Source organism: Notolepis coatsorum (assembly GCF_963971535.1).
Source record: "Notolepis coatsorum genome assembly, chromosome: 7".
Classification (NCBI taxonomy): Eukaryota; Metazoa; Chordata; class Actinopteri; order Aulopiformes; family Paralepididae; genus Notolepis; species Notolepis coatsorum.
This window is the reverse complement of record NC_140171.1, coordinates 40,668,008-40,956,365: the sequence shown is the minus strand read 5'-3', so window position 1 is coordinate 40,956,365 and position 288,358 is coordinate 40,668,008. Positions and strand designations below refer to the sequence as shown.

Sequence of the window (288,358 nt, the reverse complement as noted above, 5' to 3'; positions counted from 1 at the left end):
GTGTTTACATTGTGCTTATTTTTTTCTTCTTCTCTCATATATTTCGATAGAAAAATTAAGTCATAATGTCTACTTCGAAGAGTGGCGCTTGCAACGCTACTCTTCACCAGCGGTTCTCCATTTCCACCTCCGTCGTGCGTCTTGGAGCGGGGCTGACGCCTCTCTCGTGGTCAGCAGCCACGCCCGGTAGGCGTCCGATGGGTAGTTTTCCTCTCCAAGGAGCCGATGCATCAGTGCCGTCTCCTGTGGGATGGCCTGGTGCCGGCTCTGGTTCCTCTGCTTCCGGGGAATCATCTGCTGTTGAGCGGTTGGTTCCCTTGGTTGCGGGGGATTTGAGACGCAAACTTTTTGCGTCAGCTCGCTCCCGTCGCAAGATTCCCCAAGGGAAATCGGCGAGGTTGTTGGCATATTGGAGCGACCAGTCATTTATCACCGGAACGCAATCTCTAGCCGCTACGTCTAACATCGCGCAGCTGGCGAGATTCATGTCTGGGGTATTGACGGGCGGCATGGAGCTGAGTGATGCACAACATAACCAGCTCGCCCAGTCGGCAGGAGCCATCCTGCATCTGACTCAGCCGCAGGCTATAGCCGCTGGGAAAGTGCGTGCCCTGGCAACTCTGATCCAGCGCCACCTTTGGCTGGAGCAGGCGCATGTGCCGGAGAAGAAGAGAGGTCCACTTCTGACGGCACCCCTCTCCGATGCTGGACTATTCGGGACGGCCCTGCAGTTGATGACCTCGACGTGCAGAGAGATGCAGGAGGAGCGTTCCGTGCTCCAGCCTCATTTTCCCCCTCCAGATGTCGCCGGTGGAGTCAGACGGCTGCCACGTCGTCGAGCCTCTTCCGCCGTGGCTGCCGCTGCCACCATCGCCACTGCTGGCCCTGTGATGAAGAGGGCCAGGAGGAGAGAGGGCGCCTCCGCCACGACAGCCGGCCCATCTACGCCCGGAGGCGACGGTAGGGAACGTCGAGACCAGCCGCCGATCGTTTACCGTCCCTCTGGGCCTCCACGGGGTGGCAAATCCCGAGCGGCTCGTGGCAGGCGTCGCTAAGCCACAGTGACTTTTTCCCCCTGTGGTCCTCCTCTGTTTCCCTTCCCGGCCCCACCATATGATTTTGTTCAAAAATAAAGAGTCCCCTCTAAAGGGGGATTGTATTTTTTGTTAACAAACTGTGTGTTTATTCACCAAATATGGGATGGGGTTGCAATGTGTGAATCTTCACTAGTATGGGTTGATAGGAGGGTTACGTTCATGTTAAGAGCTTAAGCAAGGCCTGCAGCCTACACTCGGTTGAAAAAGGTTTTTTTCTGCCTCGGCCTGAATCTCCATATAAAGGTAGAGGTTAGTTGTGGGTTCTGTTGCTTACACAGTGATATTGAGCTACAACACTGTTGTGTTGCGTTTGCAGTAATGCTCGCATGAAAACGTACCACGGCTCAGCCATTCTCTCTCTCTATCTATGTTCAACATGGATGCGGGTGTAGGATTCACACACACACGCGACTTGGTCTTGTTATAAACCCTGTTCACAGATTGTCTGTGGTTAGTGTGCATTGTATTAGCTTGTGCTATTCATTAGCATTGCTACTAAAGGTATCATATGGCTACGTTGTTATTGTTTGCAAGGGTTGGGCTTGGAGGGGGTACCGGATAAACCCCTCCTTCCTTCTTCTGCTTGGTGAGGGGGTTTATTTCCTCTTTTGTTAGTCCAGTCAGTGCCAAGCTGTTAGGCGGCTTGGCAGGGAGGGGGGGGGGGGGTTTGCCAGACTCTGCACCTATCACAGGCGTTGAGTCTTGGTTTTCCCCCCGTCATAGCACACGTCACTACGCACGTTGCTATTGGACGATGGCTTCCGTGAGTTAGACCCGTATGTAAGGTCTGTTGTTGTCAAAGTGTCGGGATAGAGCGTAGGAATTACGGTTCCACTACGCTCGATATATGCGTAACTTGAGTCGGTTGGTCACATGACTCAAGATTACCATGGCTTTTTCAATCTGTGACTCACGTGGGACGCCTCTCTGGGGAGTTCCGTCTACCCTCTATGGTAGTGATGACAGGATATAAAAATGTAAACAGTTTTTATCCTCGGCTGTGTCAAGGGGGATTCATGTCAGTCGGTGTTTCTTTCTTTTTTAATAAAAGACTGTGGAGTATATGGAACACCACACCCCTCTTGTCGTTCTCCCAGGCGCCTTGAGGGATCAATGTGGAGTCTGGTTAGACTGTTCATTGATGTGTTTGGGTCCCGACGCATGCATAGTGCTAGCTCGGGGTGTTTTCTGTTAAGAATCATGCAGGTGGCTAGTGCGCCTTGGTTGCTTGTGATTGAAATAGCGTTTTTATAAAGCAACTGGGATGGGGGTTTTTCCTCTTCCGAGAACCTGTTACTGGGTCTCGACGGATTCTCGTTCATATCTGGGGGATGTTAACGGAATGGATCAGAACATAGGTAGAGGGGTCTCCCCTTGGGGTGGGCCACCGAGCACGGTTCAAACCGGACTGTCTGGGTGGCGCCCTCTTTTCGTGTTTTAGATCAACACGCATATCTGCCCCTTCTCCTGGAGTAGGCATGTCGGCGTGGTTAGGGCACAGGACTGGTTCTGGTCACGCTGGTCCAGGTCAGTTAACCCGTTGTCCGCCGGGGATGCAGATCTGCTGTTCTGGTACCCTGAGGGACTTGGGCTTTTTTCAGGGGGAAAAAATGCCGGGTCGGCTCGGGTGTCACAGGGTTAGGCGTTATGGAGACCCTTGTTGGGTACTCTTTTGTACCTGGCACTATCATAAGGGGCTGGTTCTCTTTACTTCGCTCCTCTCTCACGCATGGCGTAGAGGGGGCTGTTGGGGTGGTCTTTTGGGACCTCCTCTGGTAACCTTGTGTGCTTCCCGAGCCGCCGGGCCCGGTCCGAAGTGATGTTTCGTCGACCTGTAGGCCTGGAATAACCCTTTTTTGGAAACTGAAACACTTGTACTGCGGTATAGCTAGTGTATACCCGCAGGTGTGTTTTGGAGTTTTTTCTTGGGGGTTATAGGAACAACCACCGTCGGTGTACCGAGAGGGTGGTTGATTCCCTGGTGTGTTGGAGCAGAGTCAACTCCCGGGTACCCGGTTGAGTGTGCCCCTGCACGTTCATGACGTCTGCCAATCGTGTCAGCCTTCTCTGCCTCAACCCCTCTGGGTGGCGGTTTTTTAAGGGAGGCTTTGTCATGGTGCTCAACAACGCCAGCATACGCCCGTTCCGCCGGGGAGGCTGGTTTCAGCTGACTCCTTGGCGCCTGTCTCGTCCGCAGTGCTCCAGGCTCAGGTTACAGCCTGCTGTCTGGTTTCCCCGGTGTGCTGCCTGCTTCCGTTGGTTAACCTTTTTTGAGTGCTTACGGCCATGCTGACTGCCTGTTCTGCAGGGTCAGTGTGCCAGGCGGTGTGCTATTGGGGGGAAAGGGCCCGCTCTTGGAGGGGCCTTGTCCGAATACGCTGGCGATGTGGGGGGCGGTGTCACTAAGTGACCGCCTGGTGGGGTCTTGATGCCTGGCGTCATTGACCTCTCCGGGCCCCCTTTTTCCAGGGGATCCAGTCCCTTCGGTGGGTCTGGGTCTTGTTCCTTCCGTTCGTTCCCTGGTGGCATGCGGGTTGTGCGTGTGTGTAGTCGTGGGGTCAAGCCACGGTCTGCTCACCCTGTGCGTTAAGTTGCTTGAGTTCCTCTTCGCACAGTCGGATCCGTCTCCCTCGCGTAAACCTCCAATAGGGGGGATATCCTCCATTAGGGAGGGTCGGGGGGCTCGGTCCTCCCCGGTCTGATGGTTGTGGGGGGCCTCAGCGGGGTACATTTGTCGGGCTATGGTTCTCGCTCAGCCTCCCTGGTGCAGTATGATGCTGAGCGAGATCCATGATGAAACAGAACGTAAGGTTATGTATATAACCAAGTTCTGTGAGTTATGGTGACGCTCAGCATCAGACGCCGCTGCGGCCCTTGATCTCACCTTGTGGTGAAAGTTTGGGAAGGAGGCGAGTAGGTGACCACACACCTGCTTATGAAGGTAAGCGGATGGGGTGTGGCCAGACGAATGTTGGGATGTAAAGGTACATTGTGAAGTACAGTGCAGTATGATGCTGAGCGTCACCATAACTCACAGAACTTGGTTATATACATAACCTTACGTTATAGGTCGTGTAGCTCCGCTCTGCTGGAATATATCCCTGTATCAGTACTAGCACTGAATAAATCTCCACATGCACCTTTACACACCTATCCGCCTGGCCACACCCCCATCCGCTCCTCTACATAAGCAGGGGTGTGGCCATACTAACAGCTCCTTCCTTGTTTTCACCACGGCGAGTGTCTGTATACACCACTTTGAGTTAGTGAAATATTGAAGAGGAGCTGCGTTGACATTATTTCTTGTTTTTTCTCTCGCTCACAAATCTTTTAGAAAAGGCTAAGCTATAATGTCTTCATCGGAGGGTTTGAGCGCTCACAAATGCGGCTACGGAAAATACTGGCGTCGGCCAATCAGAGAGCGTCTCCGAGAAATGCGGCTACGGAAAGTCTCGACGCTGCTTGCTTAGATGATAATAGATTGCTTGGAAAAGCGCCCGGCTTCCATCATAATACATCATATTTCAACGCACAGCGCGTTACGCACTGATTGGCTGCGACGGATACAGCGATGAAACCAGTGCACGCCCACTGTAAGCGATATTGCGTCTAGCCCGAGAGAAATGCGGCTACGGAAAGAATAGACACCTATTGCGTCTAGCCCTAGAGAAATGCGGCTACGGAAAGGAGTCACTTCCTGTTGTTAATGAAAACAATTATTTATATTTGATATATTAACGTTATATTGTGCATTGGAAACACAAACATACTTAAAATGAGTAAATATTATTCATTTTAAACATGTTTCTTTTATAGGGCCCAAAAAAAATCGTATTCTTCTTCTTTTAACCAGGGAGGGCGGCGCTCTAGCGCCCCTATCGGCCAGCCGCCACTGGTCGTGGGGCTGCGCTGACTCCACGGTCGTGGCAGTCAGACGCACCCGAGCGGCGTCCGGTGGAGAGTTTGCCTCTCCGAGGAGCTGTTGAACCAAGGAGGATCTGAGACGCAAGCTTTTCGCCTCTGCTCGCTCCCATCATAAGATGGTGAGCTGCAGGGGCGAACGGCCTGGCTTTGGGGAGCTGCTGGAGCCAGACGAGGGTGCTTCTGCTCGGTCTCCTTGTCCGATGGATACGGAGGATTTTATGGAGGGAGCGGGAGCGATCTTGTTTGACGCCCCGGTGGAGACGTATCACCCTCCCCCTCAGGGTGTGGCAGGGTGTGATATGTCTCCTTGGGGTTCCTCGTCATCAGGTGTTGGGTTAAAACCTCCGACTCGGCTATTAACCTCGTCGGATGGTGGCGCCACACAGAGTGAGGGACGCGGGCTGCGTGGAGGGAGGTACGCATGGGGAATTACGTGCCTTGTTCCCGGAGCTCATGGTGGCCGCCGCCGCCGCTAATGGCGTGGCGTTGCCGCAGCCACTGCCTGCACCTGTCCCTGATGACTTGATAGGTCATCTCTGGCAATGTCGTCCTGTGAGGGAGACGGACGTTGTCTGTCCATTTTTTCCCTCAATGGAGGCCTACGTGCGTCAGGGACAGGTAATCTCCCACATCGCTGGCCTTACCCCCGCCTACGTGCCAGTCACGCGGGTGGCAGGTTTGGTCCAGGGATTGAAGGAAGGGGTGCCTCGGCTTGATAGCCCGATGGCGTCTATCCTTTGTCCTGAGGTGGTGTGGGAGCCGTTGCGGAAGCCGGTTCCCCAAGGGAAATCGGCTAGGCAGTTGGCCAACTGGAGTGACCAGTCATTCATCGCCGCGACGCAGAGCCTGGCCGCGACATCAAACATCGCGCAGCTGGCGCGCTTTATGTCGGGGATGATGACGGGCGGGTCGGTGTTGGACGAGCACCATCAAGTCCTACAAGCCCAGGCGGCTAGAGCCATCCTGCACCTGATACAGCTGCAGGGAATCGCCTCCGGGAAGATCTGCGCCCTGGCCACTCTGTCCCAGCACCACCTTTGGCTGGAGCAAGCGAGGGTGCCGGAGCAGAAGAGGCTTCCCCTGCTCACGGCCCCCCTCTCCGAAGCTGGGCTGTTCGGGTCGGCCATGCAGCAAATGACAGCTGCATGCAGAGACATGGAGGAGGAGCGCGCTGTGCTCCAGCCCCATTTTCCACCACCCAACGCTGCCGGTGCTGTTCGACGGAGGCCACGTCGCCGGGGATCCGCGACCGTCGCCGCTGCCGCTGCTGGGCCTTCGGCCAAGAAGGCCAGGAGCGAAGAGGGTGCCTCGTCCGCCGCAGCCAGCCGACCCACGCCCGGAGGTGACGGTAGGGATCGTCGTGTCCAGGCACCCCAGAACCGTGCCTCCGGGCCCGCTCCCCGTGGGGGCAAGCACCGTGCTGCTCGCGGCAGGCGCCGCTAAGTGACTTTCCCCCTGTTACCCCTGTTACCCCTGTTCCCTTCCCCGCCCCAACCATATGATTTTTGCATTAAATAAAGGGTCCCTCCTGAGTGAGGGACTATTTTTTGTTACAAACTGTGTGTTTATTCACTGTATATGTTGGGGATACGATGTGTGAACTCTCGCCTAGTTGGGTTTGTTAGGAGAGCATTCATCAACGTGTTCTACGCACAGATCTGTGCTTACCCTGTGCGTACGATCATTTCTAAGCAAAGAGTGGGATTCATCAATTTCGATTTGAACTTGACTCCGTGCTTACATCTACGCACAGGTCAGACCAGGCGTACCTGGCGCCCAGTGGTAGAATATATTATTACAACAAGGAAATGAGATTCTGTGCATAATAACACTGGCATGTTCTGTACGAACCGTAGTTCATTATAGTTCATTGTAAAATAGCAACAGTAGTGTAATTATGGTCAAAACCCTATAAATAGCATTTGGAATAATAGATCTTTCTCTCAGAATGAATGCAGCATGGTTTATATAGCGTTATCGGAATATACGGGGTGTAGGCTACTGACTGACTGCGCTCCACGTAGCTTGATTGATTGATTGATTGATTGATTGAAAAGTTTATTAACAGATTGCAGAATGGGTACAGTACAGTACAGCTCAGTACATACAATTGTTAATTGGGGATGCAGACCAGAGAAAGACTTTTGTATTGTTTACATCAGGGTCCCCCATTTTCAATTCATCATAAATCATAAAGCTCAACTCGTTATTATTTTGCGCAGACCGCAGAAACACGGGAACGTTTTGATTATATTTAAAAGGCTTTACGTTAAACGAAACAAGTGGAATTTCGAAGCTGTAAGCAGAATACAAGTCATATGAATATAGTGTTCTTCCCCCTTTTTACTGTATAAGAAAGAATAGAAAACGCATTGCAATGACACCAGATAGTGGACAGACTATGTATGATATCAGAACATTTGTCGTCACAGATCATGTCCTAATAGAACATAGGCTATGGCATGGATCGTGATATTGTGTGGACTGTTATTATTACTGTCTGTACCGGTACCACCCATTGTGACAACAGCCTTGTGAGTCCCGCACACAAACATGATGGAATTCAAGTTCATGTATTGAAAGGCAGGCTACATCATACATGCAGTGAGATTCATTGCTACCCAATACTGACATCAAAATAGATTGTAGTATGCCTCTAGAAATCATATGCAGCAGGTAGAAAATTGACGGGAGATCCATCGCGATTTGGAATAAAATTGAGGAGAACTTTAATCCCTGGGTATTAATCAAACAACACAGGAAAAGGCAGTCATATTCCAGTGCGGTATTTATTAGTGTTTGCGCTGCCCAGGCAGCAATGGTTAATAGATATCATATCCGACATCACCGTAAGTGTACACGTCTGTCAGCCTGTCTCATGACACGCTTCCCTCGGCTTAGTCCATTTTTCCACATTTCATGGGTGTATTCCATTACCGTATATGGTTAATCGGGGCGTTTCTGGTATGCAAATACGTGAAAGCGTGCACGAGCCGCGGCGCAGAGCCAAGGTGGGATTCATCATGACAGGTGTGCGTAGAGCCTGCGTACGCACGTGTGATGAATCCCGACTTCCCTGTGCGTACACTAGTTCTACATTCCGTGCTTACGTGTGGAAATAGAACATGTTCTACGCACACATTGATGAATGAGGGCCCAGGACTTTTAGTCCTTTTGGTCGCTACATATATATGTGCTTAGCAAGGCCTGTAGCTAGCACTCGGTCGAAAGGCTTTTCTTTCCTCATCCTGAAGAAGTATGTTTCTTCTTATAGTGGTACATTTTTACCGTTGTCTGAGGGGGTTGTGTGTGTTCTGTTACATTGGTAAACAATGGCATTGAGTCCACAGCTTTGTAGTGTTAGCCTACAAGAAGTGCTCGTGTGTATAGCTTGTACCGAGGTCTTATTGGCCCTCTCTCAACCTTCTGTGTTTTTTCTTGAAACATGAAACACGGGTGTTGTGTTCACACATAAGCCTTCTGCCTTGTTTATAAACCCTGTTCGCAGACGAGTTGTCGTCTGTGACTAGCGTGCGTTGGGTTAGCTTATCCTGATAGGATATACGCTGCCCCATTAGCATGCTGGCTACATAGGTATCATCGCTAAATGGCTTGTTTTCTCTCGTATCCGGGGTGTGGGGTCATGAGGGGGTGAACTGATAAACCCCTCCTTCCCTCTTTTCTGATTGGTCAGGGGGTTGGGCCTTCTATCTTTCAGGTTCCCTGCCGCACTGATTGGTCCGCACGGCACGGGAGAGGGGGGGGGGGGGGGGGGTAACCCTAACCCTGACTCATCGCCTGTAATGGTCGGTTGAGTCAAGATTCAAGATTCAAGATTCAAGAGTTTTAATTGTCACGGCATACAGGTATACAATGAAATGCGGCTGGTCTTGCCCGCGACGATGTGCAATACAGTGGTACAACATATAATAGAATCCAATAAAAATACAGTGGTACAACATATTAATAGAATCCAATAAAACAGTGCAATAAACAGGTACATGGTGTGCCATCTCGGTATCTGTACATTAGTATTTACAGAGCATATAGGACATGCTAGTTAGCTTTAGTAGTGCAATACACTGTTCCTGATGTTATACTACTTTAAGTGGCCTTTCCTCTGGCCATAAGTGTGCGTGTGTGCGGCATGAGTGTTAAAGTGGCTGCTAGTGTGTGAGCGTGCTCAGCGTGCGTGTCGTGTATGTACTTGTGTGTGGAGTCATGGGATTCCCCCCGCCATAGAGTATGTCACTGGGTGCGTTTCTATTAGTTGCCGACTTCCGTGAGTTCTTTACAGGCTCCATATGTGGACCTTCTGTTGTTGTCAAGTTGGTGTTGCGGTGCATAGGAACTCAAGAGTTCTGCTGCGCTCTGTATATATGTGTCTTGAGCCTTTGGTCACGTGGCTCAATGTTACATAAACTTTTCAATTTATTGCTCACGTGGGAAGTCTCTCTGGGGGTTCCCCGTCCCCTCTATTATGGAGCAGGTTGACAGGGTGTTGTTTTCCCTCAGCCGCGTCATATGGGACCCGTGTCCGTATTTTTTCTGTAAAAAAGTGGCTTCTTGTCGTTCTCCCAGGCGGCTTGGAGGAACGGTATCTGGGTTCTTGTTAGAATTTCCATTGATATGTTTTGGGTCTCGACGTGTATGTAGTGCTGGCCCTGGGTGCTTCTGATAGGAACCATACATGGGCTTGCGCGCCTTGGTTGCTCATCATTGAAACAGCGTTTTTTATGGGGCAACTGGGATGGAGTTTGTCTCTTCCGAGCGCCAGTGTACTAGGTTTGTCTCGACAAATTCTCGTTCATCTCTGGGGGATGTTAACAGAATAGATTGAAGCATTGGTAGAGGGGTCTCACGCCCTTGGGGTGGGCCACCGGGCGCGGTGCTTTGTGTTCTGACCGTCTGGGTGGCGCCCTCTATAATGTTTTGGATCAACACGCGTACCTACCCCCCTCCTGGGACTGGGGATGGCGGCGTGATTAGCGCACAGGGCTGGTTCTGGTCGCGCCGGACCAGGTCAGTTAACCCGATGTCCGTCGGGGCGCAGATCTGCTGTTCTGGTACCCTGAGGGACTTGTGCTTTTTCGGGGGGAAAATGCCGGGTCGGCCCGGGCGTTGCAGTGTTTGATGTTATGGAGGTGTTCGTGGTTATGTTACTGCGTGTTATCCCTCACTGTTGCTTGATCCATATTGTGTTGTACCTTGCGCTGTGCTAAAGGAGCCTGGTCTTTCTCCATTCTTTTTCGCCCCTCTCTTCTCCTGCTTGGCGGGGCTGGGAGGGGGCTGTCGAGGTGGTTCTTGTAGAACCCCTCTGGCATCCCTGTGTATGTCCCGGTCTGCCGGGCTCAGGTCCGAATTTGTTTTCGTCTACCTGTTGGCCTGGATTAAGCCCTTCTTGAAAACTGAAACACTTGTACTGCTGTATAGCCAGTGTATACCCGTAGTTGTGTTTTGGAGTTTTTTCTTGGGGGGTTATAGGAACAACTGCCTCATGTTAGAACCAAGGTGGTGGTTGGTTTCCTGGTGTGTTAGTAGCGGAGTCAACTCTCGTGGTAGGCCGGGCTTGCCTGTGACTGTGCCCCCGCACCTTTCATGACTTCTGCCAATCATGTCAGCCTTCTCTGCCTCTGCCCCTCTAGAGGGTCGGGTTTTTTTTGTGGAGGCTGCGACATGGTGCACAGCATACCAGCATACGCCCCTTCCGCCGGGGTGCTGTTCTCAGCAGACCCCTTTGGTGCCTGTCTAGTCCGCAGTCGAGTGGCCTGTTGCCTGGATTGAGGGATCGCCCTCTTTGAGGGTTGTCTCCCCGGTGCGCTGCCTGGTCCCGCTGTGGGTGTAGCCTCTTGAGTGCTTCGGGGCGGCGTGCTGTGGGGGGAAGGGCCTGCTCTTGGATGGGCCCTGTCCGAATACGCTGGCGATGTGGGGGGTGGTGTCACTAGTGACCGCCTGGTGGGGTCTTGATGCTGCGGCATCGTTGGCCTCACCAGGCCCCCTTTTCCGGGGGGTCCAGTCCCTTCCTGGGGCTGGGTCCTCCTTCACGCTCCGCTGCTACGGCCTTGCCACAGGGTTAAGTTTTTGCCCTTGACCCCGTGATGTTAGGGGTTGTAACAGGGTTTTTATTTCTTCCCGTTCGTTCCCTAGTGGCATGTGGGTTGCGCGTTTGTGTAGTCGTGGGTTCTTCTGTGGGAAAGTAAGTCCCACGGTCTGCTCACCCTGTGCGTTTGAGTTGCTAAACCCCTCTTCGCACAGTCGGATCCGATTCCCTCCCGTCCTCCACTAGGGGGGTCCGAGGGCTCGGGTCCTCCCCGGTTCTGATGGTTGTGGGGGGCCTCAGTGGGTACATTTGTCGAGCTTCCCCTCTGCTCAGCTCCTGTATTCCAGTAGACGCGGAGCTACACAACCTATAACGTACGGTTATATCTATAACCATAGTTATATGAGTGTAGTGACGCTCTGCGTCGGACTCACTGAAGACCCCGTGGTCTTCGCCTTTGTGGTGAAAGACTTGGGAAGGAGCTGTTAGTATGGCCACACCCCTGCTTATGTAGAGGAGCGGATGGGGGTGTGGCCAGGCGGATAGGTGTGTAAAGGTGCATGTGGAGATTTATTCAGTGCTAGTACTGATACAGGGATGTATTCCAGTAGACGCAGAGCGTCACTACACTCATATAACTATGGTTATAGATATAACCGTACGTTTATCAGCATATCTCAACGTTAAAGTGTGGGAAAATACTCTCTGTACTAACAAAATCCAGCAAGGCACACCTGGTGCATGAAGGCTATTCCAAACTTGTATATATAAACCCCTGTCTGATTGCACATTGGCAGCCTGTTGCCTTGGTAACACGCAGTCAATTGGAGAAATATTTCCTTTAAGGTAATCACAGTGTGAGGAATTTATTGCGGCATGAGAGACAAGACATCATCCCATCACCATGGTAGGTCAAATTTACTTTATTGATGACCATTTTCACTGGCAAGCTATTTGTTTATATCTCAATGTGCCACTTTCAGAACCAATTGAGAGTCAGCTTGCATACATTCCATGGGTCTGACATTTTTGACAGGGGGCCAATTTGCAGTGGCCCAATATCCAGATTTCTTTTAAATATATTAAGCCACATATGTACCAGCGTTGATGCTTTTATCACAGTGTTCGGATCTTTCAAAAATCTTAATTGAAATCCCTCCGAAAGGGTCTGACAGGTACCACACAATGGATGACTCAATGGTTAGTAATTAGAATTTGTTTATTTTAAATAAACTAGTTGAAATGTTTTTCCACAATACAACTTTATATAATTCCCACAGCTGACCATAGCTTGTAGTTGTAAATTCCACAGCTGACCATAGGTCAAAAACCTGTGAAACAGAACAAAATGCACAGTAGCATACACATTAATTAAGCATAATATTAATAGTTATATTGTATATATATTAATATACTATCAATACTACTATTGAATATCAGTGTTGGGCAAGTTACTTTTAAAAAGTAACTAGTTACAGTTACTAGTTACTTCTTCCAAAAAGTAACTAAATTACTTACTCAGTTACAAATTATAAAAGTAACTAGTTACTTCAGAAAGTACCGATTGCGTTACTTTCAAGTAATTTTTTTTACATAAACAACATACACAAATCTAAACAGTTTTAATGTTGCTGTGGGACAAAGTGAGACTAGCCTCCAATCAAATGCCATGTATGTAGATATTATAATTACTATGTTTATATAGTGGATCATACAAATACAATAGATGTTTTATCATGTATTGCCCCTCAACAGGCCACAACTGGGCAACATTAAATTATGCTTGTTAAGCACTATACCAAAAATAAATAACAAATATACTGATTGATTGAACATTTTAAATGTCATGATTAGATTTGTTTAGATGATTAGATTAGATTCTTATATCTGTATTTTGTGTATGTCATAAATGTCATGAATTGAAAATGGGGGACCCTGATGTAAACAAGACGAAAGTCTTCCTCTGGTCTGCATCCCCTTAACAATTGTGTGTATTGAGCTGTACTGTATTGTACCCATTCTGAAATCTGTTAATTAAGACATGCATGACATACAGATATATATATCTCTGACTCTGAGCACCTGAAGACTGTGCTATTAAACCAGGAAGTGCAGCACTATGTCAGCAGAGTAGAGCCTCCACTACTGCGCTGCAACACAACTAACACAAGACTAGAGTGAACAAAAACGCTCATGGACCCGCGGTCTGTCATTGAATGCTCGCGTGTGTTGTTCGTTGGATTAGTTTTGGATTATTTGGCCACCAAAACAACTATCAAAACGTACACGGACCGCGGTCTCACGTTGACTGGCTTGTGTTGTCGTGCTGTGTTTCAGACCCTGGATGAACCCGCCCACCTCTACCTTTGATTGGCTTACCATGGCATTTTACTCGACCTCAGCCAATCGCGCGCTGAGGTTGGCTGAGAAGGACTAACCTCGTTCCCAGCTTTATAGAATGCCTATGGACTCAGAGATCTTTCTGATGAAAAAAAAGCTTCAATCATAGACAGTAACGCACGGCATTATTTGACAGTAACGGTAACGGCGTTATTAAGATTGGATGAGTAATCCGTTAGATTACTCATTACAGAAAATACTAATGCCGTTAGTAATGCCGTTCTTTATAACGCCGTTACTCCCATCACTGTTGAATATACATACACTATACATTTCATACATACTAATCAAACCTGCATGTCATGTCCCCTTTAACAGTGGGCGAAAGAGGGAGAACTACAATGACTACATTTACCAGAATGCCTGGCAATGTTTACTTCTTCCTCCGCAACACACAAGCCACTCAAGCCCCTCGTCTCAGACACGGCGCAAACCCACACTCTTCTTTTTTATGACAGATATGACCTCTTCAATAGAGATGGAGTACATTTAAACAAGTCTGGAGCCAAGCTGCTCTCTATGAATATTTCTGATACATTGCAAGCCCTCTTTTAATTTCTCCAAAAGCCTGTAAATTGATGCTTTGTATGTCCAAGTTATATAGTAACTCAATTAACTTACCCCTTCAACTCTCTCCCCAGTCCAGTCTTGGGCAGTTTAGTAATCAGGAAAATAGTGCCCCGCTAATATCTTCTTAAATGTTATCATCAAAGTTACCTCTACCATTCCAACCCATTCCAACAATAATTAGCAATAGACATCAAAATAGAGCATCTGGTAAAGCAAATTTGACAAACCTCCGACCTTTAAAATATTACAGTCCAGTAAAATGTCATGGTCATGGGATAAAGATGGCCCTAACATCAGGTCACTTCTCTACAAGTCCTCATCGGTGAGTGACATCATCTGCGATGAGAAATTAGATATTATTTTTCTAACGGAGATATGGCTTGGCTCTGATGGAGCGGTAACTTTGGCCGCTGCCTGCCCCGCGGGCTATAGTTTTATGCACTCAATATGCGAGCGTAAGAAAGGAGGTGGACTGGCAAATATTTTTTCAGACACTTTAAGATGTAAACCTCTGACTCTTGGCAGCTATTCATCATTTGAATACCAGGCCACCATACTTGAGTAAATCCCCTGTGCTAATAATTACTATTTATCGTCCTCCAAAGCTCAGTAAATTTTTATTTTTAACAGAAATAGCTGAACTTTTATCTCAAGTTTCAAGTTTCTTTAATATTTGTCATACAGAAGTACAGAATACTTTTATACAAAATGCTTCTTACTGTTACGCTCCAGAGACTGTGCAAGACAATATAAGTATGAAATAAAATAACATAGTAAAATTAGAAGTAAAAAAAAATGAGGTCACAGTGTTCAGTTTAGACATATGTACAATGTTCGATGCAGAATAGACGTAGTTACCATACAATATACAATACTGTGCAGTGTACTAATATACAATACTATATAGTGCAAGGCAGAAATGGGACGAGGTGCAATTTAGGTACAATGCACAGTAGGTGTACGAGTTGTAGTGCAAATCCTTTATCAATAAATATAAAGTGTAAAGTGTGTTTGTGTGATCTAAAGTGTGGAGAGTGGGTGCTGCAGTGTGTTGTTTGTTTGAGTGAGTGTGTGCGTGTGGGTGTGTGTGCTGTGTGCATTTGATGGTTATTGCATAGTGTTTATTGTTCGTTTAGCAGCCTGATGGCCTGAGGATAGAAGCTTCTTCTGAGTCTTTCTGTGCTCGCCTTAAGACTCCGGTATCGCTTGCCTGACCGCAGCAGTTCAAAGAGGCAGTTGTTCGGGTGGCTCGAGTCCTTAATAATTCTCTTAGCCTTCCCCTTGCACCGCTTGTTGTAAATGTTCTGGAGGGTGGGAAGCCCCCCTCCAATTGTGCGTTCGGCTGAACGTGTCACTCTTTGTAGTCTGCTACGGTCTTGTGCAGTGCTATTCCCAAACCAGGAGGTGATGTTGCCGGTCAGGATGCTCTCTATTGTACATGAGTAGAAGTTCCTACGGATCTTCTGACTGACTTGGAACTTCCTTAGGCGCCTGAGGAAGTAGAGGCGTTGTCGTGCCTTCTTCACAACACTGTCAATGTGTGTGGTCCATGTCAAGTCCTCGGATATGTGGGCTCCGAGATACTTGAAACTGTTCACTCTCTCAACCGGTGCCCCGTCGATGCTGAGGGGGCTGTAGTCCTTGACCCCCGACCTCCTGAAGTCCACAATCATCTCTTTTGTTTTGCTGACGTTCAGGGAGAGGCAGTTCTCCTGACACCACTGTGACAGGTTCTCTACCTCTTCCAGGTAGGCCCATCTATCTGTTCCACTAACTACGACAGAACCCTGATAACAGGCGACGGAAACCTTCATGTGGAAAATGTTTCAGATACTGAAGCTGTGGGCTTCCTACAGTTGTACTCTTTTGATTTTATTCAGCATGTTGTCGGCCCAACACATAAACACGGCCACACCCTGGACTTGGTGATCTCTAGAGGTATGAGTATCACTATCGATAAAATTATTGAAAGGCCTATCTGACCACCATCTGCTATGTTTTAGTATGACTGTCCCTGATCTTGAGAAAAACAGTACAGACTATACTATTAAAAAACGTTTCTTTAGCCCGTCAGCAGCCAGTGAGTTCCCAAGTCATCTGGCATGTGCGCCCCCCCTACCTGAATCTCCCTCAGTAAATGATATGGTTCAACATTTTAGTTTTAAAGTAAGGTCAGCTCTTGAGAAAGTGGCTCCCTTGAAAACCAAGAGGAGACATGAAGCCAGAATAACACCCTGGATCACCGAACATATGTGACTCGACGTGACCAAACCCGACGTAATGCTCGGAGATACAAGTGTCAGAAAACGCAAAAATATCTTCCACTTCAGAAAATCGAAAATAATCGAAATCTTGCTTTTTTTTACTGCTTTGAAATGTCATTGCTGTGTTCCCTTATTTGCCCTTATTTGCAAACTTAAATACAACTTGTAAATCAGTTAATTATTGTTAGATAGTTCAACAGTATTGTCTCTCAATACTGTGAAAAGACTACAGCCGAGGGCATTTTACGCTGGGTGTGGTCTGTCCGCGTGTGCTTCATGCATTAATCACAGGTACTTAACGCGGTGTTGAAACACACACAAGGACACACGCTCTCCTTTCTTAGCAGAGAGAAGGACAATGTTAATACACTTATCTTAATGTTATAAGTTATAGCAACTTAACTTGTGACAAACGCAGTGTCTATATGTAGCAGTCTGGAAAATATGGTATATTATTCAGAACTGCTGACTGGTGTTTTATATCCCTTTTGTACACAAAGACATTCTAACTAGTTTCATTGATATTCACACGAACAATGACACGAGCGTCCCCTTCCGAAGAGCACTGGAATATGGATTATAAACGACATTATTGGATTTCATATTCTACAATGCTTTTCCCTTGTGACTGGCAGACCCCTTTGAAACACTAAAGAGATCATTTTGTTTGCTCTGGATAATTCTGATTGTGTGTTATTGAAGAAGCACTGAAGATATAATTTTGTTTGCACTGGACTCAGCCGGATTGTGTGTTATAGAAGAAGCACTGAAGACATCTTTTGTTTGCACTGACTCTGCTAATTGTGTGTTGGGGAAAACACTGATACCTATCTCTTTCTCCGTTTGCCACCTCGAGGAAGAGCTGGGAGTATCTGCAGAGCCGCTACAACATCATATGCCAAATTCCCACCACTGTCGCCAGTGGCAAGGCCGTAGCAGCAGAGCATGAAGGAAGACTCAGACCCACTGAAGGGACTGGATCCCCTGGAAAAAGGGGGCCCGGAGAGGTCAATGACGCCAGGCATCAAGACCCCACCAGGCGGTCACTTAGTGACACCGCACCCCACATCGCCAGCGTATTCGGATAGAGCCCCTCCAAGAGCGGGCCCTTTCCCCCCAATAGTACACCGCCTGGCACACTGACCCTGCAAAACAGGCAGTCAGCATGGCCGTAAAACACTCAAAAAAGGTTAACCAACGGAAGCAGGCAGCACACCAGGGAAAACCAGGCAGCAGGCTGTAGACCTGAGTCTGGAGCACTGCGGACGAGACAGGCGCCAAAGGGGTCAACTGAAAACAGCCCCCCCGGTGGAAGGGGCGTATGCTGGCGTTGTTGAGCACCATGACAAAAGCCTCCATCAAAAAAAAACCACCCAGAGGGGTCGAGGCAGAGAAGGCTGACACGATTGGCAGACGTCATGAACGTGCAGGGGCACACTCAACCGGGTAACCCGGGAGTTGACTCTGCTCCAACACACTAGGGAATCAACCACCCTCTTGGTACACAGACGGTGGTTGTTCCTATAACCCCTCAAGAAAAAAACCCAAAACACACCTGCGGGTATACACCAGCTATACCGCAGTACAAGTGTTTCAGTTTCCAAAAAAGGGTTATCCCAGGCCTACGGTTTCAACGAAACATTACTTCGGACCGGGCCCGGCGGCTCAACGGCGGCATCCCCGGTGGACAACGGGTTAACTGACCTGGACCAGCGTGACCAGAACCAGTCCTGTGCCCTAACCACGCCGAAATACCTACTCCAGGGGAGGGGGCAGATATGCGTGTCGATCTAAAACATGAAAAGAGGGTGCCACCCAGACGGTCCTGTTTATACCGCGCTCAGTGGCCCACCCCAAGGGCGTGAGATCCCTCTACCTATGTTCTGATCTATTCCGTTAACATCCCCCAGATATGAACGAGAATCCGTCGAGACCCAGTAACAGGCTCTCGGAAGAGGAAAAAATCCCCCATCCCAGTTGCTTTATAAAAACGCTGTTTTAATAACAAGCAACCAAGGCGTACTAGCCACTGCATGATTCTTAACAGAAAACACCCCGAGCCAGCACTATGTATGCGTCGGAACCCAAAACATATCAATGGACAGTCTAACCAGACCCCACATTGATCCTTCAAGGCGCCTGGGAGAACGACAAGAAGGTTGTCGTGCTTCATATTCTCCACTCTTTTTCATTAAAAAAGAAAGAAACACGACTGACATGAATCCCACGTGACGCAGCCGAGGGTAAAAATTGTTTACATTTTTACATCTCGTCATCCTCACCACAGAGGAGAGACAGAACTCCTCAGAGAGACTTCCCACGTGAGCCATAGATTGAAAAGTCACGGTAACATTGAGTCATGTGACCAACCGACTCAAGTTACACGTATATCGAGTGTAGTAGAACAGTAAGTTCGTACGCTCTGCCCCGACCACTTGACAATAACAGACCCTACATACGGGTCTAAACTCACGGAAGTCATCGTCCAATAGCAACGTGCCTAGTGACGTGTGCTATGACGGGGGGAAACCCAAGACTCAACCGCCTGTGATGGGTGCAGAGTCTGGGAAACCCTCCCCCCACCCCCCCCTCCTTGCCAAGCCGCCTAACAACTTGGCCCCGACTGAACGAAAGAGAGTCCAATAAACCCCCTGACCAATCAGAAGAGGGAAGGAGGGGTTTATCCGGTACCCCCTCACATGCCCAACCCTTGCATACGACAACAACAATAGCCATATGATACCTTTAGTAGCAATGCTAACGAATAGCGCAAGCTAATTCACTGCACGCTAACCACAGACACATCCGTGAACAGGGTTTATAGCAAGACCAAGTTGTGTGTGTGTGTGAACCCGACACCCGCATCCATGTTGTAACACAGAAAAAATTGATAGAGAGAGAGAGCGGCTGAGCCGCTGTACGTTTTCATGCGAGCATTACTGCAAACCAACACAATAGTGTTGCAGCTCAATATCACTGTTTAAGCAACAGAGCACACAACTAACCTCTACCTTTATGTGGAGATTCAGGTCGAGGCAGAAAAAAACCTTTTTCAACCGAGTGTAGGCTGCAGGCCTTGCTTAAGCTCTAACATGAAGTAACATCTAGCCCTCCTATCAACCCATACTAGTGAAAGATTCGCACGTTGCAACCCCATCATATGTTTGGTGAATAAACACACAGTTTGTTAACAAAAAATACAGTCCCCCTTTAGAGGGGACTCTTTATTTCTGAACAAATCATAGAGGGGCCGGGAAGGGAACAGGGGGGGACCACAGAGGGAAAAAGTCACTGAGGTCTTTAGCGACGCCTGCCACGAGCCGCTCGGAGCTTCCCACCCCGTGGAGCCCCGGAGGGACGGTAAACGATCAGCGGCTGGTCTCGACGATCCCTACCGTCACCTCCGGGCGTAGATGGGCCGGCTGTAGTGGCAGAGGCGCCCTCTCTCCTCCTGGCCTTCTTCACTGAAGGTCCAGCAGTGGCAGTGGTAGCAGCGGCGGCCACGGCGGAGGAACCTCGACGACGCGGCGGCCGTCTGACTCCACCGGCAACATCGGGCGGGGGGAAATGAGGCTGGAGCACGGAACGCTCCTCCTGCATCTCTCTGCACGTCGAGGTCATCAACTGCAGGGCCATCCCGAATAGTCCAGCATCGGAGAGGGGTGCCGTCAGAAGTGGACCTCTCTTCTTCTCCGGCACATGCGCCTGCTCCAGCCAAAGGTGGCGCTGGATCAGAGTTGCCAGGGCACAGGAACAGGCAGGAACAGGCAGTGGCTGCGGCAGCAGCACGCCGTTTGCGACTGCCGCCGCCACCATGAGCTCGGGGAACAAAGCACGCAGTTCCCCCTGCATACTTTCCTCCTCCGAGCCCGCGTCCCTCACATACAGCAGACTACTGGTCAAGGAGCCACATTCTGATGTGGCTGATAGCAGGGCATCCCGCTGTCGAGTCGGAGGTTCTAACCCAACATCTGCGGACGAGGAACCCCAAGGAGACATCTCCCCCCCTCGAGTGTTACCTGGACAGGCAGAGGACATGTCTTCACCGAGCCTTCAAACAAGAACCCGTCTGCCTCTATCATGTAGTCCTCTGTCTCCATTGGGCATGTAGAGACCGACGCATCCTCATCCGGCTCCAGCAACTCACCAAAACCAGGCTGTTCGCGTCTGCAAGCCACCATCTTGCGACGGGAGCGAGCTGACGCAAGAAGTTTGCGTCTCAAATCCCCCGCAACCAAAGGAGCCGGCCGCCCAACAGCGGACGACTCCCCGGAAGCAGAGGTACCAGAGCCGGAACCAGGCCATCGCACAGGAGACGGCACTGGTGCACCAGCTCCTTGGAGAGGCAAACTACCCATCGGACGCCTACCGGGCGTGGCTGCCGACCACGAGAGAGGCCTCAACCCCGCTCCAAGACGTACGACAGAGGCGGAGATGGAGAACCGCTGGTGAAGAGTGGCGTTGCGAGCGCGACTCTCCGAAGTAGACATTATGACGTAGCTTTTTTCTTTAGAATATATGAGAGAAGAAAGAAACAAGAAAAAATTTAAACACGTCTCAACTTTCTTCAGCTAACAACCTTGTCAAGTGTGGGATCTACCGAAGGCACTTCCTTGTGGTGAAAGTGAAGAAGGAGGCGAGTAGGTGACCACACACCTGCTTATGAAGGTAAGCGGATAGGGGTGTGGCCAGACGAATGTTGGGATGTAAAGGTACATTTTGGAATTTTTTATTCAGTGTTCGTGCACGAAGTGAAGTGCATGCAGATGACGCTGAGCGGCAGCCATAATGAAATAGAACTTCTAGAAGGAGATCTCCAACCTTCCGGAGCAGTGACTGCTTGGCCACAACCATGAGCTCTGTCTTCTTGCTGTTAAGGCTGTCCCCGAAACCCTGTTTTTGGGATTCGAACTCTGTCAGGGTTTTTCGAACGAATTTTTTTCCGTAGAGAAAAGATCAGCAGCTTCAGACTCTCACAAAAAGAGGAAGTCCAAAGTCGACAAGGATGGCTCTTCAGGGTCCAAACACAGCACTGGTAAGTGTAGCAGAGTGCAGTTTAGAGATGCAGACTCACTCTTGTGATTGAGTGTAATAATGGAGATTTATTTTTATATATAAAATAGCCTATCTGAATTGACTATCTTAAGCCCCACCTCTTTTCTGAATTATGCAATTACAGCTGTTCAGTGTTTCCCTCAGGATTTTGTGAGACTGTGGTGGGTGAACCTCGGACCCTCTAGGGTGGTCCATCGGCATACAAAAAAAATAGTTTTTGTACATTTTAAAGTAAAATGCATCAATCTGGTGCACTTTGAGAGCAAAATAAAGAGACTAAATCTGTGATGAACTTTGTGCTCAACACTGCTTAAGGCTATACTTGATGTGTGTTTGTTATGTTGCATATTTGAAATAAACTTCAATCAAATCAAAACTGAATGAAGCAAAAGTGGTTACCTGTGTTGAACTGTTTTTTTTTTTTTTTTTTTTTTAATATATATACTGGATTACTATTACGACTACTACCACTGCCAATACTACTGATACATCCCTATTGGCAAACTTTATATATATAAAAATAAAAAAATAAACAGTCTAGGTAATTAATGGGAAACACTGCCTGTTGCTTCCCCCATATTATTGGGACCTCCATCTGCTAATGATAGTTATATTGATAAGTTGGCAGATCTATTGTCTCAATATTCTAATGTTGAAATAATTGTGATGGTGATTTTAATATTGACTGGCTGAGTAACACCTCTAATTATTTTATGGAGGTTAGTAGCAACCTCAGCCTACTGTATCTCAGTTGGTTATGGAATCCACTAGACCTAAGCTGAAAGATAGCTCTAGCTCTCATCTTTTCAAAGATTAAGACTCCCTTTATCATTCAACCATTTGATGTACTCTATAACTAGTTATGGTACTCACCATTGTATCTTATATGATGAGGTTGGTGGTCTTCTCTGGCAGAGACAGGAGTTGCATTGGAATCTGTTTCTTTATAAAGCCATAATTAGAGACTTTCCGAATTCATAATAATAATTTCTGAAATGTATATAGCACCTTTCAGGAAACTCAAGGCACTTAACAGAGGAGGGGGACAAAGGGGAAGGAAATCAGAGGAACAATAAGAGGGAAGTCAGGCAGAGTCATTGATACATTTGGTGAAGAGGTCAAATTTGAGTTGTCATTTGAAGGAGTCCAGGGATGTAGCATTGCGGATGTTTGGAGGGAGTTCCAGAGGGTGGGTGCGGCAACACAGAAGGCTCTGGGACAGACCGTGCACAGGTTGGTGGTGGGGATGGAGAGGAGACCAGAGTCAGAGGACTGCAGCCTCCGGTGTCGGATGTATGGATAGGAGGTCAGCTAGGTACCGGGGGGCAAGGGAGTGAAGGGATTTGTAGGTCGATGCAGGACTTGACTGGAAGCCAGTGGAGGTGGATGAGGGTGGGAGTGATGTGGTGCCAGGGCTTGGTGTGTGTGAACCCTAGCAGCTGAATTCTGGACATATTGCAGCCTGTTCAGGTAATTGCTGGGTAGCCATGAAGGACTGAATTGGAGTAGTCCAGAGACGGGAGGTGATAAAGGAGTGGATGAGTGTCTCTACTACGGAGTCAGGGAGAGATGGCCGGAGTCTGGATATATTTTTGAGGTGGAAAAAAGCTGATTTGGTTATTGATTTGATGTGTGAATGAAATGAGAGGGTGGAGTCCAGTATGACACCCAGGTTGTGGACTTCTGGGGAAGGGTGGATGGAGCAGGATGGAGCATCAACTTCTAGAAGGAGATCTCCAGTGACTGCTTGGCCACAACCATGAGCTCTGTCTTCTTGCTGTTAAGGCTGTCCCCGAACCCTGTTTTTGGGATTCGAACTTCGTCAGGGTTTTTCGAACGAACGTTCGAACCGTTTTTAATAAATAAAATTTAAAAAAATTAAGTAAAATATTTATTTTATAATAATATATATATATATATATATTTTACTATCCTCAAACTAAATCCTCAATTTGAATAAAGTGATTAATCTGATTAAATGAGTCTTTATTTTTATTAAATCAACTTTCCATCCCCAGACCCAGCCCAGGGAGAAGCCCCCGCCCAACTAAATCAATTAAATCAACTTTCTTTAATAAATATAACTCATCAGTTTCTTTTAATACTATAATATTAGTGTAGCCTAATCGTTATCTGCAACTGTGAAGAAAAACCCCATTGGTTTAAACAGAATGAATAGAAACAAATATTTAATATTTTTTTCTTTTTAAATAAAAAATTCGAATGTTGATTTAGAATTTGAATGGCAACGTAACTAAGGAAGGTTCGAACGTTTGGGCTCAGCCCTACTTGCTGTACAGTTTAAGGCAGTTGGATGACATACAGGCCTTGATGTCGAGGAGGCAATTGACGAGGTGCTGTGGGGAGTGGAGGTTGAGGTGCTGATGTAGAGCTGAGTGTCATCAGCATAAGAGATAACTGGAAATTGAGACAGTGTTTCCGGATGATGTGACTGAGAGGGGAGCATGTAGATAGTGAAGAGGAGTGGACCAAGAACGGAACCCTGAGGCACGCCTTGGTTGACTGGGGCAGGGGTGGAGCTGGTGTTACTGATGGAGATGGACTGTTTTCTGTCAGTAAGGTAGGACTCTAACCAGGTGAGAGCTATCCCAGTGACACCCAGATGGTTAGAGAGGTGGTTGAGGAGAATGGAGTGGAGACACATGCCTTCTCTATTTAAACGACCACATCAAACAAGAGGTGGACACGGGCAAATACTGCGGCATGGTCATGCTGGACCTACAAAAGGCCTTCGACACTGTCAATCACACCATTCTGATTGACAAGCTAAAAGCAATTGGTTTTGATAGTCTATCAGTGAGCTGGATGCAATCCTACCTGGAGGGTTGTTGCACTTGCTATCCAGTCTGCAGAGGCTCTGGCTAGTAGCGTGTATGTTGTGATTTTCGATGCAAAATAAATATTCAACATTCTCTTTTGAGACGCCGCCTCAGACTCTTATCCTTTGGCACTAAAAGCTAAACATTGTCACCGGTATGGCTGTCATGTCATTAATTGCGTGCGAGAGGTCGATCAGCGACGACACTTAACGTTAACGTTAGCCGCGTTAACGTGAGCTAGATGGAAATAATGTAACGTTACTGCCAGTAACTTACTGGTGAAAAAGTGATTTACCTTGGAATACTCCTTTGCCAACAGGTCTGCAGCCACTATTTCTGGATTATGAATAGCCCCAACTTTAGCCAAGGTAACGTTAAGCTAAAACTAGCTTTTCAGCTAGCGCTATAACTAATGCTAATAAGTCCAGCACGCGACCACATCAGAGCTCCCCGTCACATGGCTCTGTCGGGATGATGGCATTTAAGAAAGTATCTGCTGTTAAAATGACAAACAGTGACACTTTAATTCACGGTCGATTAAAAACATGTTTGTTTTATAATGCTCACTCTCAGCAGGAGGATACTGCACGTGTTGTTGATTAATTACATCATATGGTATCGGAGCATAGAATTTACGTGTAGTCGCCGATACCGATACCAGCATTTTAGGCTGTATCGGAGGCATTTCTGATACTGGTATCGGAACAACTCTATAATTTACAATAGAGGAGTCATCAAGAGAACTTCTGTAGGTGGCACCTACTCAAGTTATGGCAGAAGTTGGAGATGTAGAGAGGGTGAAGATGAATGGTTACAGCACAGTTCCTTGGGCAGTAACCTCACACATGTAGAGACCAAAACAGATTGCAACTACATTGCAAGGTGCCTTCAATCTCTGGACCTAAACAATTCCCTATGGATGTATCCCCGACTGTAAATGGCCAGGGACTACCGACTATGGTTGGGCATACCATCTAGCACTGATGCCAGCATCATGTAAAGTTTGAGGCTCCTTTTCATACAACCCTGCTGCAAAGAGAAATAAGAGCTAAAATTACTAGCAAACAAACTGCCTTTAAAAGGGGCACGTCACCAAAAAAAACATCACATCACAACTCAATGAAATGATAAGGTAGCAGTGCACTCCCTATGAGACAAGGTATAGCTATTTTTCATCTATATCATTTCATGGTGCTGTAATTAACACAACACACGGATTCAATGTCCCCGATGACATCCCCGGTGGCCATATTCAAACTGTCAAACTAAATTAATGTGTGCAAAACAAGTTTGTGGATGTGAGATTATGTGCAAAATAAATCCGAATAGTTTTTGTGAAGTGTCCCTATAATGTCAACAAACAATAAACTACCGTATCGTTACTTGCCGTTAGTTACCTATGGTTTAGCATTACAGCTTTGTTAGGTGCCTAAACTACTAACTGTTAGCTGTTACGTTAACGTTAGCCGATTTCAGTCAACATTTCAAATGTATCTCGACCCTAAATTTGCTCTCCAACATTAAACGCAGCACGTTTAACGTTAGGCACAACAACAAATGGCACAAAAGTCACAACTTCTGAAACACTAAACACTAGCTAAGCTACGTACTACTAACGTTACCTTTGTTTCCTCTCTGCTTTAAAAAGGTTGATGAATTACTGTGAGGATTCGCCAGTCCCTGGACCCTTTTTCCCTGTCTACTCTCCTCAACAGCCCCCACCCTTGCAGGAACTTTTCCCTGCCTCCTACTCTCCTCAACAGCCCCCACCTTTGGACATTCTTTTACTCTTGGCGTTTTTATTGTCTCCTGTGTTGTTTAACTGTGTTCTGTCTTTAGTCTCGTTCCCTTTGTAATTATTTATTAGTTCATTGTATGTTTTGTTTACTCTGTCTAGTGTTCAGTCTTCTTGTGTAGTTAGTTCTGTTTGCTTCCCTGTTTATTTTCCCCATTGGTCTGGTGTTTTCCTGTAGCCCTGTTAGTTCTGCCTTTTCCCTCTTGTGTGTCTCATTTTGCTTATTGCCCTGCTGTCTCTCTAGTGTTAATTGTTTCCCCTATATCTGGTGTGTGTTCCCTACTCTTATTGTCGGTTCATTGTTTCGGTTCCATGTTTGATATCCTCGTCCCTGTTTCATGTGCTGTTCTCCTGTGTTCATAGTAAGTTTCCCAGTGTCATTTTAGTGTTGTGTTTTTGGACTTGCTCTCTTTATGAGATTATTCTTTGTTTTGTATTTTGCCCTCTGCCAGTCTTAGCTGAGCTATACCTTGTTTTGTTTTGCTACTGCCTTGGAAGTATTTTTGTTACACTTCACCCCTGGCTCGAAGTGTTCGAATTAAAGGAGCAGTGCTCATTTTTGACAATCTACCTTTACCTCTCCCTCGTATCTGTTTGCGCCTGGGCCCTCTGCTAACAATCCCTAACAGAATGAACCGACCATGTCTGGACCCAGCGAACAGAACGAGGGAGGCTTTGGAGGCGTTCAGACTGGGGGATGTTCCTTCCTCCTCCTTGGAGGAGAGGAAGGGGGTTTTGCGTCTGCTCTATTCTCTCAGGGAGTGGCACCCTGAGCTGGCCCCACAGCTGGAGGAGTATGGCAGACACTGGATCAAGTGCCTATTCCAGCCTCCAGCCTCCAGTCAAGCCCCTACTGCTGGTAAGGCCTCTACCACCAGCATAGCCTCACCTCAGTCACTTGCTAGGGTACCTACTGCTAGCACCTCAGCCCTGCCTGCTAGACCCACTGTGTGTGTAGCAGTTAGCTTAGGCCCCGCAGCTCTCACTTCTCAGGCAGCTAGCACTGGCCTTATAGCTAACCCAGCCCCTGTGGTTAGCCTAGCCCTTGTAGCTCCATCAGCTAGCTCGTTCCCTATGGCCCCTGTTTCTCTGGTCTCCGTTCCTTGGTCTGGCCCTCCAGCCAGTGTTTACTATCCTGCTAGAACAGTTATCAGGATGGGTTATACCCATGTTACTCCGACTAACACTTTAGCCCCGTCTGCTAGCGTAGCACGGACAGCTAGCAGGTCTCGGAAGGCTAGCAAGGCTAGGAAGACAAGCATGGCCTCAGCTGCTAGAGTAGCCCCGTCAGCTAGTTCAGCCCAGGCTACTCGCACAGCCCCCACTGCTAGCTCAGCCCCTGCTAGCTTACTCCGGAATGCTAATGTAGCCTCTGCTGCTAGCTCCTCAGCCTCGTCTGCTAGAGCCCCTGCTGCTAGCATCTCAGTCGCGTCTGCTAGAGCCCCTGCTGCTAGCGCCTTAGCCTCGCCGGCTAGTGTAGCACCTACAGCTAGCACTCGAACCCTCTCGGCTAGTGCACCCTCCGCAGCTTGTACTGGCCCTGCAGCTAGCACTGCCAGGGCAGCTAACCCAGCCGCTACTGCTAGCCTAGCGTCCCCAGCTAATGCTGCTAATCCCAGCCCTGTTAACGTTGCTCAGGTTGTTAGCTCAGCCGTTAGCCTAGCGCCCTCAGCTAGTGCTGCTAACCCCAGCCCTGTTAACGTTGCTCAGGTTGTTAGCTCAACCGTTAGCCTAGCGCCCTCAGCTAGTGCTGCTAACCCCAGCCCTGTTAACGTTGCTCAGGTTGTTAGCTCAGCCGTTACTCTAACTTCCCCAACTAGTTCTGCTAACTCTTGCCCTGTGAACACTGCCCAGGCTGTTAGCCCAGCCGTTAGCCTAGCTTCGGCAGCTAGTAATGCTAACCCCAGCTCTGCTAACACAGTCCAAGCTTTCTCAACTAGCTCAGCATTGACTGCTAGTTTAGCCTTTTCTGCTAGCAACTTAGCACCTAAAGCTAGCACCTCAGCTCTCCCTGCTAGCCCAGGCCCTGTAGCCCCTGTAGCCAATATAGCCGTGTCAGCTACTTCCTTAGCTTCCCCTGCTAGGTTAGCCACTGCTAGTTCTACAGGCCCTACAGCTAAACCTTTGGCTTCCTCAGTTAGGAGACTCAGTGTGGTTCCGGCCCTTAGTACAGGCTTAGCTCCCCCTGCTACTGCTAGCAAGTCTAGAAAGGCTAGTAAAGCCCTCACAGTTAGCAGGGCTTCTTCAGTTAACTTTGCCTCTACTGCCAGCCTAGCCCCTGTTAGCTTAGCCCCGGGTGCTACGCCCGGCCCGGTCTCCACGCCCGGTCCGGCTCCCACGCCTGACCCGGCCTCCTCGACTGGTCCCGGCTCCTCGACTGGTCCCGGCTCCTCGACTGATTCCGGCTCCTCGACTGGCCCCGGCTCTTCGTCAGGTCCAGCTCTTCGCCGTGGTCGTCGCCGTGGTTGTCGCCGTGGTCTACGGCGTGGTCAACGCTGAGGTCTGCACCGAGGTCGATCTGCACCTGGAGAGTCATCTGGTCCCGTCTCCTCATCTGGTCCCGTCTCCTCATCTGGTCCCGTCTCATCTGGTCCCGTCTCATCTGGTCCCGGCTCGTCATCTGGTCCCGGCTCATCATCTGGTCCCATCTCGTCGTCTGGTCCCGTCTCCTCATCTGGTCCCGGTTCGTCGTCTGGTCCCGGCTCTTCATCTGGTCCCGACTCCTCTTCTGGTCCAGTCCGACTCTGTGGTCTACGCCGTGATCGTCATCTGCAGAGACCCCCATCCGGGGTTCTGCGCCCGGTACCGAGGTCTGCGCCTGGGGTGGTCCCCGTCGGGGGTCCTGCTCCGAGGTCGTCGCCTTCGCATCTCTGCTCCGGCTCGTCTGGTCCGGTCCCGAGTCCGGCGCTTGGAGGAGCCCCTGCCTGGGGTCCTACTCCGGGCCTGTCACCCTCGCCCCTTTGCTTCAGTTCCCCTCAACCCCCTCATCGGCCCTCTGTCCCTGCTACCGGTTCCCCTCGACCCCCTCATCGGCCTTCTGTCCCTGCTACCAGTTCCCCTCTACCCCCTCACCGTTTCCCTGTCCCTGTTCCCATCTCTAGCCCCCCTCTCCTGGCCTCTGTCCCCGTCTCCGGTCCTCCTGATCCCGTGCCCCGTTCTCCCCTCTCCGGCCCCGTTCCTCTGCCCCGTTTCTCCTGTGCCCCTCCTGGGTTCCTGTCACCGCTCCCCTGCCCCGGTGTCGCTCGTCCCGGCCTTGTCCGTCCTGACTTTTTTTTCCCCCGGACTCTCCCTGTGTTCTCCCGGCCCCCTGTCCTGCCCGTTCCCGGACGGTCCCTTTTGACGTCTGGGAGCCGTCTGTGGAGGGGGGGGTACTGTGAGGATTCGCCAGTCCCTGGACCCTTTTTCCCTGTCTACTCTCCTCAACAGCCCCCACCCTTGCAGGAACTTTTCCCTGCCTCCTACTCTCCTCAACAGCCCCCACCTTTGGACATTCTTTTACTCTTGGCGTTTTTATTGTCTCCTGTGTTGTTTAACTGTGTTCTGTCTTTAGTCTCGTTCCCTTTGTAATTATTTATTAGTTCCTTGTATGTTTTGTTTACTCTGTCTAGTGTTCAGTCTTCTTGTGTAGTTAGTTCTGTTTGCTTCCCTGTTTATTTTCCCCATTGGTCTGGTGTTTTCCTGTAGCCCTGTTAGTTCTGCCTTTTCCCTCTTGTGTGTCTCATTTTGCTTATTGCCCTGCTGTCTCTCTAGTGTTAATTGTTTCCCCTATATCTGGTGTGTGTTCCCTACTCTTATTGTCGGTTCATTGTTTCGGTTCCATGTTTGATATCCTCGTCCCTGTTTCATGTGCTGTTCTCCTGTGTTCATAGTAAGTTTCCCAGTGTCATTTTAGTGTTGTGTTTTTGGACTTGCTCTCTTTATGAGATTATTCTTTGTTTTGTATTTTGCCCTCTGCCAGTCTTAGCTGAGCTATACCTTGTTTTGTTTTGCTACTGCCTTGGAAGTATTTGTGTTACACTTCACCCCTGGCTCGAAGTGTTCGAATTAAAGGAGCAGTGCTCATTTTTGACAATCTACCTTTACCTCTCCCTCGTATCTGTTTGCGCCTGGGCCCTCTGCTAACAATCCCTAACAATTACTGTCTTCGGGAAATCTTGACCGTTGTAAACCAGAGGGAATTTGGTTATACAGACAAACCACTAGCTATCATAGTTGTGTGCTGTGCTTGTAATGCTACAGTAGTTCTTGCTGCTGTCTCGTTTTTATCACTGTGCACTTCCGTCCGTTGTTCGACTTTTCAGACGTCGACAGTTGATCCTTGGATTTTCAAAGCAAAGTGAAATTAAAATAGCCACCTACTGGTGATTCAGAAAACGGCATTTCAACGCATCCCGTTTTCTCTCAATTCTATTTTGGGTCAGTAAAGACAGGTGAGAGAACGTTTTTTTTTTTACATTATTATATAGGAGTATTGTCAGACCAGGCTGCAGAAACAAATTAGTGGGGGGGCATAAAATGTTCTCGGGGGGGCACAATGGTTTTTCAACACAGGTTCCCTTTTATACGTTTCAGCTGGGACAGCGGCGCTGTGGCTTGCTTGGCGCTGCCCACAGTGCTGAACTCAAACTGGAAAGAAACAGACTAAGAAATGATGTAAACTCCATGATCAAAACAGCAAAAAAAAAATCACCAATGACAAAACCGAGGAAAACAAAAACAAACCACGTGAACTTTCGAAATTACTCAATAACCAACTAGGCTGCAGTAAAAAACTTAAAACCAGATTCTCAAACATAAACATAAAGACGGACAACACGCTCATCACAGAAAAGCTGGATGTAGCCAATTACTTAAATAGTTTCTTCACAAACATAGCCACAACACTGGTAAACAAACTACCCTCCCACTCAGGGCATTATGGGGTAGAACACATAGTAGCTTACTACAAGAACCTAGGGGTCCACAAAGACGACTTCAAACTGGAAATGGTAACAACAGATGAGGTACTCAAAAAACTGAGCGCCCTCCAACCTAACAAGGCCACTGGCCATGACAACATCCCCTCCAAATTCCTCAGAGACTCAGCAGCCGCCATCACCCCAGTCATCACACACATAATAAACCTCTCCATAAAACAGGGACACGTCCCCAAGGACTTCAACATTGCGAGAGTGACCCCTCTGCACAAAAAGGGCAGCAAATTAGACCCAGGCAACTACCGCCCTGTTTCTATTCTTACCTCCATCTCGAAAGTCATGGAGAAAATAGTCTACGAACAGGTCGAAAAGTACCTGGCCGAAAAAAATCTAATCTACGAATTCCAATCTGGCTTCAGAACATCCCACTCCACTGACACATGCCTTCTCTATTTAAACGACCACATCAAACAAGAGGTGGACGCGGGCAAATACTGCGGCATGGTCATGCTGGACCTACAAAAGGCCTTCGACACTGTCAATCACACCATTCTGATTGACAAGCTAAAAGCAATTGGTTTTGATAGTCTATCAGTGAACTGGATGCAATCCTACCTGGAGGGGAGAGAGCAGATGGTGGAGGTAAACGGTACCCTATCCCCCCCCCTCACAGTAAGCTGTGGTGTTCCACAAGGAAGCATACTAGGTCCGCTACTGTTCCTAATTTATGCAAATGACATGTCATCAGCTTGTGACTGCAACTTGTTCCTGTTTGCGGACGACTCAGCCCTGCTGGTCTCTGACAAGAACAAGTTACAGGTTGAAAAAACCCTCAGCTCAGAACTAGGCAAAATCTGCATATGGCTCGCTGATAACAAACTATCATTACACATGGGCAAAACAGAGTCCATTCTCTTCGGTTCAAATAACAAACTCAGCAAGACCGACGGCTTCTCAGTTACAGTGGGTGACAATATTGTCACAAGGAAAGAAGATATTACCTACCTGGGTTCCATCCTAGAGGCAAATCTTTCCTGTGACAAAATGGCATCCAATGTAATAAAAAAAGTCAACCAACAAAGTCGATTCTTGTACCGGATCTCCTCACTGGTAAACAAGAATACCCTGAAGACTCTGGCAGGAGTACTCATTCAAGGGTACTACGACTATGCTTGCACCTCATGGTACCAAAGCACCTCAAAGGCGCTAAAAACAAAATTACAAACATCTCAAAACAAACTGACCAGACTACTGCTTGACCTTACTCCTAGAACCCACCTCACCCCTGCCCACTTTGACAACCTAGGATGGCTTAGAGTAGACGACAGAGTACAGCAACTTGCAATGGGCCTGGTCTACAAGATACACTACACGACCAAGGTACCCATGTACATGTCAAAATACTTCCCAAAGGTCAGTGAATACCACGATCACAACACCAAAGGGAGCTCCACAAATCATGTTAAACCCAGATTCGGCTCAAACAAGGGACTAAACACGTTTCGCAATTATGCCACATCAATGTGGAACGCCCTACCCAAAGCTGTAAAGGAATGTGGATCACTACCCACTTTCAAAAACACTCTAAAAAAACACCTACGGGAGACTGCAATTCGAAACTGGCCCCTGTAAATGTCCTAACACAACCCCCTCCAATGTACAGTAAATTACCAAGTATGGTCTTGTCAATATTCCAATGTACAGTTTTGTTTGTACAGTTGTACAGTGTGTCCCCCCCCACCCCTCCTACCCAACCCCCCCCCCCCCCAACCACCTCCAATGTACAGTCGTCGCCCCCCCCCCCCCCCCCCCCACCTACCCAATCCAATGTACAGTTTCTACGTCAAATGTATATACTCTTTTTTCTGGACTCTTTTTGTATCACAAACAGTACTGTATTTGCAAATCTGGTATGTCATAAATGTATAGATGTAGCAGTACTGTCTATCTGTATGTCATGTATGTCATATATGTTACGATGAATTGAAAATGGGGGACCCTGATGTAAACAAGACGAAAGTCTTTCTCTGGTCTGCATCCCCTTAACAATTGTATGTATTGAGCTGTACTGTACTGTACCCATTCTGCAATCTGTTAATAAAGTTTTCAATCAATCAATCAATCAAAGACCGTGTCAAAGGCCGCAGACAGATCCAGGAGGATAAGGAGGCTGATGTGACCAGAGTCAGTGGCAATGAGGAGGTCATTGGTGAAATTACATTACTTCTTTATTGTAATGGTCTGGACCACTGGACCCTGTCGTACACAATCCAGTGATTGACTTACACTCGGAGTGCCTAGAGTTCCTACTGAACTTTGTAGATCTGATTTTGGCTTCTCTGCCCCTACCTCATGGAATACCCTGCAGGAAACTCTGAAACTAGACATTCTAGTATCTATGGGTCGGTTTAGAACCATGATGATCAATCAGGTCACCACAATATGTAATTGTTTTAAAGATTTTACCTCTTTTTTGGTGTTTTTAAATGTGCCCTTAATTGTTCAGATTGTCTGATGTTTCTGTATTTATCAATGCACTATGACACTTGTGAATTTAACATCTCAACGACACTGTAAATGAGTTTTACTCTGTGTATTTATCAAGTATAAATAAAGATTGAATTAATGTATGATAGCCATGTACATTAATACTATAAATACCATATTATACTGTATATATCTGCATATATTCCTGTCTATATATATTCTATATATATAGATTTAAAAAAAATGCGATTAATTTGCGATTAATCGCAAGTTAACTATGGACAATCATGCGATTAATCGCGATTAAATATTTTAATCGATTGACAGCACTAATATATAGGGCTGACCTTCGGATTAATGAATGTGGATGAGAGCCGTAATGTAAGTGGTTGCATTCCTAATCGATCAGAACTAAATCGTCAGAGAAAAAGCCCATTTTTAAGCACCTATTCCCCATGCACATGCACAGATTGCCCACGGATTGTGACGCCACGCACACCCGCCCTGGACTGTTCCATCAGAGGGGCGAGCTTCGGTGGCCAGTGTCCTTTCAGCTGAACAGGATAATGAAACAATAATCCCACTAAATGGCCAGACGCGTCTTATGGCGACATCTACAATTACCTCATTGAGTCTCCAGGTAGACAAATGTTTATATTTAAGTGCAGTGGTCTGTAGCCACTCACACTACCACCGAAGCTCCCCCCTCTGATGGAACAGTCCAGGGCGGGTGTGCGTGGCTTATGGTATGGAGATATGGTAAACTGGTATCTTCCTCGTTCCTGGTTGTTCTGTGTGAAATCTCTCCCCAAACAGTTTCAAATGTTCTCAAGGTCATGTCCTACAAAGTAGCCTCTATACAGTCTGCCCCATTGTTCTGACCAGGATTATTACGTTCCTTTTGGCCTGACGTGGACGAGAAACCCATCTATAGGCCTAGTTATCAAATTCTTGGTTTGCAATGGTTTTGCACCTTGTGGGTAAATAAAACTCAGTTTTCATCTACAACTCCTGTTTCCTCATTGTCTCACTGCTTGGTCCCTAACAAGGAGAAATGGGCATTCTAAACACTCTGCAAGGCCTCTATTAGGCGGTAAATTGTTCTTTGTTTTCACAATGTGTGCTCTATCGTATCGAGATACATATTCCATGTGTATGGAATAACACTCACCTTTAACATTCACTTTAAACACTTTTTAACACTACACCATATTGTATCTATTTATTAGTAAAAGATTTGCACTACCTCTCTAACTCATCTTTGCATTTGTTTGCATTGTGTACTTGTACTAGTTTGTATATTTTGTATAGTGTTTGGTCTTTATTTTTTTTTACTTTTTTACTGTCTGAAGCACAATCTCAGGGGGCTCATACAGAACCAAGCATTTCACTGTAATGTACATGTACCTTATATGTGACAAATAAGCTGGTCAGGAAGGCCAGTAACATGGTGGGAGTGGAGCTAGACTCTTCCTGTCAGAGAGGAAGAGCCTTGCTAAGCTCCACGCCATCATGGACAACCCCTCCCACACGCTATACACAGACTTGGCTGATAGAAGGAGCATGTTCAGTGTTAGACTAAGACTCCCTAGATGCAACACTGAACGGCACAGGAAGTCCTTAATTCCAACAACCATCAGAGTATACAACGCATCACTGTGCCTCACTGCCTCACCACAGACAGTACAAACTCTGGTAATATTCCTGGACTTTTTACTTCTTATTTTTACATATACACTTAAAAAAATGTATTAAAAAAAAATCTACATTTATTACTGTAAATGTTACTGTATATTTTTGGCTGTATATTTTAGAATGTATATATTTTAGAATGTATATCCCGGACTGTATTTTATATTGTTATTTGTGATTTTTGACTACCTAAACTTTACGCAACATAGGGGAGGAGCAAGCATAGCTTGCATAGCAGCCTTCTAAACTCTAATTTGAAAATTACCTTGAAGAAAAAGTTTTCTGCCAGTGAAGTTGTCACAGATATTTGACGCTGAAAGTGACATAGGAGAGAATGTGTCTGAGACCCTGATTATGAGGCGTCCTCTGATGAGAATGAGACCCTTAGTGCAGATGCTCCTGTTGTCTCTCAACCACATACCACAAGCAGACACGTTACTTTCCAAAAACGGAAAGTTATCATGGTCCCACTCCCCACTTGAACAACATAATATATATTATGTATGTATAATCGGGTGGGTGGCGGGAAGTAGGGGTAATGTTTTATTTAAATGGTTATTTAGGTAATCAACAAAGTAACATGAAGCACCTGAAACATACATTTGGGTAACACTTTTGATTATGATCATTTTCTGGAGGTTTAAACTGCTGGGGTAAAAATGTCCCCAAGGATAAAGAGTGTAAAGTCAATTTGAGGATAACAGGAGGGTTAACAAAACCATTTCAAATAATTTTAGCCCTGCTAGATAGAGGTAGCAAATAACTCTAAGGATGGCAATAATAATAATAACTGTTATTTGTACAAATTCCATACAAGAATTGCAGCCCAAAGTGCTTCACAGCAGAAAATACACTAGAATACATCAAATGAGCATAAAATAGACAGAATAAATGCAATGCAGAAAATAAAAATACAAGATGATAGAAGTAGATGATCGTAGTGTTCTTGGGGGCATGTAGTTGACAAGAAAATTGCCAATATAGCTTGGTCTGGTTCCATTTAGGGCTTTGTACATAAGGAGGAGGACCTTCAAATCAATTCTAAATGTTACCGGAAGCCAGTGTAATAGCCTAGCTGAGAGTTGAATAAGCTAAAGTATTTTCTTCAGTCGGCTTGGAATAAAGGCATGGATCCGTTTTTCAGCATCCTTTTGATTTATAAATGGTTGTACTTTAGCTTTGTTTCTAAGGTGGAAGAATTATGTTTTTGTCACCTTGTTAATGTGGGACTTAAAGCTTACAGTAGACCCGAGTCTATGATAACCAAGACTTGTAAGCAAGGAGTAAGTTTCCCCATAATATTATTCAGCAGAATTTCTCTTGAAATTGAAATATGGTAAATTCCAGTAAATATTGCAATTCCGAAACTCGTGAGTATCATAAATGGATTCAGCATCCAGAATAACCCCCAAAACCACTCCAACATTGTTGAAATTGATCAAGTAGTTTCCGAGATTTGTCCATTTAGGTGATTATGCAAATGTAGCTAATTATGCAAATAAAAAAAGTTGCCCAACATGTACAACTTAGCATCCGGCAGTTTCTAAGTGCTGGTGGCCCATACTATCCATATCTATCATAAAAGTTTGGTGGTTCCAAAATTTCCGGGTTCATTGTGTTGGCAAATAGACTAATCCCATGCCCATCGAACGAAGGTTCGAAGCTTCGAAGTATTTAAGACAGCCCTACTAATATATATATATATATATATCCCATACTCTTATTATTGTAAATAATAATTAGCACATTAGTCTGTAGTTAAATTTTATATATACCATTATCACACTGTATATTGTTAATGCACTTTACTTTTACCTTGCACTCTGGATAGATGCCAACTTATTTTCGTTGTACTGTACGATGATGATACATTTGAATCTAATCAAGTAGCAAACATAAAGCTGATAATGGCTACCAACCTAATAACTCATAGAGAAGCGCACAAAAATATCATGAGCTGACATCCCTGCAATGCATGTACCGGTACATTTTTACTCTTCTGAGCTTTTTCAACATTTAGTCGTGAAATCATCGTCTGACACAAATGTACCCAGTGTGAAATCACAGAGGCGGGGGTCATTTTCTATTACCGTAGGGCCCCAATATGTAGCCTAATGGTAATCCATTAGGGCTGAATTCTGTAAGTTCATCCATAATTTTCACAAAAACCGAAAATATATATCCTTTCATATTGTCCTACAGCTGTATATGGTTAAAAAAACCGCATTATATTGTTACATCATATATGGCCTAATTTTTTTTAATCTGATATAGCGTTGATTAGTTCAAGTGTAGTCCTAAAATAGTGTTGATTTGTTCCCCTATTGCACTAAGCATTGTTTCTGTTGTCTAGCTAGCACTGGGCATCCATTACTGGATAGGTGCATCCCCAAGTGACACTGGCACAATGACACTGACTGCACTGCACTAGTCCTTACTGGAACTCTGCACTCTTCACTTTATATATATATATATGTATTTTATTGATTAATCCTCCACTGCACTGTTTCTTGTCCTATGTCTGTGTTGGTGTTTGTCGTTTACTGTGAAAAAAGAAAGGAAAAAATGCATACACTGTATTGCTGCAACAATTACCAATGTGTTTTTACACAAATGGCTTAATAAAGGAATCTGAATCTGAATCCGAATGTATGTACCACACTTAATGTCTGTTTCTTGTTTCAATGGAAAACATGGCACACACCACAGGTCATTGACAACCATTTATTAGGCATGTTGTTTTAAGGCATAATACAGTGTGCTCAATACACGTTGGTTGCTTACATCACTGTGCAGTGTTCAAGTCACCCCTCATAAGATAATGTTACAACGCTAAACATGTTGACAAGACTACAACATTAGCAAGTTGTGAAGTAACAGGGAAATATAGGTCTAGGCTTGTCCTAAACTATATACGTTTCTATCTGATATTGAGGTCATTAGGCCCAGCTGAGGACCTAGGACTTGGTTCACATTTCAAAACTTGACATAACAACAATATTTCTCATCTGTAGGCTTGCATCCTCTTGTAGACATGCCTTTATGTGTATAATACAATTGATTTTGGGAATACTTCTTATTTATTTGTATGTGCTGTTAACACTTTAAGGACCAGCCACGAGTTTATACGGGTTTCGGTGCCATGCGTTGTGGACCAGAGGCATGTATATAGCCGTGGCATTTGTTATTGCTGTTATTCCATTTTAATAACCGGCTCAAGGTCCCCAACCGGCTCTGCAGATCTACCCTCGTCTGTGAAATCGAGAACATGCAATACCGGCCAGATCCTCTTAGGGGCGCCATCGCTCCACTGCAGTATGCCCTGTGGGCAAATGTAAAACTTAATTTTTTTCTTCCAATGGAGTATCATTGTAGCCGGATCCTGGGCCCCGTTCCCCGTACCTGGATAACTGAGTTAGCCGGATAATTTCCAGTCTAGTCTGACTTAAGCCGGACCTTTCCATTCCCCGACGCGCGATTGTCCAAATCACCATGACAACAGATCAAAAAGTTTGAGCCTGGTCGAGAGCAGGGTTAACTTCAGTTAGCCGGATGAACCATGGCCACGCCCCCGCAAATAAATGACAGCTCGCTTCCTGAAATGATTCTCACAGTCTAGATCCCATTATACCATTCTGAATTATGTTTCTGTGCTTCGTTTTCCTAGAGGGGGCTTTTGAAATGTATAATAATGGAACTAAATGCTGATAATAAATCATATTGAGCCTATAGATTTACTTTGTCCTAAATAAAATAATGCACGTCATATACGGCGCTCGGAGTCGCGATACACGCTGCATGTGGTTATTTTAATAACGGCGCATTGCAAATGTGAATCCCGCGGGGATATTTTTAATGAATGAAACCTATCGGCCGTTTGGCTCTGATTAGTTTCATATATTCTCCGCTGTAGATTTGCTTAACGGAGCGCCCGGATTGTGTTTCATTCAAGCATAAAATTGAAGTGTCTATGCGTGGATTGTGGATTTTGTGTGATATTGTAACTGGGATTAAAATGTCTGATGAGATGCGCTGTTTGACGGATTTGAGAAATTGAATGAGCCGTTGACGTCACATTAATGCATTTGAGAATAAAGAGATAAAACTTCATTCAAAAGAAAAAATATTCTAAACACGGGTCTCTCGTCCATTAATGGATAAACAATGAATCTATCCCGTCTGGCACAGTGGCGCAGCGGTAGTGCTCAATCCTGGCAACCGGGCGACCGGTGTTCGAAACCCCGCGTTTCCAATATAATTTTTTGGAATATAATATTAATGATTATACGCAAAAGTAGCCTAGTTTTAAGTTAAAATATTATAAATCTACATGCATTGAGGATGTCATTCTTTATATAGCTCTCAACGTGCACCAAATTGAATTATTCCTACATTGCAAAAAGAAGGAAAAGACTAGGATTCGAACCCGGGCCGTTGCGTGAAAGTCAAAAGCAGAAACCGTTACACCACAGTGCAGATAAGTAAAAGATCCACCATACATCAATCAATGGGTAAGAGAGCCGTATCCTTATTCTGTATAACAGTTTAACTAATTATTTTCGCTAGCAAGATCTCATTTGATTATTCAATCCATAAACCTACTGCCAGCAGGCAAGTTTAAAGAAATATAATCTGATTGATTGAGGTAATGAGGGACTTAAAATTAGCCTATAGATAACGCATTTAACTTGTCGGCGAGGCTATTGAGCCGTACTGCAATCTGTTAATAAAGTTTTAAATCAATTAATCAATCAATGCCGTTAGAAAATCAGGATCTCTGCTATCGATACGTGCTGGCTTTTCAACTGAAGCGGCCGCGCGCACTTATCCTGGGTCTCAAGTCTGGTTCGAGTTAACGAGACTGAATCCACCTTCGAGGAACAGGAAAATCCCGGCTTCAAACATCGGGTTAATTGAATCTGGATAATGGGACTCTTGATCGACTCAGTTGAACCAGGTACGGGGAATAGGGCCCTGAACCAGCACAATGTACTGTGGATCACGTTTCGAATCGCAGATTTCACCATGGAATAATGGGATTTATCATCAGCCAATGGACATATCGATCTACCAGATGCCGATCGATAACGTGGAAATGTTGGGGGGTATCCCACGGGATCACGGTAAGACCTTTTTCACCTAAATTACAGCCGGATCGGAGCTTGCTGTGACACGCAAGCAGCCGCTTGGTAATCAATAATACTAAACGACGTCCCCCGCCGCCCCCCCCCTTTCATGCATACATGCTTTGAGACAGCCCGGATCATATGCAGTTTGAGTTATTTCTTTAGCATATATAAAACGGAAATGCCGTTGAATATAACGTTAGCAGCGATTAGCCATTTATCTAGCCTCCCAGAAAATATATGAGACAAAATCTGCTATATTGCTTATATTCACGACGCTATAAAATGACAACCTATGGATGATTGTTTTTTTTAAGCCATTTTGAAGGGACGGTTTATGAACTCAATTGACAATGAGAATGGACAGATAGCAATACTATAAAGTATAGATATAGTTGTACAAAAAGACACCGGTCTGTTGACAAACCCTGGTCCTCAACCACTATATTAGACGGGTCCCATCGGTCGCCAAAGTGTTAAGGAGTACTGATTAGTCGTTTCTGAGTATTGACATGTATCTGAGAACAAATCTTTGCACAGACTGTAGCATTTGACTTAAGCTAAAGACATTTTAGATTGTTGCCTAATTAAAGGCTATCCTTTCATCTAGTGGGCACTGGGTGGGTCAACTATTGTTATTGGTATTTTAATGTTTTCATTATTTATATTTAATACCTTTTAATATTGCCTTGTGTGGTGTTCAGGCCAGATTATTTAGCTGTGTGGTGTTTGGTTCTGATAGGGTTTAGGTCAGAAAGGCTACTCATGGACACTGTGTTTTTGAAGTGGTAGTGAATAGGGCTGCTGCGATCATAACTCTTAATATTAATATTTTGTATAGCACCTTTCATAATAGAATTGCAACTCAACGTGCTTCACAGCAGAAAATACATTAAAATAGACTAGAAAAATATAAATAGATAAAATTAGCATAAATAATGATGAATATCTGTCAAATAATTGTGATTACCGGCACTGGTCTGTTAGAGTTGGCAATGCTGCTTGGGGCTGTTATGGGCCATGTAATACATTTGTAGTGAGTAGTTTCATAGTATAAGTATCTATAGACATATTAGACTTTATCTTGACAATGGGATTAGGTTTCTTCATTGAATGCTTATACTTATCATTGGGGCACAAGTATCTTGGGTTTTCCTATGAATAAATGCAACTAAATCTATATTAACATCACAATGATAACATCAGAGCTCGGGAATCAAGCATTAGTAAACCTCAAAAGGGTTTGTGCACACGGCCCGAACCATGAGAAAGATTCAGGTTATTTAACACACAGATGATCTGAATCTTAAGTACTGACCTAGTGGGTGACAGACAATTTATTTTGACCTATGTGCAGAAAGAAATGATTTGAAAATGAATATGGAAAATAAATAAAATTTAAGGGGAAAATAAAACGATGACCGATTTATTCATCATATAATTATTGCAGCAGCCCTAGAATGTAGAGTTGTGACGTTTTTCTTCTAAATGAGATGATTAACCAACTAGTTTTACCCTGAATCACTGAGCACCTCCTTCTGTCCCTCATCATGTAACATACTCTTCTCCCACCCACTTCCCTCCCCTCTTCTGTCCTCCACATCTTATTATTTGCAAGCGGTCGAGCAGTACGGGCACTGTGTCGGGCAGTACTACGGGCACTGTGTCGAGCAGTACTACGGGCACTGTGTCGAGCAGTACTATGGGCACTGTGTCGAGCAGTACTACAGGCACTGTGTCGAGCAGTACATGGGCACTGTGTCGAGCAGTACTACGGGCACTGTGTCGAGCAGTACTATGGGCACTGTGTCGAGCAGTACTACAGGCACTGTGTCGAGCAGTACTACGGGCACTGTGTCGAGCAGTACGGGCACTGTGTCGAGCAGTACGGGCACTGTGTCGATCAGTACGGGCACTGTGTCGAGCAGTACTACGGGCACTGTGTCGAGCAGTACGGGCACTGTGTCGAGCAGTACGGGCACTGTGTCGAGCAGTACTACGGACACTGTCGAGCAGTACGGGCACTGTGTCGAGCAGTACTATGGGCACTGTGTCGAGCAGTACTATGGGCACTGTGTCGAGCAGTACTACGGGCACTGTGTCGAGCAGTACTACGGGCACTGTGTCGAGCAGTACGGGCACTGTCGAGCAGTACTACGGGCACTGTGTCGAGCAGTACGGGCACTGTGTCGAGCAGTACTACGGGCACTGTGTCAAGCAGTACTACGGACACTGTGTCGAGCAGTACGGCCGCTGTGTTGAGCAGTACTACGGACACTGTGTCGAGCAGTACTGTGTCGGGCATCTTAAAAAACAGTTCAGTTCATAGGGGAGCAAGGTCAAAGCCTATGATGTAGGCCAGTTCAACATTGAATCCCCACTTTCTCCTCTTCCTTCCCCTACACCACCTCTGAGTGCGGTGAGTGGCTGAAGCTGCTCATTAGTTTACTGCATCTCCCGGGCCCTTCCTCCTGCAGCTGCCGATGGGTCTTTCCCTTGGCACAGCACCCGCAGTCCAGCATCTCGTACAGCACGGCCAGGGCAGCTAGCGACAGCACGGTGAGGATGAAGAGGAGGAGAATGACGAAGCACGCCACGTTCCAGCCGTCGTGAAAGGGGTAGATCTCCTGGACCTGCAGGGACACCCGGGGGAGCAGGGCTAGGTCGGGGTGTGCGGAGAGATCGCCCGGGAGCGTGGTGGTTATGTTTGTCATGGTTTCTGAGTAGGATGGAGAAATGAAGGAGGAAAGTGTTAGTACCTGCAGCAGGAGAGGATTCTATAGTGTGTAGTTCAACAGGAGTCGGGGCCATTTCAGGGTTTCAATTTCAATTGTGACTTTGGCTTCCCATGATCATGAAAACAAGATACGAGATACACGATTATTGTGTTGCATTCCATATTGCTCTCATTTAGTCTTGTGTTGTAAATGTAGCGCACCCTTCTTTCACAGCCCAAACAGTAGTTTCAGCTCATGTTGAGAGGGAGGAGGGAGCCACGGCGCATGTCTTTGGTAACTTGTAGAAAAGTACAGAAAGGCAGCCTTTGAGTAATCATGATTTCACTATAAAATAATCGTGATTATGATTTTTGCTATGATAATATCTGGCAGCCCCAACAGGAGCCTAGCCAAAATAATTTGTCTAACATTCTTGGACTGAGAAAGACTGGGATCGGAGCAGGTGAGGCTGTGTGGAGTTTGATAGCAGGCTTTCTTGACCACGATAAAGCCCCTTTTTCCAGCTTTATAAATTATATTGTGAGAATATCTTTATCATGAAATTACATTTCTACTCCACTGGCTATTATAGTTGCCAGTAGGGCTGTCTTAAATACTTCGAAGCTTCGAAGCTTCGTTCGATGGGCATGGGATTCGAATATGAAAATAAAATTCGATTATGTAAACTAATTTTTTTATTTATTTTTTGCAAAATCAACTCTGCCTCTCTTTGTTAACTACAACAAGCAATGCTGTTTGTTATTTAAAATGAGGTTGGACTCGGCACTGACAGATTTGTGTTCATTGTGCTGCTTTTATAAAGCCTCAAATGACGGCTTACAATATTTCATGGAAGCAAAGTGTTTAGTTTGTCTAAGATTTTAAAAGGTTTAAACTTTACAGCACTGACAAAGTTGAACAAAGTGCTGTACAAGTCCCACAACATATTTAAAAAACAAAAAAATTTATAAAAAAAACTAATTATTATTTTTTTATTAAATCTTTTTTTATTTCGAAGCTTCGAATTAAAATCGAATCTCGGCCCGAAGCTTCAAATTCCAAAAAAAAATCGAAGGTCAGCCCTAGTTGCCAGTATGAAAAATGCCATATACCCTTAGCCTAGATCTGTCATCTCAATGTCAAGATCATGTCAAGATGCACAATAGCACACTGCGAACAATGCGTTATCACGGCAAGATGGTAAGAAGTGAAAAGTGTGCACGTCCAGCTCTGTGATGAGATGAGCACTCACTCCATTGCTTCATTTGCGACACTTGAAAAACACACTGCGATGTCGTCCCCCTCAGTTAACAGTCTGTAGTGTGGTAGTGAAAGGGTTAACCTTCTGTAGTGTGGTAGAGGAAGGGTTAGCCCTCTGTAGTGGTAGTGAAAGGGTTAACCTTTTGTTGTGGTAGTGAAAGGGTCAAGACGGCTTCCATAATGCTTTTAGGAACATCTTATTATGGGTACAGAAAACATGTTCGCCACACTGCCTTGTTACTCATTACAGCGGAGAGCTGCTTCTCTCTGGCAGGCCTCCCCTCTGTAACACACTTACACACGACTCCCCAGGGTGAGGGGCTACGCTGAGGGGCTGCTGAGCTGACCCAGTTTGCTTGACTACACTGGAGAGACGGGGATACCTGTTAGGTGCTTCTCTCCACACTAGTCTGACCCTGAAATGCTCATTTCTCAAGATTGATATGTGGGGTACACACACGCACTCATTGTGGTCTGTATTGGTGTGTGGGATCAGGGATGCATGTAGGATGCAGTCACAGGGGTCAGACTATCCAACAAGAGCGTCTTGTTGTTTGCGTTTGTCACATGCCGAGATAGGTGAGCACTCCTTGTGTAATTGCAACTGGGGTATCCACTTCACACTGATGTATCCACATCACCAAGAAATGTGATACCAGAGACCTGTTTGTTTACCTTGCGGACTGGCTTTAAGCCGAACGGGCTAGCCATAGTCTAGCAAGGTATGGTATGGTTGGGTTTTCTTGTAAACTCTCTGGTTGCTAAGCATGGACACAGTGAATAAATAAACAATTAAATATGTTATATTATTTATTCAATATGTTGAGGGGAAATAATATGGTTAGTTTACTTCCTGTTTGGACAGATGTTTGAGCCTGGGACCGATACATTTCTGGTTTCACTCAGTCTGGACCGCGAAGAGACAGAACGGATCCCGTCGCCGCACAGTTAAAGAACTCGATGCTGAAACAACAGCAGTAACGAGGCTGAACATTTTAGTTTTTTTGAGGTGGTAAAGCTTGAGAGCCTATAAGGTTCACAGTACACCAAGCATTCCCAGCACATTGGTTCCCATTGTTTTCAGTGGAACAGGGTATCCTCCTCGCTCCTTCCTTTCCTGCCTGCACCCGTGGCTCATATTGCATGCTGCTTCAGCATGTGCTGCTTAGGTTGAGAAAAATTATCAAATCAATTCAACTTTACTGTGTGTGTGAGCAGGGGCATAGCTGGGGGGGGGGGGGGGGGGGGTAGTTTAGGATGATTTTTATTATTTTTTTTTTTTACTAGACATCACTCAGGTGTATTATTGATGCTCTCATTGATACTATGTTTGTTTCTGAAGTGTGTGTGTGTGTGTGTGTGTGTGTGTGTGTGTGTGTGTGTGTGTGTGTGTGTGTGTGTGTGTGTGTGTGTGTGTGTGTGTGTGTGCGTGTGTGTGTGTGTGTGTGTGATATATAGAGAGAGAGGGGGGGCTTTGGTAGACTATTGCATTGGTCCATTCATTGAAGATGAACGCAATGCGACATCCTTTACTAGGCTCACCCACCAACAGTGCAGGTGCTGAACTGCTGATCCGAATGTATAGGTAAAAACCATATTACCTATGCGTTTATCAATAAAAAAATGGCACAAAAAAAATCTGCTTACGCGCGCTCGCATTCACTGGGGGCCTACAAATACATTCTTTCATGGGGCCCAGAATCTGGAGCTACACCCCTGTGTGTGAGTGGCATAGTTTGACGATCAACACGCCTAACATCCTTCTGTGTATATATAGCCTAGGTAAGATGTAAGCATTAGACACATACTTACTACAAGCCAGGTAAGATGGGAAAAATGCTCACACACTTAAGCATATTTACAGTCAACTGGTAATTGGTTTATGGGAGCAAAGTGCCTGTATCCGTTGGGTGTTGGGGGTTGTGTGTGTGTGTGTGTGTGTGTGTGTGTGTGTGTGTGTGTGTGTGTGTTTCATGTGTTTGTATGTATGCTGTCCATTCTCCTCATCCTCCCCCTGTAACCTAGCCCACCTCATCCGCCGTGGCAGCCACACATCCTAAACCCAGCCCCTAATCTCAATTTCAGTTCAACCCATCACCATGACGACAACCTCTCTTACACCCACTTTGTCTGACTGGCCTTGCCTTGCACCCTGTACCTCCCTCCCTCCTACCATCTACACACAGAAGGGCAGATTGTCTCCCCTACAGCATCTGTTATTTTAGCCCAAAGCAAGCCCCGCCCCTGTGCCCTCTCCTTAAGGTTCTATAAGACCACAGCCTGCTGTCTGGCAGCACAGGGGCTCATACACACACACACTCCCCCGCCCCCTAATGTCTCTCGGGCTGGCTCCTCTCAGCTGTCAATCCTGTATTGATTTCTCCAGAGCGGCAGTTTGTATCCAGTCGGGCATCTCTACAAATGGAGAGACGAGAAACACACACGCAGATATAATACTGATGCTTTGTATTCAGGCAAGAGGGAGTCTGCAGACAGTGAGATCCATCTTTATTTGAACCCTCGGTTGAAAAGCTCACCCCTGCTCTAAATATTGCACTAAGAAATCTCTATTCCGGACTGTTGCCCTTCGTTATTAGACCTGATAGCCTATCTATCTTATAGTAGTAGTCTCACTCTAGCCTATGGTACAGATCTAGCCTTGGTACAGCATATGACCGTTGGTCCATACTTGATTTGACTATATTACCGTGGGATATATTCAAATTCATTCTTGAAGAGTTTAGTTTGTAAAAGCCTTTTGGAACCTCCTCAACCCAATGCAAGTCAGAATATAGGTGTGTTTTAATCCAGCGTTCACAAACATTACCAATGTAAACAAAAATGTTTACGGCCACAGAATACAGCAAACTGAAATGTACCCGTTAGTCTAGTGTTAGCTTCTGTACTGGCTCAGTCAGTTCAACTAGACTAGAATGAAAAACATGTCTTCGTTCTTGGATGTGGGGCCTACCAAATTGTTTATATTTGGATCACTGATTGGATCTTTAAGCGCTACATTTTAGGATGGTTGTTTCTTCCTTGCTTGAAATTCTCACTCATCCTTTAAACAAAATGTGTCCAAGAATACTGAAGATGTACTTCAAGCAGAGCTGTACCATCCAAATGCTTGATTACTCACCAAAAAACACACAGTATGTAGACAGACTGTAGTTAATCTCATAGTATGGGGTCTCATCTACTGAACACACGCATGCACAGTCTGTCTGAGAAATATGCAGACTCACCTGTGTTTGTGACTGTGTCGATCTCAAGAGGATGCAAGTCAAAAGATGCTCTTTCTCTCTACCGTTCCACCTACTGCTCTTTTTCTTCCGCTCGCTCCCTACCCCGCGCTTGCTCTCTATTCCTCTTCAACCTCTCTTTTCCTCTTCAACCTCTCTCTCTCACTCTCTCTCTCTCTTTGCCACTCCTTGCTGCCCTTACCATCTCAGCCCAACAAGTCACAGGCCTCAGTTTCTGTCATTGGCTGTTCTCGGGGGTCTGCGTCTGCATCATTGGCTAACTGCCCTCTCAGTTTCATAAATCTAATGTCCCGCCCCATAAGTAACAGCAGCTCCCGCCCACGGCATGAATCATTCATGAGTCGATGCCAACCGGCAGTTATGATTGGCTGGCCTCCAGCCCAGGCCCCAGGCGCAGCACAGTGTCGGCTGCAGCATCTTGACTGGCCTCCAGCTGAGACTGGGACTGCCTGGCTGGGCTTCAGAAGACTCTTATCAGATTGCCTTTATATACTGCAACTGTGTTACATATTAGGGAATTTTTGGTGCATCACCTATTAATGTAGGTGTATGTAATGTATGTTTTCCTCCATTCTACCACTTTTGTATGTATGTACGTGTACGGTACCTACTTCTCATCTATTTACCGCTATGTCAAAATAATCATCACAGAAATCATTATTATAAATAAATCCATTGTTTTCTCGTCCTTAAAAACATATCCACTCTGTGAGTGACGACTCTCTTCACGCAAGCCCCCCCAGAGAAATGTCCGAATACATTTAGATTTTGAATCGTGCCCTTCAATGCGCGGGTACCTCAGTCAGTCAAATCGGCCTCCCACCCCACTCCAAAGGTCTGTTGCATTTGGGTGATCAAATCATGCCGTTTTTCCGTGGATCTTTAATTGTTGTATGACTTTGGCTTGTGATGCTGGTGAAATAAACAAACTCATGCCTGTGTTGCTGTTTGGCTACATGAGATCACTTCACCACAAACAAGTCTCTCAGCACACACCAGTGGAAAAGTCCATACCTATTGGCAGCTGCATCCCTCTCACAGAAAACACTTATCAATTAATCTCAACGCTAACATACTGTTACCTTTCCCCTCTTCTTGTCTCCATAGAGTCTAATGGCAACTTTAACCTGAAGGTTCTGACCGGTAGCTCTGGCTACAGGTGTGGCCCCCTGGCCAAGATAGTCAACTACATGAAGGTAAGACTCCCAACCAGTTATTACCCGTATTGGCCCGAATATATCATGACCTCCCCCACCTCTCTTGGTACAAGTTCGGTACAACAGGGGGAAAAAGCAACAACAAAAAAAGCTAGCTAATGTTATCGATATATCAATAGTTATATTGAATTTGTACCATGAACCAATTACAATGACGATTATCAGAAGTGAGATACAGACCCGAATGGTACCGTTTTCAGTTGCTTATTCCAACACCTTGGTGTCTTACCTTCTCCCCTGGCGCTACAAATAAAGTTATTATTACCTGACCGTGACACATATTCTGTCCATTCATTGCCAAGAAAGTTGGTAATAAAAATGAATTCACATTTTTAACATCATTGTACTGGTTCTTTGAAGCTCTTTCAACAATGTCTCTTGAGCATCATCCTATCACAACAAAAACCCTTTGATTAAAAGCCCTTTTGTTTTCTATTGTGTTGAGACAATTAATCGCTCACTTAACATTTGGTCCCATCTCTCTTTTGCATGTGTGGTAAATTCCCACAGAACTCTACAATAATTTGAGGTTATTGTAGTACAGTACAAATGAGATTGATTATCTGGAAGGAGGAGAAAGGGATCATACGTGATAGAATTGTTGATCTCCTCATCTGACTTAAGCAGATGAGGAATAAACGTGTAGGCCAGACAAACCATGAACTATAGTCCAATTCAACATTTATTTGATCAGAGCCAGGAGACCAAGGTGAATAGGACAAAAGATTATCAGAAAACATTAACAGGGCTATCTGTGTACAGAAATTACAATCAGGTTTGCATCTCAAACCCCAACATGTACATAAAACAGTCACTCGTTAACATAATTTGAACATACATTGACCATGCTGCACACATTATACATGAGTAAATCTGGTTTCTAACATTAAGGATTTACACTAAACTTTAAACAACAAATGGTGTTTTCCCATGTATTTACTCACATAAAATGCATCAGTCAGTCTCTCTGGTGGAAGGAGCGGTGGAGCCCACAGACCCCTAGGGTCGGTCTGGTCTGGGGCTCTCGAATTACCAATTTGTCTCCTCCTATATACTACAATTTCTAGCCAATAATAGAATACAGTTCACCAACACAGTTGATCCAATCATGCGTCTCCTGTGGGCGATCTCCTGTGGGGGCTGGCAGCCCCCACCTCCTGGGTTGTGGCGACGTGATGGTACAGAGATGGAGGGGGCCCGTCGGTGGCCCCCGTCAGTGTGGTCCCCCGCTGAGCACAGAGGGGTTCCGCCGGTGGCCCCCATCCGTGTGGTCGCTGTGTTGGGTCTTGTCTCACGAGTGGGGGCTGGCATGATGTCCTCTGGTGGTGGGGGGGTGTGAATACTCTTTGACCCTTTGGGCCATTACCATACAGTACTAATCTGGTCACATTAGGTGTGACCTTTGTCTATCCAACTGTCCCTGCGTCTCATTCCTCATTTAGCCCTGCAACCACTTCTGCTAAACAGTATACAAGGTTATTTATGAAATTCAACTCAATATTTACCACATTTCCCCGTTTTGACGATTCTTATCGTCACATATGATATATTGACTTGATTTTCTATACATACTAACCATACATAATAAAATTCATTTTTTCAAAAATTTTCCATTTTCTCTTTCGTACATATCATCAATTAGCTTTCTTGCTCCTCAAGGCTCATAGCCAGAGGCCCACTTTTGAGCTTGTTGAACACAATAAAACAATTTAATCTAATCATTATACCTTTAAGTAAAACACAATTTTTTTTAAAAACCCATTCTTCTTAAGTTACAGCACTTTTGATTCCACATTCTTTCATAAGATCTGAGGAAGACACAGAAATTATTATTCATTCTTTCATACATTTTGCTTTCTTCTCTTGTTAATTCTTTTTCCAAGACAGCCCAATCACATTTTGCATAATTAACTCAGTTGGTCTTCTCACCTCTCCCCCCTTTATGAACATACCATGGACATAATACCTACCACCTCTGCGCACAGACGGACAGGGAGGGCGGAGCATCACTCAAGGAAAAAAATTTTCTCACCACATCCTTTTCGGCCATAATCTACACCTAATATTCTACCTATGTGCATGTGTTTAGTACTCCTGCGTTGTGTCATAATCTATACCAGTTGTTACCGTTCAGTCACCTCCCGTTCAACATACCAATCAATCACATCCTACAGAGGCCCTTGCTCAACTCCAGTCTCTGACCGTTTTCGCCCCCCCCCTCCACCCCATGTCGGCCAGCCTCAGCTGCAGCCAATGTTTGTAGGCCTGTGACCTCGTCATATTTTGACCCATGACTGTATTACCATGGATCTACAGACGACTCTGTCAGTCTGGAGGTTTGTCCCAAACCTCCGGCCTCTGTACTCGGGGCTACTTTGAAGGAGGGGCCAGCGTCTACAAGCGACCTCTCTTCACAATCCAACAATCTCCCACAGGAAATGACTGAACGGGTTCACACCATTGTGTCATAATCTAATGAAATGTATTCCTACACATCTTCCATGATTCCTCTACCTGTGATGGTCCATCCTCCCCCTTCGACTGAAACTGCGAGGGAACAAAACACAAAACAAATTTTCTTTACATAATATGTCATATATTTCCAAGAGAAACCAAACGGTAACCATTATGCAAACGTGATGGGACCACTTAGCTTTTGTCGACATTCCGTTGACGTTGCCAACCTCAGCCTCCAGCCTTCTCCACTCACTCAGACCATAACAGAGAAATAAGAAACAAAAGGCAAATAATCAAAAAAACATTCCAACAGATGTGAAAGCAGATCAATGAAATTAACCAGCTCCAACCGCAGACCACCTCAATGGTTATTTAGAAAGAAAAGAAATCTAAAACCCTACATCTAAGCCTTCTCCACTCACCCATACAAGACATTCAAAAGAAATCAAATCAAAATGAAAGTAATAAAAACAAACTCCTTCAGTAAAACAAATGATATGAAACAAATGATAAGCGACAATAATTCCCAGGCCTATTTGTGGTATAACCCAAGTGGTTTGATACACTCCTTATTCTGATAGACAAGATAACAGCCCTACTACTCATTAACGTCATTATTGTCTTATTTTACCTAGATACGACTTATACTAAAAGTGGTCTGCTGGCTCACCCAGCTGACAATCTAACATCCTGTCTATTGTTAGGCCTTAACTAGATAACAGAATCGGTTTACGATGTCATCAACAGCTCAATCATTCACTGAAATCAAAAGGACATGACAAAAACAGACAACATTCCAATCTTCCACAGACACTGATCTGCAAACACCATCGCTTTCAACATATATTACACATATCATAAACAAATACATTCAAACTCCTTCATACTATAAACATATACTTTCACCACACTCGTTAATCAACCACAGACAGACACACAATGTTAGTTCTTCTGCGCTCGTCTCTTCTGCTCTCAATTTTTGGCTAATCCAGTACACACTTTCTTACCATACAGTCCTCACTGTATCTTCTACTCCTCACATCCAGAGGAAGTCTGGGAACCCTCTCAGCGATAGACCTCAAAACATACCCAGTGTCCTGAGCACCTAAAGCTAATCCCTCTAATCAAATAGGTAGCCCTCCAATGTAATTAACCTAATCTGAACTGGCTATCCTAATTCAATTACTGTGCTCACTCCTCCATCAGCTGTGTTCTGTATTAGCACGCTTCCTGTCACACCTTCCATGTCCCTTGTTGTAAAAAAAAAAACTGTCAACTGTTATCTCACTTTCTGCAATCTTCACCTCTGACCTCTACTTCCCCTGCTTCTCCCTGATTAGCTCTGCTCCGTCTTCCTGTCGTATAAAACAACAGCCATTGTAACAGCTGCACCTCTCGAGCCTTGAGACCTGTTACAAAAGGATTCCTACCCCCCTGGGCAATATAACCCTTCCTGTCCCCTGCTCTAAAAATAACTCTGTTTGTTATCTCACTATGACTGTTCTCTCCTATCTCCACCTGTGACCTCTCTCCTGCTGCGTCCAGTCTCACTCCCTGCTTGGCCCCCCTTGGGCCGTTTACTGCTTAGTAAAGATAGCCTGGGTCACTCTTTATGAGTTCCCATGACCTAATCCTAAATTCCTTTACCCCCCTGCAACTCAACAGAAGTTAGTCATTACACACAAAATCATTTATAATAACTGCTAAAACACAATCTTACATCAAAGCAGCATCTAAACCAAACCCCTTGTCACAAAATTATCCCACTGTGACCCAAGGATTTTGCAATCAATTCCTAATATAAAACATCAGCTTATGTAAATCAATGGCATTAAAGATATAACATTCTAACAGTATTTCAACATAGCAATGCAACCAAATAACATATACGCCCACAAGCCTACATCATAAAATTATCACCCCCATGACCTAAGGACTTGCAGCAACATTAATCCAACCGTGTACCAAAATCTGACATCCTAACATCAATGTATCCTACACATTTTAATTCAAGCTACATTTTAACTCCAGTCAAACACAACATCATTATTTCTAAGCTCACAATTGTACATGTTACACAGATTAAAAAAACTATCATTTTAACACAACATCATTTAAGTAATAAAATTACAACCTAAGCATTTTATTTCCAACAAAACAACATTCCCAGAAGTGGTCTCAAACGTTTTTTGCAGTGCACACAGTATTTCCCTTCCTAAACAATAGTCACTGATAAGGTTAGTTTTGTGAAATCTTAACCTATTACCGGCAACGTTCATCAACTCATCATACATGTAAGCATCACTTATTTCAGAAAAACATTATAGTGGTTAGCTCTCTTCTTCCTCATACCATACACACGTGACAAACCGATCCTACTGCATTCTACTTTGTAGAACATTTTACCAATTTTAGCCTATTATTACTCCCAAACTACCGTTTATCTGTGTATCATGTATGCAATAAAAGTTATGATGTATTTAAAACGGGTGACTCCGTCTCTGGTCTGCATCCCCTTAACAACTGTATGTTTTTAACTGTACTTATTTTTAATCAATCACTACTCATTCCCCCCTGGTTAAAAATATACCCCTGTGTATCAAAGACAATAATACAATCTACCCAGTATAGCCGGTTTTATGAATCCCAGTTTAATTATGGGCATGTATATTAAATCATCTACACCCTGACAACGTCTGCAACCTATTCTCAACTGCCTCCCTTAAACCAACCACTGATAACGTCACCTATCTCTTCCCCCGCATACACATACTCGTAGCAACAACAACCATAAACAGATCCACTTCCAGGTTATTTATATAACATAAAGCAAAAATATCCACACCTACCACCGTCCCCTGAGCGAAAATAAACGAAACAGCGAACCGCACATGCGCAGCAGCAACCGATGCGACCGTTATAACGTTGCCACGACAACCAAAATCTGCCACGACATTCTAAACATGCCACGACATCCATAAAAATGCCACGACATTCATAAAAATGCCACGACATTCACCACGTTCTCTAACCCTTCCCCAACATCATTCTCAAAACTCGAAACGTAACATATGTCGCCCGCAAACGCCACACAACAACGGCACGCAAGCTAACTAGCTTAGCCAGCTCTAATGCGACGTTCAAGGCCCTCACGGGAGCCGTGCCTTTCAAGATCCGTTCATCCACGCAATTCGCTCAGTACCAACCAAAGCATAAACAATTCACACAAGCTTAAAATAACCAACCACTCTAACAGAAAATAATTTTTAAAACATTCACACCAACCAACGCCGCACACATAGTCCAACACGAATCCTTTCTCCTACCTTCTCCGCCTCACTTCATAGTACCGCGAACGTTACACACTCTCCTCAACACCATGACGTCATCAAGCAGCGACTTCTTAATATCATACTCAATCGCTACCGCATCAATAATAACCCTCAAAACGGCCACAATCTCTCCACCCTACGTCTCGATTCGCTTCTTACCTGCAATCGCCGCCACAGTGTTTAATCAATTCTCTCATAACGCCATCGTAACGTCCCCAGTTTCACCGCGGACTTCTCCACAGAGCTAAGCTAGCTAGCCCCAACCACCAGTAGGACTCGCCACAGACCTGTGTTCGTTGGTCATTAAAATATCATAACAATATAACAATAAGCTCCTACGTTTCGCCAATCATTCCTAACCATAGCCATAGTCCCCCATACAATTCCTAACCATAGCCATAGTCCCCCATACAATCATTACTGAATGTTTAAGCTTACCATAGCTCCGTTGAATTCCCACTAAGTACTTATCAGTCATCTCGACCGAATTGTTTTATTAAGTACATTGTTTTCGTATCACAGCGAACGTAATCGAATCAACAGGCCGGTTTCGCTCAAGATTAAAAAGGACCACCCGATCCGTTCGATACTATGCCTAAGGACGACATATATATCTTCATTTAAATTAGGCCGATTGGTCCCTGACTTCAGTTCGTCCATTATCGAGCCTTCTTGAACACGCCGGCACCCTTATCTTCTATTAATTACTACGTGTTAATCCTGTAATCGCACAGACCCCTGTGCTGATCATGCCAGGTTCCACTCATCTTTACCATACCTGACTTGCATGTTCTGAATAGTAACAGAGCTCTTCTTTACATTGAGCCCGACGCATTTATGCCCATACTGTCCTCACTCACGGTCCCCGTCCCGCGTATCTGTGACTATAAGCAGGGTCATAACGCTCATCGGACACAGCTCTTTCCATTTCAGAACAATCAAATCAATCCAACTTACCCGCGCCCCCTTCCTGAGAATAATTTTAGGGCAACTATATACTCAGAACGCGCCCCTGTCGTACACACCAGATAACCGTGCTTCCTAGCCAGAAAAGCCTTTTATCTGCCGTCATGCGACGCCACCACCATTACATCATGATCAGATAGTCTGTGCGCCACCAACACGTCATCACATTACACGCCGTATCTTCTTGGTGCAACCCCCCCGTATAGTTCATAAAGTACATTCCATACGAGTCCCAACCCAACCCCCGTGGCCCGCATAGGCCGGGACCGGCCTCCTGTGTCTGAACAAACACACAAACATAAAAAGCCCACGTTTGCATGTTTACTGCACAACAAGCGCGATCTTCATACCTCCGGACATCCTAACCTAAGTCACCGCTCCCCCATCCCTGCATGCAAAAGCCATATTCACCGTGGGTCCCAACAAGTGGCGTACACAACCAACCTTCATCCTGTCTCTCTCTCCTCCATTTCAGACAACAAGCCCCTCGTCTATAACTTCCAAACGCAGCAACCCCCCAGCTCTTTGCCCCGTGTCCCCAACACACAGCAAGGTCCAGATTTGTTATGACAAGACCCTACCGCACCTTTTCAGGGGGAGACACAATAGGGTGGGAAGAACGGCACCATTTCTGTGGTAAATTCCCACAGAACTTCTACAGTAATTTGAGGTTATTGTAGTACAGTACAAATGAGATTGATTATCTGGAAGGAGGAGAAAGGGATCATACGTGATAGAATTGTTGATCTCCTCATCTGACTTAAGCAGATGAGGAATAAACGTGTAGGCCAGACAAACCATGAACTATAGTCCAATTCAACATTTATTTGATCAGAGCCAGGAGACCAAGGTGAATAGGACAAAAGATTATCAGAAAACATTAACAGGGCTATCTGTGTACAGAAATTACAATCAGGTTTGCATCTCAAACCCCAACATGTACATAAAACAGTCACTCGTTAACATAATTTGAACATACATTGACCATGCTGCACACATTATACATGAGTAAATCTGGTTTCAGACACTAAACTTTAAACAACAAATGGTGTTTTCCCATGTATTTACTCACATAAAATGCATCAGTCAGTCTCTCTGGTGGAAGGAGCGGTGGAGCCCACAGACCCCTGGGGTCGGTCTGGTCTGGGGCTCTCGAATTACCAATTTGTCTCCTCCTATATACTACAATTTCTAGCCAATAATAGAATACAGTTCACCAACACAGTTGATCCAATCATGCGTCTCCTGTGGGCGATCTCCTGTGGGGGCTGGCAGCCCCCACCTCCTGGGTTGTGGCGACGTGATGGTACAGAGATGGAGGGGGCCCGTCGGTGGCCCCCATCAGTGTGGTCCCCCGCTGAGCACAGAGGGGTTCCGCCGGTGGCCCCCGTCCGTGTGGTCGCTGTGTTGGGTCTTGTCTCACGAGTGGGGGCTGGCATGATGTCCTCTGGTGGGGGGGGGTGTGAATACTCTTTGACCCTTTGGGCCATTACCATACAGTACTAATCTGGTCACATTAGGTGTGACCTTTGTCTATCCAACTGTCCCTGCGTCTCATTCCTCATTTAGCCCTGCAACCACTTCTGCTAAACAGTATACAAGGTTATTTATGAAATTCAACTCAATATTTACCACACATGTAAACGGCTTGCTTACCATTCTGTGGCTCTGCAGAAGCCCTGCCAGGCTCTCACAGCAGCTCATTGACTCATCTAGCTGCTGCAAAGCCCACAGCATGGACACATTTGCTCTGAATGTGTGATAAAGAAGTTTTTATTGCACTCTATACTCTTGGATGTTAATAGAGTTTTGAAGGGTGCCAGGCCGGTTGCCTGCACCATAGATATCTATATATATCTATGGGTTACACTGCCAGGTGGCGTGTATCACTTCCGCAACGGAATTCGGTTTCCAGGTTCGCCTGATTGGCCGAGACCGCCACGTGACCCACGCCGCTACCCGCCTCTCTGCCTCTGCCGCTGCCTGTTGTGTTGAAGCGCGCGCGGCATGGACTTCACTGCCGCTTTCCCACTTCACCGCCAGATCGCTCTTGTTTAATAATATTGTCGCGCCATCTTCTGAGTGCAGAAACGCTGCTGTTTAATGCTGCTGTCGCTTTTCACAGTCATCTTGAGTCAAGAATCACTTTTCCCACTTCAATGACAGAGCTGCTGTTTAATGCTATTGTCGCTTTTCACATAAGTCATCTTGAGTCAAGAATCACTTTTCCCACATCAATGACAGAGCTGCTGTTTAATGCTCACTTTTCCCACTTCAATGACAGTGCTGCTGTTTAATGCTATTGTCGCTTTTCACATAGTCATCTTGATTCAAGAATAACTTTTCCCACTTAAATGACAGAGCTGCTGTTTAATGCTCACTTTTCCCACTTCAATGACAGTGCTGCTGTTTAATGCTATTGTCGCTTTTCACATAGTCATCTTGAGTCAAGAATCACTTTTCCCACTTCAATGACAGAGCTGCTGTTTAATAATATTGTCGCGCCATCTTCTGAGTGCAGAAACGCTGCTGTTTAATGCTATTGTCGCTTTTCACATAGTCATCTTGATTCAAGAATCACTTTTCCCACTTCAATGACAGAGCTGCTGTTTAATAATATTGTCGCGTTGTGGAAAGCAGGATGAGAGAGCGTAGATTTCAGTGTGTATCATTTAATCATTTAACATTTGAAAGGCATACATTGTTGTCATACAGAAGTACAGAATACTTTTATCCAAAATGCTTCTTACTGTTACTGTTAGAGACTGTGCTAGACAAGATAAGTATGAAATAAAATAGTATAGCATGTAAAATAGAAGTAAAAATAGAGGTCACAGTGTTCAGTATAGACATATGTACAATGTTCGATGCAGAATAGAAGTAACTGAGTTACCATACAATATACAATATACTATGCAATGTACTAATATACAATACTATATAGTGCAGAGCAGAAATGGGATGAGGTACAATTTAGGTACAATTTACAGTAAGGTGTACGAGTTGTAGTGCAAATCCTTTACCAATAAATATAAAGTGTAAAGTGTGTTTAGGTGATCTAAAGTGTGGAGAGTGGGTGCTGCAGTGTGTTGTTTGTTTAAGTGAGTGTGTGCGTGTGGGTGTGTGTGCTGTGTGCATTTGATGGTTGTTGCATAGTGTTTATTGTTCGTTGAGCAGCCTGATGGCCTGGGGATAGAAGCTTCTTCTGAGTCTTTCTGTGCTCGCCTTAAGACTCCGGTATCGCTTGCCTGACCGCAGCAGTTCAAAGAGGCAGTTGTTCGGGTGGCTGGAGTCCTTGATGATTCTCTTAGCCTTACCCCTGCACCGCTTGTTGTAAATGTTCTGGAGGGTGGGAAGCCCCCCTCCAATTGTGCGTTCGGCTGAACGTGTCACTCTTTGTAGTCTGCTACGGTCTTGTGCAGTGCTATTCCCAAACCAGGAGGTGATGTTGCTAGTCAGGATGCTCTCTATTGTACATGAGTAGAAGTTCTTAAGGATCTTCTGACTGACTTGGAACTTCCTTAGGCGCCTGAGGAAGTAGAGGCGTTGTCGTGCCTTCTTCACAACACTGTCAATGTGTGTGGTCCATGTCAAGTCCTCGGATATGTGGGCTCCGAGGTACTTCAAACTGTTCACTCTCTCAACCGGTCCCCGTCGATGCTGAGGGGGCTGTAGTCCCTGACCCCCGACCTCCTGAAGTCCACAATCATCTCTTTTGTTTTGCTGACGTTCAGGGAGAGGCAGTTCTCCTGACACCACTGTGACAGATTCTCTACCTCTTCCAGGTAGGCCCTCTCGTCGTTGGCAGAGATCAGGCCCACCACTACTGTGTCATCAGCTAATTTGATGATTGTGTTGTTGTTCCGCTGTGCCACGCAGTCATGTGTGTACTGGGAGTAGAGGAGGGGGCTCAGAACACAGCCCTGGGGGGCCCCTATGTTGAGCGTGATGGATGAGGAGGTGCAGTTGCCTGCTCTTACCACCTGGGGTCTGCCCGTCAGGAAGTCCAAGACCCACTGGCAGAGGTCATAGTTCAAGCCCAGGTCCCTGAGCTTGGCTATGATATTGGAGGGGACTATGGTATTGAATGCTGAGCTGTAGTCGATGAACAGCATTCTCACATAGTTCCCCTGCCTCTTGTCCAGGTGTGATGCTGCTGTGTGCAGCACATGGGCTATGGCGTCCTCCGTGGACCTGTTAGGGCGGTATGCAAATTGCAGGGGGTCCAGGTTGATGGGGAGGGAGGAACAGATGTAGCTATGGAGACAATAGTATGGCTCATTTGACACACTATTTTTAGTCCAACATGTAAAAAATAGTGTGTTTCTACACACTGTAGTTTGTAGTTTATTACACGCTAAACATCTCCCATTTCCAAAATAATCCAGTCTTTTTCCATAGATCGCAAGATAAAACGCGTTATATGCAATAAGCCCAAATCGTTCTGGTTGATCCCCTGAAACCCCAAATACTCCCAAATCAAAGGTATATACCATGTACACATGTGCCTTCACAAAATCATCAAGGGGGGGGGGGGGGGGGGGGGGGGGCAGGGGGGTAGTCTTACCCCGAAAATGCGATCGTTGGTTTAGGTCTGGTATAATAGGACACTGTGATCGTTACAGAAACATGTTTCAGGTTCGGTAAAATTAAAAGGTAGGCGATACTGCCACCTGGTGAGATTTGATCGGCATTGCAATTCCAACGTAGGCAAATGAGCCAGGGACGGCTAGAGTGATCCGGATGATCGTTTAGAACGGGGATCAAAGGAAAAGGATCAGGATCCAAAAATGAGTTTACTCGTTATTGGCGCTCAAGTGTTGGCCACCAATGAGTTAAAGACTGTTTCTCTCCCTCCCTTTCTCAGACGAGGCACCAGAGAGGGGATACACACCATCTCACCCTGCAGAGATCCTGGATGAGACCAAGTTACTGGACATTCGCATGGAGCAGAAACAATGGCTTATAGGGATGCTCGATATTGGCTTTTTTACCGATACAGATATACCGATATTGTCCAACTCTTAATTTCCGATACCGATATCAACCGATATCACATTTTAATGCTGATATCGGCCGATAATATCGGTAGGCCGATAATATCGGACATAATTTCTATAGAAATGTAAAAAAAATTAAATCAAATAAAATAAACATTTGGAAAACCGATACCGATATTTTCCGATATCACATTTTAATGCCGATATCGGCCGATAATATCGGTAGGCCGATAATATCGGACATCCCTACTTATGACTGAAGTATGTGTGTGGAATTGTGTTTGTGTGTGTATGTGCGCATGCAAATATGTGTGTCTTGCATACTACTAGGGCTGTCCCCGACTAAGGATTTGGATAGTCGACTTTGATTGGCCGAAATTTGCTGATAGTCGACTGGTAGTTATTTTTTTCATTCCATTTGGGCTGCAGGGGTGCTTAAGGTCTGAAGGAGTCGACTGAAGGTTTCTCGTCCTCTGCAAAAGCATGCATACATCTTTATGTCTAGTCTAGTGTGTTCATTAGATGGGTGAAATCCTCTTTCAGTGCCTCTGTGCCCATTTTCTTAGGCAGTTAGCCTTGCTGGTATGCGTGCCATTAGCGTTAGCCACGCTTCTAAAAAATCTAAAATATTTAAAAAAAATTACTACACACACACACATTGTCTCACACTCATACAGTACCACATTATCACAAATCCCTTTCTTCCCTCAAGACTTCACAACCTCCCATCTACTCTCCACTTCCCTAACCACTCCTCGGTTATTTACTGGTATACATGCTCCTATACATGCATACTGCCGGTTATCACATGCCATGTATGATGTAGGGGTATTTATACTCTTATTCAAATAAGCCAAAGACCTGAAGTGACTTTTTTCATGTATTGTATTAGCTATGTAATATTGCACGCTAAAGACAATTTGAACAAAACAAAGAAGCTTTTTTTTGTACTTTATATGAAAATTATATTCTGTTGATGGAAAATTGCAAATTTGTCAACAACACATCCTGCATGTGGGCATGCACATACAAATGACATCCAATACGAAAAGATCTTTGATTTCCACGTCCCTCCCTCCATGTAAAACTGAATTCCCATAGGTCCTCAACAATTGAGTGAAGGCCAACATCCACACTCCTACACAGAGCTGTCTCTATTCTTCTATGTCACATCTCTGTAAAGGAATGTGGATCACTACCCACTTTCAAAACCTCTCTCAAGGGACACCTACGGGAGACTGCAATTCAACACTGGCCCCTGTAAATATCCTAACCCAACCCCCTCCAATGTACAGTCATTTACCTAGTATGGTTTTGTCAATAGTCCAATGTACAATTTTGTTTGTTTGTACAGTGTCTCCTCCCCCCCCCCCCCCTCAATGTACAGTTTTACTTGTTTATACAGTGTGCCCCCCCCCCAACCACCTCCAATGTAAATTACCCAGTATGGTTGTCAATATCCCAATGTACCCAACCCCCCGGGCCCCCACCCAACCTCCTCCAATGTACAGTTTCTACGTCAAATGTATATACTCCCTTTTCTTGACTCCTTCTGTATCACAAACAGTACTGTATTTGCAAATCTGGTATGTCATAAATGTATAGATGTAGCAGTACTGACTATCTGTATGTCATGTATGTCATATATGTCCTGATGAATTGAAAATGGGGGACCCTGATGTAAACAAGACGAAAGTCTTTCTCTGGTCTGCATCCCCTTAACAATTGTGTGTATTGAGCTGTACTGTATTGTACCCATTCTGCAATCTGTTAATAAAGTTTTCAATCAATCAATCAATCAATCAATCAATCAATCAATCAATCTGCCCAAGAGGGCCAAGATTTGTACCAAATCCAGATATCTGCAACAGAAACGGTTTGAAAGAAAATGCTGCTATAACCTGTTAATCTGTAGACTGTTTTCACCTAAAGGTACATGCCTAAGTAAATGGAAGATTGCTCCACTTCTGCAAGGTCAATTTGCATGTTCTTCCAGTGTCAGAAATATTGTGTCTGTTACTAGTAATTATTCAATTGTAATGAATAAATGAATTATGATTCATTATGATTTATGATTTTGATGATGATGATGATCAAAAATTGATACGGGTAGGAGAAAATGCTCACTGAGCTCATTCACCACCTTATTTTGATCATGTGTACAAAAAATCTAAGCAAATGAACTGCGGGAAGATGATTAAACAGAAGGATTTGTATACTCTCTTTTCTGGACTCTTTTGGTATCACAAACAGTACTCAAATTTGAACATCTGGTATGTCATAAATGTCTAGATGTAGCAGTACTGTCTATCTGTATGTTGTGTATGTCATATATGTCCTGATTAATTGAAAATGGGGGACCCTGATGTAAACTCTCTGGTCTGCATCCCCTTATTATTGTGTGTATTGAGCCGTACTGTACTGTAGTCTGTACCCCAGTGGCGGCCGCTGGGTACTTCGCCACTAGGGGCGCTATACCAAATATTTTGCAAACATGTACAGTACAGTACTGTACCACGCAAGACTCATGGCAAGACGTGAGCGATTCGACTCACGCTCACGGCAATGAATCGGCTCTTATGAACGAGTCGCTCAGCTGTTACTACAACAACACACAACCAGTCAAATAAAGTATAGTCTAGACTCTAATTCACAACTTGAAACACAATATAAATAGAAAAGTTAGAAACAAAACTCGCCCGTCTCCAAACACAGGCAGATCTCTCCCTCTCTCCTTCTCTCTCTCACACACAGCGCGACGTGGAATCGATTCGTTACACAATCAGACCCATTATATACCAAGAATAACTTCAGTATGAGTACAGGGCTGTACACATATTTTGCATATTGTTAAACGAGCCAAGGCTAGCTATTAAACTATCGATATGAATCGAAAATCTGGGACCCTGATGTAAACAAGACAAACGTCTTTCTCTGGTCTGCATCCCCTTAACAATTGTGTGTATTGAGCCGTACTGTATTGTACCCATTCTGCAATCTGTTAATAAAGTTCTCATTCATTCATTCATTCAAACATAGACAATATTGAACAAGCCATAATCCACGTATTTTCAATCCGAGAGAGCTGCAGTAGTTAAATCAATGAGCCATCGATAAATAAACAATCAGCAATGTCTCGCTTCATGAATGGCCAGCAGTAGTACTGCTCCTAAAAAAACTATTTACAACCGTTAACGTTAAGCCAGTTAGCCCGCACCAGCCTAGTAGTACTACTAACGTTAGCTCCCAGAACGATAGCCAGTTAGCCCGCACCAGCCTAGTAGTACTACTAACGTTAGAGAGAGAGAGAGAGAGAGAGACTCACTGTTTAGTTGAAACGTCCAGGGCAGGAAACGTGTATAATCCGCCATATAGCTTGTTAGCCAAGTGTTAGCTCAGCTGAGCTCGTCGACGTTAGCACAACACTCAACAAGTACATTCCTTTGTCCATTTCCGCTCGAACAGACTGCAAACTACCTGGCGTTCTATCGCCATGCTCTAAGACAAACTCTAACCTTAACCAACTTTGAAAGAGTGCCTAAGCTTAACAGTCTAAAGAACTTGCAGTCACAGCACGGCACGCTCTAAGACAAACAACAGTCCTAGTACCAGGAACCAAGCTAGAAGCTAGAATTGGAACATTAGAAATTGGATTCGGCCAATCAGAGATCGTCTCTGTGAAATTCTGCCATAGAAAAAAATACTGGCGTCGGCCAATCAGAGAGCGTCTCCGCGAAATGCGGCTATGGAAATTCTCACGGAAGTTCACGCTGCTTTCTAGACCGCTTCAAATCGCGCTCGGATTCCAACATAATAGTCATATTTCAACGCACAACGCCGTATGCACTGATTGGCTGTGACGGAGACAGCGATCAAACTGTGACGCGCAGTCAGAGCGCTATCGCTTCTTGCCCGGGCGAGAAATACGAAAAAATTTAAAAAAAACGTCACTTCCTGCCCATGAAAACGCTGTTTTTTTTATTTAGATAATAACGTTATATTGTGCATTGGAAATACAAACATACTTAAAATGAGTAAATATTATTCATTTTAAACATGTTTATATTATTTATAGGGCTATAAAACAAAAAACAAAAAAAAAAATTTTTCTTCTTCTCTCATTTAACAGGTGGGTCGGCGCCCTAGCGCCACCAGTGGCGAGCCGCCACTGCTGTACCCATTCTGCAATATACTGTATCTTAGTGTGGGACAAGCCTATAGTGTATATATACTGTATCTTAGTCAGGGACAGCTCTAGTGTATATATACTGTATCTTAGTCAGGGACAGCTCTAGTGTATATACTGTATCTTAGTCTGGGACAGCTCTAGTGTATATATACTGTATCTTAGTCAGGGACAGCTCTAGTGTATATATACTGTATCTTAGTCTGGGACAGCTCTAGTGTATACTGTATCTTAGTCAGGGACAGCTCTAGTGTATATACTGTATCTTTTACTTGTATTTTTGATGCATAAAAAGTGATATTATTAACACACAGGTGATTTTTGATGCATACAAAAGTGATTTTAAAACAAGATAACGCTAAACTCAGGCCTATATCTTTTTACAGCTGCGTGTTACAGCTGGATGTCGTCAGCTGGGAGTCACGTCACATTTTGGTGTACGACATTCATCTACGATGAATTGAAAATGGGGGACCCTGATGTAAACAAGACGAAAGTCTTTCTCTGGTCTGCATCCCCTTAACAATTGTATGTATTGAGCTGTACTGTACTGTACTGTACCCATTCTGCAATCTGTTAATAAAGTTTTCATTCATTCATTCATTCATCATCTACTTTATACATGCTTTATACATTCTGCTGCAAAGCCAATTACATGCGAATATTTACATGCTTATACAGTAATAAGTTATGTATGTACAAATATGTTTTAATATATTGCTCACCATCAACAAGTCAAACAATACGTTCGGCTGCAGAATATTGTGGCTGAAAACGAGTGGAAAAGGATTATGGGTCATGCGCATGCGTGCGCAAGCGCAGGAGCGCTCGGCAGTAGAATTCTGCAGGGAGTAGGATTTTGCAGAACACCGGCAAGTTGATATTTACGGCTTTCAGGTGTGGAGGAATTTTGTCATGTGTCGAGTCAGCGGTGATTTTGGAGACAGGGAAAATACAGTTTTCTTACCTTGTAGTAGTGACGTGAATATTTAGGGAAATAGCTTTAGGACCACTTCTGTAAAGAAAGACTTCGCTGTGGAAGAGAAATAAACCATTTGGATATCTTTGTTTTACACTGGAGCGGCTGTGGACATTATTTTTCTTTATCAATGAAGAATGAAAGTATTACACAGTAAGCAACTTTAACCAGTACAAGAGTGGAACGTCGGCCCTCATACAAACACACACCACTTGAACAGTAATAATGTTAAAAAAAAAAACGTTCTCTCACCTGTCTTTACTGACCCAAAATAGAATTGAGAGAAAACGGGATGCGTTGAAATGCCGTTTTCTGAATCACCAGTAGGTGGCTATTTTAATTTCACTTTGCTTTGAAAATCCAAGGATCGACTGTCGAAGTCTGAAAAGTCGAACAACGGACGGAAGTGCACAGTGATAAAAACGAGACAGCAGCAAGAACTACTGTAGCATTACAAACACAGCACACAACTATGATAGCTAGTGGTTTGCCTGTATAACCAAATTCCCTCTGGTTTACAACGGTCAAGATTTCCCGAAGACAATAATTCATCAACCTTTTTAAAGCAGAGAGGAAACAAAGGTAACGTTAGTAGTACGTAGCTTAGCTAGCGTTTAGTGTTTCAGAAGTTGTGACTTTTGTGCCATTTGTTGTTGTGCCTAACGTTAAACGTGCTGCGTTTAATGTTGGAGAGCAAATTTAGGGTCGAGATACATTTGAAATGTTGACTGAAATCGGCTAACGTTAACTTAACAGCTAACAGTTAGTAGTTTAGGCACCTAACAAAGTTGTAATGATAAACCATAGGTAACTAACTAACGGCAAGTAACGATACGGTAGTTTATTGTTTGTTGACATTATAGGGACACTTCACAAAAACTATTCGGATTTATTTTGCACATAATCTCACATCCACAAACTTGTTTTGCACACATTAATTTAGTTTGACTGTTTGAATATGGTCACCGGGTATGTCATCGGGGACATTGAATCCGTGTGTTGTGTTAATTACAGCACCATGAAATGATATAGATGAAAAATAGCTATACCTTGTCTCATAGGAAGTGCACTGCTACCTTATCATTTCATTGAGTTGTGATGTGATGTTTTTTTTTGGTGACGTGCCCCTTTTAAAGGCAGTTTGTTTGCTAGTAATTTTAGCTCTTATTTCTCTTTGCAGCAGGGTTGTATGAAAAGGAGCCTCAAACTTTACGTGATGCTGGCATCAGTGCTAGATGGTATGCCCAACCATAGTCGGTAGTCCCTGGCCATTTACAGTCGGGGATACATCCATAGGGAATTGTTTAGGTCCAGAGATTGAAGGCACCTTGCAATGTAGTTGCAATCTGTTTTGGTCTCTAGATGTGTGAGGTTATGATATGATGTTGCCCAATGCCCATTAACTAAGGCTGTAGACTACAGTTCATTATCAATACTACACAGGTGCGTTGATTATTTCTGGTAAGTGATAGTACCCCTGCTCTTCAATATAGAAGTCCCAAGCACTTGTATCTAGTATCAACTTGCCTCTATTCAGTGTATTTTGAAAAGCAAAAGCACTGTCACGTGCCATGAATAATCAATGCATCTGTGTCATGTTGACTGATAGCCTTATCTAGTTGAATCTTACTTAAAAGAACCAGCACCGTTTCACCACCTCTTCAACCTCTCCCTGAGGCTGGAAAGGGTGCCCCACCTCCTGCATTGCCCAAGAAGGGATGCCCATGCGCCCTCAATGACTACAGGCCAGTAACTCTGACGGCACACGTCATGAAGACCTTTGAGGGGCTGGTCCTGGAACAGCTCAAGCCCCTGGTGCATGACTCCCTTGACCCCCTGCAGTTTGCATACTAGGCAAACATCGGTGTGGAGGATGCCATCATCTACATGTTCCACAGCGTCTACATGCACCTGGAGAGGCTGCGCAGCTCAGTGAGAATCATGTTCTTCGACTTCTCCTGCACCTGGCTTCAACACCATCCAGCCTTTGCAGTTAGCGGGGAAGCTCACGGTGATGTGGCTGGAGCATGATCTGGATCACTGGCTACCTCACCAACAGGGCAGCCAGTCAGATGTACTGGTGAGCAACATTGCCGCCGCCCAAGGAACTGTGCTGTAACCATTCATCTTCACCCTCTCTACATCTCCAACTTCTGCCATAACTTGAGTAGGTGCCACCTACAGAAGTTCTCTGATGACTCCTCTATTGTAAGTTATAGAGTTGTTCCAATACCAGTATCGGAAATGCCTCCGATACAGCCTAAAATGCTGGTATCGGCGACTACACGTAAATTCTATGCTCCGATACCATATGATGTAATTGATCAACAACACGTGCAGTATCCTCCTGCTGAGAGTGAGCATTATAAAACAAACATGTTTTTTAATCGACCGTGAATTAAAATAAATAATAATAATAATTCATTTAATTTATATAGCGCTTCTCAATAACCCGAAGACGCTGACAGTAGTCGGGAGCAGGAGTACAAACAAAGAAACGAAAGCAAAGAAACAAACAAAAACAACAAAGAAAGCAAAGAAACAAAAACAAAAGGATCATGAGACCATGGGGGGAACAGGGGAGACAGCCTGATAGCACAAAAAAGACTGGAGACAGACATCAATCAGGTTGGAGGGGAGGGGGGGGTTTAGGGGTGGGGGGGGTTGAAGGCAAGGGAGAACAGGTGGGTTTTGAGGCGAGCTTTGAAGGTGGAGAGTGTAGGGGAGTCTCTGATGGACTGGGGGAGGGAGTTCCAGAGTCGGGGTGCAGTGCGAGAGAAGGCCCGATCTCCAAAGTTTTTAAGCTTGGATGTCGGGACAGTGAGGGAGGCAGTGGAGGAGGACCGGAGGGAACGGGTCACTGTTTGTCATTTTAACAGCAGATACTTTCTTAAATGCCATCGTCCCGACAGAGCCATGTGACGGGGAGCTCTGATGTGGTCGCGTGCTGGTCTTATTAGCATTAGTTGAAGCGCTAGCTGAAAAGCTAGTTTTAGCTTAACGTTACCTTGGCTAAAGTTGGGGCTATTCATAATCCAGCAATAGTGGCTGCAGACCTGTTGGCAAAGGAGTATTCCAAGGTAAATCACTTTTTCACCAGTAAGTTACTGGCAGTAACGTTACATTATTTCCATCTAGCTCACGTTAACGCGGCTAACGTTAACGTTAAGTGTCGTCGCTGATCGACCTCTCGCACGCAATTAATGACATGACAGCCATACCGGTGACAATGTTTAGCTTTTAGTGCCAAAGGATAAGAGTCTGAGGCGGCGTCTCAAAAGAGAATGTTGAATATTTATTTTGCATCGAAAATCACAACATACACGCTACTACTAGCCAGAGCCTCTGCAGACTGGATAGCAAGTGCAACAACGTATAACGTCTGTGCGGAATCAATGTCCCAACAACCTTTCCGTGGGTGAACTCATTGAGCATAGTTGTCAATTAATGATACTAATACTAATCTATACAATCACCTGTTGTTGAATAAATACCATTACTTTCTAGTTATTACTAAAAAAAACAGTATATATAAAACAGTATCTGTAGCTGTAAAATATATATATATTTCTTTTTATATAATTTATATAATATACATTTTTTTTAATGTATGCACTTGTATCGTATCCGTATTGGCCGATACCCAAAGCTTAGTTATCGGAATCGGATCGGGAAGGAAAAAATGGTATCGGAACATCTCTAGTAAGTTATATCACAGACGACAACAAGGACGAGTACAGGGCCCTGGTGGAGAGCTGTGTAGGGTGGAGCGACAGCAACCACCTCCAACTCAACATCAGCAAGACCAAAGAGCTGGTGGTGGACTACCGGAGAGGCAAGAAGAGGCCCCCCTCACTCCCATCACCATCCGAGGGGATGAAGTGGAGATGGTGGAAAAATACAAGTTCCTTGGAGTACACCTGAACAACAAATTAGACTGGTCGGACAACACAGAGGCCCTCTACAGGAATGGACAGAGCAGGCTGTTCTTCCTTAGGAGACTCAGGTCCTTCATCTATTTCCCTGCCCATACCTCCCCTCTCCCATACTGTTATGACGCCCGGATCTCCCCAAGGAGATCAATAAAGGAATATCTTAAAGGTAGAATCTGTAATCCCATCAAACGGCGACCTCTAGGCAAAAATGTCAGCTACTATAGCGGAAGAATTGCTACTGCTGGCCACACCTCAGGCTCTGCTGAGAGAGGAGATGTTCACACTTCACAGTATAATAAGTTGCTAAATAAAAATGTGTAAACGAAGCGCAATACCAAGTGGGGCTCTTTTGCTTAGAGGTCGCTGTTTGATGGTATTACAGATTCTACATTTTAAAAGGCGACATAATAAAAGTTATCAAATAGATTTTCAAGAATCTGCTTATTCATAACCTCACATCTAGTGACCTAAACAGATTGCATTTTACATTGCAAGGTTGCTTCACTCTGGACCTAAATAATTCTGTATTAGCGATGTCATGAAAACCCAATAACTGTTTGTGTGGATTAAAGTCGACTTTTATAAAGTGGTTGTTTTTTATTAAATTTTTTATATGCATTGTTGAAAATATCATTGAAATCATTAAAAAGTTGGAATGGAATAGTAAAATTTTCAATGTCAGCCACTAGGAGGAGTGTAGTTTCATGAAACAAACTATACCTCTCCACCTGAGCTTGCAGTGTGGCCTGGCCGCGACTATGCTTTTACCAACGCGTTTGTGTTTCTGGGTTCCCGTTTTGCGCTCTGATTGGCCACTGACCTACGCTAGTACGCCCCCCTCGCTATGAGCGTGTGTCTGCGCTATTGTTTATTATTATCCGGCCACAGTGTGGGTTCCCTGGTCGGTGATGATGAGCTCAAATAGGTTATTATAATAAACACTGAATGGAGCAATATAGCCTTGTTGTTAGTTAGACTTACCGGACAATTCAGTACAGCAGGCTATACGGTCTTCTTCAGTTACACTTTGAAACATTTATAGCGAGTCTTGCTCTAGAGATGCATCATCGGCTCTACAACAACAATGGCTTATTTATCTATAAAGAAGACAATCCCATCGCTGACAACAAGTACTATAGTCACACACAGGCCTGCCGTATTTTATGAATGAAGTCGATTTTCATTTAATCGCCTTTGGGGACATGCGGTTATTATAGGATGATGCACGTCTGGTCTATTCTCCTGGTCACAATTCACTGCATCCCCTTAACAATTGTGTGTATTGAGCCGTACCGTATTGTACCCATTCTGCTATCTGTTAAATAAAGTTTTCATTCATTCTCCTCCCGATGTGTTCGTTCAACTCGCGTCTCTGCGACCAGCCGCTCTATCGGAGATAGGATTGTGTCATGTTTTGCTAGAGGGTACATATGTTTATTATTCCGAATAGATCTACACGGGCTTATAGCCTATAATACGTGACATTTGAAGCAGGCACCACTGCTGTTGTAATTGTCTGGTAATAGCTCTTTCGAGTGTTTATTATTGGGTTGTTGTCGCAGACTCGTATGGTACTTCCTTCCTATACCCAGTTAAATCTGTCTTTATATCTCACGTGTCGTGTAAAAATCTGCGCTCATAGCGAGGGGGCGTACTAGCGTAGGTCAGTGGCCAATCGGAGCGCAAAACGGGAACCCGGAAATACGAACGCGGTGGTAAAAGCATAGACGCGGCCTGGCCTCCGTGTCCTGTTGTTGTTATTAGCAGTAGCTGGCTATAATGTAGCCCTGTGTCAAACCTCTGGTTTATAAGTGAATGAAAATCTTGAAATATAGGAAGTGAGTAAAGGGGATATGATGCCATTGATTTAATTCTTGATTGAAATGACGTAATTCTCAGGGTTTGTACATTGTTGGACACATTTGGGATAGTGTAAGTAGTAAGTACACAACTCAATACAAATATATATATACAAATATATAGGTCTAGTGGTTTTTATACATTTTAAGGCGAGACACTGCAGGTGAATAGTCAAATATACTTTATTTGTTGATTTTGAGATTTTGTTATATTTTGCTTCCTAAACATGTCTTCTATGAAACTAGTGACAATAAAACATCAATATAACACACATTTAGTTGTTTATTTTACATAAGTTTGCCTTATTGCATCCATAAATGTGCACATATTTAATGGGGAAGTGCCTCATTTGCATATATAAACATAAATTTCAGAAAACTTGCAATATATTTTTTCTTAGTTTATATGTACATAACAAATTGGGAACGTTTCATAGTGATATCTATTCAAATATTTTTTGCCTATTAGGGGGTACTACACTGTTTGTAGCCTGTGTGTAGTTCTGTTTAGTTCAATAACATCATTATTATTATTCAGTTATCAGGCATGTGTTTAGGTTGTCTTATTACTAATGGTTTGATTAGGTATTGTGTTTGTAAATATCTGTTTAAAAAAAAAAGTATGGCATTTTACAATACAGAACTTTGAAGGCGTTTTCCCAAAAATGATTTTTAAGAGTTTTTCCTCATACTCTGAGCCAGAAATCTCCACTTCAGTAACACACACATACACCAAACCTTCCAGTTCTATTCATATCTATGTTCTGAAGGTATTTACAGAAGGGTTTGTTGATATCGCATTCATACCCTGATTTATATCACATTTTATTCCTAAAAATATGGCGAAATATGGAATTTTACCATAAAAATTTACTGAATGGAGTATTTTCTGATTTATGGACTGATAAAAAGAGATATCCAAAATCCCCTCTGTAATAACCTTTGGCTCTAATATGTCAACAAAATGAAACTATAATTTTGAAAATGGCTTTATCCAATGTTCAGATTTCTGTCCTGGAATTATATGCAAATTAGTGCATATTTAAGTAGATCATGCCTCATTTGCATATTTAAACATACAATTTCAGAAAACTTGTAATACAAAAAAGTCTTGTCTTAATATAAGTAATCAACTGGGGAAGTTTCATTGTGATATCTATTAGTTAATTTGTTTACCCTATTCACCTGCAGTGTCTCCCCTTAATGTGAAAACGTTACATATTAATCTTTAACCAAAGTCATGACTGAGGGCGGTTACGTGGCGTAGTGGGCAATGCGCTAGCCACGAATGCGGAGACGCTGGGCTCGCCTGTTCGAGCCCAGCGCTCCACATTGCTTTCAGTTTAGCTGGTCGTTCACTAATACACATTGGCCGTATTAGGGGGTGGGAAACTGATGGGTGGGGATCGGGCGTTGTGGACAGCGACTCCTACAGGTCGGTTGGTGCGCCTGCGCAGTAGAATCAGGAAGTGTCGGGGGCAGCGTGAGCCTCCCACGCGTTACTCCTCGCCACTGAGAGATCGAGCTGCGCAGGTGAAAAGATGCGACTGCTGTTACCTCAAGTACCGGAGGGGACTTGTGCTATGTATGACTTAGTCCACATTGCAGCCGGCTTGTGGGAGGCAAGAAACAGCGTTCGTGACAGGGGAGGGTTGAATTGGATGATACGAAATTGGGATGGGAGAAAATATAGAAAATGGGAGGAAAAAGTGGATAAAAAAAAAAAAAAAGTCATGACTGAGGAGAAGTTATCATTTCAATTATAGGATAGGCCTACATGTTAAGACAATGAGGCAGTCTAATTGAATATTGAGATATAAATTATGTTAGAAATAGGCCTACCACTAGGTTACAGTTTAATAATGTCATTTATATTTTGTAACTCGGATTAATTCTTTTTCTTTTACTTGTGCATGTTTATCTTATGTAAACAGCACAATTTAATTTAAAATATGTAAATCTACAACTACCTTTTTATTCAATGTATTGGTATCACTGGTGGCCTACATTCTGATCAGGCTACTTATTTGATCTTCAAGCATTTTCTTTTTCCAAAAATTTGTCTACACAGACTTTGTTGGTTTTGTCATTACAGTACCTGACGAGCAAGGTACCGAGCCAGAAAAGTAATTTTCATGTCCTTATCGCTACATTGAGTAGCGCTCATTGAGTCGTTGGGTGAGCATTTGTTTTCTGGTGTTTTCTCCCAACCTCATACAATGCAGTTGTGTGCATACCAGCAACTAGCATCTGTGTCAACAGCTGGTTTGTTATTTGATTTATCATAACAAATGGGGAGAGGCAAAATAAAACAAAGTTGATTTTCTTATAGATAACCTTTGTCTCAGTTCAGCATATTTTAATTGAAGATGCCAAAGAAACTGAGTTTAAATCCCAAGGAAGCCTATTCATAAACCTGAGTTTTTGTTGTTTTGATTTCAGTTGATTGAGCTGGCCTTTTGTGTGGGGCTGTCAAGATGGACCCAGCCTTGCTGAGGGACAGGGAACTGTTCAAGAAGAGGGCTCTATCCACTCCAGCCGTAGAGAAAAGATCAGCAGCTTCAGACTCCCACAAAAAGAGGAAGTCCAAAGTCGACAAGGATGGCTCTTCAGGGTCCAAACACGGCACTGGTAAGTGTAGCAGAGTGAAGTTTAGAGATGCAGACTCACTCTTGTGATTGAGTGTAATAATGGAGATTTATTTTTATATCTTAAGCCCCACCTCTTTTCTGAATTATGCAATTACAGCTGTTCAGTGTTTCCCTCAGGATTTTGTGAGACTGGTGGATGAACCTCGGAGCCTCTAGGGTGGTCCGGGGGCATACAAAAAAAAACAGTTTTTGTACATTTTAAAGTTAAATGCATCAATCTGGTGCACTTTGAGAGCAAAATAAAGAGACTACCGGTAGATCTATGATGAACTTTGTGCTCAAAACACGGCTTGGATATATGTACTTGATGTTTGTTATGTTGAATAAACTTCAATCAAAACTAGACTAGAGCATACATTTGAGCCATCAAAGAAACGAAGCAGAAGTGGTTACCCGTGTTGAACGTATTTTATAATTTTTTTTGAAAAAAAAGATATATACTGGATTACTATTACGACTACTACCACTGCCAATACTACTGATACATCCCTATTGGCAAACTTTATATATAAAAAAAAACAGTCTAGGTAATTAATGGGAAACACTGCCTGTTGCTTCCCCCATATTATTGGGACCTCCATCTGCTAATGATTGCTAAGTTGGCAGATCTATTGTCTCAATATTCTAATGTTGAAATAATTGTGATGGTGATTTTAATATTGACTGGCTGAGTAACACTTCTAATTATTTTATGGAGGTTAGTAGCAACCTCAGCCTACTGTATCTCAGTTGGTTATGGAATCCACTAGACCTAAAATGAAAGATAGCTCTAGCTCTCATCTTTTCAAAGATTAAGACTCCCTTTATCATTCAACCACTTTATCATTCAACCATTTGATGTAATCTATAACTAGTTATGGTACTCACCATTTTATCTTATATCATGAGGTTGGTGGTCTTCTCTGGCAGAGACAGGAGTTGCATTGGAATCTGTTTCTTTATAAAGCCATAATTAGAGACTTTCCGAATTAATAATAATAATAATTTCTGAAATGTATATAGCACCTTTCAGGAAACTCAAGGCACTTAACAGAGGAGGGGGACAAAGGGGAAGGAAATCAGAGGAACAATAAGAGGGAAGTCAGGCAGAGTCATTGATACATTTGGTGAAGAGGTCAAATTTGAGTTGTCATTTGAAGGAGTCCAGGGATGTAGCATTGTGGATGTTTGGAGGGAGGGAGTTCCAGAGGGACGTCTATACTTTCCGTAGCCACATTTCTGCAGACCCCTCTCTGATTGGTTGAGCCCATTTCTGCAGACCCCTCTCTGATTGGTTGAGCGAAGCCCCTCTCTGATTGGTAAAATGAAGCTCGGGGTAGACGCCGGCTCGTGTGGTGAGCACAGACCATCGCTATAGTTTCCCAACAGGAGTAAAGTCCGTAGCAATCCGAAGTGACATTATAGACCACCAGACTCTTTCTCTTAAGGCATTAACTGGGTTAATTAATATATATGTTATATTGTAACTGTCTAGTTACACATTGGTTCCGAAACATGTATGTTCCAGGCTGCAATTAAAACTTTGAATCTGAGAGTGCTGGCTTCCTGCTTTCTTCTAACTGTCTAGTTAGGCATTAACTGTGTTAATCTAAATGTTACATTGTAACTGTCTAGTTATGGCATTAAATGTCACACCACGATCAGTTGGTATGATGAAACGCATGTTATTATATGTTTGATTGAAATGTTGTGTCTTACTAATAATAACTAATTCCTTGGTCAATAGAAGTCTCTGTGATACTTTCTGAATATGATGTTCCCAAAATGTTTGGGAACATCAAATGGGCAGGGTTATAATTAGGGATGCCCCGATCGATCGGCCACCGTTCATTATCGGCCGATAATCAGTATAAATATGTGATCGGTGATAATGCTTTATTTTCGCCGATCGTCAAAACCGATCTCACTCGCTGAGTTCTGTCTCAGACACCGGGAGCTGCACTCACTCCCACACAGTGGTGCGGCGTCTGCTCCTCCTTCCAGCCCCTCCCGCGCGCATGTAAACACGGGTCTAGTCTAGTGGGACGGGAGAACGGCGTCTCCCTGAGCTAACGTTAGCTACCGTTACAAAATGACCCAGTCAACCATTCACTTCCAGTCCAATACATGATGAGGCATTGTCTAACCGAACGGTATCTAGCCGGCCAGCTACCGATAGCTCCTGACATCAACAAACGCTCCAGCAAGTCTAGTAGAGACGTGTATGATACCTCAGCTAGCTCACGTTAGCTGACGCCAGCTCACTGTTCAAAACGAAATGTCCCACTGAACTAAATAGTTCACCGAGGCGCTGTATCAACGTTATATAGCCGGCCAGCAGTAGCCACAGATAGCTCCTGATATCAATGTTTTATAACACTCATTCGATGCGTATTCGAGCTGAGTGCATGTTGTTGAATATGATCAATAGGGTCCAGCTGCAGCTCCGGAGAATCCTGGCCGTAGCTGCAGGCTACTCTAGTATAGGGTCCAGCTGCAGCTCCGGAGAATCCTGGCCGTAGCTGGAGGCTACTAGAGTACACACAGACAGTGGAGCTTGTTGCGTGGTGGCGATGTCTCGCAGATAATACAAGTACAAGTCTAATTATATAATATATATATTTTATTAAAAAAAAAATATATATATAAAATAATTTAAAAAAAATGTAATCAAAAACGATCGGTATCGGATCGGTATCGGCCGATATGGCTCACGACGATCCGTTATTGGTGGCAAAAAACGTGATCGGGGCATCCCTAGTTATTTTTTATTTTTTTTTATTGATCTTTTTCCCCCTCCATTTTCCTCCGATTTTCTCCCATCCCAATGTTAGTCGTATGCCAATTCCCAGTCCCTTCCTGGTCGCTGCGCACTTACCCCCCACAGTCAGATCATCTGGGAGAGTGGAGGCTACCACGTGCTTCCTCCGACACACGTCCAGCCAATCACCGCTTCTTTTCACCTGGCAGCGCGGATTCTCATCGAGAGGGCGTAGCGTGTGGGAGGACCACACTATCCCCCTCAAGTCCTATCCGCGCTTAGCAGGTGCCCCGACCGAACTGTAGGAGTCGCTGTTTACAACGACCCGGACCCACCCCGCCAGCTTCTCCCACCCTCTAATACAGCCAATTGTATTAGTGCAGACGGCCAGCCAAGCTGGTGACAACCCCGGAGCTCACAGCTCCGGGGTTGGTGACGAACGCAATCTCCGCTCGGCCACCTAACCGCCCTGGGGCATCCCTAGTTATAATAGAAGAAAGACAGTGTAAACAATATAATTAACTCTGAATATAATAATGAGGAAAAAGAAACAGGATACACAACAAGGTGCATGAGATGAACGCGAAATAACATAACATTATGTTATATAACGTTACAATGTGCATAACGTTATGAATAAAACGCGAAATAACATATAACGTTATGTTATATAACATTACAATGTACAGTTTCTGACAGCTGGCTGTGTTGTCACGCGAAATAACGTTATACACGAATCTGGTAGTACATTTCTTTTTATCTTCTTGATATGATTATTACGCTCGCCTTTTGCCGCGTGACGAGCTAAACCAATCGGAGAGGGGCTTCGCTCAACCAATCAGAGAGGGGTCTGCAGAAATGCGGCTACGGAAAGTATAGACTCCCCAGAGGGTGGGTGCGGCAACAGAGAAGGCTCTGGGACAGACCGTGCACAGGTTGGTGGTGGGGATGGAGAGGAGACCAGAGTCAGTGGACCGCAGCCTCCGGTGTGGGATGTATGGATAGGAGGTCAGCTAGCCAGCTCTATTTGTCTATGGAGAAGTTCCCCTTCTTTGCAGGGCTATAACTTTTTAAATTCTATTGCTAGATTGCCATTATTATGGCCCATTCAATGTCCTATATCCATTGTTCAGGGTGTAGCAACGATATACTTTTTCATTCACATATTCATACTAAAATATGGTCTAAAGTATAAGTATGTTTTTATCGTTTTCTGCAGCTTTCTCCAGAACTTGATTTATAGCTCCAAATGCATTATATTGATGATGAAATACAGTTTGCAATCGGCGCGAGATAAAAAATTTCAACTGGACGTGGTTCTAGAAGTTACTACGTATCATCTGATATTGACCGGATGGGCGAGGGGGCGTTTATAATTCCGTGGGCAACATTATACCATTCGTCTAGTGTGGGTCATATGGTCATCAGAGCAGTTTATATGGAATACGTTAGAAAATAACGCTGGATCTTACCGTATGTTCCTCGCGCCGTTGGACGATCAGCGTGGAGTAGACCGTTTTAGATTATGGGATGTTGATCCTGATGAACCATTTCCAGGTTGTATAATACTATATACGTCCAAAAAATTTTGTTTATTGAGTTAGGGCGAGCGGTTGATCATCCAGTGTGTTGAGATGGAGTCCGGCTACCGATCGCGAGTGCCCGGACGACATATGGATGAGCACTTCCTGTTTGGCGCGCCCCTCCCTCTTGGCCGATCTGCCACCAGATGGCGCTCTCGAACCGTTAAGACAGTTGAGTGGAGCTCACCAGTACATCTCATGGCTCCGGAGGAGAAATATGATTTCGATCACAGATTTTTGAATTATTGATATCAAAGACGAGTTACGGCGTCTTCGGCAGAATGAGCATGGCTAGGAATGACGTCTAAACACGTCATCGGCGTTTAAAGTGTTAATATATATTTTTTTTTATATAGTTTACAATAATAATTAAAAAATCATAATTTTTCATCTGTGTGTTCTAATTCTTTTTAGAATTTTCTCCCTCTTCTCCTTCTCACTCTCTCTAACACTCTGTCAGACTCACTGAGGCAGGCTGGCAGCCTGTACGTTAATGCCAAGCAAGCAGTGCAAAAATGCTTCCGCATTCGTCACCGCACGCTAGTGCGGTAAAGCGCCCTTCTTTTCAGACAAATGCTACCGTGCGTGCACCGGCGGCGGCGTGCTCGCTCAGGTGCGTGCGTGCGCCGGCGTGCTCGCGCGAGGTGCCCGCGCATGCGACACGAGCGGAGCTCAATATATATAAGTCACCGCCCCTTATTCAGTATCCAACAAATAGCTCAATTGGCTAGGACACATGGCTGTGGATCCTATGGCTTGTTTGCTGGCGAGTTCGAATCCCATCAAAAATATTTTTTAACGTGATTTTTTTTTAACGTGTATTCTTTCGCCGATTAAGGTTAGGCATTGTTTCGGAGTTGGTTAAGGTTAGAACGGTTAAGTTTAGGCGCTGTTAAGGAGCTGGTTAAGGTTAGAGTTTGTCAAAGAGAATGGCAATATAATTTCTATGGTTAAGGTTAAGGTTAGGCATTGTTTCGGAGTTGGTTAAGGTTAGAACGGTTAAGTTTAGGCGCTGTTAAGGAGCTGGTTAAGGTTAGAGTTTGTCAAAGAGAATGGCAATAGACAGCCTATTTCCGCGAAAATGAAAGGCGCATTACTGCATGCCACTACGGTAAATTTTTGCACTGCTTGCTTGGCATAAAGCTACACGCAGGCTGGCAGTCACTCTGTGCTCACTGCAGCTCAGGCAGAATAGAGAACATTTGCAGAGGGGGAGGTGTCTTTTTCTAGCGTCCTGGTCCATCCACATTGTGGTTGGTTGTGGACTCCACAACCAATTATTAGCCAATAAGATTCGAGCTTAAGAAAGGGGTTGGGTTAATGTAACACAGGGCCGTCTGGCTGCCAAGTAGTCTAGCGTCTTCAAATTTGCCGCCCTAGGGGCGGGCCAGTCCAGAAAGTTTCCACCGATTGACCAATCAAATCACATTGAAAGCTAAACGTGACGACGTCATCGCCTCGGCCTCGCGGCCGCGTAAACCATACACGGAAGTGAAACTGCGTTGGGGAAAATATACATGCCTCGTGGCCACGTTCGAATAAAAAAAACTATGTTCTGCCGTGTCATATCATACTGTGTTATTGTTTAATGGGGCGCCGACTCGCCGAGTCATACTGTACAAACATGGTCTGCTTGTGTTTAATGGGGCGCCGACTCGCCGAGTCATACTGTACAAACATGGTCTGCTTGTGTTTGATGGGGCGCCGACTCGCAGAGTCATACTGTACTGGTCTGCTTGTGTTTGATGGGCCGAGCCATAGGCTACTGTATACATGTATGTTCTGCCATGTCAGCAATATCTTGCAAGACGCTGAAACGCTCCGACGGCGACATCAGGCCATTCATTAATTTCAACCTAGAACCTAAATGATCTCTCTCGCTCTCTATATATTATTTGGCTTAAATATGAAAAAAAAGTATTTATAAAAAAGATATTTGGCATCCTCTGTTATTTACCCACGCGACGCCACTGGGTGGGAGTGATGTGGTGCCCGGGCTTGGTGTGTGTGAACCCTAGCAGCTGAATTCTGGACATATTGCAGCCTGTTCAGGTCATTGCTGGGCAGTGATGGGAATAACAGCGCTATAAGTAACGGCGTTACTAACGGCGTTAGTTTTTTCAGTAACGAGTAATCTAACGGATTACTCTTCCAATCTTAATAACACCGTTACTGCAAAAAAATGCGGCGCGTTACTATGATTGAAGCAGTTTCTTTCATCAGACAGATCTTTGCGCTGAGAGGCATTCTGTCCTTCCTTGTTTAGTGGGCAGTGCGCGAGACAAGCACAAACATGCTGACGATTGGCTGAGGTTGAGTAAAATGTAGGGATGTCCGATATTATTGGCCTACCGATATTATCGGCCAATATTGGCATTTAATTGTGATATCGGAAAATATCTCTGTTTTCAAATCTTTTTTTTTTTTTTTTTTTTTTACATTTCTATAACCTTTATTTACCAATGCAAGCAAGTAAGAACAAATTCTGATTTTACTTATTGTCAAGTATGCATAATGATGTGTTAATTCCACAACAAGAGATATGTAATGTTAATTACCTGAAATTATTAAGTTTTTGGGGGGGGGGGGAACCCTGCATATATCGGTATCGGTTGATATCGGTATCGGAAATTAAGAGTTGGACAATATCGGTATTGGTAAAAAAGCCAATATCGAGCATCCCTAGTAAAAATGTCATGGTGCCAATCAGAGGTAGAGGTGGACGCCTGGACGGGTGCCTCCAGAGTCTGACACACAGCCACAACACGAGCGACTCAGTCAGCGTGAGACCGCGGGTCCGTGTACGTTTTGAGACCAAATAATCCAAAACGAATCCAACGAACAACACAAGCGAGCAGTCGGCGTGAGACCGCGGGTCCATGAGCGTTTCTTGTTTACCCTTGTTGTGTTGCAGCGCAGGGCACTGCAGTAGTGGCTCTACTGCTGACAGCCTTATCAACACATAGTGCTGCACTTCCTGATTTAATAGCACAGTCTGGTGTGCAGAGATATATATATATATCTGTATGTCATCCATGTCTTAAATGTCATGATTAGATTAGTTTAGATGATTCGATTAGATTCTTATATCTGTATGTTGTGTATGTCATAAATGGCATGAATTGAAAATAAATGGGGGACCCTGATGTAAACGAGACGAAAGTCTTTCTCTGATCTGCATCCCCTTAACACATTGACTGCCACGCTTCTATCCATCAATGTAGGCTCACTGCCACCAGTCTAAGCCTATGGATATGTTCACCTTCTTTGCAGAGCTATAACTTTTTAAATTGTATTGCTAAATTGACATTACTATGGCCCATTCATCGATTATCGTTCAGGATGTAGGAACGTTATACTTTTTCATTCATAGATTCTTCCAAAAATACCTTCTAGAATATAAGTATGTTTTTATCGTTTTCTGCAGTAATTCATAGAACGTGAGTTATAGGCATAAACGCATATATAGATTATCAACTGCCGTTTATTGCCGATACACGCTATATTAAAAAATTAAACTGTACATGATCGTATACGTTATGATTCATCATGCGCGGATGAAAGGGGGGGAGGGGTCGTTTATAATTCCATGATCGTCAGCTTTATGTAGTATGGGTGATATATTGATCTGATCGGTTTGCAGTGAAAAGAATAAACAATCAAGCTGAAAGTAACGTTACTGTCCTCTTACCATTCGCAGATGAGACTGGAGGAAAAAGATCCCACTTATTTGACGTCGATCGACTAGATCCATTTCCGGTTTGTATGGCGCAATAAACGCCCAAATCATATCGATTATTGAGTTATGGCAGCGATCCATATGCACGCCAGTGTGTGTCTGTAGTCCCGCAACGATATGTGACTGCCGGACGGATTTCCCAGATGCACCGAGATCACCAGATCCACTTCCGGTTGTAACTCGCCCGATCATCCACCAGGCGGCGGTATTGAGGCGTTGCACTGTTGTGCAGGCTCTCACTGTATCACCAGAGGCTGGGTGGCGGAATTATGAATGCCATGGCGAAAAAATGAAATATGATCTCAATAACGTCGTACAGCGTGGTCTGGCAGAATTAGCTTGGCCAGCAAACACGTCGTAAGCCGTTTTTGGCGGTCAATGTGTTAACAATTGTGTGTATTGAGCCGTACTGTATTGTACCAATTCTGCAATCTGTTAATTAAAATGTTCAATCAATCAGTATATATTTTATTTATTTTTGGTATAGTGCTTAACGAGCATAATTTAATGTTGCCCAGTTGTGGCCTGTTGAGGGGCAATACATATCAAAAGTTCCAAAACATCTATTGTGTTTGTATTTGTATGATCCACTATATAAACATAGTAATTATAATATCTACATGCCATTTGATTGGAGGCTAGTCTCACTTTGTCCCACAGCAACATTAAAATAGTTTAGATTTGTGTATGTTGTTTATGTAAAAAAAAAATTGAAAGTAACGCAATAGTTACTTTCTGAAGTAACTAGTTACTTTTATAATTTGTAACTGAGTAAGTAATTTAGTTACTTTTTGGAAGAAGTAACTAGTAACTGTAACTAGTTACTTTTTAAAAGTAACTTGCCCAACACTGTTGCTGGGTAGCCATGAAGGACTGAATTAGAGTAGTCCAGAGACGGGAGGTGATAAAGGAGTGGATGAGTGTCTCTACTACGGAGTCAGGGAGAGATGGCCGGAGTCTGGATATATTTTTGAGGTGGAAAAAAGCTGATTTTAGTTATTGATTTGATGTGTGAATGAAATGAGAGGGTGGAGTCCAGTATGACACCCAGGTTGTGGACTTCTGGGGAAGGGTGGATGGAGTAGGATGGAGCATCAACTTCTAGAAGGAGATCTCCAACCTTCCGGAGCAGTGACTGCTTGGCCACAACCATGAGCTCTGTCTTCTTGCTGTTAACACATTCCTTGCCAGCCATTGTACCCATCAAAGTACCCTCTCTGCCAGCGCTATAAGTCTATGGAGTGGTTCACCTTCTTTGCAGGGCTATAAGTATAACTTTTAAAATTGTATTGCTATATTGACATTACTATGGCCCATTCAACATCGATTATCTATCGTTCAGAATGTGGGAATGTTATATTTTTTCATTCATACATTCATACAAAAATACCTTCTAGAATATAAGTATGTTATCGTTTTCTGCAGTAATTCGTAGAACGTTAGTTATAGGCCTAAACGCATATATAGATTATCGATTGCCGTTTCTTCCCTATACACGCTATATTAAAAAATTAAACTGTATATGATCGGTATACGTTATGCTTCATCATGCGTGAAGGAAAGGGGGGGGGGGGGTCGTTTATAATTCCCCGATCATCAGTAAAGGAAACTCACAATCGGGTTGAAAATAACGTTATATTCCTCTTACCTACCGTGGGTCAATGAGACTGGCGGTGAAAGATCCCAAGTACACGACGCCGATCGCCTAGGTCCATACATTTTTTTTTTTTTTTTTACTATCTTCAACCTAAATCCTCAATGTGAATAAAGTGATTAATCTGATTAAATCAGTATTCTTTTTTTTTATCAACTTTCCAGCCCCAGACCAGGGAGAAGCCCCAGCTCAACTAAATCAACTTTCTTTAATGAATATAACTCATCAGTTTCTTTTAATACTATAATATTAGTGTAGCCTAATCTTTATCTGCAAATGTGAAGAAAAACCCCATTGGTTTAAACAGAATGAATAGAAAAAGAAAAAAGAAAATGTTGATTTTAGAATTCGAATGCCAACGTAACGAACGAAGGTTCGAACATTTGGGCTAGGGCTGGGCGATATAACGATAACTATAAATATCGCGATATATTTTAATAATCGATATCGAATATCGGAAAAAAAAACGAAAAACTTTTTTTTTATACATATATATATATATATATATATATATATATTTTTTTTACCTGCAACAGGGCAGTTTTAAAACAGTGGACAGACTTGTCTTTCTTGCCTGCAACTTAAAGTAATGGCTTTGCTTGTCCAAATGACAATACTGACCAAATTGAGATTTATTTTTCTCTTGTCCATTTATTTTGTTTGCTTTCTAATTTAAAATACAGTCTGTACACAGTAGGCTATGTGTGCTAGCAGAACTAGACTCCAGTCACGAGTCACGGTGCACATGTGCGGTGGTTTGTCCACCAAAAAAGCGCCAAAAGATAGAAAATAAACTAGCAGAGCCAGAACTGTTCAACTCCCCTGGAGCCACAGCCAGCAGAGAAGCCGGTTTACTTTCGCTTTTAAACCAGCTGCAGCCTGAGAACTGGAGTGTGAGGGGATGTAACACTAAAGATGGCGGCAATGACAAAGAATTGCTGCAAAATAAACATACATTATGTTGTAAAAAAAAATAAAAAATTATACTTATAACAATTTCGATAATTATCGATATCGAGAAATATGATAACATTATCATATCGTTATCGCGATATGATTTTTTTCCATATCGCCCAGCCCTAATTTGGGCTCAGCCCTACTTGCTGTACAGTTTAAGGCAGTTGGATGACATACAGGCCTTGATGTCGAGGAGGCAATTAACGAGGTGCTGTGGGGGGAGAGGAGTGGAGGTTGAGGTGCTGATGTAGAGCTGAGTGTCATCAGCATAAGAGATAACTGGAAATTGAGACAGTGTTTCCGGATGATGTGACTGAGAGGGGAGCATGTAGATAGTGAAGAGGAGTGGACCAAGAACGGAACCCTGAGGCACGCCTTGGTTGACTGCGGCAGCGGTGGAGCTGGAGTTACTGATGGAGATGGGACTGTTTTCTGTCAGTAAGGTAGGACTCTAACCAGGTGAGAGCTATCCCAGTGACACCCAGATGGTCAGAGAGGCGGTTGAGGAGAATGGAGTGGGAGACCGTGTCAAAGGCCGCAGACAGATTCACGAGGATGTGACCAGAGTCGGTGGCAATGAGGAGGTCATTGGTGAAATTACATTACTTCTTTATTCGAATGGACCACTGGACCCTGTCGTACACAATCCAGTGATTGACTTACACTCGGAGTGCCTAGAGTTCCTACTGAACTTTGTAGATCTGATTTTGGCTTCTTTGCCCCTACCTCATGGAATACCCTGCAGGAAACTCTGAAACTAGACATTCTAGTATCTATGGGTCGGTTTAGAACCATGATGATCAATCAGGTCACCACAATATGTAATTGTTTTAAAATTGTTACCTCTGTTTTTTGGTGTTTTTAAATGTGCCCTTAACACTTTAATCGCCGAAGACGCTGGGCAGCGTCTTTCCCCGCCATGCTTATTCTGCCGAAGACGCGGGACAGCGTCTTTGATATCAATATTTCAAAAATCTGTGATCGAAATCATATTTCTCCCCCGGAGACATTATATGTACTGGTGAGCCCCTCTCAACTCTCCAACGGTTCAAGAGCGCCATCTGGTGGCCGATCGGCCGATTGCCCAAACAGGAAGTGATGCAGATGAAGTGGTGCTCACCCATATTTCGTCCGGGCACTCGCTATCGTTAGCAGGACTCCATCTTGACACATTGGATGTCGATCGGTTGCAAATAACTCTATAAACAACATGATTTGGACGTATATACTATTATACAACCTGGAAATGGATCGGATATTCCTATCAAACTGTATTTCATCATCAATATAATGCATTTGGGACTATAAATCAAGTTCTGGAGAAAGCTGCAGAAAACAATAAAAACATACTTATACTTTAGACCGTATTTTAGTATGAATATGTGAATGAAAAAGTATAACGTTGCTACACCCTGAACAATAGATATAGGACGTTGAATGGGCCATAGTAATGTCAATTTAGCAATACAATTAAAAAAAGTTATAGCCCTGCAAAGAAGGGGAACTTCTCCATGTTAAATAGGGCTGGCGAGGGATGGTAAATTATGAATTTAACCCCGGCGATCAAAGTGTTAATTGTTCAGATTGTCTGATGTTTCTGTATTTATTAACGCACTATGACACTTGTGAATTTAACATCTTGACGACACTGTAATGTGTTTTACTCTGTATTTATCAAGTATAAATAAAGATTGAATTAATGTATGATAGCCATGTACATTAATACTATAAATACCATACTATACTGTATATATCTGCATATATTCCTGTATACTATATCTATATATATATATATATATATATCCCATATCTACTCTTATTATTGTAAATAATAATTAGCACATTACTCTAGTTTAATTTTTATATATACCATTATCACACTGTATATTGTTAATGCACTTTACTGTTGTTACCTTGCACTCTGGTTAGATGCCAACTTATTTTCGTTGTACTGTACGATTATGATACATTTGAATCTAATCAAGTAGCAAACATAAAGCTGATAATGGCTACCAACCTAATAACTCATAGAGAAGCGCACAAAAATATCATGAGCTGACATCCCTGCAATGCATGTACATTTTTACTCTTCTGAGCTTTTTCAACATTTAGTCGTGAAATTATCGTCTGACACAAATGTACCCAGTGTGAAATCACAGAGGCGGGTGTCATTTTCTATTACCGTAGGTCCCCAATATCATGTAGCCTAATGGTAATCCATTAGGGCTGAATTCTGTAAGTTCATCCATGATTTTCACAAAAACTGAAAATATATATTCTTTCATATTGTCCTACAGCTGTATGGTTAAAAAAACGCATTATATCGTTACATTATATATGGCCTACGTTTTCTTTTTTAATCTGATGTAGCGTTGATTAGTTCAAGTGTAGTCCTAAAATAGTGTTTTCTTCCCCTATTGCACTAAACATTGTTTCTGTTGTCTAGCTAGCACTGGGCATCCGTTACTGGATAGGTGCATGTATGTACCACACTTAATGTCTGTTTCTTGTTTCAATGGAAAACATGGCACACACCACAGGTCATTGACAACCATTTTATTAGGCATGTTGTTTTAAGGCATATGAAATAATACAGTGTGCTCAATATACGACATGTTGGTTGCTTACATCACTGTGCAGTGTTCAAGTGTCACCCCTCATAAGATAATGTTACTTACAATGCTAAACATGTTGACAAGACTACAACATTAGCAGGTTGTGAAGTAACAGGGAAATATAGGTCTAGGCTTGTCCTAAACTATATACGTTTCTATCTGATATTGAGGTCATTAGGCCCCCGCTGAGGACCTAGGACTTGGTTCACATTTCAAAACTTTACATAACAATATTTCTTGTTTGTAGGCTTCTCATCCTCTTGTAGACATGCCTTTATGTGTACAATACAATTGCTTTTGGGAATACTTCTTATTTATTTGTAAGTGCTGTTAAGGAGTACTGATTAGTCGTTTCTGAGTATTGACATGTATCTGAGAACAAATCTTTGCACAGACTGTAGCATTTGACTTAAGCTAAAGACATTTTAGATTGTTGCCTAATTAAAGGCTATCCTTTCATCTAGTGGGTGGGTATTTGTTAAGAGCTACAGGCAGTCTCTATCTATCTCAATCATCTACTCGAGATAGAAGCCTGTGGCCGCTCGATATCCCCCAGCGAGGTGCTAAACTCGCCAAGTTCTCGAGTCAATTACTATTTCTGTCAAGATGACTTCAAGTCACTGGTCTAGTTATATCCAGTTGATATGAAATGTAAGCATGAAGAGTTGTTAATCTCTTCTTGTTTGTAATAAACCGAATGTATGTCTAGGAGAACCATTATCGCCTGTAATAAAAATAATATTATTATTATCATCATCATCATTATCATTTTACGAAAGGGCTTGTAATACTGCTCATTTGAAAGCTTGGTTGTATTACTACTTTTTTAATAAGTATTACCACTGTTAATAATATAACATTAGCGTACTAACACGTAATCATTGTTTGCACGCCCCAGTACCTCCTGTCAATCCGACAGATCCATCGATCCGTGGTACCGGAATCCGCAAACAACAAACATTGCCATGTATAGTATTTATACAGTACATAGCATATATATATATATATATATATATATATATATATATAATATATAACTTTTAGCTGAAAAGCATTAACCAGTCAATTGATTCAATCTGTAATAGTCACCTTCCATAGGAAATCAGGGCGCGGCCGGCATCGTGGCACATTGCTGGCAGAAAGCAGTGATCGAACTCAATGGATTATAGAAAGTCATCTTTATTTTTAATTACAAAAAAAGGACTGTATAGAAATGCCCATTACAGTTTAAAAGATTATATAATACAAAACATCTCATCTCTAAGATCGCAAAGGCCTAACACGGCTTGTGCCTGCCATAGCAAAATCCTGCATCGCAGCTACTCTGTAAAATCTGAACATCTGAAAAATCTGTCTCATAGCAAAAAACTCTCTTTGTCATTTTGAGCAAAAGAGCAAATGAGCTAAAAAACAAAGCTTTGTCATGTTGACTCCACTTTGAAAAATAGACAGATTCTGTTCCTTACGGTATCGGCCGCTAGAAGAAAGTGTCTGCAAGCAAAATCTGAAATTCTGAGCTCTCGAAGTAGGAGCAGTCATTTTTATATCATATCAGGACCTCTTTGCCATTGGTCCAAAAAACAGTGATGTAATTTCACTAGCCAATCAACATCTCGCACATCAGGACTGACTCTCCTCCCCTCCTAGTTGTCATTGGCTGCCGTCTATTCCACTGGATTGTAACTTGAAAAAGTACTTGTAACGTTTTTGCTGGAACAGAATACGATATTGTGGAAAGTCCCTCTGGAGCAGAGAGGCTCCGTACATTCCTCTGGGCTCCAGTCAGTAAGATAAGAAGACGAGGCAGACTGCCGTAATATACAGTACATAGCCCAACACATACATATACAGATACACATACATGTACAATACAGTACATATATATATAGTATATAGTATATATATACCTATACCTGTACCAATCATTGGTTATATGTCTTACTCTATGCAGGCAGGACAGGCAAGGGTTAACATGTGCCAACCTGCTGTTTTCATTCTGACTTGTCGGTGCTGTCTCTAAGGCCACATTCTTAAGGTTAACTCCTTTACTGCATGTTCTAGGAAAAGGCCCTGCAGTATTGAGATGGAAGAGAATGGCCTGTGTATACACTTGTGAATACAAAGTGAAGTGAATACACTTCCTGCATGAATAGTCTTATACGCTTATATATATATATATATATATATATATATACAGATATACACAGATATATATACATACCTATCACATCTAGACGCATACAGTAACATATGCCTAGATTTAAAACGGATATATTTTTACTAGTGCTGTCAAACGATTAAAATATTTAACTCGATTAATCGCATGATTGTCCATAGTTAACTCGCGATTAATCGCAAATTAATCGCATTTTTTTTTTCATTTTTTTTTTTACCTTAAACATCTTTTTCAAGTTCCAAGTTTTAATACTCTTATCAACATGCGAGTCAACAAATGCTTGCTTTGTGCAGCCATTTAACACAAAAGGATGACCCTCATGCATTGCAAATTTGCATCAAATTAAAAACAGTGATGCACAAAATAACTTAAAAGAAAATAATAATTTAAAACAATGAATAAAGCGTGCATGAAATAATAGGGGAAAGAAAACGTTAGGAACTTGTTACATTCACACACACAAGGGCTGATTAATCACACACCCCCCTCTCTCCCTCACACACACACTCTCCCAACTCTTTTTCTCTTTTGCCCCTTCCTCATCTCTCTCACCCCCCTCTCTCTCTATATCTCACACACACACACACACACACACACACACACACACACACACACACACACACACACACACACACACACACACACACACACACACACACTTCAGAAACAAACATAGTATCAATGAGAGCATCAATAATACACCTGAGTGAAGTCTAGTTTTTTTTTTTTTTTTTTTTTTGACAGCCTTAATTTTTACACAAGTGGGAGGAAGAATATACAGACATTCCTCATAATCATATATAATTAAAATAAGAACAGGATGTCATAATAACCAGTGTCACTAGTTGGCTGTGACACTTCACAGTATTGTTATTGGTATTTTCATTATTTATATTTAATACCTTTTAATATTGCCTTGTGTGGTGTTCAGGCCAGATTATTTAGCTGTGTGGTGTTTGGTTCTGATAGGGTTTAGGTCAGAAAGGCTAGGAATTGCAACTCAAGTGCTTCACAGCAGAAAATACATTAAAATAGACTAGTAAAATATAAATAGATAACATTTGCATAAATAATGATGAATATCTGTCAAATAATTGTGATTACCGGCACTGGTCTGTTAGAGTTGGCAATGCTGCTTGGGGCCATTATGGGCCATGTAATACATTTGTAGTTTCATAGTATAAGTATCTATAGACATATTAGACTTTATCTTGACAATGGGATTAGGTTTCTTCATTGAATGCTTATACTTATCATTGGGGCACAACTGTGTTTTCTTATGAATAAATGCAACTAAATCAATATTAACATCACAATGATAACATCAGAGCTCAGGAATCAAGCATTAGTAAACCTCAAAAGTGTTTGTGCACACGGCCCGAACCATGAGAAAGATTCAGGTTATTTAACACGCAGATTGATCTGAATCTTAAGTACTGACCTAGTGGGTGACAGACAATTAATTTTGACCTATGTGCAGAAAGAAATTATTTGAAAATGAATATGGAAAATAAAAAAATGTTAAGGGGAAAATAAAACGATGACCGATTTATTCATCATATAATTATTGCAGCAGCCCTATTAGTGAATGTAGAGTTGTGAAGTTTTTCTTCTAAATGAGAACAACTAGTTTTACCCTGAATCACTGAGCACCTCCTTCGGTCCCTCATCATGTAACATACTCTTCTCCCACCCACTTCCCTCCCCTCTTCTGTCCTCCACATCTTATTATCTGCAAGCGGTCGAGCAGTACTACGGGCACTGTGTCGAGCAGTACTACGGGCACTGTGTCGAGCAGTACTACGGGCACTGTGTCGAGCAGTACTACGGGCACTGTGTCGAGCAGTACTACGGGCACTGTGTCGAGCAGTACTACGGGCACTGTGTCGAGCAGTACTACGGGCACTGTGTCAAGCAGTACTACGGGCACTGTGTCGAGCAGTAGTACGGACGCTGTGTTGAGCAGTACTACGGGCACTGTGTCGAGCAGTACGGACGCTGTGTCGAGCAGTACTACGGACACTGTCGAGCAGGACTATGGACACTGTCGGGCATCTTAAAAAACAGTTCAGTTCATAGGGGAGCAAGTTCAAAGCCTATGATGTAGGCCAGTTCAACATTGAATCCCCACTTTCTCCGCTTCCTTCCCCTACACCACCTCTGAGTGCGGTGAGTGGCTGAAGCTGCTCATTAGTTTACTGCATCTCCCGGGCCCTTCCTCCTGCAGCTGCCGATGGGTCTTTCCCTTGGCACAGCACCCGCAGTCCAGCAACTCATACAGCACGGCCAGGGCAGCTAGCGACAGCATGGTGAGGATGAAGAGGAGGAGAATGACGAAGCATGCCACGTTCCAGCCGTCGTGAAAGGGGTAGAACTCCTGGACCAGCAGGGACACCCGGGAGAGCAGGTCTAGGTCGGGGGCGCGCAGAGAGATCGCCCGGGAGCGTGGTGGTTATGTTTGTCATGGTTTCTGAGTAGGATGGAGAAATGAAGGAGGAAATTGTTAGTACCTGCAGCAGGAGAGGATTCTATAGTGTGTAGTTCAACTGGAGTTGGGGCCATTTCAGGGTTTCAATTTGAATTGTGGCTTTGGCTTCCCATGATCATGAAAACAAGATAATCGAGATACATGATTATTGTGTTGCATTCCATATTGCTCTCATTTAGTCTTGTGTTGTAAATGTAGCGCACCCTTCTTTCACAGCCCAAACAGTAGTTTCAGCTCATGTTGAGAGGGAGGAGGGAGCCACAGCGCATGTCTTTGGTAACTTGTAGAAAAGTACAGAAAGGCAGCCTTTGAGTAATCATGATTTCAATATAAAATAATCGTGATTATGATTTTTGCTATGATAATCTCTGGCAGCCCCAACAGGAGCCTAGCCAAAATGCACCGGTCACTCTCACTAGTTTACCAGCCAAACTGATTTTTAGAATAGGAAAATAAGCTGTTGTTTTGTTACCTGATTATTGAGAACCGTAGCATTTAGGTAAGAAATCTACGAAATAGCTCTTTAAATTACCGCATTGGTGGTCATGGAGGCTGTGAGCTCTACATGAAGAGAGAGGGGGGGGGGGGGGTGTTGAAGAAAGAATTTGTCTAACATTCTTGGACTGAGAGACTGGGATCAGAGCAGGTGAGGCTGTGTGGAGTTTGATAGCAGGCTTTCTTGATCACGATAAAGCCCCTTTTTCCAGCTTTATAAATTATATTGTGAGAATATCTTTATCATGAAATTACATTTCTACTCCACTGGCTATGATAGTTGCCAGTATGAAAAATGCCATATACCCTTAGCTTAGATCTGTCATCTCAATGTCAAGATGCACAATGGCACACTGCGAACAATGCGTTATCACGGCAAGATGGTAAGAAGTGAAAAGTGTGCACGTCCGGTCCAGCTCTGTGATGAGATGAGCACTCACTCCATTGCTTCATTTGCGACACTTGAAAAATACACTGCGATGTCCCCCCCCCCCCCCCCTCAGTTAACAGTCTGTAGTGTGGTAGTGAAAGGGTTAACCTTCTGTAGTGTGGTAGAGGAAGGGTTAGCCCTCTGTAGTGGTAGTGAAAGGGTTAACCTTTTGTTGTGGTAGTGAAAGGGTCAAGACGGCTTCCATAATGCTTTTAGGAACATCTTATTATGGGTACAGAAAACATGTTCGCCACACTGCCTCGTTACTCATTACAGCGGAGAGCTGCTTCTCTCTGGCAGGCCTCCCCTCTGTAACACACTTACACACGACTCCCCAGGGTGAGGGGCTACGCTGAGGGGCTGCTGAGCTGACCCAGTTTGCTTGACTACACTGGAGAGACGGGGATGCGTCTATGCCTTCTACAACGCGGTTTGGTTTCCGGATTCCTCTGATTGGCCGCTGAAGCACGCCCCCCCAAGTGACGCGCGAACAGCCAGCCTTCACCGAGCTATAGTTCTAACCAACTCGATGGAGATCAACCCAGAGGTTGGAAAATCACTTGGATTTCGTAAATATTTACCCGTTTATCATACGGTTAACGATTCAGAAACAATCATTGCTCATCTCAGTGTGTTTATGTCGTTGCAGATGCTCAACAAGGTGGGTTTGATACGCAGTCATGGCGGCGAAAGTGTCTTTATTATTTAGTTAACGTTATCATTAGCAGGTAAGTTATGAAGTCATTGTTTATCATAAAACCAACAGCATGACTGGCTCGTATATTCTGTGCTAGATCAAGACACTATTTCAATAATGGATGAGGGTGTGGAATTATCTTTTTAAATCAGAGTAGGAGTAGAAAACAATTCATGAAAGTAGAAGATATAGGTGTGCAACCTCGCTAGCTGACGTTATATCTACAGAGTACTAACTGTTCTCTGTGGCGTGTATGCTTTCACCGTCATCCATTATTGAAATAGTGTCTTGATCTAGCACAGAATAGACGAGCCAGTCATGCTGTTGGTTTTATGATAAACAATGACTTCATAACTTACCTGCTAATGATAACGTTAACTAAATAATAAAGACACTTTCGCCGCCATGACTGCGTATCAAACCCACCTTGTTGAGCATCTGCAACAACATAAACACACTGAGATGAGCAATGATTGTTTCTGAATCGTTAACCGTATGAGAAACGGGTAAATATTTACGAAATCTAAGTGATTTTCCAACCTCGGGGTTGATCTCCATCGAGTTGGTTAGAAGTTTAGAACTATAGCTCGGTGAAGGCTGGCTGTTCGCGCGTCACTTGGGGGCCGTGCTTCAGCGGCCAATCAGAGAAACCCGGAAACCGAACAGCGTTGTAGAAGGCATAGATGCGACGGGCGTACCTGTTAGGTGCTTCTCTCCACACTAGTCTGACCCTGAAATGCTTATTTCTCAAGATTGATATGTGGGGTACACACACGCACTCATTGTGGTCTGTATTGGTGTGTGGGATCAGGGATGCATGTAGGATGCAGTCACAGGGGTCAGGGGTCAGACTATCCAACAAGAGCGTCTTGTTGTTTGCGTTTGTCACATGCTGAGATAGGTGAGCGCTCCTTGTGTAATTGCAACTGGGGTATCCACTTCACACTGATGTATCCACATCACCAAGAAATGTGATACCAGAGACCTGTTTGTTTACCTTGCGACTGGCTTTAAGCCGAACGGGCTTAGCCATAGTCTAGCAAGGTATGGTAATATGGTTGGGTTTTCTTGTAAACTCTCTGGTTGCTAAGCATGGACACCGTGAATAAATAAACAATTAAATATGTTATATTATTTATTCAATATGTTAAGGGGAAATAATATGGTTAGTTTACTTCTTGTTTGGACAGATGTTTGAGCCTGGGACCGATACATTTCTGGTCTCACTCAGTCTGGACCGCGAAGAGACGGAACGGATCCCGTCGCCGCACAGTTAAAGAACTCGATGCTGAAACAACAGCAGTAACGAGGCTGAACATTTTAGTTTTTTTGAGGTGGTAAAGCTTGAGAGCCTATAAGGTTCACAGTACACCAAGCATTCCCAGCACATTGGTTCCCATTGTTTTCAGTGGAACAGGGTATCCTCCTCGCTCCTTCCTTTCCTGCCTGCACCAGTGGCTCATATTGCATGCTGCTTCAGCATGTGCTGCTTAGGTTGAGAGAAATTATCAAATCAATTCAACTTTACTGTGTGTGTGAGTGGCATAGTTTGATGATCAACACGCCTAACATCCTTCTGTGTATATAGCCTAGGTAAGATGTAAGCATTAGACAAATACTTACTACAAGCCAGGTAAGATGGGAAAAATGCTCACACACTTAGACATATTTTCAGTCAACTGGTAATTGGTTTATGGGAGCAAAGTGCCTGTATCCGTTGGGGGTTGTGTGTTTGTGTGTTTGTATGTAGGCTGTCCATTCTCCTCATCCTCCCCCTGTAACCTAGCCCACCTCATCCGTCGAGGCAGCCACACATCCTAAACCCAGCCCCTAATCTCAACTTCAGTTCAACCCATCACCATGACGACAACCTCTCTTACACCCACTTTGTCTGACTGGCCTTGCCTTGCAGCCTGTACCTCCCTCCCTCCTACCATCTACACACAGAAGGGCAGATTGTCTCCCCTACAGCATCTGTTATTTTAGCCCAAAGCAAGCCCCGCCCCGTGCCCTCTCCTTAACACTTTCAGTGCCACGGGCAACATAACTCGTTTTATTAGGCCCCCCACTGAGTGCCCACAACGACAAATATCGTTTTATTTGTTTATTAGCGATCTGATTTCATATTTCATCAACAGAGTCTCCCGTTGGTACAGCAGCTCCTCTAGGAGCTCAGAATGGAAAAAAGCGCCCCCTATCGTCTATCCCTGTGTAACTGCAGGTCAGTCGCTTATACTGACCTGGGATCTGTAGATATGTAGAGGCGGAGCCAGTTGGTTCCTTGAGCTGGCAAGCTGTATGCTTAACATGGAAGTCATCGCGGGACGGGAATCAGCCTGGAATATATATTCACAGTAGCCAATACTCAATCAATAAGCGTGATCGATATTTGGAATGGCGATCAGGAATTGGAATGATCTTTTTGGAGAACATCTGATCTGAGGTAAGGAATCTATTTTACCAGTCTTGGGATAATAAGAGTTGTATTAGCTGAGATATCAGCGTTTGCCCTGTGTGTGTGTGTGCGCGATCGCTGATGAGGAAATAAGAGAATCGATTTTCAGCTTGCGTCTCTAGCGTGCATACGTACACATAATCTAGCGTTTATTTGAAAACTATTCATAAATAGGCCGAAAAATTACAACGTTTTTGTGTATTCTAGAATATTCCAGTGAATTACTTTTATCATGGAATCTTTATATTTTCCTTGAAAACGAGGGCTTTTCAAAATGCTATAAAACGAAAATAAACCGATAAAAAAACAATCCGCTTCGACAATGTTGTCATTGATAAGCGACGGGCAGATTAGACACATAGCCATAATTTAAAACATAGATTAGGCGTTTTTAACGCTAACATTGAAGTGGATGGTGGGCATTCAACCGGTAAATCAAGGTTAAGCAAGGGCTCTGAAAGTGTTAAGGGGCTATAGGACCACAGACTGCTGTCTGGCAGCACAGGGGCTCATACACACACACACTCCCCCGCCCCGCCCCCTAATGTCTCTCGGGCTGGCTCCTCTCAGCTGTCAATCCTGTATTGATTTCTCCAGAGAGCGGCAGTTTGTGTCCAGTCGGGCATCTCTACAAATGGAGAGACGAGAAACACACACGCAGATATAATACTGATGCTTTGTATTCAGGCAAGAGGGAGTCTATAGACAGTGAGATCCATCTTTATTTGAACCCTCGGTTGAAAAGCTCACCCCTGCTCTAAATATTGCACTAAGAAATCTCTATTCCGGACTGTTGCCCTTCGTTATTAGACCTGATAGCCTATCTATCTTATAGTAGTCTCACTCTAGCCTATGGTACAGCATCTAGCCTTGGTACAGCATATGACCGTTGGTCCATACTTGATTTGACTATATTACCGTGGGATATATTCAAATTAATTCTTGAAGAGTTTAGTTTGTATAAGCCTTTTGGAACCTCCTCAACCCAATGCAAGTCAGAATATAGGTGTGTTTTAATCCAGCGTTCACAAACATTACCAATGTAAACAAATGTTTACGGCCACAGAATACAGCAAACTGAAATGTACCCGTTAGTCTAGTGTTAGCTTCTGTACTGGCTCAGTCAGTTCAACTAGAGCAGGGGTGGGCAACTTTGTATATGGTGAGGGCCACAAAATGTCCACAATCAATCTGGGGGGCCGCATTGTTTATCGGCAGTCCCGCCAGTAGTACCCCATCACTCAAATAGCCCTAATAGTCACAACAAGGTATATAAACAATTATAATTTGTTGTAACTTTGTTTTTATTCCATTTCAAATGCATTTAGTAATGCAATTTCAACTGTATGAATTTATAAACAGCTGAATTTTAAAGTATTGCTGTGTAACCCCAAATATATACAAAAATGATCAATTATAATTAAGGCTTCTAATAAAATAAATGTATGAACTTAAAGCCCACTGCTCAACAAACACAAAGCAGCATTCCTGCTGCATTTCACTACAACAGTAAATCAAAAGTGCAATAATAAATGATTTTGTTAAATGTATAAACTTTTATCCTGCTACTAAACAAAACATTATAACACTGAAATGCATGTTATGGATATGAAGCACTCAGGAATGTTTTGTTTAGTAGCAGGATAAAAGTGTATACATTTAACAAAATCATTTATTATTGCACTTTTGATTTACTGTTGTAGTGAAATGAAGCAGGAATGCTGCTTTGTGTTTGTGTTATTAGTGTTATCTGAACACTACAAAAGTAAACAAGTAAAGTGCAAGTAAAGTAAAGTGCAATACTACATGCCTCCCATTGACCCTTTATCAAACTGGCATGACATTCACCCTCGCCCACAGTGGGTCAATAATGGTTATAATAATAATAATAATAATAATAATAATAATAATAATAATAATAATAATAATAATAATAATAATAATAATAATAATAATAATAATGGTCCCCTCTCTACACCTCTCCATCATCCCCCCCCCCCCCCTCTCTACACCTCTTCATCATCTCTTCCCCCCTCTCTACACCTCTTCATCATCTCCTTCCCCCCCCCCTCTACACCTCTTCATCATCTCCTCCCCCCCTGTCTTTAACTCTTTCAGTGCCACGCCTGGTTTTCCATTTTACCGCTTGAATGCCACCATCCGCGCCAATGTTAACGTTAATATCGCCTAATCTATGTTTTAAATTATGGCTATGTGTCTAATCTGCCCATCGCATTATCGAAAGACTATTTTCCAGACAGTGCTGTGAAGGCAGATTGTTTTTTTTATCGCGTCGTTGCCGTTTCAGAGCAGTTAGAAAAGCCCCCGTTTTGATATAAAAAACAGCTCATTCTGGAGCATTCTATGAAAATCATCTTTTAGTGGAATATTCCACAACGTTGATATTCGTCGGCCTTTTTATGAATCGTTTTCAAATAAACGCTAGATGATCAATATTATACGTGCACGCACGCACATTACGGCCGCGCGCGGATAATCGCCTCGTTGATTTCCTCTCGGAGTTTTACATTGAAACCGAAAGAAGACATTTCACAAAACAGCTTATAACTTCATCAAACTTACTCTGATTATCCTACCACTGATAACATAGAGTCCTTACCTGACATCAGATGGTATCCAACTGGTATATTCCAATTCCTGATCACCATTCGAAAAAATCGATACGTGTATGGATCCAACGCGACACAGTGGATCTCCATGATCCGCGGGGATCTGAAGCTCCAGAATGAACTCTAGTAACCCCGGCTGGATCAGTGAACTGGAAAATGTGGAGTACCGGATTTTTTTCCCCATTCATTTTCATTGAGTCCATTCCAAAATCACTTATGTCATCTGGGAGACGACAGGGGGCGCTTTTTTCCACAGTGATCACCGGCGCAGCTCGGCAATACTCGGGTAGGCTCGGGTGATGCAATAATTTTTCAGATCGCAAAAAAAAAAAATTATAATAATTCCGAGAAATCTCGTGAGTGGCTAGCAACCACCTATAAAAAAACACGAATTTCTCGTGAGTGGCACTGAAAGAGTTAATGAGACACTTGTGGTCTCTCTTGTTGGCGCACAATAGCAGGAATGTCAACTTCAATGTTTGTGCATGCAATCTGCATCAGATGAAATAATGTTTCATCCGACAGCCTGTTTCTCTCCTTTGACTTGATGTGCTTCATGTTTGAGAAATTGCTCTGACATATGTATGTGCTCCCAAACATACTGGCCATAGAGAGGGCAAAGTCCCTGAGGAGTGGGAAGCGGGGCTCAGGTAGCAGTTTCCAAAACGAAATTCCCCTCTCATTTCTCTTTGCTTGAAAAAAAGGATCTGACTGTAGCTCGCACAGTTCAAGCTGCAACGGTGGGGGCTGCTCTGACACCGTAGCGGTGAGGGGGCCGGCAAACAGCGCTATCTGTGACTGCATGCCGTTGAAATCTTCAAACCGATCATTGAATTGCATTTGCAGTGTTTCAATGTTGCTCCTGTACTTCCTGACGGCTCAGCCATCGGATTTCTGTGTGTAGCTGCAAGTCGCCATAATCAGTGTCCATCTCTTCCAAAAAGGAGACAAACTTTCTATGGTTTAGTGACCTGTTGCCTCCACGAATTAGATTGGTAACCTTGGTAACCAAATCCATAACATGGCTGTAGTAGTAGTCAAGCTTCTTGGCACAGAGAGCCTCCTATATCAGATACAAAAAAATAAACGATTTAACGACTCTCGCATATAATTTGACTATACACTCGACTCGCATTGGTCATTATTAGTGACCCACAATAGATGGAAATTATGTTAGCGAACTTACCTGATGTATAATGCAGTGCAGCATTGCACACTCAATGCCACTCTGCCTTAGAAGCCCGGCGAATCCTGTGCGTCTTCCTTTCATTGCCGGTGCTCCATCGGTAACAACAGCCGACAGTTTATCAAAACCCCCATATTGCTGCACGGCACTTTCAACAGCGTTTCATATGTCCACACTAGGGCTGACCCCTATTAGTCAAATAGTCGACTAATCGATCGAAAGGAGCCATAGTCGACTGCCAACTCTTCTTAGTCGAATACAAAATAAAAAAATATTATAATTTTTTTTTTTTTTTTTTTTTTTTTTTTTATAAATATTGGCCTGGGGCCGCATGGCACGTCGGTGAGGGCCGCATGCGGCCCGCTGGCCGCCAGTTGCCCCTCCCTGAACTAGAGAATGAAAAACATGTCTTCGTTCTTGGATGTGGGGCCTACCAAATTGTTTATATTTGGATCACTGATTGGATCTTTAAGCGCTACATTTTAGGATGGTTTCTTCCTTGCTTGAAATTCTCACTCATCCTTTAAACAAAATGTGTCCAAGAATACTGAAGATGTACTTCAAGCAGAGCTGTATTATCTACCATCCAAATGCTTGATTACTCACCAAAAAACACACACACACAGTATGTAGACAGACTGTAGTTAATCTCATAGTATGGGGTCTCATCTACTGAACACACGCATGCACAGTCTGTCTGAGAAATATGCAGACTCACCTGTGTTTGTGACTGTGTCGATCTCAAGAGGATGCAAGTCAAAAGATGCTCTATCTCTCTACCGTTCCACCTACTGCTCTTTTTCTTCCGCTCGCTCCCTCCCCCACGCTTGCTCTCTATTCCTTTTCAACCTCTCTTTTCCTCTTCAACCTCTCTCTCTCTCTCTCTCTCTCTCTCTTTGCCACTCCTTGCTGCCCTTACCATCTCAGCCCAACAAGTCACAGGCCTCAGTTGCTGTCATTGGCTGTTTTCGAGGGTCTGCGTCTGCATCATTGGCTAACTGCCCTCTCAGTCTCATAAATCTAATGTCCCGCCCCATAAGTAACAGCAGCTCCCGCCCACGGCATGAATCATTCACGAGTTGATGCCAACCGGCAGTTATGATTGGCTGGCCTCCAGCCCAGGCCCCAGGCACAGCACAGTGTCGGCTGCAGCATCTTGACTGGCCTCCAGCTGAGACTGGGACTGGCTGGCTGGGCTTCAGAAGACTCTTATCAGATTGCCTTTATATACTGCAACTGTTACATTAGGGAATTTTTGGTGCATCACCTATTAATGTATGTTTTCCTCCATTCTACCACTTTTGTATGTATGTACGGTACCTACTTCTCATCTATTTACCTCTATGTCAAAATAATCATCACAGAAATCATTATTATAAATAAATCTATTGTTTTCTCTTCCTTAAAAACATATCCACTCTGAGTGACGACTCTCTTCACACATGCCCCCCCAGAGAAATGTCCGAATACATTTAGATTTTGAATCGTGCCCTTCAATGCGCGGGTACCTCAGTCAGTCAAATCGGCCTCCCACCCCACTCCAAAGGTCTGTTGCATTTGGGTGATCAAATCATGCCGTTTTTCCGTGGATCTTTAATTGTTGTATGACTTTGGCTTGTGATGCTGGTGAAATAAACAAACTCATGCCTGTGTTGCTGTTTGGCTACATGAGATCACTTCACCACAAACAAGTCTCTCAGCACACACCAGTGGAAAAGTCCATACCTATTGGCAGCTGCATCCCTCTCACAGAAAACACTTATCAATTAATCTCAACGCTAACACACTGTTACCTTTCCCCTCTTCTTGTCTCCATAGAGTCTAATGGCAACTTTAACCTGAAGGCTCTGACCGGTAGCTCTGGCTACAAGTTTGGCTGCCTGGCCAAGATAGTCAACTACATGAAGGTAAGACTCCCAACCAGTTATTACCCGTATTGGCCGGAATATATCATGACCCCCCCCCACCTCTCTTGGTACAAGTTCGGTACAACAGGGGGAAAAGCAACAACAAAAAAAGCTAGCTAATGTTATCGATATCAATAGTTATATTGAATTTGTACCATGAACCAATTACAATGAAGATTATCAGAAGTGAGATACAGACCCGAATGGTACCGTTTTCAGTTGCTTATTCCAACACCTTGGTGTCTTACCTTCTCCCCTGGCGCTACAAATAAAGTTATTATTACCTGACCGTGACGCATATTCTGTCCATTTATTGCCAAGAAAGTTGGTAATAAAAATGAATTCACATTTTTAACATCATTGTACTGGTTCTTTGAAGCTCTTTCAACAATGTCTCTTGAGCATCATCCTATCACGACAAAAACCCTTTGATTAAAAGCCCTCTTGTTTTCTATTGTGTTGAGACAATTAATCGCTCACTTAACATTTGGTCCCATCTCTCTTTTGCATGTAAACGGCTTGCTTACCTGTGGCTCTGCAGAAGCCCTGCCAGGCTCTCACAGCAGCTCATTGACTCATCTAGCTGCTGCAAAGCCCACAGCATGGACACATTTGCTCTGAACGTGTGATAAAGATGTTTTTATTGCACTCTATACTCTTGGATGTTAATAGAGTTTTGAAGGGTGCCGGTTACACTGCCAGGTGGCTGTTGGGCACAAAAGCACAGCAGAGATTAGGATAGTGACTCAGAATGTAGTAACGAGCATGGCTCGGTCCCACCATTTTAAAATGTTTGCCATTTAAAATTAAAATTAAAATGTGTATACATCAGGGCTGTACAGTGCGACGAGGACATCGCATATTGAGCCTAAATATAGCCTGTGCGAGTGGATAATAATATTTGGGGGCAACCTTGCGATTAGTGATTTTCAACCCTTTCATTTGCATTTCACTCCTAAATTAATCCATACAAATTGGATAAAAATTTTTTAAAACATTAGCCTACAACCAGGGCTGTACAGTGCGACATAATGTTGCGGTGCTGCTATGAAAAAGTCTGCGATGAATGAATTTACTGCGTAGCCCCCGTGCGATAGCCTGTGTGTGAACAAAATATTTGCGTGTGAAGTGAATCTGGGCCACGCTATTCTACTTGGCAGTTGTAGTCTATCGTGCGATTAAAGACCATGTCTCCGTCTGCGTAGAGTCCATACATCCAACACCAAATCCCATAATTCCTAGCGAACAATCGAAACGAAACTGTATGTGGCCTATTGCATCGCCAAAGAAGAACTTCCTTTCAATAAGTTTAAGCCGCTAATTTTGCTCTGCAAGAAGAACGGAGCAGATATCAGTCCATCTTATGACAACCACGTCCGATGTGAAGAGATGATAAGAGACCATAGTCGATTAAATTAAGTCGGATCTGGCAGTGATGATTGATGGGGACACGGACACTTCTAACAAATGTCAGCCATGCATTAGGTGAGTAGCCCACTATTAGGACGTTTTTCAATACTTAAATACTGTCTACTTAAATTTCCCTCCGGGGATCAATAAAGTATCAACCTATATCTATCTAATAACGAGACAATATGCAAATAAGATAATACTAATAATTGTCACGGTTCCCCGTATGAAAGTGGCTTGCAACTTACTGCTGGTAAAATCACTGTTTATTTCTCGTTTTGCATGGTATTACATTCCTCTTCTATAAACAATCAAAGTCCTATCGTAAGAGCGATGGCCTCATACTGGTCAATTAAACCTTTTTGATTAGAGTCTTTCCTACGAGCTAAGTTGAACCGAACATTTCACTGTCAAAAGCGCAAACTTAAACAAGGTTGCGTCACAACACTGTTTTCAAAATAAAGGCCACATATACAAATACCGTAGTAGGCCTCTCAATTCTTATAAAAAAAGTTGTGGATATACATGAACTAATTGGCATAGATTTCTATAAATGGCCCAACGGCACACACTGAAACCAGTAACATCACAAATATGAAGCAGGTAATTACCCATAAAAATAATAAACCTTTCATGGGGTTATTTACAATAATAATAATTCATTTAATTTCTAAAGCTCTTTTCATTGTGAAACAAAGGTATGCAGAGTTTCTTGTACTCCTGATTAACCGTTACTGCGCCATTAACTAGTATATTCATTATTGGCCGCCATGCATTGAGCGCCAGAAACGAGTTAACTCGTTTTTATGATCGTTATTTCCTTTATTCGCTATTGCCATTAATAATTCAGCCAGCAAGGCTCCGGGAGACTCTGGACTCTGTCGGATATTGCAACGGATCAATACTGCCGCCTGGTGGATTTCGGGCGAGTTGCACTCCACTCTCAACCGGATGGTGCGTTCTGTGCATCGGCGAACATTTTCCAGGCAGAGCTCTCTTGTTATGTGGATCCAGACAAACACTCTAGTGCATTGGATCGCTTTCGAGACTCAAGAATCGATATGCTTTTGGCGTTTATTGTGTCGTACAAACGGAAAACGGATCTAGCAGATGGAAATCAAATAATTGGAATATTTTTTCTCCAGACTCATCGGCCACAGGTAAGAGGAATCTAACGTTAATTCCAGCTCGATTGTCCATTTATTTTATTGCAATCCATCTGATCAACGTATGATGTCGTACTAAAGAAAGCCGTTACTGACCATCAAGGAATCATAAACGACCCCCCCCCCCCCCTTTCCTTCACACATGATGGAGCATAATGTATACCGATCATATGCATTTGGAATTTTTAATATAGCGTGTATAGGAACGAAACGCCAATCGATTATGTATAATATGCGTCAGGGCCTATAACTCGCGTTCTAGGAATTACTGCAGAACACTCTAAAAACATACTTATATTCATGACTGTATTAACACGACAATGTATGAATGGGAAAATATAACGTTCCCACATCCGGAACGATGGGCCATAGTAATGTCGATATAGCTATAATATTTAAAAAGTTATAGCCCTGCAAAGAAGGTGAGCGACTCCATAGGCTTACAGCACTGGCAGAGAGAGGTATAAGATGGTCAAACTGCGTGGCAGACATTGTGTTAATGCAATGGTGTGTTGTGATGATCTCATTCAAGGAGCACTACAAGCGCACACACACACACACAGTTTGTTGTTTTTGTTCCATTAGTGATTTACACACTTTCTCAGTTGGTTCATTATAAAAGATACAAACCTGAAAACAAAAGCACTTACATTTTAAATAAAAGGACCACAGTAATGAGGCAGGAGGAACATATTTTTTTGCACTATAATGGTAAAATTGTTATTTATAGAATTATATGAAGAACCCTACCCATAATTATCTCCTGGGCATGCTAACAAAGCGGTGGCTTCTTATAAAAAAAAATCTCTCTGCATGTGTACTTCCTGGTTTTAAGTTCAGAAACCCTCTCTGTTGGTCTTTTCTGGGTCAATGTACACATCGATTTCTTTGATAAGAAGCGACCTCTCTGTTAGCGTGACCAGGAGATAGATTTAAGCTAGGTTCATCACTATACCTCTCTGTTAGCGTGACCAGGAGTTAGATTTAAGATAGGTTTATCACTATACCTCTCTGTTAGCGTGGCCAGGAGTTAGATTTAAGCTAGGTTTATCACTATACCGGTGTGGTACCGGTAAGAGCCTATCGTAAGAGCCTATCATCAACCTATCATCCATGTGTGGATGAATTTGCTATTTGAATTTGCTGATACTGATAGCCCACATGTGCATGCGCTGTGCAACAAAGGAGAGCAAGGGGTGGTTTTCTTTTATACTTTTTTTTCAGAAAACAATATACACAGGCGGTTAGGTGGCCGAGCGGAGATTGCGTTCGTCACCAGCCCCGGAGCTGTGAGCTGGATTCGCCTGTTCGAATCCAGCTCACAGCTCCGGGGTTGTCACCAGCTTGGCTGGCCGTCTGCACTAATACAATTGGCTGTATTAGAGGGTGGGAGAAGCTGGCGGGGTGGGTCCGGGTCGTTGTAAACAGCGACTCCTACAGTTCGGTCGGGGCGCCTGCTAAGCGCGGATTGGACTTGAGGGGGATAGTGTGGTCCTCCCACACGCTACGCCCTCTCAATGAGAATCCGCGCTGCCAGGTGAAAAGAAGCGGTGATTGGCTGGACGTGTGTCGGAGGAAGCACGTGGTAGCCTCCACTCTCCCAGATGATCTGACTGTGGGGGGTAAGTGCGCAGCGACCAGGAAGGGACTGGGAATTGGCATACGACTAACATTGGGATGGGAGAAAATCGGAGGAAAATGGAGGGGGAAAAAGACCAAGAAAAAAAAGAAAAAAAAAAACAATATACACAACTCTTTAACTCATTGATGGCCACAAGCTCTCCCCATCTGCACTCACTAGCGCCAGCTTTTCTTGACCATTTTCACGATATTTCACAATCTTTGCGGAGCTATTGTATATTCTATATTATAGCTATGGAGACAATAGTATGGCTCATTTGACACACAATTTTTAGTCCAACATGTAAAAAAGAGTGTTTCTACACACTGTAGTTTGTAGTTTATTACACGCTAAACATCGCCCATTTCCAAAATAATCCAGTCTTTTTCCATAGATCGCGAGATAAAACGTGTTATATGCAATAAGCCCAAATCGTTCTGGTTGATCCCCTGAAACCCCAAATACTCCCAAATCAAAGGTATATACCATGTAACATGTGCCTTCACAAAATCATCAAGGGGGGAGCAGGGGGGTAGTCTTACCCCGAAAATACGATCGTTGGTTTAGGTCTGGTATAATAGAACACTGTGATCGTTACAGAAACATGTTTCAGGTTCGGTCAAATAGACTTGGGGGGGCTCCTTACCTTAGCCAGAAGGCACTCCAAAAAGAATAATTCCAATGATCCCATCGGCATTTATATGTAATTAGTAATTACACGTGTTTACGGGAAACTATAGGTTTTGAGGCGAGCAGATCTCCATGCGATTGCTCTGCAAGAGCTCCTCCCCCTCAGAGCGAGTCTTGACAGTCCAGTTCAGCCATTGTCTCTACTGATCCCTTTCTATCAGAGTTTAAAAGGTAGGCGATACTGCCACCTGGTGAGATTTGATCGGCATTGCAATTCCAACGTAGGCAAATGAGCCAGGGACGGCTAGAGTGATCCGGATGATCGTTTAGAACGGGGATCAAAGGAAAAGGATCAGGATCCAAAAATGAGTTTACTCGTTATTGGCGCTCAAGTGTTGGCCACCAATGAGTTAAAGACTGTTTCTCTCCCTCCCTTTCTCAGACGAGGCACCAGAGAGGGGATACACACCATCTGACCCTGGAAGAGATCCTGGATGAGACCAAGTTACTGGACATTGGCATGAAGCAGAAACAATGGCTTATGACTGAAGTATGTGTGTGGAATTGTGTGTTTGTGTGTGTATGTGCGCATGCAAATATGTGCGTCTTGCATACTACTAGGGCTGTCCCCAACTAAGGATTTGGATAGTCTACTTTGATTGGCCGAAATTTGCCGATAGTCGACTGTTTTTATTTTTCATTCCATTTGGGCTGCGGGGGTGCTTAAGGTCTGAAGTAGTCGACTGAAGGTTTCTTGTCCTCTGCAAAAGCATGCATACATCTTTATGTCTAGTCTAGTGTGTTCATTAGATGGGTGAAATCCTCTTTCAGTGCCTCTGCCCATTTTCTTAGGCAGTTAGCCTTGATGGTATGCGTGCTATTAGCGTTAGCCACGCTTCTAGGCCTCTTTGCTTTTGGAAAGAATGATAAAAGAAATATCAAAAAATCTAAAATATTTAATAAAAAATACTAAAAGGTTGTCAGTCGACTACGGCTCCTTTCGATTGATTAGTAACAATTACTTTTCAGGATGAAGAAACCACACGCACACATTGTCTCACACTCATACAGTACCACATTATCACAAATCCCTTTTTGGTACCAGGTACTTTTTGGGTATTTTTGGGTACTTCTTTAGTCCCTGCTCTGTCGAGGTTCCAAGCGAGTAGAACTGGTATCAGAAAAGTCACGTGAAACACTGCAGACCACTGATTGGTCAGAAGAGAGACGCGTCACTCGTTGGAGCGTCTGCACAAAAACAGAAAGCCGCCATCTTTAATGGCTCGCGTAGAATTTCATTATGTTTGCAGCAGGAAACAAGTGCAATAAACAAAAAAGGATACAGTCACTGTGTATTCTGCCTCATTTATTGATGAAACAAAACCGACATCAACACAATTTGCCACCGAGTGGAGAGTTTAGTCTCACAAAAAGATAGCTGATTAGTTAAGCTTGTTGTTAGGGTTAGGGACATGAGTGGTAACGTTAAAGCTTGTTGTTAGCCTAATGCTAATGTTAACGTTAGCAGATAGACACGAGAGCCTAGGTAACGTTAAAGCTTGTAGAATAGACACAATGAGAGGTAACGTTAGCGTTAGCAGAATAGACACAACGAGAGTCTGGTTAATGTTGTTATTGATTGATTGAAGACTGTGTTTTACTCTGGCTTGCCAAGCTCACGGACATAGCTATGCTGGAGCTCTCATGCTGATCACCAGCGGCCCGGCCTCCCCACACGGAGACAAACTGAGTACTTAGTACCTGCAGTGGAAAAGGAACGAAGTACCAGGTACCTAAAGCGAGTAGAGTAGAGTAGGGTAGAGTCGAGTAGGTACCATGCAATGGAAAAGAGGCATTATTCAAATAAGCCAAAGACCTGAAGTGACTTTTTTCCTGTATTGTATTAGCTATGTAATATTGCACGCTAAAGACAATTTGAACAAAACAAAGAAGCATTTTTTTGTACTTTATATGAAAATTATATTCTGTTGATGGAAAATTGCAAATTTGTCAACAACACATCCTGCATGTGGGCATGCACATACAAATGACATCCAATACGAAAAGATCTTTGATTTCCACGTCCCTCCCTCCATGTAAAACTGAATTCCCATAGGTCCTCAACAATTGAGTGAAGGCCAACATTCACACTCCTACGCAGAGCTGTCTCTATGCTTCTATGTCACATATCTGCCCAAGAGGGCCAAGATTTGTACCAAATCCAGATATCTGCAACAGAAACAGTTTGAAAGAAAATGCTGCTATAACCTTGAATTGGGTTTTTACAGAGAATCACTAATAACCACAAATTAACCTTGTCTGAACATTTATGAGTTATGCAGTGATGTAATTATCAGAGAAGTAAACAGGCTGTCTTTTCTGTGTAAAGAAACCATACCTTTATGACTGCATTCATCATCGTTTCCATGGACACAGTGAATAAACGAGGCTGCACAGATGCAGTGAAATTAAAGTATTTAACTTAAATTTTTGGTTATTTACAAAAGAGACTAGAAAATATGGAGGGAACAATAATATACGATTATCTATTCAATATGTTAAGGGAAAATAATGAGTAAAGGTAGCACCAGTCGATTTACTTCTGTTTGGGCAGAGATGTTTGACAGTGGAACGTAAGTGGAACATCATCCAACTCTCTTCATATGAGAATGGCCAACAACACCAGTCAAGTCAGTCACATCTCTACCACGGAAACATGTTTGGAAAGCTGTTTTGTTGGGTCCTTAAAACAAAACCTGAACCTAAAACCACTTTCTGCCCCCCACCCCCAAACACCAGGCCCTGGCCAGCAATCCAAAGATTGAGGTGCGGGATGGGAAGTATGCCTTTAAGCCTAAGTACCACCTGAAGGACAAGAAGGCCTTGCTGAGGCTGCTGGATAAACACGACCAGCTCGGCCTGGGAGGAGTGTTACTGGACGACGTGGAGGAAGGTTTGCCCAATTCGGCCAAAGCCATTAAGGTAATGCATACTGTACACATTGTACAGATGACACAAACCTCAATATACAACAAAACTCAAAGACACATACCTCAATACCTACAACAACCCTGAGACGAATAACCATATATGTATGTTTTGCACTTGTAAGTAACTTGGGAGTATGAATATAATGCATCATCCGAAAGTAATCATTGATACAGTTTTAAAACTAACACCAGACTTATATGATTCTTGGTCTGAAGGATCCACTCACTGAAGTAATTTCAAACTTGACACTGAAAAAGAGTGAGGAATTAACCCATTGCCTTTTCTCTTCCAGGCTTTAGGGGATCAAATCATCTTTGTGACCAGACCAGACAAGAGAAAAGTGTTGTTCTACAATGACAAACATTGCCAGTTTGTGGTTGATGACGGTGAGAGAACATTTGTAAGGTTTCTCTGGTAGCAAATGATCCCAGATCTGTCCCCATGTGGATTGGTTATTGCATGTTTAGACTGGATTAGCACAATATTATGGAAGGCATATGCAAGACAATTACTAGAAGTAGTAACGCATGAAGAGTAACGTCCCTGTCACAACCCCCCTCTGCCCCTCTGTACATCCAACTCAGTTTTGTTGATGTCTTTTATAGCTGTTTGTTTGTTGTTGGCTTGATGAGGGAATTCCTGTTCACTCGTACCACTTATTAAATCCTAGAATTCCAGAAACTGTGGCGGAGTATTCCAGTGGATTCTATGGATGAAGAGAAGATTGAGGAGTACCTTAAGAAACAAGGCATCTCCTCCATGCAAGAGACGGGACCAAAGAAAGTGGTCAGTCTTTTTGTTTTTTCCATCTCTAAAAAACCCTTTCAATTTATTCTCGAAAGGACAATTGAGGTCACCCTCATTTCCAATATCGTCGAGACATACAGATTATTAACAAGTTAATAATAAACATTGATAATTAAACACATGATTTCTCATAAGTTGCAGTGGTGCGCATCATATGTCACCAGTGATAAATCTAAGCGCAGAATGATAGACAGAATCCAAATGTTTCCAATGTTTCGATCAGAGCTTCCTACGCTAAGATATGGTAACTTTTCCGCATCTACCCCTACCGGTGAATGTGTCATGCCTCCGTGGATTCCCAGAGGTATTACGCGGTGGGCGAAAGTTACCATAGCGTAGGAAGCTCTGATCAACTCAGGGCTTGGTTTTACTTGTTCGGGAGACTCATGTGAACAAAAACCTTATTATGATCATGTCTCTATCACAACAACAGCCCGAGCTGTGAGTGAATTACGCGAAGGGGAGCAAAGCCTTGTAAATTGTATCTGAATCTCTCCGTCGCATAAAGGAGTCACTCACTCTCACTCTCACTCTCACTCTCTCTCACACACACACAAGTAGACAAACGTTACACTCAACTGTAATTCTTTAAACAGCGAGGGAGATTATACAGCCGGACAAGTTAACAATAATTAACACATTTACAAGCTGTATTAAGTTTTGCAAATAAGGAAACAGATAGAGAACATTTCAAATCACTCAAAATTGCCATTATCTAAATTTGTACCAATTTCTGAATTGCGCAACGTTTTCAGCATTTCTGAAGAATCTTCTCTGCCGGCACAATCTGACCTAGACCGTGCCTGATTTTAACACCTTGGCAGTCAGGTGTGAACAATAGCTCTTGTGTCCATCCCTAACCCCCGCCCCCCACCTGATTAGCTGTCATCTGTCACATAGACTTCGCTGCATTATGGATTCTCTTATAGAATAGAATAGAATAGAATAGAGGCAGCGTGTTCTGAAATAGGTCTCAACTAGTGCGCAATGAATGAATCATGTTTACAGCTCTGAAAAGCAGACTAAGTCGGACAGACTGGTGCACGTGTGTTCTTAACACTTCATGTGCGTCATGTGTATAATGATGTTGATTTTACAGACATCCTCTGAATTAAATAATTACAATAATACTGTAATCAATACGGTACAACAAAATATGTCATTCAACCGATGTATTGGTTGAGTGATAATAACAGCGCAGCGCTGACAGACTGCTGTTAAATATGTTGCAACGTGCACGGGCTGACTTCCCGCAGACAGGCCGTCGGAACGTTCATTTGGGAGAAATGAATAATAATGGCAACGGGCACAAAGTTTAAAGAATTCCATATAAATTGATAGTTTATTAAGATGCAGCAGGCGGCTTGGGGAGAAAACATAGGAGCGCCCCTCTGGACACATACACACACAATATCACATAACCATTGCATTTTTTAGTTCAGTAAATAAATGCTTATTCTCTTATAATTATAATAATACATTTTTTGGCCTCAAATTATTTATTGGTGCGCCTGTGTTTTTAATTACTTCATTTGGAAGAAATCATTGGTGATTGCGTGTGGATTCTACGGAATTAAATAATTATATTATGAATGAATGAATGAAAACTTTATTTAACAGATTGCAGAATGGGTACAATACAGTACGGTTCAATACACACAATTGTTAAGGGGATGCAGTGCAGACCAGAGAAAGACGTTTGTCTTGTTTACATCAGGGTCCCCCATTTTCAATTCATAGTGACATTTATGACATACACAACATACATGACATTTATGGCATAGGGACATACATGACATACAGGTACAGGTATATAGTACTGCTACATTTGTGACATACGATATGCAAATATACAGTACTGTTACCCATAGATCCTAACAGAGATTATATACATATGATGGGGAGGAGACTGTACATTTGGAGGGGGTGGGTGGGCGGGAGAAAAAATACATACGGTAGGGAGAAAATATATACATACGGTGGGGAGGAGACTGTCTATTTGGGGGGGGGGGGGGGTTGGACCTTTACGTGGCCAGTTTCGAATTGCAGCCTCCCGTAGGTGCTCTTTAAGAGCGGTTTTGAATGTGGGTAGGGAATCGCATCTTTTTACGGCTGTTGGTAGGGCGTTCCACATTGTTGTGGCATAATTTCGAAATGTCTTTAGTCCCTTGTTTGTGCCGAATCTGGGTTTGCACATGATTTGTGGAACTCCCTCTGGTGTTGTGGGCGTGGTATTCACTGACCTTTGGGAAGTATTTTGACATGCACATGGGTACCTGTGTGGTGTAGTGTATCTTGTAGACCAGGCCCATTGCAAGTTGCTGTACTCTGTTGTCTACTCTAAGCCATCCTAGGTAGTCAAAGTGGGCAGGGGTGAGGTGGGTTCTAGGAGTAAGGTCAAGCAGTAGTCTGACCAGTTTGTTTTGTGATGTTTGTAATCTTGTTTTTAGCGCCTTTGAGGTGCTTTGGTACCATGAGGTGCAAGCATAGTTGTAGTACTCTTGAATGAGTGCTCCTGCCAGAGTCTTCAGGGTATTCTTATTTACCTTATTTTTTACCTTATTTATAACAAAATTATAACCAAAGACTGCAATCAACCTCAAAATTAACCCTGTCCGCAGCGCGGTAGTATGGTAGACATAGACAGTCCTAATGGCTGTAACTATGACTTTTAAATGAAAATGTTTCATCTAGCCAGATTCCAAGATATTTATATTCTGTAACCTTTTCTATTACTTATTTCTATTCGTAATATGCTAATTATTTTTAGTAATATCTCTGGCCCTAGAGAACACCATAAATTAGTTTTGCTTGCATTGAGTACAAGCTTAAGGCCAATGAGCTCATCTTGCAGAGCATTAAATTAGTTCTAGATTTCCAATAGCTGATTGTACAGAGTCCGCAATGCAGTAGATAATTGTGTAATTTGCGTATAGATGAGCTTGACAGCCACTCGGGGATAACATAATGGCATTAACCATTAATATAGATAGTGAATAGAACGGAGGCCCAGGATCGATGCTTGTGGAACACCTTTTGTAATGGGTAGTCATTCTGACTGCGTACACCCTACTTTCACACATTGGTGTGTCCAGCATATAAATAGCTCAGGAACCAACCGCAAGCATTGCTATCAAAACCAATACTGTGTAGTCTATTTAAAAGAAGAAAATTATCAACCATATCAAATAATTTGTCTGCGAATACTATATCATTAATAACTAAAGTGGTCTTCCCAAACTATACCATATATATATATATATATGTGTGTATATACAGTATATATAACCATAATGTATCTAGGAATGATGGCGTGGGGTCTAAATCTTTATATCACTTAACCAATTGACCTGTGATTGGAGCCTGTATGTTCTGTCTTAACTCTGTCTCTTCTCTCTGCAGTTACCAATGCATAGGAGGAAGAAGCCCGGTGGCCAGAAGAAGAGGCGCTTCAAGACCCACAACGACCATTTGGCAGGAGTGCTGGAGGACTATTCAGAGGGTGTGCCTCTCAAGAAGTGACCACTTCCTGTCCAGAGAGGTGTTGTGTAGAAACTGATGTCCTGAAATGGTTGGAGATGGAGAATAACCGTCTCACCAAAACTGCAATTCAAAGACTTTGGGCTAGATCCACAAAGAATGGATTGCACGGTGCTAATTGCACCCTTATTTACAATTCTTTATTAATTGAAAATGGGGGACCCTGATGTAAACAAGACGAAAGTCTTTCTCTGGTCTGTATCCCCTTAACAATTGTGTGTATTGAGCCGTACTGTATTGTACCCATTCTGCAATCTGTTAATACAATTTTCATTCAATCAATCACCGCGCAGGGGGATGCAGACCAGAGAAAGACTTTCGTCTTGTTTACATCAGGGTCCCCCATTTTCAATTCATAATGAATTGTAAGTAAGGGTGCAATTAGCACTGTGCAATCCATTCTTTGTGGATCTAGCCCTTAGTCTGGCCTCAATAGTGTTAACTGGCTTGTTTTCTTCTCCTTGCACTCTTTTTACCCCCCAGTGAATGCTGATCTTGCTGTACATGGATTTAGTACAGGTGTGTGTGTGTGTGTGTGTGTGTAGTTGAATCCTATCAAATTGGTTTACTGACCAGTGATACAATAAGAGACTAGGATTATGGGATGATTTAAGGCACTGGATGTAGATGCCAAAACTACCAACATAAAAGGGGCCCTGCCATTAATAATAATGTTTAGCATTCAGTTCTTAAAAGCAAAAGTGAAACCTTTTATTTTATTGCTCAATATACCATGGACACTGTGTGCAGCCCCCCCCCCCCCCCCCCCCCCCCGAAATGTGTGTATGGAATGTTTTAATGGCAGTCGACCACATCTGCTGTGGTACATTATTTTCTACTGTTTCATGAAAATCGCAGCATAGTGCAATTGTTTCTGATTTAGTTTGGCAAAAGTACACCTTTATAAACTCCAAGCTTCAGGCTAAACATGTGAACTCCATAACGTGTTCTGACACCAGGTTTGTTTGTACTGGTTTAATGGGCTTCTGTGTGATGTCCCTGTGCTGGTGGCTGTCGCTAATTAACATGGTCTTCTCACCATTGAGGCACAAAGTTACATGCTGTATATTTTACTGAGGCCTTGTCAAATAACTCACTCAATAAAACATGAGAAAACGACTCTGTCCGTAAAGTCCGAAATAGAAGGTAAGATATTGAAATGTTTGGTATTGTCCCACCTAATCATACACACAATTCTAATGGTCCCTCGTAAAATTTGGCAGTTATATCTCAATTAATATCTATTTTATATTAAAAATTGTCAACTTACATGAGGCAATTAAAATTAGTCTTTTTCACATATCCTTCCTAAGAGGTCATAATAGCGCAGGGTTGCTGGCCTGGCAGTGCAGTTAGGGGTTCAGTATCTCACTCGAAGGCGGTTTCAACGTGATGTCAAGAGTCTGACTTGAACCAAGAAGGAACCCTCAAGAGTACTAGACGACTGCTTTATTAGTCTGTCTCCTTGAAATACACCACCACCAGCATTTTCAAAGCCGTTTATTGAGTCTTATAGAAAACATCCCAGCAGTTTGCCCCACCCTAATATCAAAACACCTACCGCCACAATTTACCCATCTCAAACTCCGCCGGATCAAGAAAAGAGGGTGGAGTTTGAGATTGGTCAAATAAATGATGCATACAGATCACCTAGTGCAGCATAATAATATATATTGTTAATGACATTAAGCAGAAGAGAAAACAAACATGATTAAAGCTTCCTACATATTCCGACTGTTATACATTCATACTTTAGGTACGTTCCTACAGTAACAAATTGCTGACACTGTAGGACAGTACTATTCATATTAATAGACCAAAAATTACATAAGTCAAGTCATTTATTTCTAGTGGGTGTGAAGGTAGACTTCAGCCAGTATTGTGGCTGGCTTTGACAGTTTTCTTTAAGTGGTGGTAGTTTGGCAAGATCTTCATCAGAAAGTCAAGCTGGAGGGTTTGAGGCTAGAAAGAAAGATGAAGACATTTACATTAGGGTAAAAAGGTGCAAACAAAGACATGGTAAACACCCCCACCCCCCAATTAATTCCCTTGCAACACAAGCAAAAGAAAACTTTACAGGTTAATGAATAAGGCCAGCCTTTTATTTTTCTAGTTATCATAGCCTATGAAAAGACCAAACCCCACAATGCATTTCTCCCAACAAGTATGGTCCATCCAGCCAAGACCAGATGATGGCTTCTACCTGGAGGTCTGATAACTACATTGACCAAGAAACCTGTTAAAACAAGTCACAGCTGTATGGTTTATGTTGGTCAGTATAATTAATCACTGGGATAAACATGGGCATTGTAATTATTCCTGGAACTACCTTACGAAATGTCAACCATTTGCTTTTTCGATCCAGGGAAAGTAGTTCAATTTCAGGCAGACTTCAGCATAAAGAAGGCAATGAACAAAGAAAAAAGTACAATGCTCATGTTCATCACAATGATGAATTATACTGACAAAAGAAACTGTATGGCTCTGACTTGTTTTAACAAGTTGTTGGACAACGTTATCTTCTTCTGGATATGAGCTATAATCTGGTGGACTATACTAGTTAGTAGGAGAAATGCATTGTCTTCTCATAAGCTATGTTGACGAGAACAAATACATGCAATTACACCGGCCTTATCCTTTCAAAAATTTAGATGATTTTAACACATTCCGGATGTGTTGATTTATTGAAAACTTTATTAACAGATTGCAGAAGGGGTACAGTACAGTACAGCTCAATACATACAATTGTTAAGGGGATGCAGACCAGAGAAAGACTTTAGTCTTGTTTACATCAGGGTCCCCAATTTTCAAATCATAACATGACATACAGATAGACAGTACTGCTACATCTATACATTTATGACATACCAGATTTGCAAATACAGTACCGTTTGATACGAAAAGAGTCCAGAAAAGAGAGTATATACATTTGACGTAGAAACTGTACATTGGAGGAGGTTGGGTAGGTGGGGTGGGGGGACACACACACACTGTACATTGGAATACTGACAAGGCCATACTTGGTCATTTACTGTACAACTGGGTTAGGACATTTGTAGGGGCCAGTTTCGAATTGCAGTCTCCCGTAGGTGTTCTTTGAGAGTTTTTGAAAGTGGGTAGTGATTCACATTCCTTTACAGCTTTGGGTAGGGCGTTCCACATTGATGTGGCATAATTGCGAAACGTTTTTAGTCCCTTGTTTGAGCCGAATCTGGGTTTAACATGATTTGTGGAGCTCCCTCTGGTGTTGTGATCGTCGTATTCACTGACCTTTGGGAAGTATTTTGACATGTACATGGGTACCTTGGTCGTGTAGTGCATCTTGTAGACCAGGCCCATTGCAAGTTGCTGTACTCTTAGTCTACTCTAAGCCATCCTAGGTTGTCAAAGTGGGCAGGGGTGAGGTGGGTTCTAGGAGTAAGGTCAAGCAGTAGTCTGACCAGTTTGTTTTGAGATGTTTGTAATTTTGTTTTTAGCGCCTTTGAGGTGCTTTGGTACCATGAGGTGCAAGCATAGTCGTAGTACCCTTGAATGAGTGCTCCTGCCAGAGTCTTCAGGGTATTCTTGTTTACCAGTGAGGAGATCCGGTACAAGAATCGTGTTAGTTGGTTGACTTTTTTGTATTACATTGGATGCCATTTTGTCACAGGATGGAACCCAGGTAGGTAATATCTTCTTTCCTTGTGACAATATTGTCACCCACTGTAACTGAGAAGCCGTCGGTCTTGCTGAGTTTGTTATTTGAACCGAAGAGAATGGACTCTGTTTTGCCCATGTGTAATGATAGTTTGTTATCAGCGAGCCATATGCTGATTGTCTAATGAGCTGAGGGTTTTTTCAACCTGTAACTTGTTCTTGTCAGAGACCAGCAGGGCTGAGTCGTCCGCAAACAGGAACAAGTTGCAGTCACAAGCTGACGACATGTCATTTGCATAAATTAGGAACAGTAGCGGACCTAGTATGCTTCCTTGTGGAACACCACAGCTCACTGTGAGGGGGGGGGGATAGGGTACCGTTTACCTCCACCATCTGCTCTCCCCTCCAGGTAGGATTGCATCCAGCTCACTGATAGACTATCAAAACCAATTGCTTTTAGCTTGTCAATCAGAATGGTGTGATTGACAGTGTCGTCTGTCATGTGTAGTCTGTCATGGGAAAGATTAGTGTTTTGTTGACTACCGTTTTTAAATATTATGCCTGACCTTGCTTACGCCACCCCCTTTAGAGAGCGCGTGACCGCCCATACCTGTGGTCTCTCCGTCTGTACTCGTCTCATACACCCAGAACCGAAAATGACTGTGTTCTCAGGTATGACCTCGCAGGTGTTGACCTGGCAGCAGGATCCGATGATGCAGCCACTGGTGAGGATCACATTCCTGCCCACATCAGCTGGGCAGCAGGACAATGGGGAAGACATTGTATATGATTACACACACAATGGTACATACCCAACCCTCCACACACACACACACACACACACACATTAAGACAAAGTCTCAAACAGAAGATGTCCCAATCTCACCTTTTGATTCGATGACATTGTTGTCCCCAATTTTCAGGGCTTGCGATACTGTTAAGTGGTTGGTTAAGGGAACGTTTTACATTGATCATCAAGAATCTAATAGTATGTAGCTATTAGATAGCAGTGTTCATTTTTATATATTTTTTTAAATATAAAGTTTGCCAATATGGATGTAGTATTGGCAGTGGTAGTAGTTGTAATAGTAATAAAGTAAAAAAAATTATTTTCTAAAAAAAAAAAAATATAAAGCCTATTTATTTTGCTCTCAAAGTGCACCAGATTGATGCATTTAACTTTAAAATGTACAAACAAAAAAATGCCGGGGGGGGCCCAGACCCCCCTAGAGGGGCAGAGGTTCACCCACCACAGTAACAAAATCCTGTGGGAAACACTGAGATAGCCCTAGTATAAGTATAAAGACTTGATGACATAAGAGGATCAGTTAATTGGATCCATGGTCAATGCTCAGGTCAGGTAAAGGATACCACATCCAACTTCAAACACATTGTTGACGCCAATGGTCATGGTCTTTGGTTCCACTCCCTCAGAGTCTGGTGTGATGTTCTCTGGGTAGCTGTCGGGATGATGGATAAGCAAGCAATCAATATAAGGTAGAGGGAAATGCTGTGTAAGAATAGACAAGTAGCCTACATACTTTTTCCCCCCTATAATATTTTGTAGCATTAGGCTGTTACTCAAGTTTCAACACTTGAGGTCAAAATTGGATACTTTATGGTAAGAGCAATACTCATGACAAAGCACTTTACAACTTATGCCTCACATTCACTCACACACTGACGGCAGAGGCAACCATGCAAGGTGCCAACCTGCTCATCGGGAGCAGTTAGGTGTCTTGCTTGGGGACACTTCGACGTGCCAGAATCGACCTTCTGATTAACAGACGACCACTCTACTTCTACTGTCGGGAACAGTTTAAAGATCCCCTCCAGATGCGTTTTTAAACTTTGAAAATGGTTCTATACTGAAAATAAATATGGTTCCTTCACTAAAATGGCATAACAGTATCTCGCTACACCTTTACCCTCATTGAGAATGCAAGGATCTATGAATAAATGCAAATTGTTATCTTTTACCAGGAATTCCAAGTCTGCAGCTTATATTCTTTCAAGAGAATGTCTACTCTTTCAGTGTATGCTAAAGCTAAATGTCTCAAGTTACCACATATTGGACCATGATAGGTTCAACCTCTTAGTGACACATGCAACTCAAGACTTCATAGAAGCTCTCCCTCTCATGAAAAAGGCTCTGGTGACAAGTTCAAAGTCAAAGTCATGCCTCCAAGGAGGAGTTAACTATTTAAAAAACATGTTTTTGAGTGGAGAGGATCTTTACACATTATCTCTAGCAGTGATGTGTGTTTATGTTGCTGTGGTAGCTCACCACTAAATTAACAGTCAGTGGGGTAACAAACATACTCTGATTAAACGGAACAACATAACAAAAGCACCTATTAATGATGAGAGCTTGCTCCTCTATAAGATTTCCTTCCCCAATCACAATGGGTCCTGCCTCTGCGATGATGCGAGCTTTGGGGTGGACCACTGTCCTGGGACCTTGAAAGTTTAAACAAACAGGAAAGATGTTTGTTCACACAGCAAATCTTGTAGGCATATCTTTACATATAATTCAATTAAGAAATGTAGTGCCTCTAAACAGACTTGGGGAGTAATGGAATACAGTAATGCATTTTAAAATAAGGAAACCCCCCTTGTTTTACTGTAAGACTGAAATACTGTACATAAACCATATACATACATACAACAGTAATTGGTAAAGAGGATCAACAGTATTCGAATAGTGACAGAAAAAATAAACAATCAGATTACCAATACATATTTTTTTTCTTATGGGGGTTATTTTTCAGGATTACATTTTTTAAATAATAAAATAAATTTTTTATAATTTATTATATTATACACAGAGTGAATCCACAGTCACTTGCTCCTCAATAGGAAACCCAACCTAGATTTACCCTGAAGGACTGGTTCTAACCGAACCGTTCGTTATACAAGTATCACAGAGAAATGGCAAAGGTACTCACAGTTGCACGAGAGTTTCGAACAGAGATACTGGATGGTTTGAAAGCTCGGTGTTGCTAATAAACATTTTAAATATTTTTTATAAACTGCTCAAAACTGCATTATTTCCGGCGTTGGCTCCGGAAATAATGCCGTTTTGAGCAGTTTATAAAGAATATTTAAAATGTTTATTAGCAACGCCGAGATTTCAAACCATCCCGTATGTCTGTCCGAAACCCTCGTGCAACTGTGAGTACCTTTGAAACGTCTCTGTGACACTTGTATAACGAACGGTTCGGTTAGAACCAGTCCTTCATGGTAAATCTAGGTTGGTTTCCTATTGAGGAGCAAGTGACTGTGGATTCACTTGGTGCATCACAGTCACGAAAGGGGCTAGGAGATTGTGATCTCAACATTGACATTGTATCTCTCCGTCGCCCAGTGCGCAGAAGTAAAGCATTGAATCGTGACATATCAAGATTGGTTGTTTCCTCTGGACTGCATAATCCTCCGCTATATCCATCTTTTTATCATCTTCTATGCATGTCAATATAGCCAATGGAAATGCTAGGAATGGTCAAGTGGGCTGGGTGAACCAATGGACAATTCCTATCGTTTGTCAGTCGTCCTGACCACTCTTACATCGCGTATCGCCACCTACTGGCCCGCATGCTTGTTGGAGCAATTTATATGAGTTTATGTGTTTGCGTCTGGATCAGGTTTCGAGGATTTTTTTTTTAAACAGAGCCGGAGAATATCCGTTTGGCAAAAGATCCAGATACGTGGGGACATGGCCTAAGTTATCGTATGCAGAGGCGGCTAGGAGGGTAGGACAGGGAAGTCAAGATAGGGTGCAGGGGTTTGGAGAAGGGCATTTGGCAGAAAGGGTAGGGCAGGAGGAGAGAGAGAGGGGGTGTGGACTGTGGGAGGAGAAATTTTGTATTGTGGCCTTCGTGGCAGGGGTAGTTAATGCTACGGCAGTGGTTAAGGGCAAGACAGAGAGGATAAAGATGATTGTTAGGGTAGCGGTTCAACATTTGGGCATGGAAGGTCTGAAATGGGAGGAGGTGGTTAGGGAATTGGAGAAGGGGGTTGTGAGTAACCAAGAAGTCCAGAGTCAGCCCGCAGGGGGCAAGGAGTGTCTCGCAGAGGGGGGCTCAGTCAGGAAGTAGCAGCATTAGCTGCACTTCATGATGGTGAAGGGAAATAGACATTGTAGGAGGTAAAGGATACCAGAAGATGGCGGTAATGCCCCAAACAATTGGTGGCCAACTGCCGTAAAACCTCAAAAAGAAGAAGAAGAGTTGGTCAAGTCTGAGTACCACTGACTGCCATAGAGTATCCAACCATTATGCTTAGCCTATAAATTATGAGATTAGGGACTGGTGTTTGTATACTTCGATGGGTGTACTTCGATGAAGTATACTTCGATGGGTGTACTTCATACTGCCACTCTATCCCCCCCCCACAGTGAGCTGTGGTGTTCCACAAGGAAGCATACTAGGACCGCTACTGTTCCTAATTTATGCAAATGACATGTTGTCAGCCTGTGACTGCAACTTGTTCCCATTAGCGGACGACTCAGCCCTGCTGGTCTCTGACAAGAACAAGTTGCAGGTTGAAAAAACCCTCAGCTCGGAACTAGGCAAAATATGCATATGGCTCGCTGATAAACTATCAACGTGGGCAAAACAGAGTCCATTCTCTTCGGTTCAAATAACAAACTCTGCAAGACCGACGGCTTCTCAGTTACAGTGGGTGACAATATTGTCACAAGGAAAGACGAAATTACCTACCTGGGTTCCATCCTAGAGGCAAATCTTTCCTGTGACAAAATGGCATCCAATGTAATAAAAAAAAAGTCAACCAACAAACTAGATTCTTGTACCGGATCTCCTCTCTGGTAAACAAGAATACCCTGAAGACTCTGGCAGGAGCACTCATTCAAGGGTACTACGACTATGCTTGCACCTCATGGTACCAAAGCACCTCAAAGTGCACTGACACATGCCTTCTCTATTTGAATGACCACATCAAACAAGAGGTGGACGCAGGCAAATACTGCGGCATGGTCATGCTGGACCTACAAAAGGCCTTTGACACGGTCAATCACTCCATTCTGATTGACAAGCTAAAAGCAATTGGTTTTGATAGTCTATCAGTGAGCTGGATGCAATCCTACCTTGAGGGGAGGGAACAGATGGTGGAGGTAAACGGTACCCTATCCCCCCCCCTCACAGTGAGCTGTGGTGTTCCACAAGGAAGCATACTAGGACCGCTACTGTTCCTAATTTATGCAAATGACATGTCGTCAGCTTGTGACTGCAACTTGTTCCTGTTTGCGGACGACTCAGCCCTGCTGGTCTCTGACAAGAACAAGTTACAGGTTGAAAAAACCCTCAGCTCGGAACTAGGCAGAATCTGCATATGGCTCGCTGATAACAAACTATCATTACACATGGGCAAAACAGAGTCCATTCTCTTCGGTTCAAATAACAAACTCAGCAAGACCGACGGCTTCTCAGTTACAGTGGGTGACAATATTGTCACAAGGAAAGATGAAATTACCTACCTGGGTTCCATCCTAGAGGCTAATCTCTCCTGTGACAAAATGGCATCCAATGTAATAAAAAAAGTCAACCAACGAACTCGATTCTTGTACCGGATCTCCTCTCTGGTAAACAAGAATACCCTGAAGACTCTGGCAGGAGCACTCATTCAGGGGTACTACGACTATGCTTGCACCTCATGGTACCAAAGCACCTCAAAGGCGCTAAAAACAAAATTACAAACATCTCAAAACAAACTGGTCAGACTACTGCTTGACCTTACTCCTAGAACCCACCTCACCCCTGCCCACTTTGACAACCTAGGATGGCTTAGAGTAGACGACAGAGTACAGCAACTTGCAATGGGCCTGGTCTACAAGATACACTACACGACCAAGGTACCCATGTACATGTCAAAATACTTCCCAAAGGTCAGTGAATACCACGATCACAACACCAGAGGGAGCTCCACAAATCATGTTAAACCCAGATTCGGCTCAAATAAGGGACTAAACACGTTTCGCAATTATGCCACATCAATGTGGAACGCCCTACCCAAAGCTGTAAAGGAATGTGGATCACTACCCACTTTCAAAACCTCTCTCAAGGGACACCTACGGGAGACTGCAATTCAACACTGGCCCCTGTAAATATCCTAACCCAACCCCCTCCAATGTACAGTCATTTACCTAGTATGGTTTTGTCAATAGTCCAATGTACAATTTTGTTTGTTTGTACAGTGTCTCCTCCCCCCCCCCCTCAATGTACAGTGTTACTTGTTTATACAGTGTGCCCCCCCCCCCCCCCCCCCCCCAACCACCTCCAATGTAAATTACCCAGTATGGTTGTCAATATCCCAATGTACCCAACCCCCCCCACCCAACCTCCTCCAATGTACAGTTTCTACGTCAAATGTATATACTCCCTTTTCTTGACTCCTTCTGTATCACAAACAGTACTGTATTTGCAAATCTGGTATGTCATAAATGTATAGATGTAGCAGTACTGACTGATGAATTGAAAATGGGGGACCCTGATGTAAACAAGACGAAAGTCTTTCTCTGGTCTGCATCCCCTTAACAATTGTGTGTATTGAGCTGTACTGTACTGTACCCATTCTGCAATCTGTTAATAAAGTTTTCAATCAATCAATCAATCAATCAAAGGCGCTAAAAACAAGATTACAAACATCACAAAACAAACTGGTCAGACTACTACTTGACCTTACCCCTAGAACCCACCTCACCCCTGCCCACTTTGACAACCTAGGATGGCTTAGAGTAGACGACTGAGTACAGCAACTTGCAATGGGCCTGGTCTACAAGATACACTCTACGACTAAGGTACCCATGTACATGTCAAAATACTTCCCAAAGGTCAGTGAATACCACAACACCAGAGGAAGCTCAACAAATCATGTTAAACCCAGATTCGGCTCAAACAAGGGATTAAACACGTTTTGTAACGGCCAAAATGGACTTAATGTGCAATGGATTTATGTGACCAGGGGGTGGCGCTTCTTTTATTTAAGCGTCAGGTACACCTGTAGGAGGAGGAGTTTTGACCCGGAAAAGGGCAATGGTTTTTGACCGCACACACGTCGCAGGTCTCAGGTCGAAATGTTTGTATCCAATTAGGTATCATATTCATTATCATTTAATCAGTTTAAGGAAAAAAAAACAAGGATATTCTGTTTGCACAGTGAAGCAAATAAAAATCATTTTCCAAGTAAGCTGCCTGCATTGTGTCATTGGGACAAGGACTGTTTGGTATGAGACCAGGAATATAACGGCGCGTCAGCCAGTCTAACTAGGGATCAAGATTTCTCAGTAGCTCCGTATAAGACGGGAGCTCCTTTAATACGTTTCGCAATTATGCCACATCAATGTGGAACGCCCTACCCAAAGCTGTAAAGGAATGTGAATCCCTACCCACATTCAAAACCACTCTTAAAGAGCACCTACGGGAGGCTGCAATTCGAAACTGGCCACCGTAAATGCCCAAACCCCCCACCACCTCCTAATAGACAGTCTCCTCCCCACCGCATGTATTCTCTCCCCGCCGTATGTATATTTCGCTGTATGTATATTTCTCTCCCACCCACTCACCCCCTCCTAATGTACAGTCTCCTCCCCACCGTATGTATATTTCTCTCCCACCCACCCACCCCCTCCTAATGTACAGTCCCCTCCCCATCATATGTATATACTCTGTCAGGATCTATGGGTAACAGTACTGTATATTTGAATACCATTTATGACACAAATGTATCAGTACTAAATACCTGTATGTCCCTATGCCATAAATGTCATGCATGTTGTGTATGTCATAAATGTCAATATGAATTGAAAATGGGGGACCCTGATGTAAACTAGACAAACGTCTCTCTGGTCTGCATCCCCTTAACAAGTGTGTGTATTGAGCCGTACTGTATTGTACCCATTCTGCAATCTGTTAAATAAAGTTCTCATTAATTCATTCATTCATGGGGCGGGGGCCGGTCTAAATTAAAAAAAGTCCAGGACCATTTTTAGTCCCAGTCCGTCCCTGACTCCACGTCTAATTTAAAGAAGCACTTAAGTAAACGTCATGTTAATGATATCCTTTGTCTTGTCATATTTGGCATTAAGGTAATCCAAAAGTAACAAGATTGCATTACTGACTGACTAGCCTACATCATGTATAAAGTAACCCTCCCAACCCTGCTCCTAAACATCAGCTGTGTAGCCTCCTGTCAGCATTTAGTGAGAGTAAAGTTTACCAATAGTTAACTTACATCTCGTCTGTGAGTTAACGGTTATGAAATCACCTTACCAATAGTTGTTAACGTACATATCTTCTGTGATTAAACAGTAATGAAATCATCTTACCAATAGTTACATCTCCTTTGATTTCACTTTCAACGCATACCAACGCTCCAGCTGCTATTTTGACACTGAAAGAAGAGTTTCGAAAAAGAGTTGAGCAAAATATCCGTTAACGCTTACTTTTTAACTGGCATTCTAATGTTAACGTTAGCTGCTGCTTATCTGGATAAGTTGTATACAACTAAATAGTTGATTGTTACGAGTCTAATGGTGATGCTGTAAGTCAAACTGTAATTGAGCTTCAAATCACCAAACGCCTAACATTAACACCTACAATGTTTAAGTCGCTTTGGATAATAAAAGCGCCAGCTAAATGACTAAATGTACATGTTAAATATTAACGTTACCTTTTCTGAGCATTTGGTTTATCAGCCATAACGACAGGGAGGAGTCCCGAGCCACTCGACAATCCATTTATATTCCTCGCCGGGCTGTCGCTACGGGTAGGGTATATCTGCAGAGCCGCAAGCCCAACGTCTGGGCGGGGTTTCGGGGCTTATACTCGGTTTGACAGTGCATTCGGGCTTGTACTCGGTTTGACTGTGCAGTAGTCAGTTTGTGCTGTTTATTTTTGCAAGCAGTGAGGACTCTACAGCATTTGCATTTCTGTGTTCCGTGTTGCAGGTTAGGGTTAAGGTTAGGGTTTGCGGACGACTCAGCCCTGCTGGTCTCTGACAAGAACAAGTTACAGGTTGAAAAAACCCTCAGCTCGGAACTAGGCAAAATCTGCATATGGCTCGCCGACAACAAACTATCATTACACATGGGCAAAACAGAGTCCATTCTCTTCGGTTCAAATAACAAACTCAGCAAGACCGACGGCTTCTCAGTTACAGTGGGTGACAATATTGTCACAAGGAAAGATGAAATTACCTACCTGGGTTCCATCCTAGAGGCTAATCTTTCCTGTGACAAAATGGCATCCAATGTAATAAAAAAAGTCAACCAACAAACTCGATTCTTGTACCGGATCTCCTCTCTGGTAAACAAGAATACACTGAAGACCCTGGCAGGAGCACTCATTCAAGGGTACTACGACTATGCTTGCACCTCATGGTACCAAAGCACCTCAAAGGCACTAAAAACCAAATTACAAACATCTCAAAACAAACTAGTCAGACTACTGCTTGACCTGACTCCTAGAACCCACCTCACCCCTGCCCACTTTGACAACCTAGGATGGCTTAGAGTAGACGACAGAGTACAGCAACTTGCAATGGGCCTGGTCTACCCCCCCCCCCCCTCTTCGCCCCCCCCCCCTCCCCCTTCTCTCTGAGTGCCCGTCTCCTGGCGCTGACTAAGGTGATGGATGCCTCGGGGTCTTGGCCAAGATTGTAGTGACTGCTCTACATGCACCTCCGAGGCCTTGGATCAGTTATTCACCACCGTCTGTCCGTGGTCCTGTCAACTGATTAACAGTATTAACAGACTGTTAACAGATTAACAGTCAATGCGGTTTCATTGCTGGGTTAAGTACTTCTATTCTATTCACATAATACGCCTACTTCATATATCTACTCCATTCACATATATGCCTACCACTTGTATCTATTGCTATGTCCGCCTACTACAATCTCATGAGCTGTCTAACGCCTGTCCCGTCTCCCTGTCTCCCTATGACTTGCTGTCCTGGAGTGTTGACCGGAGTGTTGGACGTCCCGTGACGAAGGCTGGGAGGTTGCGACCCCCTCTGCGTGCCCCCCTGTCTCCGGAGGTCTCGTAGTGGTGATCGGAGTGCCGGATGTCCCGCGATGATGTCGGGGAGTTCGCGACCCTCTCTGCGACGCCCCCTATCTCCCTGTCTCCGGCTGTCCCTGAGCAACGACCGGAGTGTTAAATGTCCCTTGACTAAGACGGGGAGGACGTGACCCTCTTTGCGCCGACCCTGTGCCTCAAATAGATTCGCTATCAGCTCTATCTTTAATCTTTCAAAATGTTCAGTTGCTATCGCTATTAGCTCTATCTTTAATTTTTCAAAATGTACAGTTGCTATTGCATGCACTCATCTGTGTTCCACTACACACATGAGTGCATGCTTACCAACTGTCCGTCTGCAACACTACTATCACCAACATCTAAGAAGGGAGATCCCCCCTTGAATGGCCCTTCTAAGGTTTCTCTCCTCCACACTGCCTGTGGAGCTTTTTTCCCTATTGTTAGGTTTTAGTGAGTTTTTCCTTACCTTCGCGTGGGGTATGTCTGGGAGTGCTTGCATTCTTTCATTTATTTGCATTCATCTAAAAATGTTTGCACCTTATGGTGTTCTTGTTCTGTTCTTGACTTATTGTTATGTTTTCTTCTTGACTTGTTTAAAGAAGATCTGTACGGCCCATGGGGACATTAACGTGTGTTGTCGGGCCCTATAAATAAATTTGATTTGATTTGATTTGAGTCTACAAGATACACTACACGACCAAGGTACCCAGCCATGTACATGTCAAAATACTTCCCAAAGGTCAGTGAATACCACAATCACAACACCAGAGGGAGCTCCACAAATCATGTTAAACCCAGATTCGGCTCAAACAAGGGACTAAACACGTTTAGCAATTATGCCACATCAATGTGGAACGCCCTACCCAAAGCTGTAAAGGAATGTGAATCACTACCCACTTTCAAAAACACTCTCAAAGAACACCTACAGGAGACTGCAATTCGAAACTGGCCCCTACAAATGTCCTAACCCAGATGTACAGTAAATTACCAAGTATGGCCTTGTCAGTATTCCAATGTACAGTGTACAGTGTCCCCCACCCCCACCCCCCCACATACCCAACCCCCCCCCCCCCCCCCCCCCACCTTCAATGTACAGCCCCCACCCCACCTACCCAACTTCCTCCAATGTACAGTTTCTACGTCAAATGTATATACACTCTTTTTCTGGACACTTTTTGTATCACAAACAGTACTGTATTTGCAAATCTGATATGTCATAAATGTATAGATGTAGCAGTACGGTCTATCTGTATGTCGTGTGTGTCATATATGTTATGATGAATTGAAAATGGGGGACCCTGATGTAAACAAGACGAAAGTCTTTCTCTGGTCTGCATCCCCTTGATTGATTGATTGAAAACTTTATTAATAGATTGCAGAATGGGTACAGTACAGTACAGCTCAATACATACAATTGTTAAGGGGATGCAGACCAGAGAAAGACTTTCGTCTTGTTTACATCAGGGTCCCCCATTTTCAATTCATCGTATAACAATTGTATGTATTGAGCTGTACTGTACCCATTCTGCAATCTGTTAATAAACTTTTCAATCAATCAATCAATCAATCAATCAACAAATCAATCAATCAATCAATCAATCAATCAATCAATCAATCAATCAATCAATCAATCAATCAATCAATCAATCAATCAATCAAGTACAAGCCCCGACGCCCCGCCCACGCACAGTCAAACCGAGTACAAGCCCCGAAATCCCGCCTCAAACCGAGTACAAGCCCCGAAGCCCACCCAGACGTTGGGCTTGCGGCTCTGCAGATATACCCTACTCGTCGCTACGGGTGCGCATGCGGCAAAGTCTGAACACACGCTTTGTGTCAATACCAAATTGGCCACTAAATACACGTTATTTAAAGTTTAAACCACAGAGGCGATTAGCGATTAAAATACAAAATAAGATAGTCTCTCTTAGGTACACCGTACACTCACACATTGATCTCATTCTCGTGCCAGACGAGACGAACAAGTTATCTGATTGTACTTTGTCCCTCCTCCCTCCCACTAGAAACATGTGAAACCAAGGAGGAGGAAGTGGCATTTATTATTTATTTATTATGGAAAGAGACAAAATAAAGGAACAACGAAAGGCAACATTTTCGGCTGCAGCGGGAAGCGCAGGAAGGGAGAAGGGCGTTAAAATGGCACAACCAAAGAAGTATGAGTTGTTTTTTCTCTCAGTGGTGGCTTTGGTTGTAGCCATTTGCGTGGCACCTTTGACTGCTGAAATCTCTTGTAAGTAACTAATGTATAACAGGAGCTTTTGCCAAGGATCAACGAACAGCTAAGTTGAATAGCTAACGCTAACATACCTTAAAAAGCAACGATGGCTAATAATATGTACGTTTAAAACATCAAAATGCCCCCCTTTCATCTACTGAAGCCAAGTTAGCTACGCCATTTGTCCATTCTACAATCCCAAATGGATGTAAACCATAACTAAACTTCCTTGATTGATTGATTGATTGAAAACTTTATTAACAGATTGCAGAATGGGTACAATACAGTATCCTTGTTATGTTTGGTTAATAGCCAACGTTAACAAGAATAGGTGCACCAATGTGATCAATATACAAGGGAATGGATAGTCAGTAGTCCAAGAATGAACCCCAGACATTTGAACTTCCCTCCAAGTGGGGGCATTTTCTCTTCTAAGAAGCAGATTAATAGAGCATGTGACATAGGGATGATTGCTACATAAACCCCCTCCACTCGCTCACATGCCTTCCTCCAGAGTAGTTGACTAGTAGTAAGCCTTCAGTTCAGTGGTTGTGTAGGGATTGTTCAGCGTACTTTTTTTGGGGTCTGATCTGGCTAAAGAGTTAGCTACCACACAAGTCGAGATGGAATGAGGCTGTACATAGCACTGAATCAGAAGTGTTGAGGTAAATGATAGCTCGTTGAGATGGAATGAGGCTGTAAATAACACTGAATCCGAAGTGTAGAGGTAAGTTATAGCTTGCTAAGCACAGTGTTTCTATACTGATTAGAGGAGAGAGCTAGGCATGCTGACATTAGCCAATCCTTGCAAGTCTGTCGTCTTTCTTGATTTCATAATGAGTGTAGCTGCTGTGTGGATATAGCCATAGGATTTAAACTAACTGGCAAAAAAGTCTCATCTTGTGAGAACTAGCTTCACATCTGGTACTAAAGATACTTGACATATAGAGAGACTGATATAATATGTTTCCTGTGAACTTCCTTTCTTCAAGTCAAGTGTTCCTATTAATCCCCTTGGCGAAATCCAGGTGTCATAGCAGCAGGGGGAGGGGAGATACCGGCAGGAAAAAAAAATAGAAATGGTAGTAATAATAGAGTAGAATTAATATTACTACTAATTGAATTCATCTTCTTGTTTATCAGATGTATTGAACTGCACAATGTTTGTTGTCTCTTTGTTCCAGCTCGTCACCCTCATCGTAAGTCAATAACCCTGAAGATGGATGAGGCATTTTTGACAGTCAACAATGAGCTGGCTGCTGAGGTGGTGGTGTCCTGGACGTCGGACCACTGCTACCAGGTAGGTTACCTGTCTGCACGTCTACACGCTGTAGAAGGTGTCTGTACCTTTGATCCTTTGTGTAAATGTACGGCGAATAAACCGATTCTGATTGATCCTTTTGCGATAATTCCCCAACACCAGACCCCCCACCACACACACAAAATATCCTCCACAGATTAATTCCTCTGACGTAAGTGTAACTGACTTGACGGTGATTCTGTCGGATGTTATTCTGATTGTTGTTCAGGTCGTAACAGTTATGATGTTTGTGGTAGTGTTTGTACCAGTCTCTGGGGGTGGTGCCTGCGGGACCTGGTCCTGGCATGACCAGCTCAGTGGATTTCATTGTGGGCACGCAACATGGCATCACCCTGATGCTCAACAGCTCCCTTGCCAGCCGTGAGCTCTGCACGTATGTTACCGGACACGCATACAAAACACAAGAAAGCACACGAAAGAACAGGGAAATTATATTCGCCCCATGTTATTGTCATAACATATATGATGTTGAATTATATCTAAACGCTATGTATGAGTATGAGACTTTTTTTCTGTTTTCTTTTTTTATGCAGCTTTGAGAGAACCATCAAACATGAGAAAATAAAAACAAATGGAAATCATGAAAACAAAGTAAAAATTAAACATTTGTTAATGTCTATGCTAAAGATCAAGATTAACATATCTATAAAACAATTATAACTATATAACAAAGTGGTTTGATGGATATAAGCAAATAGCTATATATATTTTTTTTAAATACCGGTAGCTTGAAGGAATAGTCAGTTTGGGGAAACTGAGTAATTAATAGTCATCTATAGATTTTGATTTATTTGAAAACTCCACATGTAAAAACAATCTCACACACACACGCATATGGTTCTTGTGTGCAGTGAATGTGTGTGTAAATGTATTTAGTCTGTTAATCATTATGTTCTCTTCCCTAAGGGTTCCATTTCACTTTGGGGAGCATGGTAACTACTCCCTATGGGTGAAAAATCTGAATACCTCTGTGGTCAACTGTTCCATAGTGACTGATAGAGACCCCATCAACAGCTATATACGTGAGACACATGTTCACAATTGTTATGTGTGGGGTCTATGTTTGTGCCCTGGGATCAGGCGCTCCTAGTGTGATGTGTCTTGTCTAGCTGTAGTTCCCTGTCATGGTGTTGTAGTCCTTATCGTTCTCCCCTCAGCTGTGCCCATTTGCAATTAACCCAGGTGTGTCTTGTCTCGTCATCCCCTCATGTATAAGTATTCTGTCTTCCCTTTCGTCTGGTGCTGATCCCGTCTGTGCACTGCAGTACGTGGTTTTGTTTGTAATTTATTTATATTTCCTTGTTTAAACCATGGTCATTACTAATTAATAATTATCCATTAAATATTATTTGTAATTACTTTGGCTACCGTCTCCTTATTATGTTACATTGACCTGACATCGAGCCTGCTGATTGTCAATGATAACATAATAACAATGCACCACGCTAGGGCTGTCACTTTTCCTAGTGATGCATTGAATTAAATAATTGGAGGGCAGTTGGCCATTCTATTCATTCCACAATCTGCTTTCCAGTACCCAGATGAATGTAATCGCACTAAAAGCAATGTGCCTTGTGTTCCAAAAGGTGGCATTTGTGTTCATAGGTGAAGTATTTAACAAGGAGCGCCTTGTGTGCACCCCAAAATTCCCTCTGTAGTCGGAGTTCCTTATGCTACTCTCTCTTTCTCCTCTCATCTCCAAAAGAGAGCTAGTTCCCGGCTGTTGAAGGATAGCAGAGCAGGCGAGCGCCACGTGATCACAAACTCAAGTCGTATGGACACAGATTTATTTTTAATAAAAGTACAACTGTAATACATTTTTTCTTTTTCTAGAAATAAGTGCCTTCATTATTGTTGTCTATTCAGTGCACTCTGTAGTAGTCTCTCTCTCTCTCTCTCTCTCTCTCTCTCTCTCTCTCTCTCTCTCTCTCTCTCTCTCTCTCTCTCTCTCTCGTCGGGGTACCAGGGGGAGGGGCGAGAGCATGTTATAATAAAGGATAAATGTTAGATTTAATTTTTAAATGTTTGGATTCGGTCCAACTTGATTCTTGAAAAAGTGACAGCCCTAACACACACACGTGCACACACACATACACCCACCCGCCAATATTCCACAGACTCACTTTAATCTATTCACCACTCTCTCCACAGCGATCATGATAGCCTTCCTCCTGTTTGCTGGGTTTGCCATAGTGTCTGCCATCGGGGGAACACTTTTGGGGTAAACTTCCTATTTACATCTTCTATTAACTCAATATGACATGTAAATGCCACTGAAGGCACTCGGCTTGAGAGCATGGCTCACTGTCTGTGTCCAGGCCAAGCTCCAGTGTCCCTCAACCTTTTTAATACTGTGGCAAATGTAAGACACACCTAGTTATCAATTGCTCAGAAATGTTACATACAACCTAGTTTTATCACAAATGAGGAGGAGGCAGAACATTAACACATTGGTTGCCAATAATGAGATTTCTCGTTATTTAATCGTTATTTTTTTTATTAGCGATATCCATACATTTTCATCCATCCAGCCTGACGTTATCATTGGGAATGTCTCTGAGCTCGAAAAGGGCAAATACCGCCCCCTATCGTCTCCCGGATGGTAATGCACATCATTGGATTGGATTGAGTGGCCATGTGCATCAGAGAAAAACTCCGGTCCGGGGTTTCCCCATCTCTGGCAAGCAGTGTCTGTTCACTGGGGAGGCTCGGAGCAGCTTTCGATTATGCGTTTCGGACTATAACGTTGGATCAATAAATGCGATCAATATTTGGAATGGCGATCAGGAATTGGATTCATCTTTTTGCAGAACATCTGATCTGAGGTAAGGACTCTATGTTACCAGTTTTGTGTTAATCAGAGTTTTTTTTAACAGCGTTCACAACGTGTACGAATAAATTATTTTTCAGCCCACTTTTATATCGTGCATAAGAACACAAATACTCTCGATAATCTAGCGTTTATTTGAAAACGATTCATAAATCAGCCGGAAAATGACAACATGTTTTGTGTATTCCAGTAAATGGCTATTATCGCGGAATCTTTTTTTCTTTCTAGAAATCTCCAAAACTATACTCGTATTCAAAACGGAAATGTACTGATGAAAAAACAATCCGTTTCGTACATGTTGACTTAGGGCTGGGCGATATGGAAAAAAATCATATCGCGATAACGATATGATAATTTTATTTTATTTCTCGATATCGATAATTATCGAATTGTTATAAGTATAAAAAAAAAAAAACATGTTTTTTTTTTTTTTTTTTTTTAACAACAGATGTATGTTTATTTTGCAGCAATTCTTTGTCATTGCCGCCATCTTTAGTGTTACATCCCCTCACACTCCAGTTCTCAGGCTGCAGCTGGTTTAAAAGCTAAAGTAAACCGGCTTCTCTGCTGGCTGTGGCTCCAGAGGAGTTGAACAGTTCTGGCTCTGCTAGTTTATTTTCGATCTTTTGGCGCTTTTTTGGTGCACAAACCACCGCACATGTGCACTGTGACTCGTGACTGGAGTCTAGTTCTGCTAGCACACATAGCCTACTGTGTACAGACGGTTTCAAAATGTATTTTAAATTAGAAAGCAAACAAAATAATGGACAAGAGAAAAAGAAATCTGAATTTGGTCAGTATTGTCATTTGGACAAGCAAAGCCATTACTTTAAGTTGCAGGCAAGAAAGACAAGTCTGTCCACTGTCTCTGGTTTTAAAACTGCCCTGTTGCAGGTAAAAAAAAAAAAAACAATTTTTCGATTTTTTTTTATTTCGATATTCGATATCGATTATTAAAATATATCGCGATATTTATCGTTATCGTTATATCGCCCAGCCCTATGTTGACTGCAAGCAGGTCATTGATAAGCGACGGGTGTATTAGACCCATAGCCATAATTTAAGATATAGTTTAAAGGGGAACTATTTTACTATTTCTTTCACTATTTGGGCACTTTTACACAATTCCTGTGAGTCTATGGAACACCTCTGTAATATATATATTTTTTTTATTCATTGTTTTGTATTTCTAATCAAGTCCTCAAAAACAGCATTTTTCTACCTCAAGATCTCGAGCTGTTTTGCAGCCGCAGCTGCAGGTGCCACCTAAACCACTGTGCACCGTCGTGTTCGCCTGAACATTAACATGCAGCAGTGACTATATGACATCACATATAGGCACATTTTCAAACGACTCAGTTCAGTGAGGGTGAATATTGTGAGAGGAGAATTGGAAGAATGCGCCAATATGAGAATTTTGAGACATAGATCATATTAATATAAGTTCACATAGCTAGGAAACAATGCTAAACACTCAAAAAGGCCATTTATAAGATAGTTCCCCTTTAATCGCTCGCAAATATGCTCGTCCTCCCATTGATTAACGTGCTGGCATCCAAGCGATAATTCGTCATATCCGGCTGGCAACCAAAGTGTTAAGGCAGCGTGTCCACATGTCTCTTCAGCGCTGGCTTTGTCATTAAAGGGGCACTTCACCAAAAACAATGCAGATTTATTTGTGTTTTGCACACATTCATTTTGTTTGACAGTTTTTGACATTAAATTAGTTTGAATATGGCCACCACTGATGTCATCCAGCAGGACATGGACTCCTTGGGTTCTGTTAATAAAATAATGTAGATGCAAAAATACCACCTTATCATTTCACTGAGCTGTAATTAGCACAACACAAGGATTCAATGTCCCCGATGACATCACCGGTGGCTATTCAAACTCATTTACTCTCAATAACTGTCAAACTAAATCAATGTGTGCAAAACTGTTCATCGTTTTTGGAAGTGTGTGAGATTATGTGCAAAATAAGCGTTGTTATTTGGTGGATTTTAATTTCAATGGATGTAGCTGCGCTATTGCTCGTTCCTGACTCAGCTGAAAATAGTAATAGTCGCCTGGCCTGCAGCTATGACCAGCACTCAGAAGCACTTTTGCCAAGTGCTGCCAGTTGAATAAGATGTTTCCTATGGACACACCGCCTAAGCACTGCTCTCCAGGTCAAGTATTGCAATAATACTTACAAAGTATGATCATATGCTGAATTCAGTACTTCATATTAATGTTAATAATGAAGTATTTATTTTGTTTAGCATTGTTTTTCTTTTACATTTGAGCATAACCTCAAGGTGCACCTTAGATCTTTTGTTTTCAAGGCACAGCACTGTGCCTCAGCAGCACTTTATATTTGAGAATCCAGTGATCTAATGTGTTCCGATGTAATGAAATGGATAATGTGCGCACATGGACGCATCAAAGGACAACTCCTAACTGACTTATGTCTCGTCCAGCCTGGACTTGGTGAGGAGCGTCCTCTTCCGACTGGGGAACACAATGGAGACGGAGAGGCTCATCAACTCTGTGAGTGTTGTTTTCTAACCCTGCCCTCTTTTCTTGAAATGGGGGGGGGGTTTATGATCACAGACCTAGGACGTGATTTAGACAGACATGGCTTTGTCACTTGGTCTGAGTGAGTAAAAGTCAATGCACAAGAGTAGCAATAATAATTGTATGGTTGCGTTTATTCATACATGACATTCATTTGACCCAATGAAAATTCTTGACACATTGCCTGGCTTTGTTCCTATGTTGTTCTACTACTTAGACCATGGTTACACTAGGGTTTTTGTTTTTGTTTTTGTTGTTGAATGATTACGTTTGCATGTCAAAGTAAAAAAAAAAACGCAGTTTTGGCAGGAAAACGCGTTTCCCTAGCGGGAACGCTGAAAAGGTGTTTTCGTTTTGGAAACTCGCCAACAATGGTGCCATGTAATCGGCGTGAGCCGGATACAGAGCCGTTATGCCCATGTGCAGTAGAGACCCGCACGGTTATTTCCAGTGTTTACAGCAGAGCTGTCCCAAGTAGCTGCGGCTACCATGTGTTGTCAAGTTGGGATCATCCCTATGTTCCCCGGGTTCTATGTTCCCCGCTTTGATTGATTAATAGATTGACATTTTTATTAATTTTTTATTTTATTAATTATTAATGTCCGCCTTGTTTTGAACGGTTAAGCTTAGGCCCTCTTTCGAACTGGTTAAGGTTAGAGTTTGGAATCAGGGCTGGTGGTCTAAAATGTTCAATCAATCAATCAATCAATCAAAGCGGGGAACATAGAACCCGGGGAACATAGGACCCGGGGAACATAGACATGCTCCTGTCAAGTTATTGTTATAAGGAGCCCAGTCCAAGCTACAACAGTCTGCATTCCCTTAACAATTGTTTGTATTGAGCTGTATTGTATTGTACCCATTCTGCAATCTGTTAAATAAAGTTTACATCCATTCATTCTGCTAGCATTAAAGTTACCAAGCTGCTAGCCACAATGCTATACTGTTATAATGGCATATCCCTAGCACGTAAGCTAACAAAATCAGCGATATTTTTTGTGAGACTAAACTCCGCTTTTGGTGGTCAATTGTGTTGATGTTAGTTTTGTTTCATCAACAAATTATCAACAAATGAGGCAGAACACACAGTGAATGTATCCGTTTTTGTTTATTGCACTTTATTTGTTGCTGAAAAATAAATGCTATGTGGCTAAATGGCTCATGCGAGGTATAAAGATGGTGGCTTTTGAGATTTTTTTTTATCCACTTTTTCTCCCATTTTCTATTTTTCTCCCATCCCAATTTTTTCGTATCAACCAATTCAACCCTCCCCTGTCTTTGAACGCTGTTTCATGCCTCCCACAAGCCGGCTGCAATGTGGACTAAGTCATACATAGCATGAGTCCCCTCCGATACTCGAGGTAACAGCAGTCTCATCTTTCCACCTGCGCGGCTCGATCTTTCAGGGTCAGGGGTCTGGGCTTTGGAGGGGCCCCGCCCCCGTCGCTTCCTGATTCTACTGCGCAGGCGCACCAACCGACCTGTAGGAGTCGCTGTCCACAACGCCCGATCCCCACCCATCAGTTTCCCTCCCCCTAATACTGCCAATGTGTATTAGTGCGGACGACCAGCTAAACTGAAAGCAATGTGGAGCGCTGGGCTCGAACAGGGAGGCGAACCTGTTCGAGCCCAGTCTCCAGTATTCGTGGTGAGCGCCTTGCCCACTGCACCACGTAGCCGCCCAGGCTTTTGAGATTTTGAGCAGGATGTGGAGTGACTCATTTAACCTTTCTGATTGGTTGAAAATTGCCTTCATGTTTGAACTGCGGTGGTCACTCGGTGGTCAGGAGACAAAACGATGTCTAACTTGCCTGCCATTACGTAGCATTCTGAAAAGCGAAACTGAAACTGAAAACTGAAACAAAAACTGGCCATAGTGTAACGCAGCCTTAGTTTAACAATGAAATATTATGTTTAACTTCTCCTCTCCTGTCCTCAAGGAGCTGGGCCCCCCAGGTCGGACAGTGGAGATAGTCAGTGACGCCATAATCCCTCCCCCGCCTACACCCAGCAAGAGGCTACGGTCCCTGGATACATTCAGAGGGTAGGTAGGCCCCCTTTCCTTTATCCACTGCTGCTCTCCGCTCCACCATTTGTTCAAACAAAGGCATTGGCAGGATTACAGGTAGGCGGGACTACTTAACTGATTTAGTTTGATATCATGTGATATGGTTCGCATTGTGAGATCACCTGACCAACATGTTGGGCACAGGAATGTGTCCAGAAACACTGTATCCAGTATCCACATCCTTGGGGGAACCAGTCATTGTATCTTGAGTTGAATTACCCTGTCACACTAAGTAAACAATTAAACCTACCCCACCCACCATTGTTTTTTTTTATAGAACCTATCATCAGGACTGAGCAATGTTTTTGTGTCCTACTCATTCCTACTCATGTCACGGATAGATACCCTATTCATTGTTCAAATCGCACTATTACTGTCTAATTTAATTGCAATCCCCCCGTTGCTACTCCATTTGACCCACTTCCCTTTAAGAATAGAAATTAACTTTGTGATAATTTGTTTATCGCTTACTCCAGAACCTGGATCATGTTAAAGGTCCCCTGTCTTATAAATACCCTTTTCCAAATAGCCATCCAGCTAGGGTTGGGCACCGAGAACCGGTTCTAAAATTTGGCTATTTTGTTTACGATTAATTGCGAATATTTTCATGTTGAACTATCGATTGTGGATGAATACGCACAGAAAGGTACATCATGCAAATGTTAATGCTTTATTTGTTTTAAACGAGACGATTTAGAAATGGTCAATGGGGGGCGGCCGGGTAGCGCAGCGGACTAAGTGTCTACCACCACAGAGCCAGTGGGATCGAATCCGGCTGTGGTGCCTCCGGCTTTGCTGACCGTCCATACTAACACAATTGGCAGTGTTAGCGGGTGGGAAGCCATCCAGCTAGGGTTGGGCACCGAGAACCGGTTCTAATAGGAACCGGTTCCTAACTTCCGGTTCTGGAACAATGTGAATAGTATGAAAAATTTAAGATTTTTCAAAAAAAAAAAATATATCCTGCGAAATAAGCTGTGACCTGTTTTGACCTGCACCTCAAATAATCGGAATCGAGAATAGTTTAGAACAGGAATCGAAATGGGGAATCGGAATCGGAACCAGAATCGTTCAAATCCAAACGATGCCCAACCCTACATCCAGCCTGATGTTATCATTGGGAATGGGTCTGAGCTCGCAAAAGGGCAAATACCGCCGCCTATGCCTTCCAGCCGGTATTGCACTCTATTAGAAATGGTGTAGTTTATTTTCGGAAGTTTTGAAGTTCTTGCTCTGAGGGTTCCGTTGGGGCCTACCTCAGTGGTTATAGTAGGGGTCTATACCCCATCTGCTGATCTAGATTCCATTAACGCAACAGCAGAACTAATTTCTCTGTATTCCGATGCTGCGCTGATTGTAGTGGGTGAGTTAAATCAGGGGTTCCCAAACTTTTCAGGCCGCGACCCAAAAATAACGAGAGCCGCAACCCCCACTATTATAGGAGGTTAAAAATATATATATATATATATATATATATTTCTTATTTTTATTTTTAATTTTTTTTATAAATGGAAATGTATGGTTGAAACATGCACACGTTCAAACGCACACACACTAATAAGCATTGGAGGCTTTTAACCAGGGCTGGACTGGGGTAATCATTCAGGCCAGGAAATATAGTGCAAAATATATCCCCAGTCAGGCCACTTTTTAAGCAGGGGGTCCCCCACCAGGACATTTCTTGTTACAAAGACTTCATTTCCTGCATTCTGGTGCAGGCATTTTTTTTATTTGTACCCTTTAAATGGCAGTGGTTGTGATGGCATCACAAATTATTGTTAAAAAACAGGCTAGCTATATGTATGATTAGCAACAACACTGATTTTGATGGATTTTCAGTTTTTTTGTAATGTCAGATTGAAAATAATACAATCTTTTATTCAACTTCAGCCCTGATCATAACACCACATATTAATTTTATAATTCTAACCCTTTAACACTTTGGTTGCCTAAGGTTAAATTAATGATATACCATAGATTGCCAGCGCTATTTGTCTATGGAGAAAGTCCCCTTCTTTGCAGGGCTATAACTTTTTAAATTCTATTGCTACATTGCCATTATTAGGGCCCATTCAAAGTCCTATATGTATTGTTAATTGTGTAGCAACGTTAAACTTTTTCATTCACATATTCATAGTAAAGTATGGTCTAATGTATAAGTATGTTTTCATCTCTTTCTGCAGCTTTCTCCAGAACGTGATATATAGCCCCAAATGCATTATATTGATGATGAAATACAGTTTGATGGCAATCAGCGCGATATAAAAAATTCCAACTAGACGTACTTCTAGAAGTTACTACACGTCATCTGATGTTGACCGGATGGGCGAGGGGGCGTTTATAATTCCGTGGGCAGCGTTATACCAATCATCTAATGTGGGTCAAATGTTGATAATATCAGTTATTATCGAAGACGGTAACGTTACACGCTGAAACTCACCCCAGTCTCCGCGCGCCGTTGGGCGATCATCGTCGAGTAGAAATTTTATCATTATGGGATATATTATTACCCGGTCCATCTCCAGCTTGTATAATGGTATATACGTCCAAATCATGTTGTTTATCGAGTTATTGGCAATCGATCGCTATGTAGTGTGACGAGCTAGAGTGCCGGAACCTATACCGAGTGCCCGGAAGTAATATGGCCGACCAGCAAAACCTCTACTGCGCTTCCTGTTAAGCGGTTGCGCCGATCGGCCACCAGATGGCGCTCCTGAACCGCCAGAGAGCTCAGTGGGTCCTGCTGGTGGATCTCAGGCCAGCGGAGGGACATTATGAATCCGATCGCAGATTTTTGAAATATTGATATAAGGACGCTGTACAGCGTCCCCCGGCAACTTTAGCATGGCCAGGAAAGACGTCTAAAGACGGGTCCCGGCAGTCAAAGTGTTAAATGCCAGTGTGTGTGATGGCATATATTTGCAATATATCAAATGCAAAGTAGATTTTTCTGGGGGGGATTATTACAGGCTAGCATGTGTCAATGATTAGCAACAACAGTTTTTTGTAAGGGTCCCGCCTCCACCAATCACATGCGGCTCCTTTTGTGTGTGTGTGTGAGAGCAAGAGAGAGAGAGAGAGATAGTTCTCCAACTTGTGTGAGTTGCAGTGATCTCCTGGTTGTTCCCCACCTAGGTTATCTAACTATTGCGCTGCTGCAACTAGAAACACTGTCCTGGCCTGCTTCTAAATTCAGTGGCCTGAATAAAAATGTATTTTATTTTATAAAAAAAAAAAATATTGAAATCATCTGGCGACCCCCCCCCCCCCCCCCGCGGCGGCCCGCAACCCTCCTGTGGGTCGCGACCCCGACTTTGGGAACCCCTGAGTCATTCAATTATGAATAGAAATATTAAATATTGACTAAGCTTTTTTGAAAGATATTTTGCATAGCAGCACATAGTCTGAGATCCCAGATGTTCAGATGGCACTGGACCATTGATTGTTGATAAACATGCACCATTTAAGAAACTGAGAATAAAAGCCAGAGTAACACCTGGTTCTCACACAATCCGTCAGCTTTGTTTAAAGAAAGGAATAGTGCCTGGTCTTGTGCCAAACACTCAGGAGATCCTTTACACTGGCTATCATTTAACATTTAGACAACTTAAATAAATGTACTTCAGCTCTGAGAAAAGCCTAATCAAATAATTATTTAGACCTAATTACTGCCTTCTACTCAAACCTGGCAACACCTGGGAAGGCAGTAAACTCAAACAAAAACCTGATCAGTATAAACTTTGCTGTTGCTGCACATCTATTTGAAAAGGAATACTCTGGGCCCTTCTTATTGATGATGATTGTGTGTAAACCATAAACCATGTTCAGTTCACCTTCCATCCCTTCTCTCCTAATGATGTACTTGAAGCATTGCAAGCCATTGATAACAGGAGTTCAACTAGAGAGGGTCAATTGGATTATTATTATTATTGTTTTTCTTTTAACTGTCTGCTCCAATTATCACTGAGCAATAAACACTAGGGATGCACCGAATGGGAAATTCTTGGCCGAAACCGATACCGAAAATAGAAAACAGTTGGCCGAAAGCCGAAAGGCCGAAAATGATTCATAGAATAGATTTTTTTACCAATGTTGTGGAACATTATGATTATGGAAAAATATATGATTATGGCAAAACTTAACTTAAATAATAAATAATCACTATTATGGGTCCATAAAACATTTATTCAGCACTTCTGAATGCATACAGTACATTAATTCCATCTTTTCTCTGGCTGCGCAGCGGACATCTGTGCTCTACTGAGCGCACCTTTCTAGTCCCCAGCTGAATGTGCTCGCTTGACTCGGCACAGTAGACGCGCGACAGACAGACAGCGTCAATGTGAGAAACACAATCCCCCCCTCTCGCTCTGAATAATATGCATATTAGATCACTCAGTGATTAACCGCGGCATATAGTAAATAAGGATATAAAGCATGTTAAAGACGCATTTATTGGACGCGTTGCGCGCAGAGTTTACATAGAAACAGCGCGACTCCCGACAGCGCGACATCATCACAACAACACGCGAGGTTGTTAGGTTGTTTCTGTTTCGGTGATATATTTTCGGTGAAAAAACTCTTTCGGCCGAAAGGCAATTTTTTGCCATTTTCGGCCTAAAACTTTCGGTGCCGAAATTTCGGTGCATCCCTAATAAACACATATATTTAATATTTCCATGTTTAATGCCCAATCTCCAAATTACACTGTTTAGCAAAAAGTCCTGGAATATTTGGTAAACAATCAACTAAAGTATTTTCTTCCAAGTCAGTCATTGTTTAATCTGCACCAATCTGGATTTAGAGCTAATCACAGCACCATTTAATCTATTACATTGGTAACAAATTATATAATATCTGCCTTAGATGAGAAGAAACACTCTGCTGCCATTTTTGTACAGCTTTCAAAAGCATTATTTGATACAGTTGATCATTTATTGCTCTTTACAAAGATTATCCGGTATTGGTTTGGATATAATGTTTGTCAATAACAATGTTTGCCGTGAGGTACAATTTTGGGTCCTCTTCACCATTTATATCAATGATAGTGTCTCTTCCTTGAATGGTTGTCAAGCCCATTCCTATGCTGATGACACTATTGTGCCTTGTATTGCCTCTGTACAACTGGCCATTGAGAACTTGCAACGTTCCTTTAGGCCATGGTTACACTGGGGAATACAGCAACGTTTTTGTTGCTGAATGATTACATTTGCTTTCCAAGTTAACCCTTTCTCCGCCGATGACGTGTTAAGACGTCATTCCTCGCCATGCGTAATCTGCCAATGACGTTTTACAGCGTCTTTGAGATCAATATTTTAATATTTCTGTCACGGTATTCATATTTCACCCACGGATCCTTGACTGGTGCTGTAGCACTCCGCTCAACGCTTCAATACCGCCACCTGGTGGCCGATCGGCGAGTTACAACCGGATGTTGATAATTGTGACGCTGGTGTGTCTCCCTATTCCTCCCAAGACTCCATCTTGACACACTGGATAATCGATCCGTTGCCATAACTTAATAAACAACATTATTTGGACGTATATAGTATTATACAACCTGGAAATGGATCGCATAGATCAACATCCCATAATAGCGATCTTTTTGCTCCACGCTCATCACCCAACGGTAAGAGGAGACTGGGGTGAGTTTCAGCATTTTTGATTATTATTATCCATACAAACTGTTCTGATATATATATCACCCATACTACATGAATGATTTAACGTCGGCCACAGACTTATAAACGACCCCCCCCCCCTCCGGTCGACCGCGCATGATGAGTCATAACGTCTGGGACCTTGTACAGTTGACATTTTTTATCTGGCGTCAATTGGTATCAAACTGCATTTGATGATATAATATAGCATTTATGGCTATAACTCACGTTCTATGAAATACTGCAGAAAACGATAAAAACATATTTATACTCTAGACCGTATTTTTGTATGAATGTGTGAATGAAAAAGTAAAACGTTCCTACATCCTGAACGATAGCTAATCAATGTTGAATGGGCCATAGTAATGTCAATTTAGCAATACAATTTAAAAAGTTATAGCCCTGCAAAGTAGGTGAACATCTCCATAGACAAATAGAGCTGGCAGACTGGCTACAAGGATGGATATAAGCGTGGCAGAGAAAGGGTTAAAAAGAAACGCCGTTTTGGCAGGAAAACGCGTTGTCCTACTGCCACTCGGAAATGGTTAAAAAGGTCCACGCACGAATAACATGCACGAGCAAATTAAAAAGCTTATCAGAGCTATCGGGGCCATGTCGTCACGTTGGGTATCTTTCCCCTACTTCTGATCCACTACAACGAGTTTTGACGAGTGCAGAAAGCTATTTCCTTGATCCAAATGGACGCCTTACAAGACGCAAATGGGTTTAATCGTTGGAGACTTTGATGGACCAGCTACAACTGGTTGAAACAAGGTAGTTATAATGTTTTTAATGTCGTAAAAAAAGAACTACATTTACCACTAGGCAGCCTGTTGTTCAGTACAGCAGCGCTACTGGTCTGTGGGCTGTCGCCTGATCCCCGGGTCATAGTACCAAGCTGGCTATATAGCTCTGGCTAACGTTACCCCGCTAACGTTAGCATTGTCTACTGTCGTGCATGTAAAAGAGTTTTGGGAACGAGTAAAATGTGTAGGTCCTCTTCTCAGACCTGTGGGGCAAAGCACTGCTGCACACACCATTTTAAATCGGGTGATGTTAGGAGCTACACGTCCCGGGCCCCGGCATGTTGATACGATAGTAGCCCCTTTAGCTCCACTCGGTGCATCAGTGACGATAGCTATGAGCTAACTAACGCTACAAGCTCAAACACCTTATAAGTTATAACTACTACTATTGTCGTGTCCATAAGTTCCCTGGCATAATACTTGTGAGGACAAAGGTATACAAAGAGGAGAGAACCATTTTAAATCGGGTGATGTTAGGAGTTTCGAGAATGCTGGCTGCTAAGCTAAGCTACGTTAGCTAACTTAGCTAGCTTCTAACGGTGTATACACTATGTACAACGACACAATGATTTTCATTATTACAAATATGGTAACGTGGTTGTGGCTTTTACAAATAGTGGTTAGCTTTAGAGGTGGATGGCTATGATCACGGAGCAATAGTGTTAGGTGAAACAGATACATTTTCATTCATTACTCCTCGGCTAGTAGTAGCGAGGCTCTCTGCCTGCCACTAGCTGTGTGTGACTCTCAGACTCTCTGTGTGTGTGTGACTCTCAGGTGCCCTGCACCTCACGTGACGTCAGCATTTCGATTACACATGCACGTTATGAACCATTGATTAAAATATCCACGTGCGTGGTGATTGTGTTGGGCAGACAAAATGTTTGATAAAACGCTAAAACTGGGTCAATTTCAATAAACATTTTTTCCTTCTTCATGAAAGTCACCGTTGGCCTAGTCCACATTGTTTATTGAACAAAAATACAACCTGCAAGTTGGCCTTTTTGTTTGTATTGAGCCGTATTGAACATAGGGCTGTCTTAAATACGTCGAAGCTTCGAAGCTTCGTTCGATGGCACAAGCTTCGAACATAAAAAAAAATTGAAGTAAAAAAAAAAAATAATAATATTTAATCTTTTTTTGCCTCCAAAATCTTGCGCCTCCATTCCAATGAAACAAAAGTAAGCGGCGCCTTCCCGCCTCCATTCCAATGAAACGAAAGTAAGCGGCGCCTCGACTCCACCTCTCTACAACAAGCACGTGGAGATTATCTGTGTTGAAAACAACAAGGACATGTGCAGCAGACATGTCGACGAAGAAGCGAAGCAATGCCGTTTGTTATTTAAGACTATGTCAGACAGATTTGTGTTCATTGTGCTGCTTTTTTAAAGTGTCCCGACCCATATAAAAATATGTCTTAATAAAACGTGCTTAATTAAGTCGAATTCTGCCTTGTCTCTATCAACTACATATAAATATTTATATAATTGTTTGCTTGATAGACGAAGGTTGCAACATAATTATGTAATGTCATGTCGTTGGCTGTGAGAGCAGCCCCACTGCACCCAGGCAGCACAGCCGAGTGAAACCTTGTTGGCTGCGTCACAGTCACGAAAGGCGCTACTTAATTAATTAATCCAATCCACTTTATTTATAGAGCACATTTAAAAACAACAAAGTTTACCAAAGTGCTGTACAAGTCCCACAACATAAGATACAAATTAAAAAAAAATTATTTCGAAGCTTCGAATTAAAATCGAAGCTCGGCCCGAAGCTTGGAGGTGGGGGGGGGGGGGGGGGGGTAGGAAGCGTGGGATCATCACTGAGTATAAATATCATCTGGCACAGTAAACATTTAGATACAGTACCATACTGTATAAGCCCCCTTTCCACCATGGGGATCAGGCTCTAAGCAGAAGTTCCGGGACATTATTTTACTTGATTTTACCCCCCAAAATGTCCCTCCTCTGGGGGTAAGGCATGAAACACACCCCTGTCGAAGAAAAACGAAAATTCATAGCCTGGTTGTTGACACCAGCAGCAATTCCCCCATGCGACAGTCTGCTCCGCTGCTCTTAATAAGTTTCAGTTTAGACTTTATTTGAACAGGGACAGCACACATTAATGAACATAAATGTAAATGTGTGAGACAGTGTTAACCAAAGCAAATTTTCAACTGTTGTCCCTGTGCCTGGTGTTAAAAAGCCGCTAAAAAAGAAAGCATAATATATATATATGGCATACAGTTAATTAACATATTCGGGGCCAACCACGTATATATACGTGTTTCGTCGCCATGCGTAACACATTGGTTGCCAACAACGTCATAATTCGTTATTGCCCGCCATGCGCTGAACGCCAACAACGTCAATATTTCTTTTTTTCGCCATGGCATTCATAATTCATCCAGCCTCACTGCGGGACTGCAGCTGCACCCTGTCTGATATTGCAACGCCTCAATACCGCCGCCTGGTGGATGATCGGGCGACTTACACTCTACGCCAAACTGGAAGTGGCGCTGGTGCATCGAGGAAATCCCTCCGGCAGTACTATCTTGTTACGTGGGTCCAGACAAACACTCGAGTGCATTGGGATTGCTTTCGAAACGCAATAATCTATATGATTTCGGCGTTTATGGCGTCATACAAACGGGAAATGGATCTAGAAGATCGACGTCAAATTATTGGAATATTTTTCCTCCAGTCTCATCGGCGAACGGTAAGAGGAATATAACGTTATTTTCAGCTTGATTGACGGGTCTGGGAGAGGGAGGAGGAGGAGGGGCAAGACGTGCAGCAGCAGCAGCTGTGTGGCTGGGAGAGAAGAGCGAGTGTAGGCTACCATAGCGCAGGCTCATGACGGCAACGTTACGTTAGTGACTTGGTTGAAACGTGATTCCGGAGTGATACCAAGTGGAAGGAAAATATATCCAGTGCGTATGGCAGGCATCCTCGAAATTCTCCGCTGTCTCCTCTGCAAGCAGTGCTCTGCCTGTCTGTGTCTGTCTGGCTACTCTGGTCCAATCACATTCAGCGTCCCGTCAGCATTTCTCCCCCCCCCCCCCCCACCCACAGTCTGCGAATCAGAGCAGAGTAGGGCGGGTCTTCACGGAATGCGTGTTGTCTTTCAGTGGGTCCCAGTCAGAGCGAGTTGACAGCGCATCTACTGGTAGTCTAATCTGCAGGTACTGTAGCTAGTAACCTCGTTCCCAGTTTTATCCCTGTGAGATAAATGTAGCTAGTAGCCTAGTTTCGCCAGCAGGCAGTTAGTAGAAAAATATGGCATGCTCAAAGATGGCCAGTAAAAGAAAAGTCGACAGTGACAATCGCTGCAATTCAAAGGTGAATGGACTGAAAAATATGCGTGCATCCTCCCAGCACCAAACCAATGTGCCTAATATGCCAAGAAACGGTAGCTCTTGTGAAGGCAATTTCAAACGCCACTACGAAACAAAACACAGTTATTTTGATGCAGCCTTTCCTCAAAATTCAGTGCTAAGAACCACAAAAATAAATGGAATGAAATCATCATATCAAGCTGCAATCAGAATTATTGTTAAAGCTATGTCACAACGAGAAAAAGCAACCAAGTCCTCACTCAGTGGCATGGGTGTTGGCTAAACACAAGAAGCCATTCTCTGATGCATAAATAATAAAATAATGTATGACTGAAGTGATGGAGACCATGTTTGAAGGCAAACAAAAGCAAATCCTCCTCAGATAGCACAGCAACCAGAATAACTGAAATACTGGCTGATGATTTGATTAAACAGCTTTGTGATAGAATAAAAAAAAATGCACAGTGCATTTCCATAGCTGTGGATGAGTCCACTTACACCACTGAGAATGCTCAGTTGCTGGTGTTTGTGAGGTTTTAGTGAGTTTGTGAGAATATTGGATCAGTTGTACTTTTTTTTTTGAATACTTTAAACCCTTTTTTTGTGGTATATCGGATGCGGCCCAGGCTCACCCTGACTCCAGCGGCCCCCAGGTAAATTGAGTTTGAGACCCCTGCTCTAAAACTAGTCATATTCACCACGGTATAAAACGGGAATGTATGGATGAATTTTTTTTTCTTTAACCTCTTCCACCCGGAGCCTATTTTCTGAAAATCTGCCTAAAATACATACCTAAGTAAATGGAATATTGCTCCACTTCTACAAGGTCCATTTGCATATTCTTGGTATCTAGGGACATCTATGGACCTCAGTGAATGTATTCACAGTGTCAGAAATATTGTGTCTGTTATTAGGCTTGCTTAAATTGTGATGAAACAAAGGAGAATATGAATTATGATTTTTCTTTGCATCTTTGACAGTGAATAACACCATGCTAATAATGACCAGACATGAAGAACTGCCACTGATCTCGTTCAGTACCTTCTTGAGATCATGTGTACAAATAATCTAAGGAAATTAATAAAGGGAAGATGAAACAGAATGTTCTGTAGATACAGTACTGAATTCTCCCATCCGGGCCAATGCAATTTGAAATATTATTATAGAATAGCAGGCTTATAAATTACCTTATTATAGCCAATTCGCACATTTATATATATATATACATATATTATCTTTCAAATGGCCAAGTTCAATTTGGATTTAGTATCACCAGGCGTGCGTAAGAACATAATGAAATCTACTGTAATCTACTGTACTTTTTTATTTTGACCAGGGTGCAACCGTTTTGAAACTAATTTCAAATCTAATTGTTGCTGCATGTTAAAAATATGGAAGAGAAACTAACTGCTTCAAAATAATGCAATAACGTTACGTTTTGTGGCTTATTATCCGGAATAATAAGAGGTATTAAAAAAAAAACATAAAAAAACCCACCTTGAACCCCATAGAGGCTTTCAGGAAGTGTAGTTTTGAAAAATTCCAACGCAGATCCAGAGCTATGGATGACCTCTACAAAATGGCCGCAAAACTACAATTCCCATGGTTCAAGGTTTTCCAAAATGGTTGCCTCTCGTGAAATAACCCTGACCAAAACTCTATCTAATAACACTTTAACCTATTGTTAAACTAACGTATTGATGATGATATACATTATAAATGCTGTTGTGACATGGTTATGATGTTTATACTTGAATACGTTTGGGAAAAAAATTATACTTTTGTGAAACAGTTTGGAGAGATTGATTTATGACATGATGTTATTTGCGGTCCGCCAACGGACTGCACGGGCGGAAGAGGTTAAAGGGGACAAGCATTGCTATTCCTTTCACTATTTGGGCAACTTTACACAATTCCTGTAAGTCTATGGAACACATCTGTAAAGTATTTTTTTTTAAATGCTCCGTTGTTAAGCAAATTGTTGATTCTCTCTGTCGGCACCCGCTCACATCAACACGTTTGAGGAGCGCTCGCTCGTTCTACTCGCTCTGTTGTTGAGTGAATTGTTGATTGTGGGCGGTGACTACAACCAGTGACTTACTCACGTCAGCAAAACAGTCAAATCAGAACAGCTTAGTTGAGTGAGGGAGGATCTCGTGAACTCGAGACTAGACTGATGAGCCAAAATGAGAATTAGAGACACAGACCCCATTGATATAAACCCCCATTGCTAGGAAACAATGCTAAACACTGGAAAAGGCCATTTATAAGACACGGGACCTTTAACACATATTGAACGATAGTCAATGTAAAATCGGCCATAGTATTTTATCCATAGGTATAATATAGAATATAGTTATAGCCCTGCAAACACCGCCACGTATTCCTATATTTTAGAGCGTCGGCCTTTTAACCCTTTCTCCGCCGATGACGTGTTCACACGTCATTCCTCGCCATGCGTAATCTGCCAATGACGGGTTACGGCGTCTTTGAGATCAATATTTCATATTTTCGTCATGGTATTCACATTTCACCCACGGAGTCTTTGCTGGTGTTGTAGGACGCCGCTCAACTCTGCAATGCTTCAATACCGCCACCTGGTGGCCGATCGGCGAGTTGCCAAAACCGGAAGTGGCCGGAAGTGCTTAGTCCGTCCCCTATTCCGTCCGGCCACTTGCTATCGCTCGCGGGACTCTATCCAGACACCGTGCATATCGATCCGTTGCCATAACTCAATAAACAACATGATTGGACGTATATTAGTATTATACAAACCGGAACTGGATCACCTAGATCAACATCACATAACTGGGATCTGTTTGCGCCAATGTGATCGCCCAACGGTAAGAGGAAGCTGCCGTGAGTTTCAGCGTTTTTGATTATTATTATCCATACAAACTGCAGATGACCAGTCATGACGTTTAGGATCATGTACAGTTGACATTTTTAATATAACGTTGATCGGTATCAAACTGCATTTGATCATCTAATATATGCATTTATGGCTATATCTCACGTTCTATGAAATACAGCAGAAAACGATAAAAACATATTTATACTCTGGACGGTATTTTAGTATGAATGTGTGAATGAAAAAGTAAAACGTTCCTACATCCTGAACGATAGATAATTGATGTTGAATGGGCCATAGTAATGTCAATTTAGCAATACAATTTAAAAAGTTATAGCCCTGCAAAGAAGGTGAACATCTCCATAGACAAAATTGTGCTGGCAGAGAGGCTACAAGGATGGATATAAGCTCCGGCAGAGAATGGGTTAACAACACATCACGCATATCGCTGTGGCGTCCAAAGTGTTAACTATGAATCACCACAACACTCCAACTTAGACATAAGATAATAAACATCCTTTAACACACATTAAAGATCAATAGTCTTCCAACCTAATGTACAGTACAGTTCAAATCCATGATCACCCTGATGGGGGATCCCCTTTGAATTGCCCATCTGAGGTTTCTCCCCTTTTTTCCTATTGCGAGGTTTTAGGGAGTTGTTCCTTATCGTAATTGGGGGGGAAATTGTGGATTTTATGGTGGTTTTTATTGTGGATCTATTGTGATGTTTCTTCTTGATCTATGAAACCCATGGATGCAATTTGTTGTGATTTCGGGCGATACAAATACATTTGATTTGATCACTAACCATTGTATATCGATCTGTTACTGTTTCAGCTGATTCTCTTTGTTTTTACCTTGTGTTTTAGGTGATTTCCCCTCTTTTCAGCTTTGTTTTTATCTTATTGTATTACTACTTTTGATTATGTCTAATTTATGTTAACCGCCTGTTACTCAACATCAATAATAATACTAATTATTATCCATTGTAAATGAGGGCAACCCCAGTGGTGTTTGAGTTTTAAATAAAGGTGTGATGATTATGACGTCATTGTAATGCTCAACCAGATGGATAATGACATTCCTAATAAGATGTATGTGTTTGTTCTCTCAGTATCTCCCTGGTGGTCATGGTGTTTGTAAACTACGGAGGGGGTCGATACTGGTTCTTCAAGCATGAAAGCTGGAACGGTGAGCCCTACTTTATAAAATAACTTCTATAACTCGCAAAGATATATCTCAATGCTTTTTAATGCATAGAGGTCAAGACACAAGTGTGTGTCAGCATGTTGTCTGCATCAGCGTTTCCACTCCTACAAGACAAGTGACCCATATTCATAGACGATGGCCACATTGGTCAACATGCATCGATCATCAAACGTTCAATCTCAATTATTCAAAGTAAATTGTTAAGACCGTTAACACTTTGAATGCCCATCACGAGAATTCTCAGATTTTTTTATTTATTAGCGATCTGAATTCATATTTCATCAACCTAGTCTACCGTTGGTAATCCTGCCCCGCCAGGCGCTCGGATGTGAAAAAAGCGCCCCCTATCGTCTCCCAGATGGTAATGCACCATTTTGGATTGCACTCAATGAAAATGCATGAGGGGAAAAAAATCCACATTTGACTTCTCACGCATGTAACCGGAGCCGATCAGCTTCATTCTGGACCCTCAGCACAGCGTGTAATATGTGTTTTACAGTATACGCGTGGGATCAATAAAAGGATTGATTTTTGGAATGGCGATCAGGAATTGGAATAATCCATTTGGATACCATCTGATCTCAGGTAAGGAATCTATTTGACCAGTCTTAGGATAATCAGACCCATTTTCACGGAGATATAAGCTTTTCCCCTATAATGTGATATGGCTGTTTGACTGTAAGAGCGATCAGGAACTGAGAGAATTGATTTTCAGCTCGCGGCACCAGCGTGTACACATATACTATTGATAATCTAGCGTTTATTTGAAAACGATTCATAAATAGGCCGAAAAATTACAACGTTCTAGAATATTACAGTACAGGGTGATTATCATGGAATCTTTGTTTTTTCCGTGAAAACGAGGGCCTTTCAAAATGCTATAAAACTGAAATGAACCGATAAAAAAACAATCCGCTTCGACAATGTTGACTGGAAATGAGTCATTGATAATGCGACGGGCAGATTAGACACATAGCCATAATTTAAAACATAGATTAGGCGATATTAATGCTAACATTGAAGTGGATGGTGGGCATTCAAGCACTAAATGTGCGCCCCCTGCTGGGCACTGAAAGTGGTAATGAGTGGCATGCATACAGAATAATATGGTGAAACTACAGAATGTTTTATATTCAAAATAACAACATATAAATTAGAATAACAATTCCACATGTGCCTAACATTCAGAAATTTACATAGGTAATATTTACACAAAATTTATTTCCAAAAAAAGGAAAGAAAAGAGAGGTTTTCAAAAACGATTTACAGAAAACAGCCCAGAAGTAACTCTTCATTAACTCAATCAGCGCCGCAGCGATATGCGTGATATAGGTCTAGAATGCCATCGCTGTAAGTCAATGGAGAGACTGCCACTACTTGCGAGTGTTTAAAATATATGAAATATTATAGCTATGGATCTAATACACCCGTCGATTGTCAGTGAGTTGCTTCCAGTCAACATGCACAAAACAGTTTTTTCATCCGTACATTTCCGTTTTATACCGTGGTGAATAAGAGTATATTTCCAGAGCATTCTGTCTAATCTCAAGAAACTTGAGCAAACGGCACTTCAATGTATTTACTTAGAAATCGTGCCATTTGTCGCTTGATTTATGAATCGTTCTGAAAATAACGCTAGATTATCGGTATTATATGTGTTATCATGCACAAACAGAAGCAGGGGCTGAAAAATCGCTTCTCAGTGCTTTGCCCGCAGCCAACGGCAGAAACACACACACACACACACACACGCTCCTCCGATGGTGGTGAAAGAAACATCGGATTAACCCAAGATTCGTAACATAGAGTCCTTACCTGGTCTTTGATGTCCTGCAAAAAGATTAATCCAATTCCTGATCGCCATTCCAAATATTGATCGCATTTATTGATCCAACATTATATGTTCGAAAGGCATAATCCACACTGCTCCCAGTTTCCCCAGTCCATGTGTTATAAACGTTACTCTTGCTCGAGAAGGAAAACCTGGACCGGACTTGTTAGATCAGCGTACAGCCCAAGGGGGAGGGATTTCAATTATGTGCAATAACGGCTGGAAGGCGGCGGTATTTGCCCTTTGCGAGCTCAGACCTATTCCCAATGATAACATCAGGCTGGATGGATGAAAAATGAATGGATATAGCTAATAAAAGAAATAATGATTAAAACCCGAGATTTCTCGTGATTGGCACTCAACGCATGGCGAGTTAACCCGACTTTTTCCGTGATTGGTGCTGAATGAGTTAAGGCCTCTGGGAAACTCTGCAAATAGTGTATATAATAGGCCTGGTATGTGTCCCCCTCTTTTTCTATTTGCTGCCCTTCCATCTGTAGACTTACACGTTGTACATATATCTTTCTTGGCACCAACCCGGATACATATGTCTGTGCACAGTACACACTATGTCTATATAACTCTTGTCACATAATATAACCCTATACATAGCTGTTATTATAACCCTGTAAATGTTAGACCAGTAGCCAGCCAAGTGATCTGTATTTGTTATTATCTCCGCCACATGGCGCAAGCCTCCGGCAGAACATTATATTTCCGGGTGTGTGTGCGCTAGGCTTGGTCGGTATAATTTTTTTCATACCATCATAATAATAATAATAATAATAGATTGAATTTGTAATGCACTTTTTGTTCGCTGGGATCCCAAAGTGCTACACTACAGGGTTAAAACATAGTTAAAAAAAAATATATAGTTATTAGTAAAACAAATAAAATAAAATACAGAATAAAAATAAGATAAAAATAGAACATAGTTAATTAAAAACATAGTATGAACAGAAAATTAAAAAACAACAGCACAAGAAAATAAAAAGCTAACAGTCAAAGGCCTTTTTGAACAGGTAGGTTTTTAGGCCTGCTTTAAAAGAGTCCAGGCTCTGTGGTGCCCTCAGCTGGATGGGGAGGCTGTTCCACAGGTGTGGTGCAGCCGTGCAGAAGGCTCGGTCACCCATGGTGCAGAGCCGGGTATTGGGGACCTGAAGAAGCAGGCTACCTGCGGATCTGAGGGTGCGGGTGGAGGATTGTGGAGTGATGAGTTCCTGAAGGTAGAGCGGTGCGTGTCCGTTTATGCAGTTATGGGTGAGCATCAGGATTTTGTAATTGAGACGGGGAGCCAATGTAGTGAGTGGAGGATGGGGGTTATGTGATCGTGTTTACGGACTCATCAGGATCCTGGCAGCGCTGTTCTGGATGTATTGCAGCTTTTGGAGGCTCTTGCCAGGAATCCCGATGAAGAGTCCATTACAGTAGTAGGGGGGGCGGAGCGGAGCTAAGTTAACAATATACTCGTTATCACCATACATAACGCTTATATTGAAACACGTTGACATTAGGGCCGTTCTTTCAACCTAAAAGTGCACTTTCTTCAACCTCGAACCTAAATTCCTTAGCGACCCGTGTTACCAAGTAAACAAATCGGCGCGCACATTCGAGACACACAGATATGAAACGAGTCATACGGAACAAATAACGTATAACGGAGGCTGAAATTAGACCAATGTGAGTCACAAACTCACGACAGTAGTACACAACTACACATACAGACGCATAAAATTGATTCTGCATTGATTAAGTGATAATCAAAACCCAGCTTAAGCCGTTAAACCTATGTAGTGGTCATAATGTATAACATCCTCCCGGATCATCCACCTCTAAGGACAACAGGAGGCTCTGCTCTAAAGGAAGTCAGTGATTTCAAGTACCTGGGCTCGTGGGTCAACTCGTCCGAGCAAGACCTTAAAGTGAGGAAGGCACTTGCGTGGAGGGCTCTGAACGGCATGACCAGTGTGTGGAAATCCAACCTCCCCCGTCAAATCAAGCTCAACTTCTTTCATGCAACAGTTGAGTCTGTCCTTTTGTATGGCAGTGAATGCTGGACCTTGAAGCCCACCCTGCAGAAGTCCTTGGATGGGTGCTACACCAGAATGATGCGTGTGGTGCTCAACATCAACAGGGATGAGCATGTCACTAATGCAAACTTGTATGGGGTGGTGCTAAAGGTGAGCGATAAAGTGGCAGTCAGGAGAATGAGGCTGGCAGGTCACTGCCAGAGACACCATGAGATGCCAACCAGCAAACTTGTGCTGTGGGAACCAACACACGGGCATCGATCACGAGGACGTCCCACGTTAACCTACGTGGACGTACTCAGGAGAGATGTGGGAACAGAAAGCACCGGCGAGCTAGCCAGATGCATGGAGGATCGGGATGACTGGAAGCACCGATGGAGGGCCCGTCCGAGGACGACCTAGATAGATAGTGAATCGCAAAGCCAATACGCACACGCACACACAGTCGAACTGGAGCGGTTTACCAAACATACACTCCCAGCATTCATATCTCGTACGTTCATCTTCCAACATAACATAACTTACTTACCGGTACCCAAACAACGTGTCCCGAGTCCACATTCATGCACGAATCCATTTCAAAATATTAGAAAAACGCTCCGTTTCCCGATTCCTCAATCATCCAATGTCTGGAAGTTAGTGGACCCATGGTCCATCCATTCGACCTTAATGGGTCCATAACCGCATTCTATAGAAGAATAAGTCTTTATTTGTCATGCAGATTAACACACACACACGCGAGATGAAAGACCCACAGGAACACGCGCGTGGCTCTGCTGAGCTCTGACTGAGAGAGGGAAAGACAGACTGCCCTGCCCTCTGCTGGTGCGTGCTGTGCACTACAAGTAACGCCGTCCCCTGTTATATAACTCCGTGTCAGTGTAATAGAAGGGAACGCATCTGTGATTGGGCGCACAGTCTGTGACGTCACGGTATTGAAAATCATACCGACGGGATTTTGAAATACCCTGGTGGTATACCGTAATACCGTCATACCACATAAACCTAGTGTGCGCGCCTGCCTGCCTGCCCGCCCACTGCCCACTATATCTCACATACTACACAGGGCTGATCATCAGCCTGATATTGGGTCTGCACGCTCACAGCCAGACAAGGGTGCGTGTGCAGGAAGATATTTTTTTTATCGGGCAACGAGAAGTATTCTCTTGTCATTTCCAGCATTGTCCATTTAATCAAATCAAATTTATTTGTAAAGCCCGCAATCACACGTTAACGTCCCCATGGGCTAGACGAGTCTTATTTAAACTGTTAAGGCCTAGCCCTATTTTCAGAAAATCCGCCTAAAAATACATACCTAAGTAAATGGAAGATTGCTCCACTTCTACAAGGCCCATTTGCATGTTCTTGGTATCTAGGGACATCTATGGATCTCATGGAATGTATTCCCAGTGTCAGAAATATTGTGTCTGTTACTAGGCTTGAGTAAATTGTGATGAAACAAAGGAGAATATAAATGAGTGGGGAAGGGGGAGGGGCATTCTCCCTTTCTGTGTGTGTGCGCGTGTGCATGTGCGCGTGCGTTTGGAAAGACGATGAAGTCAGAGGAGTATATTATATTGATAGTAAATGTACTGAGGATGGACAGATAATGTTGATATTTAAACATAAAAAATACAATACATAATAAATGTATTCATGATCATGCAACATAAAACAATTGTAGGAACGGTTTGGGAGAGAAATGGGTTTTAGGTTGTGAGTTCCAAAAAAAATTACTTAACGTTTAAAGCTCAATATATCAAAACGTGGCACTTTACGGTGAACAGGAGGTCTATTTGTATTAAAAAACAATAGATTGTTTTTTATTTAAATGTCTGGAAGAGCTCAAAAACAAAAAATGTCAAATGATATTTCCGTTGCCTTTTTTGAGTTGATCAAAATCAGTGTTTCTCAACTGGTGGGTCGCGACCCAAAAGTGGGTCGCGGGGCCATTTTGAGTGTGTGTAAAAAAAAAAATGTGCACTACCTATCTTTGTGAAAGTGGCTTCTCAGCTCTGGTCCAGCTGAAGACAAAGCGGAGGAACAGATTGGACATTGAGCATGACCTCAGAGTTGCTTTGTCTACCATCACCCCAGACTTTGAGACTCTTGTCAGGAGCAAACAACATCCCCAGTTATCCCATTAGTTCCCTGGGATGTTAAGCTAAGAAGTCTGCTAAGAAGGATATATTATTTATTATTATTTTATTTCATTGTGTTTTAGCCCTTAGTTGCACTTTTGTTGCAACCCCAGTTATCCCATTAGTTCCCCCAAACGTACTGTGGGTCTGTTATGTTAAGCTAAGAAGTCTACTAATAAGTATAATCATTTATTATTATTATTTTATTTCATTGGGTTTTTAGCCCTAGTTGCACTTTTGTTGCAACCCCAGTTATCCCATTAGTTCCCCCAAACTTATGTCTGTTATGTTAAGCTAAGAAATCTGCTAAGAAGCATATAATTTATTATTATTTTATTTCATTGGGTTTTTAGCCCTAGTTGCACTTTTGTTGCAACCCCAGTTATCCCATTAGTTCCCCCAAACTTAGGTATGTTATGTTAAGCTAAGAAATCTGCTAAGAAGCATAATTATTTATTATTATTTAATTTCATTGGGTTTTTAGCCCTAGTTGCACTTTTGTTGCAACCCCAGCTATCCCATTAGTTCCCCCAAACGTAGGTCTGTTATGTTAACACTTTGAATGCTGACAACGACTATTCTTGTTTTATCAGACCCCCCATTGAGTGCCGACGACGAGAAATGTCGTTTTATTTTTTTATTAGCGATCTGAATTCATATTTCATCAACCGAGTCTCCCGTTGGTACAGCAGCCCCTGTAGGAGCTCAGATGGGAAAAAACCGCCCCCTATCGTCTATCCCTGTGTAACTGCAGGTCAGTCTATTATACTGGGAGATCCCTGTGGGGATCTGTAGAGGTGGAGCCAACTGGCTCCATTGTGCTGGCGAGCCGTCTGATGATGAGGGATCTGATCGCGAGTTGGAATGCAGCGTGGAATATATATTTACAGCAGCCAATAATCAATCAATAAACGCGATCGATATTTGGATTGGCGATCAGGAATTGGAATAATCTTTTTGGAGAACATCTGATCTAAGGTAAGGAGTCTGTTACCAGTCTTTAAGTAATCAGTAATCTGAGCTGTATTCACTGAGATAACAGCGTTTGCCCCATGTGTGTGTGTGTGCGTGATCTTGAGGAAACGAGAGAATAGATTTTTCAGCCCACCTCTATAGCGTGCATAAGTACACATATACTATCGATAATCTAGAGTTTATTTGAAAACGATTCATAAATAGGCCGACAAATGACAACGTGTCTAGTGTATTTGAGAATATTCCAATAAATGCCGTTTATGAGGGAATCTTTCTATTTTCCCGGACATTTTCGAGAGAACGATAGCTTTTCGAAATGCTATAAAAATGTGAACCGATTAAAAAAAACAATCCGTTTCGACAAGGTTGACTGCAAACAAGTCATTGATAAGCGACGGGCAGATTAGACACATAGCCATAATTTAAAACATAGGTTATGCGTTTTTAAAGCTAACATTGAAGTGGATGATGGCATTCAACCGGGTAAAAAGGTAAACAAGGTCGGCACTGATAGTGTTAAGCTAAGAAATCTGCTAAGCATATTATTTATTATTATTTTATTTCATTGGGTTTTTAGCAATAGGTGCACTTTTGTGGCACTTTGTTGTGTTTATTTCATGTTTTGAAAGATTGCGTATTACTGCAAAACTTTTTTTGTTTGCATAAATCATAGTGGTTCAAAATTTTGGGTCGCAACTTACCTAATGACTAAGGAAAATGTTGGGTCCCGAGGCTAGACCAGTTGAGAACCACTGATCTAAATGTTACTGATTCTGTTAAATGGGCATATAATATCATCTCATATCGATCGCAGGCACCTGAATTTAATCATATCGTATCGTGGCAGACTTTGTGATATCGGCAAATATCGTATCGTTGTCTAAATAATCGATATCGTATCGTATCGTGATGAAACTGGTGATTCCCACCCCTAGACCTACTACACCAGGCATACAACTATATCAAAACTCAGAGAGCCTCTGGGAAATCAGCTCCCGGCAGGCACCGCAAATTAATTATGAGCATGATAAGGTTGTTGGCTATAGTATGTAGGGATGGGTACCTTTCACATTTGAACCGATACGGTACCTGTGAATCGATACCGGTACCCAACGGTACCTTTTTTCTGTACTTTTGTCTCAAAATTTTTAATTTACCTACCTCAGTCGTGAAAAAAAATATCCAAACTTCAAATAACTACAATTTTGACAGTTTTCGGCTTGCCATTGCTCTGACTGCTTTGTTGTTGAATCAAGTCAAATCCTAGGTAAGCATATATTGTGCGTGTGAACGTTGACGTGAAAAGAAAAAAGGTAAAAAAATCTAAAATATACAAAATGTTGGTATCTCACTTGAATCGATACTCGGTAGTACCGACGTGTTTCGGTTTGGTACTTTAAAAGTACCGAATTCGGTACCCATCCCTAATAGTATGGCGTTATTAATGCATTAGACTGCTGTTCTGCCGAAAGCATGTTGTTTTGCTGGCAGCTGTAAGGGCACAACTATGGGCCAATGGCCATCATTTGAGAGCCACTTTTGCTGAAAATATCTGTGCGTGTGATTGACTCCTGATAATAATACAAAAAAGAATGCAAAAAAAAACACGCCACCTGGCAGAGATTTGTGCTCTACTGAGCACAGATTTCTAGTATTTAAATGTTTTATATATAAAAAATGCTATAGATGCTAAAAATGCTATTTTTATGTAGAGTAATAAGAAACTAGACAATTCCGCGCAGGGGAAATTGTGAAAGTGTGGGTGACGCCTGTGCACCGCCGGCCAACGGGAGAGGGTCTCTCGCGAGTCTCTATGACAAACTGTTCAAAGGATACAAAAAGGGGCGCGGCCTAAGGATCGGGGGAGTGGTCAACATAGACCAATGAAAGAGGATATCCCTACTGAGTGCAATGACACAACCCACTAGTCGCATAGATCACTATTACACTATTACACACTATTACACTATTACACACTATTACACTATTACACACTATTACACACTATTACACACTATTACACTATTACACACTATTACACACTATTACACTATTACACACTATTACACACTATTACACACTATTACACTATTACACTATTACACACTATTACACACTATTACACACTATTACACTATTACACTATTACACACTATTACACACTATTACACTATTACACACTATTACACACTATTACACACTATTACACACTATTACACACTATTACACTATTACACTATTACACACTATTACACTATTACACACTATTACACACTATTACACTATTACACACTATTACACACTATTACACTATTACACACTATTACACTATTACACACTATTACACACTATTACACACTATTACACTATTACACACTATTACACACTATTACACACTATTACACACTATTACACACTATTACACACTATTACACTATTACACACTATTACACACTATTACACACTATTACACTATTACACACTATTACACTATTACACACTATTACACACTATTACACACTATTACACACTATTACACTATTACACACTACACTATTACACACTATTACACTATTACACACTATTACACACTATTACACTATTACACTATTACACACTATTACACACTATTACACACTATTACACTATTACACACTATTACACACTATTACACCGAGTACAATGGCACAATCCGCAAGTCTCTACGACAAACGGTTCAAGAGATACACTGAGGGGGTGTGGCCTAATGGGGCGTGGTCTAAGGATCGGGGGAGTGGTCAACATCGACCAATGAAAGGTGGTCAACATCGACCAATGGCACAATCCGCAAGTCTCTACGACAAACGGTTCAAGAGATACACTGAGGGGGTGTGGCCTAAGGGGGCGTGGTCTAAGGATTGGGGGAGTGGTCAACATCGACCAATGAAAGGTGGTCAACATCGACCAATGGCACAATCCGCAAGTCTCTACGACAAACGGTTCAAGAGATACACTGAGGGGGTGTGGCCTAAGGGGGCGTGGTCTAAGGATCGGGGGAGTGGTCAACATCGACCAATGAAAGGTGGTCAACATCGACCAATGAAAGAGGATATGCCTACTGAGTACAATGACACAACCCGCAAGACAGAGGGCGCTGTCCAGCAATCAAGTACTACAACACAGATGGGGCAATGATGGGTTAAGTGGATGAGGTCATTGGCAGGTCAGCTGAGCTATGGCCATGAGCCTCACAGCTGTTAGGCTGAACCAATCATGAGTGAGCCATGAGCCACACAGGTGACGCAATTACTATGACTTGCATTTTCCATCCAATGCATTTCTATGGAGGCAGATGCATGACTGCATTGTCACGTTGATTAAAAGAAAACTATAAGAGATGAAGCGTTGTGACGCGCACAGGAGCACTACAACGAGTAGGCGAAGGGTTGTGTGCGATATTGTGGCATTCGTGCGATATTGTGGCACTCCTTCGGCGATCGGAACAGAAGGGGAAAAAAAGAGTGGGAAAAAAGAGATTCCTAGAGTGGATTTGCATGGCGGTCAATGGGCAGGAGAACCTTCAAAGAAATGGTCGTCAGTTGAGATAGAAATGTCCAATTCCATTTATTTTTCTTTTGTGAGCGGGCTGACAGCCGTGTCATCGTTTTGATGTGTTTGTTTTATTTATACGTCCAAAATTGAGATCACACTCGCAATTCACCCAAGGTAGTGGAAAAAAAGATTATTTCAGCTCTCGCACTCTAAATTGCAATGCATTTCCAATGGGACCGAAATTTTACCGTTTAAAGTCGATTCGTAGCCAGACGGTGCGGTGAAACTTTACGAGTTCGAATAGCGCTGTTGCCATAGGCAGGCCGGTCGTTTTAAAGTCGATTCGTAGCCAGACGGTGCGGTGAAACTTTACGAGTTCGAATAGCGCTGTTGCCATAGGCAGGCCGGTCGTTTTGATACCTTTCACGTGTATGGGGCGCGAACACTCTGGCACGAGTTGTGTTTTCAAAATCGGTGGAATAATAAAGAATAATAAAAAGATGAACAATAACTACAGTGTGGGTGGCAACCTGGCTTCGCCAGGTCACCCACACTAACAAAAGAAAAAAAACACACAGAGCTTTCATAAAGGTATTGCTTTTCCCCCAAAAATGATTGATTAATGAATTTATAATATTCTTTAAAGTTTGCCAGTCCAAAATGAATGTTGTTGTTTACATGTTGTGTGCATGATGTATCCCCTCCCTACTTTCCATTTCCCCAGGAATGTACCTGATTGGATAAATTGCACCTAGATTTGGAAGGGATACTATTGGAAACTCAAATTCAAAAGGGAATCATAAGGATATGGAATGATGGTTAATCTCACAATAGTCAGCTACAATGTTAGGGGATTGAATAAGATAATTAAAAGGGTGAAATGCATGGATTTATTACGTAGAAAAAATGCAGATGTGGCATTTATCCAGGAAACTCACCTGCGGGAGAAAGATGTCCCCCTGCTTCAAAACAGAATGTATAAGGTAGCGATATCATCATGTGGAAGTTCTAGTTCTAGAGGCACAGTGATCATGATCAAAAGGAACTCAGCATTGGTAGTGGAAAAGTGTAGTGGGAACTCCTCTGGGCAAATAGCATACATGTGTACATCCATTTATGGGAAGAAAGTGGCCTTCATCTCAATCTACAGTATGCACCGACGGTCTTTGACAAAAACGTTTACCCTGAACTCAAAAGAATTACTAGCATTAATAGATTATGAATTGATCACCGGTGGGGATATGAACGCGGTGTGTGACATTAGGTTGGACAGATCTAACACATCTGCAGGCCCCGGCCAAATAGCAGCATCAAAGGCTCTGAACAAGATGTTAGAAGACCTCAATTTACTAGATATATGGCGTATGCAAAATCCAGGTTCCAAAGACTACATGTGCTTTTCAGCATATCATAGATCTCATTCGAGAATTGATTATTTTCTAATGTCCAGAGGCCTAAAGGACTGCGAAGACCCCATGCAGATACTCCCAGCGGTACTATCTGACCACAATCCGCTGATGATGAAGGTGGACTTGAGCTTCAAATTTAACAAAACACCTAGATGGCGATTCAACACAACACTCCTACAGGATCAAACATTTATTGCTCAATTTAGAAAGGAATTTCCCTGATTTTTTTTAACACAACGAGGGGTCAGTGGAAGACGCTAGATTCATCTGGCTGGCAAGCAAAGGGTTTATTAGGAGCTTCACTTCATCATAGGCCTCCCACCTTAAGAAGGAACGTAACATCAGAATAGATACACTGGAGGAATTGTGTAGGTCAATGGAGAAACAATTGGAAAACAAATACTCTGAGTCAGTCTACAGTAAACTTAAAGTGCTCAAATTAGAGCTCAACGATCTTTTAAGAAGACGGGCAGAGTTCATCATGCATAGGGTAAGACAGAATTATTATTTTACCGGGAGCAAACCCAGTAGACTATTAGCTTTGAAACTAAAACAGACAGAAGCAAGAGCTGCGATAGACATGATAAATTCGGATGTTAAAGGACTGGTCTCGCACCCAAAGGAGATTAATGAAACATTTCATTCCTTTTATAAAGATCTATATAAATCAACAATAAACTTCGACCCTAGTAGATGTAACAACTTCTTAGACAACTTAAACCTGCCCACTTTGGACGCACAGGAAGCACTAGATTTATCTCGCCCGCTATCTTTGGGAGAATTGGAAAATGCATTAAAAAGCATGTCGAAAGGTAATTTGCTGGGATCAGACGGCATTCCACCGGAGTTCCTACTACACTTTTGGGATCTATTGGGGCCAATCATACTCTGTTCCACGGTTTCAGCCATTGAAAAAGGGGCGTTCATAGATCACACTAACAATGCACTGATGACACTAATCCCCAAGAAAGGGAAGGACCAAAAGGAATGCTCCAATTATCTACCAATATCCCTGATTGACTCAGATAAAAAGTTGTACTCTAAAGTATTAAAGCGGCGACTAGGAGAATACATGGACAAACTGATTCATGGGGACCAAACTGGGTTCATGAAGGGGCGTCTAGCGGCGGATAACATCAGGCGGCTACTACACATCATACATGAGACACAACATCAGGATACACCGGGTGTGGTTCTGTCGCTGGATGCCAAAAAGGCCTTCAACAGCCTCGAGTGGCCTTACCTATGGGCGGTGCTAGAGAAATTTGGCATGGGAAAAGGTTTCATAGATATGATACAAACTCTATATGCGAAACCGACGGCCATGGTTGTAACCAACGGTCTGCACTCTGACCCTTTCCCCATATTTAGAGGATCGTGGCAGGGATGCGGAATTTCGCCCAGTTTATTTATTTTATCTCTTGAACCGTTAGCCCTCAGAAGGAACCAAATTGTTGCACCTATCCAAATAAAATCATCTAGGCACATGATCTCGGCATTCGCAGATGACGTACTGATCTATATAACGGACATCAATGCATCATGCATGACGACACTAGAAGAATATAGGAAATTGTCGGGATACAAGGTTAACTGGACGAAATCTGCATTAATGTTACTGAATGGAGCTGCAAAAAAATATAACACTGTCACTCCCCCAAGATATCCCTGTAAGAAAGGAGATAACGTATCTGGGTGGCGTCTATACTTTCCACAACAAACTTGTTTTTCCGTGTTCGAGTTTTGCGCTCTGATTGGCCAGGTCATGTGACATGTGCGCCAATCGTGGGACGGCAAGTTATGCGCCTATTTCCGGGTCGAACAGCCTGCAAACTACCGGTACCTAACGCCTAGTTTATCACTGGTTAAGCTTAGGCGACTCTTTCGCAGTTGGTTAAGGTTAGAGTTTGGAATCAGGGCAGGCGTTCTATCGCCATGCTCTAAGACAAACTCTAACCTTAACCAACTTCGAAAGAGTGCCTAAGCTTAACCATCCAAAAACTTGCGGTCCCACGATTGGGCGTACATGTCACATGACCTGGCCAATCAGAGACGTGGAAACACTAACTTTGTTGTGGAAAATATTCAGGCATCTGGGTGTGCATATACAGAATTCTCTCCCCAATATAGTGAAGTCCATCTACGAGAGTATCTTTAGAGCGGTTGAGAGAGATGTAAATAGATGGGATAAACTACCTGCCTCACTTCAGACAAGGATTGCCACTGTGAAAATGAATATACTGCCATGAATAAACTTCACAAGCATGATGATACCGCTTCCACTGCCAACAGGATTCTGGAAAAGGGTGGATAAATTACTGAGGGGATATATTTGAAATAAGAAACACAGAAGATTAAATTCTCTACCCTGCAAAGACCAAAACTTGAAGGTGGGTTAGCACTCCCAAACTTTATGACATACTACCGAGCGTTCCAATTACGGCCACTCAAAACATGGTTTGGCCACTCCACACCAGGCGCATGGAAAGAAATTGAAAAGATATTGGTGTACCCGTTAAGGTTGGATGATGTTATTCTCCGGTATAACTGACAGTCAATGCAGAACACAATTTGGTCCAATTATAGCCTACACCAGGGGTCAGCAACCTTTTTGACATGGAGTGCCTGTTTGAAATATAGTTGTAACTAGTGTGCCTCAACAATATTCCATGCATCGTAATTTTTTTCTCTCATAATCAGGTCTTTTTAATGATAATTTTTACATTATTACATCATTAACAATATTATTATGATGGTTGTATCAACCCTAAATCTGAGTTGGGGGGGGGATGCAATGCAGACAAACAGCTCCATACAGTGCGACCATTTCACTCACATTTGCCTTCATTTTTTGGACACATCACACACCATCGGTGTGTGTACAGTACATGTGCTGTCATAGCTCCACCTACAGGCCTAATGGAGAACACCAGGATGTGAATGGAGGGTGAATGTGAGGTATATCGTGTAAATAAGTTTTGATTGATCGCAAGACTACACTGTAAAAAAAATATATATAATAAGTTACCAGAACTTAAAGATATTGAGTTCAGTTACTGTGCATTAAGGTTTTCAGTTTTCAATCCATAATAAGTTAACAGAAAAATACACAAAGTACACAACCACATTATTTCAACCTAATAAAACTATTTTTATTGTCATTGTTTTAAGAACACAAGTTGACTTGGTAATACTCACATTTTGAGTAAAAAGAATGGCTTTTAACAAGTGCAATGTTCAATGAAATAGAAAAATAAATAATAAAATGTGTTGATTAATCCCACTGGTCACAATGGTGACCGTAATAATGTTTTTGTTATAAGGCTCTGCAAATGTTACTGAATGATGTAGCAATGTATTTCCAGCTAAATTGAAATAATAAACAAATAAAGGGTCTCAATTAAATATGTGGTAGTAAAAATAACCTGTGGGAGGATGTCAACAAGATAAATGTGACAACAGTGCAAAATATTTCACTATAATATAAAAAAATAATAATATATAATATTCTTTATTTTTTTTGTATGCTGCCCCCTGTGCCTATGAAAATGCCCCTGCGTGCCTAGGGTTGCCTACCCCTGGCCTACACTATTAGTACTTTTAGAGCTGTCGAGAAATGTCTGAAAGGCAACTGGAAATGGCACAACAATACCCCCTTGTGGAAGAATAGGAATATTACAAGGGGTGGCAAGCCATTTGAGTCGGTGGAATGGGCAGCGAAAGGGGTGAGGCATCTGGGAGACATCTTTGACTCAGAGGGGCTTATTAGCTTTCAGGATTTGTGTGCTCGTTCAGAGGTACCCAGGGCCTCTTTCTATATCTTCAAATGAGATCGGCACTCCGTGCTAATGGAGTACCTTGGGACACAAACTTACGGATACACCCGATTGTGGAATAGATGGCCACACTCCCCAACAGGGGACTAGTATCGACAATGTACCTGTACATCCAATTACTGACACAGTAATAGCTGGGAAGTGGAACAAGGACCTGCATCGAACATTGTACATATGTCTAAACTGAACACTGTGACCTCATTTTTTTACTTCTAATTTTACTATGTTATTTTATTTCATACTTATCTTGTCTTGCACAGTCTCTGGAGCGTAACAGTAAGAAGCATTTTGTATAAAAGTATTCTGTACTTCTGTATGACAAATATTAAAGAAACTTGAAACTTGAACTTGAATGTAGAAGAAGAGGATATTAACTGGGACACGGTGTGGGAGAACATATTTTGCTCCTCAAAAAATCAGAACCACCAACTAATTCACTTCAAAATGTGTCAAAGAGCTTACCATACTCCATTGTTGAGATACCATATGAAATATGCACCTAGCCCGAATTGTGATCTATGTACGCAGAGTATACCGGGCACATTTATGCACATGATGTCGGATTGTCCAGAAGTAGGATAATTTTGGGGGAGGGTGGCCTTGACTATCTAGTCTCACTGGCAAGATGATCCCCAAGGAACCGATTATTCTATTGCTAAATGATGACTCGAACATGGAGCTGACAAGTAAAGAGCGGAAATTATGGTTAGCTGGACTGACGGCAGCAAAGAAATGAATAGTACAACGTTGGGTTCCGCCATACACTATGCACAAAGAAATGGCTGGAATACTTCATGGAGGTCATAATGTTGGAGCTTTCTACAGCGAGACTGAATAGAGCCAAGGCGGGGACGATTGAGATGTGGAAGGGAGCTGCACTCACGGTGGGAAACCTTCTAGGCAGATAGAAAATGAAAAAGGGAAAATGGAAGATACTTGCATCCCGAGACTGGGGAGGGGGGGGGACGAGCTGCTGAGGGGAGGTTGGGACACAGCTTGACAGGGGAATCTTTTTTATGTGTGTTATTGTGTGGAATGAATATGGAAAGGAAAATAAAGGAAATTGAATGTATGATGTACCAACCTGCAAAAGAAAATGATAAAAAATAAAATAAAACTAAGAACAAAGAGGCAGAGCGCTCCGGGCTATTTGCCCCGGGGGGCAGGATAACTAACTACTCAGAACAGGTTAAGGTAGAGCAGGTATAGTTTGACGTTTTAGGTCGGACAGAATATGTTATGAAGCTGATCCATGGGGCCAGTGGTGCTCATATCCAGGTCACTGGAATCTGTATATCGATATCCACTCAGATAGACGGGGACAAGGGTTAGAAAATATCCCATGTCTGCAAAAAGCTAAAGCAAATGACAGACATCCTAACTGAACTAGACAGATTAAACTAAGTGTTTATCCCCGACCAGGTGAGATCAGGGTAGGCTGAAGGAGAGAGAAAAGATTGGTCTTTAGCGAGGATTTAAAAGCTTTTATTCCACAGGTAGGGAGCACGGTAGGCAAAGGCTCTGTGGCCAGTGGATTTATTTTTTACCCTAGGAATGCAATAAAAAAATAAATACATCTGCTTTATCTAATAACATAACATCTGTTCACCTCATTCCAATCATCTTTATTGCAGTAAAATGAGATTGTCAAGCAAATAAAAAGAAAATCAATACTGTATCTGCATACTATCGGCACACGAAGTATCACAATATATGCTGTATAATAATTCCCTGTGTGTTTCATAAATAATGGTGTATTGTGTTTTTAATGTTGGAAGTCACTGTTTCCTGTTTCTCTCTTCACAGGCCTCACTGTTGCTGATCTGGTGTTTCCTTGGTAAGCTCACTTCCTGGTTAAAAAGCAAGACCATTATGACCATAGAATGTGAGGCCTCCTACGGTGAATGTATGGGTTGCGAACCCCTACCCTCACTGAAACCAACCCACAAAACCCAGACAGACCCCATAGATTCTTAGCAGGGATGTCTTTTCACTATGATAGTTTCCCCCAGTGTTGATATCTCTCTCTCTCGCTCTCTCTCTCAGTATATATTATATAATATACAAGTTGTATATTAGGCAGCTAACCTGACAAGTTGACCTGTCTCACGCCTCCCTTTCATTGGCCACGTGCGTCACTGTTTATAGTCCTGAGTGAGACTGAGGCTAGTCGAAATTGAACAAGTTTAAAAATGTTTGATAGGGTTCTATATCAGATTTCTTTTTGCCTCGATTTTCCACCTTCTTTTATTTTTTTCAACCCCCATCAGGTTTGTGTTCATAATGGGGACGTCCATAGCCCTGTCTGTCCACTCTATGCTGCACGGAGGCTTGTCTTGCCGCTCTCTGCTGTGGAAGGCTGTGTGGAGGAGCCTGCAACTCTTCATCATAGGACTCCTCATCATTAACCCCAACTACTGCCAGGGACCCTGTGAGTAGTCACACACACACTTTAAATGCTTCATTTGAATCTGCAAATCATATCACACAATGCTTAGGATTAGCTTTGCTAATTAGTTTGCTCACACTCTCTGCCTTCTCATCCTCAGTTTCTTGGGACAGCCTGAGGATTCCAGGTGTGCTGCAGCGCCTGGCCTGGTCATACCTGGTAGTGGCCTGTCTGGATGTGTTAGTGGCCAGAGCTCGTATTGACAACCTGCCCCTGGTTAGTCGGCATCTGCTAATTACCATCCGACCTTAACTCATTCATCGCCATACGCTTTCCGTATATCTGCCGCTCCAGGCCAGATTAAAATGGTCACTTTCGCGGTGTTTCACGATGTTTGCAGAGCTGTGTGTGTGTTCTGTATTATAGCTGTGGAGACAATGGTCTGGCTCATTTGGCAGACACTACTTGTAGTCCAACATGGAAAAAAAGAGTTTGTTTCTACACACTGTAGTTTGTAGTTTATTACATGCTAAACATCGGCCATTTCCTAGATAATTCAGTCTTTTCCCATAGATTGTGAGCAGCGGTGCGTACCTGATATCAACTCTGATTGCACGCACGCTAATGACGCCATGTGCGCGCGCGCTCCCGCACATAAATGTCCCCTCGCTTGAGCACAGACTAAAGACAGTGCCTAATTGCCTCTATGAATGGAATGTAACGCATATGACGACCGACGCTATTGATATGCAAAGTAGCCCAGGTGGGTACTTCTAGCGAGTTGGCGAGTGCAGCGCATTCCTGTGTGCGTGCACGCGCTTCTGCTCAAATCTTTGGCTGCACGGAGTGCAATCTCGTCCCATGAGCAACGCATCACTGATTGTGAGATAAAACGCGTTATATGCAATAAACCTAAACCGTTCTGGTTGATCCCACGAAACCCCAAATACTCCCAAATAAAAGGTATATACCATATACACAAAATTATAGATAGTCTTACCCCAAAAATGCGTTCGTTACAAAACGCTTGGTTTATGTCCGGCAAAGTAAGACACTGATCGTTACAGAAACATGTTTCAGGTTCGGTAAAATAGACATAGGGGGTCCTTACTTTAGCCAGAAGGTAATCCAAAAAGAATAATTCCAATGATCCCATCGGCGATCGCGATTACTTGTTTATATGTAATTACATGCATTTACGGGACAGTATAGGTTTTGAGGCGAGCAGATCTGCTTGTGGTTGCTTTGTAAGAGCTCCTCCCCCTCAGAGCGAGTCTTCATAGTCCAGTTAATTAATTGTCTGTCCTGATCCCTTTCTATCTGAGTTCAAAAGGTAGACGATACTGCCATCTGGTGAGATTCGATCGGCATTGCAATTCCAACGTATGTAGCTGTGCCACAGTGATTCAGAGAGCTCCAGCCGAGTGTGTAGAACAGGGATCAAAGGAAAAAGATCAAACTATCTAATAACGAGTATACTCATTATTGGCGGTCAAGCGTTGCCGGACAATAGCGAGTATACTCGTGATTGGCGGCCAATGAGTTAATGGAACCGTTGCACTAAAGTACCATATAACTCAATCCAAACAACTTGGGTGTATCAATGTAATATATCACAAGAAAGTACTCAACCTCTACTGTCTTTAACTATGAATGAACACTCTTAATTTAACATCTTTAGATAATACATTTTGAAAACCTCTGAAAACCTAAAACAGTAACTATACAGTAACTATGTTCATGAAATGAAAGCCTAAATGTTTTCTGACCATGTAATCTGTTCAATGTAAGAGTATAAGTATCCATAAAAAACGTTTATTTATTAGGGCTGGGTATCCCCACTGATTTCCCAAATCGATTAAATTTCAATTCACATGGTTCCCATTCGATTTTCATTTTGATTCAATATCGTTTAGGTTAGGGATATTTCAGTTACAATGCCAATTTTGCTTGAATATGAAAGATATTCTCAGATGTAATTTGTACAAGGAACCCTCTAACCTGGTGCATTATTAAGAATATTGAAATGTACATTAAGAATTGACCACAAAGCAGTTTTCTTTTTAAAGATTGATCTGGGACTTTATGAATCGATATCAGAATATTCAATTGACGATCGATTAAAATCTGGAAAATCTTTTTTTTTATATATATTTTTTTACCCAGCCCTATTATAGATACTGCTGTGCAATGACTGCTTGTTGGGCCTCATTCATCAAGAAAGATACGACGGAATTTGTTCAAAATGATCTTTGGTAAACATTAAACATACGATTGACCAAATGGGTAAAGATATGTGTATAGCCTATATATACTGTCCATAAAGTCTATATCTTTGTGTGATCTTTGTCTCACAATTCTAATTGCTTAAATAATTTCAAGAATATGCATTTCACATTACAGTCTCAAGGAAGAGAAGTTAACACTTTGATCGCCATGGGTTAAATTCATAATTTACCATCCCTTGCCAGCTCTATTTGTCTATGGAGAAGTTCCCCTTCTTTGCAGGGCTATAACTTTTTTAATTCTATTGCTAAATTGCCATTATTATGGCCCATTCAATGTCCTATATGTATTGTTCAGGGTGTAGCAACGTTAAACTTTTTCATTCACATATTCATACTAAAATATGGTCTAAAGTATAAGTATGTTTTTATCGTTTTCTGCAGCTTTATCCAGAACTTGATTTATAGCTCCAAATGCATTATATTGATGATGAAATACAGTTTGATAGCAATCGGCGCGAGATGAAAAATTTCAACTGGACGTACTTCTAGAATGATCTACGTATGATCTGATGATGACCGGATGGGCGGGGGATCGTTTATAATTCCGTGGGCAGCGTTAGATGATTCATCCAGAGTGGGTCATATGTTCATCATAGCAGTTTATATGGAATACGTTAGAAAATAACGCTGAATCTTACCGTATGTTCCTCGCGCCGTTGGACGATCAGCGTGGAGTAGACCGTTTTCGACAGTTGAGTGGAGCTCACCAGTACATCTCAGGGCTCCGGAGGGGAAATATGATTTCGATCACAGATTTTTGAAATATTGACATCAAAGACGAGTTACGGCGTCTTCGGCAGAATGAGCATGGCTAGGAATGACGTCTTAACTCGTCCCCGGCGATCATAGTGTTAACTTTCACCATCTCTATGAATGAACATAAGCAAATCAAACAATTGTTAATTCATTCATACTGTAGTGAAAGACTATTTAGGTGGGTGAGTTTATGGCTGTTATGATGCAGTGTCATGGTCAAGCATTCACTATGTTCCATACATGGTGAAATGTGTTAAGTAAGGGATAATGTATAGCTACGAGGTCATTGTCGCAAAATAATTGACCGACACAGAGTTTAAAATACCGAGGCGCCTCGCAGAGGTGTTTTAAACGTCAGTGAAGGTAAATTATTTTGCGACAATGACCGAGTATTAGGGATGTCCGATATTATCGGCCTACCGATATTATCGGCCGATATCAGCATTAAAATGTGATATCGGAAAATATCGGTATCGGTTTAAAAAAAAAAAAAAAAAAAAAAAAACATTTCTATAACCTTTATTTACCCAGGCAAGCAAGTAAGAACAAATTCTGATTTTATTTATTTTCAAAAGTATGCATAATGTTGTGTTAATTCCACAACAAGAGATATGTAATGTTAATTACCTGAAATTATTCCGTTTTTTGGGGGGGGGGAAACCCTGCATATATCGGTATCGGTTGATATCGGTATCGGAAATTAAGAGTTGGACAATATTGGTATATCGGTATCGGTAAAAAAGCCAATATCGAGCATCCCTACCGAGTATAGCTATACATTATCCCGCTTATTACATGGCTAACTTACTAACAATATACCTACCGGTAATTCATTTTATACCATCGACAAGACGAGATCAAATGCAGACGCAGTTGTTCTGTGGCTCTGTCAGCCCAAATAAAGTGATTATTATTATCGCCGGCAGCCCGGCAGGTGTGTCTGATTGCACTGAAACAGTATGTGTCGGTGGGCTTGATTACTCCAGCTGCGAAAAACAATAATCACCGGTGGTTATCGAAAAATAATTCACCGCTGTCGGGGGGGGGGGGGGGGACCAATCACAATCAAGCATTTTGGCGAATGTTAAAACGCCATGTAATAATGCATGTTAATGAATTCATTGTGAACTTGATTCGCCGCAAGGTTAATACATTTGGAGTAAGGGCTGCATTTTACACAACAACTATACAAGGAACATATGAGGAACATTATCCAGCAACGTAGCTACATGGGTAGAGCTCCGTACTCATGATCGGAAGGTCACCGGTTCGAGCTCTGGTCAAGGCCGTTGTCGGAATGTGGTGAGAGTGATGGGAACACCATACAGTTGCGAGTGCCGTCCTTTGGATGAGGCGTTAAACCAAGGTCAATTTGGTGACTCATTAAAGCAGGCAGGGAGCCTATCGCAAAGAGTAGGGGGTTCCCCGACGTTCCTGGTCAAATTCCCAATTAGATCTCTGACATCAAGCCCACCTAATTATCCCTTCTCCTTAAAGGAAAACGCCAACATTTTGGGAAATTAACTTATTTGCCATCTTCCCTGGAGTTAGACAAGAAGATACATACCCTTTTCTTCTCTGTGCGTGCAGTAGGCTTAGGGAACGCCCGCACCGTTAGCGTAGCTTAGCTTCATCACTGGAAGTGGGGCAGTCCTTTACCCTGACGTTCCCTACAGTCACGAAATACACTCCAAATACAACTCCAAAACGTTCCTGTAAACATGTTGTGACCTGTGTATTTACCACGTGGAGAAATAAAAAATAATTGAATTCGACAATTACGTTTTCTAAGCAAATATACTCTGAACTATTTTTTGCGGAACCACTCCTCTCTGGGCTCAGTCAGTGATTTCACGCAACGCAGTGATACTTTCTAACGTGACGCCAGTGTTTGTTTACATTCTCATTTAATTCAAAGGATCCGAACCGATTGAAGTTTATGGATACCATGCCTTCAAATCCTCTTACCTTGACGATTAAAAGCCTCCACAATTTAGAAAACAGTATTCCCATTGCTGGTGTTGATATGCTGCTAGCTAACGAAAACCAACAAACACAGAACTGGACGCATAAGCAGAAAAGGAGGCATCATTTTTACTTCCGGTCGGGGGGTTTCAAAATAAAAGAGCGACGTCTAAAGCACCGGAAATACGTTTATTTTGTACATTATCTAAGATTAGATAGAAAGTATCACTGCATTGCGTGAAATCACTGACTGAGCCCAGAGAGGAGTGGTTTGGCAAAAAATAGTTCAGAGTATATTTGCTTAGAAAACGTAATTTTTTGAGTGTATTTCGTGACTGTAGGGAACTTCAGGGTAAAGGACTGCCCCACTTCCAGTGATTAAGCTAAGCTACGCTAACGGTGCGGGCGTTCCCTAAGCCTACTGCACGCACAGAGAAGAAAAGGGTATGCATCTTCTTGTCTAACTCCAGGGAAGATGGCAAATAAGCTAATTTCCCAAAATGTTGGCGTTTTCCTTTAATTAATAATAATCTTTATTTATATAGCACTTTTTATACATAGAATGCAGCTCAAAGTGCTTAACAGAGCAAACAAATTAAAACACTAAATTTGACAATAAAGCAAAAAAAAGAAAAGAAAAGCAGGAGTTTAAAACCAAACAATTCTAATAATAAAATAGCAAAACATGATTAAGAAAACAGCTAAACATATATATAGCTGATATCAATCCCTGTCTGCTGAGCCTTTCAGCCACTGTGTAATGTGCTGTGTGCCTGGTGCCAGTGTATGGCAGCCATTTAGCATGTGTACACAGTGGTGGTGAAGGAGGCAATTTCCACCCTACAAAAGCTTGTTGAGTGTCTAGAAAAGCGCTATATAAATGCAATTATTATCATTCATGAACAGATTGATAAATGTGACCTGTTGTCTCATTAATTCCCAGGATGCTTGGTGGTATCCTGGCCAAGAGATCCTGCTCTACTGGCCAGCCTGGGTATGTGTGGTTGCCCTGGAAACAATCTGGCTCTGCCTCACATTCTTACTCCCAGTCCCCAACTGCCCAACGTGAGTCAGATTAGTGTGAGAGAGAGAGAGAGAGAGAGAGAGAGAGAGAGAGAGAGAGTGTGTGTGTGTGTGTGAGAGAGACTTTGATATCAGCATATGAGCCTAACCCCACCTTCTTCTGACTTGATATTGATGTCACTTCTTCCTCTCTGCAGTGGCTATTTGGGTCCAGGGGGGCTCGGAGACATGGGCCTCTATGCCAACTGTACTGGGGGAGCTGCAGGGTATATCGACCGCTGGTTGTTGGGAGCCAACCACATCTACCAGAACCCCTCCTCACGGGTTGGTGACGTCACCGCAATTACAAACACACCTACCGTAGACATACTGAGCCATAATACTTTCCGATGACAGATTTTTTTATTCTGTGGCTAATGGTTTATTAAAAACAATAAAAAGAATGTCCAGGAAAACCTGGGAAAAGAATGTTCTCCTGGAAACGTATTTCTACATTCTGGGAATAAAAACGGTCAAGAGGTCTGTGCAACAGCTAGCAGCTCAAAGGGCTATTCAGGGACCCGCTGGAGATCAACCGCTCAGCATCGCCCAAGAGACCTATACTGGTTCCCAGCCCTCAGTTTGAGAAACTCTGTAGTAGCACTAGGGGTGGTTACACTTTACAAAGCTAGATGCAGACAACGCTCGCTGCAATATTATATATTATATATATATTAACAAATTGTTCTAAATAAATAATAATGATAATAAATCATTTGAAGTTTGGAAATTGTTTTTACAACTGAGGTAGGTAGATTACATTTTTAGAGACTACAGAAGAGTACAGAAAAATGTTACCGTTGGGTACCGGTATCGATTCACAGGTACCGGTATCGGTTCAAATGTGAACGGTACCCAACCCTAAGTAGCACACACCCGTTTGCTGTCACATGTGCCGACAAAAGCCTCTTTTATCTAATTTTCAATGATATGATGATTGATATGTGTTGTGAATTTGTGACAAAGAACTGTTCTATGTTAGCTAGATGTAGAATAATAATATTATTTCCATGTTCTTGTTTAAGGTGATATATGCGACTCATATGCCGTATGACCCAGAGGGTGTTCTAGGGAGTATCAACTCTATCCTCATGGCCTTCCTTGGATTACAGGTATATGTTCTCTCTCTCTCTCTCTCTCTCTCTCTCTCTCTCTCTCTCTCTCTCTCTCTCTCTCTCTCTCGCTCTCGCTCTCGCTCTCGCTCTCGCTCTCTCTCGCTCTCTTTCTTTCTCTCTCACACTCACTCACAGCTGGGGGAGATGTTCTGTGTGGAGAGTTTCATCCTCTGCCATACATAGCCATTACGCAATAAGGCTGTGAGTGTTTTACTGAACTTTATGGGGAGGCTAAGTTAGCCATTTGGCTGACCCGTAGGAATAGGATCAGGCGGCGTTGGTCCTACGGAATCAGTGCCTATGTTGAGGGGTATGATCTCTGCACGCCTTAGGTTAGAGTTCATGTATTTTTCACTGAGACATGATGTTGGTGCGTTCATGAATGCCTGGAGAATGCAATATGTACTGTGGGGGAGGAGGGGCTGAGCATATGCATTTGACTGTCAAGTGTAAAAGTATCTCTCTCTCTCTCTCTCTCTCTCTCTCTCTGACATTAATACTTATCAGCCTGTAGTTCTATCCATCTGTCAGACTTGGAATTTGATAATCTTTTTCCTTCCAGGCAGGAAAGATTTTCTTACACTACAGAGATTTCCCCTCGAGCATCATATCAAGGTTCCTCATATGGGGTCTTGTACTGGTGAGTCAGCACATAAGGTTATTATAGAGCTGGTATGTTATTATAGAGCTGGTAGGTCAGCACACAAGGTTATTATCAGCAGTGTTAATTTTGGCATCTATTTTAATTTTTGTTTTAGTCTTAGTCATGTGTCAAATGCTCCTTTTTCGTTTTCATCATATTTAGTCACCTTCATTTATTTTTCGTTTAGTCAGTTTTAGTCAACTACAGGTCTGAGCATTTTAGTCTTAGTCAGTGTTAGTCTCGATTTTGTCTTTTTTGTTTTTGTCTAGATTTTGTTGCAGAAAACTGATGATTTTTGTCTAGCTTTCGCTAATGAAAAAAAAGGCATTGTATATTTTTATAATGTAAATAATGCAATTCTATTTATTAAGTATAGTCTAGCCAAGTATAGTCTAGCCAAAACCCTATCAGCTGATTCACAATAAGTTCAGTAGAAGGCTAGAAGCCCAATAGTAACCAAACATTCCTTGAAATGGTCAATAGATTAAAAAATAGTCAGACATGGAATGGAACATATTCTGATTTAAATAGTTTTTGGGTTTTTTTACCAACAAAGCAACATTAGGATAGTGTACACAGTACACACTGATTGCAATTCTCACTGGGACCTACTGTACAAATTTCACACTAGGGCTGCACGATTTTGGGAAATAATCTACCGTACTTTTCGCACTATAAGCCGCACCTGATTATAAGCCGCAGCAGCTAAATTGAATGATGTGTACATATATAAGCCGCACTGGACTATAAGCTGCATGTGTTTTAATGTTCAATTACCATAAGGAGTGGAGCCTACATCTCCCTCTATGATGTCATGAAGGGCGTTACAGGAGAGCGGAGCGCAGGAGACTGACCAGCTCCACTCTCTCTGGTGGAACAACACTAAGTGGTGCAGGCCGTTCAGTCAGCAGAGAGAACGCATCAATAAATAGGCTGAACAATTGTCTGTGTGTTCTGCGTCGGACAAATAACAAGAATTAACTCATTTACAAGTTGTATTAAGTTTAGCAAATAAGGGATAAATAACATTTCAATCCAGTAAAAAAAGCAATATTTCCATTTTCGGGTTTTGTCCACATATAAGCCGCACCGTTATATAAGCCGCAGGGCCGAAAAATGGGGAAAAAAGCCGCGGCTTATAGTCCGAAAAGTACGGTAATTGCGATTTTTCTGACAGATATTGCGATTGCGATTAAATTTGCTATTATAATTAAAAAAAAAAATTAAGCAGCCCCACAGATGTTTATTGTAAAATGCGGCTTGCATCTGGCCTACGCACTGGGTCTGTTCGGGACACCGAGCCTGAAAATGTTTCTTTTTACCTGGGAATCGATACCGGTACCCAACGGTACCTTTTTTCTGTACTTTACTCTCTCTCTCTGAAGTCTAAACTTCACAACACACAATCTAAAACCCCTTACCTCCCTCTCCCAAACTGTTCCTACAACAATAACAACAACTTGCAAAGGAGATCTTGTATCTCAATGGGACTTCCTGGTTAAAATAATAATAATAATAATAATTGCAATTTTTTTTTTGCTAATTGCATTATTTCAAATCGCGATTTCGATTTAAAATCGATTAATCGTTCATCCCTACATCACACACACATTCCCTTTTGTCCGTCGAGTACAACCGTAGATCGCTGACGTCACTTTAAACTTAAAATGGCGGCCTCCATCAGAGCATTCGGCTAACAACATTAGCTTAGCGAACCTGCCACCGCACTTCTATGTGCATAAAGTGTGGTAACAAAATATCACAGCCCCTAAGACTGGGTGCGTTCTAACTCTACTGAGAATGTACCCAACATAATATGAAAAATAATAAATACATTTTTGTGTCCTCAAATGTAGTCAACTATAATGCATAAATAATTTAGTCACGTTAGTGTCACATGATCTACATCAGGGGTCGCCAATTAGATTTGCCCACGGGCCAAATTTTCCCCAAGCCATTGTGTGGCGGGCCAATGATAAGTGAACATTTTTTAACTGTAAAAAGAAAAACGACATATACATGTTTGCACTGTCTTTTTTCTATTATAAAGTGCCTCTCAGACAGTGCATTACACATGAACAGATCAGTAATTTGATTTTAATGCAGGTGCTCGCATTATAAATCGAGATCAGTAGGGTGCATTTGATTTTAAGCACCACAGCGGGTGTATTATACATCGAATGTATTATTATTATTATTAAAACACAACACTCACCGGCATAATGCAGGCAGCCCTGCCCTGGACTTGATATTGTTTCTGCTTCGGTCCTCCAAAATCCATGTTAATAACATGTTAAATGTCCACTCGCGTTGAATGCCCACCCAACTTGAACACAGTTGCTTGCTCGTGTTGCCATGTCAACAAGCGAGAGTCACCGGTTGCTTATTGCAAGAGTTACCTGTTGCGATAAACCCGTATTTTAAGAATGACACCTGTTTATTAAAATAAGCTTTATAGGTTGTAGGCTCCTCTTCTGGCTCATCATATTTCCCCGTTGCATTGCAAAGAAGTTATTCAAAGACGTTGTTTTGTTTTTGCAAACGTTCGCTCGCCGGCATCCCAAACGCGGAAGTGAAAGTGAAATTCCATTGGTTCTCCCAGTCCATGTGACCATTTCTAGCATTTCAATTGGCTATAGTGACAGCCATAGATATGATGAATAGATAGATACAGCTTCAAAAGACACTCTGGCGTCACAACAAGTGAATATTTCCTGCGCGTAAAATAAACATCATATTCTCAAAATAACCTGACGGGCCAGAAATTATTGCTGGCGGGCCCATTTCGGCCCGCGGGCCGCCTATTGCCGATCCCTGATCTACATTAACGTCACGTCTCGTTGTCGTCGGGGGGAAAAGCTTCGTTGACGACCATATATAGTCATTATTTTCGTTGACAAAATTAACACTGATTATAAGTGGTGCAGTGCTCATGGGACGCGGTAGCACGTCGTTCCACCTACTTTCTGAGCAGAAGCACGCACATGCACACAAAAATGCGTTTCACAACTTTCACTCGACTCGTCGTGCCGTGCACCAACTTAGTTTGTATTTATTTTTCTAGTTTAAGTTAATTCAATTAAAGAAATTGTAACTACAATGTAACTACAATTACATTTACATTTGTTTTTCCACCATATCTGTTGACAATATAATTTCTTTATATATTGAAGGCTACATCCTGCTACCTTTTTCAGCTTCTCTATTTCAAGGCAATATTTACAAAAACTAAACTAAAACTAGTAATTTCCTATACAAACATGTTTCCTACTATTTATGCACATAATAATCATAATGCTGGTCGGAGCTGTTCTGTGCGCAGGCGAGGGGACATTCATGCGCATGCGTGCGGGAGACGGGTGCAACCCCTTATGAAATCACCACTGCACCACTGGTTATTATAGAGCTGGTAGGTCAGTACATAAGGTTATTATAGAGCTGGTAGGTCAGTACATAAGGTTATTATAGAGCTGGTAGGTCAGTACATAAGGTTATTATAGAGCTCGTAGGTCAGTACATACGGTTATTATAGAGCTGGTAGGTCAGTACATAAGGTTATTATAGAGCTGGTAGGTCAGTACATAATGTTATTATAGAGCTGGTAGGTCAGTACATAAGGTTATTATAGAGCTGGTAGGTCAGTACATAAGGTTATTATAGAGCTGGTAGGTCAGTACATAAGATTATTATAGAGCTGGTAGGTCAGTACATAAGGTTATTATAGAGCTGGTAGGTCAGAACATAGTTATTATAGAGCTGGTAGGTCAGAACACAAGATTATTATAGAACTGGTAGGTCAGAACATAGTTATTATAGAGCTGGTAGGTCCGAACATAGTTATTATAGAGCTGGTAGGTCAGTACACAAGGTTATTATAGAGTTGGTAAGTCAGCACATAAGGTTGTTATAAAGCTGGTAACTCAGTACAACCCCCAAGTGGATGTTGTGAAGGTTAAGAGTAATATATAAAGCACATACAATATATATATATATATATATATATATATTTTTAAAGTGGCACCAGCAGTGACTACATATTTACATCTTCTTTATCTTTATAATTAGGTTATTTGCAAAGTAGCTTCACGATCAATCAAGTTTTTTAATTTTTAATTTTTCTGATAATAATAATGCCTACTGTGTCACCCAGGGAATCATATCAGCTGTCCTTACCAAGTGTTCCAGGGACCAGGGCTTCATTCCTGTCAACAAGAACCTATGGTAAAGCCACTTCTCACACATACAAGTTTCAAGTTTGTTTATTATTTGTCACAACAAAATAGAGAATACTTTATGATGAAATGCTTATTTCTGGGGCGGCCGTGTGGCGCAGCGGTCTAAGCGTCTGCCCACCACCACAGAGACAGAGGGATCGAATCCAGCTGTGGTGCTTCCGGGTTGGCCGACCGTCCATACTAACACAATTGGCAGTGTTAGAGGGTGGGAAAACCCGGCGAGGGTGGGTCCTGGTCGTTGTAAAACAGCGACTCCTACAGATCGGTCGGGGCGCCTGCACAGCGAGGTCAGATCCTGGGGGAGGTAGTGTCCTCCACACGTTACACTCCCCCAGTGAGAGTCCGCGCTGCCAGGTGAAACGAAGTGGGGATTGGCTACACATGTGTCGGAGGAAGCATGTGATAGTCTCCGCCCTCCCAGACCGACGGTAGGGGGCATAGCACGCAACGACCAGGTAGGGGATTGGGAATTGGCATAACGACTAACATTGGGATGGGAGAAAAACGGAAAAAGAAAGGGGGAAGTATAAAACTATTTTTTTTAAATGCTTGTTTCTGTATGAGCCACTGAGAGTGTGCTACATACAGTACAAAATATTATAATAATAAAAAAAAGTAAGTAAAAAAAAAAGTTAATTTTAAGAAGTAAGTAAAAAGTAAGTAAAGGAATGTTCAGTCAATATACATATATACAATACAGAGTAAATGAGTACAGTATTTTGTTACATCATGCATGGACTGCTGCACTGCCCTGATACACCTGCCTGAGTTCACTTGTCACCCACCTGCAGCAAGGCTTCTGACTAGTAGAAGGTCACACATTACTCTCATTCTGTTTTCCCTTCATTGGCCTCCAGGCGAATTCAGGGTTGAGTTAAAAATTCTTCTTATTATCTATAAGGCATTGCATGGTCAGGCTCCATTCTATATTTCTGAGTTGCTGAGCTCATACAACCCTGTGAGATATTGTAGATCCTCTGACCAGGGTCTAACCCTGTGAGATCCAGTAGATCCTCTGACCAGGGTCTAACTCTGTGAGATCCAGTAGATCCCCTGACCAGGGTCTAACCCTGTGAGATCCAGTATATCCTCTGACCAGGCTCTAACCCTGTGAGATCTTGTAGATCCTCTGACCAGGGTCTAACCCTGTGAGATCTCGTAGATCCTCTGACCAGGGTCTAACCCTGTGAGATCTCGTAGATCCTCTGACCAGGGTCTAACTCTGTGAGATCCCCCCCCCCCTCTTCTGTACAGTTGGGCCTATGATTTCTGCAGATACATTTTCCTCTAATAATGCCGCATATGTGTGTCTGTCTATGTCTATGTCTGCCTGTCTGTCTTTATGATTCCTAGGTCTCTAACCTATGTGACGACACTCGCCTGTTTTGCCTTTGTGGCCCTGGTCCTGGTTTACTACATAGTGGATGTGCAGCAGTGGTGGTCTGGAGCCCCCTTCTACTACCCTGGTGAGCACTGGACCTTCCTCCCTGGAACCCTTTCAACCAGGGTTGTCGTTAGCCGCTTATTACTGGTGTTGGACTGCTAAAAATGTTTGTTAAATGTTTTCTGGTCAGACAGTCGAGTAGAAGTTCCAGCCAAATGAAGTTTAACAAAAATAAAAAATAAAATACAGAAATGAACTACTGAAATGTGATTAGCCTAGGTTTCACTCAGGACCATAAACAGTGACGGACTCATAAAGAGAGGGAGGTGGGAGGACAGATCAACTAGTTAGCTGCCTACAACATAGTAGGGGTGGGGGGGGGAGAATCGATACGTAGTAGTATCGCGATACTTCGCGTGGCGATACTGTATCGATATTTAATTATTCATAATTTTTTTTTTTTTTTTTTTTTATAAGGAAGTTGCATTGTTCATTTCAATACCTGTAATAGTACAGTAGTCCACACACACACATGTGCATTCAGTTAAGTTGGAATATGACTGTAATACAAACAGTTCAGTTTGTCAGGTACATGCAACACAGATTACAGTGTTTACATCTGTCTGCTTGAGAAAATACCATGTTCTGCAATAGAAATGATTGAAGTGAGATGAACAGACTGAACTTTATTTTATTAGATAAAACATGTTGACAAAGTTTTACTTTGCAGTTGAAAAAAGGTAATAAATAAAATTTGATACAAAAAAAGGAAAAAAATTCGCAATACTCAGCGTATAGCGATATATTTAGTATCGCGATAGTATCGTATCGTGAGGTCTCTGGCGATTCCCACCCCTACAACATAGCATTTCAGAATACGACAGTTTAAGTTGGCAGAATACAACAGTTTAAGTTTGGTGCGGCTGGGTAGCATAGAGGTCTAAGCACTCGCCTACCACCACAGGGACTCTGGGTTCGAATCCAGCTGTCAGCGGTACCTCCAGCTTGGTCAGTCGTCCATACGAACACAATTGACAGTGTTTGCTGGTGGGAAGCCAGTTGGGTATGAGTCCTGGTCGTTGCAATAGAGACTCCTACTGGTCAGGCGCCTGTTCAGCAGGGAGGGGATCTGGGGGAAGATAGTGTGAACCTACGCACAAGTTACTGATGTTTTGCTACTACAGAGCTAGCGCTCCTATGTTTCTACATTCTCCATAAGCCAGAGATTGACCCTTTTTATTTGTATTATTATTATTATTTATTATTATTATTATTATTATTATTATTATTATTATTATTATTATTATTATTATTATTATTATTATTATTATTATTATTATTTTGATATAAAGATGTTGGTTACCTGTGCTTTTTATACTCAAAAGCAGGGCTTTCCCCTGGATTTTCAAGTAAGATGGTGCTGAGTCGCCTGGGACTCAAATAGATTTGCAATAAAGAAGCCATTTGGTGTAATTTCCTGCAACTTAAAAACATAATTTCAATAAGATAGCAAACAGAGTGCAACAGAGGACAGAGCAATCACTTATTAGACAATGATGTGTCTGTTTCTAAGCTGGCCGCAAGCTATCACTGCAAAAAGAAAAAGAAAAAGAAATGTACAAACACATGGTGGTGCCGGCGTGTTGTCATAGTGACGCTGTTCCATTGTTTAGGGCAGAGGTCCTCAAACTTTTTTATACCACGACCCCATTTTATTTTGGCAACCCCACACTTAATGTAACGCGTAATTTCAACGTGGAATTAAGGAATATCAAAATAAAAGCACACGTTGTTGATCTTGATCATGCATATTTATTAGAACATTTTATTACAGCACTATGTTATCAATACACATTTATAAAACGAGGCATATTTAGCCAAAATGTTGCCAGAACATAAAAAAAATATATATATTTAAAAAAAAAATTTACTTGCCAATGCACTGTCACCTACCCACGACCCCACTTTGGGTTGCGACCCGTAGTTTGAGAACCACTGGTTTAGGGAAAGCCCTGAAAGGTAGCTTCTCCACTAAACTCATGAGAACCTTTCTCCATGTTGGTGTTACACCAGGGCAGCTGACCAAGGCACAGCCTGGTCCGCAGTAGTGAGGCCTGTAAAGAGGTCAAATATATTTTCAATAGTGATCAGCTCAGGCAGTTACAAAAAGCTTTATTTTCATTCTACAACATATATTAATCGCGATCACAGTTTTTAGCCTCCACAATTAGTGAAACGCACATTCCATTTAGACAGCCTGTTCTCCTAAATCAAATCGAGCGCTCCTCATTCCTCAGCTTCACTGTCTGACCAATCACAGGTGTTTTCTGCTGTGAGTGCTGCACTCCTGTTCATGCCAGTAGCCTCAAACTAAGTCCGAGAAGAGATGAAAAGAGCTGTCCTTAAAATGAAAACACTGACCCCTCCCACGCCAGAGGTAGGCTGTTAAACATGCCATACCTGCCAACACTCGGTTTATCTTATTAATTATCATTGATAATTAACATCGTTGTGAGACGCATTGTGTGTGTATGTGGAAAGTCTCCCTTGAACATTTTAAATGTTGGCAGCTTTGCATTTATTAATTGTGATTAATAATTGTGATCACGATATCAAGCTAAATAATTAGTTTTGGCCTTTAACTTGCCTGCCAGCCAACCACTGCAAGTCAAAATTATGTTTTCTGACTTAACACCTGTTCTGCAATAACCGCAGGGCCTTTGGGTCAGGAAGCGATGTACTACTCTGTCCTTGACTAAAGATTTAAAAAAAAAAATTTAACAAATGTTTTTTATTTTCCCTTTTTTAACATAAAACTAGACACACAATACATTAACAGTAGAAATCCACGATAAATCACAGGACAATGACAGACATAATAATAACAATAATGACAGTCCAGTACTTAAATCAAAATAAATGTAGATTAAAAGACATACACATAATAAATACAATACAATACAATACATATGCTCTTGCTAAAGACATTCTTAGCCGACTGAGTGGTCTTAAGATTTCAGGATTTGTCCTGAAATCAGAATTGTTTGTGGGGAAATTGAGTTTGCCGTATAGGACTTCTTCAAATCATACGTATACCAGAGATGTGCGCATAATCTTCTTGGAAGTAAGTAATTCAGCATGAAAAAAAGCTTTAAAAATGACTGAACGACTAAAGAAGTCTTTGTCGACTAAGACCAAAAGTTATTATTATTATTATTATTAAAAGGAGTGATTAGTTGACTAAGAGGGGCCAGCTCTGCAGTGTGTACACATCTGTATTATCCACCAGCTCTGCAGTGTGTACACATCTGTATTATCCACCAGCCCTGCAGTGTGTACACATCTGTATTATCCACCAGCCCTGCAGTGTGTACACATCTGTATTATCCACCAGCCCTGCAGTGTGTACACATCTGTATTATCCACCAGCCCTGCAGTGTGTACACATCTGTATTATCCACCAACAACTTGTACTTGAGCGGATCACCTCACTGACGGAGGATAGTTGTATTTGGGTCAGTGTAGCTTGGATAAATAAATTGGCACTTCACATGAGATGAGACTCGCATGGTCAGAGATCATTGGTGTTATTGCCTTGTTAGCTCTCCATTATCTCTGTTCAGCCTGGCTGGGGCTAGCCATGGTGTAGCACGGTATGGTATGGTTGGATTTGTGTCTCCATTGCATTTCTTGTAAACTCTCCGGTTGCTAGGCAGCCTTTAAAAATTCACACCAAATGCCCATGATAATACAACAGTCCCAGGTTGTGAAAGGTGGCCGCCACTGCCAGGTTCGGACTGGTGCTGAAGAAAATGGAGACCCTCACTGTATGCCGGACAGGCCCCAAGCACGGCTACACCTGGCTAGTGAAGGAGAGGCAAAATAGATGTATCAGCACACACACACACACACACACTGCACATGTTCAGTAGTCCAGTGAGCGGCAGGTGAGCTTGTTATTTATTTTCTGGTAACCAGAAATAAATTAAGTCGCACGCCAACCTTCCTTTACCTGTCTCAGGCAAGGAAACTATAAAAGAAGCAAGGGTCATCGCGTCAGAAAACCAGCGTTCTGTGCTCTGCTTGGTGCCAGACTTTGGTGCCAGTTCTATTAAAGTCTGTATTCAAATTATAAATATACCAGCTATCTGAGGAAATATACATCAACCAATATATCAAACGTTAGCTAGTTAACAAAGCAACACATTTCCCATGATTCTGACATCCAAGGATAACCTGTTTACCGGTAAATGACGAGGAGATGGCGATCCCATTCAACTCAAAAATAGTGACGTGGTGACCATTCCTTCTTTTATAGTTTCCTTGGTCTCAGGTTTGGATCATTGGTGTAAAAAAAAAACGTTAATGACCTTTGTGACCCGTAATCTGTCATTCCAGGTATGAACTCCATCCTTGTGTACGTGGGCCACGAAGTGTTCGAGGAGTACTTCCCCTTCCGCTGGCGCATGGCCGACAGCCAATCCCACGCTGAGCATCTCACACAGAACCTCATAGCTACTTCCTGTTGGGTGTTCATCTCCTATGTGTTGTACAGAAAGAAGATCTTTTGGAAGATTTAGTACGAGAAGCCTAAACGTAGGAAGATCTCTCATTTACAAACCACTGGGCTGTTCAGAGAGAGAAAAAAGGAGCAGAAGATGGTGTTTCATGAAGAGAGCAAGAGTTGTTAAAATACATAAATGGGGCAAGATTTTAAAACAAATGACCGTATTCTGTAGCTATAGCACTTTCTGTTTCTGAATATTGGGAGTTCCGATAAAGTACACCTTTGGTTTCTCTTTTTTTCTATATATATCTTCATGTTTTTTTTTTTTTTTTATTCTGGGTCCTTCATTTGGGACCAAATTGTTAAAAGACTTTCCCAAAGACTTCCAGATTTGGAGCAGCTGACTTCTAAACAAACATCTGAACATGACTCAGGAATTTGTTTGTTTGTTTGTTTGTTAACACAGTTAAACAGAAGTAAAAACAATACATAATAAGTTATAACGATTGTGAAGGAGAAGTTAGAAGCCTAGAGGCTTATCAAGAACGTCCCCTGTTTTATAAAATCAAACGTACAAAAATACAAAAATATGCATATTATAAAATACCAGAATACATTAAAAAGATTTGTGTTAATACAAACATACATACACACAGTACATAATTGCATATACTGTGTACATAATAATATATAACAACCCACCCACCTGCCTACAAACCTACCCACCCACATAACCAAATGCATACCTACATGTATGACCTATTATCTATCTACTACTTTTGGATGAGAATTATTTTGTAGTTTGCTTTAAAAATAAACAGAGATGGAGATTTCCTCAGCATAGGATCAGCTGCATTCCAAAGATTGGACCCTCTATACCTCACTGAGAACTGCCTAAGTGAACATGACTCAGGAATAACTTTATCAACTGGTCTTGGATCTGTTATATAAGGACTAGAGAATTAAGAGGACTGAAGAAGAACAAAGAAGACTCATTGCTGGTTGATGTCTATTTTTGTCTGAGTGAATGCCATATATGTGTACTCTAAAATATACTGTATATCGTAATTTCTCAGCCAAACAATCTTATTGTCCATGGACCACTGTTGTCTTTCTGCATCAGGCCTTTCCTCTGTGCTAGTATTGTGTTTATGTTGAAGCAGAGATGTGTGTACATGCATGTGTGTGGTGCAGTCTAGTTAAGCCTGACTACAAACAGTAGTCGTAGGTTAATAAATTAACACTTCCCTTATTTCCCATAACACTATAAGATAACTGTTAATGGTGTATTGCTACTGCACAATAATTGAATGAGAAAATATGTTTGTTTTGAGTTGTTATTCATGTCAGAATGTTTTGTTGCCATAACTCTTCAACCTTGACCCCTTTGCACCAGATTCACTATCTCCTGTGTGTAATTTGCCAATGAATTTAGATTTAAACCACAGTAAATATAGTAATGTATGCATTTTTTTATATTCAATTTCAATCAGTGGCTGTGGACGATTCATACTCGTACCTTACTGTCACTATTTTGATTGATTGATAAACTTTACTAATCCCCTGAGAGGGGAACCTTGTTCTGTCTTTGAGTTTCATTTCATCAACCTTTTATATATTTAAATTGTATGTACAATAACATAAGAAAACCTACTTTTATTTTAATAAAATATTTCAATTTATATAATAAGTGGTTATTTTTGTGCATTTAAGATAATGTAGTTTTGTCAGTTTTATTTTTGTTCATCCACAAGCCATGGATTATGTTTTCCCACATGACATCTATCTACTTACAACCTAAGAGAATAATTCATATTGTCTCACCTTTTGGCACCGTCTGAAAGCAATCTCTCCATTAGCATGACCTCCCTTGACACTTGTGTGCTTTCTGGCCCCTTAACCCTTTCACTGTGACAATACATAAGGTTATCCCTTTCACTACCACACAACAAAGGGTTAACCCTTTCACAACCACACTACAGACGGTTAACGCCACCAACCAATGTTCTCCTACTCTTGGTTAGCCTGGTCTCCTTATGTATTAATGCTTGTATAACCTGTAATGCACCATCATGTTATATATATCTTTGTTTTCAAGACAAACTGGGCTATCAGAATATGTATGCTGCATTGAGGTCACATTAATGTATAAATAGTTGTATGACCAAACACAATTTATTTTTATTTTTGAAATCATCCAAGACTTCTTTTGAAATCTGTTCTTCTAGGCCTTGGTAGTCAGTCAACACACATTGTGAACTATTTACATGTATTCAAGATAAGTCCCTATGTGTTTTATGGAGGGGTGGTACAGGCAGGGTGCACAAAGGGGAATCTACTAATTATGCTCACATTATTCTACTCATTATTTAGGTTGTTTCCCAAATATAGATATGGCTCGTTGGTTAACTAGGAACAGAAAATAGTGAGCATCTAGCATGCAGCATTCCAGAGATATTCTAAAAAAAATAGTAACTAGAGTGTCATTGTCAATCACAGGTGGTTAGAAATGAATATGTTTTTTCCTGTGCCCCAGGACAGTTCAGTCAGTATTTGTGAAGATGCACCATTCTCTCCTAAAGCTACAAATCGGAGAGAACCTTTCCATCTCATTTAACTGGGTATGTAAAATCTGGGACTGCTCCATAGACAATGAATGGGGGTCTGACTTATGAGACCATAACATTTTGACAAGGATTATATTCTAGCACTGCTAGTAGGTCTGAACCGGAATTAAAACCTAATTTGGGTGTAAGAGCTCACCCAAACATTGTATGGCCTCATAAATTAAGTCAGAGCCACTTCGTTTTTAAACTGACTGATAAATGTTATTTATTTAATATTGTACCGCTCAGTTTTGACGTGTGAATATGAACAAGTCTCTCCTTAAAGCTGCTTTGATTGATTGATTGCAAACTTTATTAACAGATTGCAGAATGGGTACAGTACAGCTCAATACATACAATTGTTAAGGGGATGCAGACCAGAGAAAGACTTTCGTCTTGTTTACATCAGGGTCCCCCATTTTCAATTCATCGTAGATTTTCAATTCATCGTAAATGTGGGTAAAATCTTGCAAGAGGGCGGTTTGATCTGCGATTACAAATGCCGTACATCCTTTTTTAACACTGAACACTCTGTCTTGACTTTGGTCTCAGTCAGACCCCTAGAGTAGCTATATTGAGCCTGACTCAAACTCAATGAGCTCTGGTCTTGGTCTTGACTCGATCTCCCTTTAGGTGACAGTGGTGACTACACTGCCTACTGCATGTTTAGCGGAACATCAGAGAGACAAGACTATAGATTATGTAATGAAAAAACAACTTCTAAAACAGTTCCCATGGTGACTTTACTGCGTTTCTGATTGGAGCTGTAAGCCCTACATATAAAACTAATTTAGGATGTAATAGTTCAAACAAAAAGCATATTGAGCAGCCCACAAAGTCGTTCAGTAAACCGAAAAGTGTGACTTTATCATAAACTCGAAGTCGTGTTGCTCATTTCCAACTAAGGGAGACAGTTTATGCTTATATATATCGACTCAAATGTCCAAGAGAATATCACAGTATATACATTATGTTTTAGGGTGACTTTTCCCTTTAATTGGAGAGGTGTAGCTAACTTGGTTTATTGCTCAATAAGGCGTGGGAATCGAGTTACAGTGCGGTACCTTGTGGGGGGAAACTAGCAGGTTATGAGGGTATTACTTATAGTCTCGCGACAGGTCAGGCATATCTTCATTCTTGTCTATTGTGAGAGTTTTTCTGTTCTCGCGCGACATCGGAACTTTCCCACGCCTGTTGTTGTGGCGTCTGCCCCCTGTCCGTCGCCTCCTCCCTCCCTCTCTTCTCACCCCTTTACCCCGCGTCACACCTCCCCCCTCTCTCTCTCCTTTTTCCAGTCTGGTTCTTCTGTCGGCTTTGGTAAGGGGCTGTTGGGGGGGAGGGATCTCGCGATTTTTGGACGTATTCTCCTTTTTTTTTTTTTTTGAGTTATTGGAAGATGGCGCCCGTTGTGACGGGGTAAGTGTTGAAATTCAGAGCAAAATAATGATAGAATTGTTGAAAAGTTCAGTTTGATTGTTTTGGTAAACCACAGTGCTACTTTATTACGTTTGTGCACGATGTCTTTACGCGTTGATATCGTGCCCGCCGCCCTCTAAACTGGCCCCACACTACTTGCGACTTTGTCTGTCTGTCTCACTGTTGGGCCAGTTGTTCTCCCAAAACTCGCCACCCTTCTCCGCAGTAACACTTCTTTTTTCCTTCGTTGGCTGGATCACCGTGTTTAGCCTCTTCCAGTAACGTCAAACCTACTCTATTAACCAGCCCGTGTTTGTTTATTTGTATATTTCTTTGTGTGGGTACAACCAGGTCACGTAAGTTGAGTAAAGTAACAAAATATGCTTCTCTCAATGCTGTTGCACTACTAGTGTATTTCAAATGTCTCGTAGTATTGTGTCACTTTTAGTTATCTACATGTGTTTTCTCATCCATGTTTACACATGACTAAATTACTGTTAGACAAGTGGTGTCGCTTTGGAGTTTGAATACGTTTACCTCCTGTATTGATGCTATTTGTACACACTTTGTAAATTACCTTTTATATGTTGTTTTGTAGGAAGTTTGGTGAGCGACCTCTACCTCAACGTTTGACAAGGTAAAATCCATCACCAGTGGAAATAATAACCCTGTAGCAAATCCAACGACATGGATAGATGTCTGTCCAATTCAAATAACCCCTCAGAACAAGGGACATGCTTTGTTTACGAAAGTAATTCGTAGTCTTAAGTGGGGTGCTCATTTATTTCCTCACTAACATAACAAACCTTTCTGTTGATATTCCTCAGGGAGGCTATGAGGAACTACTTGAAGGAGAAAGATGATCAAACGGTGCTTATACTACACGCTAAAGTAGCCCAGAAGTCTTATGGCAACGAGAAAAGGTCAGTGACTTGTGGTATTTGAATGAGACAATTAATTATTTGAATCAGGTGTGTGTCCATCCAGTAGACCTTTTTCACAGCAGGGTCAAATCTTCTGTTTTTAGAAATTTTTAGTATAAAAAAAAATTAAACTATCGTCAATGCTGGTTAACTGGCACACTTAAATCAAGCAGCCTCATGATTTGGCCAGTCACAGTGAGGGAAGCCACTAACTGGTTTCTTCTAGGAGAATAATGTGCTCCTCACGTGCGTGTTGGTTTTAATTTTCTCCTTCTCGTCGGACCAGGTTTTTCTGCCCTCCGCCATGTGTGTATTTGATGGGCAGTGGCTGGCAGAAGAAGCTGGAGCGTATGGAGAGGGAGGGCTGTTCGGAGCAGGAGTCCCAGCCCTGCGCCTTCATCGGCATAGGAAACAGTGAGCAGGAGATGCAGCAACTCAACCTGGAAGGGAAGGTGGGTACATGTCCTCCTCCACTCAGGAATCAGTTTAATAACCAGTCAAAGAATGTTGTAGGGTTAATAAAATGGTCCCAGTGTTTCCCTAGGAAATGGTTAGTGGCAGCCCCTCTCATCAGTTTGGTGGAAAGGGGAAACACAAGAGTCCATTCAATCCACAAATCTGTAAAATTGCGTTTCCCTCATTAGTGTTGTTTTACTAATGACTGCAGTAATAGATGTAGGTGTATGTACCTGCAGGGCATTTCTGCCCGTCATGCCCCCACCGTTGTCCTTGAGTTGCACCCGCCGACACCCAGGATACGATGTATAATTCATCCCTCCTCGCGCCATATGCTAGAGTGAGTCCACCTGTAATTCAAAAGGGCCTCCTTTAAAATGTAGGCCTTGTTAAAGATCAAACGCATATTTGTGAATATTGTTGTAATGCCAGAGATGTGCTTATTTTCCAAGAAATAACGATTTCAGCATGAAAAACAAATAAATTAATTGAATAAAATAAAGCAGCCAAAATGGTCTCACTCAACTAAGACCCTAACAATTGACTAAGAGGCTTAGCACAAATTAATGGAAGCGGGTACGGACCACTAGCCTAGCTATTGGCCAAAAACACCTCTCCTGGAGTTTTAAGCTAGGCTAGTGGTCCGTATCTGCGTCCATTAATTTGTGCTCAACTAGGCTAGTTTGCCTCTGGATAGCTTTCTACTGAACGCTCAGAGAGGAAATTGGTTATCTACGTTGTTGTCTGACTGGAGAAGACTAAGTGCATTTGCCATGGTATTGGCATGCCCCTTTAACTGTGTTCAACTCACAGCGAATATGCTTGCATGTGATATCATTCCTTCTTTCTCCTTTGCACCCTGTCCACTGATAAAGGGGCTTCAACAGGGAAAGGAGGAGATCGAAGAGCTGCATGTAAACAAGTAACATGCAAAACCACTAACATCTCCCCTCCCCCATCAGCACTTCTGCACGGCGAAGACGCTGTACATCAGTGACTCAGACAAGAGGAAGCACTTCATGTTGTCCGTGAAGATGTTCTACGGGAACAGCTCTGACATCGGTGTCTTCCTCAGCAAGAGGATAAAGGTCATCTCCAAACCCTCCAAGAAGAAACAGTCGCTCAAGAACGCAGACTGTGAGTGAGAACAAACACACCAGCTCCACTACTAAGCGTTGCAGCAATTTGCTGTTCTACCTGCTCAGAATGCGTGTTGTGGTGACTTTGAGGTAGGAGAGGAAAAGTGTCTGTACATCTCATAAAGAAGCAACGACAGACAATACCAGACAGCAGGTTACAATTGACCCATCTCAAGCTCTGCCCTCTTTTTTTTGACCCTCCAATCACAACTGTTGCCCATTTCACACAAACAAATTTTTTTTTCTCTCGACACTCCTGTCACAAGTTTGCTTTCCTCAGAACTTGAGATGGGTCGATTTATTATATGATTTTTGGAGGCGTTTTTGTCACTTTAAAAGTGTGCTGGCCCTTTTCAATTGAACCTATAGAGATTGAAATTCATTCTGTGAGCATTCCTTGGATGGCTGGCTAAAATAGATATTGGTATCGTGAGAATTGTCCTAATACTAGAAGCCAATACCAAGAGTGTAACATGTCAGAAATCTATGCATCTGTATTTTTGACATCATCTTGGGAAATGGGTTATACCTCCCTATATTTCTATAATCTCCTGTCTTTATAAATCTGTTTCTATGCTCTTCAGTAAAACTAATGGATCAGTACTCTGTATCTGAGGAGACTTAAAGGTGTCCCATGGAGTTTTTGACCAATAGTTGCTTTAATTGGCGCTTTGGAGCACAGTAGGAGGAAAGGGGTCCCCGAAAATTGTCACTTGTTATTCCAGCAGGCGCACAAGGATGCACATGCTCGCCTCAAGCACAGGGGTGATGTAGAAAACAAAATAGGGTGCACTGGAGGTGCCCTTGGGCTTCGATTTGATTGGTGTATACGGTCTTCCTCAAAATCTAACACGCCCACTGCTTGCCAATCAAAGGAGGTCGGACTCATTACAACATTGACAAAACCGAAAGTGAAACTGAACACTGATTGCATGTAAACGCTGTATATGAGGTTTGAGGACATTTAGCTTGAACAACAATAGAAGACTATCTGTTTGGGTGGAAATGTGAATATAAATAACAGTGAGCTGTTTACAGGAAAACTCTGTCGGATACCTTTTTGAAGTTTAGCACTCGGAATATCTTATCAGAAGTGAAAAAGTGACATCACTGCATCCATATCACTCACACACCACTGCAGCACACAGTGCAGTGCTGTTCAGCACACCATGCAGTGCTGTGGTTTCACTGCATCCCACTCACACACTGTTCTGCACCACACAGTGCTGTGCTGTGGTTTCACTGCTCACTGCATCCCACTCACACACTGTTCTGCACCACACAGTGCAGTGCAGTTTGCAGTTGGTGCAGTGCTGTTCAGCACACAGTGTAGTGCTGTGGTTTCACTGCACACTGGCATGTAGTTTCCTTACGACAAAGATCAAACAAATGCTGCGATGCTTCTTTCTCGTTGATTTTCGACCTATTCTTCTTATCTCCCCGCTGTCTCTCTCCTAAGTCTCTTCTCTCCTGCGTCTCTCTCTTCCTTCAGTGTGCATAGCCTCGGGCACGAAGGTTGCGCTGTTCAACCGCCTCCGCTCCCAGACCGTCAGCACCAGATATCTCCATGTGGAGGGAGGCAACTTCCACGCCAGCTCCCAACAGTGGGGCGCTTTCTTCATCCACCTGCGTGAGTCACGTGTCCTCTTTAGTCTGTCTCTAGCTCCGCCCCCTCTTTTCTTGATCCTCCAATCATTACTGTTTCTTCCCCCAAAGTTTGTCAGGGAAAGCGACAGTTGCGATTTGGAGGATCAAAGGAAAGAGGGCAGGGTTTGATATAGTTCAATTAACAGGAACCTCATGGTTCATTGCCGTTATGATTGTTATCAGGGTAGGGCTGGGCGATATGGAAAAAAATCATATCGCGATAACGATATGATAATGTTATCATATTTCTCGATATCGATAATTATCGAATTGTTATAAGTATTAAAAAAAAACGATTTTTTTTTTTTTTTTCGATATACGATATCGATTATTAAAATATATCGCGATATTTATCGTTATCGTTATATCGCCCAGCCCTATATCAGGGTTACAATTTGATTATCAGCTCATCACTTTTATTCAATACATTGTGATTTGACTTCAGTTCACAGCATAACACCTCTTAACCCTTTCACTGCCACACTACAGAAGGTTAACCCTTTACTATCACACTACAGGCGGTAAAAGGGTTAACCTGCTGTCGTGTGGCAGTGAAAGGGTTAACCTGCTGTGTATTGTTGCTGTGAAAGGCTTAACCGTTTGGTAGTGCGACAGTGAAAGGGTTAAAGTAAGTGAATTAGAATTTACTTCATTTGCTGTTGGAGGGTTTGAATTAGCACATAAGGCCAGGAAAAAGAATGCATTCAAAACCAGAAAACTTGACTAAGAAAATGTACTTTTGAATGAATCATTGCAGAATCACAAAATATGGAATCGTGATTATTACATGAATGACCTATTTCATCTAATTCCATGCTTCTTTGTTATGATGACCTTTCGGCTACTCTTACTATTTTTCTCTATTCCTATCCTTTTCTCTCTGCCATTCTGTTTGGAAGGAGGTTGCCTTTCATTGCTGGTTAAAGATAATTCTGTCCCGTCACCCTCCTGATGATATTGTGTTTTTCCCTGTGAAACCAAGGCATGCTGTGCTTGACTACAGATTTTCTTAATCAACTTACTGTCTGGAATCTTGTCAACTAATGGATTAGATTGACTTTGAATCAAGTGCTTATTAGACTAAAGCGTATTTGTGATTATAATTGTGATATAAGTGACGGGCCTGTCATTAGAGGTGTGTGACAAAACACTCAGGACATTAATCGATTTGATATTTGGTGCATGATTCAATATTATCATTATATCTTTAACAAAACTTAAAAAATATTTGAACAGACAAACTGCCTGAGAACTGGCCACTACAACCTACCAAAGCACAGACACACACAGGGTTCTTCCCGGGAGCACACAGCCCGCCACTCTGCTCTCTCTTCTCTTCTCCTATAAGTACTTGAGACGGATAGATTGTTGAGCGCAATTACAGATAAAAAATATAAAATAATCGATCTCTCTGGAAGTGATTATGTTGTTTTCCCCAAAATGCAAAACAAATCAAGAGTCGCAACTCTCTTCATTACAAGGGCAAATGGAAAAGGCAGAGCTGTGAGAGCACACCGGCTACAGACACACACAGACTAGGGTTGTACCCGACTCTTCTGATTCAGCAGGTCAATACAGCGATTCGACAATTTGTTGTATATAATAATAATAAAAATAAACTTTAAAAAATGTTAAGTTTATTCATAAGACAGTCTGGCTAAATACATTGGCATGCATCAGTGCTAGCATACATTAATACGTATACGTCAAGTGCAACAGAGTCATTTAAAATCAATAAATCCATTAAGACAACTGCATAATGACGCCAGATGTGTCCCATGTGAATTGCTGACAATGCATTTAGTCTGCGTGATGTGAAACTTGCCATGATGACTACCGGTAATATACTCATGACAACACCAGTATTACCAGTGACACCGGACATTTTACATAATGGCGCTCAATATCTTATCGCTTATAGTGCGACATTGATACTATCCATGTGCTGCACAGACAAATGTTGACATTAGGTTCTAATCAAAATAAACCAACGGACGGTAATACCTTCCGTAGATCTTCTGTCTTGACAGTAGCTTGGCTCTTATCTCCCCCCTGTCTTTCTGGGTGTTAAGGGGGCTTTCTCAGGGGCGTCCCTGAGTGCGAACTTCCCCCCTCCCTCTCCCCCCTCTGGTTTGTGTACACACTGCAGTCTTGGTTCACTTCGGGTTTTGTTTGCGTTTTGAGCGTGTAAGCTGCCGTAGGCGATGTCACACTCAAACGTCAGCACATGAAGAGTTGAACACACAGTGATGGAAACTGGATGCCCGATATAAAGAAACAATTCAAACGAATAACCAATAAATATGAAGTTATCTTTGAAACTCTGTAGTCAAGCCTTGTCAATATAACCCACCCCCCTTTCTCACGAATGGAACTGGTGTCGTGGAGTCCGCTTTGAGCGTTTTCCAGGGTTAGCGGCTAACGCTAGTTAGCTTAGCCTAGTTATGGGATAACTTAGTTAGCAGCTAACGTTAGCCCATTGCTCGCGTCAATTATTATATTGCATGTCATTGAAGGTCCGCGCTGGTCTGTGTCTAATGAAATTACAATTGCATGTCATTGAAGGTCCGCGCTGGTCTGTGTCTATAATGAAATGAGAGGAAAGCTCTGCGCTAAAGCAAGCCTCATCTCAGCTGCGACGTGACAACATACTCTATGTTATATAAAAATAATCTCGCGGTCTACTTGAAAATCAGCCTGCAATCTACCGGTCGATCACGGCCGACTGGTTGGGCACCACTGGTCTATAGAAATAAATGCATTCGAACAAGAAACCAATGTATAGACATAGCAATGGCAAAAAAATTGCCAGGCCTAATGCGAGCCAGGGAAGTCTTGGGCTTGTAACGTGGCTTCATCTAGAAGTTTTATCCACTGAGCCGTGAGGCTCAACATGCTTGTTTGGTTGAGGTCTGAACTCGCCAAATTGCCCATAAATATCGTTTTTGTGGGTATTGTCCAGTTGTTGCTGTATGTTTTTATCTGCCCAAAATTCAAGCAAGCATGAAAGCATTACAGTAAGCTTGCACACCACGCCCCGCTCCGTTGTTGGGGACGCTGGTTCACACCCGAGACCACCTATTCCAGCGGTCCAGGTTTGGAGCGAATCAGCGTCCCCGGGGACGGGGGGGGAGCGTTCTCATCACGCGATATTTTGGTGCGATCGCGCTCTGATTCGACGCCGTTGGCTAGTGTCTGTCAATCTGAATCTGAATCAAGAAAGACGGCTACTTGAGCATAGTTTGTTTTGACAATAACCAGTGAAAAATATAGTTTATCTCCATCTTGTAAACGGGAGAGAGGCCAGTGGATGCAGAAGGACCCAACACAACATCACATCCATTCAGTTGCTTTTCATCCAGTAATGAGAGTTTTACATTTGATCAGTGTGACAAATGGTTCATGAAACTTTACGCTTTACATCATAGCTTTGATACAATAGAGCCAGAGACGGAGGTCTTACCTCTAGTTAGTGATGGCAATGTGTAAATATTATATGCATTATATATAGAAAATTTGCTCCATGATGCATATCTTCATATTTACATTTAGCAATAATTTGTCACATCCCTACCTATTGTTATTAATACTAATAATTAGGGGTACACAATTCAAATTGATTTCTATTCTTGGGGTCATGATTTGATTCAAAACTGATTCCGGATTCAATACGTGCATGGATTTGATTCCAGAAGTAGATTGTTGTTTTGACTTTGAGTTGCTTTTCCCATTTGACCGTGGTAGACCGTAAAGATGATTTCTGAGAATTTGTGAATCAATTCAACTTGCTGGATTTCCCTCCCCCCCAGCCCCACCCACCTCTATTAATAATAACATTCTGTATGTTCTCTCTGCCTGTCTGTCCAGTGGACGATGAAGAGTCTGAAGGAGAGGAGTTCGCTGTGAGAGATGGTTACGTTCATTACGGACAGACTGTCAAACTGGTCTGCTCTGTTACTGGCATGGCTCTTCCCAGACTGGTACGTTTGCTTGTGTCTTGTGTGTTTCAGAGAGAAAGTTGCGGGGGGGTTTTGATTGTATGTAAATATTTGTGTCTCTGCTTGTTTGTGCGTGTGGTTGTTTGTGGGTGTGTGTGCACATAGTTGTGTGCCCTGGAAAGTTTGTTTACTTGTGTCGGTCAGTTTGTTTTACGTGGAGGTGCTTTTATTTGTTTTGTGTGTGTTCTGACCTGTCTAACCCCTCTCTCTCGCTCCCCAGGTCATCCGCAAGGTGGACAAGCAGACAGCGTTGATGGACGCAGACGACCCGGTCTCCCAGCTCCACAAATGTGCCTTCTACCTGAAAGACACAGACAGGATGTACCTCTGTCTGTCACAAGAGAGGATCATCCAGTTCCAAGTACACACTCCCACACCTGTTTACCTTTTACTCACATCGACTCGCATTCATTCCCTCGCATCCTAACCTTGAACCTTAACCATAACAAACCTAACCTTAACCTCTGACCCCAAAATCTGCTTCTTCTTTTCTTCTTTCTTTTTCAAATTGGGGGCGGTGCTTTTGTCCCTAATTGGACAAGCCATCCCCAATCAACTAGTCTTTGGCCTGATAATGCGTCCCCGATTTTAAGTGAGGAACACACATACAGGACAAACTGTTTCACAACAAAGGGTAGACCCACATTATATACCCTCCAGACCATACAGGTAATTTGAAAGCTGTAGTCTAACTATCTGGAATGACATGCTATAGTCACTCTAGATCCCTAGGAAGTAGCACACCCACCACAACATTGTCTTTTAGTTGTGTAAGGAACCAATAATCATTTTTCTTTTAAAATTCCCGCACAAACCTCTAAACCTGCATTGTTTTTTGGGTAGACGTTGCCGGTCCCAAGGTCTTTCTCGAGATATCATGTATCATGCTATGAAATCTACTGGACAATATCTTATATTAACCATCAAATTTGCAGGCACTCTACATACTTTTAAGGCCATGCTCAAAACTCACCTTTTCGCCATAGAAAATTCTTGAGCTAGTTTTTGTGTTGTAGTATGACAGGTGTATTATGTCCGTCTGTTCGCCGTCTGCTTGGATGGTCTGCATGTATTTCTGTCTGTTTTCTTATTGTTTCCTCTCTTTCTGTTTTTCTTCCTTCCCGGGCTGCACCCTGGGCTGACTATTGGTTGAGGGGTGCAATATAAATAAATTTATCATATCATCATACCAACTGCAGGGATAACTTAATGATATTGATAACAGGTGCTAGACTTTGAAGTACTGGCTGATGCAGAGTTTCAATGCATTACTTTCACTGAACAATATAGACAATAACGCTATTAGTCTGGAATCACTAGATTAGATTATTGAGTATAAGCCAGTTTCCTCCATTAGAGGGATCTAACCTACTTCTGCCCAAAATGCAGGAAGTCAAGTGGCTTTGCTTTGATCTCTTGACATGTTGCACATGGCTCCTGGTATCACACCCTATGCTAGCTTGTTTTAACCTCAGCTGTATCTGTGCATCCCCATCGCCAGTATACATTTCCCCCTGAGACATATGACATGGGCTTCCTATAGTCATGGCATTTTCACCATGGAATTTGCCCATGCCTGGAAAGTTTATGGAAAATTATCACATGGAAATAAAGTTCATAATCTTGATTTCACCCAGTCAAATGATGAATGTTAAAAGCTTGGCTGCTGGAAGATCTAGTTACATACAGGAATAACAACCCAAATAACATCAAGTGATCCCAAGTGATAGAGCAGTCGGGTGGCGTAGCGGAGATTGCGCTTGTCACCAATGCAAGAGGCTGCGGTCTCGACTCCCGGAGTCAGCATTGCCCTGCGGCTTGGGCCAGTCGTCATACTAACTTGTTTGGCTGAGTTAGGGGCGGGAAGTCGTGGGTGGTAATCTGGCGTTGTGGACAGCGATGCCTACAGGTCAGGTCTGGGCGCCTGCTCAGCGAAAGGCAGGAAATGGTGAAGGCAGCGTGACCTCCCATGCGTTACGCTTCACCAATGAGAGTCCTCGCTGCCAGGTGAGAAGAGAGCCACTGACTGTCTCCACATGTGTCGGAGGAAGCATGTGGTGGACTTCAGGGTTCCCTTGCGCACAACAACCAGGTAGGGGAGGGGGGGAATGGACCTATCTCAAACCCTGCCCTCTTTTCTTGATCCTCCAATCACAACTACCTACCGGTAAGCGACAGTTGTGATTGGAGGATCAAGAAAAGAGGGCAGGGTTTGAGATAGGTCTATTGGCATAATGACTAAATTGGGATGGGGAGAAAAATAGAAAATCAGGCGGAGAAAAAGAGGACAAATAAAAAAATAAAAAATAAATCCCAAGTGATAATAAACCCTGGGATGCTCCAATCAACAATTCAACAATAAAATGCATCAATTGAACATTGACATTGTTATTAGACATAGGACATGGAAACGGTAGGGATGCACCGAATGGGAAATTCTTGGCCGAAACCGATACCGAAAATAGGAAACAGTTGGCCGAAAACCGAATGCCTGAAGATGATTAATATAAATATATATATAATGTTTTTTTTTTTTTTTTTTTTTTTTTTTAGCTACCTGATTATGGCAAAAGACATGATTATGGCAAAACTTAACTTAAATAATATTAATAATCACTATTATGGGTCCATAAAACATTTATTCAGCACTTTTGAATGCATACATTAATTCCAGACTGACTGCTGAAAGATTGTACAATTTAAACATTTTATCTTTGCATACAACAAAATGTGCATTAAAGTCAAGTGCATTTTCTTTTCTCTGTAGGATAACTACAACAAAGTCCATTCAGAACAAAGCCAAGGTGCTTTAAAACTGCATAACGATCTGCATAAAGACACACACACAGGACTGTTGTATTTACTACATCTCCCATGACTCTTAGCGGGGGATGACGTAGCTTACGAGAGACGGGTCAAAGAGGAATGGAATCTAGCTTAACGCTAACGTTAGTTCAAAAGGTTTTAACCGTGACGGGCATATAGTAATGGCGAGGATATAAAGCATGTTAAAGACGCATTTATTGGATGCCTTGCTCGCAGAGTTTACATAGAAACAGCGCGACTCCCAAGATGAGTTAGTTATCACAGGCTGCAGAACGCAGGACGAGCTGCCAAGCTGCTCACGTTGCACGTTTTGATTACATCATCACAACAACACTTTAGGTTACAAACGTTACGTAACCCTGTTCTTTGACATTCTGTGATATATTTCCGGTGCTAAAACCCTTTCGGCCCAAAGAGCCCTTTTAACCATTTTCGACCGATAATTTTCGGTGGCCGAATTTTCGGTGCATCCCTAGGAAACGGCGTTACCTTTCATGGAATAGTTACGGAAGAAGTAATGGAACTTGACATGTAGGAACTCTGGATGTGACGTTTGTACTTTGTACCCTTTTCCCAGGCCACGCCCTGCCCTGAGGAGACCAGCAAGGACATGATCAACGACGGTGCATCCTGGACCATCATCAGCACCGACAAGGCAGAGTACACCTTTTATGAGGGCATGGGCCCCGTCCCTACACCCGTCACACCGGTCCCTGTGGTCGAGAGTCTTCAGGTAGGCACACGACCAGTACCAACCTACACTCTACGCACAACTCTCTTGACTTTTTGATTGAGCTTGCAGTATTCTTCTCGTACAAACAGTCTTCTCTCTGTCTCTCGCTCTCGCCCTCTCTCGTTCTCACTCTCGCTCTCTCTCTAGCTGAATGGAGGAGGAGACGTAGCGATGCTGGAGCTGACGGGACAGAATTTCACCCCTGATCTCAGAGTCTGGTTTGGAGACGTGGAAGCCGACACCATGTACAGGTAGGCAGGGTTCGCACTAAGTCATTGAAGTGCTTAAAGTGCTTGATTTATTTTTACAAATAAAATTCAAGGCCTGGAATTCCTTGAAAACAGCCAATTTTTTAACAAGGTGCTTAAAAAGTCCTTGAAATTCAAATCAACCATTCGCATTGAAAGTTTTGTTCATCACTATGATAAAATAGTTCTGAATCACAAAATAAATTTTTTTAGTCTAAAGTGTAACTAATTGTCGGAAATTGGTTTTAAGTCATAAATATTGGATCCGATAAAAAAAATAATGCATTTAAAAGTTAATTGTATCCTTTAAAAATAGTGCTTGGAAAAGTACTTGAATGTCCTTGAATTTCATTTAGCAATGTCTGTGGGAACCCTGGGGGTGTGTGTATATGTTCATGTGTGTGTGCGCACGTCATCCCCCAGCAGGTCTGTGTGTGTCCATTTATGTCGTAGCAGTAGTTGTAGTGATCCCAAATTAGTTTTTATCACCGAAATACCACAATGTATACAGTACAAAGTAGGGGTTCATTATAAATTGCAATTTAATAATCAACATTGCGTTATGGCCTCTAGTGCAGTTTCAAAATCACAGGAGGCTGTGATATGAGTTTGATCATTATGACTTGCAATACAAAGATTGAATTATGCGGAATGTACAGTTTGAAATAACACAATAAATATAGTGTTTTATATTCTATATAAAATAACATGATTGAAAACGCAATCCTATCATCAATGCAGTATACATTCTCAAAATGACTGATTATTAAAAAGCCTGATGCTTCACCAAAGGTTCTAGCATCGACTCTGTAGAGCAGGGGTTCCCAAACTTTTCAGGCCGGGACCCAGAAAATAAGGCGTCAGAGAGCCGCGGCCCAATGCACATCGTCAGGCTTTTTTTTTTTGCCAGGTGACCGATTTTTTAAGCCAAATATGACTTCAATCCTATTAAGTTAGTTCAAGTTAGTTATTCATTTATATGTGCTATTTATGAGAGGGCTAACTTGTTGCAAAATAATAATGATAATAATAATAGCCTCATTAAAATACTATTGTTGCTTCGGTTGTTTTCAGCGTTTTATGTGCATAATCTGTTATTTAGTTTGAAATGTTCGTTGAAATAAGTAGATTTTTCGTTTTTGTTTATTTATTAAGTTAATATAAAACCATATAGTCACATTTTAGAATACAATACAATAGAATTTTAGAATACAACTAGAAACACTGTCCTGGCCTGCTTCTAAGTTCAGTGGCCTGAAAAAAAATAAAAAAATTTTATTTTTTATTTTTTTATTTATTTATTTTTTTAATCATCTCGCGGCCCTCCCGTGGCTGCTCGCGGCCCACCTTTGGGTCGCGACCCCGACTTTGGGAACCACTGCTGTAGAGCACTATAAATATCTTGGAACTATCATCAATGATAATCTGAAATTTGATGCAAATTGTGATGCCATCTGTAAGAAGGGGCAGCAGCGTTTGTACTTTGTGTCGACAGGGAAATGATGTTGCTGTTTTAAAAGTAATTTAATCTGTTCTTACTCTTCCTATGATTGCTTGGTATGTTAACCTGAACATCAGAGATCAGATCCACCTGAGCACTATTGTGACTCCCCTGATGGCTGTCTTTGACCAGCAAGTTCTCCGTGAGGCCAGGTCTATATTGGACAGTTTAGACCAGGGGTCTCAAACTCAATTTACCTGGGGGCCGCTGGAGGTAGAGTCTGGGTGAGGCTGGGCCGCATCAAATATTCCACAAAAAAAGGGTTTCAAGTATTCAAAAAAAAAGTACAACTGATCCAATCTTCTCAATCTTTAGCAATAACATTTCAGAACATGAACAGTTCTTCAGAACATGAACGGTTCTTCAGGCTTCTCAGTGGTGTCAGTGGACTCATCCACAGCTATGGAAATGCACTGTGCATTTTTTTTTATTCTATCACAAAGCTGCTTATAAAAAAAATAGGTAAAAACCATATTATGCGTTTTCATCAATAAATAAATGCCCCACATTTTTTAATAGATTGGGGGCCCACAAATTGATTCTTTAGTGGGGCCCAGAATCTCCAGCTACGCCCCTGGCTGGGACTTTTTCCGTCCATTCACCTTTGAATTGCAGTCGACTTTTCTTTTACTGACTGAAAATGCCATATTTTTCTGCTGGTTGCCTGCTGGCGAAAATAGGCTAATAGCTACATTTATCTCACAGAGATAAAACTGGGAGTGAGTTTACTGTATATGCGCTTTCAGTTTCAACTCTGCTCCGATTTGAACTGAAAGAGAAAGACGACAGCAGTCCGTGAAGACCCGCCCTACTCCCCTACTCTGCCTCTGATTCGCAGACTGTGGCTGAGGGGGAAAAACGCTGATGGGACGCGTATGTGATTGGACCAGACCCGTACACCCAGACAGACATATGGGGCAGTGCAGGCGGACAGCGCGCAGCACTGCTCGCAGAGGAGAGATAGCGAGGATGCATTTGCTTCCACTTTACTTGATATCATATCACTCCAGAATCATGTTTCAACCAAGTCACTAACATAACGTTGCTGTCATGAGCCTGCGCTATGGTAGCCTACAAGTGATCAAATAAATAATACTTCCAACTCTCGCGCAACGACTCGGCAAACAGTAGTGCACGGGCACTACACTTTGATGTCCAGTAGGGGGCCGCAAAATATCATCCCGCGGGCCGCAATTGGCCCGCGGGCCGCGAGTTTGAGACCCCTGGTTTAGACCATCCCCTTCACTCTTGAGTTTGAGACTCGAGCATCGGGTCCTAAAAAAAGAGTACCCCGGTTTAAGTGCAATAGGATTAAAAACGCCTTCATTCCCTGTGCAATAACTCTGCTCAATTTGCACATGTAATCTAGCACTTTAAATATTGCTTTGTTGTGTTCTGTATATTGTATGTCCAGGAGAATTATTTTTGTACTTTTGGGATAATAAAGTGACTTAAATAATTACAGATTTAAAACCATATCGATATCGGCCGATGATAGTGATTTTCTTTCTTCATATATCGGTATCGCTCCGATGAGCAAAACTGGGCAGATATATATGGGCAAATGTATATCGGCTGGTGATTTTTTTTTTATTGATTGCATCTGTCTGTTGAGCAAAACTGGGTTGATGTGAACAACTGATTATTTTTTCTCCATCTAGCTGTCATTGTAGGCCATTACAGAAATGTTAATATCAGTATCGACCAGGTGCTAAGTCTCATCACGCTAGGTATAAATTACAGGGCTCCAGACTAACCTTTTCCACTAGAAGTTTTAGGAGCACCAGCACAGAAGTTAGGCACACCACTTAAATCGACAGTGTAGAGAGAGACAAATGGAGAAGCAATTACTGTGGTCCTTCCACACACACACACACACACACACACACACACACACACACACACACACACACACACACACACACACACACACACACACATAGCCGTCTTAATGATTTTAGAATATTTCAGCTAATGAAGTTCAATGTTTATTATCATCAACTATCCAGTTCGTTTTTATAGTGTAATGTTTGGCTACTTAAAATCATTGAATGTAGAGCGAGGGAGAGAGAGAGACGGGCTCAGCCCCCCCCCCCCCCCCTCACTATTGGAACTCTGCTGTTTTCTAGCTGTGCCCGTGAGTGTTTCCAGGGTTAGCTTAGTTAGCGTTATCACTTATCAGCTAATGTCAGTTAGCCTAGCTTAGTTAGCTTTAGAAGGTTTTTAGCGCGACGTGGGCATACAGGAATGGTGAGGATGCAAAGCATGTCAGACGCATTGGAGTTTTCACTGTACATAGAAACAGCGTGGGGGGGGGGGGAAAGCAGGGACTTATTTGAAAGGCTCCTACTAGTTATAATTTCAGGTCACAGTCACACTATTATAAAATAGGTCGCAAAATGCGACCAATAGGTGCTCTCTGGAGCCCTGAATGACTATTGTCCATTATTTTGTTACACTATATTTGTTACTAAAAGTCCATAGACCTTTTGGGAAGTGTTAAACTATGACTGAAACAACTCCTGTGCTTCATCTTCATCACATTTGTGAAAATAGCTGTATGGTTCAGGATGATATGAAGTTAAATCTGGATAAGCCCTATTGTCCAGGATGATATGAATTTAAACCTGGATGGTCCAGGAGGATGATATGACCTTAAACCTGGATAAGCCCTATGGTCCAGGATGATATGAAACCTGGATGGTCCAGGATGATATGAACTTAAACCTGGATGAGCTGTTTGGTCTACCAGAAAATAAATGATTAAAAGGTTGAAAAACATGGCATTCGAAAGGAGTCAGCTAGATGAGTCAGCTTTGCAAAGGTGTTGATGACGCTTGGTGAGATTTAGGGCTGTCCCCGACTAAGGATTTATATAGTCTACTTTGATTATATCTATATATATTTTTTTTTGTTATCATTCCATTTGGGCTGTGGGGGTGCTTAATGTCTGAAGGAGTCGACTGAAGGCTTCTTGTCCTCTGCAAAAGCATGCAATTGGTCCACTGATGGATACATCTTGATATTTGTCTAGTCTAGTTAATTAGACAGGTGAAATCCTCTTTCAGTGCCTCTGTGCCCGTTTTCTTAGGCAGTTAGCCTCTCTGGTATGCGCGCCATTAGTGTTAGCCAGGTTTCTAGGCCTCTTTGCTTTTAGAAAGAATGGATATTTTTTTATTATTATAATATATATAAATATTTGTTTGCATTTGACTAAGAGGTTGCCAGTCGACTACGGCTCTTTTCGATCGATTAGTCGACTAATCGGGGTCAGCCCTACTAAGATTGAATGTTGACCTCCCTCAAAACCTGCCCTCTTTTCTTGATCCTTCAATCACAACTGTTGCTACCACCGTTGTGATTGTGGGAAGAGGGCGGGACATGAGATGGGTCAATTGTTTTACGGTCAGCTCTTACACTTATTTCACAATTCCACCCAATTTTTTTTTTATTATTTAAATCACCTACATATCTCAATGTAGAAAAATGTTAGCGACTATACGACGAAAGTCGCCGTTGATCCCCCGCCAACAGCTATCTGCTCTCTTAATAGCTCTAATCTGCTCTCTCCTCCAGGTGCGGAGAGAGCGTGCTCTGCGTGGTCCCGGACATCTCTGCCTTCAGGGAGGGCTGGCGCTGGGTGAGGCAACCGGTCCAGGTCCCCGTCACCCTGGTGCGTAACGACGGCATCATCTATTCCACCGCCCTCACGTTCACCTACACCCCGGAGCCGGGTCCCAGGCCCCACTCCAACCAGGCGGGGGCCATCCTGCGCTCGCACAGCACCTCTTCGTCGTCGCCGGCGTCCTCCTCGCCGTCGTCGGCGTCCTCACTGGGCGTGCTCGGAGACGGCCAGGGAGGCTACGTCACCGGTGGCTCCACCAGTAGCATGTCGTCAGGGGCGTCTGCCATGTCAGTGTTGTCATAGTAACGCTTGTGTGTGTGTGGTGTGTGTGTGTGTGTGTGTGTGAGAGAGAGAGTGAAAGTGTGTGTGTGTATGCGCTTCCCAAAGAGGCTCATGGACCTGTGAAGAACTGCACACAAAGTCAGTAACTCTTCCCCAGAGGGCTATTGTGTTTCACAGAGGCGGGAAAGAGAGTTGTCAAAGACAAAGACTTCTAACTCCTCTCTCTAGTCCCCTCTGCTGGATGGTTGTGGAACAGCAGCCCCATTCTAAGGATCTGATATCTGAGATTCTTGCCTCAACCAAGATACATCCATTTTCTCTCGTACCCAACTCTCGCCGAAGCCCGTTTTGTAAAAGAAACCATATATACATATGTATATGGATTAATGTCTGCTGAGGTGTTTTTACAGAAGAGTTTGATGTATCCACTGTGTGCAAGGGAAATCTTGTGTGTGTGTGTGGGGGGGGGGGGGGGGGGTGAACATTTTAATAGTAACATAGTTTCTACGGACCAAGGAATATTATTATTATATTATTTTATTCGTATGATATTTTATAAGCTTTAGCTGAGGTACCTTTTCACTTTTTTTTTTATAATAACGCATAGTAAGTTCACTTTTGTTACCAAATAGATTGATTTGTCATTTTTGTTTGTTCCCACTTTGGAGCGTTGTCTCCTTGGGGCGGGTGAGGTGGGCAGTGAGTGTGATCCAGTTCTCAGATGGGGTCTCTCCTCCTTTCTAGGCTCATTCTTTCATTTGCACTGATGTGTATCGGAACTGGAAAGGTAGATTGACACTCAAAACTAAACAGCCACTACACCCCATTTTGACCTCTCCTAGTCGATCAGTGCAAATGAACAGATGAGACTAGGTGAGGAAGGAGGCTTTTTAGACTAATTGAGATGCACCCATGTCCACCTGAAGTTGTTTGCCTAGCTGCCTTAGGTCTTCCAGGCCCCTGGCCTTTACTGATCAGTCTTTTACCAGACATTTTATATCAAAAAGATGTTTTTCTATGTGTGTAGTGTATATGTATATGATGTTATTGTTTTATACACTTATCTGTGTATTTTGGGAGACCAAGGCTTGTGATTTCTAATCAATTTGCAGTTTTTTGTACCAGAAGGCTCAAACTTTAATATAACCTCAGCCCCTCTCCTTCCCTAATGACTTGTACAGCACTGTTAAGGACAGCTAAGTATCTTTACAGCTTGTGCCCTCTCCCCTACTTCCCAGAGGACAGTCTACACAGCAGGGGTAGTCGAGGGGCTTTGGGTTTCTATTTGAGTGGACACAGCAGGGGTATTCAAGGAGCTTCAGGTTTGAGTGGACACAGCAGGGGTAGTCGAGGGGCTTTGGGTTTCTATTTGAGTGGACACAGCAGGGGTAGTCGAAGGGCTTTGAGTTTCTATTTGAGTTTGGGCCAAAGTATTGGAAGAGCTTTAACACCGTCTCTGCCTTGTTGCCTGCAGTGCTCCCCTTACAGGTCACTCTGTTGTTGTTGTTGGCTGCGGCCTTTAGCCTTGTTGAATTCAACTTTGTTCAACATTGACCATATTCACACATGTGATTCCTTTCCACCTGAAAGAAATCCCAACCCGAGCATGACATAAGAGCAAAATGGCCATTGTGTGAATATGGTCCACGGTGTTTAAATGCAGAAACACTAGAATCACTTGCTGAGTCTTGCTGGCTGAGTGATGATTGTGGTTCTTTACTCTGGTCCTGTACATGTAGAGCTGGGCAACGCATCCAATATCCTCTTAACTAGTGATATCGTATCGTTGATTTTAATAGAAAAATTATATATATATTAAGTATTGGGATACACAAGATTTCTCACAAAATAACTAAGGTGAAAATATTGTAATCACACTTCCCATTATCATGCACGACCAATATGCTAAACATTGATTGCATTATTTGATGTGTGATTTACCGTACCTATATTTCCGCGAATATAGTGATATACATCAAAATTCTGAATATGGTGATTCAAATAAATCCATATGGCCCCACCCTGTGTACATGTGTGCAGAATCAGGTCCATATGGCCCCACCCTGTGTACATGTGTGCAGAATCAGGTCCATATGGCCCCACCCTGTGTACATCTGTGTGCAGAATCTGGTCCATATGGCCCCGCCCTGTGTACACGTGTGCAGAATCGGGTCCATATGGCCCCACCCTGTGTACATGTGTGCAGAATCAGGTCCATATGGCCCTGCCCTGTGTACATGTGTGCAGAATCAGGTCCATATGGCCCCGCCCTGTGTACAGAATCGGGTCCATATGGCCCCACCCTGTGTACATGTGTACAGAATCAGGTCCATATGGCCCTGCTCTGTGTACATGTGTGCAGAATCGGGTCCATATGGCCCCGCCCTGTGTGCAGAATCAGGTCCCACCACATTCACTCCCAGACAGCCAGATTCAGTGGAGCCTCTTATCAACCCGCAACTCAGCTTTTCCATTTGATCGGCGGGTTGAAAATAGAAACGCTGGACTTTCCCTTAAATCACTGAACTGTAGTTGATGAGAAAACACCAGAGTGTCATTTGAATCATGTTGCCTTAAAAACCACTACCTATGCGAGAGAGTTTTACTTGTCTTGCTTATTGCCTCTCACACAGTAGCCTGTTTTCTGTCATGTAGTTCAGGGGTTCCCAAACTGTTCAGGCCGCGACCCCCAAATAACTGTCAGAGAGCCGCGACCCCCACTATTATAGGAGGTAAAAAAAATCCTTTTTTTTTTTTTATAAATGGAGATGTTTGGTTGAAACATGCAAACGTTCAAACGCACACACACTAATAAGCATTGGAGGCTTTTAACCAGGGTCAGACTGGGGAAATCATTCAGGCCAGGGAATATAGTGCAAAATATAGCCCCAGTCAGGCCACTTTTTAAGCAGGGGGTCCCCCACCAGGAAATTTTTTGTTACAAAGACTTCATTTCCTGCATTCTGGTGCAGGATTTTTTTTTATTTGTACCCGGTCAGTGTTTGTGATGGCATCACAAATTATTGTTAAAAAACAGGCTAGCATATGTATGATTAGCAACAACAGATTTGTATGGATTTTCAGTTTTTTTGTAATTGAAAAAAATACAATATTTTATTCAACTTCAGCCCTGATCATAACACCACATATTCATTTTATAATTCTAACCCCTTAAATGCCAGTGTGTGTGTGATGGCATATATTTGCAATATATCAAATGCAAAGTAGATTTTTCTGGGGGGGATTATTACAGGCTAGCATGTATCAATGATTAGCAGTTTTTTTGTAAGGGTCCCGCCTCCACCAATCACATGCGGCTCCCTTTGTGTGTGTGTGTGAGAGCAAGAGAGAGAGATAGTTCTCCAACTTGTGTGAGTTGCAGTGATCTCCTGGTTGTTCCCCACCTAGGTTATCTAACTATTGCGCTGGTGCAACTAGAAACACTGGCCTGGCCTGCTTCTAAGTTCAGTGGCCTGACTGCATTAAAAAAAAAAAAAAAAATCATCTGGCAGCGGCTCGCGACCCTGATTTTGGGAACCCCTGATGTAGTTGAAGCTTTGCAGAAAAGTAGCCATCAAATGTGTTATGTAGGTCAGCTTGCTGTCACTTGCTATGTTCCATGTCCATGAGGGATTTCTTTTTAACACATTCAGCAGACTTGAGGTGCTAGATCAACTGACTGATAACTGCCAAGCTAGGTATTTACATCATGGCCTCTGTCACATGGGTATGTTGTAACTTCCTGTGCTTTTGTTTAATTGGTGCTGTAATACATTGAAAAGGGATAGTTACTCTGTTGCTATGGGAATAGGTCACTACAGCACTACTGTAACTAGAGTTTTAACTGGGATCCCTCTGCGCTTGTCCTTAGTCAGTTTACCAGTTCACATTCTAACTGTTACCGATGTAAGCTGCACAACTAAAACAGGCCTGGGATCTTAAGTTATGGACGAATATTTCCTCTCATTTTGGTGCCATTGGTCTTTGCTCTTGCCTCAGCCTGTTTGTACAGCAGAGGTGGAAAGAAGTACGGGAATATATTACTCAAGTAGAAGTACTGTTACATCAGTAAGTAATTACTAAAGTAAAATAATAGCACTCCAAAGATGTACTTATATCTATATAGTTACTTTCGTAAATAAAATTGTTTAACGATTTTACCCCCCCCCCCCCAAAGAAAAAAGAAATTAACTGCATTTTTGGTATGGTCTTTGCAATTATTTTGATGATTCATTATAAGTCCAAGGTGAATGGTCCTTTTTAATCATTTTTTAGACTAAGCTTGCATCAGTCATGCGGTAAAGTCAAGAATGTTTTACTGTACAGGGTAGATCTCCTTGGAGGCAGAGATGTCTGGGTATAAAGTAAATACTTAAAAATGGACTCAAGTAAAAGTACTCAGAAGTACCCTCAAATATTTACTCTTATTAACAGTAAGTGTAATTAGTAATGAGTGAATGCAATTAGTTACTTTCCACCTCTGTTTATACAGTGATTTAACTATATATGCTGGGCCCATTTGAAAGGTATCTGCGTTTGTTCTCTATCCTCTCCTCTCTGTTCTCCATCACTCTGTCACAAGTTGACTGGTATTGGGATGTAGCTGGATGGTCACTTATATTGATATGGTGATGTAGGTGTCATAGAGAGGGTTGGAAAAGTGCACTTTTCCGTATTCAAACAGGAACTTAGTTTGTGACTACTTAGTCCCTGGCTCTGGAGAGCTTGTGTCTGCAGATAATTTTGGTCTCTGACACTCCTGAATAAACCAGGATTTTCAGGAGTTTTTACTTAATTGTTGTTCCTGGTTTTACTCACTTTTGCTTTTGGACTCGATACTCAACTTTAATTAATAGATTCTGATCCAGTATCTTACTTTATTTTGTTTTCCAATGTATTTTTTTGGTTGGTTGGTAATGTTAATGCCTTACACTCTCTACAACTGTTTATAGTAAATCAGAACCAAACACATACAACCTAACATTTTAAATTAACTCAACCATGTTGACACCTAACCTAACATTTTAAATTAAATCGACCATGTTGACTCCTACAACCTAACATTTTAAATGAACTCAACCATGTTGACACCTACAACCTAACATTTTTAATTAACTCAACCATGTTGACTCCTACAACCTAACATTTTAAATGAACTCGACCATGTTGACTCCTACAACCTAACATTTTAAATTAACTCAACCATGTTGACACCTACAACCTAACATTTTAAATTAACTCAACCATGTTGTCATCTAGGCAGCTTCGCCGGCATCTTATTTCGTTTTTGTGTTTTATGAAATGTGTTTTTTCCTACATCATCCTGTTTTCTATGACCTCCCCACAGTGTCTCTCTCTCGATCTCTTTTCTCGATTTCGTGTTTACGGAAAACTTTTTTTAAATGAAAAAGATCTAAATTGTTTTAGTCTGGACAAGGCCTTAATCAACTTCCTATATCTTGCATATTTTTGTTCTTTTGATTAAGTCCCTCTAGAATTGAATCAATCTGACTGTTCGCCAGTGAAAGGTCATGAATAAAATAAAAAAAAGAAAGAAAGAAAGGAAAACAGCTGAAGTTGGCATATCTTTTGTCTCGGTGGGTGTAGTTTCTCGACATGTTTTTTGTTGACTGTTTTAATTTAAGATTACGCAAGGCATATAAGATACACAGGTCCAGCTTTTTGTTGACTGTTTTAACAGTTAAGATTATGCAAGGCAAGTTAAATTTCCTTGCCCTTTTTTCTGTGAAGAACCCAGATTTGATATGGATATTTCCGCAGACAGATATTAAAGTGACGTGTGCACTTTAGTTCTTACAACTATTGAGTGTTATATATATACAGTCATGTGACTTCCTTTTGTAATGCTTTTGTATTACATTGCATATGTGGATAAGATGCTTCTTTACAAAGTAGTTGGAACTACTTTTTATTATGTAGCTTTAGTTAACCAAACTATATTTCTCCTGAGGGTAACTTTGGTGTAGTTCAACTTCTGCCAATGTGAAGTGATAGTTTATCAGTGAGCTGGATGCAATCCTACCTGGAGGGGAGAGAACAGATGGTAGAGGTAAACGGTACCCTATCCCCCCCCCCTCCCAGTGAGCTGTGGTGTTCCACAAGGAAGCATACTAGGACCGTTACTGTTTCTAATTTATGCAAATGACATGTCATCAGCTTGTGACTGCAACTTGTTCCTGTTCGTGGACGACTCAGCCCTGCTGGTCTCTGACAAGAATAACAGGTTGAACAAACCCTCAGCTCAGAACTCGGCAGAATCTGCACCTGGCTCGCTGATGACAAACTATCATTACACCTGGGTAAAACAGAGTCCATTCTCTTCGGATCAAATAACAAACTCAGCAAGACCAACGGCTTCTCTGTTACAGTGGGTGTGACAATATTGTCACAAGGAAAGATGAAATTACATACCTGGGTTCCATCCTAGAGGCAAATCTTTCCTGTGACAAGATGGCATCCAATGTAATCAAAAAAGTCAACCAACGAACAAGATTCTTGTACCGGATCTCCTCTCTGGTAAACAAGAATACCCTGAAGACTCTAACAGGAGCACTCATTCAAGGGTACTACGACTATGCTTGCACCTCATGGTACCAAAGCACCTCAAAGGCACTAAAAAGATTACAAATATCACAAAACAAACTGGTCAGACTACGGCTTGACCTTACTCCTAGAACCCACCTCACCCCTGCCCATTTTGACAACCTAGGCTAGGATGGCTTAGAGTAGACGACAGAGTACAGCAACTTGCAATGGGCCTGGTCTACAAGATACACTACACCACTAAGGTACTGTGGTATAATATCTAATGTTCTCATGTAAATATAGTCCCCTCCCCTATATCCCCTTACCTGTGCCCCCCCCCTCTCTGTGGAATAAGACACTCCCCTCCCCTGTGTCCCCATTACCTGTACCCCCCCCCATCTGACCTATCAAATGGGACCACACCCCCTCCTGTTAACTATATAGATCTCCTCTTGAGATCTATCCGGGCTTCTTACCTGGGGGATTTCAGCTGATCACCTGGGGGGAAACCCTCAGCCATTCTCTCTATGTATTCTATCTGTTTGGTTAATAAACCCTTGTTATTATCCAAGCCTCGGTTGACTGAGCACATTCTTCATCAGGATATCTCCAAATATCCCACAGTACCCATGTACATGTTGAAATACTTCCCAAAAGGTCAATGAATACCACGACCACAACACCAGAGGAGTTCCACAAATCATGTTCAACCCAAATTCGGCTCAAAAAGGGACTATACACATGTTTTGCAATTATAATTTTTTTTAACTTTATTGCCAACAGCAATACAATGACAGTACAGTACAAATGACAATACAGACGGGGGGGGGATAAAGTAAACATTTACAAATAACTAACCTTGATTGGGTCCCTCCTCCAAAACATTCCTGCCTACACAAATATACCTACATTTCCCTCTCTGTATATACTTACCCATAATACACACTTGTACATTTCCCTCCATCCTGTCTCAAAGCAGTGTGTCCCAAGCCTATAGCCAAGATAGCTAGTAATTGACCTCCATCTCTTCTCAAAGAGAGGCATCTTCAGCTGTAGCTGGGCTGTCATGTGTTCCATCATATGTACATGTTTAACTTTCTGTTTCCATTGAGCAGTCGTAGGGGGCTCAGGTTTCATCCAGTTAATAGTAATAATTTTTTTTGCAATCATCAATAAGATGTGTAATAGGTACCGTAGCTGATCCGTGTCCAACACTCGTTCGCTCTGTATTTCTAACAGAAACAACATTGGGTCCATGGGGATGTCCGTTTCCAATATTTTCTCTATTTCTTCTGTTATATCCTTCCAAAACGTCTGTATTTTTGGGCAGTCCCAGAATATGTGTGTATGATCCCCAACCATACCACATTCCCTCCAGCATTTGTTGGTAGAGTCCTTTTTGAAGACACATGCTGTCATGGAGTTCTGAAAAATCTCATTTTGACCTTCCAATCAAATTCTTTCCATAACTGGCTTCCAATCCCCCTGTGACAGTTAGAACACATGGCCTCCCAGTCCTCATCCACTATTGTATTCACCTCTAGTTCCCATTTTTCTTTAATATGTAGAGTGTCATCAGACATGTCTAGCCTGACTCCAGTCACCCGAACAACTGCCTCTTTGAACTGCTGCGGTCAGGCAAGCGATACCGGAGTCTCAAGGCGAGCACAGAAAGACTCAGAAGAAGCTTCTATCCCCAGGCCATCAGGCTGCTAAACGAACAATGAACACTACACAACAACAACCATCAAACGCACATAGCACACACATCCACACGCACACACTCACTTTAAACAAACACACTGTAGCACCCACTCCACACACTTTATAGCACACACCCACTTTAAACAAACACACTGTAGCACCCACTCCCCACACTTTATATTTATTGATGAAGGATTGCACTACAACTCGTACACCTTACTGTAAATTGTACCTAAATTGTACCTCATCCCATTTCTGCTTTGCACTATATAGTACTGTACATTAGTACACTGCATAGTATTGTATATTATATGGTAACTCAGTTACGTCTATTCTGCATCGAACATTGTACATATGTCTATACTGAACACTGACCTCATTTTCTACTTCTAAATTACATGCTATACTATGTTATTTGATACTATCTTGTCTAGCACAGTCTCTGGAGCGTAACAGTAAGAAGCATTTTGTATGAAAGTATTCTGTACTTCTGTATGACAACTATTAAAGAAACTTGAAACTAGATTTAGGTACATAAGGGATATTTGTTTTCTTGTCAATATCGGGCGTTCACACAGTCGTATAAAATGGAATTCTATATTAGTTGGTTCTTTCTTAATAGTATCCCAATCTGTGTGTTTAGTGACATAATTTCTAATTTGTAGATATCTGTGTAAGTCACTTGATGGTAGAGAAAATCTGTTTTGTAATTGTGAGAAGGATTTAAATGTATTCCCATCAAATAGTCGGTCAATTGTAATTAATACCTTATCAGCCCACTTTTTGTATGTGTTATCCCACATGGATGGGAGAAACTCTATGTTTCCTACTATGGGCATAGCCCTTGACAAAGCTATGGTACCTTTTATGTGTTTTTTAACTGTGTTCCAGATTTTCAGTGTATGTTTGATCCATATATTAGTTATTCAATCTATAATAACTAATTATATATTAGTTATTCAATCTATTCAATCTATCTATTTTAATCTATCTTTTAGGATGGGGACCTTTCCAACTGAAATGAAAACAGCCAAAGTAATTCCAATACATAAAGCAGGAGAACATTTTTTTTAACAAATTATAGGCCTGTTTCTTTACTTCCTCAATTTTCTAAAATTGTGGAAAAACTTTTTGTTGCACGTCTGGACAGTTTTATTGATATGAATGAGATATTGATTGATAGCCAGTATGGATTCAGAACTAACAGATCCACATCAATGGCTCTCATGCAGGTAGCAGAAGAGTTAACAAATTCAATCGATAATAAACAGTATGCAGTTGGAGTTTTTATTGATCTGAAAAAAGCTTTCGATACCATTGACCATGATATTTTACTCAGAAAACTTGAAAAGTATGGAATTAGAGGGATAGGGCTCAGTTGGATAAAAAGTTACATAGAAAATAGGAAACAATGTGTGCAGATGGGGGAGACCAGATCATCCTGCAAAGTGATAACATGTGGGGTACCGCAAGGATCCATTTTAGGACCGAAATTATTTATATTGTATATAAATGATATCATTGATGTTTCTTTCTTTTTTTTTTTTTTATCTTTTTCCCCCTCCATTTTCCTCCGATTTTTCTCCCATCCCAATGTTAGTCGTATGCCAATTCCCAATCCTCTTCCTGGTCGCTGCGCACTTACCCCCCACAGTCAGATCATCTGGGAGAGTGGAGGCTATCACGTGCTTCCTCCGACACACGTCCAGCCAATCAACCGCTTCTTTTCACCTGGCAGCGCGGATCCTCCCTGAGAGGGCGTAGCGTGTGGAAGGATCACACTATCCCACTCAGGTCCTATCCGCGCTTAGCAGGCGCCCCGACCGAACTGTAGGAGTCGCTGTTTACAACGACCCGGACCCACCCCGCCAGCTTCTCCCACCCTCCAATACAGCCAATTGTATTAGTGTGAACGGCCAGCCAAGCTGGTGACAACCCCGGAGCTGTGAGCTGGATTCGAACAGGCGAATCCAGGTCACAGCTCCGGGGTTGGTGACGAACGCAATCTCCGCTACGCCACCTAACCGCCCCCATCATTGATGTTTCTGATAAACTTAAATTTGTCATTTTTGCAGACGATACCAACATTTTTTGTTCAGGTGCAGACCTACAACAGTTGCTAACAAAGATTACAGGTGAACTGGGGATGTCATAATCACAGCACGGGCCTACTTCACTCCCCCTCCTTTTCCCCTCACGTCCTCCACACGCTCCTCTTCATCCCCCTCTCTATCCACTGCGCACTCCTCATCATCCTCTCTTTCTTCAGTCACCCCTTCCTTCACCCTCATTCACCATGCTGTATTCCATCCCCCTAATTCACACACGGGCAAACACCCCACTCTCCCCAGCTGCACCCTATCCTCCCCTGATGAGGGGACTATATCTGCACCTCGACCAGTGGCGGCCGGTGGGTACTTCGCCACTAGGGGCGCTATACCAAACATTTTGCAAACATGTACAGTACAGTACCACGCAACAGACTCATGGCAAGACGTGAGCGATTCGACTCACGCTCACGGCAATGAATCGGCTCTTATGAACGAGTCGCTCAGCTGTTACTACAACAACACACAACCAGTCAAATAAAGTATAGTCTAGACTCTAATTCACAACTTGAAACACAATATATAAATAGAAAAGTTAGAAACAAAACTCGCCCGTCTCCAAACACAGGCAGATCTCTCCCTCTCTCCTTCTCTCTCTCACACACAGCGCGACGTGGAATCGATTCGTTACACAATCAGACCTATTATATACCAAGAATAACTTCAGTATGAGTACAGGGCTGTACACATATTTTGCATATTGTTAAACGAGCCAAGGCTAGCTATTAAACTATCGATATGAATCGAAAATCTGGGACCCTGATGTAAACAAGACAAACGTCTTTCTCTGGTCTGCATCCCCTTAACAATTGTGTGTATTGAGCCGTACTGTATTGTACCCATTCTGCAATCTGTTAATAAAGTTCTCATTCATTCATTCATTCAAACATAGACGATATTGAACAAGCCATAATCCACGTATTTTCAATCCGAGAGAGCTGCAGTAGTTAAATCAATGAGCCATCGACATAGGGTAACGTTATTATTGCATCCAAGATTGATACACGGCTGGCTAGGCAGTTGGTAGTCATAGTCTTGTGTTATAAAATAAATAAACAATCAGCAATGTCTCGCTTCATGAATGGCCAGCAGTAGCCTAACAGTACTGCTCCTAAAAAAAAATATTTACAAACGTTAACGTTAACGTTAACGTTAACGAGAGAGAGAGAGAGAGAGAGAGAGAGAGAGAGACTCACTGTTTAGTTGAAACGTCCAGGGCAGGAGAGCTTGATAAACGTGTATAATCCACTGATGATGTATTCCAGACCACTGTCCACTGTAGTCTGTCTCCAGACTGCATCCGCCATATAGCTTGTAAGCCAAGTGTTAGCTCGTTAGCACAACACAAGTACATTCTTTTGTCCATTTCCGCTCGAACAGACTGCAAACTACCTGGCGTTCTATCGCCATGCTCTAAGACAAACTCTAACCTTAACCAACTTTGAAAGAGTGCCTAAGCTTAACAGTCTAAAGAACTTGCAGTCACGGCACGCTCGTCTAAGACAAACAGCTGCCTGCATCATTCTCACAACAACACAACTATCTCCACCGACCAACCTAGGACCAACCTAGGAACCAACCTAGCCGGAATAACCTAGAATTGGAACATTAGAAATTGGATTCGGCCAATCAGAGATCGTCTCTGTGAAATTCTGCTACGGAAAAAAATACTGGCATCGGCCAATCAGAGAGCGTCTCCGCGAAATGCGGCTACAGATATTCTTGACGCTACTGGCTAGACCGCTTCAAATCGCGCCCGGATTCCAACATAATAGTCATATTTCAACGCACAACGCGTTATGCACTGATTGGCTGTGACGGATACAGCGATCAAACTGTGACGCGCACTCAGAGCGCTATCGCGTATAGCCCGGGCCGAGAAATACGAAAAAATTAAAAAAAAACGTGATGTCACTTCCTGCTCTGGAAAACGAGTGTTTTTTAATTGCGATAATAACGTTATATTGTGCATTGGAAATACAAACATACTTAAAATGAGTAAATATTATTCATTTTAAACATGTTTATATTATTTATAGGGCTATAAAACAAAAAACTAAAAACGTATTTTTCTTGTTCTCTCATATAACCAGGGTAGTTCCTGAGGGGGGGCGGCGCCCGAGCGCCCCTAGTGGCGAGCCGCCACTGACCTCGACGCTGACCAGAAGCGGTCGTGGTATTAATTACCACTGTCCAGGTACGACGTCTCTGCCGAAAGCTCTACTGCTAGACACCCTCTGTGTATTGGCTTACTCTAACCTGTTTCTCTCCTGTGCCCCAAAGGACCGCCGTCCCTGTCTGGACGTCACCTGTTCCCGAAGAGGAACACCTAATCTCCCGCTGCCACCCAGCAGCTCCAGCGTCCCTGTCTGGACGTCACCTGTTCCCGAAGAGGAACACCTAATCTCCCGCTGCCACCCAGCAGCTCCAGCGTCCCTGTCTGGACGTCACCTGTTCCCGAAGAGGAACACCTATTCACCCGCTGCCACCCAGCAGCTCCCCCGACAAGCACCAGGACCGCTTGCTCGCTCACTGCCGCCGTGGCAGCCACAGGACAGAACATAACCCCGTTCTATTTCCCCCCAATTCCTGTGTTGCTCAATTACCATTAAACACCCTTGAAACCGCTCCTTTCTCTTCTCGTGTATTCAGCAATTGGGCTGTGCTCCAGACCCCAGTTCTCACAGGGGAAGCTGAAATGTTGGCTTGATACTAACAAACTCTCCTTAAATATAAGTAAGTCTAAATTTATTTTGTTTGGTAATAAAAAAAATACATCCGGATACTCAAGTAGAGATATGCATAGATAATGTTCATCTTGAAAGAGTCAATTAATATACTTTTTTGGGGGTCGCGATAGACCAAAAGTTAAAACCTCAGCTTGTTATGGTTTGTAACCGACCCCAATCGCACAACACAAGACAGGTATGAGAGTAAGCCAAGAACTGGGCATTTATTGAAAACACACAGAAACGGCACTGTCCCTTTAAGGGAGAACACAAATTACTGGATAAACAGAAAGGGAAAAGGCACAGTGCCTTTAAGAGGCGAGCTGGCTAAGGGGAAGGCTAAGGGAAGGCTAACGGAAAACAGGGCCGGGGCAAGGGAGGAAGGGAGGACTAGGAGGACTGGACAGGGAGGACTAGGAGGACTAGAGAGGGGAGACAGGGACAGAGGCGGGCTGGGGAGAGGGAGGACTGGAGGGACTAGACATGGAGGACTAGGAGGACTAGAGAAAAACAGGGTAAGGCCTTGGAACAGGGCGAGGGCTGGAGCTGCATACTGGGACAGAGAAAACAGGGTAAGGCCTTGGAACACAAGCATTAATGAATGTTGCTGCTCTGCAGCTTCTCCCGGGATGGTTCGTCTGAGGAAGCTGACGGTGGACATCAGAACCGCTCTGCAGATCTCTCTCGGCAGATCTCCGAGGGTGGTAAACGGGACCGAGAGGGAGAGAGGGAGCGGGTTAGCTCAGAGTTCAGTTGGGAACAGAGCAGGTGACAGGAGAGGTGACTTGTCCCAAAAACAGAGTAATCCAAGTGACAGAATCTTCGGTGTATATACACACTGTGAGTGAAGTCCCAAAATACAAATCCAAGTGAATAATATCTTCGGTGAGTATACACACAGTGAGCGATGTTGAGGCCAAAGATTATCCCAATGAACTATCCAAAAAGCTGACGCTGGGTGAGTGACAGTCTGACAAAAAGCAGGATATCTTCAGTGTCATTAAACACACGAAAAACGACTAGGATCAAAGACAGTCATAAAAACTCACCCAGGCGCTGTGCGTAAAGAGAGTTGGATCAAAACGGGGCGAGCGCGTCGCCACGGGGAAACGGGTTGTCCAAGCGGAGGTCTGAGTGGTGCGTGACTGCTTGGAATACGCGCCGGTACGAAGGGCGCATCTGGCGCGGAGGTCTGAGTGGTGCGCGACTGCTTGGAGTGCGCGCCGGTACGGAGGGCGCATCTGGCGCGGAGGTCTGAGGGGTGCGCGTCTGCTTGGAGTACGCGCCGGTACGGAGGACGCATCTGGAGTGCGTCTGAATGCGCGTCTGGGGTGAAGAGCGCGTCTGCGCGGAAGAGCGCGCCGGCTCGGAGAGACGCATCCTCCCGTAGAGTATTAGGAAGCGATGCGCGTCTGGAGTGAAGAGCGCGTCTGCTGCGCGGAGGTCTGGATGCGCGTCTGGGCGTCTGCTGCGCGGAGGTCTGGATGCACGTCAGGACGTCTGCTGCGCGGAGGTCTGAAGTGGAACACTGGGATACCTCCCGTGGAAGTTTAGAGAGCGCAGTCCAGTGACTCCCTCAGGCAACGGCGACAGGAGGCGAAGGCTGGAGCGCATCTCACGCCGGAGATGAAAACAGCATAAACAGACAGAGGACCTCCCGAAGGAGTCTTGGTGATAGAGAATATGATACGGAATGATACGGCACGACCCGACAAGGGACAGAGGGGAAGAGCCAGGTACTTAAAGCCCACAGGGGTGCTAATTAGAATACACATCAGGTGCGGGAGGTAATTGATAATCGAACTAAAAGTGTGTGTTCGGCACCAGACCAATCAAACACATAATGACAGGTAGTCCAAGGGTGTGGTTGCTGAAGAGCAAACGAACGCGAGGGTGGGGGCTAGTGAGGTGAGGAGAATGCAATTGATTAACAGTAGGCTTAAAGGAACAGAGCGAGTAGGTGAGCAACAGGCTTAAAGGAACAGAGCGAGTAGGTGAGCAGCGGACAAAACCTCACACAGCTGGAAAACTCATATTAAATATATGTAAAGAAAAAAACAGCGCGTAGCTTAGGTATCTTAAGAAAAACCAGACACATATTAAATTTGAGATCATTATACACAATTTATTGTACTCTTTGATTACCATATCTAACTTACTGTATAGAAACTTGGGGAAACACATACAAAACTAATCTGAATTCTATTATCATCTTACAGAAAAAGGCAATAAGGGTTGTGAACAATGTTAGTTATCTCCATCCTACAAACACTGTTTTTTTTTAACTAAGGGCATTAAAGTTCCTCGACTTAGTTGACCTTAAAACAGCAGAGATAGTTTTTAAAGCTAGAAGTTATCAACTGCCATGTAACTTACAAATTTTGTTTAAAGAACGAGAGGTGACGTATAATTTAAGAAGAACACTCAATTTGTCAGTTAAAGCCAAGGAGTGAAACTCTGGAACAATATACCGGATGAAATAAAAAACAGCAGGAGTATTTTTAAGTTTAAAAAGATATTTAAAAACAGGGTTCTAGAATCTTATAGTAAAATTTTACCTACAATCTGTTTTTTTTTCTACCATGAAACTCTGGTATTGAAGATGAATTTTTGATTTTCCTATGTTGGCTTATGTTCTTTTCACGAATGTTTTTTGTTGATTTTTTGTTTGTTATTTTGAAAACTTTAACTTTTTTGAATTAGGGGTTGCTCTATAAGCCTTCGGCTTCAAACCTATCCTTTTCGTTTGTTTATTTGTGAAAATTTTTGAAAAATTATTTGTTTGTTTATTTATTTGTAAACATTCGAAATAAAATAATTCATTCATTCATTCAAAATGTTCCCTGCGCTTTTTTTCTCATAAATGGGAGGGTGGATATTGATATTCCTGGTATGGAGTTTTGCTCAATAGAGACCCAACCGGTTTCCATATCCTTTACCATCCAGGCCACCACTGCTCGAAGCTGAGCAGCCCAGTAATACAGTCTCAGATTGGGTAAGCCCGGCCACCTCTCTTTTGTTGACATCAATATTTTTAATCGTATTCTTGCCCTATTTTTTTGCCAGATACATTTTGGTATCAGTTTTTCCAACATCTTAAATGTGGATTGTGTTACTCGTATAGGGATGGATTGAAATAGGAAGAGTAGTCTTGGTAGGATATTCATCCTTACTGACTCTATCCTGCCAAAAAAGTACAGGGGTAGTAAATCCCATCTAGATCTTTTTAAATGTCTTTAATCAGTTTATCGTGGTTTGAGGAGAATAGTTGTGTAGTCTTGGGTGTAAGAACAACACCAATATATCTGAATCCCTGTTTGGATTTTTTAAAAGAGACCAAATCATCTAATTGGGATGGCCATTCCCCGACTATCATCATGGCTTCGGATCTTTTTTTTTTTTTGTATTTTTTTTTCCGGATTTGTTTATATTTATCTTATATCCTGACACTTTACTGTATTCACTTAAGCTATGTAGAAGTGCGGGGACGAATAGTGATAATTTGTGTTGGTCATTTCCTTCATCATGAATTCCTCGTATTAAGGGATTAGTCCTTATTAGTTCAGCTAGTGGTTCAATGCTGAGCGCGAACAAGGAGGGCGAAAGGGCGTCGCCCTGGCGCGTACCCCGCCCCAGAGAGAAGAATTCAGAGCAGTGTCCATTTACCCTAACTCTAGATCTGGGGTTTTTGTAAAACGTTTTGATCCATTCAGAAAACTTAGCATTAAAGCCCATATGCTTGAGTGTCTGAATTAAGAAGGTCCAATCGACCCTATAAATGCCTTCTCTGCATCTAAGCTGAGAAGCATTGACGGGGTGTCTCCTCTGGCTGCGATTGACTGTAGGTTCAAGGCTCTTCTAACATTATCAGTTCCTTGCCTGTTGTTAATGAAACCTGTTTGGTCTGGTTTTATAAGTTTACTAATGTGTTTTTGTATTCTATTTGCTATAATTGAGGTCAGTACCTTTAAATCCACACAGAGAAGGCTATGACGATATGACATACATTGGGTTGGGTCTTTGTTGTCTTTATGTATTACACTTATCACTGCATCCAGCCATGACCTCGGTGGGTCCCCTTTGTCCAGAGCATAGTTGTAGACCCTGCATAGCACTGGGGTTAGCTCATTTACAAATATCTTATAGTACTCTCCTGGGAAGCTGTCTACTCCTGGGGATTTGTTATTTTTAAGTTTGAGTATACTCTCTCTTATTTCTTCTTCTCTAATTGGAAATGTCATCATATCTGCTTCGTCTACTGTTAATCTAGGCAGGTTGATTGAGCTAAAAAAGGATTTGATCTTCTCTTCCTTGTCTGGTACATGTTCCTTTTTATATAGCTTCTCATAGTATTTAGCAAACTCCTCTGCGATATCTTTAGGTTGGGTTAGCATATGGTCTCTGATTGGGCATTTTATCTTGTGTACTACTCTATTGGATTGGATTTTACGTATCTGAAATGCTAACAGGTGGCTTGCTCTGTTTCCCATTTCATAGTATGTCCTATTTACAAATCTCAGTGCTCCCTCCGCCTTGTATGTTAGCAGATTTCTTTCTATTTTCTTTTAGTAAGCCCAGAGTTTCCACATGTTTGGATTGTTGATGTTCTATCTCTAGTCTCTTAATTTCTTTCTCCAATTCATTTTGTTGGGCTAGTCTTTGTTTTTTTAATCTTGAGGAAATAGCAATAATATTGCCCCTCATCACTGCTTTAGCCACCTCCCAAAGAACAGAAGGGGAGACAGTTTCATTGTTATTGAAGGCGAGATATTCCTCCCAGCCTTTACCTATTTCCTTTTGTATTACTTCATTATTTAATAGTGAGACATTCATTCGCCAGTATTTAAACTGATTACTTGGTCCTATCTTTATTTTCAAGGTGGCAGGGGCATGGTCTGAGATAGTAATTGGTTCTATGTTGCATGTATTAGCTCTGTAATAGGTCTGTTCTTGAAATCAAAAACATGTCCAGTCTAGAGTAACTGCCGTGTACCTGTGACATGAACGTATATTCCTTCTCCCTGGGGTGTGCACAGCGCCAGATATCCATCAGTCCCAGTTCCTCCATCATTGCCAGAAGAGTATTAATTTTTTTGGACCGGGGACCTGTTCCTGCTGGGAGTCGATCTATATTGTTTCTCAAGACACAGTTAAAATCTCCCCCTATCAAGATAGTACACGTTTCGCAATTATGCCACATCAATGTGGAACGCCCTATCCACAGCCGTAAAAAAAACTGCAATTCGAAACTGGCCCCCGTAAATATTCAAACCCCCCCTCCCTATGCTTGCACCTTGCACCCCCCCCACCCACCCCCTCCCAATGTACAGTCTCCTCCAGTATATATTTTCTGTTAGGATCTCTGTTTAACAGTACTGTATATTTGCATAGTGTATGTCACAAATGTAACAGTACTATATATCTGTATGTCATGTATGTCATAATGTCATGATATCTGTATATCTGTATGTTGTGTATGTCATATATGTCATGATGAATTGAAAATGGGGGACCCTGATGGGAGAGTCTTCCCCAACACTGGCACATTTTGACACAATGTTCCTTATTATTTATTCTTATTGTACTTAAGCCAAACATGTTGGTCTCTCTCTCTCTCTCTCTCTCTCTCTCTCTCTCTCTCTCTCTCTCTCTCTCTCTCTCTCTCTCTCTCTCTCTCTCTCTCTCTCTCTCTCTCTCTCTCTCTCTCTCTCTATCTGTCGCTGAACTTTGAGAACACAGCAGGGCCTAGAGGGTTAGGTGTTGAGAGATGTGAGAATAAGACACACAAAGAGCTCCTGGGGAGGCCATGATGGACACATGCCACCTGCGCATGCTCTGCGGGGTAGGGGTCAAAGCTGCCCCACTGTATTTTTAGACTAAGGAGGATCCTGGGAGTGAAAGCTGACACATTGTTACTGTTACCAAGAGACTGGGTGTGTGTGCACACGTGTTTGTGTGCGTGCGTTGGGAGGGGTTTATGTCAAAATGGGTAGAGCATGACATGAAGACTGGCAGGTTTACGGGGTTAAATGATTCCCACTGGGTCATACTAAAATGTATTGAGTCAGAGCCGGTTCCTGGCATAAAAGGTCTACGTTGTCATTTAGGGCCTCAACCACCAGGGGGACCACCCAATGCATTCCCTATTGACCTACAAGAGTGATGACATTACTGTGGGCATTTCAATGCAAGCGCAAAGACAGAGGGATCATATATTTTGAAACTATCCAGAGGAATTTGTAGATACTAGATATGTCATGCTAGCTCACAGAAACGGATTAAGTTGTTGCTAATTATGACATAAAAATCAGTGTGACCATTTTCAACTTGTTGTCTTGACCTCTCAGATATCGAATGAAATGTGGCTCATTGGAACCACACGTTCCCCATTACAGACATGTCAGATTTATGCTAGTTCTGTTTAGGTCAAAACCATGCAGTTTTGCACATGTGATTTCCTTTTTTTCTGTGCGTATTTCTTCATATTGTGGTCCCTAAACATGAGGTAATTGGAGTTGAATAAGTTGAATATATATGTACAGTATATCTGATTGAGTGGGGAATGACCATCACAAGTCTTCCACATAATGTTTCAAGCCCTTAAACACTCAAAATGTTCAACATTTGAATAGGTGAAATTCAAAACACAGAATTTGACAATATTATCAATCTTTAGGATCCCAGTTTTCTGGTGGGATATTTCTATGACATCTTGACCTTGACTACCTTCTTGGGTCTCTTTTCCATGCATCCCACAACAACCGCCTCCTGAAAGGGTTAAGCCATTTATAATTTTCCTGTGTGCATGCACATGTGCATTAGTGTGTATGTGTGTGTGCTAATTCACTTGTGAGCAGTGGGCTTGATTCTATTGTTGTGTTTGACTACAAAACATGTTCTTGCATCGTGGCTAAGTAAGAGTGTTCAAGATCAAGATTCAAGAGTTTTATTTGTCACATACATATACACGAGACATGTACATTTACATTTACATTTAGTAATTTAGCTGCATGACGCTTTTATCCAAAGCGACTTACAAGTTCTGTACGACAAGTCATCATGGAAGGGCACAACTCTATCAGCTGAGTAACAATGTTCATCAAAGTGTTGAGTGCTACAGTGTAGGTTAGTTTATTAGGACAAGTGCATAAGGTTAGTTAGGGTTAGATATATTTTTTTTTTCCGGATAATGGTTGAAGAAGTGCGTCTTTAGTCGACGGCGAAAGATTGGACGGGTTTCGGCTGTCCTAACTGGGGTGGGTAGTTCATTCCACCATTGTGGGGCAAGGACTGAGAATAGGCGACTTCTCTTTGACATGTAGATGTAGTGAAATAAAGGTGGTAAGACTACCTTCCTTCCTTCAGGCCACCAACATAACCATGTATAGGGCCAGCTCTGCATGCACTCATTATACTGAGAGCATCCACCAAATGTCATATGAGAGGGAGAGGCGCCACTTCATTTAATCTGGATGTTAGACTTTGTGTGTGAGCCTGGGTGTTTAACTGCAGGCTATGCATTTCTCCGTGTTTGTGTGTGTACCTCGTTTAAATGTGAAAAATCAATGTCAAGACTATCACAAAATCGGGAGATGTTTGGTGTCCTGATTTTGTTTAGGTTATAGGGTTATGTTAAGGTTATGGTTAGTTACAGAATGCATGCAAGTCTATGTTTTGGAGTCTTAATTTTGTTAAGAATATAGGACATAGGGCATTATGCCTGAATCAAAGATTGTTAAATGATTGTATATTGTATTGTGTGATGACTGAATAAACTACTACTACTACTACTATGTACTCTCCCCATATTTCACATAAACAAACGTGTGTGTTAGTGTGTGTGCGTGTGTGTGTGTGTGTGTGTGGGGGGGGGGGGTACTGGTGTACTGTCAATTCCGTGCAAGGACGTCACCACTCATCGCTTGACGTCGAGGGCCACTGAGAACTATTTGACGGCGACGCACACCGTTCGGGAAGGGGTGAAGAGAAGGCAGGACAGACCGCGGTGGAATGTGGACAAGTACGGCGAGCTGACGTCTCTAAAGCCCTAGAAAAGAGACCCTGTACTTGGCTGTAGCAGGTTTCAACTGGGCACGGGAACAGAGGAACATGTTTGCACAAGTCTGAAGACGTTTTTGTTGTTTACATTTTTAAGTTCCTCCAAACTGAGATGAGAATTTCCATGCGCAGAACGTCTGCGCTCAAGATCTATACTCTCCGTGCAAGTTTATGGCTGACAAACGGGAATTGAATGGATTATTTTCATCTTGTTTTATTCTGATGTTTTGCTTGGTCTGGCGTGGGCTTTTGAGAACAAATAGCACCATTGTCCCCGGAATACGATTATCCCGTTTGGAGCAATTTTACGCATGACCTTTCAGTGAGACATATCTGGATGACGCTGCAAATTCGGTCAACTTTTTTGAGTTTTTATGTAACGTTTTTGGTTTATAATAATGATGCCATTCATGTTTCACGCTAATCCGCGTGCCCTATTTCTCAACTGAATGAATCATCATTCACATCTCGGCTCATGAGGGGCTTCTGTTAATAGAAGCACAGATCGCGTAACACTTTTTTTTTTGCGCACGGATTCGGTTTGTGTGCATCTGTTTTGTGGATCTTCTTGTCCCGGGCAGACGGTTACATTTAACCCCTGCGATGTTGCTCCTCTCCCCGCTGTTGCTCTTGGTTCTCCGCGCAGCACTCTTTGTTACCGCGCAACAAGGAATTGACAACGGCGGGTCCAATGATGACCACCGCGGATTCGCCTCCCCCGGTGGGAACGCGTTCTTCGACTCTACAGGTATATGCGCCACAGACAGTCAAACCCTGGAACAGACCCTGCAGGGGGCCCTGGCCCTGGCTGGCACCCAATGTTCCTGCGATCTGCATACGATATTTGATAGCCCAGAGAGTTCCCACCACTGTTAATCAAGCATCTCGCTGAATAGTGAAACATTGATAAATAATCTTGCTGAATAGTGAAACAAAAAGTGACCATTTATTTTAGACACAGTAGACTAGTTGACTAGGAATTTATTTAATAGTTTATTAATTAATAGTTTAGATCAGAAGAGTTGACTACTTTCTGCTGTGTCAGATCACAGACACAGTCCCAATGGGTGATCATTTAACTGTTTTAAAGGGGGCACATTGTGCTAAATGGGTTTTGCCTTTTTATTTTGGAAAATTACACAAGTACACACTTTGTCCCAGGGTTTTAAATCTTCAGATTAAGAGCCATAACATACTGTTCAGAATTGCTTCCCCTCTATGTCACAATGGGATGAATTAGCTTTGACTGCTATAGTGCCTATGTACTGTCCAGTTTGTAGAGTTTTTTTTTTATTTATTTTTTGTTTACTCTTGGGTGTGGGGTAGCCAGGCAGGGATGGACATCATTCATAAAACATTGTTGTGTGTGCTACTGCAAAACATGTTCCACAGATTCAATGAAGTCATATACAATTGTTGAGAAGATTTGATTTGATTTAAGATACACAATTATGTCCCCTTTAAGATGTGTTTCTGCAAGGTGGTTCTTCCTGCTTCTCCCTAACCCTATTACAAGCATAATCCTCTGGACCACTTGAACCCATATTAGTGTTAATCCTAAATGTTCATTTTCCTCAATAGAATTGATTCAACATTTTTGTCCAATACTGAATTTAATTAAACACGACCCACTAATTGACCCCACTTGACACTGTCGGCTGTGAGATACTGGAGCTGCTGTAGCCAGCCTTGACAGTGGGGCTGACTAACAGACCTTTGACCCCCAGTCTCTCCATGGCTCCTGGGTGTTTGAGTCATGGAAGGGGACATGGGCTCTGAGTCACTGAGCAAGTATGATGTACCACATATTCGACTCAGTGAGTCATTTACACATATTTACACACATTCCAACCTGTTCACTCTATATCCAAATTGTCATCTACGCCATATAACACCAGAGCTGCTCACCATATCTCTATAACACCAGAGCTGCTCACCATATCTCGCAAGATGTTCCCTGTGTTAACACTTCTTTGTGCTGCTCCCAGCAGTTGCAACGAGATGCAACAGACTTTGACAAAATTGACAAATTGATCCCCCTCACTACTTTTAAGGACTCTATTGCAGAGTTGTTTACATACACACACACACACACACACACACACACACACACACACACACACACACACACACACACACACACACACACACACACACACACACACACACACACATGCCTGTAACCCAGCCGTTCAACTGTAATTTGTTTGTTCTGCTTCATGTTCTAATATTTTTTATTTGTATATTTTTTTTTTACGTGTGTTTTAATTATTTCCCATACCTCTGTGATGTAAAATTGTTTCTTTGTCCCCTTTCCCTGTTACCCTTCGAGAGACAATTTTGTCCTTGCCAGGCCGTCATTGTAAATAAGAATTTGTAATTGACCTGCCTGGTTAAATAAAGGTAAAAGAAAAAAAATAGATAGATCGACAGACAGACAATCAAATCAAATAAATCAACTCTATGATTTCTCACTTGTATAGATCGATTCAGCCAAAGCATTTTTCATTCTTTAATGTCCAAGACATGCTCATTTGCTATGTCAATGATGTCCAACCAACCATTATGAATATTTACGAGCATGTAAAATGACCAGTGGAATGCAATGCTACAGTATAGGAGGTACAGCAAAACACAGCGCTACTTCCCTATAGCAGTCCTTGTGAGAATGGGTTTTAAGCAGAGCCCAATCGCTGAACACAGGAGAGGAGAGAATGGAGCGTTTCAGGATATTTAATAGTATTCCCCAAGCAGACAAGAGTTACATCCAGAAATGTACAACAGACAGGAATTGGAAATGTTCTTGGGGCAATGAGAGCAGGTGCACTCCAGTGCTACTGCGGACGGAAGACACAGGTCCATGTCGAGAGAGTGAGCAGGAACTCCTTAGTAAAGGTCCAAGGGTCCAGACAGGGGCTCGCTGGAACGGAGGTCCTGGGCACAAGAGAAGGAATGTTAGAACAGGGAATAATCACACAAGCGTGTCTTCGGACTGAGGCGTCGTACCTAGGTAATGATAATAACACCACAACGACTTCTGGTCAGCATCCTCCGGTAGAAGTAGGGTCTTGGTGATCAGGGAATGGGATACAGCTGTGAAGAGTGAGGTGCCTGGCAGCGTGTGAATCAGGAGATGAGGTGCAGCTGAGTTGAGTGACAGGGGGTGAAGGAGGCTTCCGTGGTGGATGGAAGGGAGGATGAAGAGGAGTGAGGATGGTGTGGTGAATGTGAAGGGGGGATGAGGAGGAGTGAAGAATGCTCTTGCTGTGATTATGACAGGACCCCCCCCCTCTACGGGCGCCCCCTGGCGGCCCAGGCTTGTCAGGGTTGGCCCGATGGAAATCCCGGACGAGATCCGGGTCCAGGATCATCTGGCGGGAGATCCAGCTGCGCTCTTCTGGACCGTAGCCTTCCCAGTCGACCAGGTACTGGTAGCCGCGGCCGGACAATGTAGGCCGGGTGGTCGTCGATGACCAGTGGAGGGGGAGGCTTCGGAGCAGGGGGAGACAGGGGGCTGGAGACCACCGGCTTCAGCTGGGAGACATGGAAAGAGGGGTGAATCTGCATATGGGAGGAGAGCTGGAGTCTGACACCTGAGGGGTGGATGAGGGATAGAATCTTGTAGGGACCAACGAAACGGGGGGTTAGTTTACGGGAAACAGACTTGAGCGGCAGGTCCCGAGACGAGAGCCATACCATCTGACCTGGTTGATGGGCGGGAGCCGGGGTCCGGTGGCAGTCGGCGAAGTGACGGTTCTGGTCCGCGGAGCGGAGAAGCGCGGCCCTCGTGCCCTCCCAAATCCTCCTGCAGCGGCGAAGGTGGTCCTGTACCGATGGGACAGCGATCTCCTCCTCCTGGGCAGGGAACAGCAGGGGTTGATAGCCCAGAGAGGACTCAAAGGGGGACTGACCTGTGGCCGCCGAAGACAGAGCGTTGTGGGCATACTCGATCCATGGCAGGAAAGTACTCCAGCCGGAGGGGTCCCGGGTCGTCACGCAGCGGAGGGCGGATCCCAGGTCCTGGTTGGCCCGCTCTGACTGGCCGTTGGTCTGTGGGTGGTACCCGGAGGAGAGACTGACCGTGGCCCCCAGGGCCCGGCAGAAGGCCTTCCAGACTTGGGAGACGAATTGAGGGCCCCTGTCGGAGACGATGTCCACCGGGATCCCGTGGAGGCAGAAGACGTGGAGCACCATCAGGTCCGCGGTCTCTGAAGCAGAGGGGAGTTTGGGGAGAGAAACAAAGTGCACAGCCTTCGAGAAACGGTCAACAATAGTGAGAATAACTGTTACCGTGTGAGGGAGGAAGGCCGGTGATGAAGTCCAGGGCGACGTGCGACCAGGGCCGACCCGGAACAGGGAGCGGATGGAGGAGCCCGGCGGGCTCAGACGGTGCATGCAAGGACGAAGGCGCGGGTGTCCTCCCTCATGGAGACCCACCAGAAGTGCCGCTTCAGCAGGGACAGGGTACGGTCGATCCCAGGATGACAGGCGAACCAGGAAGCGTGAACCCACTGGAGCACCTGGGAGCGAACAAGGTTGGGGACAAAAAGCCGGTTAGGTGGGCCGTTACCTGGGTCCGGCTGGACACGTTGAGCCTCCCTGATGATGGACTGGATCTCCCAGGTGGCGGCGGCCACCAAGCAGGAGGAGGAGAGGATGGTGTCAGGGTGTGCGGGACCCTCTTCGGGGACAAACTACCGGGAGAGAGCATCCGGCTTGGTGTTCTTGGAGCCTGGCCTGTAGGTCAGGGTGAAGTTCAACCTGGCGAAGAACAGCGCCCAGCGGGCCTGGCGGGAGTTCAGGCGCTTGGCCGTCTGTACGTAGGCGAGGTTGTTGTGGTCCTTCCAGACCAGGAAGGGGATCTCTGAGCCTTCCAGCCAGTGCCTCCATTCCTCCAGGGCTAGTTTGACTGCCAGGAGCTCCAGGTTTCCGATGTCGTAGTTGACCTCAGCTGGGGTCAGGCGGCGCGAGAAGAAGGCGCAGGGGTGCAGTTTCTGGTCGAGAGTGGAGCGTTGGGAAAGGACCGCCCCTACTCCGGTACTAGAGGCGTCCACCTCCACCACGACCTGGCGGGACGCATCCGGCTGGTCGAGGATGGGTGCACAGGTGAAGCGCCGGCGTAGCTCGGCGAAGGCGGAGTCCACTTTGTCAGACCAGACGAAGGGCACGGAAGGCGAGGTGAGTTGGGTGAGGGGTGCAGCGACCCAGCTGTAGTCCCTGATGAAGCGGCGGTAGAAGTTAGCAAACCCCAGGAAGCGTTGGAGCTGCTTGACGTTGGCGGGCCAGGGCCAGTCGGACACCGCCTTGATCTTCTCGGGGTCCGCCCGGATCTTGCCGCCCTCGATGATGTAGCCGAGGAACCCGATGGAGGAGACGTGGAACTCACACTTCTCCGCCTTGACGAACAGCTTGTTCTCCAGAAGGCGTTGGAGGATCCGGCGGACATGCTGGACGTGCTCCTCCATGGAGCGGGAAAAAATCAGGATGTCATCCAAATAAACAAAAACGGAGCGGTTTACATTTAGTCATTTAGCTGACGCTTTTATCCAAAGCGACTTACAAGTTCTGTACGACAAGACAGCAAGAAGGGTACAACTCTATCAGCTGAGTAACAATGGTTAAGGACATCACGGAGAACGTCATTGACAAGGGCCTGGAAGACAGCAGGGGCGTTGGTCAGCCCAAAGGGCATTACCTTGTATTCGAAGTGACCAAGCGGGGTCTTAAAGGCCGTCTTCCATTCGTCTCCTTCCCGGATGCGGACAAGGTGATAGGCATTCCTGAGGTCCAGCTTCGTGAAGATGGTGGCACCTTGCAGGGGCTCAAAAGCAGAGTCAATTAAAGGCAGGGGGTACTTGTTTTTGACTTCTTGGAGACAAAGAAGAACCCTGCACCGACAGGAGAGGAGGAGGGAGTGATAATGCCTGAGGCCAAGGACTCGTGGACGTACTTTTCCATCGACTCCCTTTCTGGGCGTGAGAGGTTGAACAGGCGACTAGCGGGGAGTGGCGCCCCTGGGAGTAAATCAATAGCACAGTCTTATTGGCGATGATGAGGCAGGGAGAGAGCCTGTTGTTTGCTAAATACAGCCTTTAAGTCATGGTAGACAGGAGGAATAGCAGACAGGTCAATGGTTTCGTTGGGAATTGTAGGCAGGCTACGTGACAGTGAGCACTCCAGCTGGTCACTAAGCCAGTAGGCCAGTTTATGACAGGGTTGTGTAATTTGAGCCAAGGCATGCCAAGGACAATGGGATTGTGGGGAGAGCTGGTGACATGAAAACGAATACTCTCGCTATGGTTTCCGGATAACAAGAGGCGGAGGGGTACAGTGTGGTGAGTTATTTGTGTGAGCAGCTTCCTGCTCGAGCGAGCGTCACGGGGTATCGGCAGGGTGTCAGTAGCGATGTGGTAGTGGGAGACAACCCCAGCGTCGATGAGGTTCTCGCCGGCACCTGAGTCGACCAGGGCGGACAGCGGGAGTGATTGGCCATTGAGACACAGCGTGGCACTGAATTGCATGTTCGGACCGGAGCTGGGAGCAATATCAAGGCTCAGCGCGGACGGCGCTACAATGGGCTAAAGTTCTAAATCTACTCATGGGGCATACTAGTGTTTAGGTTGAGGCTTTGTTAGAAGATTAGGACCCCAACAACCACCCAAGAAACAAAGCAAACCACTTGATTTGAACACATCACACATCCCATCACACGGGATTCAAACACTTGCTGAGGCACTTGCAATAAATTAGACATTTCATCCCCCTGCCAGCACAAGAACATGAGGTGCATTTATTAGATCTGCAGCTACACACCCCTGTTACCTGAGACAATGTGTCTCCTGCGGAAACTGTGCTCCACTTGACGAAGAGTTCCTCCCCATCGGTAGTCCATCCCCATTCAACAACCGGGGGACAAGGGAGTTGTAGAAGGCTGTTCCCCCACAGCCATCCTGCCTGGAATGTAGCTCTCAACAGATGCTGTAGAAGTGCATCCTGGCTTGGGGGCAGGTCTCGCAGCTCATCTTTAACTGAGTGCTTGAACAGCTGGAATCTGAGTCCATCTATACTTGCACAGTCGTACAGTCCAGCCTTGTTGTACCAGCTCATTACCCAGGGTTCAATAACTTCCATGCTGTTCTTAACAGTCTCGATACTAGGGCAGCAACTGGATTTCGGGTAGGGCAAGTTCGAGTTTCCTGAAGAATTCCTGATCTTCCCGATTGATGATATCGACGTATCCAGTGTCAGACTTGATTACCTTTATATTATGCTCCCGCTTTTGATCACATGCAATCTTCGAAAATTGGTTACCCCTGGTGTTTAGTGCGAAAGAGCCTGATAGAAATTCCTTGAACAACTCTGGGTGTCTCCATTATAGCTCTTTGAGATCCTGAAGAAACACTGATGTCCATCTGGCATAGTGTGTATGATCAAGTGCAAAGTAAAGAGGAATGAGCTGCTCAAGTGCACTGATCATCATGATGAAGTTGGCCTCCCGAAAGGATCGGATGAAGATACTGTAAGAACCTTCTTGATTGCTTCAAGGACATTGGTCCAGTAGTGAAACATGGGGCTGTTTTCATTGGCCACTCAATTGCTCCAAATCAAACTGTTGTCCTCTAGATGTTTTGCTGATCGGATCTACCCACTGCAACCTGGCCTGGGTTAAGATATCTTGTGTATGATACTGCTATTCTCATGACATGGAGCTGAAGCTGTTCGGTGTTGCTAGCATGGTCAATCACTGGCATGATGCAGTTGATTGTTTTGGGGACATCTGTCTTGTCACGCTCCTTTGAAGCGTGGTGTGAGGTCCAAGTTACAGGCTGTAATGCATCAGATCCAATGTTCTTCATAGCCGCCATCAAAAAGTCTTCCTCCTCTCCCTCCCATGCTCTTCTGAAACACAACTCCAAGCTCTGCGTCAAATTCCTCAACATTGACGGTCTGTACAGGGCGATGGGACTCCTTCGAGACCTTCTGCTCCACTACGCTCAGATATTCCTCCAACACGGTTTCCAAGCCTGGTACATCGAGGGTCAATGTCCCTAACGGATCTTCTCTCTCTTGATATGCCTTCCCCTGGTTCCCAGGGAAACTGCAGACAACTTATTGCAGTAGCATTGCAGTAGGAGATGAACTTTGTTCATTGATGTCGTCATCTGTGAATGTTGTGAATAAACCTTGTTTCAGGACGTGAGGAAGCAACTTTCCCTGTGATCTGAGGAAGAGGTATTTCATTGACAGGGAGATTTCAGAGTAGAAGAGTATGAATGTGTCAGGCCTAGTTAAAATGTTGTCTGTAACAAGTTTTTGTGTCTGTTCATTGAATAGAGCTTCAGTGTCAGATGTCCATTCACAGGCTCTTCAACAGATCTGTGCCTCTTTCGGATGACAGATTACGGTTGCTGTGAATCTTTGTTGGTTTTTGGTCTGATCCTGGTTTTGAAACCTACAGTCTGGCACATTTGTTCAAGGTGCATCGGAAAGTCTTGATATCTCACTGTTCCATCACAAAGTAGTGACATAAGCATCTTTAGTTTGAGATTGTTATTCGTCCGTAATCCGTAATCCCAGGCCAAAAATAGTCAGAAAGCTGTGTGCCTTGACTGTCTCTCCGGTTCTTTATGATTTCATCCCGAACAGCCTTTCTGACTTTGCAAAGTGAATCCAAAAACTCGCTGTTACTGATTACATTGTCCAAACTACCCTTCCTAATAACCCTGTAATGCGCCCCTGGCTCTTTCTGCACTACATTTAGGTCAAGGTGGCTGTTTTGCACGTACGTCCAGCCTGGCTATAAGCCCAGAGCGTTTTTTGAATTTCGCCCGTAGCCAAAACGGGCATGGCGGAATGGCTGAGATTTTTCACAAATATCTGAAAAAGTAAAGGTTTTAGAGTCTATATGTTTGTTCATAACACTAATATAAATGTGGTGTTTCCGCAACTTTTGAGCCCAAAATCAACTCTCTGCGACCTTCAGGAGCCAAGATACAAAATTCCAGGCCTAAAACGTGGGGACTTCGCCTAGCAAATTTTTTGGGCTCCTTGCATTTTTTTTGTTTATCAGGCCCTAAATGAACAGAAAAACATTGGCTCAAACGTTAATAATTTTTTGCAGCCATTTTGCCTAAACTGACCAGACTAACAAGGAGATAGGTCATCACTAGGAAGGATACAGCCATGGGATCATGCTTACATGGCAAGTAAATGTATTCCCACTATATACTACTGAAAAAGTATTACACTACAAGAGAACGGAATTAAGATAAAAAAAGATAAAAAGTTACATCCCAATCTCAATATCGTCTAAAAATAAATAAAAATCACAATATATTATGTCTATATTGTTGGTGGTAGTTGGGTATCTCAAACCTTGCCCTCTTTTAGTAGTGATTGGAGGTAGGTCCATTGAAGTGACATGTCCTTGTTCCTGGCCTCTAGATCCCTGCATGGTAGTGGTTCCTCCATGTATGAGCGAGGCAGACCGCTACAGCCTGGAGGCCCTGAGGAACATCCACCAGATGATGGATGATGACCAGGATGGAGGGATCGAGGTGGAGGAGAGCGTGGAGGTAGAGAACTCAGTCCTCTTTTAACCTTTATAGTGTTTGTACAGCTGGTGGTGTGTGTGTGTATACCTTGTTTATTTGGAAAAAACAGGACAATTTCAAGACTCCACACTCACAAGATCAGGACACACTGCCAAATGAGGACATTTTGACATCCTGATTTTCAGGAAAATGATAGTGGAAAGGAAAATGAGAAGGGGATGTTTCGAGGACGCCAACCTGGTGGAGTGGCCTCTGAAAGGGGGACAATATTAGCCTTCGACCGAGCCTCCCAACAGAGTGGCCCGTGACAGTCTCCACTCAGTGGAGAGGCAGTGTGGGAGCCGACCTAGCTGACGCACCCTCCAATGCCCAACATAAAAAAGGCAACAGTCTATTCATAGGCGCACTAAAGGCATCAGGTTTAATCCAATAAGAACACATACCAAAGTGCAGTAGGCCTATGAGCTCTCACGTTCACAAAAATAATATGAAACCAAGTAAAGATCCTCGCCTTAGTGAGTGCACAACAATTAACCAGCTATCAATCAGCAGTAGTTATTAAAGAAAATGTAGGTAACACAAGTAATTTTACTCAAATTTCAACAAATAAAATACTTCACCACACGAAAGAACAAAATGAGAATTACATGCATAGACTCAGAAACAGATTGGCCAGAAAACAAAAACAAAACGCATTTTCATGGATTTTCAAGTGCAGTGGCCTGCAGAAAGAGCGAGGGGGCAGATAGAGGGAGTGGAAGGCATATTCCCAGTAGGCCTGAGATTAATCATAATTGCAATTGCTTTTGCTTGGGTTTGTGTTGTTTTCTCTGTTATGTGGAGTCATGTTCTACCTGCGTTTAATTTAAAATTAATATATTAAAAACAGCACTAACCTGGTAGTAGCAATAATAATATTCCGGACGGCCCAGGTGGGCCGTCATGCACTCGAGCACACTTCGCAGCACGTTGCCCTCGTCTGTCGGCTTAATGCTACAGATGGGCCTGCATCTGTGCACAAAGCTCTGCAAAGTTTGCTGATTTGGCAATTGAAGACTGTTTAATGCGCAAGTCCCTTTCAATACCATGCAGTCTTTGGTGATATTTTGTCTTCACTGCTGTGAGAGCAGAGAATCCAGCCTTGCATAGATAGGTTGTGACGAAGGGCATTAAAAATCCTCACGGCTTGCATTGCTAGGTGTGGGTATATGCTGTCATTGCCTTGGTCCAAAAATCCACAAGTGGCTTTCGTTTGAACCGCAGCAGCAGAGCTCCATCAGATGGTCGATCAGCTGTTGCTGCTGTTGTAGTGACAGGAGGGGAAACTTCAAATGGGTTGAATCCACATCTGAGATGCATCCATAGGTGGGAAATATATCCGTAGCTGCTCAGCGAGTTGGTTGAGGTGTTCTGTTATTACTAGGGCTGTCAAAATTAATGCTTTAACTTGAGATTAATTTAAATTATTTAAAGCGTTAAAATAAATTAATCTAGATTAATCTATGGAGTGAAAAATCTTCAATCTTAGCGCCGTGGATATAAGAAAGAGGTCTAGCTGAGTCAATGTTGATGGTTTTGTTGAACATTTTCTATTTCACAGGAGATAAACTGTTTTCAAAGAAAGCTATTAAAATAGTCTTTGAATCTAAATATACAGTTTTCTTTGTGTTGATTTTACATTAATTCCATGATTTTACTCAAGTAAATATCTGTTACAAGCTTCGTTCTTAAGTAGAAAAATGCTATTTTTAATCTAGATTAATTACAGAAAATTGTGAGATTAATTCGTAAATTTTTTTAATCTATTGACAGCCCTAGTTATTACATTATGTTTTTGAATTATTATTAAAACATACGTCTTTAATTTAAAAGTTTCATGAATTTCATGATTTACACAGTGAAAATCCCCATTTGAAATAACGTATATTAGTTATATTTATTAGTAAAATAACACCATAGCACTGCCATTAGCCTTTTCCTGTCACGCACCCCCATGAGGGCGCTGGTGCGCGCACCACAGTTTGGGAATCGCTGAATTGTAGTGAAACAGAGACCCCATTCCAGGGGTAAGCAGAAAAAAACAGGTATCCAAGGCCAATAGGGTTTCTTCCCCCGACCCCTCAAAAAGAAGATCGAGCTATCATCCAGGAATGTGGCCTACTAACATTGGGGGATTGTTTCCGATGATGCGATCAGATTTAGAATGACAAGAGAGTACAATTAGCCAGGTGGATGGAGAAATGCAAAGGATACTCAGAAGTAGGCTTGGGCGGTATCATTTTTTTCACACCGTCATACCTTGATGACATAATACCCCGGTGTATATGGTATATGACGGTATGACTTTCATTTTCATCAGCGGGGGGGGGGGGCAAACCGTGTTACCAAGTAAACAAATCATTGTTAGCTCTCAGAATGGTAGTCAGAAGCCTGCACCGTTAGCGTTAGCATGTAGCCTAGCCATGGCAGACTATTTGATTCCTTAAGGGCTCGAAATTGCCTGGGTTTTGGTCATATGCTCCCGAAATGCTCCCGCTGTTTGGCTACTTCTATGTGCAGTGAAAACTACTCGAATGCTTTATAACCTTGTCATTGATTTAGTTCAGGGTAATCTAAGATTAGCCGCAGAGCTAACGCTAGTTAACGTGAGCTAACGCTAGTTAATCAAGCTCACAGAGAGAGATAAACAGCTGACAGCGGATAGTACAGGACGGTACAAATACAATAAGAAAGTGGGTGGGGGCTGTTGTGTAAACCTTGTACTCTTTAGTTCACATATAATAAGAGACGGATTATTTGCTTGCTCCACTAGTGCACAACAACACAAACCAACTATCGTTACCACAACGCTTTACGGTATTTTCACAGCACTGTCGCAACATTACCATAAAACGTGAACACCGTTGTGACCCACTTGCTCCACTAGTGAGGACTGGTCTCGCCCTCTGCTGGCGCGTGTGTGCACTACACTCAAAACTCCGTTTCACTGTAATAGAAACTGAAGCGCATCTGTGATTTTGACGGTTTTGACGGTATTGATTTTCAATACCGTCGGGATTTCTAAATACCCTGGTATACCGTAATACCGTCATACCGCCCAAGCCTACTCAGACTTATAAGCATTGCGATAAGAAGGGTTAGGGTTGGGTAGGTGTGTAGGACCCAGGTGCAGGACAGAATGAGCAGAGAGCAGGCAGGAGACGGCGGAATGCGATTCCAAAGGACTTTACTAGGAAACACTACAAACAGAAAACACTACAAACTGAAACTCAGCAAAGCTGGCAAAAGGGTGCAAGGTACAAAAGCTAACAGACGAATAACATTAACCACGACAGGAACAGGATACACAGGATACAGCATAGCAACCAGGATGACAGAGAAACAGTGTAGACAGCATAAACAGGATAACAGGACAATGAACCGACAGGGAAGACAGCGCACACCAGACATATATACACACACTAATTGACACATGAGGGTTGAGTGGAAACGAGACACACCTGGGAGGGAATACAGACAGGCAGACTACAGTGACACTAAAACAAGACTGATAACAAATACACACACACACACACTGGAGACATAACACTAAACCAGACAAGGGAATACAACAGGCAATAGGCACACAGGAAGGGACAGCATGATGGGGAGTACACTAAGGAATAATGATAATTTGACAAGACACAAGTGAATGACAAGTAGTGAGGGTAGATCTGGGAATTGTCAAGCAGGTGGGGGTAGAGGACCACGAATGGGTGGAGGATGAGAGGAGAGCTGTCCAAGAGAGAGTGAGGGAAGGTGATGTGCAGGGATAAGGGGAGCGGGGACCGGAGGGTTATGACACACACCTACCTATACCTACCTTCAGGATACAACCTCTGGAAGCAAGTTAACACTTTAATCGCCATGGGTTAAATTCATAATTTACCATCCCTCGCCAGCTCTATTTGTCTATGGAGAAGTTCCCCTTCTTTGCAGGGCTATAACTTTTTAAATTCTATTGCTACATTGCCATTATTATGGCCCATTCAATGTCCTATATGTATTGTTCAGGGTGTAGCAACGTTAAACTTTTTCATTCACATATTCATACAAAAATATGGTCTAAAGTATAAGTATGTTTTTATCGTTTTCTGCAGCTTTCTTCAGAACGTGATTTATAGCCCTAAATGCATTATATTGATGATCAAATACAGTTTGGTAGGAATCTGTGCGAGATGAAAAATTTCAACTGGACGTACTTCTAGAATGATCTACGTATGATCTGATGATGACCGGATGGGCGGGGGATCGTTTATAATTCCGTGGGCAGCGTTAGATGATTCATCCAGAGTGGGTCATATGTTCATCATAGCAGTTTATATGTAATACGTTAGAAAATAACGCTGAATCTTACCGTATGTTCCTCGCGCTGTTGGACGATCAGCGTGGAGTAGACCGTTTTCGATTATGGGATGTTGATCCTGATGAACCATTTCCAGGTTGTATAATACTATATACGTCCAAATAACGTTGTTTATTGAGTTAGGGCGAGCGATTGATCATCCAGTGTGTTGAGATGGAGTCCGGCTACCGATCGCGAGTGCCCGGAGCACATATGGATGAGCACTTCCTGTTTGGCGCGCCCCTCCCTCTTGGCCGATCTGCCGATCGGCCACCAGATGGCGCTCTTGAACCGTTAGACAGTTGAGTGGAGCTCACCAGTACATCTCAGGGCTCCGGAAAGGAAATATGATTTCGATGACAGATTTTTGAAATATTGACATCAAAGACGAGTTACGGCGTCTTCGGCAGAATGAGCATGGCTAGGAATGACGTCTTAACTCGTCCCCGGCGATCATAGTGTTAATGCACCGCATGAGAAATAATCAATAATATGCAGAAGAAAAGGAATTCAATATGTATTCAATGTACCTTCTTAAGTTACCTGGAAATGAGACAGAAGGAAGAAGAGAGAGGCTTTTAAAGGGGATAACGTGGGTGAAAGGGGCGACTGGCGAACAGCCACCAGAACCACATGGGTGGAGCTGTATGGTGGATTGGTTTGGTTTGGCCGCATAGGCGGAACCTAGGGGATAAACAGGTCAGCACAAGGGATGAGAAGACAGCGGTGGCACGTGTCATGGTGTGAGCAACCTCCCAAAACTCATATAATACTTAAATAGTTTGACGAGCTATTGTAGTGTGATGGTTAAGGTTATGGTTATGGTTAACACATTCTGTGCCAAAAACGTAAAAAGTAGTTTTTGGATTGTTTGATCTTTTTACTTTGACCCTGCTGTACAGACTTGCCCAGAGCGATCTGCATCATTTTCGACCATCCCCACACACGAACGCTGTTTCTTGCCTCCCACAAGCCGGCTGCAATGTGGACTAAGTCATACATACAGTAGCACAAGTCCCCTCCGGTACTTGAGGTAACAGCAGTCGCATCTTTTCACCTGCGCAGCTCGATCTCTCAGTGGCGAGGAGTAACGCATGGGAGGCTCACGCTGCCCCCGACACTTCCTGATTCTACTGTGCAGGCGCACCAACCGACCTGTAGGAGTCGCTGTCCACAACGCCCGATCCCCACCCATCAGTTTCCCACCCCCTAATACGGCCAATGTGTATTAGTACGGACGACCAGTTAAACTGAAAGCAAATGTGGAGCGCTGGGCTCGAACAGGCGAGCCCAGCGTCTCCAGATTTCGTGGCGAGCGCCTTGCCCACTACGCCACGTAGCCGCCCTGAAATGTGTATAGACATATACACTGGTAATCGCGATGTCGATGCGATCACTTGGAATTATTCTTCTTGGAATACCTTCTGGCTAAGGCAAGGTACATTCTATGTCTATTTTACAGAATCTGAAACGTGTTTTTCTAACGATCACAGTTCTGTGTTTCACCGGACGAAAAACATGCTTGGCAAACGCGATCATAGTTTTGAGTTAAAACGACCCCCCCCCCCCCCCCCCCCCCCTTGATGAATTTGTGATGATACATATATACATGTCATATACCTTTGATTTGGGAGTATTCAGGGGATCAGCCAGAACGGTTTGGGCTTATTGCACATAACACGTTTTTATCTCGCGATCTATGAAAAAAGACTGTATTATCTTGGAAATGCGCAATGTTTAGCGCATAATAAACTACAAACTACAGTGTGTAGAAAGTACAAACTATTATTCCCATGCTGGACTACAAGTAATGTTTGTCAAAATGAGCCACACCGTGTCTCTACAGCATAGGTGTCAAACTCATGGCCCGCGAGCTTTGGAAAAAAAAAGAATAATAAAAAAAACGTTTTTTTTTAATTTATTTTTTTATAAACATTAATCTTGGGTTAAAAAATAGCGGCGTTAAAATAATTGTGGGTTAATGCGTTAATAAAGCTTTAACTTTGACAGCCTTAGTTATTACACATTCTTACACATACATGTATGTTGAACATCTGAGGTATTGATGAAGTAACAAAGGAAAAAAGCCAAAAGCACTTACTCCTCAGACATTATTTGACAATTTTACAGCCCAAAATACAAAAAAGATCCAGGCGGAATAGGTAACAAAGGGTTGAAGAAATATTGTCTGAACTGTCAGATGCAAACTGGCTGTGTGACATAACCGAGCATCTCGCTCAATTGAATAAGAAGCTGTAGGGACGCAAACAAGTCCCACCCAAAACTTGACCAATATAGTTGTGAACTGAGACAACCCTTATTTTGTTATTTTTGAGTACAGTTACAGTTGTGTGTTCATGCAGACACATAATAGCAATTTCATTACGAATTGAAAATGGTGGACCCTGATGTAAACAAGTCGAAAGTCTTTCTCTGGTCTGCATCCCCTTAACAATTGTGTGTATTGAGCTGTACTGTACTCACGAGGACGTCCCACATTAACCTACGTGGACGTACTCAGGAGCGATGCGGGAACAGAAAGCACCGGCGAGCTAGCCAGATGCATGGAGGATCGGGATGACTGGAAGCACCGATGGAGGGCCCGTCCGAGGACGACCTAGATAGATAGTACTGTACCCATTCTGCAATCTGTTAATTAAAGTTAATTAAACTATCTTCTATTAGTTGGATGTATGGCCTCTGCAAGGTTGTGTGCAGCCATTTGTTTTTGTAACATCTGCTACATCTGTCCCACGTGTTCTTTGCAACTTAGTTGTTAGTTCTGCCCCTCTTGACTGTGACAAAAAGGTTTTGAACAAACTTAATGTCATAGCTTGTATTTGATGATCTTCTTCTTTGTTATTTACTTGAATGGTTTGATCATGGAGTAATATGGGGTTCTGATAAACTAAAATTATTTGTTAAAATAACATAAGCTAACATATTTTTACATCTATGCAAATGCATATGCAATATGTATAACTTGAATAAGTAATAAATACAGAAACAACATGTTTAACAATATGTAAATGAGTAGCTACATTTATTTTACATTACATTAACATGTATACAGTCTTTGGCCCTTTGAGGGCAACCATAATGCTGATGTGGCCCTCTGTGAAAATGAGTTTGTCACCCCTGCTCTACAGCTATAATACAGAACACACACACAGCTTCGCAAACATAGTGCAACGACCACGGAAACGACTAGAAGGCTGGCATTCTAAGGGTAATGATAACCGAATTGCCGAATTAAGGTTAGGGTTATGGTTATGGTTATGGTTAGGGTTAAAGTTATGGTTATGGTTAAGGTTATTGTTAGTTACAGAATGCATGTAAGTCTATATAGACAGGTTATATTATTGTATAGCTTACGCTCTGCTCGTAGTGGAACCTTATCCCTTTCAATCTAATTCTGAATAAAATGTCTCCACATGTACACACCCATCCGCCTGGCCACACCCACATCCGCTCCTCTACATAAGTGGGGACGTGGCCATACTAACAGCTCCTTCCCTATTTTCACCACTGACAAGTGTCTGTATACACCACTTGAGTTTAGTACTGTAGGCGCCGTAATGGAGGTCTCTTTATTATGATTCAGTATTCTAGTTTTGTTGTATTATTAGTCGTACTGTCACTTTAGGTGGTGGGCGTGCTCACGGGGGTGTGGCGCTAATGGGAGCGTCTTATGGAATTTCATTCACCTTTTCACGTTGACAGTTCACAGAGGTTTGACAGTTCTCGGAGAGAGGGGGTGAGAGTTAGGAGAGCATATTTTCTTTTGACCTCAATAACGCAATACCGCAAAGTGCAAATCGTATTTTGTTTGTCTCATGATGAAGCGAAAGAATAAATGCCTTAAAAGTATTTCCTGGACGTGGAACGGAGTTATTTCATGTCGCGCGTCAATTGTTTGAACTCCTTCGCTCAGCCCCTCGGCACTACCTGTCAATGACACTGACAGTATACTGCCGCAACATAGTCAAAAGAAAATTTAAGCAAGCAAACAAAAGCGTTGATAAGAAGGAAATCAACAATATTGACATTACGGATTCCTCGAGTTGCCTCGGGGCGCTGATCTTGAGGGCATCACTGAGACGCTTGGATCATCGCTGCATTGGAGGAGCGCGCCATCACTTCTGAAAGCCTGACACGCAGACCAGCAATAAGAAGCTAAGTAAATTGTTTTATTCAACTGTGAAGCCTTTCGTGTTAAAGAACACAGTGTGAATTAGTTACTTTGCTTGTCCATTGGGGATCGGTTTGTTGACTGGCTGCGTCGTCTTGCGCTCATGGACGTTGCGCGGCCTAAGCGGCAGCTAATTGATTGATGGATTGATTGTTCATTAAAGAGGACTGTGGATTATTGAATAATTGCACCTGAGCACATTGAAAAATGGCATCGGGAGGATCAACTGTTGATACTAATGGCTCATCAAAAACGGATGGGAAGAAAAGAGAAATTAAACTCACTGCCAAAGGCATGGCCTATAAATTGAAGACACTTCATAGTGAACGTCACGCAAATGTTCGCAAAATGAAAGGTCTTATGAAGGTATTAAAGCAGCTTATGGACGATAATGACAATGCTTCACAGGTGCAGTCTGAATTGGACAATTTGAACCAAATGGTTGAAGATACCACTCTGTTACACAAATCCGTAATCTCTTTAATTTCTGAAGAGGAACATGAAAAACAAAACGAATGGTTTGAAACAATATTAAAATGCAAAAAGGGATTCATGGATGATGTAAGGCAGTGGCTTTCTGAAACTGGGAGACAAAAATACAGTACAAGTGCCAATGTTTGTGTACATGATTCCCCCATACCTGTAACACAGCAAGTAACTCCTGTTGAAATACCTGATGAACACTGTGATGTAATTAAAGCTGATGATGATGAAATCAAACCAAGTGACAGTGTGTCAAATTCTGGAAGCAGAGGTTCAGCCTATCGAAGCTCTGCTGGGCCTAGGTCTAACATCTCAATCACGTCTTCCGCACGCAAAGCTGAATCTGACATGGCCGCTCTAATTGCAAAACAAAGGCTATTAAAAGATAAGCACGCAATAGAGCAAGAGGAAGAAGAAGAAGAGGAGCTGCTAAGGAATAAAATGGTACAATTAAGAACGCAGGAAGAAGAGCAAGAGGAACAGCTAAGGAAGCAAAAGGAGCAAAGAAGGAAAGAGGAAGAAGAGCAAGAGGAACAGCTAAGGAAGAAAAAGGAGCAAAGAAGGAAAGAGGAAGAAGAGCAAGAGGAACAGCTAAGGAAGAAAAAGGAGGAACTAAGAAAGAAGAAGGAGCAACTTGAACTTGACATGGAAATAGCTTCAGCAGCGGCTAAAGTCAATGTGCTAAGAGGCTCTGGAGGATCTCGTATTTCAACTAATATGTCTGTTGTATCTGATGGCATGAGCTCTTATTTCCGAAGAGGACAAAGGAATGTTCAGACACTCAGTACTGAAGCACAAACCACTACAACCACAGATCAGAATCTACAACCACAACCCGAATTGTCAAGACACACAGGGGTCAAGGGACAAAGGACGTTACAGTGCCCTCAAGCACAGCCACGGATTCAGCACCAAAGCGTTCACCCTGCACCACAACAAGCAATCAGCAGCAGCAACATAATCACTGTTTTAGAGAAACAGAATGAAATAACAGCTTTGCTAGTCCAACAACAGTCTCTTTCATTCTTGCCTAAAAGAGACATTCAAATTTACGATGGTGACCCTTTACATTTTCACACCTTCATAAAGTCATTCGAACACAGCATTGAACAGAAGACTGACAACCATATGGACTGCCTGTACTTCCTTGAACAGTTCACTAGGGGGCAGCCTCGTGAGCTTGTCAGAAGCTGTCAGCATATGGCTCATGACCGAGGGTATGTGAAAGCTAAGGCTTTGCTACATGAGCACTTTGGGAATGGACATAGAATTGCTTCTGCCTACATGACCACCAATAAAATCAGAAGATGTCAGAGCTCTGCAAGCATACAGTCTCTTTTTGAGAGGATGCTGCAACGCCATGGAAGAAGTGGAAATGATGTACGAGTTGGACATGTCTGCCAACATGCTAGCCATCATTAGAAAATTACCTTACAAGCACAGGGACATATGGAGAACTGTGGCCTGTGACCTGCAGGAAAGGCGTGGCCATAGAGCTAGATTTCCTGACATTGTTGACTTCGTTGAACGACAGGTGAAAATTGCAAGTGATCCAGTGTTTGGCAATATACAGGACACACCATCAGCAGCAGCACCTAAGGATGTGAGGAAGTCCAGCAATCAACCATATACAAGGGCAAAGGAAAGTAGCTATGCTACCACCATTGCAACAATTGAAAGGAAAGAGGAACCTGGAACAAAGATGGAGAGAAGTTCATCTGGTACAAGGTCTTGTTGGTTCTGTGGAGGTGGACACACATTGGATATGGGCTTTCTATTGGAAAGGAAGGCGCATAGCGAGAAGATTGACTTCTTGAGGGATCATAATTTGTGTTTTGGCTGTTTGTGCATTGGGCACATAAGTAAAGAATGTAGGCAACGCCTCTATTGCAAAATATGCAATTTCAGACACCCTAGCATACTTCATATCTACCAAAGAGAGAAAGGAACAGATCAAAGGCCAGCCAAAAGAGAATCGGAGACAGCAATGGGCAGTGCTCCGATCTCTGTACAATCCAGTGGTCTTACAGGGGCCGGTGAGCAGGACTGTACACTCTCTATAGTACCAGTACAGGTCAAATCTAAAAAGGGACATGTTACAATGATTACCTATGCCTTCCTGGATCCCGGTAGCTCAGCATCTTTCTGCACTGAGCGGCTGATGAACAAGCTGAACGTCACCGGAAGAAGAACAAGCATTCTCCTTCGGACTATGGGCCAGGAGAAAGTGGTTAGAAGCCACGTTGTTTCTGATCTGGAAGTGGCTGCACTAGACAGTGACTTGTTTTGTGAGCTGCCTGACATTTACACACAGGAAAGCATGCCAGTCCACAGAGGCAACATTCCAAGACAGAAAGACCTTCAAAGATGGCCTCACTTGGAACATGTTTACATTCCTGAGATTGACTCTGGGATAGACCTGTTGATAGGAACCAACGTTCCCAAGGCATTGGAGCCATGGCAAGTTGTTCGGAGTGTGGACAAGGGTCCATACGCAGTCAAGACTGTGTTAGGTTGGACTGTGAACGGACCCCTCAGAGGAAGTGGAAATAATGAAACAACTTGTGGACAGCCAGATATCACAGTCAACAGGATCTCAGTTGCGAGCCTTGATGAACTATGGAGGCGGCAGCTAACGGTTGACTTCCCTGAATGCAGTCAGGATGAGCAGACAGGGTTGTCAAGAGAAGACTGTCACTTCATGGAGTGTGTTACAAAGTCTGCTAAATTGATGAACGGCCATTACAGTATTGGCTTACCTTTGAGGGAAAAGATGTAAAGATGCCAAACAACAGGAAAGTGGCAGAACAGCGTACCCTAAGCCTCAAAAGGAGGTTTGATAAAGATGCTTTATTTCATGCCGATTACACTGCATTCATGAATGACATAATTTCCAAGGGCTACGCAGAGGAGGTGCCGGCTGAGGATCTGGAACGCAGCGACTCCAAGGTATGGTATATACCACACCATGGTGTATACCACCCAAAAAAGAAAAGGATCAGGGTCGTATTCGACTGTGGAGCAACATTCCAGGAAACAACGTTGAATGCACAGCTCCTACAGGGACCAGATCTTACCAGCACACTGATTGGAGTCATGACCCGATTCAGAAAGGAGCCTGTTGTACTCATGGCAGACATTGAGGCCATGTTTCACCAGGTCAAAGTACCAGCTGAGGATGCAGATCTATTGAGGTTCCTCTGGTGGCCGAATGGAGACCACAATCAGAACCTTGTAGAGCACAGAATGGTCGCACATTTATTCGGAGCTACATCCTCGCCAAGCTGTGCAAACTTCGCCCTCAGGAAGTGTGCAGAAGATCAACGGGAGCAATTCAGCCCTGAAGTAATTGACACTGTTCTGCACAACTTCTATGTTGATGATTGCCTTGTATTAGTGGCTTCTGATGAGGAAGCAGTAGCACTCTATCAAAACCTTCGTGCCCTTTGTGCTAAAGGGGGCTTTCAGCTCACAAAATGGATCAGCAACAGACGGACAGTGTTGGCTGCTATACCCACCCAAGATAGAGGGAAGGAAGTGAAAGATCTGGACTTGGACACAGACGCACTCCCCATGGAGAGAGCACTTGGCGTGCAGTGGTGCGTTCAGTCTGACACCTTTAAGTTCAAGATCATGATCAAAGACAGACCCTTAACCAGAAGAGGGATCCTCTCCACAGTCAGTTCAATTTATGACCCCTTAGGAATCTTGGCACCCGTGGTCTTATCCGCCAAAAAGATCCTTCAGGAGTTGTGCAGGAAATAACTTGGCTGGGATGATGCTATACCAGCTTCAGCCGCACAGGAGTGGACATGTTGGCTGAAGGATCTCCATCTGCTTGAGGATTTTAAAGTTGACAGATGCCTGAAACCGCTGGATTTCGGGGAAGTGACCTCTGCTCAGTTACACCACTTTGCAGATGCAAGCGAAAATGGCTATGGAACAGTGACTTACCTGTTACTGCATAACGGCCACAGACAAACACACTGTGCTTTCATAATGGGGAAAGCCAGAGTGGCACCACTGAAAACGATCACTATCCCTCGCATGGAGCTGACTGCAGCCACGGTTGCAGGTCGTATGGACAAGATGTGGAGGAAGGAGCTGCAAATGCCACTTCAGGACTCAATCAGGAATGAGACCTCCAGGTTTCGAACTTTCGTAGCCAACAGGGTTTCAGAGATACTCAATGTATCAAAACCGTCTCAATGGAACTATGTGAACACCTCGAGCAATCCCGCAGATTCAGCCTCCAGGGGACTCAAAGTGGAGTCGTTTCTGAAAGATGACACCTGGTTGTCTGGGCCTCCGTTTCTCATTGGGCCTGAAGAGGACTGGCCTGTAAGCCCAGATGACTCTGGAAGTATCTCCTCAGATGACCCTGAGGTCAAGATAAGTTTGATGGTGAATGCCGTGCAGGCCGAAGAGGAGATTGATTCAGTAACCCGCTTGATTAATCACTTCTCCTCTTGGATTCATCTGAAGAAGATTGTTGGTTGGCTCCTTAAGTTTAAGAGCCTGCTACTGTGTCTTAGTAGGAAGAGGAAGCAATTAAACGAGACTCTTGCCCAGTCTGGCTTGGATAAAGTCCAACAGGAAAGAGAGATGAAGAAAGAAATGCAGAGTATCAAGACTCATGCCGTCAGTGAATCTCTCTCAATTGAGGAACTCAGGGGAGCAGAGATGGAGATTATCCGCTTCTGTCAAAGGAAGAGGTTTCCAGATGAGTTCAACAGCTTACGAAGAGGAGAGACTGTGAGAAAGACAAGCCACATCTACAAGCTCAATCCATTTCTTGAAGACAGTGTTCTGAGAGTTGGAGGACGACTTAGTAGATCATGTATGCCTGAAGAGTCTAAGCATCCTGCCATATTGGCAAAAGATCTTCATATTTCGGATCTCATTCTTCGGCACATACATCAAGAAGTGGGACATGGTGGTCGTAACCACATGTTATCTAACCTGCGCCAAAGATATTGGATCCCTGGTGCTAGCGCAGCTATAAGGAAAGTCCTGTCTAAGTGTGTTGCTTGTCGGCGACTGCATGCAGCTCCAGGGCGCCAGCAGATGGCAGACTTACCGCTGGACAGAGTTTCTCCAGATGAACCTCCATTCACTCGTGTAGGAGTTGATTATTTTGGACCCTTCGAAGTTAAGCGAGGAAGGAGTGTAGTGAAGAAGTATGGAGTTCTCTTCACATGTTTATCCATAAGAGCCATCCACATTGAAGTGGCATCATCATTGGATACAGACTCCTTTATCAATGCTCTTCGACGCTTCATAGCAAGACATGGACAAGTCCTGGAATTACGCTCAGACAACGGAACCAACTTTGTTGGAGCTGAGCGTCAGTTGAAGGAGGCAATGGAACATTGGAATCTTGCTCAAATTAACAACACTCTCCTTCAGAAAGGCATCAAGTGGGTTTTCAATCCCCCTACTGGATCACATCATGGAGGAGTATGGGAGAGACTGATAAGGTCTGTGAGGAAGGTCCTGAACTCTTGCCTGAAGGTGCAAAACCTCGATGAAGAAGGTCTTCACACAGTCCTTTGCGAAACAGAAGCTATCATCAACAGCCGTCCCATCACTAAAGCATCTACTGACCCAAACGATTTGGAAGCCCTTACTCCTAACCACCTTCTGCTGCTTAAAACCATGCCATCTTTGCCACCAGGACAGTTTCAGAAGGAGGATATATATGCTCGTCGCAGATGGAAACAAGTGCAGTATATTTCTAACTTATTCTGGAAAAGATGGGTCAAGGAATACCTACCTCTACTGCAGGAACGTCAGAAGTGGTCAAGTGTCGAGCGCAACTTCATTGTTGGCGATATTGTGCTCATAATTGATGACTCGGCACCTCGCAACTCATGGCTTACAGGAAGGATTGTGAAAGCTATCCCAGATAGAAGAGGACTTGTCCGTCAAGTACAGATAAAGACGAAGACCAGCTATCTGGACAGGCCTATCACCAAGGTTTGCCTTCTACAGGAAGCGGAAGAGCCATGAAGACATCAGATGTTCATATTCATTGAACCCCATAGACTGACACATAGATACACAACCATAGACTGACACATAGACATACACCCATAGACTGATACATAGACATACACCCATAGACTGATGCATAGATATACACCCATAGACTGATACATGGAGACGTGCACCCATAGACTGATACATGGAGATATACACTCATAAACTGACTTTGCCACTTTGGATTACAGTTTTTTGTTTTTTCTGACTTGACTGACCTAGCGATCATAAAGATCCCTCCTTAAGGCTATGTGCTAGTAACCTCTGGCCCTAGGATACGATTAAGAAAGAAGAAAAGGACATTTGCGAGAAAATTATAAAAAAAAATCTAAAAAAAAAAAACTTGTCAATAATTGTGCCTTATATTTAATGTTTTTCTTGTATGCTCCTACATAATTTACAATTGTGTAGTTATTACATGTGAATAATTAGGGGCCGGTAACCAAAGAAGCTATTGTTTGAGTAATTAGGGGCCGGTAACGAAAAATAACTATTGTTTGAATAATTTAATGTTTTTTCCTGTAGGCACCTACATATTTTACAATTGTGTAATTATTATATTTGAACAATTAGGGGCCGGTATGTAGGCGCCGTAATGGAGGTCTCTTTATTATGATTCAGTATTCTAGTTTTGTTGTATTATTAGTCGTACTGTCACTTTAGGTGGTGGGCGTGCTCACGGGGGTGTGGCGCTAATGGGAGCATCTTATGGAATTTCATTCACCTTTTCACGTTGACAGTTCACAGAGGTTTGACAGTTCTCGGAGAGAGGGGGTGAGAGTTAGGAGAGCATATTTTCTTTTGACCGCAATAACGCAATACCGCAAAGTGCAAATCGTATTTTGTTTGTCTCATGATGAAGCGAAAGAATAAATGCCTTAAAAGTATTTCCTGGACGTGGAACGGAGTTATTTCATGTCGCGCGTCAATTGTTTGAACTCCTTCGCTCAGCCCCTCGGCACTACCTGTCAATGACACTGACAGTATACTGCCGCAACAAGTACCGAAATAGTTGTTTGAAAGGAGCTACGTGGACATTGTATCTTATTTTTCTCTCTCTCGCCAATTTACGAGAAAAGCTACGACATAATGTTTGCACCTTCGGAGGGTTTGGACCCTCACAATGTCACCCTTCACCAGCGCTTCTCCATTGCCACTTCCTCTGTGCGTTGTGGGGCGTCTCTGGCTCCGCGGTCGTGGCGGTCAGATATGCCCGGGCGGCGCCCGGTGGTGAGTTTGCCTCTCCGAGGGGCCCTGGTTCCCCCGCCAGTGGACAGTAGGCCGACAGCTCCTCTGGTGGCTGGGGATTTGCGACGCAGACTCTTCGCCTCTGCTTGCTCTCGTCGCAAGGCGGCGAGCTGCACGGGCGAACGGCCAGGCTTTGATGTTGTGCTGGAGCCGGACGAGAGTTCTCTTGCCTCGTCTCCATTTCCGATGGAGACTGAGGATCATATGGAGGGGGTGAGAGCTCTCTTGTTTGATGCCCCAGTGGAGACGTATCATTCTCCCCCTCAGGGTGTTGCAGGGAGTGTTGCGTCTCCTTGGGGTCCCTTGTTCTCTGGTGTTGGGTTAGAACCTCCGACCCTGAGACAAGATGCCCAGCTATCTGCCGCGTCGGATGGTGGCAGCCTCCCGTACGTGAGGGACGCGAGTGACGTGGAGGGAGGTACGCAAGGGGAGTTGCTTGCCTTGTTCCCCGAGCTCATGGCGGCGGCCGCAGCCGCTAATGGCGTTGCCGCAGCCTCTGCCTGCACCTGTTCCTGATGACATGATAGGTCATCTCTGGCAACGTCGTCCTGTGAGAGAGACGGGCGTTGTCTGCCCATTCTTCCCATCAATGGAGGCCTACGTGAAACAGGGACAGGTAATCTCCCGCATCACTGGCCTTACCCCCGCCTACATGCCAGTCACGCGGGTGGCGGGTTTGGTCCAGGGGCTAAAGGACGGGGTGCTTTGGCTTGATAGCCCGATCCATACTTTGTCCCGAAATGGTGTGGGAGCCGTTGCGAAAGCCGGTTCCCCAAGGGAAATCGGCTAGGCAGATGGCTAATTGGAGTGACCAGGTGTACATCGCCACGACTCAGAGCCTAGCTGCGACTTCCAACATCGCGCAACTAGCACGCTACATGTCGGGGATGATGGCGGGCGGGTCGGTATTGGATGACCATCAGCAATATCTTCACGCCCAGGCGGCTGGAGCCATCCTGCACCTAACCCAGCTGCAGGCGATAGAGGATTCCCCTGCTCACGGCCCCCCTCTCCGATGCTGGGCTATTCGGGTCGGCCATGCAGCAGATGACGTCAGCCTGCAGAGAGATGGAGGAGGAGCACTCTGTGCTCCAACCCCATTTCCCCCGACCCGATGCCACCGGTGATGTCCGGAAAAAGCAACGCCGGCAGAGGACCGCGACCGTTGCCTCCGCCACCACCGCCGCCGCTAATGGACCTTCGGCGAAGAAGGCCAGGAGTGGAGGGAGTGCCTCGTTTGCCGCAGCCAGCCGCCCCACGCCCGGAGGTAACGGTAGGGATCGACGTGACCAGGCTCCCCAGAACCGTTCCTCCGGGCCGGCTCCCAGTGGGGGCAAACACGCGCTGCACGTGGCAGGCGCCGCTAGCGACTCCCCTGTCCCCTTCCCCTCCCCAACATATAATTTTTGTTATTAAATAAAAGGTCCCTCCTGGTGAGGGACTGTTTTTTGTTACAAAATGTGTGTTTATTCACTATATATTGGGGATACAATGTATAAACCCTCACCTAGCTGTGGGCTTGTGTGTTTGCTTAGAGAGTAGGACAGTTTTCTTGAGAATTGTTTCTGGTCGCTATATATATGTGTGCTTAGCAAGGCCTGTGGCTCGCACTCGGTCGAAAGACTTGTCTTCCCTCATCATGAAGATTCTTCTTGCAGTAGTAAGAGTGAACTTTACCTTTTTTATCTGAGGGGGTTGTGTGTATTCTGTTACGTTTGGGAAACATGGCATCGAGTCCACAACCAGGTTAGAGTGTTAGCCTACAGAAGTAATCATATATGTAGCTTGTACTGAGGTCTTTGACCCTCTCTTTAAACGTCTGTGTTTTCTCTTTACTTGGTGAAGTACATAAACACGGGTGACGTGTTCGCACATGAGCCTAAAGCCTTGTATAAAAAACCCGTTCGCAAACGAGTTTATCGTCTGTGGCTGGCGTGCAGATGGTTGAGCTTATCCTAGTGAATATACGCTTTTTCATGTAGCATGCTAGGTAAACTGGTATCATCGCTGCTTGTTTGTTTTCATCGTATCCGGGTATGGGGTCATAAGGGGGTGAACTGATAAACCCCTCCCCCCTTTTTTCTGATTGGCCAGGGGGTTGGACCTCCTGTTCTTCGGTCTTCCTGTCACGCTGTTGGGTCAACGCGTCACAGGGTAGGGAGAGGGGGGGAGGTTCCCTGGTCCCACGCCATATTTGGGCAGGTGGGTCACGGAATTTCCCCCCGCCATAGAATACGTCACTGGGCGCGTTTCTTTTTTTTTTAAACTTAATTTTTTTAGCGTTTATCGCTTTCCTGGTCAAGCATGACCGACAGTCGCAGGGTGAAACGGGAGAGAGAGCAGGGGGAGACATTCGGCAAATGACGGCGAGTCCGGGAATCGAACTCGGAGTCAACCAGATCCGTGACGCAGCACGGAGTCCCGCGCGAGCGCGGTAACATGGTGTGCTACTGGAGCACCCACTGGGCGCGTTTCTATTGGTCGTGAGGCTTCCGTGAGTTCTTTTCAGGCTCCATGTTGTGGACCACTGTTATTGTCAAGATTGAGTTATGCGGTGCGTGGAAACCTTGTTTTCTGCTCTGCGCTCTATTGCATATGTATTGAGCTTTTGGTCACGTAGCTCAATGTTACATATATCTTTTCAATTATTACTCACGTGGGAGGTCTCTCTGGGGGTTCCTGTCCCCTCTCTTATACAGAGCAGGGTTGACAGGGTTTTTTCCCCCTCAGACGCGTCATATGGGACCCATATCTGTGTCTTTTGGCCAGCTTCCTGCCGCTTGTCCCAGGCGGCATGGAGGGAACGTTATCTGGGTTCTTGTTAGAATTACCATTAATGTGTTTTGGGTCTCGACGTGTACATAGTGCTGGCCCTGGGTGCTTCTGTGTGGAACCACGCATGGGCTGGCGTGCCTTGGTTGCTCATTATGGAAACAGCGTTTTTTATAGAGCAACTAGGATGGAGATTTTATCTCTTCCGAGCGCCAGTGTACTAGGTTATAGGGATGGGTACCGAATTCGGTTCTTTTGAGGTATTGAACCGAAACACGTCGGTACTACCGAGTATCGATTCAAGTGAGATACCAAAAAAAATGGCAAGCCGAAAACTGTCGAAATTGTAGTTATTTGAAGTTTGGATATTGTTTTTTCACGACTGAGGTAGGTAAATAAAATTTCTTGAGACTAAAGTACCGAAAAAAGGTACCGTTGGGTACCGGTATCGGTTCAAATGTGAAAGGTACCCATCCCTACTAGGTTAGTCTCGACGAATTTTCGCTCATCTCTGGGGGCAGATGACGGAGTAGATCAAAGCATTGGCGGAGGGGTCTCACGCCCTTGGGGTGGGCCACCGGGCGCGGTGCGTTCATGTTCTGACTGCCTTGGTGGCGCCCTCTGTGATGTTTTAGATCGACACGCGTACCTACCCCTCTCTTAGGACTGGGGATGGTGGCGTGATTAGGACACGGGACTGGTCGCGCCGGACCAGGTCAGTTAACCCGTTGTCCGCCGGGGCGCAGATCTGCTGTTCTGGTACCCTGAAGGACTTTGTGCATTTTCGGGGGATAAATGCCGGGTTGGCCCGGGTGTCGCAGGGTTTGATGTTATGGAGGTGTGTTTGTGGTTGTGTCACTACGTGTTATCCTTCACTGTTGCTTGGTCCATATTGTGTTGTACCTTGCGCTGTGCTAAGGAGCCTGGTCATGTCAGCCTTCTCTGCCTCGGCCTCACTAGGGGGTCGGGTTTTTGTGGAGGCTGCGACATGGTGCACAGCATACCGAACGCCCCTTCCACCGGGGTGCTGTTCTCAGTAGACCCCTTAGGCGCCTGTCTAGTCCGCAGTGCTCCGGGCACAGATCGAGTTACGCTTTTAACCTGTTGCCAGGATTGAGGGATCAACCTCTTTGGTGGTTGTCTCCCCGGTGTTGTGGGGGTGTAGCCTCTGTGGAGTGCTTCAGGGCGGCGTGCTGTTGGGGGGAAGGGCCTGCTCTTGGATTGGGCCCTGTCCGATACGCTGGCGATGTGGGGGGTGGTGTCACTAGTGACCGTCTGGTGGGGTCTCGATGCCTCACCAGGCCCCCTTTCCGGGGGGTCCTGACCCTCAGGCTGTTCCTGGGGCTGGGTCGTCCTTCGCGCTCCGCTGCTACGGCCTTGCCATGGGGTTGGGTTCTTGACCTTTGACCCCGTGATGTTAGGGGCTGTAAAGTTTTTTTCCCCTTCCTGTTCATTCCCTAGTGGCATGTGGGATGCGCGCCTGTGTAGTCGCGGGTCCTTCTGTGTGAAGGTAAGTCCCACGATCTGCTCACCCTGTGCATTTGAGGTGCTAAACCCTCTTCGCACAGTCGGATCCGATTCCCTCCCATCCCCCTCTAGGGGGGTCCGCGGGCTCGGGTCCTCCCCGGCAGTGTGCGAACCATAGCATGGTCTTCAGGGAAGCCGGGAGCTCATTATTTTTCTTTGGGGGGGGGGGCCTCGCAGGGAGGAGTCGGACTGTCGGAGGATACTGTGATCGCTTTCTGTACTTGACATACTGTAGCCTGTAGTAGGCCTTGTGTATGTATGTGACAAATAAACCTCTTGAATCTTGTCATATATTCAATCAGTTTCAGTAACTACAGAACACATATTGTAATAGACTCACTTGTTGTTGTTGTGGTCCGGCCGTCTGGACGGTCTGGGCTTGCACAGCACATTCCATGATAAAAAAAAGTATCCATTTAGTTAGATTGGATAGATCCAACACTGTCTACAGTATCTTGTGATTATCTCTCCGACTCCTGACTTAGTATAGGGCTATCCTGTGTTCTGATACGACCGCCGGCACGGACATAGTCCCCACCGCAGCAGCAGGTGTAACAGCGTCGTCGGCAGCTGTCAATTTGTCTGCTATCGAAGACGTAGATGATCCCGCCTCCTGCTCTGTCAAGTCGATTGGCTGCTTCACCTTCTTCGTGAAACCAAAATTGGTTAAAAGGCTTACTTGTTGCATTTTTCGTTTCGACATTATCCTGAGTGATTACCTTATTTACCTGTCAAACAATCACTGTCACTCACAGGTTACAACGTGGGTGAAGTTTGATTTGTGTGTGCCTGCAGGCTGCAGCGCCGCCGCGCTCTGAATGGTAATTGCAAGAATAGCATGCATGTTGCCATATTACGGTGTGTGTGAATTAGTGCGCAAATCATTAATCATACATCAAAATAGCCTAAGTTTATTATTATACACGATGATACAGAAAATTACAGAAAAATGAGAAATGCATGGCAAAAATAGCATTTATTTTCAGTAATTTAGAGACCCCCCAAAAATTCACAAATCATGTTTTCAGGGGAGGTGGTGTCTGATCTAGGGGAGCCAATGGCTCACAGAGCTTACCCATGGTTCGCACCCTGCTCCCCGGTTCTGATGGTTGTGGGGGGCCTCAGCGGGTACATTTGTCAAGCTTCCGCTCTGCTCAGCTCCTGTGTTCCACTACGAGCAGAGCGTAAGCTATACGATAATATAACATACGGTTATCCTATAACCATAGTATAGCGAGCGCTCTGCTCGGACTTACTGAGATCCCTGTGGTCTTCGCCTTCGGTGGTGAAAGACTTGGGAAGGAGCTGTTAGTATGACCACGTCCCCACTTATGTAGAGGAGCGGATGTGGGTGTGGCCAGGCGGATGGGTGTGTACATGTGGAGAAATTTTATTCAGAATTAGATTGAAAGGGATAAGGTTCCACTACGAGCAGAGCGCTCGCTATACTCATATAACTATGGTTATAGGATAACCGTATGTTATAGACAGCAATACCTGCTGAATCATGTGACTGAGTTGCCTCCTACCTGTGTTGAGCTGTGTTGAACAGGGCTATATGGAGAAACCATGGAACCCCCGACTAAAAGTAGTTTCAAAACGAAAACGTCTGGATGTAATTTAGCCAAATCAGCAAATCAGTGAGTGTGACTGTTTCACCTTTTACATACTGTATCTAGCTTTAGCATGGATCAATTGTTTAGATCACTAGCATGGCTAACAAATGCAAATATATTGTAGTATTGTTCTGACCAGGATTACATTACTTTTTGCCTCCTTGTGTGTGTGTGTGTGTGTGTGTGTGTGTGTGTGTGTGTGTGTGTGTGTGTGTGTGTGTGTGTGTGTGTGTGTCTGTGTGTGTCTGATGAGACAAAGACAGCTAAGAAGAACAGATAGAGAAAAGGTTACAACAGCTGTCTTGGCTTGTTGCTACAGTCAAATGCTATAAGGCTTCTCCATTTAGTAACAGAGTCATACTGAACAAACAAGCTCTCATTGCCAGACGACCTGCAGCCATGCGCATGTCTCTGTAAATGTCTCGTGTTTATGGACACTGTTGTACATGTGTAACTATGTTCACAGCGCTATGCGGCTTTGTAGACCAGAGTAAGTAGCCGGTTTCCCCAGTGAGTTGGTGAACTTCTACAGTACAAAAGATTAACTCTAGTAAAACCTATAGTACTCCTGTGTTTTCTTTCATACACACTATAGAGATTTACCACAGAAATTCTAGCATTCCTGTGTTGTTTCTGTAGTGTACTGTACTGTAGTGATTCAGCATAGTATTAGAATATCAGAATAGTATTTAGTATAGAAACCTCTGGTAATCACTGTAGTATTCCTGTGGTTTTATCATTGCCCACACTGCATATCAGGCTTATTTCTATAATGATCCACTATAGTATTTCAACAGTAATTGCTGTGTGCAGGGAAGAAAAACACTGTGATTAATTTTTGTATGGGTCTAGTTATTTGTGGGATTGGTAGTGAACCCCCAATTCCAGAATGTCGTGGCGTTCCAGAATGTAGTCCAGGGATACAGGATCCCGGGGGTTCAGGTTTCGGTATCCATGGAGACAGGAGGGGAGGGGCCAGTGCCCATCAGAAGATTCCTCAGTCCATCACATGAAGCTTCTGCTTACAGCCAAGGACACATTCCAAGGCAGTGGCAATGCACATGCAAACACGCACGCACGCACACACGCACGCACACACACACACACACACACACACACACACACACAGACACACAGACACACAGACACAAAGATACACACACACACACACACACACACACATAGAACTATGCAATATACACGCATACTTATAAAATTCACTGTAAATAAATACAGTATACTATATACGCACATGCATTGGCTGTGCACCAATTCTATTCCCAAAATGAAACATAAGCACATAACACATTGCAACACGGCTGCCAATTTATTTTAGACACTGACATGGAGTGTCTGCCCAACTAATGTGTTTGTGACCCCTGACTTTATGCTTTGAACTTAACTGACTCAGTCTGTTACAGCCCTTAATTCCCTATCTATCTATCTATCTATCTATCTATCTATCTATCTATCTATCTATCTATCTATCTATCTATCTATCTATCTATCTATCTATCTATCTATCTATCTATCTATCTATCTATCTATCTATCTATCTATCTATCTATCTATCTATCTATCTATCTATCTATCTATCTATCTATCTATCTATCTATCTATCTATCTATCTATCTATCTATCTATCTATCTATCACTCTATCTATCTATCTCTCTCTCTCTCTCTCTCTCTCTCTCTCTCTCTCTCTCTCTCTCTCTCTCTCTCTCTCTCTCTCTCTCTCTCTCTCTCTCTCTCTCTCTCTCTCTCTCTCTCTCTCTCTCTCTCTCTCTCTCTCTCTCTCTCTCTCTCTCTCTCTCTCTCTCTCTCTCTCTCTCTCTCTCTCTCTCTCTCTCTCTCTCTCTCTCTCTCTCTCTCTCTCTCTCTCTCTCTCTCCCCCCCCCTCTCTCTGTGTAGTTCATCATCGAGGACATGAAGGAGCAGCAGACCAACAAACACAGCAACCTACACAGAGAGGGACCAACACATCACCGTAGAGGAGCTGTGGAGGGGGTGGAAGTCATCTGAAGGTCTGCGTGCGTGCGTGTGTGCGTGTGTGTCTGTATCTCCTTCTGTATCAAACTATCTAATAGTTATTTTTCTCACATGGTGCCTGCAGCGGTTAAGAGCCTCGCCTCTGGAACTGTAATTTGTAACCCCACTGGTCTAGGGCTGAATGGCACACTAGAAAACATCTCCCTCTCACCCTTCTCCATGAAGAAAAAAAACACCAAGGGAGTGGACTGCCCACTCTCTAGGAAGATAAATCAATAAGAATAACACTGGCAGAAATGTCTTTCTCTTTTCACCTCCAGTCCATAACTGGACACAGGACGAGGTGCTTCGTTGGCTGAAGGAGTTTGTGGAGCTGCCGCAGTACGAGAGGAACTTCAAGGACTTCAAGGTCAATGGAAACACTCTCCCCAGGTAAGTGTTCTCATGTCTTCTCATGCTTACCAACATGGCGTCATTTAATGGCGATCACCTGTTATTTGATTACAATCACCTGTTGTTTGCGTACCAATTATGTCCAGGATAGAATATTATTGTGAATAACATGAGATATACAATGAAATAAAATAAGACGAGACCTTTATGTCCCTGAGTGGAAATCATATTGTTGTCGACTGACCGCACCATGTGGTAATGGTGAATGGTAAATGGACTGCATGTATATAGCGCATTTGAGTCTTACAACTACCCAAAGCGCTTTACAACTTGTGCCTCGCATTCACCCATTCACTCACACACTCAATGGCAAAGGCAGCCAATGTGAGGCCCCAACCAGCTCATCGGGAGCAGTTAGGGGTTAAGTGTCTTGCTCAAGGACACTTTAAACATGAAGTGTTTAACGAGAAGTCTTATCCGGTCCACAACATGAAAAGGATCCAATTCAGATGAGGAAACAATGGTATTTCCACTTTAGAAGTGAGTTTACGACCAAGGGCTACAGTAAGCTGTGTGGGTTCAACCTCATTACATCATGTAAATACCATTCAGTAAGTTGTTATACATTTACAGGTAGAAAAACACACACATTCAAAAAAGAACTTAAGGATGATCAATCCAGCAGCCAGGCCAACTGTCTACGGCGGGATAAGAGCTGAAAATGTAGAATCAATAAGCCTTTTGATGAGTAAACAAAACCTGCTGTAATAAAGAACTAACGGGCAGAACCGGTATTGAAAGTCGTACTCTGAAATATCACAGCAAGCCAAGCTGAATGTTTGGAGTGTTATAGAGCAGAGCATAACTGGGTCATTTTGCACAATTATGCTGTGATTATGCATCACAAAAACAATCCACTTGATTTAAAACCTTTTTAAATGCATTTTTTCATCTGTCCTGATAGTGTTGCTGTCCTGATAGTGTTGTTGTGCTGAGTGTTGTTGAGCTGATAGTGTTGTTGAGTTCATAGTGTTGTTGAGCTGATAGTGTTGTTGAGCTCATAGTGTTGTTGTGCTGATACTCTGATAGTGTTGTTGAGCTCATAGTGTTGTTGTGCTGATAGTGTTGTTGAGCTCATAGTGTTGTTGAGCTCATAGTGTTGTTGTGCTGATAGTGTTGTTGAGCTCATAGTGTTGTTGAGCTGATAGTGTTGTTGAGCTCATAGTGTTGTTGAGCTGATAGTGTTGTTGAGCTCATAGTGTTGTTGTGCTGATAGTGTTGTTGTGCTGATAGTGTTGCTGTCCTGATAGTGTTGTTGAGCTGATAGTGTTGTTGAGTTCATAGTGTTGTTGTGCTGATAGTGTTGTTGTGCTGATAGTGTTGTTGTGCTGATAGTGTTGTTGAGCTCATAGTGTTGTTGAGCTGATAGTGTTGTTGAGCTGATAGTGTTGTTGTGCTGATAGTGTTGTTGTGCTCATAGTGTTGTTGAGCTGATAGTGTTGTTGTGCTGATAGTGTTGTTGTGCTGATAGTGTTGTTGTGCTGATAGTGTTGTTGAGCTGATAGTGTTGTTGAGCTCATAGTGTTGTTGAGCTGATAGTGTTGTTGTGCTGATAGTGTTGTTGAGCTGATAGTGTTGTTGTGCTGATAGTGTTGTTGAGCTGATAGTGTTGTTGAGCTCATAGTGTTGTTATTCTGAGTGTTGTTGAGCTCATAGTGTTGTTGTGCTGATAGTGTTGTTGAGCTGATAGTGTTGTTGAGCTCATAGTGTTGTTATTCTGAGTGTTGTTGAGCTCATAGTGTTGTTGTGCTGATAGTGTTGTTGAGCTCATAGTGTTGTTATTCTGAGTGTTGTTGAGCTCATAGTGTTGTTATTCTGATAGTGTTGTTGAGCTGATAGTGTTGTTGAGCTCATAGTGTTGTTGTGCTGATAGTGTTGTTGAGCTGATAGTGTTGTTGAGCTCATAGTGTTGTTGAGCTCATAGTGTTGTTTAGGGCTGCAACTAATGACTAATTTGGTAGTCGACTAATCTGCCGATTATTTTTTCGATTAGTCGACTAATCGAAAACCAATGTAAACAACAAAAAAAAAGGATTTTTTTTTTTTTTTTTTTATTACCTATCTTTGTGAAAGTGGCTTCTCAGCTCTGGTCCAGCTGAAGACAGAGCAGAGGAACAGATTGGACATTGAGCATGACCTCAGAGTTGCTTGTCTACCATCACCCCAGACTTTGAGACTCTTGTCAGGACCAAACAACAACATCATAACATGATGATCCCATAGCAAATTAAAATAATGACTCATGAAACATTTGAATTTGGATCTTTAAGCCACTTTAAATGAAAATGTATTTGAAGAACAATACAGCAATCACTCATAACAAGATAAATAAATTAAATAATACAAATTAAAGTGGAAGTGTACTTTAAATAACTTTTGTTTGCTGTGTGTGAGAGGAGTCTGTGTGTGTGTATGTGTGTGTGTCTTACTCTGATCGCTGTGTGAGTGAGAGGAGTGTGTGTACTGTGTAATTTGTGTGTGTCTTACTCTGATCGCTGTGTGAGTGAGAGGTGTGTACTGTGTAATTTGTGTATGTGTGTGTGTCTTACTCTGATCGCTGTGTGTGAGTGAGAGGAGTGTGAATGTGTGTGTGTCTTACTCTGATCGCTGTGTGTGAGAGAGAGGAGTGTGAATGTGTGTGTGTCTTACTCTGATCGCTGTGTGTGAGTGAGAGGAGTGTGTATGTGTGTGTGTCTTACTCTGATCGCTGTGTGTGAGTGAGAGGAGTGTGTATGTGTGTGTCTTACTCTGATCGCTGTGTGTGAGTGAGAGGAGTGCGTGTGTAATGTATTGTGTGTCTAGTCTGATCATCATCTCCTGCAGGGGAACAATGTTTTCAATGTCCAAAATTTGCTATGGGATCATCATGTTATGATGTTGTCTGGAACCCTGAGAAGCCACTCTCACAAAGATAGGTAGAGCACAAAAAAAAAAAAAAAAAAAAAAAAAAATTAAATAATTTTTTTTTAATGACTAATCGACGCAACAATTTCTCATCGACGATTTTTTATAATCGACGTCGTCGATTATGTCGACTAATCGTTGCAGCCCTAGTGTTGTTGAGCTCATAGTGTTGTTGTGCTCATAGTGTTGTTGAGCTCATAGTGTTGTTGTGCTCATAGTGTTGTTGTGCTGAGTGTTGTTGAGCTCATAGTGTTGTTGTGCTCATAGTGTTGTTGTGCTCATAGTGTTGTTTCACTCATAGTGTTGTTGTGCTGATAGTGTTGTTTCGCTCATAGTGTTGTTGTGCTGATAGTATTGTTTCGCTCATAGTGTTGTTGTGCTGATAGTATTGTTGTGCTCATAGTGTTGTTGTGCTCATAGTGTTGTTATTCTGAGTGTTGTTGAGCTCATAGTGTTGTTGTGCTCATAGTGTTGTTGTGCTGATAGTGTTGTTGTGCTCATAGTGTTGTTATGCTGATAGTATTGTTGTGCTGATAGTACTGATAGTATTGTTGTGCTGATAGTATTGTTGTGCTGATAGTATTCTTGTGCTGATAGTGTTGTTGGGCCTGGTCTACAAGATACACTACACGACCAAGGTACCCATGTACATGTCAAAATACTTCCCAAAGGTCAGTGAATACCACGATCACAACACCAGAGGGAGCTCCACAAATCATGTTAAACCCAGATTCGGCTCAAATAAGGGACTAAACACGTTTCGCAATTATGCCACATCAATGTGGAACGCCCTACCCAAAGCTGTAAAGGAATGTGGATCACTACCCACTTTCAAAACCTCTCTCAAGGGACACCTACGGGAGACTGCAATTCAACACTGGCCCCTGTAAATATCCTAACCCAACCCCCTCCAATGTACAGTCATTTACCTAGTATGGTTTTGTCAATAGTCCAATGTACAATTTTGTTTGTTTGTACAGTGTCTCCTCCCCCCCCCCCTCAATGTACAGTTTTACTTGTTTATACAGTGTGCCCCCCCCCCCCCCCAACCACCTCCAATGTAAATTACCCAGTATGGTTGTCAATATCCCAATGTACCCAACCCCCCCCACCCAACCTCCTCCAATGTACAGTTTCTACGTCAAATGTATATACTCCCTTTTCTTGACTCCTTCTGTATCACAAACAGTACTGTATTTGCAAATCTGGTATGTCATAAATGTATAGATGTAGCAGTACTGACTATCTGTATGTCATGTATGTCATATATGTCCTGATGAATTGAAAATGGGGGACCCTGATGTAAACAAGACGAAAGTCTTTCTCTGGTCTGCATCCCCTTAACAATTGTGTGTATTGAGCTGTACTGTATTGTACCCATTCTGCAATCTGTTAATAAAGTTTTCAATCAATCAATCAATCAATTGTTGTGCTCATAGTGTTGTTGCTCATGCAGGATTGCAGCCAATGAGCCATCGTTCCTGAGTGGACAGCTGAAGGTCCAGGACCAGAGGGACAAGCAGAAGCTCACCATCAAAGCACTGGATGTGGTGCTGTTTGGGCCTCCTACACGTATGAACACACCTCTTCATCATCATCATCCTCACTGACTTCTCTCCTACACGTATGAACACACCTCTTCATCATCATCATCCTCACTGACTTCTCTCCTACACGTATGAACACACCTCTTCATCATCATCATCATCATCCTCACTCAATCAATCAATCAATCAACCAATCAATCAATCAATCAATCAATCAATCAATCAATCAAATTCATTTGTATAGCACGTTTAAACATGACGCTTGTCAACCAAAGTGCTTCACATAGCTAAGCTAAGTACAAAGAAAAGTATAAAATAAACAGAAAAATAAAATAAAATCAACGGATAGACAAAGGAAAAACAGAACAACACGTCAACGTGAGCCGCGCCCCGGGGACCAATCCAAGTGCTCCTGCCCGTCTTCGTCAAGGACGCCACAGCGTTAGCGATCTGTTGTTGTGCATGTTTTTCCATTGGGTTTATCTTATCGGGGGGGAAACCCTTGCGAGCATGGGGAGAACATGCAAACTCCACACAGAAAGGCCTGGGAGATATCCCACCTGGGTAACTGGCATCATGGAAACCTGGTCCCCAAGCGGGAATCGAACCCTGGACCTTCTTGCTCTGAGGTGACAGTGTTAACCACTACACACACCACCGTGCCGGGAAGACTGAAGGAGCTTGCCTGAAAACGGATCAAACACAACTTGTTTGGCAGCCAGTGTTGGGAAATAATTGCTTGACTTAACTTGATGCACCAACGAAACAAAACTTTCAAACAATGTAAGCGTCCTACCAACAGTTTTTGTACAGGCCAAATACTGATATGTATAACAAAAGGCCCAAAGTTTAATATAACTTTAAACACTATGGAAAAGCTATATGAAAAGTCCCTGTTATATCCACATGGTATCTTATTCAGCCATCTGTTGCCTACCTTTCAATATGTTAGCATCTTTAACTAAGCAGAATATGAATCTTCCCATCTAGGTCCTCCTCATAACTACATGAAGGACTTACTGCTGATTGTGTCTGTGGTGATGGGGGTTGGAGGCTGCTGGTTTGCTCAGGTCCAGAACAAAGCCAGTAAGATACACATCGTCAAGATGATAAAAGATCTGGAGAGTCTGCAGAGGGCTGAACTGAGCCTCCGAGAGCTGCAGGAACAGTGAGTATACTGTAGTCGTGTGTGTGTGTGTGCGTGTGCATGTGCGTGCGGGCATGCGTGCGTGCATGCGGCACCACTCAAGGTGACAAAGCGTACATATACTTTTTATATATATATATATATATCTATGTCTATAGATATGCTAGCCCTTCCTGAGTGATAGCTGTATCATAGTTATCAGCTCATGAAGTATACCCACCAGTGGCGGCTCTACCACTAGGGGCGCTCGGGCGCCGCCCCCCCTCAGCTCCTACCCTGGTTATATGAGAGAACAAGAAAAAAAAGTTTTTAGTTTTTTGTTTTAAAGCCCTATAAATAATATAAACATGTTTAAAATTAATAATATTTACTCATTTTAAGTATGTTTGTGTTTCCAATGCACAATATAACGTTATTATATTAAAAAAGAAATACTCGTTTTCTTGAACAGGAAGTGACGTTTTTTTTAATTTTTTCGTATTTCTCGCCCAGGGTTGGAAGCGATAGCGCTCTGAGTGCACGTCACAGTTTGATCGCTGTCTCCGTCACAGCCAATCAGTGCATACGGCGTTGTGCGTTGAAATATGACTATTATGTTGGAATCCGAGCGCGATTTGAAGCGGTCTAGCCAGCAGCGTGAACTTCCGTGAAGAATTTCCATAGCCGCATTTCGCGGAGACGCTCTCTGATTGGCCGACGCCAGTATTTTTTTCCATGGCAGAATTTCACAGAGACGATCTCTGATTGGCCGAATCCAATTTCTAATGTTCCAATTCTAGCTTCTAGCTTGGTTCCTAGGTTGGTCCTAGGTTGGTCGGTGGAGATAGTTGTGTTGTTGTGAGATGCATGCAGCTGTTTGTCTTAGACGAGCGTGCCGTGACTGCAAGTTCTTTAGACTGTTAAGCTTAGGCACTCTTTCAAAGTTGGTTAAGGTTAGAGTTTGTCTTAGAGCATGGCGATAGAACGCCAGGTAGTTTGCAGTCTGTTCGAGCGGAAATGGACAAAGGAATGTACTTGTTGAGTGTTGTGCTAACGAGCTCAGCTAACACTTGGCTAACAAGCTATATGGCGGATTATACACGTTTATCAAGCTCTCCTGCCCTGGACGTTTCAACTAAACAGTGAGTCTCTCTCTCTCTCTCTCTCTCTCTCTCTCTCTCTCTCTCTCTCTCTCTCTCTCTCTCTCTCTCTCTCTCTCTCTCTCTCTCTCTCTCTCTCTGTGCTTAACGTTAACATTTGTAAATAGTTTTTTTTAGGAGCAGTACTACTGCTGGCCATTCATGAAGCGAGACATTGCTGATTGTTTATTTATTTTATAACACAAGACTATGACTACCAACTGCCTAGCCAGCCGTGTATCAATCTTGGATGCAATAATAACGTTACTTACCACACTGACTATGTCGATGGCTCATTGATTTAACTACTGCAGCTCTCTCGGATTGAAAATACGTGGATTATGGCTTGTTCAATATCGTCTATGTTTGAATGAATGAATGAATGAGAACTTTATTAACAGATTGCAGAATGGGTACAATACAGTACGGCTCAATACACACAATTGTTAAGGGGATGCAGACCAGAGAAAGACGTTTGTCTTGTTTACATCAGGGTCCCAGATTTTCGATTCATATCAATAGTTTAATAGCTAGCCTTGGCTCGTTTAACAATATGCAAAATATGTGTACAGCCCTGTACTCATACTGAAGTTATTCTTGGTATATAATAGGTCTGATTGTGTAACGAATCGATTCCACGTCGCGCTGTGTGTGAGAGAGAGAAGGAGAGAGGGAGAGATCTGCCTGTGTTTGTAGACGGGCGAGTTTTGTTTCTAACTTTTCTATTTATATATTGTGTTTCAAGTTGTGAATTAGAGTCTAGACTATACTTTATTTGACTGGTTGTGTGTTGTTGTAGTAACAGCTGAGCGACTCGTTCATAAGAGCCGATTCATTGCCGTGAGCGTGAGTCGAATCGCTCACGTCTTGCCATGAGTGTTGCGTGGTACTGTACTGTACATGTTTGCATTTTGCAAAATGTTTGGTATAGCGCCCCTAGTGGCGAAGTACCCAGCGGCCGCCACTGATACCCACCCCCTCAGGTAAATTGCATTTCAGATGCTGGTGCATATCCTGCTTTAGACTCATGAGGACATCTGTCAATGTTTCACAATATTGTCTTTGGTATCATTTTAAAAGGGACTATGTCATCTTTCTTTCAGGCTAAGATGTGAATCTTTCTGACTAATATAGAGGTCACTGGAGCTCTTTAGACTGTCAAAAACACACATTTTAACAAGATCTTTGTGTAAACGACATACTATTTTTTAGCCCTGTGTCATCTAGGAGCAACAGGGACAAGCACATCGTTTTGCCATTCAGTGTCAAGTCATTGACAGGGAATGTAGAGCTGATAAACATCCTCAACTGACTTGGTCACAGGCACAGCGTGTCCTACTCACAGATGGAGGAAATCGACACTGCCTTGTGTCTGCAGACGCTCTCAGCATCAGGAAGTGTCACCTTACCAAGTAACATCCATCCTGGTGTTTCACAACTTTGTTACCACCAATGTTACCAACTTACAACACTGGACAACGGGTGGGTCCACCACAAAGAAAAAGTGCAGATGCTGATGCTGCTGCCAATACTCAGCTTGCCAGACAGAAGAACCTTGTTTGGGTCCAAGAATGTCACAGCAAGATGCCCAGTCAGTCAGCAACGGGACCGGCTTCAACATCCTGACTCGGGTGATATGACAGTCATCCCTGACAGTGTGTAGGCTATCTGCCTACCATCAATGTTCCAGCGATACAAATCGACTGTCAACGAGGTGCTTAACCAGTCACTAAGCATCATGCAGTGCTTAGACCTGACAAAGATTGTCTGTGTCTTTGACCAAGCCCTGTATGCAAAGGCTGTTGAGATCACATGGAAACATGATGCCATGTTCCAGAATATCACCATCAGACTTGGGGTATTTCACACCATCTGCACGCTGCTGGCAATTCACTTTCAATGTTAATTCTGTTTATAATGTTGTTCTGTTTAATAGGTTGTTTATAAAACTCTAAGTGGTTCCTTATCTCATTATGGTGTCCTTTATGTCCTGTATATGTATGATAAAGACAGACCACTTTGTGACATTATCCTAGTGGCTGTTCTGTATAGTTTAATAGGAGCCTAGTACTGCTCTTCTAATTTAAGGCTCACATTCAGAAATAGTATAGGCATATTATACATTTCCTGAATCCTTATGGTCCTAAGAGTGTTGTAGATTTTGTATTTTGTGTCCCTGTTGCTCCTAGATGACACACGGCTAAAAGATAGTATATCATTTTGGCGAAACTTTGTACAAATGTGTGTTGTTGACTGTTCAAAGAGCTCCAGTGACCTCTATATTGGTCAGAAAGATTCACATATTAGTTTGAATGAAAGATGACATAGTCCCCTTTAATAAAGACCATTCAAGCAGCACGTTTTTCCTCATGTTTTTGAAAATATACTGTAGAGATGAAAGCTGCAGCTGCTACTAGTGTGGACTGAATGGGCGGCAGCAAAGCGTTATGGAAATGCCAGTATTCTGTGGTTCTATATGGGTTGTGGCAATACATTTTACAAATAATAGCTTGCAGCAACGTATTGAAAAAAGAACTATAAACTATAAATTTGTTCATTTTTGAAACCATGAACTTTAGTTAAAAATTTTGAATTATTAACTATGAACTGAACTAGTTCATTTTAAAATTTGTGAACTGTGAACTGAACTAGTTCATGTAGAAAGTGAACTCTCCCAACACTGCCGGCCAACTAAGTACAAAGATGGGGAAACAGCGTGGCAGTCAAAGTGTTAAGTATAATAATCTAAATATACTTAAAGTACCAAAAGTGAAAGTAGTCATTGTGCAAACATATAATATATAAACGTGCCGACATAACTCTACTAACACAACACAAGGTAAGAACCAGGCTGAGGTATGAAACTAAGGTTGTACCTCAAAGTTCAATATTCAAAGTGCAAAACATTTACTGACTTTAACTAAAACTCTTTTAAATGCTCATACGCCGACGCTGTAGAGTCTGACTCTGAGCGAGTGCAGAGCCTTCTAAAAGTGCGAGTGCTGCTGCTATACTATACCCGACTCCCCGAAGCCCCGCATCAGAGCGGTTGCCAGATTGGGTGGTTTTCCGCATTATTTTGAAGCCTGTTTACGGTGTGTTTTAACTGGGTTTTCAGCTGAAAGGCATATGAAATCTGGCACACTTTTGAACCCCGTTATAATACAGTGCTGAGAATGAAAGCACTTTTGAACGCCGTTATACAGCGCTGAGAATGAACGCGTTCTCAATTACGTTTATTTAGCGGAAATACAGTACGTTCAGTTCACGTTCGCCCAAAATACGAACGCGTTCACGAACGATCGTTCATTGAACACGTTCAGGTACATCACTGTTGGCCGGCGCTGTAAAGTATAGGGATTTTCACTGTGCCTTGCATTGTTTGCAGGGCTATATCTATATTCTATATTATAGTTATAGAGACAATACTATGGCTCATTTGACATTAACCATCTATCATTCAACATGTGAAAAAGAATAACATTTTTCATGGAAAGGTTCGCGTGTTATACCGTGGTGAATATTGTATAGTTTCAGAGTGATCCTGGCTAATTCCTGGTAACTGTGTTATGGAGCAATACGTTAATTCTGCCTGTACACGCTACTATTTTCACATATAATAGGTATTATGTTTCATCATGAATGCATGAAAGGGGGGGGGGTAGTTTTTGCGGCCAGTATTGCACTTTTGGGATTTCAGAATGATTCCCTATGCTATCACGAGGTCCATGGATGAATAATGAAAAAAAATTGAATAAAAGAAAAAACAACCAAAACCCCCAGAAAGCGAGTTAACCCGAGATATCTCGGGTCTGGCCATTAAAGTGTTAAGATGATACCAAAGACAATATCGTGAAACATTGACATACGTGAGTGAGGGCCCGAAATTAAAGCCCGCCACCCGCCATTGGCGACCAGATTTTAGGTTTGGCGACTGCCACTGAGAGGACCCATTTTGTGACCCATGTGGCGGGTCACAAAATAGTCATGTAAAATAATTAAAACTGCATGTGTTTTGGTCTACGACAGGCCTAATTTGTGGTTTGTTTACCGATGTCACATCCACTACTCTTCTGTCCTGACTGCCCGTGGCGCCTGCTTGCACTGTAGGGAGCTAACTAAGCTAAGCTAATTAGCGTTAGCTGCTAATCCTGGAAACGCTCAAAGCACCGTCAGCGAGTCCACAAAACCAGTTCCATTAGTGAGGAAAGGGGTTATATTAACGAGGCTTGACAACAGGGGTTCAAAGATAACTTCACATTTATTGGCTATTGGTTTATTTATATCGCTTCATGGAGCCTGGTGCTGCTTGCACTGTAGGGAGCTAACTAAGCTAAGCTAATTAGCGTTAGCTGCTAATCCTGGAAACGCTCAAGCACCGTCAGCGAGTCCACAAAACCAGTTCCATTAGTGAGGAAAGGGGTTATATTAACGAGGCTTGACAACAGTGGTTCAAAGATAACTTCACATTTATTGGCTATTGGTTTATTTATATCGCTTCATGCATCCACCAGGCTCCGTGTGTTCTGTTTACATCTTAGTCTAGTGTGTGTGACATCATCAACTACGCGACTCAGACGGAGATGCATCCAGCTGCAGGACCGCAGAACCCATACGAGGCTGCATACTATTGCTCAGACGGGGGCTCTCTCTCTCTCTCCCAATAGTATCCAGCTGCAGGGCCGCAGAACCCATACGAGGCTCCTATGCATCTCCTCTCTCGCTCTCTCTCTCTCCCCCCCTCTCCTCTCTCTCTCTCTCTCTCTCTCTCTCTCTCTCTCTCTCTCTCTCTCTCTCTCTCGCTCTCGCTCTCTCTCTCTCTCTCTCTCTCTCTCTCTACGTTCAATATGATTTAAAGCCAAACGTTACACTATAAATACTAACTGGATAGTTGATGACCATTTCATTTCATTATCTGAAATATTCTAAAATCATTAAGTCTGCTATAAGCCATTATCCCTTTGTGTGATTATTATTTTCTCAGTCAAAGTAAAAAAGAAAACCAGAGGACTCTGATGAGGACATGATTGAGGAGGTTTAAGTTAGGTTTATAAAACCTTTACATTTTATTATGTTCTGTTAAATCCTGCAAAGAGGGTAGAGTAAGGAGTCTGATGATGTTTAACAGTAGGTTATAATTTAAGCTTAAGATTGAATTGACATGTATTGATTAATCAATCATCAATCAATATATTAAAATAATTTGCTTAAAATTTTACTCTGGCCTCTTATTTAAGTGTATTCTTCAACATAATACCCCATCTACTTGAAATGTACAGATTTTTATATATATGTGACACAAAAATGCGTTTTTTTTGGCTGGTAAGAAATATGCTTGGCGGGTAGATTTTGCCCATCTACCCGCCACTGGCCGGTGAGTCAAAAAGTTAATTTCGTGCCCTGCGTGAGTCCAAAGCAGGATATGCACCAGCATCTGAAATGCTAATTCCTGAGGGGGTGGGTATACTTCATGACTTGATAATTATGATACAGATACCACTCAGGAAGGGCTATCATACCAAAATATCATCTACAGACATAGATATTTTCAAAAAGTACAAGTAAGCTTTGTCACCTTGAGTGGTACCGACAAGTGAAATTTTGGGCTCTGGCCCATGGACTAACATACATCATGTGAGTGTGTGTGCACTGAATCGCATTCCGTCATTCTGCCAGGCTGGAAAGAGCACAGGAAGAGAAGCGTAACGTGGCAGAGGAAAAACAGAACCTGGAGGAGAAGATGAGAGATGAGATTATGGGAGCGCAAGAGGAGGCCCACCGCCTCTACACGCTGAGACAGGGGGCCGTCAGTGAGCTCAGCCGGCTCCGATATGCAGAGGAGGAGCTGGAACAGGTAGAGGCACGGTAGAGGTGCTCCATGTATTAGTCCCATCCAAGTGCATATCTGTCAGTGTAATTATTTGTGGTTTCACCACGTAGTCACCACAGATAATTTGTCATGTGGTGATAGAATAGTTAAAAGAACATTTGAATTTGAGCAAAATCTCAAGGCACGCCTGAAATGACTTAAAGGGGACATATTTTAGTGCCTTCCAACAAGTTAATATAGGTCTTTGAGGTCACCTAAACCGGTCTTTGAGTTTTTTTTCTGGCAGATTATGCATTCTAGCAGCCTCTATACCTCTCTGTTTCAGTCTATTTCAGGGCTATTTCTGTGCCTGTATCGAGTGAGCTGATTTTATCGTACAAATATGATAATTATCGTACATCTAGCAGTGGTGCATAAGCCTGTGCCATCAAACACAATTCTGATCAAACTGTCAGACTACACTACACTATGACAGACTAGATCAAATATGACTCAAGATCCAACAATAGCATATCAAACTTACTGTTAAAAATCCTTTACGAGTGAGTCGCCATTTTTTACACGCACATTTTTCCAAGATCTCTTCACACGCACATACACGCACTTAATTAATTATGGCAATTGTGGCTCCAATTCTGAACGGCTCCTTTCAATGTCGCATCAAATCAAATTGCGAAAACTGCTTGGCAATAAAGTCCTTTCTGATTCTGAAGAGGGAGGGTTCTTGTTAGAGCTGACGTGCAGAAAAGGAACAATGCACATATTTCAAATTTTTCAGTGTTCTCAACCCCTCATTCTGTAAAAACAATGCAAAACGGAAAAGGCAATTTTCACAATATGCCCCCCTTTCACTAGTAGAGAACCGCTGGACTAGACTACTACTGTATATAGTGAACTTGACTGTACTTAAAAGTTTGACTGAGGTATGACATGGACTGGCTTTGTCGCCTCAGGTACGTGATGTACTGAAGCAGGCGGAGAAGGACATGCAGATCAGCTGGTCTGCTTCCGAGGCCCTTCAGCTTTGGCTACAGCTGACCCATGAAGTGGAGGTCCAGTACTACAACGTGAAGAAGCATGGCGCTGAGCTGCAGCTGAACACCGCCAAGGAGGAGGTGATGGAGAGACCATGAATGAAGGGCTGGGGGAGGGGGGGTTCTATTTAGAGATCCCATGAAATGAGAAAAGTTAAATCGACCCACCCCACCCCAGAGGAATAATTTGTGAGAAATCGGACTTCCTTTTTTTTTTATCTGCTTTTTTCTCCCATTTTAAATTTTTTTCCCATCCCAATTTCGTATCGTCCAATTCTACCCTCCCCTGTCTCGAACACTGTTAGGCCATGCCTCCCACAAGCCGGCTGCAATGTGGACGAAGCCTTACATCACGTGTTCCCTCCGGTACTTGAGGAAGTAGCCGTCGCATCTTTTCACCTGCACAGCGCGATCTCCCAGCGGCGGGGGTCTGCGTGGGAGGGACACGCCGCCCCCGTCGCTTCCTGATTCTGCTGCGCAGGCGCACCAACCGACCTGTAGGAGTCGCTGTCCACAACGTCCGATCCCCACCCACCAGCTTCCCACCCCCTAATACTGCCAATTGTATTAGTATGAACGACCAGCCAAGCTGGTAGCAATGCGGAGAGCTGGGCTCGAACCCAGCGTCTCCTGCATTAGTGGCGAGAGAAATCGGACTTACTATTTGTTTTAGTTTTTTTGATTTAGGCAAAATCGTGTATCATGATTCACGATACAAATCTATGACATGATAACGCATGAGAAGATATATATCAATATACATTTACATTTACATTTACATTTAGTCATTTATCTGACGCTTTTATCCAAAGCGACTTACAAGTTATGTACGACAAGTCATCAGGAAGGGTACAACTCTATCAGCTGAGTAACAGTGTAGGTTAGTTTATTAGGACAAGTGCATGACAGTAAGGTTAGTTAGGGTTAGATCTTTAAAAAGAATAGAATTATTTATTAATTTCTTTAATTATTATAATTTTTTTTTAATTATTTCAGATAATGGTTGAAGAAGTGCGTCTTTAGTCGACGGCGAAAGATTGGACGGGTTTCGGCTGTTCTAACTGGGGTGGGTAGTTCATTCCACCATTGTGGGGCAAGGACCGAGAATAGGCGACTTCTCTTTGATGACCCTCCCGGAGCTTGGATAGGAGTAGGTCTGAGGCGGCCAGAAGATGCAGAGTGTAGGGGTCTTGAGGGTGTGTAGTTAGAGACCATTGACCGGAGGTAGGCGGGAGCGGTTCCCTTTGCCGCATGGTATGCTAGGTCGAGGGCCTTGAAGCGGATACGTGCAGCAATGGGGAGCCAGTGCAGGTCCCTAAGAAGTGGGGTGACATTGGCCGAATATATTGCCCAGTTCTACAGTATATGGATGGAAATGTTCCTACTCTTCTGGCCGTCTCAGACCCACTCCTATCCGAGCTCCGGGAGGGTCATCAAGGAGAAGCCGCCTTTTCTCATTCCTTGCCCCACAATGGTGGAACTAACTGCCCACCACAGTTAGGACAGCCGAAACCCAATCTTTCGCCGTCGACTAAAGACGCACTTCTTCAACCATTATCTGAAATGAAAAAGAAAAAAAATATATATCTAACCCTAACTAACCTTACTGTCATCTATCTATCTATCTATCTATCTATCTATCTATCTATCTATCTATCTATCTATCTATCTATCTATCTATCTATCTATCTATCTATCTATCTATCTATCTATCTATCTATCTATCTATCTATCTATCTATCTATCTATCTATCTATCTATCTATCTATCTATCTATCTATCTATCTATCTATCTATCTATCTATCTATCTATCTATCTATCTATCTATCTATCTATCTATCTATCTATCTATCTATCTATCTATCTATCTATCTATCTATCTATCTATCTATCTATCTATCTATCTATCTATCTATCTATCTATCTATCTATCTATCTATCTATCTATCTATCTATCTATCTATCTATCTATCTATCTATCTATCTATCTATCTATCTATCTATCTATCTATCTATCTATCTATCTATCTATCTATCTATCTATCTATCTATCTATCTATCTATCTATCTATCTATCTATCTATCTATCTATCTATCTATCTATCTATCTATCTATCTATCTATCTATCTATCTATCTATCTATCTATCTATCTATCTATCTATCTATCTATCTATCTATCTATCTATCTATCTATCTATCTATCTATCTATCTATCTATCTATCTATCTATCTATCTATCTATCTATCTATCTATCTATCTATCTATCTATCTATCTATCTATCTATCTATCTATCTATCTATCTATCTATCTATCTATCTATCTATCTATCTATCTATCTATCTATCTATCTATCTATCTATCTATCTATCTATCTATCTATCTATCTATCTATCTATCTATCTATCTATCTATCTATCTATCTATCTATCTATCTATCTATCTATCTATCTATCTATCTATCTATCTATCTATCTATCTATCTATCTATCTATCTATCTATCTATCTATCTATCTATCTATCTATCTATCTATCTATCTATCTATCTATCTATCTATCTATCTATCTATCTATCTATCTATCTATCTATCTATCTATCTATCTATCTATCTATCTATCTATCTATCTATCTATCTATCTATGAAGTGAATTGAGGTAGGACCTGCTGATACCAAGTGTGCCATCCTTTGTGTGCCCAGGCAGAGAAGATCAAGAAGAAAAGGAGTACTGTCCTGGGGACTCTCCAGGTGGCTCATAGCTCCGCCCTGGACCAGGTCGATCAGAAGATCCTGGAGGCCAAGTAAGACAGAGATAATGCAAATTCTCTTTAGTGTGTGTGTGCAGCTGTGCGCGCACATAAGTGTGCATACCTGCGTTCATGAATACACATATGTGGACAAACAGGAAAAGTCTCAGTCATCGGCTGCTCATGTTAGATGCCTTGGCCATGACTGAAGGCTAATTCTTGATATTTTGCAGGTATCTATGAGAGTTAACTTAGTGGCTTGAGGATTGTGGGCCTGTCTGCGAGGAAAGCCAAGCAGCTGGCAATATTTAGTTTGATCTCCACTGTGATGGGTAGCCAGGCAGTGTGGCAGACACCATTTTTTTTTTTTTTTTTTTTTAGATTTTTTTCCCCCTCCTTTTTCCTCCGATTTTCTCCCATCCCAATGTTAGTCGTTATGCCAATTCCCAATCCCCTTCCTGGTCGCTGCGCACTTACCCCCCACAGTCGGTCTGGGAGAGTGGAGGCTACCACGTGCTTCCTCCGACACACGTCCAGCCAATCAACCGCTTCTTTTCACCTGGCAGCGCGGATTTTCACTGAGAGGGCATAGCGTGTGGAAGGATCACGCTATCCCACTTAGATCCTATCCGCGCTTAGCAGGCGCCCCGACCGAACTGTAGGAGTCGCTGTTTACAACGACCCGGACCCACCCCGCCAGCTTCTCCCACCCTCTAATACTGCCAATTGTATTAGTGTGAACGGCCAGCCAAGCTGGTGACAACCCCGACGAACGCAATCTCCGTTACGCCACCTGACCGCCCCCGACACAATGTTTTCTATACTCTCAAAAGCATATTGGAATCCTATGAATGTGTAATAATGATCTGTGGATAAAATTATGCGTGGTGGCTCCCACCCTCTAGAACTCTCTCGGCTGAGATCCACTCCTTGGTGGACTCCTTTAAGACAGCCCTGAAAACCCACCTGTTCACGAAGGCCTATGGCCCCTAGTTGTCTCCCTGTCCTCATTGGTATCATTATTTATTTTGATTATGTCTTATGTGTCTTTTTTGTTGCTTTGTAAAGCGTCCTTGGGTTATTACCATGAATGTCTTGTATCCCCTGCAGGAATTCCCTGTCTGAGGTGACATCCTGCCTGCGCGAGCGCCTCCATCGGTGGCAGCAGATTGAGCGTCTGTGTAGCTTCCCCATCTTCAGGAACTCTGGCCTGGCAACCCTGACCGCCAACCTCTACTCAGAAACCTGCAACCTGGGGCCCAGAGTGCCCATGTCCACCTACAGTTCAGTGGAGGACCTGCTGGAAGACCTTGGTTGGTAACAGGAGTGACCGGTTAGATGTCTTCACTGTTACTAGCCCCTTTCACACCGTTTAAGCCCGGCAATCTTACCCCATTTTGCCGGCATGCCGTTTGATTGATTGATTGATTGAAAACTTTATTAACAGATTGCAGAATGGGTACAATACAATACGGCTCAATACAAACAATTGTTAAGAGGATGCAGACCAGAAAAAGTCTTTTGTCTTGTTTACATCAGGGTCCCCCATTTTCAATTCATAATGACATTTATGACATACAGATATACAGTACTGTTTCATCAAGACATTTATGACAAACGATATACAGTACTGTTTCAAGTACAGTACCGTTCTGTGTGAAAGGTACAAACGCGGAATGGGGGGGGTCAAGGTTGAACAGAATGTGTTATGCCGTCTTCGGGTATGGTGAAATTACCAGGGTGGTTTTTCCCCCAGCGTCTGTGTGAAAGGGACTGCCTGGCAGATAAGGGGGTGACGTTTTTGATGATGGGGTAGTAATGCCTGGCATGCACTTGAAGATATTCCAAATCCTAACCTGATATTGAAATGGTGGTGGACCCCACACATAACGTAATATTTAACATTTCTTGTCTTTCATTTGTTAGAACGCATTGGACAATTTTGCCAAAACCAAGCACCATGCACTTGAAGATTACACTCAAGGTCTCGACCCTCTGAACCTATAATCTTGCAAGCACTGCAGGGTTTGACATTACCACCACCGCAAAACGATTTTTGCCTTTCTGGGCCTTTTCCAGTGGCGGCATTTTACTGCTTATTTGACCACCTTGTATTTTCGCTTTGGACCGTTGGAAATATTAGTAATACTTTTTGGAATGTTGTACATTGAGAGAAAATAAATAAATAAAAAAGTGTTGTCTCCTATCTCAGCTGCTCCGTTACTACCAATGTCTCCCCTACATTTTCAAAAGCCTAGACAAAGCTTGTCTTAAATGAGTTATGCATGTCATATTTGGAACACGGCTTCACAGAATTCTGTCTGAACGCACTAGGGCTGCAACGATTTATCAACGATGTCGACGTCATCGACTATGAAATTTCATCGTTTTGCATATTCATGATTGACGCATCGTATTGTTACTTGTATGTGCCTGGCGGTGGAAATGGCAGACGTTCAAAGTCATAACATGCGCAATGTGTAATCCAGCGGTTCACAAACTACGGGTGAAACAAAGTGGGGTCGCGGGTAGCTGACAGTGCATTGGCAACAACACAAGACCGCCGCCATCTTAGTTTAGGGGACAACCAACAGGTGTGTACGAGCAAAAGTGAGCTCCGTTTTTAAATAGTAGTAACATATAAACATGAAAAAGGCATGTAGGCTACTTGAAGCCTCCAGTGCACATACGCTGAGAATGGACTATATGGCGAAATAGCTAGCAGCTAACATTTATTTGCTGTTTACAACCTCACAGCCAATAATTTATTTACGATATAAATATGTGTTCCTTATTCTCACCTGTTATGAAATGGGTAGAGCAGACATACGTATGATTTGACTTGGGGGACCAGTGTCTGCTTTGATCGACTCTCCCATCTGGTATTATATAAAACTTGAGTTTTGATTTTGTTATTGGTACAAAAAGTCACACAGCAGCTCTTTGGTATTTTGATGCACTGAAGAAAATTACCCTTGATTATGTTTAATTTGCCGCTTTCCGATCCGTTTTCTGCACTAAATGAAGCGCAAACAATGTACCAGGAGCGAATCTTTCCCCCGCGCCACTGTTGCATAGCAACAACAGACAGGAAGTTGACTTCGAGAATTCCAATACACATCACACTACATCCTGCGTATGTATAATCGCGGGAGGGGGGTCTGGTCTTTTGTGTGTAACCTGGATTCGCAATGGATAGGTTTGTTGTCAGATCCCGTCTCTCTCTCTGTACGTTCAATGATTTGAAGTAGCTGTAAGACATAAATAGACATACACTTCATGGCTCATCTCCTACTCTGGGTATTCAGTAGGTGGTGTCAAAGAGGCAACTACCCATGTGACCTGAGGATACTAGTAAAACATTTTGAAATATTCAATTGCAAATAGAATCAATGGTTGTTGATTTTTCTGGTAAATTAATCGCTTAGATTAATCGACTAATCGATCAAAATAATCTACAGATTAATCGATAACAAAATAATCATTGCAGCCCTAGAACGCACACACAATGCCTTCTTTGCTAGGTTCAGTGTGAACAACCCAAAGCTGGCAGATTGGAGGGAAAAGGAGGTTGCAGCATTATGACGGGATTTCTGTGTGAAAAGGGCTACTGTAATGACCTGATGATTGTGATGAATGGTGTTGAGGCTGATTGGTTGCTATTTTTACGGTTGTTATATAAAACGATATCTCCTAATAAAATATCAGTGACATATTAATAGGTTATTTAATTCCAAGTTGGATCTGATGCAAACATTAAGTAGGGGGAAACAGTTCCACTCATTTGCTGACCTTTGACCTCTCTACAGTTCCACCAGTGAAGCGCTCCCCTCGGACTCGAGGTTCTACCCTATGTCGCTCTCGTCTTACTGGGGTCATTACCCAGCCCCAAAGCACCATGATCTCCTCCGACCCTGACCTACTGATTCCCATTCGAGCCCCGCTGCCCTGCTTTGAAGAAGAGGCGGGAATCTTCCTCAACTCTCACAAGAGACAGTATGTCTGACAACACAAAGCTGAGATAAATAGGATCATTGATTTTACATACAGTACTGCTTTGTTAGAATGGCTACACCAGTGCTTTTAGAGTGATGGCTTTCTTTATTTTTTCTTTCTTTCTTTCTTTGTCTTTCCTTGTTTGTTTGTTTGTCTGTCTGTTTCCCTTATTTTCTCTCTCTCTCTCTCTCTCTCTCTCTCTCTCTCTCTCTCTCTCTCTCTCTCTCTCTCTCTCTCTCTCTCTCTCTCTCTCTCTCTCTCTCTCTCTCTCTCTCTCTCTTTCTTTCTCTCTCTCTCTCACTGACAGACATTCCCAGGAAATATTCCCAGACTCAGACTATGCAGCTCCTGTTGGCCGTATGTTCGACTCCTCTTCCCGAAAGCTCTACCGTGATGAAATGGAGTTGTTCGGGGATGGCTCCATTAGGAAATCCTCCAGTAAAGAACCAGAACCTTCCATTGAATCTCCAGTCCGCAAAATCTCAGTTGTGGAGCTGGAAACTTCTGCTGACGTGTCCAATGAGGTTGAGACGTTGATGGACACTGCCTCAAGCAAGATATCTAGAGACAGAAGTGATGGTTCACTGGATGCCCCAGTCAGAAAGGTGCACTGCAATGATTTGGAAGCAGATGTGGCAGCTAGGAAAATATCGAGGGACACAATGGGGAGTTTGATAGACACAGCCTCAAGAAATATATATAGAGATAGACGTGATGTGTCACAAGATGTTACTGCTAGAAAGATGCTTCGAAACGAAGGTGAAATTTCAGCGGATATGGCAACTAGGAGGAGGAAGCTATCGAGAGAAATGTTGGGCACTTCGATGGACGGCGTCTCGCGACAGATGTTACGAGATGAGCTTGAGCTTCCGCTTGATTCAGTATCCAGGATGTTTACAAGAGATTCCATGGGAATGTCTATGGACTCAGGCTCTAGGAGGTTAGCTTGGGATAAAGGAGAATATCAGCTGGATTCTGCTGTGAGAGGAATGCCCAAGGACAAAATGGCAGAGACTGTTGGAACTCCAGTAAGAAGGATATCTAGAGATGAAATGGACTACTCTGCTGATGGTGCCTCCAGAAAAATGTTGCCTAGGGACAAAATGGAAGCTCTTATAGACAACTCAGCTCGTAAACTCTCCAGAGAGAGGCAGGAGCTTGGTTTAGAATCCTCAGCCAGTAGGAGGATATTGAGAGATGAACTTGAGATGTCCAATAGCTGTCTCAGACGAAGAATATCAAGAGATACGATTGACAGTTCCATAGACACACCTACAGGAAAAATCTCTTGGGATAAAGTTGATCTCCCCATGGAACTACCAAAACAGCTGATATTGAGGGAGGAGTTTGTTGCATCCGAGACAGGTTCATGTCCCGGTCGATTGGGACAGCCGGACCTCACCATGACCTCCTTTGTACCAAGGAAACCACCGTCTGAACTAGTCAGCCCTGGTCCTTTAAGCCAGCTGGTGTACGATGGAATCCTGGAAAAGTCCTGTGCTCCTGTGGCTACTACCCCAGCCGGCCCTAGTGGCCTCTCTGCCTCAACACCCAATCTGCCCCACAGCACACTAACAGGAGAGGGGGAGCTACCGCCACTGCCACCACTAAGGGTCTCCCCGTCTCCCAGTGCGTCACCCACTGCTGTGCGCGAGGAGAGGAACAAGGAGAAAGAGAAGATCAAGAAGTCTTCCAAACTCAAGAACCTGTTTAAAAAGAAAAAAAATGCAACTTCAGAAAGACCCCAAAGTGGCCTACAGAAGCTCTGACTGTCAGGTGGGATGAAACGTTCTTAGCATTGTGTTGAACTAGGAAGTCTCGGGAGAACCCAGGGGTGAAATGACATGAACATTTGTCTGAAGACATCATCCTGTCTTAGCCTGGAGTTTCTAAAGCTGGAGCCAGAGTCTGGATTCACGTTGCTGCTGAATGAATTTTTTTTAATTTATTTGAGAGAGAAAAAGAAGAAAGATACGAATGCCATGTTTAGATTTTTAAAGCAGGCCGTGATGAACCTGGGCACACATACCCCGAATTAATAATGTGGCCTAGCAGAAATGATGAAGAAATATATTTGAAAGAATGGCGTTGAAATGTAAATCACTGCAATGCGTTATGTGATTGATATGAAAGTGTCTTTTAAGTGTTTGATATTCTTTTGATATAATCCATTTTATATATAAAGTTTTACTTTTTATCTGCTATTACTGTAAGTCTTAAGTAGGTGAATGATTGGCACAATATATATTTTTAAATAGAGACATTATAGTTGATGCATTAGTGTTTGAATATAGGCCTTTCTTCTGTGTAACAGAAGCAACTTAATTTCAACGTAAACCTTCTAAAGAGGCATTTTGCCTATTGTTCTGTTGTGAGGACATGTGCTCATCTGTGTCTTGAGAGACCACATCAGTACCCCCCTCGGAGAAACTCACCCAGAGGAGAGCAGACCGCTAGTGAACTGTAGACTATTTCCTCAAATGTTTTAAACTGTAGTTGGCCCAACTCGAGGAAAGTTGATGAGATAGTGTCTACAGTTCCCTAAAGGTCTGCTCTCCTCCGGGTGACATCATCCAGCGGAGTTTCTCAGGGCAGTGATGCATCCGAGCTCT

The 288,358-nt window shown here is 43.0% G+C and overlaps 5 protein-coding genes across 8 annotated transcripts; 4 read left to right on the top strand and 1 right to left on the bottom strand.

Annotated features, from left to right (window-relative positions):
• The first annotated feature begins 65,994 nt into the window (after window positions 1-65,994).
• On the top strand, window positions 65,995-115,322 carry LOC311232002 (general transcription factor IIE subunit 2-like). The gene is made up of 8 exons (XM_084318658.1): window positions 65,995-66,165; window positions 73,820-74,008; window positions 101,692-101,780; window positions 107,050-107,157; window positions 109,407-109,589; window positions 109,891-109,984; window positions 110,269-110,384; window positions 113,808-115,322. Exons 2-8 carry the CDS (start codon window positions 73,855-73,857, stop codon window positions 113,925-113,927), a joined length of 864 nt encoding a protein of 287 aa, XP_084174784.1. The 5' UTR covers window positions 65,995-66,165; window positions 73,820-73,854; the 3' UTR covers window positions 113,928-115,322.
• A 277-nt stretch (window positions 115,323-115,599) lies between these two features.
• On the bottom strand, window positions 115,600-126,339 carry LOC311232003 (dynactin subunit 6-like). Its single transcript, XM_084318659.1, has 7 exons — window positions 126,270-126,339; window positions 125,926-125,990; window positions 119,936-120,041; window positions 118,953-119,041; window positions 118,468-118,515; window positions 118,192-118,334; window positions 115,600-115,907 (listed from the first exon to the last, which is right to left on the bottom strand). The coding sequence occupies exons 1-7, from the start codon at window positions 126,296-126,298 to the stop codon at window positions 115,815-115,817; spliced, it is 573 nt and encodes a 190-aa protein (XP_084174785.1). The 5' UTR covers window positions 126,299-126,339; the 3' UTR covers window positions 115,600-115,814.
• A 3,317-nt stretch (window positions 126,340-129,656) lies between these two features.
• On the top strand, window positions 129,657-190,194 carry hgsnat (heparan-alpha-glucosaminide N-acetyltransferase). Of its 2 annotated transcripts, none has more exons than XM_084318661.1 (18): window positions 129,657-129,889; window positions 131,059-131,174; window positions 131,432-131,568; window positions 132,102-132,217; window positions 133,347-133,416; window positions 136,488-136,557; window positions 138,525-138,628; window positions 152,424-152,500; window positions 170,078-170,108; window positions 170,542-170,702; window positions 170,821-170,936; window positions 176,613-176,734; window positions 176,890-177,016; window positions 177,757-177,843; window positions 178,409-178,486; window positions 182,640-182,710; window positions 184,078-184,190; window positions 188,507-190,194. In XM_084318661.1, exons 1-18 carry the CDS (start codon window positions 129,712-129,714, stop codon window positions 188,686-188,688), a joined length of 1,956 nt encoding a protein of 651 aa, XP_084174787.1. In that variant the 5' UTR covers window positions 129,657-129,711; the 3' UTR covers window positions 188,689-190,194. The 2 variants fall into 2 exon arrangements, with proteins under 2 accessions (XP_084174787.1, XP_084174788.1); XM_084318662.1 differs by lacking the exon at window positions 129,657-129,889 and adding an exon at window positions 130,504-130,601.
• Window positions 190,195-192,580: 2,386 nt separating this feature from the next.
• rbpja (recombination signal binding protein for immunoglobulin kappa J region a) lies at window positions 192,581-210,451 on the top strand. Of its 3 annotated transcripts, none has more exons than XM_084318744.1 (11): window positions 192,581-192,637; window positions 193,236-193,274; window positions 193,465-193,560; window positions 193,847-194,012; window positions 194,979-195,153; window positions 196,615-196,785; window positions 200,670-200,782; window positions 201,021-201,161; window positions 204,204-204,359; window positions 204,507-204,610; window positions 209,685-210,451. In XM_084318744.1, the coding sequence occupies exons 1-11, from the start codon at window positions 192,618-192,620 to the stop codon at window positions 210,034-210,036; spliced, it is 1,533 nt and encodes a 510-aa protein (XP_084174870.1). In that variant the 5' UTR covers window positions 192,581-192,617; the 3' UTR covers window positions 210,037-210,451. The 3 variants fall into 3 exon arrangements, with proteins under 3 accessions (XP_084174870.1, XP_084174871.1, XP_084174872.1); XM_084318745.1 differs by having other exon boundaries at window positions 192,585-192,637; window positions 196,648-196,785; XM_084318746.1 differs by lacking the exon at window positions 192,581-192,637 and adding an exon at window positions 192,895-192,993.
• A 20,845-nt stretch (window positions 210,452-231,296) lies between these two features.
• LOC311231472 (stromal interaction molecule 2-like) lies at window positions 231,297-287,515 on the top strand (the record flags this gene model as incomplete). The annotated part of the gene is given in 13 exon segments (XM_084318072.1): window positions 231,297-231,908; window positions 240,605-240,735; window positions 264,891-264,950; window positions 264,952-265,003; window positions 265,289-265,400; window positions 269,782-269,897; window positions 270,863-271,040; window positions 277,814-277,991; window positions 278,921-279,082; window positions 281,704-281,804; window positions 282,861-283,063; window positions 285,560-285,746; window positions 286,054-287,515. Coding segments are annotated over 13 exon segments (3,087 nt in total). The 5' UTR covers window positions 231,297-231,763.
• Window positions 287,516-288,358: the final 843 nt, after the last annotated feature.

Coding starts and splice junctions, on each gene's coding strand:
- LOC311232002 (XM_084318658.1), top strand. CDS start 73,855: ATGGACCCAGCCTTGCTGAGGGACAGGGAACTGTTCAAGAAGAGGGCT. Junction 101,781..107,049: donor AGATAGTCAACTACATGAAG/GTAAGACTCCCA, acceptor TCCCTTTCTCAG/ACGAGGCACCAGAGAGGGGA. Junction 109,985..110,268: donor CCAGTTTGTGGTTGATGACG/GTGAGAGAACAT, acceptor ATTAAATCCTAG/AATTCCAGAAACTGTGGCGG.
- rbpja (XM_084318744.1), top strand. CDS start 192,618: ATGGCGCCCGTTGTGACGGG. Junction 193,561..193,846: donor TCTTATGGCAACGAGAAAAG/GTCAGTGACTTG, acceptor TCGTCGGACCAG/GTTTTTCTGCCCTCCGCCAT. Junction 204,611..209,684: donor GAAGCCGACACCATGTACAG/GTAGGCAGGGTT, acceptor TCTCTCCTCCAG/GTGCGGAGAGAGCGTGCTCT.
- LOC311232003 (XM_084318659.1), bottom strand. CDS start 126,298: ATGGCTGATAAACCAAATGCTCAGAAAAG. Junction 118,516..118,952: donor TGTGTTTGAAGTTGGATGTG/GTATCCTTTACC, acceptor ACCACTTAACAG/TATCGCAAGCCCTGAAAATT. Junction 115,908..118,191: donor TACAGACGGAGAGACCACAG/GTATGGGCGGTC, acceptor CTTTCTTTCTAG/CCTCAAACCCTCCAGCTTGA.
- hgsnat (XM_084318661.1), top strand. CDS start 129,712: ATGGAAAGAGACAAAATAAAGGAACAACGAAAGGCAACATTTTCGGCT. Junction 182,711..184,077: donor CCTGTCAACAAGAACCTATG/GTAAAGCCACTT, acceptor TATGATTCCTAG/GTCTCTAACCTATGTGACGA. Junction 184,191..188,506: donor AGCCCCCTTCTACTACCCTG/GTGAGCACTGGA, acceptor CTGTCATTCCAG/GTATGAACTCCATCCTTGTG.